This window comes from Brachycentrus maculatus, unplaced genomic scaffold, assembly GCF_059751285.1.
Source record: "Brachycentrus maculatus isolate JH-2025_06_01 unplaced genomic scaffold, ASM5975128v1 h1tg000602l, whole genome shotgun sequence".
Lineage (NCBI taxonomy): Eukaryota > Metazoa > Arthropoda > Insecta > Trichoptera > Brachycentridae > Brachycentrus > Brachycentrus maculatus.
In genome coordinates, this window is record NW_028281341.1 from 313098 (window position 1) to 572500 (window position 259403).

At 32.9% G+C, this 259403-nt stretch overlaps 7 protein-coding genes across 10 annotated transcripts in view; 5 read left to right on the forward strand and 2 right to left on the reverse strand.

Annotated features, from left to right (window-relative positions):
* Positions 1-37067: 37067 nt before the first annotated feature.
* Positions 37068-176454, forward strand: LOC148301126 (kinesin-like protein KIF21A). 2 transcript variants are annotated; one of them, XM_088273748.1, is made up of 25 exons: positions 37068-37296; positions 38857-38924; positions 123070-123292; positions 131441-131683; positions 134089-134307; positions 135328-135439; positions 135793-135951; positions 136038-136240; positions 137656-138271; positions 138972-139166; positions 139382-139581; positions 140153-140393; positions 141276-141583; positions 142525-142689; positions 145105-145277; positions 145790-146098; positions 147124-147336; positions 160006-160159; positions 160854-160965; positions 161668-161851; positions 162006-162170; positions 162419-162539; positions 164843-165016; positions 166182-166381; positions 173132-176454. In XM_088273748.1, exons 2-25 carry the CDS (start codon positions 38887-38889, stop codon positions 173199-173201), a joined length of 4797 nt encoding a protein of 1598 aa, XP_088129874.1. In that variant the 5' UTR covers positions 37068-37296; positions 38857-38886; the 3' UTR covers positions 173202-176454. The 2 variants fall into 2 exon arrangements, with proteins under 2 accessions (XP_088129874.1, XP_088129875.1); XM_088273749.1 differs by lacking the exon at positions 173132-176454 and adding an exon at positions 169830-170136.
* A 4163-nt stretch (positions 176455-180617) lies between these two features.
* LOC148301127 (circadian clock-controlled protein daywake-like) lies at positions 180618-189171 on the forward strand. Its single transcript, XM_088273778.1, has 6 exons — positions 180618-180621; positions 184941-185110; positions 186514-186584; positions 187319-187458; positions 188208-188357; positions 188968-189171. Exons 1-6 carry the CDS (start codon positions 180618-180620, stop codon positions 189129-189131), a joined length of 699 nt encoding a protein of 232 aa, XP_088129904.1. The 3' UTR covers positions 189132-189171.
* A 9071-nt stretch (positions 189172-198242) lies between these two features.
* On the forward strand, positions 198243-219344 carry LOC148301128 (uncharacterized). Of its 2 annotated transcripts, none has more exons than XM_088273754.1 (10): positions 198243-198540; positions 211456-211823; positions 212257-212521; positions 213646-213740; positions 213950-214057; positions 214991-215136; positions 215244-215379; positions 216377-216515; positions 217023-217168; positions 218145-219344. In XM_088273754.1, exons 1-10 carry the CDS (start codon positions 198396-198398, stop codon positions 218298-218300), a joined length of 1704 nt encoding a protein of 567 aa, XP_088129880.1. In that variant the 5' UTR covers positions 198243-198395; the 3' UTR covers positions 218301-219344. The 2 variants fall into 2 exon arrangements, with proteins under 2 accessions (XP_088129880.1, XP_088129881.1); XM_088273755.1 differs by having other exon boundaries at positions 198249-198540; positions 214997-215136.
* Positions 219345-222433: 3089 nt separating this feature from the next.
* On the reverse strand, positions 222434-236695 carry LOC148301129 (serine/threonine-protein kinase greatwall-like). The gene is made up of 12 exons (XM_088273756.1): positions 236514-236695; positions 236084-236332; positions 233537-233765; positions 231716-231922; positions 229843-230006; positions 228317-228582; positions 227634-227864; positions 226861-227077; positions 226027-226178; positions 224731-224855; positions 223516-223728; positions 222434-222825 (listed from the first exon to the last, which is right to left on the reverse strand). The coding sequence occupies exons 1-12, from the start codon at positions 236628-236630 to the stop codon at positions 222779-222781; spliced, it is 2217 nt and encodes a 738-aa protein (XP_088129882.1). The 5' UTR covers positions 236631-236695; the 3' UTR covers positions 222434-222778.
* A 169-nt stretch (positions 236696-236864) lies between these two features.
* Positions 236865-240079, forward strand: LOC148301130 (uncharacterized). Its single transcript, XM_088273752.1, has 3 exons — positions 236865-237207; positions 237306-238256; positions 238913-240079. Exons 1-3 carry the CDS (start codon positions 237070-237072, stop codon positions 239282-239284), a joined length of 1461 nt encoding a protein of 486 aa, XP_088129878.1. The 5' UTR covers positions 236865-237069; the 3' UTR covers positions 239285-240079.
* A 2911-nt stretch (positions 240080-242990) lies between these two features.
* Positions 242991-254543, forward strand: LOC148301131 (splicing factor 45-like). Of its 2 annotated transcripts, none has more exons than XM_088273757.1 (8): positions 242991-243149; positions 243267-243442; positions 245385-245583; positions 247538-247653; positions 248316-248531; positions 249651-249804; positions 250301-250404; positions 251763-254543. In XM_088273757.1, the coding sequence occupies exons 2-8, from the start codon at positions 243287-243289 to the stop codon at positions 252033-252035; spliced, it is 1218 nt and encodes a 405-aa protein (XP_088129883.1). In that variant the 5' UTR covers positions 242991-243149; positions 243267-243286; the 3' UTR covers positions 252036-254543. The 2 variants fall into 2 exon arrangements, with proteins under 2 accessions (XP_088129883.1, XP_088129884.1); XM_088273758.1 differs by having other exon boundaries at positions 243006-243149; positions 243277-243442.
* Positions 254544-256602: 2059 nt separating this feature from the next.
* Positions 256603-259403, reverse strand: part of LOC148301132 (gamma-interferon-inducible lysosomal thiol reductase-like protein) — a 2975-nt gene continuing 174 nt past the window's right edge. The window contains exons 1-4 of the mRNA XM_088273759.1: positions 259240-259403; positions 258992-259162; positions 258397-258573; positions 256603-257218 (exon numbers count right to left, since the gene is read on the reverse strand). The exon at positions 259240-259403 is cut by the window's right edge and continues 174 nt beyond it. Of these exons, the coding sequence (XP_088129885.1) occupies positions 256985-257218; positions 258397-258573; positions 258992-259162; positions 259240-259350 (693 nt within the window). The 5' untranslated portion in view covers positions 259351-259403 and the 3' untranslated portion in view covers positions 256603-256984. The remainder of the gene's footprint in view (positions 257219-258396; positions 258574-258991; positions 259163-259239) is intronic.

The following is a 259403-nucleotide window of genomic DNA, read 5'->3' on the forward strand; positions in this document are numbered from 1 at the left end:
TTTTAAATCGGAAAAAGAACGATGAGTAGTTGACTGTAAAATTTGTTCATCATTGCACCTGTTCATACAGTGGTACTTGTGATATCACGAGTAATGGATGTGTCTTCTAAAAACTGAGTTGCACTCTCCTTAGAATCTAAATCGGATTTAAAATTACTTTTTTTAATCCGAATTCTAGAAAAAATTTTGACTATCAATGTGTAAAATGACCTTTTTTGCTTTTTCACTGTTGAGTTTTTATATATATAGGTATATATATTTTTTACATTATAACAAAAAGTAAATCGATCTTAGAAAATATCCCACATAATAATAACTTTTCACTTTTCTTTGTACACCACCCTCAAAGCGAAAACATTAAGTCCTTACTACGTATATATGTAATTCTAATATTGTTTTTTTAAACAGTCCTAATAATTCTACGATAACACTCTCCTATATCATTCATCGTTCACTGTGTGTAGTAACACATTAATTCTACGACGTTTAATTTACTTTATTCTCACTTTTTAAACATCGAGATTCCTAATTCCTGGATAAAAATATACTCTCGTGAAACTTAATTTTTTTGAATTATTTTGTAATTCGACTAGATATTGACCTGGCAACATCCATAATATTGACTATGACCTCAGAAAAAAACATACATCGTCAAAAATGCTGAACTCAAATTTGGCATACAGACTACCTGATATGAATCAAAGACTCTGGATAAAAAGACACCCAATCATCCAATATTTCTTAATTTTTTAGATTCCTTGTCTATTATAACACATGACTGAAGTAAAAACTACCCTTTGAAAAAAGTGATGTATCCTGTAAAAATATTATTTTTTCCTACGTGTGTTGTTTTTGTTACAAATTATACAATTTAGTAGATACATATTTACACTACCCAGAGTTATTTAAAGATATCGCTCACTCCTTTCAAGAACGTCATAAAACAAAAATTGTAAATTTTTAGTTGTGCATGTTTTTGGAATGCCCAGAAAATGTACTATATCCCAGCAAAAGAGCCATATTTTAAACTTAATATTTACCCGCTACAGGGCAGAATGTGTTGTTTTTGCATTTTGAAGAAAAGATATTGTTTAATTATTTTTTTAAATTTACTAAATATTTTTCAAATGGAGAAAAATCTTTCAGGTTTTACCTTAAAAGATCTGTTGCACAGTAAAAATTTCAATAAGTGGCTTGATATTTATTTTTAATAAATTGTATTACATTTTTAAACTTTAAAAACGTTCTCCTGAAAAATCTAGTTTTTTGATATATGACGTTCTTGAAAGGAGTGAGTGATTATATTAAACATTAAAATAGACTCACAAAGTAAGTATTGAAATAAGCGAGTGACATAAATGAATGAGAATATGAATTTAAACCAGCCTATGACATGTCATAAGCCCATTACATACGACTTCATATTTGTTGGGATATCAAAAGGTAGTATTCGATTCTATTCATTTTTAATTTAAGTTTTACTTAGTGTATATCACTATTTCTGAAAATCTATTGTGACACGTGTTTCGATGCATTCCGCATCATTTTTAAACACCGTATTTTAAGAAATACTGGTATTTACCAAGTAAATTCAATATGGATAGATTTTACCACAAAGTGACAGAAAAATTAATGAAATTCGATTCAATTATTAATAGTCTCTCATTAGTGCGTCGACAACGGCGCAACAAAGTTGCGTCGAATTCGATATTCCGAAATTTAATAATAAAAAAAATCCTCCCAATCATCTCATTTAACTGGTAAAATCGCAAAAAATGGTCGAATTAATGAATAAATTGTTCGGGATGGCATTGCGGCATGACTGACGTGGAAAATGTGCGCAGAAGTTGAATCAGGGTGTGCCAATTACAGCGGCAGCGCGCAAGAAACGCTGCTCCCTGCGCATGCGCATGTCGGTATCCGGTATCCGATATCCGCGGGTCGGGATCCGGATCCAGCTCCCGGAGAGCCCGGAGCCCGGCGAGAAGGGTGACTACTCCGTGCGGCGCCCGAGTACTGCCCTTGCAAACTGCCTAATACTTGAATCACGGAGTCAATGTTTTGACTAACCAAAAGAAATAAGTTCGCTACCAATATTTAATGTGAGAAAATGAAGCATGGAGTTGGCAAAAGAATAATGAAAGTTAACTGAAAGCATACGAAATGCAATTTCTCAGACGAGTGTGCTGAGCTCGAAATTATATATATATATATATATATATATATATATATATATATATATATATATATATATATATATATATATATATAAATGTATATATATATATATACATATATATTTATATATATATATATAAATATATATATATATATATATATATATATATATATATATATATATATATATATATATATATATATATATATATATATATATATATATATAACATTGTTTTCAGGTGAGAATGGAAGTATTAATGAATGAATAGAAATTAAAATGGTTAATGTTAATGTGTAGTGGCTAGATGTGTGAACTAGGATTTGGACACATGCAAAATATTGTAATCCTTAATCCACAGTTTTCAGTGTTTTCCTTGAATTTCACTTGAGAACCGTTTTTAATAAATGTAAATACTAAGAATATAGCTCTGTTTGAAAATCTCGTTTATATTAACCTTATAAGAAAAAGCCCATATATAATATAAATGCAGGGAAAAGCCCATATATAATTGTGAGAAAAAGCCCATTTATAAATGATTTAATGCCAATTTAGGATGTTAGCCAAAAACCCACGACTTCTGAAACCTGAACGGGCTGAATCTTATGAGACGACAACGCTCTAGCCTATAAAATAATAATCGTTTCAAAAGTATCTGTGTAATGATAAAAATATTTTGAAAATGAAAACTAAACATTGTTTTTTAAATTCGAGTGTGTAAACTTTTCGGCGGGAAACTGAATTTCGCTTGGTGACAGGTTACCAACGCATAAAAAATATCACTCGCTTTCCACTGGGTTTGGTGGAGGGGAATGCGTCCCAAATAATTCTAGCGGGGACGGGGGGCGGGGGTGAGGGGCCGCCTGGGAACCGAGGCTGGCACAATTGAAAGCCCAATTCTCGGAAAAGGGCGATCAATTAAATGCAAAAAGAGTCCGTCACAAGTCGCCGCCGACACCGGTAGCCATCTTGGATTAGAGGCGAGCGGTGACAGCTAAAGCGGAGCCCAGTGGACATTTGTGACAGCTATGGTCTTATCGCTTTTTTAGGGTTCCCGATACTTCCCAGGCCTCCCTGTTTTCGCATTCATTAAGCGCCACAATACGCGCTTTCTCTAAACTTCTGGTCTCTACTACATATATCTTTACAACAGCCACTGCCATTGGTGTATGGAGATTCAATACCATGGGGGTCTATTCCGAAGGGAAATCTGTTTTACATGAAGCATGGATTACTTCCATATTTATTTATAATTAAACACTTGTGTAACCACTTCATGAATTTTATTTCAATACACACGACAAGTTTCGAAAACTAACAGACGTTTTGATGTACAAGTTAAACATAAAACTGTATACTTCTATATTTAACGACTTTGATATTTCAAAGCCGTTTTTTGTCAAACCGTATAGCTAAAGATGCCGATTAAAAAAACTGCAATGATTATTTATTTTAATTAATTGATTCGGCAACTTTTAGGTATTAAATATTAACTTTTAATTTATGTTTTACCAAAACAAAAACCACTATTTCTAACATCTATTTACCAAGTAAAACTTTATTTCAAAAAAATTATTTTATTCCAAACTAAAAACTAACTAGCTATCTAAGTAGGGGTAGGGAGACAAAATTGAAATCCAAATTAGTCTGCCTTTAAAAACAATCTTTGTCCCTTCCACATCAATGCATATCCACATATATACCCGGCGATTATTTCAAATAATTACCTGATTAGTTTCAAGTATTAGAAATACTTGATTACGCCAAATTTTCCACGGTCTTCATTTTATGTTTATCTTTGTGTTATGGTAATATAACATTCTAATAATAATTTACCTTACCTCTTTACATTTTAAGTGGTATTACACAAAACAAACGATGAATTATCATACAGAAGAGTGTTAATAAAGTATATGTATAAATATAATGTATGTCCGCCTCCGTAGTGTAATGGTCAGTACGCTCGGCTACCATGCTACTCGGAGGTCCCGGGTTCGATTCCCAGGGGGGGGGTCAAATAAATATTTGTGATTTTTCACAGTAATATTTATTCCATATAACCCTGGACTGGTACCTGAAGTGGAGGGCTGATCACCTTTCCTTCATGTGTTAATGATCAAGATAACACTGCGTTTAAATGATGCAGTGCCCTATGCACCATAGGGTGAGGATAAAGGTTTGAATTAAAATAAATATAATAAAGTATGTGTATAAATAAAACACTATGTCAAGTTAAGCTTCTCTAAATCCTCGCATTTTCTTTCCTTTAGAATACACCCCAATCAAGTTCTCTAAAGAGATGCGTTTTGGTTTAGATACGATGTACTTTAAATGTTTTTTTTAATCAATCAACGGAAAAAAGTCGAGAAAAAGGGTTTTTATTTATATTTGCACTAGATTTTTAGTAATATGTACATATATGCTAGTATTAACGCTTCTTTTAAAGGAGTCATTATTTTGATTTTATAATTCAAAAACTACTAATCACGCAGATCAGTGCTCAAATTTAGTTTTGCATATTGCATATTTCTCGCTTCTATATACATATATACTTTTTGATGTCTATAAGGAAACCTATCCACCATATTTTTATTTTTTATTAAGTGAAATATTCCTTAACTGGAAAAATCTATTTTTGCAACTCAAACATTTATTATTTTCTAATCATAAATTTACTTGATTTGCCACATTGTGACAATTATTTTAAGAATAGCATTTATGCGTATTCACAGTTGCTTTAAAAATTAACATTGTTAAGGAAAGCTTAACAAGTATTTAAATACAAAAAGTGCATTTCGAATATAATTGTGCTTATTATATTTTGGATAAAAAATATAATTAGCTCAATGAGTAGAAAGCTCTCTTTGTCTCGGTGTACGAAGCTCGCAATAACATCATTGTTTGGCTTTAAAAGTGGAACGGTTGCTTCGTTCGCGAGATACCTGTCATCCGCTCTTAGTAAATCATTTTTTGTCAACTGGGTCCTCTGGTCGTCCGCATATTTATCATTGCAAATGTGGACAATTCAAATCATTAATTTAAAATAAATATAATAATACATGCATTGAAATTCTTTTAAAAAAATATTCAAAGTGCTTATTGGTGATATTATTTTTCTATAAATAGTTTTTTACATTTAATTTATTTCTGAATTTCAAATATTAAAAAAAAAACAGAAAATAAATGAAACCTTTATATAATAAATTAAAACATACATACCATAAATGTGTAACAGTAATAAATGTAAAACAAATATCTGATTTCCTTATACATAAAAGTATTTTTCAACCATCATTGAACTCAACGTATCATCATTGAGTCGGCTATTAAGTTTATTAGCAAAGATCCTCATAACATAAAATGCTCGTTGATTTTCTACCAAAATTTGTCGAAATGTATTTAAAGATCTGAAAAACTCATCTAGCATTTCAGATCGCATGTGGTGTTGTAACCACAAAGTTAACAATGCTTTTAAAACACAAAATATATTAAATTTGGTTTATTTAAACATTAGAGTAATAAAATACCAATTATTTACATTAAAAGATCTTTTTATCTCTACCCACAACCATCGTTCACTCATGTTTAACAGAACCCCTATGACGAAGGATCCATTATTTCAAATTTCGCACATTTTTTTCTACCAATAGATTTCAACACAAATTACAATATGGCGTTTTCATTCGCCTCCACAGGCATCGAAAAACTCTTTAACTCTTGGCGATGAAAGGAGCGCAGAGTTTGCAGGAGGACATCGGTGTGTAGTTCGCACATTCGGTGGGACGGATTGATCCAAAGTCATAAATCTTTGAGACCAGCCCTGTAATTTTATATGGAATGTTGTCCAGAAGCTCTGGAGACGGTAGGGGTGGAGGGGCGGGGGGAGGGGGGGTCTCAGAGGACGCAGCCTCAGACAGACAGATGTGCAAATATGTCTTCCGGCGCATGATCGCCATAATCTAATGACTAGCCAATGATTAAATGGGTAATAATGACTGCGAAATCGGAGGCAGGACGAGGGTGCTTTAACCGGGGCGTCTGTCCCCCAATAGAACGCTAAATAGTGCCAAAATAGCTAGAAAATAGTCCCAACATAACTCAAAAATTAAATAAAATTCAATTCATATTAAAATTGAAAATTAAATTCAATACTTAAACATAATATTTTCCCAAAAGCAATTTTTTTAAAGCATGACATGATGTTCCCAATGAGTAAATTGAATTTAATGAAATAATACGAAAAATTTGTTTTTAACCACTCTTTCCTTACTTTTGGTACTTTTTTCTCCAACCTGTTTCGACAAACACCTTGTTATCTTCAGGGATGGATACGTATCATCCCTTAAGATGACAAGGCGCTTGTTGAAACCAGTTGGAGAAAAAATATTTAAAAAAAGTAATTAAAAACAAATTAAAGTTATTGATTTATTTGAAAAAGTTTATCAATGTGCCACAAAGTATCTGTAAAAAGCATTAAAAAAAAGGAATTAAATTTTTTACTTTTTTTTCAATCAAAATTCTGTTACATATACAACAAGGCAGGTGTTGGAATTTTTTTTTTGACAAAATGAATAAGCAAAGAATAAATTTAAGAAGTGTTCAATCATTACATATATCGCTCACTCTTTTCAACAACGTCATATATCAAAAATCGTAAATTTTTAGTTATGCATGTTTTTGGAATGCTCAGAAAATGTACTATATCCCAGCAAAAGCGGCATATTTTAAACATAATATTTACCCGCCATAGGGCAGAAAGTGTTGTTTTGCATTTTGAAGAAAAGGTATTGTTTAATATTTTTTTTAAATAAATTTAATTCTTTTTAAATGGAGAAAAAAACTTTCAGGTTTTACCTAAAAAGACCTGTTGTACAGTAAAAAGTTCAATAAGTGGCTTCATATTTATTTTTAATACATTTTATTATATTCCTTAACTTTAAAAACGATCTCCTGAAAAATCAAGTTTTTTTTAATGAGTTAGCGATATGTTAATTTATATGTAATTTTGATTTTGTAATATTTTTTATTAGAAATCGTTTTTTATGTAAATTCAAAAAGTAAACTTATGAATTCGGAACCGTTGGTCGTCTACTCCTTTTACTGCATTTTATTACATATTACTATTGGAATGTTCTGTATTCTCTGAAATATAAAATTTTCCGAAATTTATTTCTTCACGATATTCAAAAATAACTATCTAACACACCTCTATCACATCGCTTTGGTAGAGAGATTTAGTAATCTAAGAAGCATGGAGGTATTTTCTGTTGAATATCTATTTCAAAACGTGATAAATGGAACAGGGGGGTGATATTCAACCATGGGCCCATATAGGGTTTATAATACCTGGTTCTAGCTCTGGTCAAAAGCACAAGAAGACATTGCAGAGTCGTATTGACTATTCCCTGACTGTGAAATATAGTCAGTGGCAAATAATTCTATATAAATGGTCTGTACTCATACAGGCGACGTCTACGTATGTACATACACGACCTTACTGACTTCACCATTTATCATTGCTTCAAATAGCAAAGCAATCAAGTAATATATTTACCCTTTCTGTTTATCTGCTGCAAAGTTGATAATCAAACGGTGATCACTTTACTAACACCAACAAATACAACAAGGATTTTCTTAAACCATAACTGCATATTCTTGACCCACGAGCCTGTCATGTCGATGGTACTACCATCACTAACGTTTTCGGTAATGAGCTTTTATTAAAATCCAGGTTTCTTGCTTGACTGTTCATTTATTTATTCATACCCCGGATTTTCCCAAGTTTACTTAATTATTTCCAGGAGACCAATAGGAAGCAACCAAAATATCAAAGGTTTTTTTTTGTTTTTAAATATTTTTTGCCTAATATTCTGTTGCACATTCATTTTATGAAACTTTAGTTAGTTTACTAAAGTAAAATTAGAACTTTGTTCTTAACCACATATATTTCTTAGTATTTTTTAGTGTTTAGTATATGTCCATCCCTGAAGATGACAAGTTTCTTGTCGAAAGTGGTTGGAGAAAAGCACCGAAAATAAAAGTGGTTAAAAATAAAATTCTAATTGTATTTTATAATGCTGTTAATTTAATTTTCACTAGGAAAATTCCATTAAATCTCAAAAAGCAATCAGTCGAGAAATTAATGATTTATATTAAATAACTACTTTAATGTGAACATAATTAAAGACCATTGCTTTTACATATGCAACATCCAAAAATTGGTCAAAGTGATTCATTTAGCCTAATGCCGGTCGTTAGCGCTAGAATGCTCCGAATTCAATATTCTTTTGTTTAAAAATGAAAGATATTTCATCTCAAGCTGAGACACCTATAATATTCATATATTATGAAAAGAAATAAGGTTGCAAAATGTGAATAGTTGTATTGGAAAACAGTCGGGCTAAACTTATGCGTCGGACAAGCAACCACATTTCAAAAATGTCTTAACAAATCATTATTCGCGTTGTCCAAGATAAATTAAAGTGGAATCAAAGATACTGCAGTAATTTTCATGTCTTTGTTCCAACAACCGGTCTAGTAGTCACATATTATATCGCACCGTATGACATTTCGCAAAACCTTTTAAAATGGCAAATCTATATCGGGTCCGTACGTTACTCGATACAATGTATCTCTTATTCAAAGTCCTGTGGCCAAGAGAAGCGGCAATAGAAAATCCAATAAATAATCGGCGGAGATAATGGGGGCACTTTATGGCAAGGCTCGCGAAAACAGCAATTAAGATTGAAAGCAGATAGCAGGGGTGAGATACGCAGGAACACGACGGGAAGAAACTCATTTTTTGACTGAAAAAACCCGTTTAATTTTGTATCTTGTTCAAGGGTTTTTAATTTGATAACTGAATAAATAAATGTAAAAAGTACATTAACATTTTTACTACCGCATACGCCACGTTGACATCCTATTTTAGATATTCTACCGCATAAACCACTTTGACGTCCTATTTAAGCCATGCTTTGACATGTCATAAGCCCTGTTAATACCCAGATTTCCATATTCTTCTTCATCTATTTTGAATTGTCAAAATAAATATATAAACATATACATGTATATTTATACATCTAGGCAAAAACACTCGTTCTCTCGCTATAAGCATGAATTTAAACAAATCAACAATTTTAAGTTAGCAATGAAGTTACATGGGTACAATTAATAATTTTATTTTTATGATTTGGCATGTGAGTTTACATAGGATTTTTTTCGTTATTAACATAAAATGTGTTAACTACACATTTATTTAAAAAAAAATTAAACATATACAAAAAAAAATATTGCAGAGACCCACCAAGCCACCTTGTGTGTCTTGTCGGTGGAGTTCTTTTTGCATACATTTTTTTTTGTTTTAACTATTTTAACCTAATATGTACAAACAAAAAAGAGAGAAAATTTGAATTATTTAATTAAAAATTAATAATAATTTAATTGTTAATTAAATATATTTTTTTACAATGTTCGTAAAATTAACTCTTGATCATTTACCCATTCTTTTATTTTGCATTTGTTCCATATTTTATTTTGACGTCTAACATCCGTCATGAGCAAATATCCGGATAATCCGGATATAAGCAAATGGAGCTTACTGCTTGCGTTTGGGGAGGGAGTTTGTTTAAGTAAGATTATTAAAACTGTAATATGTTTTAAGTAACTATATTTTCAAGTAAATCATGAGTGAAAATTCTAGGCAAACACATTTGATTTCCCTCTCACTGTATTGACTTAATTCATACACCTCAAAGAGAGAAACAATTTCAATTTGAGAGTTGAGCAGCCCTGTTATAGAATCACTGCATCCATAAGTGCAAAACAAATCTCTACAAACTGCGGCAATTCCAAATAATGGCGTCTCATTTCAACTTCCCGCGAATCGACGATTAAAATCGCAATCAAACTGAAAACATCCTTGACGCAAATGACGCAATAAAAACTGTATCCTAATTTATTTCCCCCTTCGACGGGATGAACTTCAGCCCTGTGACTTATTTATTATGAGTGAAGAAGTACGATAAACAAATGTTGCGAGAATATTAAAACATGTTGTGTAAATTCAAATTTAAAATTAAAACACTTTTTTAATACCAGTTTTCGTGTATAACTCAATTTTCGGTGCTTTGCCAAAAAAATATCAATTTGAGCTTATTCATGTAAATACCACTTAAAAATAGATTTATATTATCCACTGACACTTCGTGATGGAATTGCATTTTTAATATATTATTAGATTAAAACCAATATTTTTAGCTTTTCCACTTTATTTTTATTTGACCAGCTACCGGGTTTCGTCGTTACCAACATCATCAGACTGGTGGGAGGCTATACAAATTGTTATGTTATATATAAAACAAAGCAGGAGTTGATTACCATGATTTGATTTATATATTATATATATATAACCAGCGACCGGATTTCGTCGGTAACGACGAAATCCGGTCGCTGGTCAAATAAAAATAAAGTGGAAAAGCTAAAAATATTGGTTTTAATCTAATAATGTATTACCACTTAAAAACACTATCAACGGTTTCAGATTAATCATTTCACCATCAAGTCAAATGCATTCTAGATGCAAACCCGTTCGGATGCTTCTTAACTTACAAAAAAACATTTACCCACAATCCAGCCTATGACGGTTGTCAGCCCCGTAAATGCCCAGACTTCCATATTCTTCTTCATCTTTGATGAGATGTCAAATAATTATATAAAAATTGTTAATATAATATTTTTTTTGTCTTCATTTGACCTGATGATGGAGTATATTCATGATTTTTATTAAACTAGCAATCATAAAGTTATGTATATCAGTGGCGTTACACAAAATAAACGGTGAATGATAAGGAGAGTGTTTTATTCAGCTCTGCCCACTTTCCACTTATTTAAAGAACTTATACATTTAGTTCCTATTTTAATGATGTCGGGAGCAGATTGTACAACTCGATTGCAAAACAATCACAGCTTTTTGGACCAAAAGAGGTGTGTTAGATTTTATTTGTGTGTTATATTACCATACCACAGAGTTTACAATGCTTTTAATTTACAAAATAGATCTGAATAACTAACTAACTAACTAACCATCACGCCGCTTCCCCGCAGGGGTAGGCAGAGAGAATCGAACGCCACACCACTCTGTCCTTGCAAACATTCTTTGCCTCCTCTACATTCATGCATCTCCTCATACATACCCGACGATTATTACGACTCCTGACCCGGCCGCTTTCAAGTATTTGACATACCTGATTGTGCCAAGTTTTCCTCGGTCGTCCTCTGCTTCTTTTTCCAACTACATTCGCCTCGATAAAATTAAGAAAGGTGTGTTGAGATGGTTTGGACATGTGGAGCGTATGAGTGAAGAAAGAACGGTTAAACAAATTTATGAGGCGAATGTAGTTGGAAATAGATCTGAATTAGATCGCATTATTCAGCCATGTCGTATTTGAATGCATAAACAATTTTCTTACATTATAATAATGATTATGGAGGTCCCAACCGAAAAGTTACATTTCCAATATAACAAAAAAAAATACTTTAAATGAAAATATATTCTGTTTACTATATTCTATCGAAATCTTTATTAAATGTTGCTACAAAACGTGACCATTCCTGTGTTAAACCAATATGAAATCATTAAAAGCTAGAAGTCCTGATTACATAAAATCATTTTTAATGGAAATGTAAAACACATTATTTTTTTGACATCTCATCAAAGATGAAGAAGAATATGGAAGTCTGGGCATTTTCAGGGCTGACGACCGTCATAGGCTGGTTTAAGTGATCACTTTACACACGTGTAACATTCACCAATTCTAACCATTCTTGACAACAAAAATTAACTTCACTAGAGATATCTATTGGTGAGATGTAAAGAAGCTTTTTACTAAGCAGAAACTCTTATATAAGTATGTGAGGTGAACTTCACTAGAAACATCTATTGGTGAGATGAAAAGAAGCTTTTTATTGAGCAGAAACTCTTTATTAGTATGTGAGGTCCGAATACTGGATTATAATGCAACGTTTTGTAAAGGACCTCCATATTTGTAATTATGTGTATGATGAAATAAATGAATAAATGCGTCGGGTATGCTGACACTGAAACTGCAGGCATTTGGTAAGTTGGCGAAACGCAAGTTTGTCCTGCGGTGAGTAAACCCTGAAGTTGATACATCCGCGGTATGTACCGCTCAATGCACACTCCGGTCTTGTTTTAAATTTGTACAAGTTTTTGTCATCGCTTCATTGTTCTTTGTTTAACACTTCAAAGCACCGATAAATTATAATATTTATATATATATATATATATATATATATATATATATATATATATATATATATATATATATATATATATATATATATATATATATTGCAATGTGGATATTCCTATAAATACATATATGTATATATATATATATATATATATATATATATATATATATATATATATATATATATATATATATATATATATATATATATTGCAATGTGGATATTCCTGTGCCAGAGAAGACGCTTTTACGTAAATTGTAGAAAAAAGCTTTTTACTTAAAAAATACCCCACAGATTCTCTGTACCGTAATCCGAACGCTCCACTAGTTCGGACAGAGGGTAAAATTTCAGCGTTCGGAATATGTAGGTCATGCTTTTTCTGTCATCTCTCCACTGTTGGATGTAAGTCTCTTCAATATTTTTCCATGCCTCTCTTTCGTCGGCCGCTCTTTTCCAATTTTTGTCGGCGACAGGAAATGTGTATTTTTTGGAGTCGACATACTCGGGGTCTTTTTTTTTTATCTCGGGGTCTCCCCGATTTTGGAATTCTGGGTGTCTATCTGTCGGTTCCCTGCCTAGTCATATCAACAGAGCATTACCACTTTGACTTTGGAATAGGATCCATTAAGGGGATAATCGCAAAGACAGAACTCATTCGCCAGCCAACCGTCTTAGAGGTCTTTCAATGTCCGTTTTTTTGTTTTAAGAATGTAAACATTTTTTTGTTTTTTGAATATATATTTAAAAAAAATAGATACTTTTAAATTTCTTACCTTTCAATACCTCTTTTTTTCAAAACCATATAATTATTTCGAAGAAAAACTAATTTCAGTAGAAATACGGTGTTTTAAGAAAAAAATCAATTATGTAAAAAAAAACATGGTTTAGAGAAAATTTAGTTGTGACTTGAACACTGGGCCTTGAATCGATAGGCCAATTTTCAATCCAATAAAAACATGTTCTAAAAGCCCATTCAGTTAATTAGATTTTAAAGACCTCAATTTCATAATTTCCTGTCCTCTATTCGCATATTTCTTTTCAAAATGTGTTGGTTATTTGAATTCGCAACTTGAAAATTCTCGGATCTTCATAAAAAATAACGATTTGAAGATGTGATGGATATTTAAAGGGTTGGAGGGAAGAAGATGATGATGGGAAATGGTCGGGAAGCGAAACCAGTTTGCTTGAATAATAATTGACGTTTTTTTCCCCCAAAAATCGTCAGTGGCCCTTCTTATTTTGGCATCTGTCCAGTATCGGACTATACATCAGATCAAATGAACAATCAATCTCTTGCATATATGAAATAAAATGAAAGGTTCATTGTTATCTCTGACTTCTCAAAATTCAAATAAGATGAACTATCGAACATCCGGAATAAGGATGAAAAAGATCCGTTTATCGAATCAGGTAAAAAAAAACACATAAAAATTCAAATATTCATCTGTTAAAAATTATCAGTAAGCCATTCACTGATTGTCATTCAACGTGTCATTCAAATACGCGCTTGTTTTGTCTATGTAAATAAAAATTATACGATACACACCGATTGCTTTGAAATTTTTGTACAACGTTGAATCAAATACGTTTGATAGATTTAGACTTGAAAATAACTACTTGTTTTTACCTAAATGGCAGCATCATCTGTTGAACGTTGTTTCTTTTTTCTTGCGTTCTTCTTGCGTTGTTACTTCTGTACGACTGGCTGTTGTCAGACGTACAAAAGCAGTATTATCTTTGTCATCAAACACATAAAAGCAAGGTGATAAGTTCGGAACGATATTAAGTATACCATACACTACATACTATTAATGACCCTTTACTGCATCCAATGGTGCATAGCGCACTGCATCAAATTTATAAAAATTGTTTATTATACGAAGGCAAAGTGATTTGGAGTCCATAGTCATATAAAATAAATATTAGGGTGAGAAAAAATATTAATTTATTTAAACCCCATTAGGAATCAAATCCGGGACCCATAACATGTGCTATAATAAATATATATATAAACATATACACTCTGGTAGAGTCTTGAATTTTGTAGCTTTTGTAACATAGTTCAATTTGATTTTTTTTAATTTTTACTTCTAATTTTTATTTTCATTTTTAATTTTTTAAATACTTTAAATTGTTATTACTCTTTTTTTGACAACCAAATTACTATTCTTTGTATATATATTTAACCTGCACCTTTATTTGTTTCTGTAAGCTTGTTGTATTCTCATCTAATTGGTGAAAAACATTCAAACAATTTGTATTGCATTGTATTTCATTTCTTGCAATATGTTTTCATTGTTTGCAAACCCTGAATTAATAAATTAAATCAAATTAAATAAGAAAAAAAACTTTTTTCCCAGAATAAATTGTATAGGCTTATATAGACAGATGATGCATATCGATATAATCTTATGATTTTTAGTAATTAATCGGTTTCAGTGCAAACTGGTCGCGAGACGAGTGCTCTCCTGTCCAACGCCGAAATATCGGCGGGCGCATTGTGGCAGTGAGGACAATGCACACACAAAAGTCAACATCATTGCACTCGGATGTCGCTGGGCAAAAAGTTGCTCCATGGTGCATTGACTTGTGCAAGTCCAAATGTCACATGAGGCGCTCCTTCCGCGGTATAATTTCCCGCTGATTGGCGAGATACCTCAGCTCGGGAGAATATTCCCCGATAACACGTGTGAGACCTCGTACTGACATTCCTGCCAAAACATACCCGTTTGATATCATCTGCATCATTTTTCAAAATTCATCGCGAAAAGCATCTTCAAATTTCATTACGATACGTCCAATTCAATCATTTTTCAAACCCTTATCCGCACTCCAATGGTGCATAGGGCACTGCTTCATATGAACGCAGTGTTATCTTGATCGTTCACACATGAAGGGAAGGTGATCAGCCCTCCGCTTCAGGTACCAGTCCAGGGTTATATTGAATAAATATTACAGTGAAAAAATCAATATTTATTTGACCCCCCTGGGAATCGAACCCGGGACCTCCAGAACGGTGGCCGAGCGTGATGACCATTACACTACGGAGGCGGACAATTCAGTGCAATATTACATATTCTTCTTCATCGATGCATATTGCTCAATTCTTTCAACAACGTCATTTATCAAAAAACTTGATTTTTCAGGATATCGTTTGTAAAGTTTAAAAATATAATAAAATGTATTAAAAATAAATATCAAGCCACTTATTGGACTTTTCAATATGCAACAGATCTTTTTAGGTAAAACCTGAGTGTTTTTTCTCCATTTGAAAAATATCTAGTATATTAAAAAAAAAAAAAAAAACAATACCTTTTCTTCAAAATGCAAAAACAACACTTTCTGCCCTGCAGCGGGTAAATATTAAGTAAAAATATGCCGCTTTTGCTGGAATATAGAACATTTTCAGGGAATTCCGAAAATATGCACAGCTAAAAAATTACGATTTTTTTTATATATGACGTTGTTCAAAGGAGTGAGCGATATGTTCTTCAACCAGATGTCGAAAAATTAAAAATAATTCCTACACAGGTGGAGAAACCTAGATTTGCATTATTTAAGTATATACATAGATACACTCGAAATTATAGAATGAAAATCAAATTATTAAATATTAAATTGAACAAAATTATATTTATAAAAAATAATTAATTTAAGCAGCATTAAAATTTAGTCAGGTTTTCAGGAGTTTTCCAGTATGTAAAATAATCCGGGTTCGGATCTTGCGTACAAATAAAAGGGTATCTGCCAAATACAAGCTTTCTCAAACCAACTATAGGCTCATATTTTAACCAGTTATTTTACAACATTTGTGAACAAGGATTTAGACACACCAAAAATGTTGTGAAAGTTTTTTTTTAAATTTATTTTCTAACACTATATCATTTATTGGAGTTTTGGTACTAACCCTAATGTTTAGAAGTGAAGTACGGCGTAAGCGAAAGGAGAAAGAAAATAAACTGAATCCAGACAAAATGCGATCTATCAGACGAATATGCGGCAAAATGACGAATGATTAATGGACTAGTTTGAAACCAGTGCGTTGTGTATATTAATGACTTTTTGTTTGAATCTCAAACAAGGCTTGTATTCAATAAGCCAAGAGACGCAAGTTTTTAAGACAGTATGACATATTTCAAATTACTGGGAGGATCATAAACGAAATTAAATTCTTGCTTTAAAGTTATATTTCTATGGTCGAACCTTGTTTAGAAATAAATGACTATGATTGATTTATGTGTTGGAAAATCTACGTTTGCTTCCTGAAGCGACTCCTTATGTCAAGTTCAAGCATAATGTCAAATAATTCAATGAATTATGAAAGGGATATGGTATTTTAGGAATTTGTTTTTAGCATATTGAATGCATTTCTATGAAATATTATTAGTATGACTATGAAATAGGTAGGTACATGTACACTTCAGAATAAAAAACAATATTATATTTTGACATCTCATCAAAGATGAAGAAGAAAATGGAAGTCTGGGCATTTACGGGGCTGACGACCGTCATAGACTGATTTAATTGATCACTTTACACACGTGTAACATTCACCAATTCTACCTATTACCGACAACCACACTACTCAAATATTTGGAAGTTATATATATATATATATATATATATATATATATATATATATATATATATATATATATATATATATATATATATATATATATATATATATATATATATATATATATATATATATATATATATATATATATATATATATATATATATATATATATATATATATATATATATATATATATATATATATATATATATATATATATATATATATATATATATATATATATATATATATATATATATATATATATATATATATATATTATATATATATATATATATATATATATATATATATATATATATATATATATATATATATATATATATATATATATATATATTTAAATATATATATATATATATATATATATATATATATATATATATATATATATATATATATATATATATATATATATATATATATATATATATATATATATATATATATATATATATTTATATATATATATATATATATATATATATATATATATATATATATATATATATATATATATATATATATATATATATATATTTATATATATATATATATATATATATATATATATATATATATATATATATATATATATATATATATATATATATATATATATATATATATATATATATATATACATATATGTATTTATATATATATATATATAGTATATATATATATATATATATATATATATATATATATATATATATATATATATATATACATATATAAAAATAGAACTTCCAAGAATTTGAGTAGTGTGGTTGTCAATAATGGGTAGAATTGGTGAATGTTACAAGTGTGTGTTCGAACTAAATTCGAAACATAGTTCTTGAATCACTAAAACTTCACTTGAGACATCTATCGGTGAGAGGAAAAGAAGATTTTTACTGAGCAAAAACTCTTTTATTAGTATGTGAGGTCCGAATCCTGGACTATAATGTAACGTTTTGGTGAGGACCTCCACATTTGTCATTATGTGTGATATGAAATAAATGAATAAATGCGTCGGGTATGCTGACACTTTACACACATTCACAAATTCTACCCATTTTTTATTTCATGTTGATCATCTCAAACCTCCTTGTATCTTTGGATATCTTACATACACGAAACAGGGGTAAAACAAAGACTGTCGCAATTTCCAGGAAAAAAATGTGGTACTCACTTTTAATGTAACACAATGTGGGATAGCCAGGCAGCGAGCAGCGGACAGCGGATCTAATTGTCGCCGGCTGGACCCATAAATTGATACTTTGGCACAAATTTTGACGGGAAGTGATAAATTTGATGGGAGCAGTTGACCCCATGAGCGACCATAAATAATTCCATCAGGTCTTAGCTTCCCTCTAGACCCTCTTCCTGCCCGTTTTCGCCAATTTCGACCATGTTTTTATATTTATTTATTCTTTTATGCAAATCGACCATTATTTTTGGTATCGCATCGCGAGATTGGTGGATATATCCAACAGAGCCGAATTCGGCTTTTATTAATTAAAATTATAATAATTGATTCGGCACTCACTTTGTGGTAAAATCTATCCATTTTTAGTTAATGTTTTACTTAGTAAATACCACTTTTTCTTAAAATCTACTGTGACACGTGTTAAATGACGCGGAATGCATTGAAACACGTTTCACAGTAGATTTTTAAGAAATAGTGGTATTTACTAAGTAAAACGTTAATTAAAAATATAATTACAATGGTGAAAACATTATACATATTTAGTAAACCATTAATTATTAGGTCTTCCTCTATATGGTGAGGAAAGATCCGTGGTGATTCAATGGTTCACAATATGATCAGGTTCTCTGCAACCTATGTGCCTACTATCACATAGGATGCTGAGAACCATCTCAATTGCCTCATTTATTTTTATTAATTAAAATGAATTGCAAAACAATTCCTTTATCAAAAATTTATGAATTGTTTTACAATTCATAGTAACGTTATGGTAACGTATACAGAACTACAAGATCCAAAACACAGAAACACATCAAACAAAATCTAACACATTCCTTTTTTGGTCAAAAGAACTTTGATTATAATGCAATAAATAATCCATGTCATAAGCCATTAAAAATCGTATTAAAAATATTAATATGCTATTAATAAATGGATAATGGAAGTGAGTAGATCTGAAATATATCACTCGGGTATGGCATATTTGATTCCATAAAAAAAAAAATATTAAAATTTTATAAATAAGTATTGTAAAATATGCCTTTGGTACGGGAAAACTCAATTTGGGTACAAACATTATTGCAATTTGTATTTTTGTATATATTAAAATATATATTACAGGACTTTTGATTCGGCCCAAAAGTCTAGGTTCGGCCCTGCACAAAGGCACAAAGGGCCGAGAACGGAACCGGGAGCCTCCGGCAACTGCAGCAAGTGTGCAGTTGCCATTCAGCGCACGCGCGAACCCCACAGAGGCGCTGCAGCGCTGGCCTGAACTAGGGATTATTGAAAATCAAAAAACATTGTTTTTCTGCTGCCCATAATAAATGTTTTCTTCAAGGTACACTCGCACACATGACCAGCATTAAACTGATAGAACACACAGATTTACCTTCACCCTCACTAATGTTATTTCAATGTCATACCACAAACCAAGCTCTAGAACGGAAGGTCTGTTGACAACAGTCAATAGTCCGTCTTCTCTTAAGAATTTTTACGTGGTTTCGTCCAAGTAATGAGAAAATGCCAACAAGTTCCTGATTCGCCCACACTAGATTATCCCTTTTTCCCCAGATTAAAATAAATATATTCTTAGCTGGAAGAAAGTTCTGTAATTGATCTTTAAAGATTGTACATAGTATAAAAACTCGATAATAAAGCAATTATAAAACTCACATATTATAAAAAAGCTTAGTACCATGAACTCATACACATTTATGACAGAAAGGTTTCTCGTATGGATCCCCTTATGCGTGGATAGCTACTGTTGAACTCAGCACGCATAATCTCAAAACTTGGTGCATAGGGCATTGGCATCAAGGTGACAACATATTATATATATCATTTATTATATGAAGTCAAGGTGATCAGTCTTGCGGTGTTCAGGTTCCAGTTTATAGATATCCACTTTTGTAACATAAGATGAGTAGGTCTAGAAAATGGACATTTGTAAACGTGATTTTCTTTACATCTCACCAATAGATGTCTCTAGTGAAGTTCTAGTGATTCATGAACAAGGCTTTTAAATTGGTTCATATATATAGAACTTCCAAGAATTTGAGTAGTGTGGTTGTCAATAATGGGTAGAATTGGTGAATGTTACACGTGTGTAAAGTGATCACTTAAACCAGCCTATGACGGTCGTAAGCCCCGTAAATGCCCAGACTTCCATATTCTTCTTCATCTTTGATGAGATGTCAAAAAATAATATGATTTTTAAATATCCATATTTAATACGCATTAAAAAATATACCGTCATCATCATAGTTATTGACCGTATTTTTTTAAAGTTTGTTATACAAGAAAAAAGGCCCTTTAACTGATAAAAAAATGTTATTATATATTTTCAGTAATTCCACGCTATCACATCATTTTGATATTGATGTACTTTCAGATAAGGAAAAAATGTTTTCGTGTGACTTTTTTTCTTTTTTTTATAATTTGAATTTAAATTTTCAGTCCTCTAATTCCGCCCCTGCAACAGCATGGCAAATTTTGGGAAACGGTTTTTGTAAATGCATAACATTATGTCATAAAAGTAATAAAATTATCAAGTATTAAGTGCAGTTGCGAAAATATTAAGGACTTAACATAAAATAATATCCGAATATCGTCCGAAATAGGACACTGGAGAGTGAAACGTAGTACGTTTAGTACCTACGTTATATTATGCTCCACACTTAGGTGATTATTCTCTTGTGTCGGGCAACATTTTAAATGGTGGTTAAATTTTGATTGCCTACAGAAAAAAATTAATAAATAAAAGATCATTTTCTTCTTCTTCTTCTTCTATTTCTTTTGGTTAGAAAACCACCGTCTAAAAGGCACTGGCGTCATGTTATCTTGATCGTTTAAAACACGAGGGGAATGAGTGATTAGTTTTTTAGTTCAGATACTAATTCAGAGTGATATTTTTATTTTTTTAAGGGATTTCTTTACACAATTACCATATTTCAATTTCATACTCTTTGCGTGAGTCTAAGCGTTCGTTAGTAAAAATTTATGTCAAATTATGGTAAAGTGGATTCGAACTCCGACACATTGCATCAAGGCTCCATGACTCCAACCACAGGACAACATCCCGACACTAAATATGTAGTGCAGTAAAAAAAACACTTATTATTTTATTAAATCTACATGTTTATTTTGACCCCCTAGAAATTGAACCCAGGCCCTCAGGTACAGATGTCAAATGCTCTTACCTCTACACTGCGGAGGTGGAACAATTTGGTATTATCTCCACAATATAATTTTTTTATTTATTTGTATCGTTTAATTAACATATTTTAATACTATTTCTTTTGGTGTTTTATGATCCAATTCTGAACGCTTTTTTAATAACAATGGTTTCTAAAGCTAGAAGGTAGGTAAACAATGAAAAAATACTTGATTTTCTGCATTTTTTTTCCAATTACTTCGTGAAAAAAAAATTATATCCAATTTATTTTTATTTAATATATTTAGTTATAATACAATTAAGGGGTACAATTTATGATTATTTTCATCTTAAGGGTACGCCGTCAAAAAAGTTTGGAGATCACTGCCCTAGAACGTAAAAAGTTTACAAAGGAAATGTAAATTCACGACATGTAAGTTTGCAGCCTGTGGTTTGACAGGATATGTAATTAGCAGTACTATCAAACCACAGCGCCTCTCATAGCTTCGCTACCTAGGGAGGCTGCTCACTTCCCATCACTAAAGAATATATCAATCAGAAATATTTATAAATTTTATTTTATTTTATACTTTAAGTATCTATTTTTACATCTCAACATAAATGAAGGAGAACATGGATATCTGGTAATTTCCAGGGATTATTCTTTGCCATATGTCGGTTAAATAATCTCTTAACACTGATTTAAGAAAACACTTGTTTTTTACCACTTGAGTTTTATTATAGACTACATGTTTCAGAAGTTAAACTTCCATCATTCAGGTCTGTATAATAACAGTTATTATACAGACCTGAATGATGGAAGTTTAACTTCTGAAACATGTAGTCTATAATAAAACTCAAGTGGTAAAAAACAAGTGTTTTCTTTAATCATTGTAACACGTCTTACCACAAAGTTAATGCTGAAACAATAAATAAAATATCCCTTAACACTAGTGCAATATTCAATATTCTACCCATACTTGACAACCACTTATTTTTTTAGAACTCCTATATCATTAATCTCATGAAACTGTACATGTGACTTCACTAGAGCCATCTGTGTTGGATTGAGAAAGTTTTTATTGGATAAAAAATAGTAAAGAAGAGACATTTTTATACGGATCGTAACCGGATAATTTTACATGCTGGAAAATGCCTGAAAATATGATTTATATTTTTAATATAACTGACAATTTGACCCTTATATTTTATTCACAACATTTTGAGTGTATTCAAATACTTGTTCACAAATCTGGGTTTCTTCACTTAACCGTTACTTTTACGTTTTTGACATATTAACTATTATGAAGTAGAATATGGAAGTGTGGATATTACAGGACTTACCATAAATTGAATGTTCGCCTCCGTAGTGTAATGGTCAGCACGCTCGGCTACCGTTCTGGAGGTCCCGGACTCGATTCCCAAGGGGGGGGCAAATAAATATAAGTGATTTTTTCACTGTAATATTTATTCAATATTACCCTGGAGTGGTACCTGAAGCGGAGGGCGGATCACCTTTCCTTCATGTGTAAAACGATCAAAATAACACTGCATTTATATGAAACAGTGCCCTATGCACCATTGGGGTACGGATAAGGGTTTAATTATTATTATTACCATGAAACACCTTAAAGCCTAAGCAAATTCAAGAGAAATTTAAATATTTATCCGAAGCATAAAAACGAGAGTTAATTTTTTAACAACCCTTTAGTAAGGTAACCGATGCCAGAGAATAAGCGCCTTAAAAAGGCGATGCTTAATAGCAATCTCCAACCAAAATACCCATTATAGTGCCATTCACCTGTTTGTATTTGAATAATATAACAATAAAATTAATGCACATACTCTAACAGATTGAGTTCTTGTATGTGGTACAGTTTTTTGAAACATATTCCTGTTTCACTGGTTTAACGAATGGCCATTTTAGAATGCGTTTTTTATCGATGATTGTTGGCATTTTTCTCTGAAAGCTATTTTTAAAAATCATTCTCTGTGCAATAAATAACAACATAAAATTGTTCTACATATTTAACTATAAGTAGATTTTTTATAATTTATATGATTGATGCTTTGCGATTCTAAGTCCAAGATTCTACATACACATATGTACATAAATAAGTATTGAATTTGTATTGAATTTTATACAAAATTGTATTGAAATATAAAAGAATATATATTTATACGTTGAAATGGTTAAGACATATCGCTCACTCCTTTCAACAACGTCATATATCAAAAAACTTGATTTTTCAGGAGATCGTTTTTGAAGTTTAAAAATATAATAAATGTATTAAAATTAAATATCAAGACACTTATTGAACTTTTTACTGTGCAACAGATCTTTTTAGGTAAAACCTGAATGTATTTTCTCCATTTGAAAAATATTAAGTAAATTTAGAAAAAAAAACAATTAAACAATACCTTTTCTTCAAAATGCAAAGACAACACTTTCTGCTCTGTAGCGGGTAAATATTAAGTTAAAAATATGCCGTTTTTGCTGGGATATAGTACATTTTCTTGACATTCCGAAAACACGCACAACTGAAAATTGACGATTTTTGATATATGACGTTGTTGAAAGGAGTGAGCAATATGGAACGAATGGTGACGAAATAACGGTAAAAAAAATTATGAGGCGAATGTAGTTGGAAAATAGAGTAGAGAAAGACCGAGAAAAACTTGGCACGTTCAGGTATGTTAAATACTTGAAAACGGTAGGGTCAGGAGTCGAAATAATCGTCGGGTATATATAGGGAGATGTACAATATATATGAGCACTTTAGGGTTAAATTATAAAGCATTTTAAAATATTCTAATTCTGTGGTTTTCTTTTTAAGCACATTTATAGGTATCAGAAAAATAAAGAAATAAAAATTAATCATTGTTCAAATTATATTTATTTTCACTTATTTATTAAGCAAGCAGTTTGTGGTTATATCCATCCATTTTTAATTTAAATTTTAATTAGTAATGTCAATTCACTCAATAATTTCATTGATTGATTGGTGAAATTATTGAGCTCAGTCCAAATTGAAGGTTGTCAATTTGTCGTAATATCTACCCATTTTAATTATATGTACTTTGTAAATATGAAAGACTAACCTTTTTTTAACCGTAATGGTTAAATAAAGTTTATGTATGCATACGGAAGTCTTGGTATTTACAGGGCTTATGACCTGTGATAGGCTGGTTACTCTTATACGTGTGTACAGTGATCACTTAACCAGCCTATGACAGGTAATAAGACTTGTAAATACCCAGACTTCCAGATACTTCTACCTTAAGATGAATTCTAAATATTCTTCTTCATTTAGATGAGATCTTGACATAGGACAATATGTCAAAATGTAAAATTTACTTTTCCTATAATTTTATGATTAAGCGTTGTAAAGTGCGCCCTCGACATGACGACATTCCAATGAATACACATTTTTGTAATTTGTGATTATTTGTATGATGAAAAATAAATAAATTATAAAGCAAGCATTTTCTAGCTTCAAATTATTTTTGGCATGACGAGTCCCGGTGTTTCTACAGGGTGGCACAAAATAAATCACACTATCGAAAAATGTTTTAATTAATCTTTTAGTCAATCGTTTTTGACGTTTTTTTTTGTAAACTAGACAGCCGTAGTACACAAACAGATTCGGGGTGGGCAAAATTAATCATCCAATTTTGTTTTTGAATAACTTTATTACTAAATAATAAAAAAAAACATTGAGTAATCTTTATTGTCTAATCTTTATTTGGATCTTATTTTTTTGTAAATTAAAAAAAAAGGTGATATCCGTCAAGTGGCGCCGCCGGTATTGATACACATTTGTACCCATTTTATGTTTGTATACTCCAGCTGTCTAGTTCACAAATGTTAAATATGATTGACGTGCAACGTCATTTGTAAAAGTTATGACATCTTCTAATAGGGTGATTAATTTTGCGCCACCCTGTACATCAATGCCTGACATACTCTCACATATAATAACACTTTTAATGTCGAAACAGAAGCCTGTCCGTCGGTATCGAATATCGTGATAATTTTTTATCAATACTGTTCGCTTCCCAGAAATCCCCTCGTGGCATTTAAGGAATATTATCCAAAAATGTACATCTGATGGGAGATAAATTTGTGCGTCGCGCATACTGATGGAACGGTCGCACCGATGCTTTTTTCTGCAACGAACAACGGAATTTTTATATGGATCAATAATAATTATAATTTATAGTATTTTAATGCTAATTCTCACTTTATATTGCAGTACTGCCTTCTTCAGTTATCTGATGATGATAGGATACGATTTCAAAGCAATTATTTTAAACTGATACCTACCGAATGCTTCTCTCGGCCATGGACAACAATGCAGTTTTTTTAGATGGACCAATTGCGATTAATCTGTATATTAAATGTTAAAATCAATCACTGATTTTTAAGAGTCTACTAAATTGTATTTAATTGAAAAACGCATGAAAATAAAGTTTGTGATAATTGTTTCGCCTTCTAATGGCATTTTCAAACTAATAAACTTACTAACTTCATTAGTTTAAAAATGCGATTAGAAGGCGAAATAACTGTCGCAATATTACTTTTTATGTGTTTTTTTAATAAAATAAAACTTATTAGACTCAAAAAATCTGTGTTTGATTTAAAAATTAATCATTTCATAATCATTTTCTTTATTATATTATCATTGCACCGCATTACTACACTAAAAATACATACAAAAGCATTCGCGATTCCTTTTGATCAACGAGATTTTCGGCAGCTGTATGCAAAATGTTGATAAATTATCTGAAACGCATTTCCAATGCCTGGTTTTCCTTTGTGCATTAAATTAAACAAAAGATTTGTTTTTTAAAGTTGTTTCAATGTCAATATGAGTAAAAAATCTCTAACGTTCTATAAAACTCGATTTTTTTGAGAATTCCATAACAAGACGAAACAATTTCACAAATTTTATTTTTAAGTGCTTTTAACAATAAAATACAATTTAGTTGACTCATAAATCAGTGTTTGATTTTAACATTTAAAATATAACTTAAAATGGAATTCTACAAATTAAACGCCAAATCTTTAAACAATAACGATAAAGTTTTTGGCACGTTAAATTAAAGTAAAACTCTGAACAATAATAAATTATATATTTTTTTTTTATCTGGGAATTTAAACGATGTATGTTAGATATTCAAATCGTAATACAGTGGAACTGATTGGGGCTGTGGCGTGTTCGGATTTAGAAAATTTCAGATTTGCCGAGAAATTTGTAATACAGTACACACATAGTACTCTACAGTAATTACGTTTTCTCCTTCATTAAGCTCTATTTTTAACTAAGCACTATGGTTTATGACGCTTTTTACGTTTTTCACATTTTTGTACAGTATTCGCAACTTTTTACCTTTCAATCTAATATTATTGATATATATACAATATTTGAGTAGCAATACAGGTAGAGAGAGTACTGCATACTCGTTTTTAATACATGTTTGACTTAGTAAATACCACTATTTCTTCAAATCTACTGTGACGCGTGTTTCGATGCATTCCGCTTCATTTTAAAGCATTGTATGAAAATGATGCGGAATGCATCGAAACACGTGTCACAGTAGATTCTAAGATATAGTTGTATTTACTTAGTAAAACATTAATTTCTTGAATGTTTTTCGTAGATACTTTGTTGCGCATTTTATAAACTTTATAAAATGAAACAACTTTGATTTAACCACATTTTATATAGTGTACGGAAGTTTTTGGTATCGTAAGGGAAGGGTAATCAACTATAACCTAACTATAAATATTTAAATGTTTTAGAATTAGCACATAACAACCCTGATGATGACAAGGTTCTTATCAAAACCGGTTGGGAAAAGTTTGCCAATAAAAAGTGGTTAAAACAAAGTTGCTTCATTTTATAAAACATTAATTAAAAATGGATAGATTTTACCATAAAGTGACTGCCGAAGCAATTAATGAAATGACTGTATACTCTATTAAATGATTCGAGTATCTGTAAAAAGGATGAAGAAGAAGAATATTGAAAATAATGGATATCAGAATAATTTCATCAGAAACTCCATTACTAGAAAATTGTAAATAATAATCTGACTTTTCTCACTTATTTTACGAAATCAAAATACTGAAATTATGTAAGCAGTTTGAAATTTCTATTTTCATTTGTGTTTTCTAAAAATTTGATGAAGCGGGTATACTTATTTGTGTATATATGGTTTTTACAAACGCGGATGCAAGTTTTCAGTCACTATTAGCGAGGGTACATTTAATGGGGGACATCGGGACAAATTGAACACTTCTTGTTTTATTTACTGAACGAAATGAAGGAGCAATAAAAAAACGTAGAAATCGAATATTACAATCGCTACAACATACAAGTTCAAAAGAAATTGCTTTAGGTCATAAAAAATAAAAATAATCAAAAATAAATGGTCAATATTTTATCCGCCTCCGTGGTGTAATAGTTAGCGTGTTTAGACGATGATTCCCAGAGAGGGTAAAAATAAATATTAGTGATTTTATCCGCCTCCGTAGTGTAATGGTCAGCACGCTCGGCTACCGTTCTGGAGGTCCCGGGTTCGATTCCCAAGGGGGGTAAAATAAATATAAATGATTTTTTCACTGTCATATTTATTCAATATTACCCTGGACTGGTACCTGAAGCGGAGGGCTGATCACCTTTCCTTCATGTGTAAACGATCAAGATAACACTGCGTTTATATGACGCAGTGCCCTATGCACCATTGGGGTGCGGATAAGGGTTTTATTATTATTTTTTTATTATTAAACCCTACCAACACTGGTCAGTGATCACCTTGCCCTTATGTAAGTAACGATCAAGGTAACAATGCGTCAATACGATGCAGTGCCCTATGCACCATCGGGTGCGGATAAGGGTTAGAAGATGAAGAATAAATAATTGTGCGATTTATTGTTCCGGCATTCACTTTGTGGTAAGACAAGATTAAAATATAATATAAATGAACTACTTGTTTTTTACCACTTATATTATATTGTTACGACTCGTTTTGGAGGCATCTGTAGCTTCCGAAACTAGTCCAAAAATAAATATAATACTCATTTATAGTAATAAATGGTAAAAAAAGTGTTTTTTTTTTTGACAATGTAATATGAAAGAAGATGGAAGTCACATTTAAACTAATTATTTTCTGACATCTCAACAAAGATGAAGAAAAATATGGAAATCTGGACATTTACGGGGCTTACGACCGTCATAGGCTGATTTCAGTGATCACTTTACACACGTGTAACATTCACCAATTCTACCCATGATTGACAACCACACTACTCAAATTCTTGGAAGTTCTTTATATGTAGGTATATGATCCAATTTCGAAACATTGTGCTTTAATTGCTAGAACTTCACTAGAAACATCTATTGGTGAGATGAAATGAAGCTTTTTATTGAGAAGAAACTCTTTTATTAGAATGTGAGGTCCGAATCCTGGATTATAATCACACACAAACGCCAGAAAATATCATGTCCATTTTGTTATTTTAGCTTATAATTTATTTACAACATTTTGAGGGTGTCCAAATACTTGTTCACAAATCATAAATAATTTTTACTGAAAAACTATTTACAAATTATTTATTGTTCGTGATCCTGTGTGACAGTGGCTGATAATAGGGATAATATCATCAATTTGTAATTTATGTATTTTTAAATGTTTAAATACTATGTATCCTCTGATTGCAAATAGCTTTATATGGTATCAAACGTTTTGATAAATATTACTAGGCTATTTTTGGTTTGTTAGAAGATAATGCTTTTTAGCAATAAGCCCGCCAGTGTACTTATTTATTTTGTGTACATGAAGATTAAATAAATAAATCATGGATCCCCCGGTCTCCCCTACAGTCGACAACTGCATTACTGAAGGATAATTACCGACCCGGTACGTACTCGTACACAGTACACATACGAGTTTGTCCTGAGCTGTCTCATCCCCAGTGATTATCATCATTAAACCATAGTAAGGATTAACGACGAGTGAAGGCTGATGGAGGATATGACGAGAATTTATATTCATAATAACAGGAAGGATGCGGGAACAGGATTAGATGCCTGGGTGCTGCAAATACAGGTAATTAAATGGTCAGCAAACTGTGTGACAAGTTACTCTTACCCGTGTAATCTCTTCTCCTTGCAATCATTCTATCTTGCGTATAAATTGCGATATAGTATTATTTATTATTTAAACATCTTACATACATTTTTTGTTAAGTACTTATTTGTTAAATATATATGTTTATACAAATTAATAAACATATACATCCATTTACAAATTAATAACATAATTAACATACTATTATCATTTTTTGCAGAGACCTAGTAAACCACCTTATGCGTCGTGTCGGTAGAGTTCTTTTTACAACATTTTTTAGAAAGACACTTTCTCCAATAAGGAGTTATTTTTTACAAATGAAATAGTTTCTGCTCAACGAATTCTTCTTTTATCTCATCGTAGATTTCTCTACTAAAATTCTAGTGAATTCAAGTAATATGTTTCGAATTCGAACATAATTTGTTTAGAAGTACACTACTGAAATTCTTGGAATTTGAGTAGTGTGGTTGTCAATTATGGGTAGAATTTGCGAATGTTACACGTGTGTAAAGTGATAACCAAGTTCATTCAGGACATTCGGTCGGAGGGTTTGTCTTTCCCGCTGAATGTCCAACACATTTTGTCAATCAACTCCAAAATTATTAATAGTGCGATCATTAATCATGTAAAAAAGTATGGCAAAAACGTGTGACCCCAAAAAAAATCATTAAAAAAAATGTTTAAGTAAAATCACTAGTATGGCAGATATCACCCAAAATTGGGTGCTTTACCAATAAATAAAAATAAAAAAAGTGATAACCAGCCTATGACGGTCGTAAGCCCTGTAAATGCCCAAACTTCCATATTCTTTTTCATCTATTTGAGATGTCAAAAAATTATATATTTCTTTTTACATACGTTTTTTATTCTTTTTTATATATTTTAACATAATGTAAAAAAATATTTAAAAAAAATCTATTTAACAATTTTCATAGAATTAACTCTAGATCATTTGCCCATTCCTTTATTTTGCCTTTGGTCCACATTTAAGTTTGTCCTCTTACCTTCGTCGGCAACAAAGTAAAAATGCTCGGAACTTTATACCAAATGTATTGAAGTGTTCTACTCCCATATTTATTGTTTACTCTTGGGACCATCAACCTTTATTGTAAGTATAAGTATATACATAAGTCACATATATATATATTATTCCCGATGAGTAATTTCCATGACTCATTTTGGGACATGGAATTAAAGTTAACAAGACTGAAACACAAACAAGAAATATTGAAAGAAGTTTTTTTTTTAAATAAGCAAATCTAACACAGAGCTAAATTAAAATGTAAAATAAAAGTAATAACTAGAGTAAATAGGCATATAAATAAAAAATAAAGTAAGAAGCAAAAGGCCCAGTATTCGTTAAGTCGCTTCATTCTCCCGACGACCATCGGAAAGGTCACATGTCTGTTCACGCCCGATTTTTTTAAAGAATGTATATTGGATATTTTTTTGTTTTTTAGAATATACATAGATTTTTTTAACCCTTACCTTTCAAAAATTCTTCTTTTTAAAACCATATAATAATTTCGAAGAAAAACTTATAATGTTACCTGGATTTAGAGAAAATTGGTTAGCTAACAAATACTGGGTCTTAATATCAAATGATAATATTGATATCATCCATGAGAGTAGGAGGCAATTCTTATTATTGTGTAATTGAGTACATAGTTTTTTTTTAACTACCTTATCGGCTGTCCAAACTCAAAACACAGTAAGGGACATTTTTTTGTAGTATGTTTTTTTTGCATTTTTGGACTAAGTAGATGTTACTTAGTCCAAAAATGCAAAAAAACGTACTACAAAAAAATGTCCCATACTGTGTTTTAAGTTTGGACAGCCGTAATATCCGAGTGACTCTGAAATCTAGCTACGGCTTATGCAACACCGTTTATCATGTCCCTACTCAGGCTTCAACTTTATAAGTTTCATAGCCTATGCCTACTTGCGAGTGGATTTACTCTTTGTGTTTAAAGTTACTATAATTTCATGTAATTCATGAGTGAAAATTCTAGGCAAAAACACTCGCATTTGAGTATACAAAACAAACACCGAAAGGTAACTGTAGCGAAATCGTTTACTCCTGATTGTATACATTATTCTCTCAGTGCTGTTCGGTAGATTGTATATAAAAGGCGCAACGCATAAACTACCACATTTCCGAAGTGTCTAATGAAAACTTGACTCCCAACAAACCTATAGAATGCAGAAAAAGTTTCCTTCTGTATTCTGTCATTCCGCATTCTGGTTTGTTAACCTTATTTATAATAATAATAATAAAACCCTTATCCGCACCCCAATGGTGCATAGGGCTCTGCGTCATATAAACGCAGTGTTATCTTGATCGTTTACACATGAAGGAAAGGTGATCAGCCCTCCGCTTCAGGTACTAGTCCAGGGTAATATTGAATAAATATGACAGTGAAAAAATCACTTATATTTATTTTACCCCCCTTGGGAATCGAACCCGGGACCTCCAGAACGGTAGCCGAGCATGCTGACCATTACACTACGGAGGCGGACAACCTTATTTATTCATGATTAAAAATTATTTGTATGATTTAAAAAATTCTTGAGGGCCAAATGTGTTCGCAATTCCAGTACCTACACCTTAATTATAATTTTAGACCTTTATTAAATTACTCCATTTACTAAATTATTTATTACTCTCGATAAAACTTGATTTCACACTAATCAAATGTTTTATTTATTCATAAAAAATCTTTTGTAAGTAAGGCATCCATAGGGATACTACTTATTGCGAATAATATCCTTGCATCACCTTTGAAAGTTTGATCAAATCAGGTTTGTATGTTAGCACGTTTCCAGCTTCCTACTAATGAGACGATTTCTCAATTTCCTTTTAATAAGGTTCATGCTTCAAAAGGATTGTTTGCGTGAATACGTAGAGTCAAAGAGCCTTCCTGTGGATATTTGTGCTAAAACCATACATAAAAGGGCAAACTTCTTTTTTTCAACTAATTCAACAACTTTTAAATCAGAAGCGCAAATGTAACATTCATCATTTGCATCCATCAATCATCCATATTCTTTTGGACTAATTTTAATTGTAAAATAAGGTTCATCCATACAGGTTACAAGTTGTTTCACAGCGTTTCTTGAAGAATTTTGAAGTAATCCTTACCATGTTAAGGTTTTTTCACACTTATCCCCTCAGCACCATACCAATATTGCCTCAAATCAAGTTAAAATTTCTCTATATGCTGGTGCATACTCTCTAACCCTTTTCCGCACCCAATGGTGCATAGGGCACTGCACCATATAGAAATAGTGTTATCTTGATCGTTAAATACATAAAGGAAAGGTGATCAGCCTTCCGCTTCAGGTACTATGTAGTTCAGGGTCATATTAAATAAAAAAAGACTGAAAAATCACTAATATTTATTTGCAGGTGCATACAGCACTGTATAATCAACGCATTGCTTTCAAACAAGCTAGTAAATGGAATGCTGCATTCCGCATTAAAAAGCGCAGACCATCTGTGGACCTTGTTTACAACTCGCAGCCATCCCGCTTTCGCCTTCTTTACTCCGATGTAACTTTTCTTGCACAGATCATCAAGGGGGGTATCAAATAACCCCAGTTCACATTTGAATGGAAGTCGTAGTACCCAGCTTGCAGCAAGTACCAACTCGTCATCAGCTATGTCCTAGTCATAGTCATACCACCAATTGCCAACTGGATGCGGCCACCCAATAAGCGAAAGGCTAGAAATTGGATCAAAGGAAAGCGGAGTAGTCTAAAAGTAGTGAAAAAAATAACATGTCGCTAGCAGACAAAAAATGAACTTCCTGTTTTATAAATACGAAGACCTTGCGGATCTAACTGATTGTACTTTTGATCAAAGATATTATTTTGAAACATTTAACAATTTGAAATTATAAAAATAGAAAATATAAAATTTTACTTTAAATAATTTTTAAAATTACAAAAATACGGAATAAGTAGCTTTTATAATAATAAAGTTATGAAATCGAAATTCATTTATGGGGGATTTTAATACCCCTGTTAGATCCGGCTAGGTTAACAATGATTGCCATTTCAGCCAAAAAGCATAGCTAACCGCGAATAAAATAAATCTCCTTCACGATAGACCGCAAAATAAAACTCAGTGAATGGATTTGACATGAGGTAAAAGCAAGCAAGTGTCCTTTACTCTGAGCTCTTACACTAACGCCCCCATGTGCGAAATATACTCCATCCCTAGATTTGAAAATAAGAAGTATGGGACTGTAGATACTAACGCCATGTGGATCCAATATGCACAGTTTATGCGAATATTAATTAAAATTATAGATCAAGTGGTTCAATTCCAAGAATTGTATATAAGTGAAGCAAAGATATCTCTTAATTTAGCCATAATAACATTTTAGTTTTACAGCCGTGGCTAAATTATTGGCTGTTTATTGGTTTTATGGCCGTTATTAGGGGTGTGTTACACACACCCCTAATAAATGAGCATATTTATTTTTCCGGCAGGATTTCAAAAATAATAACAATTGTTTAGTAATAATGCTGGTTTATTTCTAAGATACATTTTATATTTGGAAGTCATTCCTTTGGCTTCTATTAAGGCACACACTCTTTTTTGGATACTACCAACTAATTTTTGACAAACATAAGGGCCTATTTTATCCCATTCTTCAAATACATATTTTTTTAACTCCTGCATTGATTTTGAATTTCGTTGGCATACTTTTTTAGTACTGATTATAAATGATTATTTTCAAGTACTGAATATAAATGTTCGATTGGATTTCGGTCATAACCTTCACCTTTTTTTAAACCACTCTATACTTTTTTTTGAAGTGTGACACGGTTAAATATCTTGCTGGAATAAAACGTTCTATCGGGCTCCGACATCATATAATTTCATTATGGAGGGTTCCAAAACATCAAACATGGTGGTATAGGTGACGGAATTCATTTGTTCTTGGCAGACGAAGAGTTTTCCTAAACCAATAGACGCCATACATCCCCATACCATTGTGCTTCCTTCACCATGTTTTACTATAGGCACGACACAATTGGGATGGTAGTCTTCACCTACTCTCCGACGAACATATCGAGGAGTCCCAAACATCTATAAAAAAATTTCAAAAAACATAACTTCTATTTTTTTTTTCTGTTACTTACATATTTTTAACAAATGTTGTTATTATTTTTATATAAGAACCATTAGATTAATATCGGTGTCATACAGGAGAAAGTGACCAAGTGCATTTTTTACAAAATCGTGATCATTGACTATTCGATATCTTACTAGCTTAATATTGCCCTGAAAAAATCCCAAAGGATTTAAAACTATAAGTATAATATATTGACTTGTTAAAAATGACTAACTGCATTGATGTTTATTTTCTTGCCAAGCAAAAGTGACTACTGAACATTTTACATTTTGTTAGTTGGTCACTTGCTCCTGTACGACTACGATATACTTACTTCAATATTAGTTTCATGGGACCAAAGTATTTTAGCCCAGTCTTCTGTCGTCCAATTTTTGTGTTCTTGTGTCCAGATTAATCTATTTTTCCTGTTGACCTCAGAGATCCATGGTTTCTTCCTTGCTTTGCAGCGTCGTAATCCAAACTCCTGAAATCGTCTTCTTACGGTGCGTGTTGAAATTTTTATGTTGCATTCACTTTCCAGTTCGGCAGATACCTTTAAAGATGTACTAAGATGATTTTTTAATGATTTATTTACCAGAATTTGGTCTTCGCGACTTGTGGTGATCCTCTTTCTGCCAGTTTTTGGGCAGTTTTCATAAGAACCAGATTCAAAAAATCTTTTAATTGTTGTTTGGACCGCACACCGGGAGTATTTCATTTTTTTAGCTATTTTAACCTGGGTTAAACCTTTTGAATTCAATAAAATTATTTGAGACCGATCAGTTTCACTCAAATCACGTATTCTTGGCATTTTATTATAAAATAAGGCGTAAATGAAAACCACAGACCCTTGAAATGAGTATGTTCAGTGTTTATAAATAAACCACGACTCTACTTGTATTAGGTCGGGATAGCGGATATCAAGTAGCAGGTGAAATCCATCAAAATACAATACAATCCGAAAAGATTGCAAGAATTCAAAGAATCGCAGTATTCAAAGACATAAACCAATTTTGTAAGGGGTGATAGCATGTATGGCCAGGGCTGTATATGTTTTTTTGATCAACCAGATTATTTATACCAGTTGATTAGAAATTTTAAAAACACGATTACTGTTTTTTTCATTGAGAAGATACGGTATTATACAATTGAATACGAAGAAGGTGAGAGAGTTCGATGTAGGGTTTAATACTAAGATAATAAATTACGCGAACATAACATGTTTACACTTTCAATACCAATGTGACAGTTGACTATGACACTGACAGCTGACAGTTGTAAACCATAGATTTAACAGGTTTGATGATGGGTATTTTGTCATATTGCTTCTTAAATATCGCATAACCCAAAAAAAACTAAAAATGCTGTGTTCATGGTATTTTATCACCCTTGGCGGTTGATTTAATTTTTTTGAATTTTTTTTTGGGATATTATTCGGATTTAATTTATAAATACACGTTTTTGACGAACAAGAAATGTATTTCGTTGTGGCAACATTATTGTTTACGGCTACAAACACCCAGCATTCTTTTTATTTTATTTTAATTACCTAACGTCCAAGCGACTGAAATCTAGCTACGGCTTATGCAACACTGCTTATCATGACCCTAGTCAGGTTTCAACTCTTAAGTTTTAAAGCCTATGCCTACTTGTGAGTGGATTTACTCTTTATGTTTAAAGTTACTATAATTTCATGTAATTCACGAGTGAAAATTTTAGGCAAAAACACTCGCTAACACCTAGTTTCTAATATTTGATCTAAGTATCTAAACAAATAAAGAAATAAACAAAGGTATATATTTTTTTTAAATCATTGAATATTGTGTAGGAAACAAATTTTATGTACATTTAAGTATTAAAGGTAGTAATAAAACATCCATTTTTTTATTTAAATTTACGTAGATGTGCAAACAATTTGTTACATAACAAGTTTGTTCTTTTTAATAATATTGTATTTTCTGGATGTTTACTATGAGAAAAATATTTGTAATTCAATCGAAAAAAGCGAAAGAAGATTTGTAAATTTTAAAAAATGTGTATTGAAAATTCATATGTTTCTTCATACAAATTCCATATTTCTTCACTTGTTACCTAAAATTTCGATAAGTCAAAGTGGATAAACAGTGAATTTATTTTTATTGAACAAAAAAATGGAAACCTTTACAAATAATTGTATACAAGTGTATATGAGTATATACTAATTGCATTTGCTCAGAGAAGTTCGTAATCACATCGAGTTTTGTATAGAAAACCGTTTATATGGCAGAATATTTAAATAAAGGGGAAAATACACGTACGTAAGTACTTATTTTTCATTCGAACGTTTTAATATTCTCAGAGCGCGAGCGCTTCTAGCCTCTCGCCCACTTTGACATAATCGACAACATTGAGTTTATTCTATGATTTTTAATAGCAAGCCGACAGGAGTGAAATCGAGCGGACGCTGCGTTTGTCTTACGGTTGTTTTGAGATTTCTACGATAGTGTTTATCGTGACATAATGTTACTTTTAAAATGACAAGTGTTTATTCCGTGTTAGCGTAGATCTATTTTGTAATATGTTGTTTTCTAAAATCGTTTACAATTTTTATTTAAGTGCTACATATTTATAAGCTTGAATTTTACAAAGGTAAACCATTGTATATGTTATTGTTTTTTTTTACTATTATTAATTTATTGTTAAATGAAGAATTATTTTTTCTTTTTAATGATTTTAAACGCATTATTGTTCAAGCCTTACTCATCTAATCCTTCGACTTATGAAAAAAACTGATAACGATCATATTGATTTTGTCTTAGCATTTACGCAATGATGAAACAAACTGGATTCGTGAATACATCTTTAATAAATACAAACTCAACGTAACTAACACTTCACAACATTTATTTTCAATCGTAAAATAATGATTTGTGAAATAATGCTAGCTATTTGTTATTTTTTTACCTGAGATAAATAGCATTGAAGGTATTTCGACACAGATCAAAATTATATAAGTTTTCATGTTTACATTTGATTTGGCGAGTTCATAACAAAGAGTTTGATCATATCATGTACCAATAAAGACAATAGTTTTCTCACATATTTTTATTATTTCTTTAAAAATCAAATAAATAATTTTTGAGCACGCAATCCGATCAAAATAAAAATGATAGAGCTGTAAGTTGTATTATTTCCGGTCCATACGTTCGTATAAATAATAAAATGCCTTATTTGTGTATTTATAATTGTTTATTTTAACAATTTATTGTTGCTTTATTATTATTATGTTGCGAATAATGTCATATAAAAAATAACAATAAATATTTTGCTAACGTTGTCAACAAACTAATCCATATTTACGAATAGAAAAATATATTTATAGCTTTATATTTATAAAAGTACAAAACACGTCCTATTTTATATTATGGCATCTTAAACATGTGTTTTGTATTTTGGTTTGAATGTAAAAAAAAATACATTGAACAAAGAGAAATATTAATGAAAAAAACTCATTCTTTGGCACATTTTAGTAAACTGTATCAATAAGATAATATTTATATTTTATTTTGTGTTCAAGTGTTCAATGCTCAAAAATCATACATCGTCTTGCCAAATATTCGTCTAATCTCAGAGACCACATCGCTCACTCCTTTCAAGAACGCCATATATCAAAAAACTTGATTTTTCAGGAGAACGTTTTTAAAGTTTAAAAATATAATACAATGTATTAAAAATAAATATCAAGCCTACTGGTTTATTATTTTTTTACTGTGCAACAGATCTTTTTAGGTAAAACCTAAAGGTTTTTTTCTCCATTTGAAAAATATTTGGTATATTTAAAAAAATAATTAAACAACACCTTTTCTTCAAAATGCAAAAACAACACTTTCTTCCCTGTAGCGAGTAAATATTATGTTAAAAATATGTCTCTTTTGCTGGGATATAGTACATGTTATGGGCATTCCGAAAACAAGCACAACTGAAAATTGTCGATTTTTTTTATTTATGACGTTCTTGTAAGGAGCTAGCGACATTTCGACTGCATTCTGTCTGCTTTCATCCTTATTTTACCAACCCCATGCCTTACTTCCATACATTAGGGTTGGTACCAGTGTAGGACTCCATTGTGTACTGGCAGTTTAGCTTTCGCTGTTAGGCTACAGATTTAAGTAATCAATTATATACTAATTACGAATTTATTTATTTCAGTTGCCAAGAGAACGATTGCCATCATAAAAAATGCCTGATGACGACATCAGTGTGCGTGTCGCAGTGAGGTAAATATGGATAATTTATTGTAATCTATGCTTTTATTCATACAGAGATCCACCCAAGAGAAACATACATAAATATTTTATCATTAAAATACAAATATAGTAGGGAAAAACACGTATGAAATGCTAGTCATATTAGTATATCTTAAGCTTTGTACTGATATTTCTTGGTAGAACTGCATTTTATAGAATAAAAAAAATAACTACTTATGTAGTTTTTTCCACGTGTATTTTATTTGACCAGCGACCGTTTTTCGTCGTAACCAAGATCACCAGACTGGTGTGAGACTAGACAAAAATTATGTACACATCAAGGCAGCGGTTGAGAGCCATGATTTAAATAAAGTTTTTTTTACCATTCATTACTATATTTTAAGTATTATGCCACTTAAGTTTTATTTAATTTTACACAACTAGTTTCGAAAACTTCAGATGTTTTCATCGACAGGGAAAACATCTAAAGTTTTCGTAACTAGTGGCGTAAAATTAAATAAAACGTGGTATAATACAAGCGTGTAATTTTTAAAATAATCTACATGTCATTCCACAAAGTCAATGCCAAATCAATAAATAATATTTTACTATAATTAAATTTATGTTAACAAAATTATTTTTGATTAATTTTCTTATCCTTTTGTTGTATGCCTTTGAATATTTTTCCTTCAAATTTCTGCTAAATTTTGATAACAAAAAACATGCCAATTCATCATTAACACATAACTCAAATAATGTAAATCAATTTTCTTTATTAAAAAACTAAAGTTTGTTTTCATACGACACCATTTTGGGTGAATAAATAGCTATTTATAGAACCACGAAATTCGATAGAGTTCTTTGTGATTGGGTTTCTTTATGTACAAAAAAATGATGAAGGTCGGGGTCACCAAGGCAAGGCCTCAATTCACTAAAACTTTTCGACTATCTGGGTAAAGAATTTCGCCGGAGGTTTCAATTTACAGTCGATAAGTTACACGCAGGGAAAATTTATTTGGCACGCGCGGACTTTTATTATATATTTATTTTTTTAGTTTTATTGTTTATGATTAATGAGATGAAATATTGGATATTATAACGCAAAACTGTTTTGAACACCTATCTGAAATCCGTTATTACAAAACATTCATTCTTTGGTCTAAATCTAATGTGTATGTAGTCTATTATTTGATCAAACTTTTTTTCTCGTTTTCGAATAACGTTTTGTCCTATGCGTTGTCTTTGCGTATTGCCATTTTATATTTTATATTTTATATTTATTTTTTCTTTTTATTTTTTTTCTTTAATTTATCAGCTTACTGGTAGTATTATACGTACTGGACCTTGCAGTAATGCAATGGTAAACTTAATTCTTACCTTCATAACTTCATACGAACTTATGATGGTTAAATGTACAAAAAAATTAAACTGTTCTTTTGAAACAGATTTTTTATTTTATAATTAAAATATAACTTTGTTTTAAAATCACTGTAAATATTTTATTATAACTTAATCATAATGTCTACCGGTTTAATTTTAAAACAATGTTACGTTGTAATTATAATATGGAAAATCACAAAGTTAGTGCTTCAAATATAAATTAGATTTTTAATTATTTTTAAATGGTTATATTTTTTTAGAAACTGATTTTTTGTATCTATTATAATACAGGAAATCCACTATATCAAACTATTATTGATTTTGAATCAGCATTATTTTTAAATCTTTTTTAGTTGGCATCGTTGATGTGATTTGTAATAAAAGTTCCGTCCTCCACCCCTGCCACAGACATAGTTTCTTTCGATTACTTTTTTTTTAAATAAACAGTTCGCAATTCGAAACTGTTATTTTTGCGTTTTTTATATAACAGTTTAACGATTGTAACAGTTCTTTTTTTTTTTAAATAGTAACAGTTTATGTAACCGTTAAGTCTGTCCAACGTAATCGGTTTTTCGTCAATTCTTTAAGTAAAATTGAGAACTTTCAGATATTTTTTACTTTTGATTAATTGTTCTGTTTCTGGTCAATTTAATCTGACGCAAGTCATATGTTCACAACGTTTGCTTTACATGGTAGTAATCACTACAAATCACTCGAGTGGATGTTATTGATGGAATCTTTATGATAATGTTAATATTACTTAAATATTTATGTTAGCAACCGCCAATTATTTTATCTTAATATATTGTCTGCTTTACATAAGTCAGTTTCGACCTTCTTATTGTCGATACGAATTTCAAAACAATGTGTATGTTAAATGTTTAGCATTTTAATCATCTATATACTCTATTAATTTGTAAAATTGACACATTCTGCATTCATTCGCCCCGCAACTTCTCAGTGAATCCACAAAAGATCCATCGTTAGAGATCCGGTCTTAGAGATCGGATCACTTAAGGGGAACATTTCCACCCATGTGGATCTTCTGAATGAACGGATCTTACCCAACTCTATAGAATTGTATTGTTGTTGAATTGATAAATAAATCGTGTCGAGTTGTATGTTTTTCACATCCCAATTACGAATAATGATTGTTTTATTTTATAAGATTATTTGTCGAATTAGATAATTGCCTGTGTGTTTCTCAGCTGCATTCTCTCTAAATACGAACAAATAATTTAGAACAAAATAATAGTAAATGTTTTGAATTAGATAAAGTGTGTTATAAAATGACTCACATCATTCTCGCTAAGCATTTATTGAATATAACATTTGCAATATGTAATATTGTCTCATTATAGCGATCAGTTTGATTGCATATACATATACATATAATGTTGTCAGTTGAATTAAGAAATTCTTTATAGTATTTTTTTTGGTGATATTCATCATATTACAAAGTTGTTCTTAAAAAAATTAATCTGAACTCATTCTTCTATACCTTTATTTCTCTCTTATCACCACCCAATAGTGCATAGAGCAGTGCATCGTTTAAAATGAGTGTTATCATAATAATAATTGCAATCAATATATTGCAAAAATATACTGACCTCATCACGGCTGTCCAAATTTAAAACACAGTAAGGGAATTTTTTTTTGTAGTACGTTTTTTTTGCATTTTTGGACTAAGTAGAGTCTACTTAATCCATAAATGCAAAAAAAAACGTACTACAAAAAAAATGTCCCTTACTGTGTTTTAAATTTGGACAGCCGATCAGTTTGATGATGTTGGTAACGACGAATCTCGATCACTGGTCAAATAAAATAAAAATATATACATGACCAAATAACAGTGTAAAATTCTATCGAATATTGACTACTGCATGTTATTACGAACGTAATGCTAGTTTCGTATGCTTGAATGAATTGGAATGCTCAAACGTGCCATCTTTAATTTTTTCGTATGACGGAACCATTCCTTAAAAAAACATTTTTTCTTCTTCAAATCTATAATTTAACTAAATTTCCCTTCGTCGTATTATTAAAGTTGCGATACCTATAATACCGACAGTAATGTTCTTGTCAAATTTTGATTTCGACCGGAGAAATACCTTTTTATGCTCTTTTTATTACACGGTCATATTCGTGAAGACGCTTACATATCTCGTCAAAAATAACTAAATTTACCATTTTTTCCCTTTCCTTCCAAAAAAAATTATAAAAAATTACTTTTTTTTAACACATCTCTAAAACTTAGACTAAACTTCTCGTACTTACGGTGTTTTAAAATAATGCGGAATGCATCGAATCACGTGTTACAGCGGATTTTAAGAAATAGTAATATTTACCAAGTAAAACATAAATTAAAAATGAATAGATATTAACACAAAGTTACCGCTGAATCAATTGATGGTATCATCTCGAATTGAGATGAATAAAATTTTGGATACACAAAATATTGTTTAGTTTCGAAAAACGCATTTCCAATATTGTTATCTTCAACATTTTGAGTGTGTCTAAATACTTGTTCACAAAATCTGGATTATCTCCGATTACAGGAGTTATTTTCATATTATTAATAATATGAAAATAACTCCTGTAATCGGAGATAATCCAGATTTTGTGAACAAGTATTTGGACACACTCAAAATGTTGTAAATAAATTGTCTGGTTAAATTATAAGCTTAAATAATAAAAATGAAAATGTTATTTTCTGGCGTTTCTCATGTGTGTGATTATAATCCAGGATTCGGATCTCGCATACTAATATAAGAGTTTCTGCTTAATAAAAAGCTTCTTTACATCTCACCAATAGATGTCTCTAGTGAAGTTCTAGTGATTCAAGAACAAGGTTTCTAAATTGGTTCATATATACAGAACTTCCAAGAATTTGAGTAGTGTGGTTGTCAATAATGGGTAGAATTGGTGAATGTTACACGTGTGTAAAGTGATCACTTAAACCAGCCTATGACGGTCGTCAGCCCCGTAAATGCCCAGATATCCATATTCTTCTTCATCCTTGATGAGATGTCAAAAAAAAATTGTTATCTTCATTTTAAGTTGATTTTGATCTCGAATTCTTTACGTATAAAACTCTTGTTTTCATCTATTTTGTTATCGTCGGCTCGAAGACCTTCACCTAGAGCTGTAAAGATAACTGCCAACGCGGGAGATAAGTCCCTTCTCCTCGCGCAAGGGCTTACGTCGCTTGACGTCAGTTTGTGTGGTCCACCGGTGTGTTTAGGCACCCACTTGTGGTGTTGAAGGTCCCCACCTCCCACCCGTCGGGACCACAGACAAACGGTGGAATAATAATATCTGTTTGTACAAAAGAACGTCTAAAACATACATACACTTTAAAATCAAGTATATTTACATAGTAGAAATCTCTATTTTAGTCTTACTGGTATAATTGTTGATTTTTTTACCGGCATTGACAAAGATGTTACCGTAGAACGGGGCTACTGGTACTTTGATGTGTTACTTGAGCCCAGTACAAAAAATATCTGTATTCGGTCTACAATAATGAACGTATCGTGACAATAAGTATCACCTGTCAGGGAAACAATGAATCATGTCGATACAATGAATCATGTCGTCCAGGACAGAAGGGCCTATAACCTGAGGACGAAGAGAGCTGACCCCAGCAGTGTACAAGGACAATAAGCCGGGATTTAGCCAGGAAGAAAATAAATATTTGATAGATTAGGAACACCAGGAAATCTAGAAATTAACTTTATAGAATAAGGAACACTAGGATAAGAAAAATATGCAAGATTGAAGATGTCATTAGGTTGGGAAGGCAACGAAGACGACTAGAACGGTAGAACGGGGCTACTTGAACTTTGATGTGTTACTTGAGCCCAGTACAAAAATGAGATTTAAATTTGTATTTTGTCTGCAATAATGAACGTTTCGTGACAATAAGTATCACCTGTCAGGGAAACAATGAATCATGTCGACACGTTCATTATTAATTTATTATTAGATTAAAACCAATATTTTTAGCTTTTCCACTTTTTTATTTGACCAGCGACCGGGTTTCGTCGTTACCGACATCACCAGTCTGATGATGTCGGTAACGACGAAACCCGGTCGCTGGTCAAATAAAAAAGTGGAAAAGCTAAAAACATTGGTTTTAATCTAATAATAAATTAAAAATGCAATTCCATCACAAAGTGTCAGTGGATAATATAAATCTATTAAAACGTTCATTATTGTAGACCAAATACACATCAAAATATTTTTTTTTGAACTGGGCTCAAGTAACACATCAAAGTTAAAGTAGCCCCGTTCTACGGTACCTAATTGTTTTAAACCAACAGATGCCACCTTTAATTAGTTTATTTGCTCAATTTTTTCTTCGTATTTAGTCGGATTTATTGATTTGATATTTAACTTACTAACTAACTAACCATCACGCCGCTTTCCGCAGGGATAGACAGAGAGAATAGAGGGCCTCACCATTTTGTGTTAACATTCAACGCATCTTCTACATTCGTTCATCTCCTCATGCACTTCTTCTCAACCATATCCGCTCCCTTTGTAAAGCATATGAAGTTCACAAACATGCCTTCGCGCTCTTCTGTCTGCCGCCAACTCCTTTGCATCTCCCAAGTCTGGTCCTCGTCCCGAAATTCAGACAAGAACTGCCGGCGAATGAGCCAGGAAAGTAAAACAAATTTATGAGGCAAATGTGGTTGGTAATAGAAGCAGAGGAAGGCCAAAAAAACTTGGCATGATCAAGTGTTTCAAATACTTGAAAGTGGTCAGGTCAGGAGATGTAGCAATCGGCGGGTATGTATAAGGATATGCATGAATGTGAAAGAGGCGAAAATTGTTTGCAGAAACAGATTGGTGTGGGGTTCTATTCTCTTTTCCTACCACTGCGGGGAACAGACGTAATGGTTAGTCATTTAGTTTTTTTTTCTGTTAATTTCCAACCATCGCAATACTTGCAAATAATTCGTTCTTATAATTACAGTATGGGCGTCTATATTAAAAGTGTTGATTTCACCTGCAAAATTATTGAAAAAAACGTAATGACTTATGATTTACGACTACCATCAAACTGATACTTGATTCAGTACATCTACGTAAATACTCTAGGTGTATATTTGTTAAAATTACATAATTAAATGCCGTTTCTAACTTAGAGGTATGTGTAGGTGTAATTGTCGTTGGAGCTAAATAAAAGTAACCGAGTATAATTATTTGTTTCCAACATATCGCTCACTCCTTTCAAGAACGTCATAAATCAAAAAACTTGATTTTTCAGGAGAATGTTTTTAAAGGTATAAAATATAATAAAATGTATTAAAAATTTAAATCAAGCCACTTATTAAACTTTTTACTGTGCAACAGATCTTTTTAGGTAAACCCTGAAGGTTTTTTCTCCATTTGAAAAATATTTAGTATATTAAAAAAAATAATAAAACAATACCTTTTCATCAAAATGCAAAAACAACACTTTCTGCTCTGTAGCGGGTAAATATAACGTTAAAAATATGCCCCTTTTGCTGGGATATAGTACATTTTCTGGCCATTCCGAAACATGCACAACTGAAAATTGACGATTTTTGATTTATGTCGTTCTTGAAAGGAGTGAGCGATATGTATAAGTGATCACCTAACCAGCGTATCTAAAAGAACCGTATATTCTGGGAATCTAACCCGAGACCTCCTGCACGATAGCCAAATGTGATAACCACTACACTATGGAGCCGGACATTTTTTTCTTCTGTATTTTGTATATTAAAAATTAAAAGCATTGTTAACTTTGTGGTGTGGTAATATTACACTCTCCTTATCATTCATCGTTTACTTTATGTAATACCACTTTAATAAACACTAATTCGTGACCACTAATTTCGGAATATTCATTTCATCATCAGGTCATTCAAATAAAATTATTACGGTCTGACGTTTCGCTCACTCCTTTCAAGAACGTCATAAATCAAAAAACTTGAATTTTCAGGAGAACGATTTTAAAGTTTAAAAATATAAAACAATGTATTAAAAATAAATATCAAGCCACTTATTGAACTTTTTACTGTACGACAGATCTTTTTTATGTAAAACCTGAAGGGTTTTTCTCCATTTGAAAAATATTTTGTATATTAAAAAAAATAATTAAACAATACCTTTTCTTCATGCAAAATGCAAAAACAACACTTTCTGCCCTGTAGCGGGTAAATATTAAGTTAAAAATATGCCTCTTTTGCTGGAATATGGTACATTTTCTGGGCATTAAAAACATGCACAACATAAAATTGGCAATTTTTAATTTATGACGTTCTTGAAAGGAGTGAGCGATTTGTACAAAAATAAAACATTGAAACTGAAACAAAGAATTAGTACTTATTAAAGTGGTATTACACAGAGTAAACGATGAATGATAAAGATTGTTTTTTTTTTCTATTCCCTATCTCAAATTTACACTCTTATTACTGACCATTAAAACTAATATTATTAGAAAATAGGGCGCGAAAAAAGGTTCGTTAATATTTCACAGGATCTGAATATTTTTCTATGCATTTACAAAAAATAAAATCTTTTTCAGTTTAAAACTTACTATCTAAACTATCCATGGAAAAATTATTTCTTTTGGCTCCAAAAACTCCGCCTCTACCATTAATAAAATACATATTTATTTGATTCTTTCTGTGTGAGTTGCAAGTGACGAGAAAGCGAGTTCAGAAATCTGGGTGGCAGTACCTGCCTACGTATAATTTGAATAGTCTATTTTGTCGGAACTTTGAACCAAACGGTTGCGGAAGAGGTAAAAATAGCCACACGCGACGCGTTTGACGAAAGCTTCCCGCGGTTTTCGTGACATCGTTTCGGTTTTTTTCCGCTTTTGACGCATTCTGACACCAGAATCATATATTTTTCAGTGTCTCAACTTTAGTTTGAATTATCTGACGTCCAAGTGACTGACTGAAATCTCACTACGGCTTATGGAACAATCTTTGTTCACAAATCTGGGTTTCTCCACTATACGAGCATGGGTTAATTGTATACAACATTTTGAGTGTGCCCAAATACTTGTTCACAAAATCTGGATCTGGAAAAAACAATTATTCACTGACAATTAAATATAAAATAAACTATTCGATCTACATTAATCAATGTTTAACGTTACCATAATTTCACGTAATTCGTGAATGAAAATCTAGGCAAAAACACTTCTATATCGGCATAATTTCAAACAATTAATTTTAGTTCTACGATATAATATTTTGTTACAAAATAACTTAATATTACTAACGATTCTGTGCGGTCAGACGTCAGACGGCTTGTCTCACACTGAATCAACAAATTCGCTCAAAAAAACATTAACAAACATATTTGTTTATACCAGCATGCTCGTTATTTCCAGTCGATCTGTTCGTATCTCGCAAAATAAATACCTACCAGCATTTTAATATTATGATACTCGGAAATACCCAATATAAAATGCTCGATAAAGATCACACCGTTCAGATGTTGGTCGGCATAAATATGGCAAATGCCTACTTCTTTCGATAAAGCATAACATTTCGTTATAAATCATAATTGAACGTAACGTAAAGTGAGTATACATTGCACCAAACAGATATATTTTGCACTAGTCGATTTTTTTCAAATTAAGTAATCGTCATGTTATAATAACTTTCCAAGGAAAATTTTCTTCCTCTAGATGTTATTTGAGGAAGATTCAACGACCGATATGCTTTCACGATTGTAAAAACGATATATTTGCACGTTTAACGCAAAAACATCTTATATTATTTTTTGACATCTCAACATAGATGTAGAAGATTATGGAAGTCTGGAAGCCTATGTTGAGATGTCAAAAAATAGTATAAAAAATAACTCCTAGTTGGAGATAATCCAGATTTGTGAACTAGTATTTGGACACACTCAAAATGTTGCAAAGACATCTTACTATATATTTTTATTAATGTTTTACTTAGTAAATACCATTATATCTTAAAATCTACTGTGACACGTGTTTCGATGCATTCCACATCATTTTCAAACATCGTATGTGAAGCTAATTCTAAATTTTAGAGTTGGGTCCTTGGGACGTTGAAGGCTGAAGAGGGGGTAGTAGCTGTTTCTTATTTTTATTTATTTATTTTATTTTTATTTATACTTTATTTTTTATTTCTTATCAGTGGGAACATAGAATATAGGGGGAGGATTGTAAGAAATAGTGGTAAAAAAATAATTAAAAATGGATAGATTTTACCACAAAGTGACTGCCGAGTCAATTAATGAAAAGTGATTATCATACCCTAATTTTAAAGTAGGTCCCGTTGGCTCAATGTACACCCCTCTGGTCCAAGTAACCACAACTTACTCTACTCCAATGTAAGCTTTGCGGATGTACGGCGAATAAATCTTTTCGGCAGTTGTTATTTCATCCTATTTTATCTAGTCCGATTGATTTTTAATCGACTTGCGAACAGTGATTGGATTCGGTCTACTGGCTGCGCCGGCTTCAACGGTCAACTGGATAAATTCACTATTGAAAATAATGACTTTACGAAAAATTGCAATTACAAACATTGCTAGAGGGGCTCTTCGATGTGATTGGATGAATCTATACTTATAATCTAGATGAAATGAGCATAACTTAGGTCAAACATGAGATTGAGACTCTTTAAAGTAATTATAGGAATCTTCAATCCACCATACATACGAGTATATACATACTTATAATTCATGCGAAATGAGCATATTTTCGGTCCAACTCGAGAACAAAATTAATAGTTGACTCTTTAATGTGATTGTAGGAATCTATACTTACAATCCGGGTGAAATGAGCATATCTTAGGTCAAACACGAGAACAAAATTAATAGTTGAGACTCTTTACTGTGATTGTAGGAATCTATACCTACAATCCGGGCTAAATAAGCATATCTTAGGTCAAGCATGAGAATAAAATTAATAGTGGGGTCTTTAATGTGACTGTAGGAATCTATACTTACAATCCGGGCGAAATGAGCATATCTTAGGTCAAAAATGAGAATAAAATTCATAGTGGGGTCTTTAATGTGACTAGGAATCTATACTTATAATCCGGGCGAAATGGGCATATCTTAGGTCAAACATGAGAACAAAATTAATAGTTGAGACTCTTTAATGTGATTGTAGGAATCTAAACTTATAATCCAGGCGAAATGAGCATATCTTAGGTCAAACATGAGAACAAAATTAATAGTTGAGACTCTTTAATGTGATTGTAGGAATCTATACTTATAATCCGGGCGAAATGAGCATATCTTAGGTCAAACATGAGAACAAAATTAATAGTTGAGACTCTTTAATGTGATTGTAGGAATCTATACTTATAATCCGGGCGAAATGAGCATATCTTAGGTCAAACATGAGAACAAAATTAATAGTGGGGTCTTTAATGCGATTGTAGGAATCTATACTTATAATCCGGTTGAAATGGGCATATCTTAGGTCAAAAATGAGAATAAAATTAATAGTGGGGTCTTTAATGTGATTGTAGGAATCTATACTTATAATCCGGGCGAAATGAACATATCGTAGGTCAAAAATGAGAATAAAATTAATAGTTGAGGCTCTTTAATGTGATTGTAGGAATCTATACTTATAATCCGGGCGAAATGAGCATATCGTAGGTTAAACATGAGAATACAATTAATAGTGGGGTCTTTAATGCGATTGTAGGAAGCTATACTTATAATCCAGGCATTTTTATGATTATCTTCTATATTTTTTATGATGAATATCTACCCACTACTTTAAACATTTAAAAAGATACTAATCTACCATTCATATATGTAATATTATACTGTTTTAAATGTTTGAGGATTATAAGCCCACCAACATAATCATGAATTATAAAAAATATATGTTAAAACAAATATATGCTTATATATAGGATATACATATAAAACTTGTATCAAATACAGTGAATTACCTTAGGAAATTTAGGATACTTGAAAGTGATCAGGTTAGAAGTCGGAATTTCAAATACTTGAAAGTGGTCAGTTCAGAAGTCGGATAATCGGCGGGTATGTAAGAAGAGATGCATTAATGTAAAGGAGGCGAAGAATGTGTGCAAAGATATAGTAGTGTGGCGTTCTATTCTCTCTGACTACCCTGTGGGAAAGCAGCGTGATGGTAAGTTAGTTTTTAAAGAAGAATAAGAAATGTCTCCGAATGTTTTCGGTAACGACACAATTTTTACCCGTGTTATTACTCACTATTTAAAATAGCTCAAATGTCCTCATTTCAAAATTAGTTTTTAAATCTTGTTTTTTTTTATTATTTATAATTCCCGCTACTTGTTTTAATTGTTTCGTTCTTCCCACGTCATAAATATATTTTTTAAATAATTTTCACGTGTAATGGTCGTCCGCCTCCGTAGTGTAATGGTCAGCACGCTCGGCTACCGTTCCGGAGGTCCCGGGTTCGATTCCCAGGTGAGTGTCAAATAAGTAAAAGTGATTTTTTTCACTCTAATATTTATTCAATACTACCCTGGACTGGACAAGATACCAACCTGAAGCAGAGGGCTGATCACCTTTCCTTCATGTGTTAACGATCAAGATAACACTGCGTTTATATGATGCAGTGCCCTATGCACCATATGGGGTGCGGATAAGTGTTTGAAGAATATAAAATGGTAGACCTTAGGTTCTACATTTTTTATTTGGTTTATTTTTTATAAATTGGAAGTTATAATAAATGACAATGAATTTATCTCTTCTCTCTTCTTCTCCGTCTGATTCCTTATTACTGAGGGTTGTGACCCTTGTGGAAGCAATGACTCTTCTCCAGTTATCGCTTGATTGCGCTGCACGTAGCGCTCCAACCACCGAGATCCCTGCTGCTGACTTGATCGGTCCATCGTGTGGGGATCTTCCTCTCACTATCTTCCCTTCCAGGCTACCGATCACAACCAGTCGTTCCAGGCTATCCTCATTGCCACGCGCAACGTGTCCAAAGAACTGGAGAATCCGTCGTGCACAGACATTGGCCGGAGCCAAGCCATCCAAGTATAGTTCCTGGCGAATGGTGTGTTTGGTGCGTTTAGCTGTCCATGGAATTCGGTGCTTGCACCTCCAACTCCACATTTCGAAAGCGTCGATTTTTCTCCTTTCTGCTGCTTTTATGGTCCATGTTTCAGCAGCATAGAGAAATAAATTAGTACCTAATTTAAAACAGTTAATTGTAAAACAGTAATAATGCCATCTTCCTTAATCTGGAGTAAGACACCGAACGGGGAGGAAATACATTTTTTTAGATGGGAATTGCATTTATTATTTACCTTACTTATTATGTACAAGGTTTATAGATCATTTAGTGAATTTTTGTTTCTTCTAGCTAATTAAGTATGTTTTTATTTGAATCTGTGTTGGGAACAGGAGGGATAATCTAGTGTGGGCCCATCAGGAACTTCTCAGCATTTGCTCATTGCTGGGAGGAAACCAGGTAAAACTCCTCAGGAGAAGGCGGACTGTTGACTGTCATCAGCAGACCTTCCGTTCCACGAGAAGAGGGTTCGGCATTTTGTGTCGTACTTTGGTTCATGTTACCAATGTCCTTCACTATTTTTTATCATGTATGATACCACCTCTCGTGACAGTTCCTTATGAACTATCGCGGATCCGATGTTGGATAGGTCCTCACCCAGGCCCCTGTAACGCGCCTCCAGCTGTTGTCTTTTGGCAGAAAAGACTTGTAATCCTTCGAAATGTGATCTTTTGGACATGTGATGATTGGATGGAATTATTATCGGGTCCCATTACGGAACGCGTAACAATGGTTGATGTAAACAAATAAATTATAAATATACCGCAATTTATTCAATGTCTGATCGACAAAGCGCTAGTTACCATAATGCGATAACCGAATGTGGGAGGAAGTGTTGTATTCAGATGTAAGGTTCATTACAATATGTATGGAAATGAGAAACTTGCTGGAATATTATTATATACTACGCCACGCGTCGCTGTGGCTCAATCTAGTTGAATGGGAAAGAAATAAATGAGAAAGTACACATTTCTTTATGTTTAATATCAAAGAATAACATTATAGGGTGTAAAGTAATTTAACAACTGTCAAGAAGCGCGCTGTCCGCCATGAACAATATTTATAAAAAATAAAAAATAAAATGAGAAAGCACACATTTGTCTTATGTTTAATTTCACAAAATAACATTTTAGGGTATTAAGTATTTTAAAAGGTGTCAAGAAGCACGCTGTCTACCTTGAGCAATGTTTAGTTTTGCGCGTGTTGCTGGAACATTCAACAGATAGCGCTTCCAGTCCAGACTAATATCTATTCAGTATACAAATCTTCGCTAACCACTACACTATGGAGAAATTTATATATTAGATGATGTATTAAAGGACAGTTTTTTTACTATGGCGCGCCATGGCGTTTCGAAATAGTGATGGGCAGTTTGTTTCTTCTTTCGATTCTGTGAGAGGTAGCAACTTTATCACATAAGTACACCTTTGTTTTTTTATCAACACCTCCCACACCATTCTTTTGTCGTGTCATGGGATTGTATGTTACATTATTTTACATATTCATGTGCTTTCTAACATAACAGTGTTTATTGAGTTCTCGAAACGCAGAGTGTGGAAAATTTGTTTACAGTGACCCTATATTTTAGAATAATGTAGATTTCCAAACCCCCTCTGATAATGGACTAGAATTTGGATTTCTAGAAACAATCGATGGCTCATTATGCATTTCCGAGAGTTGACCAACAAGGCAGATGTGAAATCTGAAATGTATTGCACATTTTCTATTGTTTTATTTTATGAGCTAGAAATAATTCTGCATTTGTAATTACTAAGCGAAAGTATTGTTTGATATCGGTAAAATTTTCTTGTTTCCAAGCACAATTCTTGATGTTTTTTTTTCATTAATTCATTCTGCAGTCACTTTCTTAATATCTATCTTTTTTATTTCAATCGGGTTGTGGTCCCGTGGTTAGTGTCGCGGACTCTTAAGTCAGAGTTTCACGGTTCAAATCCACTCTACCACAATTTGATACCTATTTCTATTAATAAGCCGCTTAGGCTCACAGAAATAGTATGAAATTGAAATATTTTCGTAAATAATAGAAACACACATCGCTCACTCCTTTCAAGAACGTCATAAATCAAAAAACTCGATTTTTCAGGAGAACGTTTTTAAAGTTTAAAAATATAATACAATTTGTAAAAATAAATACCAAGCCACTTGTAGAACTTTTTACTTTGTAACAGATCTTTTAAGGTAAAACCTGAAGGTTTTTTCTCCATTTGAAAAATATTTTTTATATTTAAAAAAATAATCAAACCATACCTTTTCTTCAAAATGCAAAAACAACACTTTCTGCTCTGTAGCGGGTAAATATTATGTTAAAAATGTGCCTCTTTTGCTGGGATATAGTAAATTTTTTGGGCATTCCGAAAACATACACAACTGAAAATTGACGAATTTTGATTTATGACGTTCTTGAAAGGAGTGAGCGACATATTTCTCATTATTTTTTTTTAAATCTCTTGTTAAATACCTATATTTCTTTAAATTTATGGTGACAGATGTTTCGGAATTAATGCGGAGTGCATCAATACACGTATCACGATAGATTTTAAAATATGGTGGCTTTAACCAGGCTTTTTATTTATTTATTCTCTCACAACTCGTACAAAAAATATATTTTCATTATTTATGCTGTGCTACAATTTTATGTAAAAATTCTGCTTTTGTTTATATGGGCTTATCCGTACTTAAGTAATATTAAAGAATATACGGTAGAACCTCCCATAACGAGCATTTTTCGTTCCAGAATCTTAAATAAAACAAATAGCATTATACAACATGAATTACATTAAAATAAAATGACTTTAGTTTTATAAATGATGTTTTGAGTGTGTCCAAATCCTTGTACACAAATCATGGTTTGTCCACTTAAGATATATTTATATTAACATATTAATAAAAATGGAAGTATACTCAGACTTATTCTTCTTCGTCTATGTTGAGATATAGTTTAATAGATTAAGTGATCATTTAGCCGTGATTCACACTCTTCAAATAATTGCCGACACGTTGCGGTGTTTCTCTCGCCTTCAGCATCAATATAATCAATGAGAGATGATTGCAGTTTTATGATGCATCAATTTGTATCGTCTGCGTCTGGCCGCTTGCAATTGATGTACCTATGAACGCAGTGATGCACACGCTTTTCCCTGCACCGAATGTACGAGGTAGACGCCTTAGGTAACTTCTCGAATTGATATAGAAAAAATTAACATAAACTTAACAATTTTTCTTTTTCTTTATAACCTCCTCTAACTTCAATTTATTGATTCTCCATTGAAAAAATAATGTAGTTTTTATTTTTAAAAAATGACATCTCAACATCGATGAAGAAGAATATGTAAATCTGGGTATTTACAAGGCTTATGCAAGATCCAAACCCCTGATTATTTTTACGTACTGTAAAACGCCTGAAAACATGATTATTTTTTTACATAGCTTATAATTTATCTACGTTTTCTTTCTTAAAAAGTCCCATCACTCTATTCATTACCCTACCAACTACCCATATTTACCTGAATATTTTGTTTGCTCGTTAATTCTAACAATCACCGATGTCGATGAAAACAACTGTAGTTTTTTAAACTAGTCGTGTGTAATAAAATAAAACTAAATAAGTGGTATTTTTTTCAGTACTCAATTTTCGTCAGCCTAGACATTTTCATGCACGAATAACGTTATCTGTCTGACTACCAAAAACTACTTCTCTTCGAGCCGTCACATACATAGTGTCTTCTTCTACTTCTTTGCGAGCCCTCTGACCTCCACTGCTGGATATAGGTCTCTTCTCCTTCTTCCCATTTACTCCGGTTGGTTTCTGCTTGCAGCCAGTTTTTGCCCCCCACACATACATAGTGTAGGCCCAGTAAATGGGTTTGAATCCTCTTGAACCTATGCAAGCCAGTCGGGCCAAGAATTTATGGCACTTACCTCGTAGAAATCACGTGACGATTGCATTTTCGTTCAATTCAATATCTTCGGTTATTTTAATTAGCGTTATTTTTATTTGGTTCTACGTTTTCTAATTTCTCCAGCGGAACATATTTAGAATGTAATCTCAATTTCGTTTGAATTATTTACTCGCTGGCGAATTATTCTTTGCGCAGTCTCGCAAATTAATATCAAACGCGGTTTCATTTCCTACATACTGAATATCATTTCCGCCATTCCAAAAACTTATCAATCAAAATTAAAAATTAAAAAAATATTCTGATTGCATATGTGCTTAACATGCATTTCTTTTTCGTTTCGTTTCGTTTTCGGATAAGAATCGCTAATTCGTGGTTTTTTATTGATTAATTATTTAGCGTTCACTCGTCAAGAGAGGTGATTATAACTGTTTAAGTGATCACTTTACACACCTATAACATTCACCTATTTTACCTGGTAACCCTACCAACCCTAATGAAGCATTTAGTTGGGAAAAGAAGGATAAAAATAGATGAAATGCGATCTCTCAGTCTCAGTGTGGCAAAAAGATGTATGATAGACCTTTAAATGGTAATATAAATAAATAATGCAAGGCGTTAGCATGATCTATTAAGAGAGATTTGTTTTGCTGGAGATGGTTTGGACATGTGGAACGAAAGAGTGGGGAAAGAAAAGTAAAACGGATTTATGAGGCGAATGTTGTTGGAAATTGACCAAGTTGTTGGAATCACGACCGTGATAGGCTGGTTTAAGTGAGCACTTAACACACTTGTAACATTCACCAATTCTACCCATTATTGACAACCACACTATAGAGCTTATGACGGTCGTCAGCCCCGTAAATGCCCAGACTTCCATATTCTTCTTCATCTTTGATAAGATGTCAAAAAATAATCTGGGTATTTCCCTCTATTTTGCCTTGTATGATGTGATATGAGGTACAATAGCTCGTACTTCTCTCATCTTAGCACATGCCCCAGATAGGACACCTTCCAGACCTTAATATCAGTCAGCAACTGTCCTCACTGTCCATCAAACCTCCTCCCTTAGTTTTACCCTCTACCTCCTTCCCTAAACTCCCTTTTCCCTTTGCCCTCCTTATTATCATCAAATTGTAATTTTTTTATGTTCAAGTACTATCTACCCTCTGATTGTAAATAAATATATATGGTATCAAACGTTTTGATCAATATCACTAGTCTATTTTTGGTTGGTTGGAAGATATGCTTTTTGCAATAAGCTCGCCGATGTACTTACTTATTTTCTGTACATGAAGTTTAAATAAATAAATAAAACTGTCTCCCTGCTCTTAATTTTTATTTGAAATCTTACATACTTTAATTTCAACACAACCTGTTGTGAGGAGTAATTAAAACCGACCTTCTAAATTTAATTTTTCATTAGATTTTTTTTTATTACACTCAATCTTCTTTACATGACTTACCTGCTCTTGTATCAGCTACAGTTAAGCCTTTACATGGATTTATCCTGTCTTGACGTAGATAATTTATCATGTAAACCACATACATGACGCAATTCCATATGACCTCTAAATATGATGTCATTTGTAAATGATTTTTCTGCAGAACTCTTAATCTTTATTTCTACCATACAGGTTTTTTTTTTTTAATAACACCTTTTCAGACTGCCTGGTGTCGTCTATTAATTTGGCATATTTTTCGCGTATCTGTTTAAACAAAAATGGAAATAATCGTTTGTTTAAAATCTTAAATATAAACTTAAACTAACTAACTAATCATCACGGAGAATGGAACGCCACACCAATGTATCTTTGGCAAACAATCTTCGTCTATTCCACATTCATGCATCTCCTCATACATACCCGCCGGTTATTCCGACTCCTGGCCTGACCACTTTCAAGTATCCTAAATTTCCTAAATTAGAGATATTCCTCTCCTTGTGAGACATTACTATCTATTCTTAGAATCCTAACTGTCCATAAAACCTCATCCATTAGCTATTCCCTCTACCTCCTTCCCTAAACTCCCTTTTTCCTTTGCCCTCCTTATTATCATCACTTTGTAATTTTCAGATTGTAAACAATTATATAAGGTATCTCACAATTTGACCAAAATCACTAGTCTGTTTTTGGTTGGTTGGAAGATAATGCTTTTTAGCATAAGCCCGCCAATGTACTTATTTGTTTTCTGTACATGAAGTTTAAATAAATAAAATAAATAATACGTTTCTTACATCTCTGTTCTAGCCGAATGCATAACATCTCTCTTTATAAAAAAATCTGGAATATATTAATATTAATGTAAGCCACTTACTATATATCATATTCATGGATTATAAATGCTCCATATGACGTGTTATTTTAAAGATTACATCTTCATTTAGGTAATTGATGTTGCCGTTATATAAAAAGTAGGTACGCAACAATTAGTCCGCCTTAGATACTCGTACAAAAACCATCGCAACAACCCATTTTTTTTTTAAGACGATAATTTTTTTCTAAAATTTCGTTACAGCCAAGGAACATGTTGGAAGATGATCACAATATAATTAATTTGATTCATTACCTACACTAACTAAGCTGTTGAACAGGTTTTAGTAAGGAAACTCCATTCCTTGCATAATATTAACGTGTACGTTTTATTTATTTGAATACACTATAGGGCTATTCAGAATCTACTCCGTTAAAATAATTTTTCAAAACCGAAATGCAACATAAAATAGTACCAACAAAATTACATTTACTTATGAATAGCAAAATTCTACAGCCTCCCTTTAGAAATTAAAAATATAAAAGACACAAACACTAAAAAAAACTTAACGAACACTACAAACATATACAGACTATACAATAGAAAACTAAACAAGATAACTCCCTAGTATCGCATTCAAATATATCTTCCCCAGTATTTTTTTTTAAATGTATAACATACTATTTAAAAAACATATTATGATACTGAAAAAAGTCCTTCTCTAAGCACAAGATCTCAGTCTTTTGTATTAGGTAAAATTTAAAGGTTGTATTAAGTAAAAATGTAAAGAAATTGTAATAAATTATTTTAAAAAAATGTTACTTTTAATTATGTGTATTTTAATATTTTAGAATTTAATAAAAACCCTGATGATGACAAGGTTCTTGTCGAAACCGGTAGGTTAAAGTGTACTTATAATAAAAGAGTGGTTAAAACAAAGTCGTTTAATTTTATAAAGTCTATAAAATGTGCCTCAAAATATCTTAGAAAAACATTCAAGAAATGTAACTTTATTAATTTTTTTTTGGACCGCCTATGACGGTCGTAAGTCCCGTAAATGCCCAGACCATATTCTTCTTCATCTATGTTGAGATGTCAAAAAAAACATTAAAAATAACTTCATTTTCGAGATAATCCAAATTTGTGATCAAGTATTTGGAGATAATTCTTAAGTTGTAATTAAATGTCTCTGCTTTTTGGTCGGCAATGATTTTGGATGTTTCCAATTTGTCTTAAAAATCAAATAAGTCAGTTATTTTTCGAATGACTCGATTATTAAAATCACTCGATTAATCACATTAGTAGATACGGGTCTGTTTTTCCTTCCACTCATAAGTGATCTGCACTTACACTTGGCCATGCAGTAAGCGAAATTATCATTCGAGTACGGATATCAATCTTGTCTGGGAGACGTGTTCAATTGAGAGGTAAACGCTTTTGTACTCTATAATGAGACCTTCACATCTTGAAATGCTTTTTACAGATACATAATAATAAATTACAGCCAAATTGTACTTGTGTTATATTAACCATTTAAAAAACGCTCTAAAGAATCGCTAATTTACAAGCGGAAAATTTAGCATTTTTACGACCTTTCTACCCTTTTGTTCTTGTAGTCAAGAATTTGACCTCGTAGTACGTCGATATAACTCGCACATCTGTCACTTTGCGAACTCAGACTTGCGTATTCAAAAGCCAGATCAAAACTTTTCTGTGGCTCCGAATGCTGGACGATGTATAACACCAACTCTAGGCAAGTAGAAACTGCTGAAATGCGAATGCTTAGATCGGTGTTTCTGAACCCTTTTGCTGCTCATAAATTTGCTTGACTGTTCTTTCTTTACTCATTCGATTCAGGCGCCCAAACCATCTCAGCACACCTTTCTTGATTTTATCGATAGTGCTCTATCAGCATCTCTCAGCCTTGCATTCCTTCCTTATTTCACTATTCGAACTATTTTTCACTATTATACATGGTTTTGCTGCACTGAGAGAACGCATTTCGACTGCATACAGCCTACTTTCATCCTGCTTTTGCCAGCTTCACGCTTCACTTCCATACATTAGGACTGGAAACATGACAATATTGTGTAAAAAATAGATAATCATTGGTATTCCTTACATTTCTAGCTATTTTATAATTATCGTTTTAATATTCTAGTTGTACGGTTATTGTTACGCTTCGTCGGATGCACACGCTTTACATTTCCTGCCATAAACATTTGATTTAGGTAAAACATACTAAAAACTGTCGCCCTTATGTTATATTCACTAGATAAATATTGATAAGAAATTTATTAATATTCTATTCTCATGTTTTTTTTTACCATTGTTTTATTTTCAGGGTTTCAAGGGTTTTCAAGAATTAATAAAGTTCGGACATTTGAATGAATGAGTGAAGATGGAATGGTAAAATAAAAATATTAGGCGAATGTACTTGGAAATATTGAAAGCTGTCCCACCGCATTCCAAGATCTGATGGAAGCATCTAGGCTTCCTGACAGACCTTCCCTTGCAAAGCATTTTTTTGTTTGTTTTATGAACTAAGTCGCGAAATTTATAGTAAATGTAAAACAAAATTGTATCCCGATTTAACTGTGAATTTACATTTAAAAGATTTAAATATCCCTGTTACTGTCAATCTATATAATACAAGTTTGTAAAACCACCACCACGAAGTGCCCCGGTGTAGGCAGTGAAAGGGATAGATAGTTAGTTAAAACATGAAGGTTTTTTCTCCATTTGAAAATATTTAGTATATTTAAAAAAATAATTAAACAATACCTTTTCTTCAAAATATAAAACACTTTCTGCCCTGTAGCGGGTAAATATTAAGTTAAAAATATGCCGCTTTTGCTGGGATAGTACATTTTCTGGGCATTCCGAAAACATGTCCAACTGAAAGTTGACGATTTTTGATATATGACGTTGTTGAAAGGAGTGAGCGATTTGCAGAAAACGCTCAGTCATCGCATTTCCCACTCAACTATTATTCGATACTCATTATATTACGGATCCCTTTCACAAGATTTACTTGGAAATAGGAGTAGAGGAAGACCGAGGAAAATTCGGCATGTTTAAGTATTTCAAATACTTGAAGGTGGTCAGGCCAGGAGTCGGATGACAGGAGAGGACATGCATTAATGTAGAAAAGGCGAAGATTTTTAGCAAAAACCGATTGGTGTGGTTTTATACACTCTATTCAGACACCATTTATTATATTGCATGAATTCACCCCTCTCTCGATATCTTTATCAATTTTTCCATCCAACATATGGTAAATTATTTTATTATAAAAAAATGACAAATTCATTTCTCCTGAACATTTGATGTTTTGGATTTAAAATTGTTTACCACGTACCTACCTATTTGTTTCTTAGTAAATACAGACAAGGTTCTATTAATACTTTGCGTGATTCGTATCATTAAATCACTTTTAATTAAAATAAACGAGTCAACGATATTCCCACTTAATACAAATTCAATTTCCATCTGTCCATATTCATGTTTTTTTTCATAGATGATTTTCTCAGAAATTGAATTCGGACACTTAGAATTGCATGAGGTAATCGTCCAGTGGTTTATTGGGTTATTATATTACATGTGTTACCTGCGTACCCAGGTACCCAGTGGTGGAAATTGCTCTCGAGTCTCGTCAAGGCGGGAAACTGGTCGACCTTCGACACATGTCCATCCTCTAACTAATATACCTGTCCATAGCTCCATTCGTGTCACGTATGTGTAAGAAAAAACAAACAATACCATCGCATTTTTAACACCTGCATCTTTGATGCGTCGAAAATATTCATTCCTTGTTTCTCGTAATTTCATGGAATTTCCGACGCACGTGATTATTTTTCGAAATGAAAACATCAAATCCTTTTAGGCGTTACTTTGATTTATTCCTTTTTTACTATTTTTTCACCAAAATGTTAGTAATTTTAGTATAAAGCCACTCGCCGAGATTTTTGTACACCGATTTCGAGATGTACCCGTCTCTTCGTCAGGACAATCTACTAAAATTACTAACATTTTTGTAAAAAAATAGTAAAAATAGTTCAAATGACTAACCGCAAAATAAATGCTTTTAATATACATATATATACATATTCATCGTTAATTTATATTTTACTATACAATATTGATACGAAAATATATATATTACACTACGAAGTCCTGGCTCCAACCGTAATGTGTGGAAGTGGAGCATGAAGTTGGTAAAAGAAGTATGAATCTAGACTGAATGCGGTCGAAATGCGATCTCTCAAACGAATGTGCTTTGATAGATGTTCGAATGGTGATATAAGGAAAAAAATGCAAAATTGAGATAAGCATTATCGATAAAATTATGGAAGGTGTGTTGAGATGGTATGGCCAAGTGAATCATTTGAGTGAAGAAATAACAGAGAAACAAATCTATGAAGCGACTGTAGTTGGAAATAGTCCAGAAGAAGACGAGGAAAAGATGGTATGATCAAGTATTTCAAATATTTTAAAGTGGTCAGTTCAGGAGTCGGGATAATCGGCGGGTATGTATGAGGAGTTGCATGAATGTAAGAAGCGAAGATTGTTTGCAAAGGCAGATTGGTGTGGCGTTTCAATCTCTCTGTCTACCCTTGTGTGAAGCGACGTGACGGTTACTTAGTCAGTATGTTGTGGTACCTGATTCGAGCAATTTTTCATTGCTAAAACATAATATGTAGATGTCCGTGACCAACTAATATGTAAATTGAGGTGACATTGACTTTAGTTATGTAGGCCTGGAAACTGATACAGGTAATTAATAGTTTATTGAGTCATTTCGCTTATTAGTAGCCTTCTACAACACTGAGATTTATCTTCACATTCTCTTTTACACACCTCTGCATCCCAGCTTGAATTTTAATGATCTTGAAGCTCGAAATTAGCAATTTTTACAAGATCATTTAAATACATCATCCCTTATTTTATCTTGGAAAATTTTCAAACAAGATGGACCCATTAAATGGTAGTCAAACCTCAGATGTGTGGACACACTCAAAATGTTGTTAAAAAATTACTGGTCAAATTATAAGCTACATAAAAAAAAACAGAATATCATGTTTTCAAGTATGTCAATTAATCCAATTTAATCCAGCTGGAACCTTGCATACACATAGAAAGTCTTAATAAAAGCTTTCCCTATTCCAACATAGATGGCTGTTGTGAACTTACATGTACTAGATCAAGAGTTTGATCAAAATACCTAGAAGTTTCAAAAAATGAGTAGTGTGGTTGTCAACCATGACTAGAATTGGTGAATGTTACACGTGTGTAAAGTGATCAGTTAACCGAGCCTATGACGTTCGTAAGCCCTGTAAATCCCCAGACTTCTTCATCTATGTTGAGATGTCAAAAATGTATAACCTTTTACAATCTAAGTGACTCATTTGGCTGTTTATTTACCTACTTAGCGATGCAAGAACATACCAAATCTGTTTTAATCCCGCTGAGCATTTGATATCAATATGGACTAAAAATCGCATTATTCATTCATGAATTCAATTCTGGCAATCACAGTATCCTGTATATTCAGTAGGCACCTCGTGAAAAAGATCGAGATAAAAACTGATTACAGTTTCTTCAAATAAGTTTTAACACTGGCACTTTTTATGAGTTTGTGTATAATTGGCATGAGAATAAAGCTGATCTCTTGTCTGTTCTATCCGTACAATCTCATAGCGCTGACTTGGCTAACTATTATTGACTTGGACATGTTAATACACGGGTACTGTTTATCTGTTCTCCAAATGTGACTATGCCTGGTCATACCAAATATGGAATAGCCTATTCGTGAATGGATTACGCAAGATTCAGTTATCGGATACTGTATGGGAAAAACTTGATCGCAAATTTCAATGTTCGTAGCTATATAACTGCAGCCGTTTGCATTGGAATTCGGGGTACAGTAGCAGATCGCTAATCCGAACGCTCCGTAATCCGAACGATGCCAGTTTAAAACATCTACCTTCTGAAGCCGTGAAAGCTTACAGCATAGCTAACTGGGCTGAAGAAGTCGTCCAAAACACTGAGGATTTGATTGTTTTTTAAACGAATGCTTGATTTAACAAAACACCAGTTAGTTTCGTTGATTCAAAATAAAATATCTTATTTATAAAAATAAAATAAAAAATGTTCATTCATTACCTATATAAAAACGTAAAATAAAAAAAAACTATTTCATAAATCGAAATTTCATTTTTCTCTCTCATTTTTCTCGACTCTCGGTAATCCGAACGATTCCCTGATCAGAACTACCCTCTGTACGATTTACGTTCGGATTAGCGAGCTGGCACTGTATTTGTTTTAAGTATATTGCAGCTATGAAGTCCGCCTTCATAGTATAATGATCAGCACGCTCGGCTACCGTACTGTAGGTAGGTCCTGGGTTCGATTCCCAGGAGGGTAGTCAAATAAATATGAGTGATTTTTCACTCTAATATTTATTTAACATTACCCTGGACTAGTACCTTTACTTCATGGCTGTAAATTTATTCGCTCATTTTCTAAATCTGTAAAAAAAAACACTTTTATGTTTGTCGCAGTTCATGTAAATTTATTCTCTCATTTTCATATTTCGGCTCATCAATAAAATTATCAGTGCACCGAGTCTTTCCTGCATTTCTCTCGTAATATAAGTAATCATCCGTGTCATAACTGTTCCCCAGACGGTTGTCCCGAAACGGTATTTCTGACATCCTGGATAGTCCGTTTCGTCGCACTCGCTTCCAGATTTGCTGCGCACATCCTGTCTTTCGAGTCTTTACCGAGTAAACATCACATCTACGGTCCTTTGAATTACTATTATTTATTATAATGTCCGCCTCCTTTTTGTCCGCCTCCGTAGTGTAATGGTCAGCACGCTCGGCTACCGTTCTGGAGGTCCCGGGTTCGATTCCCAAGGGGGGTAAAATAAATAAAAGTGATTTTTTTCACTGTCATATTTATTCAATATTACCCTGGACTGGTACCTGAAGCGGAGGGCTGATCACCTTTCCTTCATGTGTTAAACGATCAAGATAACACTGCGTTTATATGACGCAGTGCCCTATGCACCATTGGGGTGCGGATAAGGGTTTATATATATATATTATAATTTCTTTGTTAAACCACTTTTGAATGAGAAGCTTTGCGAAATCTTATCTTGTATCTTTAAAAAAAAAAAATGGTTCTACTTCGTAATAATTCGATCCAAATTTGTCATTTGTTCTTGTAGATCGCCATTATTTTATTTTTATTTTTATCTTATGTATTTTTACTATTTATTTATTCGTCTGACTCTGTATAACTTAGCGCGTTTAGCTACCGCGCAGAAGTTTTTAGGTTCGATTTCTAGTCTGAGGGGATAAATGAGTAATTTCACTCTTATAACATATTTATTCAATATCATTCTGGACTGGTACCTGAAGCGCATGACTAATCGCTTTTTTCATGTAATTATTCATCACGATAAGATTGCATCGATAATATGCACTATTGGGTGCCAACGAGGGGTAGAAGAAAAAACATTATGTAATAATATTAGGTAGTGTTAAAAAATACATCGTCTTTTAAAAAAATCATAAGTATGCGAAATTTCTTGGACAACTTCAATTCATGACATTGATTCAACTTTTCATCTTAACATTTTTCTTACACAATTTTGTACCCTTAGGAAGGGTCCTGCAAGAGTGTCCGAGAAGTTGACAGGAGAATACATATTTCTACATGGTTTGACTCTAAACAATGTTTTTTTTAATCATCATTACAGTTTTATAATCTTCAATTTAGATTACTAAATTGCATCTAGTACTTTATATGTGAATAATCTACGCTAATGCAAAACCATACACTGCATTTAAACTAAAAACCCACTGAGCTGCCTAAACGTTAAATTTTTTAATGATCCCTAAGAAATCAAAGACCTATTTTAAAACACCAATCACTTCCATATAATAATCCTTCTTTTATCATCTCGTCATTTCTTCTCATAAAAACTTACCTTGGACCAGTTTTAATAGCAAGCGAGCTGATCTCGCATCATTGCTCGAGATTTTTTTTACGATATATCTTTTTCTATTTTTGGTCGTTTTTTTCACTTTATAATACTTTGTAGTTGTAAGCAAAACGTGGGTAACTAAGTATTGCATTAAATTAATTATCATCATAATTATAATTATTATAATTATTAGTATTATTATTAAAATAATTATCATTAAAATAAGGGTAGGTAATGATTTGGTGCTCGTCACGCCTATAATCTGAATAAGAACTTTCATATCTTGTGTAAGAACTAACTTTGATTAAAGAAAACACTTCGTTTTTTACCACTTGAGTTTTATTATAGACTACATGTTTCAGAAGTTAAACTTCCATCATTCAGGTCAGTTTAACTTCTGAAACATGTAGTCTATAACAAAACTCAAGTAAAAAACGAAGTGTCTTTAATCATTGTAACATGTCTTACCACAAAGTTAATGCTGAAACAATAAATAAAAAAGAACTAACTTTCATTGTGTCTGCTGTTTTGAATTCTTTAATTCTCCGGGAACAATTACCGGTAATTGAGAATTATGTTAACACGCGTCTGGCATCCGACTGTCTCTTTCAACACTGTCTCTCCTGCCTCCTGATAAGTGTATGCAGTATCCACACCGATTTAATTTTAATTTAATGAATTCACCTTCCTACACGGTGGCTGGCATCTGACTGGGTGTTTCGTCACATCCGGACAGGAGTTGCGTTCCTTTATGGTGTCGCTCTATTCTGGTCGGTTCCGTTCCGGTTTGTTTGGCTCAGCAGCCGGTACTTGGAGGTACTTCCCGCCTCACTTTGTGCGTTGCTTTTGTTTTTGTCATTGCCATACAGCGACAAGTCGTCCGTATGATCTCATACCACGATCTTGAGCCGTCGATCTCCTGTGAGGTTTATTTATTTTTAATTTTAGTTTTACTTGTTAAATACCACTATTTCTGAAAATCCACTGTGACACGTGTTTCGATGCATTCCGCATCATTTTCAAACACCGTTTGCAAAAAATGATGCGGAATGCATCGAAACACGTGTCACAGTAGATTTTAGTAGATTAGAAGAAATAAAGAGGTAAAGTAAAACTTAAATTAAAAATGTATTGATTTTACCACAGAGTGACTGCCATATCAAATGATAAAAATATTTTTTAAAGTATCTTTATTTCGCTGTGAAATGAACAAAGTTTCCTATTTGTATTTTCTAATTTTCATTATCTCTCTGACGAAAGTGCGTTAAGAATACGTATGATAGTTGTTGGAATGGACAGCGGCGCCGACGTGCACAGAGAATTAATTAGGGTAGGCAGTGGAGGTAGGTAGTAAGGTAAGCTGGTACTACTAAGTAAGGTAGGGTAGGTACTGGTTGCGTTTTTATATGTCACGCGGGTAAGTTAGGGTAGGCACTGCTTTTATGCCTATATGAAAGGTCGCCCCTGCGAATGGTGATATAAGGGAAGAATGCAAGACTGAGATAAGCATTATCGATAAAATTTATAAAGGTGTTTTGAGATTGTTTTGGCATGGTAATCGAATAAGTGAATAAAGAACAGTAAAACAAATTTACAAGGTAAACGTTAATCGAAATAGAAGCAAAAGAAGACCGAGGAAAACTGGGCATGATCAAGTGTTTCGAATACTTGGGCGTGGTCAGGTCAGAAGACGGTATAATCAGCGGGTATGTATGAAGAGATACATGAAGGAGGAAGAGGCTAAGATTGTTTGGCATGACAAACTGGCGTAGCGTTTTCTCTCTGCTTACCCCTGAGGAAAATTCCAGGGTGATGTGTAGTAAATATGTTGTATGAGTAAAAATCACTTAACCAGTCCGGTATGGACGTTAATGAACGTCGAAGTCCGTCTGTCAGTTAGTATGATGTAACCTGTATAGCAATGACGTCTGTGGATATTTTTGTGTAATTTTGTCATGATTGAAAAATATTTCTAATAGGTGTTTTTTTTAAATATATTAACACAATTTCTGTCTTCATAATACATCGATTAAATGAAGAAAAAAAAAAAATCATGTAAAAAAAACCCATTCCCCAGAGAAAGTCGGACATCAATTTTTGTACTCCCGGAAAGGTTAATTATTCACCCCCACTAGTAATTGAAGCAGAATAATACCGAAGAAAACTAGGCATGATCAAGTATTTTGGATACCATATACGAGTTCATATATGTATAAAGAAAATAATCCATGTGAGAGCTAGGTGATTCAATGAATTATTAGATAGTTAATATTTGAATAGATGTGTGTTAAATTAATTTCCAGCTAATCAACGCATAATTGTGTGTAATCTAGAATGATGTGAATAAAAAATAAACATCGATACACACCTACTGCTACAAAAATATCGCCGTACAATGCCCCTCGAAGTGAAACGAAAAACACGCAGCTGTTCAAATACTACAATGTTATTGAGTAAGTCCGGAGTAAACACAAAACATGCTAATTTATGGTGTAGAATTTAAATTGTGTGAGAAAAATATTATATGTACGCGGAGTTTTGATAGTGCCGCCTTACTGTGTCTAAAAAAATAATCGAATAATGGCAATAAACTGCTCAAACTCGGCAAAAACGAGGCATAATAAACTAAAGAAACCTATATTTTGTAAATGTAATTATTTTATTGTAAAACCTTTAAAGGTACTGTAAACTGTTATTGTATCTATTGTATGTAATGTTTATAATCTAATAATAAAAAAATAAAACAAATAATAATAAAATAAATAAATTGTATTAACATGTAAGTATTTCGGCTCAACACAGGCCATGCCTAAAGAGCCGTTATTACGTATAGTAAAAAAATGTATGTAACCGTGAAATAAAATAAAAAATAAAAAAATTAAAATAAAATATATTAAAAGCATTGTTAACTTTGTGGTATGGTAATATAACACTCTCCCTATTATTCATCGTTCATTAACGATGATATGTAGAAGAAACTTACTCGCATGTTTAAAGCCTTAAGTAAAATCCTTAATACAAAATAATTAGTAAAAAAATCTATGTCTTCATTTGCTTAGTGATTTCTCACTCTAATATTTATCAATATTATTACCCAGGACTGGTTCTTGGAGCGGAGAGCTGATCACCTTTCCTTCATGTGCTAACGATAAAGATAACACTGAGTTTATATGATGCAGTGCCCTATGCGCCATCGGGTGCTGACAAGGGTTTGAAGGCGGTATATATTAGTGTATTCTGCAAAATGAGATTTTAAGTTGAGGTGGTACGAGTAACACATTTATTAGTGTTATTGTTGCCAAAAAAATCAAAAATGATAATATGTCGGTACTACTTAAAATACCGAGACGGACTCCGATAGAGAAAATATAATATATAACAAATTACAACTTATGAATGTCGAACAAATATACGCTCAAACAATCCTAACATATGCATTTAAGAATTACTCTCGCATAACACAAGAAAGCATCTCCCAGCAAAGCACACAAATCATAATTAACACACTTTATGGAAACGTACGAGTACATAGAACTACAAGACCAAAGCACAAAAACACACATAAAAACCTAACACATACCTCTTTTGGTAAAAAAAATTTGATTATTTATTATTTGACTCCTGGCCCGACCACTTTCAAGTATTTGAAGTACTTGATCGCGAGTGTTTTTGCCTGGAATTTTCACTCATGAATTACATGAAATTATAGTAACTTTAAACATAAAGAGTAAATCCACTCAGGCTATGAAACTTATAAAGTTGAAGCCCGAGTAGGGACATGATAAACGGTGTTGCATAAGCCGTAGCTAGATATCAGAGTCACTTAGGTAGGTAATTAAAAATAATAATAAAAAATCTCGCTAAGTTTTCCTCGGTCTTTCTGCTTCTGTTTCTAACTACATTCTACATGAGATATGCTCACTTCACTTCTAGGTTTGTTTTAAAAATAATTCAATTGGATTCATTTTCAAACCCGCATCCACACCCGATGGTGCATAGGGCACAGCATAATATATATATATATATATATATATATATATATATATATATATATATATACGCAGTTTTGTCTTGATCGTTAACACATGAAGGAAAGGTGATCAGCCCTCCACTTAAAAAAAATATAAAACAAAAAAATTAATAATTAAATCTGTGATTTTAATAAATGGGTCGCTTTTTGATTGCTTTATGTTTTTAGAGCGCCAAAGAAATTTATATCCGTCTAAATAAGAGAAGGTTGGTAATAACCTTGAAATACTTATAATTTATTATCAAATTTAGATGTTTTATATCGTGGCTTCCAAGATATAACTCTATTCGCTGACATCTTCATTTCAATTGTTAACGGCCGTGATAAATCTTACACTATCAATTATTATCTTTTTTGGAAATCTAACAATATAGTATGTAACATATGTGTTATTACGCCAGTACTAATCGTCCGCCTGTCTTAAATCGTGCCTTGGGCCTATTTCTACACTGCTCTCGTCTATTTTTCATTCCTAAGCTCAATCTTCACACACTCGTTAATGTCCACAGACTCGTTATAGGACCAACATTGACAGTATGAGATTGGTGCTATTATTTTAACTGTGTAGGCGTATTTGGGCAGGCTAAGTACAATTCAATTACGCGTCGCAAAATAACATTGTCTTACAAAAGATTTGACGTTATTTTATGTAAACTTGGCATAATCAAATTTCAAATACAGTAAAATCTCGATATGATGACTAATTGAGGGGAGAGGGTGTCCGTTTAAGCCGAAAGTTCGTTGTATAAAAACAGGTATAAAACAGATTATTTTTTTTTTATTTAAATATGATCACTGTGTTAAGATATCGCTCACTCCTTTCAAGAACGTCATAAATCAAAAAACATGATTTTCAGGAGAAAGGTATATAAATATAAAGCCACTTATTGAACTTTTTACTGTGCAACAGATCTTTTTAGGTAAAACCTGAAGGTGTTTTCTTCATTAGAAAAATATGTAGTTTACTTAAAAAAATAATTAAACAATACCTTTTCTTCAAAATGCAAAAACAACATTTTCTGTCCTGTAGCGGGTAAATATCAAGTTAAATATATGCCGCTTTTGCTGGGATATAGTACATTTTCTGGGCATTCCAAAACATGCACAACTGAAAATTGGCTATTTTTAATTCATGACGTTCTTGAAAGGAGTGAGCGATATAAACAATACAAAAAAAAAACGAAAAAAAATTCTGTCTTCGGACACGTCGTGAAGTAACGTTGCTGTTTGATATCGACGCGCTTTCGTTCGGTAATCCTTTCTAAAATTAGTAAAATGCGTATAATATATTTAAACTTCGTTATCTGGGACACACAAGGTGGCTTGGTGAGTCTCTGCAATTTTTGTTTTAATTTGTTTTTTCAATTCAATTCAATCCCTTATCCGCACCCCAATGGTGCATAGGGCACTGCATTATATAAACACAGTGTTATCTTGATCGTTAACACGAAGGAAAGGTGATCAGCCGTCCGCTTCAGGTACCAGTCCAGGGTACTATTGAATAAATATTAGAGTGGAAAAATCACTCATATTTATTTGACCCCCCCTGGGAATCGAACCCGGGACCTCCAGAACGGTAGCCGAGCGTGCTGACCATAACACCACGGAGGCGGACAAAATATGTTTAAAATTGTTATTTAAATATATGTTTACAATTTATGTTAGTAAAAAAGTCAATAAATGTTATTAGATCGTCCAAATGTGATCTAACCACTGATAACTTTATGCAGTGTTGTTGTTGCTTTTGTGCAGTCTGTGAGAAGAACGGCATTGTGTCTCAAATTCTAAAAAAAATTGCCCGCTAAAAAATTTTTACTTACGCCGACACTTAAATTTAACCATGTATAATAAAGACATGCCTTTTTTTTTAAAAATCATTTGACCAGATTTTTGTCCGTTATATCCGAAGATCGTTTAATAGAGTCCGTCATATCGAGCTTTTACTGTACTTGCATCCCAGCAAAATAGCAGACAAAAATAGATAACAGAAATTACCCGTTTATTCCCACACAAGCTATTCTTCAGATCAATCCGCTATTCTTGTTACATAACAAAATACAATGCGATACGCTCAGGTCGCCACTGTGGAATAGGGTGCAATTATACAATCACCATTTGCCCAGTCCTTGTGCGTTAAACCCTCCCCTCTACGGATGATCACCTATCTCAGGCACCTGACTGGTCGCTAATTCAGCCGTGACTGGCAGCCAGCCAAATTGCGTACAAGTTTGACGGTTAGCGAGAACCAAACTTGACCGTGGCAGGTTAAATGATCGGGTTTTTTGTCCGTTAGTTTGTTTTTCTCGTGTTTGATTCGATCCGCTGGCGGTCCGATTAAATATCTCGGTGTCGGCGAAAATTGACGCCACCGGTATTTTTATTGGCTACGAATCTCGGTATTACTTACACAATTAAAGATTACATCTAATGTTTTACGTCATCTAATAAGAGCTGTCGGCGAAAATTTACGCCACCGGTATTTTTATTGGCCACGAATCTACGTATTACTTACTTACACATTCAAAGATCGCTTTTAATGTTATACGTCATCATATAAAAGTTTTCGTCTGTTAAGTAATTGAGCGTAACCTCTTCAGGAGTTTTGCTTTTCAAATATAATTTTCTATTTGCGATTTATGCCCGGTGGGATTTTTATATTAAAATGAGCAATATTATGAATTGGACATGTTAAAAACATACAACATTTTGAGTGTGTCCAAATACTTGTTCACAAATCTGGATTATCTCCAATTATAGGAGTTATTTTTATCTGTTAAACATTTCTCATGGCGGACAACGTGCTTCTTGACATTCTCACTTAGCAGCTTCTAAGTTTTCAATTGTATTTTCAATGCTTCTCAAGTATTATGAAATTAAATATATTAGAAATGTGTACTTTCTATTTTCTTTCTTTTCTATATGTCCAGACTGAACAACTGCAATGCGTGGCCGGGTACAACTAGTTCTAGATAATAATAATAATAATATATTTAAAAAATACATAAAAAAAAAAACTGGTAGTCAGATATACTGCGAGTATTAATTATAATAATAAACGTATAATTTAAAAAGGGAAAACAATTTTATCATACTGTGCAGTAATTTTTTTTACAAACGGTTTTTCAAAATACACAAAATGAAGAGTGGTTTGCAGGTTATAGCTCGATCAATATTTTTTCATGTTGGGTTATTTTTGTTAGGGTTGTCGCATGTTCGGTTTAATTACGACTTTTTTATGACTGCTGTTTTTTATTTTCTCATATATATATAACTATTATTTTCCCTAACCCCTGTTGAAAGAATGTCTAGCCTAACCTACCCCTCGTTAAAACAATGTCACGTCTTGTTATTGAATATTCAATAGTGTAAGAACACTTTGCCATTGTAACCTTTCTAAATATTTAAAGGCATTGCGTGCTCTTAACCCATAATTTACGATGTTTCACATTTCCAATTATGCTAACGATTTTAAATGGTAGTTTGGTACAAGTGTACAATTTTCCACGAATATGAACTGCACTTCCTCCATACATTATGGCCACCGATTTTTATTTGTTTTAACTAAGTAACTAACTAACTAACCATCACGCCGCTTCCCCGCAGGGGTAGGCAGAGAGAATCGAACGCCACACCACTCTGTCTTTGCAAACATTCTTTGCCTCTTCTACATTCATGCATCTCCTCATACATACCCGACGATTATTACGACTCCTGACTTTATTTGTTTTGTTATATTTTATTTGAGATTTTTCCACATCAGTTACAGCAAGTTGTCTGTTTCGATTAAAAATTCCACATTTGTTCCTATATTTGTAAAAATTACTGAAAGAGTGATCAAGGAAGGAAAATGGGAATGGGGAAATATCAAAGCTCAGGTCAAAGACAAATTGCACGAAACGAAGGATACACTTCGATATCAATGGCGACTGGCATTGTTAAATGATCTCAGCGCTATCAATGTCCAGTGAAACATATCTTCCTTTAAACCCTTATTCGAACCCTAATGGTGCATAAGGCACTGCATAGTATAAACGCAATGCTATCTTGATCGTTAAAACATTAAAGAAAGGTGATCAGCCCTCCTCTCTGGGTACCTGTCCAGGGTTATATTGAATAAATACGTATTCGGGTAATATTGAATAAATATCAGAGTGAAAAAATCATTTATATTTATTTGACTCTCCCATGGAAGTCGAACCCGGGACCTCCAGTACGATAGCCGAGCGTGCTGACCATTACGCTACGGAGGCGGACAAATTCTTTGAATTTTTATATGCAAAGGAATAAAAAAAAATTACCAGTGTATTTTTAAGTTCAATGGCTCTTTAGGTGATAATTCACGAAAAAGGCGAGTGACAAATCTTTCATTATTATTTTATTATCCTCCTTGGTGGCTGATCGGTGATACCAGGTAGATGAACTCGTTCTTGCATCCAGTTCATCTGTAGTATTGTCATCAACCTTGCGAATCAATCGATCACCGTTATATCGGACTGATTCTCATTGATCGCTTGATCAAGTATGCCACTCTCGATCATGAAATCTACAAGATTACATACTGAAAACCGGTACCCACTACATCTGTACATAACTTCAATTCAAATCAATTAGTCCGTAAAATTGATAATGATTCATTTTCCTTTGCAAGTACCATTTGATATATTTTTTAATTGAATAAGATTACGCAGTTTAGATTTTAGTGTGTCCAAATACTTCTTCACAAATCTAGGTTTCTCCACTTGGCAGTTATTTTTACATTTTGACGTCTTAGCATAGATGAAGAAGAATATGGAAGTCTTGGCATTTACAGGGATTATGACGTGTTATGATAGGTCGTACGCTGGTTTAAATGATGACTTATAAACGTGTAACATTCACCATTCTACCCATGATTGATAATCACACTACCCAAATGTTTGGAGCTCATAGACCCTTTGAATTATATGCGAGATCTTTACCGAATTATTTTACATATTGGGAGGCGCTTTAAAACATGATTTAAAAGGGTCTCTGCTTAAAAAAATGCTCACTCAGATCAACCACATATCCTCCCGCGAGCTCGCACGTGAAACGACGTATGAATAATAATATACATATTTGATATTTTATTTATTGTTTCGGCATTAACTTTGTGGTAAGACATGTTACAATGATTAAAGAAATCACTTGTTTTTTACCACTTGAGTTTTATTATAGACTACATGTTTCAGAAGTTAAACTTCCATTATTCAGGTCTGTGCTTTTTTTGTATTTTTTTATATATTTTTTTTATATTTCATATTTTAGTTATTATACAGACCTGAATGATGGAAGTTTAACTTCTGAAACATGTAGTCTATAATAAAACTCAAGTAGTAAAAAACAAGTGTTTTCTTTAGTCATTGTTACATATTTGATAACCAAAAATGTTACACGTATATAAAGTGATCACTTAAACCAACCTTTGACTAGTCGTAATCCCTGTATATACCCATATTTAAATCTTTTTCGTCATCCATATTGAGATGCCTCCTGCGATGTCGATTCCCAGCTTTCAATGCATCTCTCTGGTAGTCTGCCCGGGAATCGTCTACTCTGGTGTTGACCGTGCAATGCAATGTTAGGGAGTCTTGATGGTTCCATTCTCCTCATACCATTGATGTTTTCGTTGACTTCCCCTTCTAACGACATATTTGATCTCACATATCGCTCGCTCCTTTCAAGAACGTCATGAATAAAAAAACTTGATTTTTCAGGAGAACGTTTTTAAAGTTTAAAAATATAACACAATGTATTAAAAATAAATATCAAGCCACTTATAGAACTTTTTACTGTGCAACAGATCTTTTTAGGTAAAACCTGAAGGTTTTTTTTCCATTTGAAAAATATTTAGTATATTTGAAAAAAATAATTAAACAATACCATTTCTTCAAAATGCAAAAACAACATTTTCTGCCCTGTAGCGGGTAAATATTTAGTTAAAAATATGCCTCTTTTGCTGGGATATAGTACATTTTCTGGGCATCTCGAAAACATGCACAGCTGAAAATTGACGATTTTTAATATATGACGTTGTTGAAAGGAGTGAGCGATATGTTTTACACAGTCCAATTTCCTTTTTTTTGGTAACACGTCAACCCAGTGCGTTACTCAACTCTGCCCTCATTAGAGCAATAGCTAATAACACGGTCCGCAATCGTATAATTACTGTGGGATGATCCTATTCAGTTACCTCTCGCCTTGCTCGTGAGATCATTGGCGACACCTCTCTATGGCGGCCCACCACATCTCTCCATCATACGTTCGGCAAGTCCATCTTTGGCTGAGCGTTGTGATAAATCTCGCCTGATCCCGATGTTCTCAGAAAAAGGACGAATTCTCAGTTTGAGTCCTCGGCGTTAAATTAAGTTTCGTAACTGCGCTCATTACGCCTTGTATGGTCTGTTCATATTTCGCGGAACTCCTTCATAATAATCATAAGGCTATTTTTTACAGCCAAAGTCATCGTTTTTCGTAAGCAAACACATTTTTTCATTAATTGATTCGGCAGTCACTTTGTGGTAAAATCTATCTATTTTTAAATTAAGTTTTACTTTGTAAATACCACTATTTCTTAAAATCAACTGTGACACGTGTTTCGATGCATTCCGCATCATTTTCATACGGCGTTTGAAAATGATGCGGAATGCATCGAAACACGTGTCACAGTAGATTTCAAGAAATACTGGTATTTACTTAGTAAAACTTAAATAAAAAATAAACACATTTTTATTTTCTGATGTCATTGATTTTCATAAGCAAACACTGTCATAGCTGATTACCTCATATAGCATACTTCTTCAAACCCTCATCCGCACCCGATGGTGCATAAGGCACTGCATCATATAAACGCAGTTATCTTGATTGTTCACACACGAACGAAAAGTTATCAGCCCTCCGCTTCAGATGCCAGTCCAGGGTTATATTAAATAAATATTAAAGTGATAAAATCACTTGTACTATTTGACCCTCCTTCCCCTGGGAAACGAAACCGGGACCTCCAGTACGGTAGCAGAGCGGACAACACGACTCACATATTATTATCAATCAAAGCCTAACTGAGAAAGCTAAACGGATAGAGTCAACCAATCCCAATGTAGGAATGTGAAGCACGGAGTTGGCAAAAGAATAATGAAAGTCGACTGAATGCATTTGAGACGCGATCTCTCAGACGAATGTGCATTTAAACTGTAACCGGCGTGGGTTACGTGCGATGACTCTCAAAAATGTACACGCCTGGCCTTCTTCGGAATCTCCCAACTATGCCACCGTTGTAAGGGGTGACGTTCCAGACGGCCCCGCCGTACCGAGTTACCGAGTAAGCTGGATACGGACGGAGGTGAATGGATGTATGAGCCGGGAAGAGCGGCACTGGACCGACAAGTCAACCTCAATAGCCCTGATAAGGGCTTTCCGAAACTGGTCCGTGAATCGGTATAATGAGGCGAAGCGGTCCAGGCTGGCGGCGCGGCGAGTCGTCCAAGGAGCGGGAGCGGAGAAATGAAACACAGGTTTCAACAGTCACACCAGAACTGGTTTATTACCAAAAAATGCGCCCTCTATATACCCGGCCGTGATCGCGTACCGCCCGACAGTGGGAAAGTACAGCCAATCAGCGGCCGGGGGAGAGAGACAGCCATATCTCTGTCTCTCTCTAATGGGCACCGGACGGGCTACACTTTCATACCGTACCGGTGCCGTTCCAACAGTTCGTTATTACATTACAATTTACAAGTTTATTTTATCAGTAATCTATTTATACAACTTAACATCTAGGCGCATTTAATATTAACATTGTCTTATTCTTTCTTACATCTAATACATTCTGTAAATACATGAGAAATCGGTAGAATCCATAGAGGCCCTTCTTCGGGTCGCATTCCGACGGGCGACCGTTTCGCTCGCCGCCAGGCGCCTGGAATTCTTTTTCAGGGCCGCCGTACGGGGTGTGCGATCCGTCCGTAACACTCCCCCCGTGCAGCTAGTCTGCACCTAAATTCTCGGGGACGGGTCGCGCGCCTTCTCTTCTTATTACCGCGATCTTTGCGGCCGGCCTGGTGTAGACCCCCCTAGGGGTCTTTACCTCCACGACTCGTACTTGGCCGTCTGCTGCTTGGTCGGCTCGGGTCACTATTCCCCGCGGCCAACAGTTCCTCGGCAGGTTCGGGTCGACAATTACGACCATGTCGTCCTTCTGGATCGGAGGCGCGGGATCGCGCCATTTCTTCCGTTGGGCCAACGTTGGGAGATATTCCCGCAGCCAGCGCCGCCAGAACATATCCGCGGATCTCTGGGCGATCCGCCACTGTTTGCGAAGGCAGGCTCCTTCGTCGTCTTCGTCGTAATGCGCCAGCGTGGGGTGCGCATTAGCGGTTCCGATGAGCAGGTGGTTCGGGGTGAGGGGTATAGCTTCCTCGGGCTGCAGAGTCACCTGTGTAAGTGGACGGTTGTTAACTGAATACTCTGCCTCGGCCAGTATCGTTTTCAGGGTCTCCTCCTTCGGAGCCTGTTCGTTTAAAGTCGCCTTGAGAGCTCGTTTTACCGACCTAACGAGCCTCTCCCATGCCCCACCCATGTGTGGGGAAGATGGCGGTATGTATTCCCATCTTATGTTCCGAATTGTCAGCTCCGCCAACAATTTTCCATCCTTCCGTAGTTCCGTCACGGCGTCGCGCATCTCTTTGTCGGCGCCGTGGAAATTGGTCCCGTTGTCGGAGTACAGGGCGATGGGGCACCCTCTCCGGGAAATCATCCGCCTCACTGCCATTATCGTGGAGTCCGCTTGCAGTGAGGACGCGAGTTCTAGGTGGATGGCGCGTGTAACCATACACGTAAAAAGAACGCCATAACGTTTTTCCCGTCTTCGGCCGACAGTCACGGCTATCGGCCCGAAGAAATCTACTCCGCAGTGCGCAAAGGGCGGTGCGCCGTACGCAAGCCGGGATGCGGGCAACTGTCCCATCAGTGGGATCCTTGGTCTGCTCCGAGCTGTCTCACATGTCTGACATTCCCGTGATATTTTCTTAGCGGCGTCCCTCAGCCGCAGGATATGATACTTCGTTCGTAGGTCTGCTACAGTTCTTTCTGTTCCTGGATGTCCACCTTTCTTGTGGACATGTTCAATCAATAGCCGCACATATCGGCATGCTCCGTCGAGGACGGGTGGGGCAGTGAGGCCTGCCGCGAATTCGGACGCGGCCTTAAGGCGTGTACCCATTCGTATTATTCCATTGCTGTCCAAGTACGGCGTCGCGGCGTACAGACGGCTTCCGGGCGGGCTTCCCTTTCCCTCCCGCAGCATTTGCAGCTCGTCTTGAAATGAGCTTTCTTGTGACTTCCTAATCCACATGTTTTCAGCGTCCTGCATCTCCGCGGCGCGCAACTCAAACCCCCCTCCGGGTTGTCCTGTGACCGAGTGCCGCCGGCATCTGGAGATGAATCGTAGTACCCAGGCGGTCGTGCGCACCAGCCGGGTCCAGGAGGAGAACCGCTCCACCTGCGGGAGGGCCTCCTCGTTCCTTGTGTGTCCGACAAACTGTCGAACCGGTTTTTCTTCGAGCGCTTCTGCGCTTGGTCTCGTTCGCCCAACTTTCTCTGTGGGCCATTCTGTCTCTTCCTCCCTCAAGAAACGCGGGCCCCCAAACCACAGTCCGTCTCTTGAGAGGTCAGGGGTCCCCTTGTCGCGGGTTCCAATGTCCGCCGGGTTTTCCTTTGTGGGGACCCATTTCCATTCTTCACGCGTGGTCAACTCATCGATCTCTCCCAATCGATTGGCCACGAACGTTGCATATTTCAAAGGATCATTGCGTATCCAACACAGCACCGTGCTGGAGTCCGTCCAGTAGATCGTTCTTACTATCCTCGCCTGACTCTCCCTTTTGATGGTGGCAGCCATCCGTGCCGCCATCAGTGCCGCCTGTAGCTCTAGGCGCGGTATGGAGAGCGGCTTCAGGGGGGCCACTTTCGATTTGGCCATCACGAACGCCGCGTCGCCGGCGTTCACAAAGTAGGCTATCGCACAACAAGCCTGTTCAGATGCGTCGCAGAAGATGTGCAGCGTCACGAGTCGCCCTTTAGACTGTAGCACACATCTTGGTATTCTGCATTCGTTGTTCTCCATCAGCCGGCGCCACTCTGACCATCTCTCAGAGTGCTCCGGCAACAGCGTCTCATCCCAGCCCGTCTTTGATCGCCAGACGGCCTGTAGGATAATTTTTGACCGCACGGTGAGGCACGTAATAAAGCCGACCGGGTCAAAAATACTCATCGTCGCGCTCAGCATTTGGCGCTTGGTGGGGTTCTCGGGGATCGAGGCCATCTCGGTCCCATATTCGAAGAGAAACGTGTCGCTCCTGGGGTTCCACATTAAACCCAGGACTCTTTCCGTTGTATTTGCTTCTCCTATTCTGATGGCATTTTCCGCCTTTTCCTTTTCCGCAATGCCTTTCAGGACTCCTGGCTTATTAGACGCCCACCTCGTGAGCTCAAAGCCTCCCCTTAGGAGCACCTGCCTCAGGCCATGTATGAGGGATGCGGCCGCTTCTTCGCTGTCGGTCGCATCCAAATAGTCATCCATATACATTCGTCCTTGTATGGCCGCCGCGGCGGCCGGAAATTCGTGTGCGTACGTTTGGGCGACCTTGTCGCGGACAAACTGGGCACTACTGGGCGAGCATTTCGCGCCGAACATCATCGATGTCAACATGTACGTTTCGGGTTCATCCCGGCTATTCGTTCGCCACAGGAACCTTTGCGATGGCTGGTCAGCTTCATTGATCCTAATTCGCAGAAACATCTCCTTGATGTCTGCGGCTACCGCCACGGCCCCTTCCCTGAATCGAAGGAGGTTCCCCAACAGCGAGGACAGGAGGTCTGGTCCTGTCAGTAAGTGGTCATTCAATGACGTCCCCCGGTGCTGGGCGGCAGCGTCAAATACCACTCTTATCTTACCCGGCTTGTTCGGGTTACTCACAGCGAAGTGAGGTAAATACCACTCCCTCGGGTGGTGCACATTCTCTTCTGCGGGGTCGAGCTTCACAGCATATCCTTTTCCAATATATTCACTTATCTTGGCCTTGTAAGCCGCTGCCAATGCCGCGTCACGTCCTAGCTTCCTTTCTAGAGAGTGAAGCCTGTTCAAGGCTGCCTGGCGATTGCACGGCAGTACGTCTCCGTCCCGAGCCCATAATAGCCCGGTCTCCCATTGGCCTGACGGGAGCTGTCTTGTAGTATTCTTCAAGAGTTCCAATGCGCGCTTATCGGTTGCGCGATTCCTTTCGGCGGTGGAGACGCCCAATGACTCCACGGCGAAGTTTCTCTTCAATAGCTCGTCCAACCCTTGCTCGACCCGGTTGTTTGGCAGATTGAAGTTGGGGTGTACGGTACCCCCGTACGTTACTGGCCCCAGTGTGGTCACTATGGTCAGCTGACCATCCTCCCGAAGCACTGGAGTGTCGATCGGGAACATGAGAGACGCGTTATCGAGGCCGATCAGCATCTGCGGTCTGATGACGCGAGCTCCAGTCCGCGCGGGCGCGCCACTTTTGTGTACAAGGTCCAAGTCCTTGATGGTCCTCGCCCCGATCTCGAATTCCCCGTTGTGATCACTTATCAAGGTCACCGTTACACGCTGCGACCTGTGTGTGTTGCTTTGTCCAGTCGCACCTTTTATCGTCAGATTCCTTGCTATCCCCGTAGCACCTATCGCGCGGGCGACACCCTCCTCGAGGAGGGTCACAGACGCAGCCTCGTCCAACAAGGCGAACACTTTTGCGGTCCCCCGCGGTCCCTTCAAAGTAACCGGCAGCACTTTGAATGTGACCGGGACCTCACAGTCATTTGCCCACAGCACCTGCGCATTGTCCACAACTTCCTCACTTTTCACGGCTTCCGCGGCACCATCCGTGCGGTAGTGCAGGATTCTATTGTGGTGTCTCCGGCAGATTTCACACTTTCTTGCTTCACACTCGGGCACCCTGTGCCCTGATTCCAAACACTGGAAACACAGTTTGGACAGCCGCACAAATTCCCAGCGGTCGTCCACGGTCTTCTTCTCGAACCGTTTGCATCGGCGTAAGTTATGCCCGCTGGCCTTACAAAATACGCATTCCTTGTCACTCGTCGTGTCGCGCGTCGCAAACACGTGACTCCTTGGCTCGACGCGTCGAGCGTTCTCGCGGCGGGCGGGCTCGGCGCACTTGTCGCGCTGACCCGCGCGCTCCTTGTCTCTGTTCCTCGCCACCATTCTGAACAGACCTCCGTGGCGCGTGATGCCGGCGGTGATCTCGTCAAGCCAAGCGGCGAGATCGTAGATACTGCTCCTCGTCTCGCGGCGGCGATCGCGGAACCAATCCCACCGGAGTTGCGTCGGCATCTTGGCAACCATCTCCGCTAGCAGCTGCGGGTTGTCGAGATAGCAAGCGTCCATCCCGTCCACGGTGGTGATGACGTTGCGTATCGAAACCGCAAAATCCACGACTGCTTCATCCGCGGGGTGGTCGGCGAGACTCGGCATCCTCCGGGCGTCTTCCAGTATCTGCGCGATGATGAGTGTCGGGCTGCCGAAGGCGTCCTCCAGCGTCCGCAATATTTCCGACACGTTGCGCGGATACAGTAGCAGGCCTGCTACCATGTGACGCGCACGCCCTTCCAGTGCGCGCGCCAATCTTCCGATGTTGTCAGCGTCCCCTATCCCCCATCTCTCAGTAGATTGGAGATATGCCGCGTTGAAGCGGCGCCATTCCCTCGGGTCTCCGCTGAACTTGGGCAACTCCGGCGGCTGCCCCGACCATCGAAAGTAGTCCCCGCCTCGGGGTGAGGGTTCCGCGTAGATTGCTCTTCCGTCATCTCTGCGGTGCCGTTCGTCCGGTCGAGCTCCGTCGACCCATTCGCGTACCGGGTAGCGATCGCGTTCGTCCGGTGCGCGCCAACGCAAGCCAGAGGTTTCCATACGCCTCGGCTCCGCGTTGCCAGTAGGCGCCGGGCCATGTCCCCCGGGCGCTTCTCCTCTGTGGCCGGTCAGTTCGTCCCGCGATTCCCCAGCGAATCGCGTAGGTTCCGGATCCAACACCGGAACCGGTAGAGCTGCGGCCGATGTCCTGAATCCCGTTCTGGGCTGATTGGCGGCGTCGTCCTGCCGCGTTCGTAGGTGGGTGGATTGTTCGACACCCGGTCGTGACTCCTCCATGAGTCTTTCCGTGCGGGGCGCCGAAACTGTGACGCCACCCGCGATAGCCTCCCCCCCTGGGGGGCTTACGTTAGCTGCTGTCCACTGTGACAGGAGCTCACGGAGTTGCTGGAACTGCCTCTCGCTGCTAGCGGCTAGCTCCGCCATCTGGCGGCGCAAGTCGCTACTCGCATCAGTTCGGACTGAACTGACCGAGTCCCGACCCTCCTCACGGCGCTGCTCTTCGGGCTCCATGGCGACGTTGCGTCCCGACCTCAGGGATGCAGGCATCGTAGCTGGAGACTGCGTTGAAGGATCCGGCTCGAAGGACCAAAATGTAACCGGCGTGGGTTACGTGCGATGACTCTCAAAAATGTACACGCCTGGCCTTCTTCGGAATCTCCCAACTATGCCACCGTTGTAAGGGGTGACGTTCCAGACGGCCCCGCCGTACCGAGTTACCGAGTAAGCTGGATACGGACGGAGGTGAATGGATGTATGAGCCGGGAAGAGCGGCACTGGACCGACAAGTCAACCTCAATAGCCCTGATAAGGGCTTTCCGAAACTGGTCCGTGAATCGGTATAATGAGGCGAAGCGGTCCAGGCTGGCGGCGCGGCGAGTCGTCCAAGGAGCGGGAGCGGAGAAATGAAACACAGGTTTCAACAGTCACACCAGAACTGGTTTATTACCAAAAAATGCGCCCTCTATATACCCGGCCGTGATCGCGTACCGCCCGACAGTGGGAAAGTACAGCCAATCAGCGGCCGGGGGAGAGAGACAGCCATATCTCTGTCTCTCTCTAATGGGCACCGGACGGGCTACACTTTCATACCGTACCGGTGCCGTTCCAACAGTTCGTTATTACATTACAATTTACAAGTTTATTTTATCAGTAATCTATTTATACAACTTAACATCTAGGCGCATTTAATATTAACATTGTCTTATTCTTTCTTACATCTAATACATTCTGTAAATACATGAGAAATCGGTAGAATCCATAGAGGCCCTTCTTCGGGTCGCATTCCGACGGGCGACCGTTTCGCTCGCCGCCAGGCGCCTGGAATTCTTTTTCAGGGCCGCCGTACGGGGTGTGCGATCCGTCCGTAACATAAACGATGTATGATAGATGTTCGAATGGTGAAATGAAATGCTTGACATGAAGTGAGTTCCGGGACCTTTTTGTTTTGAAAAAAGCCCTAGAAATAGGTATCAAATTGTGGTAGATTCGAACCGAGAAACTCTGACTCAAGAGTCCGCGACACTAACCACGGGACCACAACCCGGCACTTTTTTTTTTTTTTTAATTTACCTTCGAATAGCGAATTGGCAATGTATTTGCGTGTGCTGTCAAATAAATTTGACATTACTTGTGATGTGGAAATTTCTCAATAATTTTTACACAATCCGAATCCGCGGCCTCTCCGTCATTTCGACGAGAAAATTACCTTCAATTTTTTATGCATCGACGCACATAATTATGCCTGAAATAGCAATAGATAAGTACTAAGCTGTGTTTTGTTGTTAATGCCATTCATTGTCCGTTTATTTGTCATAAGACCTTTGCTGTTCCATGTCCTTATTTAAACAAAACAACTTTGCGTAATACATTATACACACCTAGAAAACGTGATCGAGAATACATTTTTCCCTAATGAACTGTAATTTTCAATGGACAAGAACTATTACACATTTAATTAAATAAGCAGTCGAATGAGTCGTTTTCTAGGGATAGAAAGATTGATAAAGATATACTATAGAACAGAGAGTTAATACTGGGTCCAAAGTGAATGATGCACTGATTAACAACATTTTTAGTGTGTCCAAATACTTTTTCACAAATCTGGATTATCTCCAATTAGCAGCTACTTTTTACATTACTTTCAACATCTCAACATTGGAAAATGTGGAAGAATATTCTATATTCTTCTTCATCAATGTCGAGATGTCAAAAATAATTCAGTTAAAGCAAATAAAAGCCTATCTGCGAAAACTGAACTGACAGTACAGAACAGATTCCAGGTTCCAACCATATTGTTGGCAGATTAAAAATTGAATGAATGCAGACGAAATGCGATATCTCAGATGTATGGGCGGCAAAACGGTGTACAATATATGATCGCATAGTAAAATAAGGGATGAATGCAAGCGAGATAAGCATTACAGATGATATTCAGGTAGGTGTGTTGAGATGGTTTGGACGTGTGGAACGAAGGAGTGAGAGAAGAACAGTAAAACAAAGTTACTGTACTTTTAATATGAGCAGAAGAAAACTGAGGAAAAGTTTGTATGATCAAGTATACAAAACACTTGCGGGTATATATGAGGAAATGTATGAATGTGGAAGAGGCGAAGATTGTTAAAAAAAAGATATATGAGCGAAAAGTCAAGTTCATGATTAATTTTGTTTTTTAGAAGATTTTTAGCATTTAAAGGTTTTTAGGCCGGCCCCAGAAGAGATTGTGCGATGACATTGTCACCGTCGCAAGTAGTGAGTGGATCAGGCCTACATCCAGCACTGGAGAAGCGGCTGATAAAGAAGAAGAAAGATGAATGAAAAATATCTTATGTATCATTATTATGTCAATCATTGCACACGGTATATGTTGTCCTTTCAATGAGCGTATTTCGCTTGTGAAACAGTTTACCTTGGCAACAGCTGTTACTCGGGGTTCGTGCGACAGGAACTATCACGTTTCGAATGTAGGCAGAAGCTATAAACATATCAACTTGTATTGTAGTTTGTAGCCGATGACGGGAGTATTATTGTGGTTTTTCAAGACGTATGCCATGCACTACATGTAATTACTTATGTCGTAAAATTATGTATTTTACATCTATCTGAAAAACCTGATTTTCAAAAAAATTATGTGTTAATTTGTTTTTTTTTCTTTGTTTCAGGTAATTTACTTATGGATATAAAGAATCTACTCATATGCTTGCAAGAACGTTATTCTGGTAAATTTTTATTATTTTAATTTGGTATATCGCTTCACTTATGCTCCTCAGGCATTTTAAAGGTATGTTTGTTTTAAAAATAAAATTTGTGAAAAAAGCAACAAACTCGATTTTCTTGTTCATATACTATCGAATATGTTCATAGGTCTCCCTCGAAGTGTTCCGCAAGAAATCTTGCATTTTTTTTCAGTTTCATTAACAGTTTAGGCCTACTCCGGCCCTGCGAAGGGCTTCTGAGTTTGTGACTATCCTTCCAAGATGTATAGAGCATCCGTCTGCTCGGTCACATCTCGAACGATTCTAGTCTGTTTATTGTGTTAATACCAACTTTCGGAGTCCACGTCTTGGAATTGTACAACAATATTGATTACACGTAACATACGATCATTTTCCATCTAAGGTAGTCTGCAAGCTAACTTTATTTATTTGCTTCCAGCATAATTTTATTTATTTATTTGATCCTTTTGTCTCGTCCCGAGAATTTCCAGTCTAATCCTTTTAAGGTCGACACTCCTTATCTGTTGTGGTACTAATTTAAATCGTTGCACGCAACCTTTTGTTTCCGTATCTCTTAACGAGATAAATCTCTGATAATGCCGATATTCAATACTGTCGTGTCTCTACATACAGCTGCTTTCATATTCCACTTGTCCCGCGCTGTGTGGGCGCCTTTCAAACCTCAAACTGATGCACTTTCCTTTCCCGCCCACTGAATGATACTGTACTTCCTGCCCGCGAGACTGTTAGCGTGAAGGCATATAAGTACTCGTAATTGGGCAACGTCTGGTCTGTGCGCGGAGAGTGGGCAATAACTCGGCGTATGACACTCAATGGCGCACTTCACAGGTGGACTCCTTAATGAGATGGAGACTGGATTTACGCATATCCAAACAGCGCAACGTATGTGAGCTATTTTTTACCATTTTCGTAAAAATCGCGCGACCGAATTACAGCTACTCGTATGGATATTGCAGCATTCCGTGTCTAATGAATCAAATATAAAAATTAACTGATTAAGTACATATATTTGTCTACCTACGTCTTGCATTGATAGAATTGCATTATTTTTATTTTATTTGCGTGGCTAGGCTAAAACTTCAAATGCCAGTCATGTTCAACATATTAGTATTTCCAACATTTTGAGTGTGTCAAAATACTTTTTAAAAAATCTGGATTATCTCCAATTAGGAGATTTTTTTTTAAATTGATCTCAACATACATGAAGAAGAATATAGAAGTCTGGACATTTTGCAAAATGCCCAGACTTCCATATTCTTTTCTTAGGGAATTTCATAAGGAGTTAGTGTTTTAAATCGTGTTTTTACATTTTAACTAGCGCAAATGACTGAAATGAGTGGTTTAAAATTGAAATACAATTTGATAACATTAACTTCCCTATAACGTCCACTCTGATAACGCAGTACGTATCTCAGCGTTATAGGGGGGTTTACTGTATATCTTATCAAATCGCTTAAATTTAATTGAATAAAATGTATACTACGTCATAAAATTCAATCGAAAATCACGAGTTGTTACATTTGTCTTGAGTAACGCGATCTCTCAGTACCCTCGTACATTTTATGCAAATCCGTCTAAGATTAAATTCCTCGGCGATAATCCAAGATATAATACTATGTAGGTGTCTCGTATGTGGGTGTAGCCCAGAGACAAAAGTGCATTGATCATATTTCGATTACAAAACGTCGTGTGATGTCAAAAATGGTTATCAATCTGGTGTGTCGACGCAGAAGAAACAATGGGCCAGCTGACACTTTGCACGGACCATTAGACAAGCGATTAGTGCCATCTGTGCTTAGCCGAACTGGAGCCGACACTTCGTGACTTGGACAAAAAGGTCTGCTCTTGGCAGGTGTAGTTTACAAGTTGTGATAAATAAAAAAGCACATTAAAATCGGGGTAAGAAGTTTAAAAAATAAAACTTAGCGAATTAATGTGCCAAAAGGGTTATCTTTCTACCTGGAAAAGGGTATTTTTTTATTTATTTAATATAGTTACATTTTTTAAATACAATTTGGTACAATTTCTATACATTTATACGTATGGCAATCTTATAATTTTAGATTCGCTGTGCCTCTCCAAAAAGAAACTGAGCTCTTGTGCTTGGAGTTGTTCTTACACTTAAGGTTTATTGTTTTATCTAATGTCAGCTAATGGTAAAATTTATATATTAATTTTAAATCAAACACAGATTTTTCGAGTCTACTAAGTTGTATTTTCATATTATTTTTTGACATCTCATCAAAGATGAAGAAGAATATGGAAGTCTGGGCATTTACGGGGCTTACGACCGTCATAGGCTGGTTTGAGTGATCACTTTACACACGTGTAACATTCACCAATTCTACCCATTATTGACAACCACACTACTCAAATTCTTGGAAGTTCTATATATATGAACCAATGTCATGGATGCGATGTCGGATAGGATCATTACAGTACATATGAGTTCACCACAGCCATCAATGTTAGATTGAAAAACCTTTTATTTAACAGAGACCTTTTTATTTGTATGTAAGATCCTAACCGCGGTTTATTTTTGCGTATCTGGAAACAACTGAAAATATGATATTATATTTTTTATGCAGCTTATAATTCCATACTCTATGTAGCGTATAATTTCTTGTCATTAGCCTAGTAAAAACTAAGACCATATTCTTCTTTATTTATTTTTAAAATAATATATTTATTTTTTCTGCTTAATAAAAAGCTTCTTTACATCTCACCAATAGATGTCTCTAGTGAAGTTTTAGTGATTCATGAACAAGGTTTCTAAATTGGTTCATATATATAGAACTTCCAAGAATTTGAGTAGTGTGGTTGTCAATAATGGGTAGAATTGGTGAATGTTACACGTGTGTAAAGTGATCACTCAAACCAGCCTATGACGGTCGTAAGCCCCGTAAATGCCCAGACTTCCATATTCTTCTTCATCTTTGATGAGATGTCAAAAAATAATATGAAAATAACTCCTGTAATTGGAGATAATCCAGATTTTGTGAACAAGTATTTGGACACACTCAAAATGTTGTAAGTTGTATTTTATTAACAAAAACACATAAAAAATCAATATTGTGAAAATCCGTGTTTAATTTAAAATTAATATATAAATTAAAATGGAGTTCTACAAATTAAACGCCAAATTAATAAATAATGGTAAAATTCATAATTTTTTTCATTTTTTGTATCATTAATAGCAGACATAAATTAAAAGTAACCAGGGGAAGATTTTCGGACTTTTAAACACTCCATCCGTCGCTATCCTCCGTCTATGTCATTAATATTTTTATGCCGATTGTGTAACGAAGTCTATAATAACACAGTGCTATTTCATTTTCAAGGTATGCCTTGAAAACTTATTGTAATAGTCAATATTTCAAAGCAATATGCGCAAAATATTTGCGTTTTGGATTTGCGAGATGTGAAGTGTTTATTAAGACGTTAGGGTCAAATAAATTTTCTTGCAACATCGACATCCATCAAGTTCTCTTAACCTATTATGGAGGTTATAAATGTCTACTTTATTTTAAGCAGTTGCGTGTTCGACGTTAATTAGATATTTATTTGACGTACATATGTACATAGCAATGACAAGACGTTTTCGTTAATTCCATTTCATTGATTTTCACTCCCTTTCAAAAGTGATTGCATTTTTTTACACCATCAAAGCGATTTGTTACATAATTGTTATGAAATTCATACGAATTTCATTAAAATCATACGTTTTTGTATTGAATTTATAAAAAACAAAATTATTACAAATCATACATTTTTTATTTAAAATTTATTCGGTAAATACTACATTTTAAAATCTATTGTGTCAGGTATTGTGACATGCTTTCCGCATATTTATTAAACACTATATCGCTCACTCCTTTCAAGAACGCCATAAATCAAAAATCATCAATTTTGAGTTGTGCATGTTTTCGGAATGCCCAGAAAATGTACTACATCCCAGCAAAAGAGGCATATTTTTAACTTAATATTTACCCACTACAGGGCAGAAAATGTTGTTTTTGCATTTTGAAGAAAACGTACTGTTTAATTATTTTTTGAAAGATACTAAATATTTTTCAAATGGAGAAAAAAACCCTCAGGTTTTACCTAAAAAGATCTGTTGCACAGTAAAAATTTCAATAAGTGGCTTGATATTTATTTTTAATGTATTGTGTTATATTTTTAAACTTTAAAAACGTTCTCCTGACAAATCAAGTTTTTTGATTTATGACGTTCTTGAAAGGAGTGAGCGATATGTGAAAAGTCCAAATTTTAGAGTTGTCTTTTGAGGCGTTGAAGGATGAAGAGGGGGTAGGAGCTGTTTATCATTATGTTTTTTTATCAGTGGGAACAGTCATTTTCATATTGTTAATTATGGGTGTTTGAAAATGATTCGGAATGCATGGAAACGCGCATTACAACAGATTTTAAGAAATATTGATATTTACCAAGTAAAATTAAAATTGGATAGTTAAAATTATAATTGGAAGTGACTGCCGAATCTATTAAGGGTGTACTCTCAAATTAACGATTCAGTACACGACGGGATACGCGAGGAGCCACACTTGTGTCCGCATACATTTTTTTTATCAAGAATATATATTTAAAAAAATATTTTCATCATTTTTTTAACTCCTTACCTATCAATAACTCTTTCCTTCAAAACTATATAATTATTTCAGAGAAAACTTATTTTTTCGATGCAAATATGGTATTTTACAAAAAAAAATAATTACGTGTAATGTTACCTGGATTTAAAGAAAATTTAGTTGCGGACTATCGATTATCCCGCATTAATGAAATTAAATCATTTTAAATAAATGTGAGAAAGTTGACGCGTAATTTTCGTTGATTAGCTCTTTGTTTCTCAGACTTAGTACGTAGTTGATAAGATTTGATCGGCGGGTCATAGCAAACGTTAGGCAAGTGCTAATGTTGGGTGTTCTGAGCTTAGTTTGCCGGTTCCCACACAGCCTGCACGAGTGCCCTAGGGTCACACATTTCTGCACTTCTCTCTGTAACGTGAGCCGTCCTGACTAGGCGTGAGAATCCGCGTTTCTGCTGACTCTAACCCATTCTTCGTCTTCGCGATCTAAACATATAATACCTATCTGTATTGATATTAAAAACCATTTTAATACATTTCATTTTAACATATTAAAGCACATATTCCACAAATACACTAAAATTTTATAGATAATCCATAGAAAAATCCCCACAACCCCCAACAACGTACCCTTATCAATTATTATTTCGAACGTTTTCTTAGACATGTGTGTTTTTATTATGTACACAAATAAACAACGTATTTACCGACTTGAAAAACAGTACGTATTATTCATTTATTGGTTTGGCGTTTAATTTGTAGAACTCCATTTTAATTTATGTTCAATCAATCGATCACTGATTTTTAAGAGTCTACTAAATTGTATTTTATTGAAAAACATATGAAAATAAAGTTTGTGACAATTATTTCGCCTTCTTATGGCATTTTAAAACTAATGAACTTACTAACTTCATTAGTTTAAAAATGCGATTAGTAGGCGAAACAATTGTCACAATATTGATAAAATAAAACTTATCAGACTCAAAATATCTGTGTTTGATTTAAAAATTAATCATTTTATAATCATTTTCTTTATTATAAAAGCATCCGCGATTCGTTTAGATTAATGAGATTTTCGGCAGCTATATGCAAAATTTTGATAAATGATCCGAAACGCATTTCCAATGCCTGGTTTTCCTTTTTGCATTAAATTAAATTAAATTAAATCAAAAAATTGTTTTTAAAGATGTTTCACTATCAATATGAGCGAAAAATCTCTAACGTTGTATAAAACTCGAAGTTTTTTCAATTAATCTCATCCTCGAGACCAGAGATACAGGTTTAACTTGATTACCAGTTAGATAAATGCTGTGGGAATACATTAGGTTAATGGTGATTAAGGTGCTACAAAGGAACTCCGATTCAACCGTCTCATTCTGTATCGTTCATAAGTTTCTATTATATTTTTCTTCAATTTTTGTACACAAAACTTATTTTTTTAATTTTTTCTTCTCAAAACTTATGGTAATCCAAAATGTAGGGCTAATAGACACTGACAAGTTTTTTTTAATGCCGATTTTATTGTATTTCATCTTGTTTGTTATTTTAAACATTATAATAACATTTTTTGTTACCGATTTTTTAAACCATTAAAAATACGGCTTGATTTATAAGATTATTTATTTAAAAGATATATTTTTTATAAGTTTAATAAATATTAGCCACCTCTACGAGACTAGTCAATAAAACGACTGCAATATCGGGGTGCCTAAGAGAAAAATCTGGATGAATCAGCACCTGAATATTAAGAACAAAGTAAAAATATGGAAGACATGTTTAAGACCAATTGGAATATGGGATACAGACCAGAGCAGACATAGCGAGAACCAAATCTCTTCGATGATCTTCAGAAATGAAGACATAAAGGTATAACCGGAAACGCGTTAAGAAACCGAATAAGCAAAACGGAAATTCGGAATATGTGTAGTACGGAGGCCCATGACAATAGAATGCAAGAAAATAGACTGTCTTGAATTGTTCTTTAAGAGAACCCAGATGGAAGAAGACCACCTGGAAAACCTCCAAAGCGATGGAGTGAGATCTAACAGCTACGAGACGGATAACGGAACAAACAGATCCGAGGATCTTTAAAAAGAAGAGAGAAAAGGAGAATATTATTATATACGTAATAAAACAAAACATTTAACCAGGTTTTGCCTAATTTACGTCTCCATCGAGTGCGGATATAGCTAGAGATTGAAGTAATACAATTTGAACGTGCAATAATAGTAAGCAAGTTACCTCAGTCGGCCGGTTACTATACACATTATACTATTTGTTATTTCAATTCACTCTTCCATACGTAGTTTTTAGTACATAGTAATGAATTTTACATGCACACGTGTACAGATATTATGTATACATATTATCGTTAGTTTTCAAATGTCTGTCCTTGAACGTTTCCTCGTTTACGAAGTAAAAACAAACAAACCTAATGACAAAATCACACTTTGAAATCATCACAATCGCGCTAGTCACTCGCATACTTCGTACCTGCATTCTAACATGTCGCTCACTCCTTTCAAAAGCGTCATATATCAAAAATCATCAATTTTCAGTTGTGCATGTTATCGGAATGCCCAGAAAATGTAATATATCCCAGCAAAAGCGGCATATTTTTAATTTAATATTTACCCGCTACAGGGCAGAAAGCGTTGTTTTTGCATTTTGAAGGAAAGGTATTGTTTAATAATTTTTTTAATTTACTAAATATTTTTCAAATGAAGAAAAAACATTCTGGTTTTACCTTAAAAGATCTGTGGCACATTAAAAAGTTTAATAAGTGGCTTGATATTTATTTTTAATACATTTTGTTATATTTTTAAACTTTAAAAACGATCTCCTGAAAAATCAGTTTTTTTTTATATTTGACGTTGTTGAAAGGACTGAGCGATATATGTTGCTCACTCGTACAAAGTACACAACCACTTTCGTCTTCAGGTTGGAGGCTTTCACGCGGTATTTACACGTGTCGAGCGCCGGTGCTGAGTGCGGACGCGGCTATGTAATTACGGCCTACACCTACTAGGCCTCTAAGTAAAACAGTGTGTAGTCTGTATGTATTAAAGTCATTCCCACTTCTTGTAGTACTCGGTGTACCAGTATTACCAAATAGACGCTTCTACGCAAGGTTCTTGCGCAGTTAGATATTTCCCAATGCGTTAGATATATGTAGGTACGTTTTATCCCGCAAAATGCCTAACAAATCCATCGAGTTCAATTTTGTATGAAAATATATTGGGTTGATGCAAAAGTTTTGACCGTTTTTTACATATATTTTTTTTAATTTTTTTTTTCTTGTGTATTAGTTATTTAATAAATTATATAATTTCCATCAGTTCTTATAACCTTCTCCCATCTTTCTATCAACTTATTAATACCAGTAGTATAAAATTCCGTGGATTTTAATGCGAAAAATGAAGTAAGGGATGTTTTTACCTGCTCTATTGAATAATTTTTTTCATCGTTTAAATTTTTTTGCAGTGATCGGAATAAATAAATATCAGAAAGAGCAAGATCTGGAAAATACAGTGGATGCTTGATAACATCCCAATTTAACTCATTTAGCTTGTGTTGGGTCATCATAGCCACATGTGGTCGCGCGTTGTCGTGATGAAACACTGCCCCTTTTCTGTTTACCAATTCTGGTCTATCCTTTTGAAGGACCATGTTCAATTTGGATAATTGCTGACAATATCGTTCTGTTGTACTTGTCTTATCGTGTTCCAAGAGTTCAAAATACACAATACCCTTATTATTCCACCAAACACAAAGTATAACTTTTTTTATAGGTTTCGGCCTTCGAAGTTGTTAATAGGGCTTGTCCAGGTATAGTCCAATGTCTTTTTCTTGTCACGTTGTTGTACACGACCCATTTCTCATCTCCTGTCACCAAACGATGCAAAAAAGGTTCATGTTTTTGTCTCGCACTCAAAACAACGCGCGTTGAAACACGATCCAATAAATTGGCAGCCGACAATTGATGAGGTATCCAAACGTCGTACCGCGAAACCATTTCCATACGCTTCAAATGTCTTAATGCGATTGTTTGGTTAACTCCCATCATTGACACAATCTCTCTGATGGTTAGACGTGGATTGGTGTCAATTATGACTTTTAATTCGTCGTCATCAGACTTCATTGGCTGCCCGGTACGTGGTTTATCAATGAGTGAAAAATCTCCAGATCGGAATTTTGCAAACCATCTTCGTACCTGTCGAACTTTGATGACATCTGCTCCATACACTTCACAAATGTTTTTGGTTGCCACACTCGCTGTACTGTCTTTACGGAATTTATAAAGTAAACAATGACGTAAATGCACTTTATCGAACGACAGTTTGAAAAAATACAAGGGGTTATTACTGTACTCTGGCCAGGCCAAAACTGAATAGAAAGTAAAGAAAAGCATCCTTTATACAATGGAATCATAAAAAAAGAAGATACTATTCATGATTTTTGAAAAAATTTTTTTTTACCTGGGATCATAAAAAACGGTCATTACTTTTGCATCAACCCAATAGTTTCAAAAACTACGTTCTTCTCTCCAGTCTCATTTTTCATGTCGTAAAAAAAAACACTCCTTATCATTCATCGTTCACTTGTGTAATACCACTTTTATGGCAATAAAAAGTAAACAATATGATAACAACTAAAGATGATATTATTTATTGATTCGGCATTAACTTTGTGGAATGACATGTTGATTTTTTTTAATTAAACACTTAAGTGTTACTTTTCACCGATAGATAAAAACATCTGTTAGTTTTCGAAACTAGACGTGTGTAGTGAAATAAAACTTATCAAGTGGTATTATACAAGGGTTTAATTTTTTTTTAATAACTAAAGATGACTCCCTCGCACTGCATAAAAATATATCGCTCACTCCTTTCAAGAACGTCATAAATCAAAAATCGTCAATTTTCAGTTATGCATGTTTTCGGAATGCCCAGAAAATGTACTATATTCCAGCAAAAGAGGCATATTTTTGACTTAATATTTACCCGCTATAGAGCATAAAATGTTGTTTTTGCATTTTGAAGAAAAGGTATTGTTTAATTATTTTTTTAAATATACTATATATTTTTCAAATGGAGAAAAAACCTTCAGGTTTTACCTAAAAAGATCTGTTGCACAGTAAAAAGTTTAATAAGTGGCTTGATATTTATTTTTAATACATTATGTTATGTTTTTAAATTTTAAAAACGTTCTCCTGAAAAATCAAGTTTTTTTGATTTATGACGTTCTTGAAAGGAGTGAGCGATATGTTCCCGAGTAATATTTATTTTAAATGTACAACATATCACTGTCAACAAATAAAAATTATAAAATTGTACTAAGCATAAATGTGTAGAAATTTTATTAAATTGTATAAATACATGTAACTATGTTTATTATAAATTATAAAATATTTTTAGTTTGTCAAAATTACAGGGTAAAATGGATGTCGTCTTCTATGAGCGGTCGCTACTGATTTTTTCGAGGCAGGAATTTGCGTAGGCCAATTAAACAATATAAAAACCATATAGCATACAAATAACCTTTTTCTAAATTATTCGTGTACATTATATAGAAAATTATTATTATGTATTTACAACATTTTGATTGTGTCCAAATACTTGTTCACAAATCTGGATTATCTCCAATTATAGGAGTTATTTTTCATGTTATTTTTTGACATCTCATCAAAGATGAAGAAGAATATGGAAGTCTGGGCATTTACGGGGCCGACGACCGTCATATGCTGGTTTAAGTGATCACTTTACACACGCGTAACATTCACCAATTCTACCCATTATTGACAACCACACTACTCAAATTCTTGGAAGTTCTACATATATATATATGTAACAATTTAGAAACCTTGTTCTTGAATCACTAGAACTTTACTAGAGACATCTATTGTTGTGATGAAATATTTCATATTCTTCTTCATCTTTGATGAGATGTCAAAAAATAATATTATTATTCATGTTATTTCTATGAAATTGATTTGTCAGCTCCTGTCCAGAAATCGGCATCGTTTGTTTTTAGTAGGCACCTTCCTACCTGGGTAGGTTATCTGCTTCGATTAGCTATACAATCTGATTCAATGGAAAACAAAGAAAAAAGCATATTATTACACGCGCGTATCGAATGCAACGTTGTGATTTTATTTCAAAGTTAGTGGAATAACTTAGGAGATTTGAGATTTTGAACACTTGCATTTTTATATTTATATAAAAGATATAAGATAAAAACTAAAACTAACCAACCATCACGCCGCAACCCCACAGGAATTGAAAGCCACACCAATCTGTGTCTGCAAACAATCATCGACTCTTCCACATTCATGCTTCTCCCTTTTCTTCGGTCTTCCTCTGGGTTTTTTTGTCGATGACATTTTTTTTTAAATATTGTATTATGTCTCCTTTTTACCTCACATGTGTCTAATTTAATTCAAAATGACTTTAAATGTCATCATATTGTTTATTCAAATGAACGGTAAAGATCGGAAACCTTGGAATTTGCATAAATAGCGTGTAAAATAATATTTTACCCACATACTAATTACACACTATACCAAACTGGTGTCATTTTCTGAGGTCACAAGCGAATATTTATTTACATTAATAAATATCAATTTTATACTATCTTTATGTATTTATTTATTGATCTGAAGCCGTGAAAAAAGATTCTGTGCCGTAAAAAGTGTGCTTAATAAACGGAGCTAATTAATTTTTCCTGTTTTGCGACTTAACTACTTTAGATTGAATGAATATGCCCACACGTTTTTTTTATAATATAACTAGTTATGCAATATAAATATAATATTGAGTATGCATAGTTTATTACTGTCAAAATTGTATATCAGTCCTCTTTTGATACTATCCGTATTCACAAATACCTACTGTTAAAATTTGACCTTGTAACGAAAAGTACATACAAAACGAGATCAGACCTTGCCCTCTGTACCCCATCCCTATTACCCACATGCAGTGCTTGTAAACATGATACAAATTTTAAAAAAGTTTTTAAAATGTTTTATTTGTACTATTACTACTACTACTACTACCATCACGCCGTTTCCAAGCAGGGGTAGGCAGAGAGGATGGAATGCCACACTCTTCTGTCCTGACATACACTCCTCGCTTCCTTCACATCCATACATCTAGTCTTTTAATTTGTCTTTTAATTTGTCCGATTACGCAGTCTTTTAATTTGTATCATGTTCATAAAATTGTGCCACAAAGTATCGGGAAAAAATATTTTAATTTTATTTACCTTTGTTCCGAACCTTGAGGTGAGTTAAGAAAGCCTCTATAGTTCGAATTCATCTCTGTAAAGTAATTTTTGTAGCCGTGATTTTTTTTTGTTATATTGAACTTCACCATTCATAAATTAATTTTTTGCACGTTTTTTTAGTATTGAAACATGTGCCATAAAATATCAGAAATAAACGTTAATAATAATAGTGAATAATAATTTTGGATAATGTTTATTGCGCCATTTTCGTTAAATACTACCTCAAGGGCGCTTGAAAAGTCGTGGAGAATGACATGTTCATGATTTATTTATTTTATTTTATTTATCTTAATTCCAAGCCTTGAGATGTGTAACAGCCTCCAATTTTCGTGTAGCATCAAAGATTATATTATATTTCAAAATCGCGTTACTGCAAAAAAAAAAATTCTAGTGAAACAGTACTCTGCCATTCATGAATACATTTTTTGCACGTTTATTTTTAGTATGTAAATATGTGCCACAAAATATCAGAAGAAAACAGCATTTATTTGTTTTGTTTAATTTTTCTTTATTCCAAACCTTGAAGTAAAGCGTGCGTTTGTGTGATAACTTATTTTCGTAGTAGTGAAATAGTACTAAAATCATTTTATTTATTTATCTTTATTCCAAACCTTGTGTCGAAGTGTGCTAGCCAAGTGGTGTCAATAAAAAAAAATTAAATCACGTCTCTGTGAAAAATATTTTTGAAGTGGTAAAATAGTACTCTATCATTCATGAATTCATTTTCTGCGCGTTTATTTTTAGTATGTAGACACGTGCCACAAAATATCAGAAGAAAATACATTTATCTATTTTATTTTATTCATCTTTATTGCAAACCTTGAGGTAATGCAAGAAAACCTTGAGGTAGTGCAAGACTCTAAAGTTTATATGACACCAAAAATTCATGTTTAAAAAAAAATCCCGTCTCTGTGAAGATTTATTTTTGTAGCATTGAAATACTACTCTACCATTCATGAATTCAGTTTTTTAGCACGTTCATTTTTAGTGCATGCACACACGTGTCACATTCCGCGACCGGCGATTATAGCCGAGTTCGTACCAAGGACACAGCTGTCCAGCTCCGCGCCAGCAGTAGGTGTGCCTCTCTCTGCATCCAGCGGGCGTGGGCTGCCCGCACCTGGTCACGCCGATAGCCAAACGGCAGACGGAGACACACGGCACCAGTGTGATTGCGCATTAAGGGTCTCTTGAATCAGAATGTCAAAAAATATATTATTGCTTAAATCAATAGATAAACTTTTTTCTCAACATAGATGAAAACTCTTCTTATAACCTTAACCCTTTCCGGTCCATAAAAAAAAAAATTAAAAATTCCACCACGTCCACAATAGATTTACAGCATTACATGGTTAAACAATACATCCAAGTTTTTTTTTTTTAAATAAAACTACACATGTGTTAATAAATTATTTTTATTTTGAATGTATACAATCTTGTTTCTTATTGTTACATTTTACACTAAATACGAATGAGAAAAAATATGTTTGCTTGTATTTTAACACTAAACTGATGAAAAAAATGTCGAATGACATTCGACATTGGACCGGAAAGGGTTAAGGTTTTAAAAAGAGTTTATTAATTAGTTAATTACAGTAGCGAGCATTCAAATCATTCCAGCCAGAAATTATCAGTTTTTAACATTATATTTTTTCTGTTGTGAAAGTATATGAAAAAATATTAAATTTTATGGTGCTGTACCTTAAAATTGATATTTTTTTAATTCTTTTTTTTCAAACCCGCCAAACAAATTACATACACCCATAAGAAAAATATATCATTTATAAATCCTTTATTTTTTTCTGTCAAAAATTACGAGGTGGGTATTTCCCGCCTATTGAAGATTGCAGCTACAAGACGCCCGTTAAGTAACCTTAGAAATCTGTTTCATTAAATATATATAAAACCATATCTCAAAACTCAATAACTTTCTTTCTTTCATTAGGCTAGATACCAGGACTCTCTCCTCTGCTAGGCTCTGTTTACATTATTTTATATTACATCCTCTTCGATTTGTCAATAAAGTATTAACTTTTAAACAGAAACAATTTTTAAATTAAGCATTCATTCATTCCACAAAGTTTCAGATGAAAAAAACTGATAGGAGACTTTACAAGAACGACTGATATAAAAATTATATTGAATATAATACGGCTGTCCAAATTTAAAACACAGTAAGGGACATTTTTTGTAGTAGGTTTTTTTTTGCATTTATGGACTAAGTAGACTCTACTTAGTCCAAAAATGCAAAAAAAACCTACTACAAAAAAATGTCCCTTACTGTGTTTTAAATTTGGACAGCCGAATACGACTTCATACAAAATAAATCGTTAAAACTCAAATAAATCATTGGTCATTCTAAGGTTTTTGCTTAGTTAGCTTCAAGTCGTAAATTATTTTTTGTTGCCTAAACTAGGCAAAGGCGGTACGTAATTACCAATCATAATTTTTAATCATACGCTTGATCCGGTCCTGCACTTTTGTGGTGATGCAGATAATAAACTATTCGATTTTTTTTTGACAGTTGCTACCTTAAAACTAAAACCACATTTTTTGTTTTACTTTTTTAATTATTTAATTAATTACTTTGACTGACGGCTTTTGTTACAAGACCATAAATAACGTTCAATATACAATAATTTTATAAATAGATTTATTGAATACAATTTAAGATGTTAACTGCAGACAGTTGGTAGAATTACATATTGATTTGTTAGGTAAAATATTTAAAATTGAACACAGTTATTGGATTGAATTCTACTTTTATTTACAAATATGATATGTGACGCGTTTCGTCTTATTAAGACATTATCAAACACTCAATGATATCACACGCAATGATCATTGCATAATTTAGAGATTTTGGAAAATTAAAAAAAAGCGAAACAAAATTTAAATATTATAAATTGATAATTTTCATTATTCAAACCCTTATCCGCACCCCAATGGTGCATAGGGCACTGCATTATATAAACACAGTGTTATCTTGATCGTTAACACACGAATGAAAGGTGATCAGCCCTCCGCTTTAGGTACCAGTCCAGTGTAATATTGAATAAATAAAGAGTGAAAAAATCACTTTTATTTATTTGACCCCCACTAGGAATCGAACCCGGGACCTCCAGAACGGTAGCCATGCGTGCTGACCATTGCACTACGGAGGCGGACAAATATATGAATAATCAATTAAATTTAAGTAACAGTCCTATTTTTGAAATTTTTCCAATTTCTGTTCCTAGAAAGAAAAATTCCGCATAATAGGTTTTGTGTGTGCTTCATTTTACGTATGCGTGCGCGGCTTCATCCTGTTTTTTTGGGTGATTCCATTAGTTGTCATTTGGAGTTGCTACGCAATGCACAATAACATTTATTTTTTGGCAAGGGAATGTAATTAATTATGAGTATTTTAATGTTTTTAACGTCTTAGAATTCAATAAACCCTGATGATGACAAGGTTTTTGTTGAAACCTGTAGGTTAAAGTGTAATAGTAAAAAAGTGATTAAAACAAAGTTGCTTAATTTTGTAACGATATTGTTTTTTTTTTTCATTATAAATCAACATATAAATTTTAGAATATCAATTACTTACCAAATATTATATCTTACGATATACTTTGAACTTCCTTAGCTTTGATTCAGAAATTGAAGTTCGTATTTGGTCAAGTCAATTATTGTAGCTTAATGGTCAAATATGTGGTAATCGTTAGCTACTTTGTAAAAATATCGTATTACCTACCTTTAGACACTTACCGCTTTAAGCTTAACATTATAGGTAATATGATATGTGTATTTTCGGGTCATGGAAATAAATATTTAATTGTTTTGAATATGGAAAGCATTTGCTATAGTAATAAATTAAACCCTGAAGAGGGCAACAGGTTGTTGCCGAAACTAGTTGGTTAATAAAAATGTGAGTGGATCAGAACACAAAGTATTTTTATTTCTCGAAATAATATAAATATTTAATTGATCAAATATGTACCATCCGGCGTATGAAGGATGTATAGAGATTCGTCTAGTCATAACGATGTACAACATCTGCTCTTTGTCGAATAATGCGTTTATTCTAATTTATTGTCCGACAAATTCAATGACACAATTCTTTCTATGTTGGATGACATTTATTTGTATGTGTCAAGTATGTTATGTAAGTTCTCCTGTCAATTTTAAAGCCTATTTATCTTTCTACAACAGTCAATCAACACTTTCAAATAGACAGGATATTTTATTTTTAATTTTACATTGTAAATACCACTGTTTCTTCAAATTTGTTGCGGCACGTGTTTCGATGCATGCAGCATCAGTATCAAACACCACAAATTATACAGTTTTTGATAATGATGCCGAATGGATCGAAATATTTGTCGCAATAGATTTAAGAAATAGTAGTATTTAATAAGTAAAATTTAAATTCAAAATTCAAAACATTTTTAGTGTGTCCGAATACTTTCTCACAAATCTGGGTTTTCTCCACTAAGGGCTTATTTTTACATTTCTGTCTCCGCTTAATAAAAGCTTTCTAATCCAACTTATATGGCTCTAGTTAACTCACATGTACAGTGCCATGAGATTAATGACATATGTACGAGTTCAAAAGTTTGAGTACCTACTATGGTTGTCCATCATAGGTAGAATGGCGAATGTTGCACGTGTGTAAAGTGATCACTTTACCAGCCTACGACAGTTCGTGAGGCCTGTAAATACCCTGACTTCGATGTCCTTCTTCATCTTTATGGAGATGTCAATTAAAGTTTTTCGTTTTGTTAAAAGTTAATCGCTTTTGTAGAATAAATCCATGTTTTTTGTTTTTTATTGTTTCAGAATATATCATATTTTAGAGTTTCCAGTTAGTTCACCAGATCAACTGACACCTTAGAGCTTTGCACGAGTAGAACGAACTATAAACATAGTTCATATATTTAACGTTCATCAGCGCTGAGATCATTCAACATTGTCAGTCAGTTGACCCTCGTTTCGTAAAATTTGTCTTTTAATTTGGGCTTTGATCTTTATCCTTTCCTCTTTTCCTTTCTCCCGTCCCTCTTCGAGGTATTTTTATAAATGTGGAATTTTGTGATTGAAACAGTACAAGTACTTGTTTTGTAATATTCGTATATGTGTATGTATAACTTACCCATTTTAAAAAATAAAAATAAAACATAAAATATAAATAAAATGTCATGATGTCATTCTTGCTGCGGGTACAGTATCTCGCTTTATGAATTCCTTTTGATGTTAACGTATTAAAATATTACCTTAGGCGAATATTATTATTATAAAATGTCCATTGAATGTCAACGTTGACCGCCAACGCTTTTCTAACTAATAAACACATGGAAGCGTTGCACACACGCAAAATAAATACCTCACACTTTATTTGACGTGAAATGCATATATAGAGTGTATATGTAAATGCCACTGTGGGTGACATTTGTCACATTAAAGAGTGGTAAAATGTAATTTAATGCATTGAACGCCTCCGTATGGAAAGTTCGTGACATGTTTCATAGAAGATTTTTTTATTTATTGGAAAATCAACAGAATATATACAAAAATAATATAATATAATAAAATTTTAAAAAATAAGATTCCATTTACGGGTTTTCACTTAAGTAATCTAAAAATAAAAAAAATTAAAAACTGTCATATACATAAAAGTATAACTATATAATAAACTTGCAATAAATATTTTTATCAAATAATTGAATTTTTCTGTATCAAATAGTCAAAAGACATCAAAAATATTTCTCTTAAACGTATTAAAATAAACATTATTGATGTCTATTTCATTAAGCATTACATTGCACATATCGCATGCTCGATTTAAAAATGAATTTTGGTTGGACTTGGTGTTCATTTTAGGGAATTTAAATAATGTTTGGTTTCTGGTCTGTGCTCCCGGTACTCTAAAATTGATGAGTGATTAAAGCTTCAGCTCAATCTACATAATTCTTTAAAAAATTATACAGGAAAATAAAGTCAGCAGTGTTCCTACGTGTTACGAACTTGGGTAAATGTTATTTTACCGGAAATGTTGTTCTTCCTGGCTCCATCCCAGCTTATCGTTTTTGTAGACTTTTGGGATCAGCTCTCCTCGTCCTCAGGGTGTAGGTCCTTCTTTCATATACAACGTCACCTAGGCCATGCCTTCGAATCATGTTATCTTTCTGTAGCATTCATGAATATTTTGGTAAATACCCATAATATAAGTCGAGATTATTGTCGTCAGTTTTGTGTGTCATTTTCACAGCCCTGATATCACAGCTCACCGCCTATTGTCTCTGAATCTGGACTATAATCTTTTCTTTGTCACTTTATAAAATAAAGACGTATTTTATAAATTAAACAAAGAATGGTACGTGTCGCTAAAACTCCATGCAAAGTTACCTCCCACGCTCTAATATAAAACGCTTAGCACCACAAAGAGATTTGAAACAGACAACCTTTTGTGACGATGTTGTTTTGATGTCGTTTCAACATTGAATATAAAAATAAACCGCTTGTATAGACCACTTTCGAGTTTATTAATGTTAACAGGACTAGTTTCGAGAACAACAGATGAAAATACAAAATGTTTGATAAGAACATCTGTAGTTCTCGAAACGAGTCGTGTTTGCATTACTAAACTCGTGTGTTTTATACAAGGTATTATTTTTTTATATTAAAACGATCATGTTATTCGTCAAACTTAAAACCGAATCAATAAATAATATCGTTTCTACTTAATACAGTAACTTAACTTAATAATATAACATGTTAGAGTAAAATAATTTACAATGTAATAAAATGAATTTATTTTGTATTTTTAAAGTAACATTTAGTTCGCAAAACTAGTCGTGTTTACATTAATAATGCTTATCCTCAGGCTTGCAATCTTTCCTCATATCACCATTCGAACATCTGTCATATATCTTTTTGCCGCACATTAATCTGAGAGATCGAATTTAGACTGCATTCAGTCTACTTTCATCATCATTTTATTTTCAATATCTTTGCTTTCATAAGCATTATCGATAAAATTAAGAATGGTGTCTCGAGATAGTTTGGGCATGTTAATCTAATGAGTGAAGAATGAACAGCAAAACAATTATAATTATAAAGACGAATGTAGTTAGAAATAGAAGCAGAGGAAGACCGTGGAAAACTTGACATGATCAAGTAATTTTAATACTTGAAAGTGGTCAGGTCAGGAGTTAGAATAATTGGCGTATATGTATGTATGAGGAGATGCGTGATTTTGGAACATGCGAATGAATGTTTGCAAAAACAAAATGGTGTGACGTTCTATTCCCTCCCCCTACTCCTGCGGGGAACTGGCGTAATAGATGATTATTTTTTGACATCTCATCAAAGATGAAGAAGAATATGGAAGTCTGGGCGTTTACAGGGCTGACGACCGTCATAGGCTGGTTAAAGTGGTCACTTTACACACGTGTAACATTCACCAATTCTACCCATTATTGACGACCACACTACTCAAATTCTTGGAAGTTCTACAAATATGAACCAATTTTGAAACATTGTTCTTGAATCACTAGAACTTCACTAGAGACATCTATTGGTGAGATGAAAAGGAGCTTTTTATTGAGCAGAAACTCTTCTATTAGTATGTGAGGTCCGAATCCTGGATTATAATCACACACATGAGAAACGCCAGAAAATGTCATTTTCATTATTATTATTTAAGCTTATATTTTGACCAGATAATTTATTTACAACACTTAAGCTGTAGATTATTATTGATTACTAAGTTTTATTTTCCAGTCCCCTCCTTTATTTCAGTGTAGGTGCGTTCAATACTTGTTTTTATTATTTCCTGCTACTAATCTATGAAATAATTAAAAATATATTAATTACTTTTTTTTCTACTTAATTTATTGGTCCGCTACTCTATTTTTTACCTTCCCCACGACCAGAACTATGCAGATTTGATTTGAATGGAAATAGACCGCGTCGGTACCCAATCTTGACACCTGTCCGAAACTCTACAATATATCCTCATTAAAATATGACAGCTGTGTTTGAACTGAATATACGTTACTCCGTCTTTCCGGGCGATTCTTATTCCGTGTCGTGAATAGCAGTAGTTATTTTCTTACTGCCGCTTCATTTGGTAATAGCGGTTCGCACAAAGCGACGTCTACTGACCTCCATCTGCATTCAAATCTCTCCTTCTGGTGTTCTAATAAAGAGCGATCTTTACTAAGGTAAATACACATTCAAAGAATGTTGTACATATCGCTCACACCTTTCAAGAACGTCATAAATCAAAAAAACTTGATTTTTTCAGGAGAACGTTTTTAAAGTTTAAAAATATAATTATTAAAAACAAATATCAAGCCACTTATTGAACTTTTTACTGTGCAACACATCTTTTCAGGTGAAACCTGAAGGTTCTTTCTCCATTTGAAAAATATTTAGTATATTTCAAAAAATAATTAAACAAAACCTCTTCTTCTTGAAACGATCAATTAACCTATAAAACACTCATATTGACAAGGCAATTTCTCTTACAATGTGTAAAAACAGGCTTAAGTAAATATTTTCCAAAAAATTGTTAAAATATTTGTTAAAATTGTCGCGTGTTGAGTTGGCAGCTAGCGTGACGACTTTTTGCCGCTATTCATCACGCCACTTAATACGAATGTACGAACATATATTGCGCTTAATTCACTATTTATTCCCTTTCAATTCTTGTATTAACATTCCTGACACTTGATAGTATGCGCATATTTACGGGCGTAATTTCCACTGTTCCACATTCGTTACTTCGCGGGCCGAATTCGGAATATGCCCTCGTTTAGTAGGAATGAATTTAGGGGCTGTTTCCTGAAACGGTTATTCGCATATTTGCATGCATAATAAAGTTTTCACCCGCGCTATTGTATTAGATTTTGGAATAGGATTGGCCAAGAATGGTGTCACAGCCTTACGCCGAATAGCAACCGAATGAGAACACGATAGCGATGCTGCATAAGCCGTAGATTTAAAATATTTTCTTCTACTCTTTTCTTCTTAGTGTAGACCTTTTGGCATGTTTTTAAAAAGGATGTCTTTTTTACATTTTTGTTATATTCAACAAAAACAACTTGACTTCTTCTTTTCTTCTCGGTAAGGGGGATTTTCAAAACCCTTATCCACACCTGATGATGCATAGAGCACTGCATCATATAAACGCTGTGTTATCTTGATCGTCACTTACTTGACGGCAAGGCGATCGCAAACTTAAAATATGCGTTTAATTCTAATATTTTATGGTCCCAATCTTTATTACTTATTTATTTATTTGTGAAATATTCTTATGATTCCCTTTCATTTATAGATTTTTCCTGTAAAAAATACTGGAAGTATGAATCTAAAATGTTGTTAAAGATATATTTGCATGGTATTTATACTATCATTGGACGAAGTCTATGACATTGAAAGGTGACTCTTTGAAGGCTTTCACCCTTGACGACTGCTGTGACCCGTGACAGTAACGAAAGGGTATCCACTATCTTCCAATTTGGCTACAAAAGGCGTAAGGCGGTGTCACAATGCAAATGTCATTAATACCATAAACAATATATACAACCTGCTCTAGGCAACTAGAAACTGCTGAAACGCAAATGATTAGATGGTCAGCTGGAGTCCCTGTCCCTTAGAGACAAAATACAGATTTCTCGTATTCGTAGAAGCCTGGGTGTAACTGACATCAATAGTAAGATAGAGCAGTGTTCCGCAAAGTGTGTGCCGCGGGCACACTTGTGTACCGTGGTGGTTAGTTGGTGTTCCGCGGAAAAAAGTTATTTATTACCTCCTGCAATTGGAGATAATCCAGATTTTGTGAACAAGTATTTGGACACACTCAAAATGTTGTAAATAAATTATCTGGTCAAATTATATAAGCTTAAATAATAAAAATGAAAATTATATTTTCTGGCGTTTCTCATGTGTGTGATTTTATCCAGGATTCGAACCACACATACTAATAAAAGAGTTTCTGCTCAATCAAAAGCTTCTTTCCATCTCACCAATAGATGTCTCTAGTGAAGTTCTAGTGATTCAAGAATAATGTTTTAAAATTGGCTTATATATATAGAACTTCCAAGAATTTCAGTATGTGGTTGTCAATAATGGGTAGAATTGGTGAATGTTACACGTGTGTAAAGTGATCACATAAACCAGCCTATGATGGTCGTCAGCCCCGTAAATGCCAGACTTCCATATTCTTCTCCATCTTTGATGAGATGTCAAAAAATAATATGAAAATAACTCCTGTAATTAGAGATAATCCAGATTTTGTGAACTAGTATTTGGACACACTCAAAATGTTGTTCAGTTATGTAATTAGTTAGTTTTATGATTTACAAAAAATTATAATTATTTGCCTACTTTCGTGCCTGTTCTAGCCAAATGCCCTCATTCAAGGATTGGCAACGCCGTTATTCCGTTTTACCAGAGTGTCTCCTTGCAAAGATTAGTATGCAAATCAAGCATGAAATGTGATCCCATCATTATATGCGCATCATCCTCTCTATTCACGACGATGCGATTATACTGTACTCTGGGAATAAAATAGCATCACGTGTGAGGTTGTTCCACTAATTGATTCGTTCTAGAAATTAAAACTCTGTAACATGAGATAATTGTATTTTGATGCGTTCTTGAGAATAGGTTTTAAACTAGAAAATGAAGGCCTGGTTTTTAGAATCGCCTTAGTCCGCTTTTGTTCAACACAAATGAAAGAGAAAATAAAAGTATAGGTATTTGCAGAGCTTATAACCTGTCATTAGGTGGTTAAAGTGATCAGTTACACTTATAACATTTACCATTCTACTTATAATTGACAAACACAATATTTTTTTAAAGAAATGTGGGTTGAGATGGTTTGGACATGTGGAGCGATTGAATGAAAAGAGAATAGTAAAACAAATTTACGAGGCGAATATAATTAGTAGGATAAAGCAGAGAAAGACGATAAAATCTTGTCATGATCGAGTATTTCAAATACTTGAAAATGGTCACTTCAGAAGTCGGAATGATCGGCGGGTATGTATGAGGAGATGCATGAATGTGGAATACACAATGATTGTTTGCAAAGACAGATTGGTGTGGCGTTCTATTCTCTCTGTATGGTATGTATGAGGAGATGCAAGAATGTGGAATACACAATGATTGTTTGCAAAGACAGATTTGTGTGGCGTTCTATTCTCTCTGCCTACCACTGCGGGAAGCGGCACGATAGTTAGTTAGCTAGTTAGAATATTTCCTTTGATACCTTCACACATGATATCTTTGATTTAATACATTTGATATACGAGTTCTCGACACCATCTGCTCACATGTGAAAAAAAGGTTTGAATTGAAGGATAAGACACATCGTTTTATATTACGTTATTATTTTATTTCAAAATTCAACATTCGGTTCTGAAAAATAAAAATTCACCTTCAAATCAGCTAAGAAAAACTTTCTAAGGTGTATAAAAAAAATTATATTTTTTTGAAAAATAATGTCTTCAAATGAAAATAATAAATGTTCTTAAACTTAAAAGCATTCGACGAAATTCGAAAAGATGCTCTCCAATTGTGTTATATTATTTCATATCGCATTCTTCTTTTTTACACAATCGATAAAAACGTTATAATTGATTTACAGCGAATAGATTACCTCCCTTTTTACTTCAACAGCACGCACCGTTAACTTTTCCATACCTAATATTTACATACACATACGAATAATCGTTTGAGCCCGAGCGGCAAGCAGTCTGGAATTGTGGAATTGCCGACATTTTTTCTTCCATCATTCCGCTCATACCGAGTCATCTCGGCCTATTTCATTGGTCGGCAACGTGTGGCATGCGACTCTTTGACCATTTAACACTTTTTCTTTTCTTGAATGTTTTCTTGAATCATTCCTTAATTTTAAAAATGGCATTGAAATACTACATTCTAATAAAAAAGTAAACTCATTGCATAATTTAGAGATTTTTTAAATTAAAAAAGCCTTAAAACAAAATTTAAATATTATTAGTAATCAATTAAATTTAAGTAACAGTTTTATTTTCGATATTTTTCCAATTTCTGTTACTAAAATTTCTGCACAGTAGGTTTTTGCGTGTGTTCTCCACTTTACGTATGCGTGCGCAGCTTCATACTGTTTTTGGGTGATTCCATTAGTTGTTATTTGGGGTTGCTATGCAGTGAATAATAAAAATAACATTTAGGATTTTTACGGAGTGTGTGGAAGTTTTCGGTGAGAGTATTTAATGTTTTTGAATTAAAATAAACCCTGATGATGGCAAGGCTCTTGTCGAAACCGTTAGGTTAAAATGTATTAATAAAAAGTGGTTAAAACTAAGTTATTTAATTTTATAAAGTTTTTAACACTTTGTTTACCAACGATTTTTTCGAAGACTCACCTTCAAATCCAAACAAATTGGTACTAATAGCAAAAAAAAACACATTTTAACAAAAACATCCATAATATATGTACCTACGGTAAAACGGTTTGATTATTATGATTTTTACTGTATCAACTACCAAAAGCCGACTAGTCGGCTTTTCGCTGTCATCCGTAAACGACTAAACACCGATTAGTCAGTTTTTCTACCTTACGCACTGAAAATAATTCTCACAACAATGTACATCATCATATCGATTTCAAATTTCAACTATTTATTTAAAAGGGATATTTACTGCGAACTAATTTTTTTTTTTTAAAAGCGTTATTATTTATTAGTTGTTATTTTATGAAACGTTGAAGACAGTATTTTTGGACTAGAAATTATAAGCAAAAAATGTCGTTTGTGATTCATTTCAGATACGTTTTATATTAATTAAAAATATTGGCTTCATGGCTGACTTGATCAAATTTTCATAGGAGATGTACGGACATTATCGCAATACCGAAATACATAGTACAAATATGTATGTATCTATGAAATAAATTAAATAAAAATAAAAATTGTTATGTGCATGTTCGGCTCTTTGGCTAATAAGTTTGCCGACCACTAGTATTTTTAATGAGCTAATTGGCTCTTTGTTGTGAGCACCGAAAGGTGACAGTCATCGTCTCCGCCTAACTTTTTTATGGTCGCAAGTTGAAACAAAAAAATCCATTAAAATTAATGCACTATACTTTGTCTTCGTTGTCATCGTGGCTTCGTGATTCTTTGTTGATGATGTTTTTTTTATTACTATTTTCAACGTCTGATTTTGATTAGTTTTGGTGTGCCATATATTGTATAGTAAAATGCTTTGAATCTAAACGTACCGTATCCGTTAAGCACGCTTCGAGTTCAATTTTCAATTATTGGCGTTTGATTTCGCCGGTAAAACTATGTGATAGATGTCTTTTTGAGTATTTCATGGTAAAGAATAGCTTATTTTGAATTTTGAAAAATATGGATGGAGAAGAATGTGCATATCAAAATGGAGAATCCCAGATTTGTCAACATAGATTTTGGAAACACCCGAAATGTTTTTTTTAAAGGAACAACCCACAGGAGCTCTATTTAAGAGGCTTGTCTGCAAATAGAATAGTAATGATAGGAGAGGTAGATGTGAAATCACAAACACCAAGATCAATCAGAAATAAGTATTTTTTAAATTTATTTTGTATCGGCAATCGAACCCGCAACGCCAGTTTCGCAGTCGAGCATCATCAACCCACTACGACACAGCGCCTGTCCTGTTGTCGGAGTTTTTCTTTAAATTACCTAAGTAATGTGGCTCTGAAATCTAGCCAGTGCTTATATTATATGGGGTTGCAAATCTTCAATTTTTTTTCTACCTGTTTTTTTTACTGATTACCTCAAAGTTATAAATATGTCTGTCTAATATTGTTTAATCTTATTAAATCCATATTGTTATCAGAGTCAAATCAACTGATTATATCTATGCACAGATGTTATCACATCTCCCTATCTCCATATATTTGCATAATATGATATGACATGTGTTTCTCTTAACATACGTCATGGCTAAACTGATCACATATCGCGGGTTTTGTAGAAATTGTGCTCACTTCTGTTCTGCATTACGAGTCAATCAATACCTATCAAATTGTTTACTGATTTTTTTCTTACAAATATTTAATAAGTTATGTATTTGTTTTTCCACGTAACTACACACTTACATTCTGATGATACTTTATTTTGCATCAAAAATTAAAATATTTACTGTTAATTATTTTTTAATGAAAATGTCTCAGGAAAAACATTGAATATCACCAGATCGCTTAAGCCAGCTCAATGCCAGGTCGTAAGCCCTGGGATGCTTATACTTCCATCGTCTTTCATAAAAAAAAGGAAGAACGATACATTTTTCTTTATTTTTTTTTTGTTAAAAAGAGAAATATTTGTGTTTTTATTATTTACACAAATATTTCAATTTCATACTATTTCTGTGAGCCTAAGCGGCTCATTATTAGAAATAGGTATCAAATTGCGGTAGATTGGGTTCGAACCGAGAAACTCACTTACACAATATGGCTCCAGAGTATCTTAAGGAGCTGTGTATTCCAGATGAATTGGTTGATAGACGTCTCACGCTTCGATCGGCTACAGCATCTGCAATGGGCAAAGTGATCTTACCAGCTCGCAACCGACGCACTTAATTTGGCGAGCGAGCTCTGAGATGCTCAGACTTCCACCTTCCTTCATATAAAAAGAACAATAGATGTTTCATATCAAGTTAACTTATAATACAGTACCTAGATTTAAATAAGGGCCATTCAAAATAAATTTGAACATATTTTTGTTACAAGAAATCGTTCAATTATATTTTGATTTTCAGTAAAATGAATGACATAACGTCGTTCTTTGTTTTCGCAAGGCATTATGAATATGAAAACATTCTCTTTTGAAATGCCATTCCTAAACATTGCAAAATTGTGATATTCTTTTCATTTCATAACGAATAACTGGGAAGCGAGTAGTAATAATAAAATGCCTTCTTTATAGTAGGGCGATCGCATGATAATGCTATTAAAATTTTACTACCATACGCGTGGAATATAAAAGTAACTTAAATTAAGAAAGTTTTACGTCAATTCTCGCCTCGAATGTAAATGCTTTACGGAATTGGTAAATACTTTGGTGTAATGATTAAAACGATCATATGTTCTGTCAAAAATCGATTTTTAACCTATTTAAGTATTTATTTCACGATCAAATAATAACTAATTATAATAGTGTGCCCTTACAGAATTTTCTCGTGCCGAGGGCATATTTTACATTTTTTTATTAAACTAAATGGAAGAAAATTGTTTATTATATGCAATCAAATATGACGTGGCCAAATAATGCGATCTATTTCAAATATACTCGCTATTTTTAACCATTTATGAATATCTCTTTTATATTCACAACATTTTGTGTGTTTTCAAATATTGTTCACAAATTTGGATTATCTCCAATGAGGAGTTATTTTTTATAATTAAAATTTAACTTTGTCTGAAAATTACCATGAATATTTTATTATAACTTAATTATAAGTTCTACCGATTTCGAAGCTAACCGCTTCTTTATCAAGACTGATTAATTGATAAAGATTGATAAAGGAGCGGTTAGCTTCGAAACCGGTAGACATTATAATTTAGTTATAATAAAATATTTTGTGATTTTAAAACAAAGTTACATTTTAATTATAAAATAGAAAATCATTAAGTTAGTGCTTCAATTTCAGTTATATTTTTTGACATCTCAACATATATGAAGTAGAATTGGTGTATGTTATACGTCTGTAAACTGATCACTCAAACCGCCTTTGACGGGAGTAAGCCCCGTAAATGCCCAGACTTCCATATTCTTCTTCACCTATCCTGAGATGTCGAAAAATAATATAATATCCCTTTATTTTATTTATTTTGAATATTAGAAAACCATACATTCGAGTCCTGGAATTTTTACCTTTTATTTGATAAAATGAGTTAACATAGATTTTTTCATCACACACACATGGTTTATTTCTAACACACGATTACCACATTCCTCCTTACGCCTTACTCCCACAATTGTATAATATATCATGTTACCCGCTAATTATCACGGTTATGGGATAATGTGTCTTCAATCGCTTATTTATTATGTATTTATCCAAGTTTATTGAACTAAGTAGGCACCTAACACGACTCTAGGTAACACGTACTTACCTATCGAGTATTTCGATTGCCTTTTACGCCTCTATCACGAATCCATAAAACTTTTAGGGGATCTTAAAATTTATCGCTAGTTACCGTTTGATCATGATCGACGCCTGGAAAAGTATAATAAATTACCTTTCATATAAACATGCTGAATTGAGATATCAAATAGTGATGTTATTGTACTTAATGTCAATCTTTCTATTACAGTTTTTCTTGTGTCCACACACATCGCTCACTCCTTTCAAGAACGTCATAAATCAAAAATCGTCAATTTTCATTTGTGCATGTTTTCAGAATGCCCAAAAAATGTACTATATCCCAGCAAAAGAGGCATAGTTTTAACTTAATATTTACCCGCTACAGGGCAGAAAGTGTTGTTTTTGCATTTTGAGGAATAGGTATTGTTTAATTCTTTTTTAAATATACTAAATATTTTTGAAATGGAGAAAAAACCTCAGGTTTACCTAAAAAGATCTGTTGCACAATAAAAAGTTCAATAAGTGGCTTAATTTTTTAAATAAGTACATTGTATTATATTATTAAACTTTAAAAACGTTATCCTGAAAAATCAAGTTTTTTGATTTATGACGTTCTTAAAAATATAACACAATGTATTAAAAATAAATATCAAGCCACTTATTGAAGTTTTTACTATGCAACAGAAAACAGTTAAAAATATGCCTTATTTGCTGGGATATAGTACATTTTCTGGACATTCCGAAAACATGCTCAACTGAAAATTGTCGATTTTTGATTTATTACGTTCTTGAAAGGAGTGAGCGATATGTCGTTATAGGTCTACATCTTACTCGTGCAACCAAAATAAACACATTAATGAAACATACAAGTTATCTTCTTCTTCTAACCTTTATTCGCATCCAGTGGTGCATAAGACACTGCATCGAATACGGGCATGTTATTTTGATTATTAAATGCATGAAGGAAATTTGATGAGCTTTGCGCTCCAGGGTAATATTAAATAAATATAACAGAAAAAAAATACTCATATTTACATTTACCTCCCTGGGAATTAAATCTCTACGGTTCAGTGTATGCGCATTGTTGTTGAATTCCTTTCGTATGTAAGTTGTAATTTTTGTATTAACATTTTTCTTATTCTAATATGTCACCTATTGATGAAAGCTATTTGATTCACAAATTCTCAACTCAAGGGCGACTTCAGCCAAAATCCTAAATTTATTTATTATTTTAACCTCATTTACAGAAAAAAGTACATTGGCGGACTTTGTTTACCAACATTGTTTACCAAGATCCGGAGTTCGTTCCTGATCATGCTCGCAGCATCCATATATGTAGAGGGTGATGATTTGTATTCGCAACACCCACTAGATGAACATATATGGCGCTGCTAAATCAAATCTTCTGCTGTGTATTCATATCTCGAGCAAAATGCTCTCATACGAATGAAATGTGGATTAAGGCTCTCAGTCACAAAAAATGGGATGCTTCGCATAAACAATTTGGAGCTTAATGTTTTTTTGTTATGCCTGTAAAAACTTGTAATTTCAATAATTAAAGAAAACACTTTGTTTTTTACCACTTGAGTTTTATTATCGACCACATGTTTCGGATGTTAAACTTCCATCATTCAGGTCTGTATAATAACATGTAGTCGATAATAAAACTCAAGTGGTAAAAAACAAAGTGTTTTCTTTAATTATTGTAACATGTCTTACCACAAAGTTAATGCCGAAACAATAAATAAAATACTTGTAATTTCGATGATGTAAACATATGTATGTTTAAAAATAAAAATAAAACCCTTATCCGCACCCCAATGGTGCATAGGGCACTGCGTCATATAAACGTAGTGTTATTTTGATCGTTTACACATGAAGGAAAGGTGATCAGCCCTCCGCTTCAGGCACCAGTCCAAGGTAATATTGAATAAATATGACAGTGAAAAAATCACTAATATTTATTTTACCCTCCTTGGGAATCGAACCCGGGACCTCCAGAACGGTAGCCGAGCGTGCTGACCATTACACTACCGAGGCGGACATGTATGTATGTTTACAATTTTAATATTTATGTAGTACAACTACTGCTTGTGTACTAAACGATATCAAAATCAGTGTGCGAATTGTTGTAGTGTGTGGATACTTTGGAATAGTAAGTTCAAATGATACGAGTGAAAAATTGGTTAAGGCCCTCAATTTAAAAAAAAACTTCGTGCTTTGTGAGATGCTTCGTATAGACGTATGGACGATTTGTTTTTTTGGCTTGCCTATAAAAAAAACTTATACGCGTTTACAATTTTCATTTTTTAGGACTAATACTGTTTTTAATTTAAGTTTTACTTACCACAAATAGTGGCATTTACCAAGTAAAACTTAAATTAACAATGAATAGATTTTACCACAAAGTGACTGCCGAATCAATTAATAAAGCTAATACTGTTTGTCTGCAAATACTGCAAAATCAGTGTGCAAAGCACTGCAGTGTGTGATTACTTTGAAATAGTAAGAACTTTACCATTTAATTAAAATATTAAAATAATATGTGTATAATACACACACACGTATATATATATATATAATTTTTTGACATCTCATCAAAGATGAAGAAGAATATGGAAGTCTGGGCATTTACCGGGCTTACGACCGTCATAGGCTGGTTTGAGTGATCACTTTACACACGTGTAACATTCACCAATTCTACCCATTATTGACAACCACACTACTCAAATTCTTGGAAGTTCTATATATATGAACCAATTTAGAAACCTTGTTCATGAATCACTAAAACTTCACTAGAGACATCTATTGGTGAGATGTAAAGAAGCTTTTTATTAAGCAGAAACTCTTATATTAGTATGTGAGATCCGAATCCCGGATTATAATCACACACATGAGAAACGCCAGAAAATACCATTTTCATTTTTATTATTAAGCTTATAATTTGACCAGATAATTTATTTACAACATTTTGAGTGTGTCCAAATACTTGTTCACAAAATCTGGATTATCTCCAATTACAGGAGTTATTTTCATATTATTTTTTGACATCTCATCAAAGATGAAGAAGAATATGGAAGTCTGGGCATTTACCGGGCTTACGACTGTCATAGGCTGGTTTGAGTGATCACTTTACACACGTGTAACATTCACCAATTCTACCCATTATTGACAACCACACTACTCAAATTTTATTAATATAAGAGTTTCTGCTTAATAAAAAGCTTCTTTACATCTCACCAATAGATGTCTCTAGTGAAGTTTTAGTGATTCATGAACAAGGTTTCTAAATTGGTTCATATATATAGAACTTCCAAGAATTTGAGTAGTGTGGTTGTCAATAATGGGTAGAATTGGTGAATGTTACACGTGTGTAAAGTGATCACTCAAACCAGCCTATGACGGTCGTAAGCCCGGTAAATGCCCAGACTTCCATATTCTTCTTCATCTTTGATGAGATGTCAAAAAATAATATGAAAATAACTCCTGTAATTGGAGATAATCCAGATTTTGTGAACAAGTATTTGGACACACTCAAATTGTTGTATATATATATATATATATATATACACCCCTGGACAAAAAAATTTACGAGTCCTCAAAAAAACTAAAATTGACACATAATGAATTATTCTTGATATTTAATTAGTTTTTTTTGTATTGTTTAACATATGTGATGACTACTCGTTACTTCAAGGTTAAAATGAAAGATCTTACACATGAATTGTACTTAGAAATTGCCATTATATACCAGGTATCAGATTATCCGAACCTTAGAGACCCATAACGGTTCATTTATGGTCGAGTGTTTGTGATGGAATAATAAAAGACATGTAATTTTTTAATTCATATTTAAGAAGAAGGTTCTAATCGCTTTATTTTAAATTAAGGTATTTTACATTTAAACATATTTATAACATTTAAAAATATTTAATACTTAGTGAATTCACCTTTATTTTTTATAACATGTAAAATTGTACTATTTAACGAAGCGTAAAGCGAATCTTACATTTCTGATGTTATTTCTTCTTCCTAAACTTGAATCAAGTTTTTTTTAATTCCTCAATGTTTTTTTTATTTTTTTTTCCCAACTTTTTTTTCATAATCGCCCATAAATTTTCTATCGGGTTCAAATCAGGACTATTCCCGGGCCACGTCAACGATTTTAAGCCAATTTTATCCTTGTATTCAATGATCTGTAAGAAAAACAATAAATTATTTATCAAGTGGTCTACAAAGTGCATTAAAAAATAAATATTTGTACTCACAGTGCGGGCTCTATGGCACGGCGCCAAATCGTCCTGAAAAATCGGGTCCGCGGTATACTGCGTAATGTCCTCGATTGTTGGAATAAGATGGTTTTTCAGCACTTTTTGTACTGGATGGCATTCATCGTACCCTGTATAAAATTTAGAGGTCCCAAACCGTACGCTGTCATGCACCCCCAAATCATGACGTAGGGTGAATGTTTAACGGTTCGAGTGACGCACGACGGATGGTATCTTTCCCCAAGTTTTCGTCGAACTATCTTTCTGCCGTCTGGACCAAAAAGGTTGAATTTTGATTCATCGGAGAAAATAACATTTTGCCAATCCTCCAAGGTCCAATTCTGGTGCTCCTTCGCCCAATCCAGTCTAGCCTTCTGCATTTTGTTCGTCAGTAATGGTTTCTTTGCGGGACTTCGTGCCTGGAAACCATGCTCCAACAGCCGCCTGGACACTGTTTTTACTGAAAATGTTGATTAGCTAGTAGACTGCACCTCTGCGTGTATTTTAAGTGCCGTTAAAAATCGATCGCGCATAACATTTTTTTTTTATTAAGCGATCACCTCGGGCAGATGTCGCGCGCCCCCATCCGCTTCCTTTTTTCCGTTCTATGGATCCAGTTTTTTGGAATTTTTTAAATAAAAACCTCACTGCACCTTCTGAATACCCAACTCGACGAGATATTTTACAATCAGATATGTTTTGTTGCGACAGTGTGATTATTTTGGGTTTTATCGCTATCGACATTTGCTTTGCACTTTCCATGATTGTTGTGTTATGTTCCCTCAAACGCGGGTAAAACAAAATTGTTGAGACATTTTAAAATGTAAATATTGTAGAAAGGTGACACAAAGTGTCTTTAATTTATTGAACAAAAGAAAGAGGTATCGATAAAGGATTTCTTAGAAAAAGAGTTCAGTAAAGTCAAGGCGTGCGGTAGCAAGTAAACTCGTAAATTTTTTTGTCCTGCGGTGTATATATATATATATATATATATATATATATATATTTTATTTTATTTTATTTTATTTTATTTTATTGGAAGGAAGAACAACAGTTACAATATATGATACATACAGAATACAAAAAATAAAATCATGAGTACCAATTATAGTTCTTCACAACTATACATAAGAGAGGTCTATATAAAGGAAGAGACATGAGACAAGGATGGGATAAAGAGAAAAGGAGATGGCAGTGATAGGAAAGAAAGAAAAGGAAAGGACAGGGAATAGAATTACTTTTTTAGGTTTATAAGATTTCGAACAATTTAGCTTTAAATTTTAAAAGATTGGAGTAGAACATATCAAGGTCGGTACAACATTCATTAAATTTTCCACAACTTCGATAAATAAATGAATTTTTTGTATAGTTCTTTGTTGGTGCTGGATTATAAAAGGTATGACTATGCCTATTGATTCTAATTGGACAGTGAAAAGGTATCTGCGCAAGAAGATAAGGGCTCTCAGTCATATTATTTATAACTTTATACAAAAAACATAAATCTGATATATTCCTACGTTTACTAAGTGAAGATAATTTATGGAAGGCTAAAGATTCTTCATAAGAGTTGAAACTTAAATGAAGCTTACCATCCATCATTTTTAGAAATTTATTTTGAATACGATCAAGTTGAGCTATATATATAGCGTACTGAGGGTTCCAAACGACTGAGGCGAATTCGAGGTGACTACGAACATAAGCGTTATATAAAGTTACAAGAGATGATGTATTTTTAAATGGTTTAGTGGTTCGAAAAATAAAACCTAAGTTTCTGTAGGCCTTATTAACGCATATATATATATATATATATATATATATATATATATATATATATATATATATATATATATATATATATATATATATATATATATATATATATATATATATATATATATATATATATATATATATATATATATATATATATATATATATATATATATATATATATATATATATATATATATATATATATATATATATATATATATATATATATATATATATATATATATATATATGTGTATTTATATAATTCGTATGTCCCTCATCAGCTGTGTAAAGTAATATATTAACATTTATGTTTGTTAATGACTGTCTCCTGAAAAATTGCCTTTGTGGCATGTGTGATTTTTATCCCAACGTCTTCACTTAAATTACAATATAATAATGTTAATGTATATGTGTGTACTCGTATGTATATTCTTCGCAGGCTCGCGTATAGCACACGCTCCGTAACGTCGCTTCATACATTCGCATATCTTTTCAGGAAAATAATTTTTCGTATACCTTCTCCTGCGAGACCTATTCATATTTGGGGTGCGGTACCAGGTCGTGTATTGAACTGTTCCTCCCCGTGACGTCATATACTGCAACGCGTCTAAAAGCTTCTGTCCGACGTTATAAATCAGGGTCACTTAGTTTTCTCGGAAAAGCTCCGTAGAAAATTGAAATTTGGCAAGTGCATTCGTCGTGAATCTGATAATAAGATGTTAAAGTTGAATGGCCCTTATGTCTAGTGATAATTGGATTGGAGTGCAGACTTACTCACAGGGATCGTTTTCCATTTGTAGTAATGTGTTTGGGAAAATGCTTCATTAATGCTTCGTAGAAAACGTCTGGTCTAAGAAAGCGCCTTAATCTGATTTTTCTAAAGTTTTTATCTTATTTTATTATTTTTAATAATTTTATAATGATATAAAACGCCAACATAACAACTAGAGGTAGATTTTATAAAATTAAACAACTTTGTTTTAACCACTTTTTTTATTTTATTATTAGTACACTTTAACCAACCGGTTTGGACAAGAACCTTGTCATCATCAGTGTTTATTAAATTCCAAAACATTAAAATACTAATACTTAATTACATTCCCTTACCAAAAACTTCCACACACTCCGTACACCATATGAAAATATGATTTTAAAAATGATTTAAATAAATGATTTAAAAACTCCTAAATGTTATTTTTATCAATTGCTATTATTAATTTTTACTATTTTACTGTTGTCGAAACCGCTTGGTTGAAGTGTACTAATATAAAAATAAAAAAGTGGTTAAAACAAAGTTGTTTAATTTTCTAAAGTTTATAAAATGTGCCACAAAGTATCTGCGAAAAACATTCAAGAAATAACTGTAGATTCACTGTACATACAAACTTATTCCCGAATTAGTTTACATACTAGGAGACACTTGAAGACATGGTTTTCAATTTTTATCAAAGTAATAAATTGATCAGTTATTTTATTTACAATGTTTTGAGTGTTTCCAAATCGTTGTTCACAATCTGGGTTTGTCCACGTAAGAGTTACTTATATTGAAAAAGAATATGGGTATTTACAGGGCTTATCACTTCTCACTTTACCCTCACCCATGATTGGCAACCTCACTACTCAAATATCAAAATAAAACAAAGATTTGGACATTGCAAGCTGTCCCACCGCTTTCCCAGATCTGATACAGAAGCATCTAGGCTTCTCGACAGTCCTTCTCTTGCAAAGCAATTTGTTTGCTTTTGTTTTGTGAACTATGTTGCGAAATTTATAGAAAATGTGAAATTTATAGAAAATCATATTAATTAGATTAATTATTTACGAAATTTACAACATTTAGAGTGTGTCCAAATACTTGTTTACAAATCTGGATTATCTCCAATTAGGAGTTATTTTTTATATTATTTTTTGACGTCTCAACTTAGATGACGAAGAATAATAACAATATTGTTACACTTGTGTAAAGTGATCTTTTAAACCAGCCTATAACGATCGTAGGCCCCGAAAATGCCCAGACTTCCATATTCTTCATAAATATCTTCGATATGTCAAAAAATAATATTAATGAAATTTATTATAAAACACATTTTTTGAACACACCAAAAATATTGTAATTAAAAAGATAATCGTTATGATTTGTTGGTAGTAATAATGATTCTGATAAAATTCTCTTTATTTTATCGCCTTCCACTTGATTCTCCCGTACGTGTCCAATTTGAGCCCAGACAGCAGACGGCAGACAGGGCGGTGTGCCTCCCTTACACTCCGTACAACCTTTTCTACCCCTGAACTCTCGCGTCTCCAGCAAGTCGGCGCTAATGACTCATTGCACTATACCTACCACCTCTTTACAATCACAGATCGATAATTCTCAAACGTACTTAATAATATTTGGATCCAATCTTTTGATGAAATTCATTTTTAATTTAAGTTTTACTTAGTAAATACCAGTATTTCTTAAAATCTATTGTGACACGTGTTTTGATGCATTCTGCATAATGTTCAAACACATTTACTAAGTAAAATTTAAATCCAAAATGAATAGATCAATTCACAACACGAACAAAATCAACAGTGTACATCATATTATTTATTGATTCGGCATTAACTTTGTGGAATGACATGTTGTTGTTTTTATTTTTAATTAAACAGTTATATGTTTCACCTGTAGATGAAAACGTCTGTTAGTTTTCGAAACTAGTCGTGTGCAATGAAATAAATCTCATTATGTTGTTATACAACTGTTTAATTTTTTTAAATAGTGTACAGTGTACTTCATTCACAATTTTGTGAATAAATTATCTGGTCAAATTATAAGCTAAAATAAGAAAAATTCAAATGATATTTTCTGGCGTTTCTCATGTGTGATTATAATCCAGGATTCGGACCTCACATATCAATAAAAGAGTTTCTGCTCAATGAAAAGCTTCTTTTCTTGTGAAAAGTGAAGTTCTAGTGATTCAAGAACAATGTTTCAAAATTGGTTCATATTTATAGAACTTCCAAGAATTTGAGTAGTGTGGTTGTCAATAATGGGTAGAATTGGTGAATGTTACACGTGTGTAAATTGATAACTTAAACCAGCCTACGACAGTCGTCAGCCCCGTAAATGCCCAGACTTCCATATTCTTCTTCATCTTTGATGAGATGTCAAGAAATAGTGTACAACATGTTATATAATCCAAGAGGAATTGCCTAAATCTAGGTGTTGATCTAAATTGTTTACTTGGTGTGTGTAATGTATCGTATTACCCAAAGCTGTTTTATTTAAACGAGGACAAAAAATAGCAAAGTTCTCATGTCTCATCTTCCTAACGTGTCTCGTGTGTTTTCCGCAGGATCCGTCCGCAGATCCCGCGCGAGGTGATCGACATGTGTCGCGTGTGCACCGCCGTGACGCCGGGCGAGCCGCAGGTGACGCTTGGCCAGGATAAGTCCTTCACGTTCGACTTCGTGTACGACACTGGCGGCCAACAGGACGAAGTGTACGGCTCCTGCGTCGAGAGCCTCGTCATGGGCAGTCTGGACGGGTACAACGCCACCGTGCTCGCCTATGGACAGGTACTTACTGATACTACTTACTACCACCCTTTCTTATATGGTAACACTATACTTATATAGTCAACACGAGACGTCCCAAGTCACTCAGTCACGCGTTATCTCCTTGGCTTCCTCCCAGGTCAGTCCGGCATCTTAAAGTCGGTGAATGGTCGTAGCAGTCTTCTGGGGCGCCAAAATCCTTGTTGGGTTGAAAGAAGAGATATGAGGAGTTTATGCTCCCTTTATGAACAGCTGGGACATGTTCTTAGGTGGCATTCTAAGAACATGACCCAGCCGTGTCCATCTTCTCCTCTTCAAGACTTTCAGCATGAAGGGCTGTTTGGTTGTTCTCATCACGTCCTCATTCCTGACGAAGTCATACCATTTTACACCCAGTATTCGCCTTAGACACCTATTTTCAAAACTTGCTAGTTTATTGCTATGAGCTTTGGTGAGGTGCCACGACTCCCGTACAGCAGCATTGTAGGCTGCAGGCGTTAAAGACACTTAGATTTTGTCGAATGAAGCAACGAGTCCTAGACATTGCGCATTTTATTGAATATGGCTCCTGCCATTCCGAGCTGTATGCGCAGTTCCATATCTACTCTCTATGTGGAGCAAAAACTGCCTTCAGGGTCTTTTGTCAACCACCAGCCCCCTGCACCCTCCCAAGTCAGATCTTCTTCTCGAACTGCTGACGGATTGTCAGCAGTGGACGTCCTGGCAACTCTCGGGAGGCATGCGAAGTACGTGGCCTAGCCAACTGAATCACCTTTTCTTGATGACAGTTCAGCAAAATATGCACAAAGCAGACCGAAAGAATTGCTCAAACAGTAAATAAGGGAAAAACTACAAGAATTAAGAATGGTAATAGGCAACAATTCGACCATGTGAAGCGAATAAATGATAAAGCAACAATAGGCAATAGTTCGAACATGTGAAGCGAATCATTGATAAAGCAACTATAGGCAATAGTTCGAGCATGTAAAGCGAATGAAAGATAAAGCAACAATAGGCAATAGTTCGAGCATGTGAAGCGAATGAATGATAAAGCAATAACAGGCAATAGTTCGAGCATGTGAAGCGGATGAATGATAAAGAAACAAAAAGCGATAGTTCGAGCATGTAGAACGAATGAATGATAAAGCAATAATAGGCAATATTTCGAGCATGTAGAGCGGATGAATGATAAAACAACAATAAGCAATAGTTCGAGCATGTAGAGCGAATGAATGGTAAAGCAATAATAGGTGAAAGTTCGAGCATGTAGAGAGGATGAATGATAAAACAACAATAGGCAATAGTTCAAGCATGTGAAGCGAATGAATGATAAAGCAACAATAGCATGTGAAGCGCATCAATGATAAAGCAATAACAGGCAATAGTTCGAGCATGTGAAGCGAATGAATGATAAAGCAACGTTTAAATAGATTAACGATACGAATTTAGTTGAAGAAGCCAAGAAGGGCTGTGGAGGACACACCTTTTATCAGATAAGTCTAATATTTCAAAGTCTGTCCACTTTTTTTGCAAAGACATAGAAGTAATGCGTTTTATTCTCTCTGCCTACTCCTGCGGATAAGCGGTATGATTAGTTGGTTAGTTAATTAGAATATTAGCATTTTTATTTAGATGGATAACCTTTATATTTTGCCAATACTTTGCTAACGATCCTACAAGTAAGTTTATAAGTATCGATTTTATGAATCCAACATACATCCAAGATGACTCGGCTGATTTTATTTTTAATGAATAGAATACTTCAATAATTATCAATGATACTTCAAAAGTACTCAACTCGCATTTAATTTTCAGTCTTGAAAATCTCCATCATTTGCGACCCACGTAGATTAAAAAAAAAACTACACCCATTTTTTTTAAAAAGGCTTATTTTTATTTACCAACTAACCATCACCCGCAGAGGTAGGCAATTAGAATAGAGCGCCACACCACTCTATCTTTGCAAACAATCTTCGCTTCTTCAACATTTATGCATCTCCTCATACCAATTATTCCGACTCCTGACCTGATTGAGCGCATTTGAAATATGTACTTGATGATGCCATGCTTTCCTCGGTCTTCCTCTCCTTCTATTACCAACTCATAAAATTGTTTTACTGTTCTCTTTTCACTCATTCGATTCACACGTCCAAACCATCGGAGCACACATTTTTTTATTTGTTTTTATTTTGTAACATAGATAATTACCGACAAATAATGAGTCAGTTAGTTTGCCCGTATGCGGATAGGCCCGGTCGTAAATATTGAATCAATTTAAAGGCCTTATGATTAAAACAAATAATTGTCTTTTTAATCTATTTTTTATGTACAATTTATATAATTAGTTACACACAACTGAAGAAAGGAAATACGTACACAAATACAAATATTTTTATTAAATATAATAATGCTAGTGTGTATGTATGTGTGTCAAAAATGCGCATGCAAAAGACATGGCCGAATGACGCGATTGTTTTCAAATCTTCCCACCTCCATTTCCATTCATGAATCGCTCTTTTACACGTGTTTCGTTTCATTATTTAATGACTTTATGGATGATGGAAACAGGTCGCACAAATTTATTGAATAATGTTCAAAGTTTTGTATAATGCATATACCGTCATAAACTAGGGTTTCCAACATTTTGAGTGTGTCCAAATACTTGTTCACAAAATCTGGATTATCTCCAATTACAGGAGTTATTTTCATATTATTTTTTGATATCTCATCAAAGATGAAGAAGAATATGGAAGTCTGGGCATTTACGGGGCTTACGACCGTCACAGGCTGGTTTAAGTGATCACTTTACACACGTGTAACATTCACCAATTCTACCCATTATTGACAACCACACTACTCAAATTCTTGGAAGTTCTATATATATGAACCAATTTAGAAACCTTGTTCATGAATCACTAGAACTTCACTAGAGACATCTATTGGTGAGATGTAAAGAAGCTTTTTATCAAGCAGAAACTCTTATATTAGTATGTGAGATCCGAATCCTGGATTATAATCACACACATGAGAAACGCCAGAAAATACCATTTTCATTTTTATTATTAAGCTTATAATTTGACCAGATAATTTATTTACAATATTTTTACGTATTTTTACGTATCTTTGATGAGATATCAAAAAATAACTAGGGTTTCCATTTTTATATCCATAACCGAGAACAAAAAGTAATACATTTATAAATTTAAAAATTGACTATTTTTTTTCCTCTAATTGACAAATAAATTTGTTGTTTTAAATTTGTATTTAAATTTGTGTTTTTGTCTGCACAACTTTACAAATCGCTCACTCCTTTCAAGAACGTCATAAATCAAAAAACTTGATTTTTCAGGAGAACGTTTTTAAAGTTCAAACATAAAATACAATGTATTAAAAATAAATTTCAAGCCACTTATTTAACTTTTTACTGTGTAATAGATCTTTTTATGTAAAACCTGAATATTTTTTCTCCATTTGAAAAATATTTAGCATATTTAAAAAAATAATTTAACAATACCTTTTCTTCAAAATGCAAAAATAACACTTTCTGCCCTGTAGCGGGTAAATATTAAGTTAAAAATATGCCGCTTTTGCTGGGATATAGTACATTTTCTGGGCATTATGAAAACATGCACAACTCAAAATTGACGATTTTTGATTTATGACGTTCTTGAAAGGAGTGAGCGAAATGTGCATTTTTGTAACTGGAATAGTACTTATTTTGTGTAACTCAATTATGTGAATGACTCTATTAAGCCCCAGTATTCGTTAAATCACAACTTTATTTTCCCTACACTCATAATATAGGTAATAATAATAATAATAAAACCCTTATCCGCACCCCAGTGGTGCATAGGGCACTGCGTCATATAAACGCAGTATTATCTTGATCGTTTTACACATGAAGGAAAGGTGATCAGCCCTCCGCTTCAGGTACCAGTCTAGGGTAATATTAAATAAATATTACAGTGAAAAAATATAGTAATATTTTACGCAAATGATTTTTTCCATAAAATATCGTTTTTGCATTGAAAAAATAAGTTTTTCTTCGAAATAATTATATGGTTTTGAAGAGTTAATAAAAAGTTAGGAATTAAAAAATGTATTTAAAAATATTTTTCCATATTTATTCTAAAACACAAAAAAGGATCCAATATAAATTGGATATTTAAAATAAAAAATCGAGCGTAAGGACACGTCGAGCCCTGAGCGCGGCTCGGCGCATTCTGATTTGAACGCTTGAGATCTGGGCCTTAATGTAACTATTCTGTAAAATTCCCAAATAAAATAAAATTAAATGATCAACAACCACACTTCTCAAATTTCGGTAGTTTTATTTAGGTTTTTAATTGACGCCTTCTTTCACATGCTGCATCTCAGCAACATCTCGGCTGTCCAAACTTAAAACACACATTTTTTTGTAGTACGTTTTTTTTTGCATTTTTGGACTAAGTAGAATCTACTTAGTCCAAAATAACAAAAAAACGTACTACAAAAAATGTCCCTTACTGTGTTTTGAGTTTGGACAGCCGATCTTTGGTTGAGTTTAGTAAGTCTTTTAACTAAAAATGACCTTTTTGAGAGTTACATAAGATTCTTACCGATATAACATACATTTCATTATGATATGTAAGATTTTTCATCTATGTTGAGATATCAAATGAACAAACTCGAAAGATTTGAACACACTCAAAATATTGTCTGTCTTTTTTACAACATTTTGAGTGTGTCCAAATACTTGTTCACAAAATCTGGATTATCTCCAATTACAGGAGTTATTTTCATATTATTTTTTGACATCTCATCAAAGATGAAGAAGAAATTAATGAAATTAAAGAAATGACTTAAAGACATCTATTGGTGAGATGTAAAGAAGCTTTTTATTAAGCAGAAACTCTTATATTAGTATGTGATTATAATCCAGGATTCGGATCTCACATACTAATATAAGAGTTTCTGCTTAATAAAAAGCTTCTTTACATCTTACCAATAGATGTCTCTAGTGAAGTTCTAGTGATTCATGAACAAGGTTTCTAAATTGGTTCATATATATATATAGAACTTCCAAGAATTTGAGTAGTGTGATTGTCGATAATGGGTAGAATTGGCGAATGTTACTCGTGTGTAAAGTGATCACTTAAACCAGCCTATGACGGTCTTCCGCCTCGTAAATGCTTAGACTTCCATATTCTTCTTCATCTTTGCTGAGATGTCAAAAAATAATCTGTCTTTTTTGCTTCAATGATCATTGCCATTGATTAATTTATGTGATTTAACTCTCTGAAATTTATCTCCCATCGTATGGCCTTTAAACAGATTTATCAAGGCGTTTCTCTAGAATTATAGTTCCTACTTGTGCTGTCCACGGTTGGCGTTGATGAAGAAACCTTGGTTCTAAATTGCTTCGAACTAATTTTTCGCATATGTTGTGTCGGAATGGCCTATTTTTGCAGCCAGTTAGATAACTACCATATGTACAACTAGAAATTCCGTAAATTCTGACCTTATACCTTTATCGCGCGCGTGTGTAGTTAGTTTACAATGTAACAATTGCACCATACGGAAGCCTCTTGGTGACAAGGTTGAGCGTAAACAGCAAGTCTTATCTTGTTAATATTTTCGCATTATTTACTTTATTAAATAACAGCTGATTTAAATATAAAAAAATGAAACACTTGCATAAGACCATCTGCAATAAAAACACTTGTATGTTATTCCGCAAAGTCAATGCCAAATCAGTTAATAAAATACCAGATGTTTCCTGCCACGCGTTGCTGCGGGTCAATCTGCTTAAATGGAAAAGAAATTAAATAGAAATTAGAAATTAAACAACAATGAAATCGAAGAAATTGTGTCAGCAGCTGTTAGGAAAGACGTTGCCCGCCATGAGCATGTTTATTATTACGTGCCATGCTGTTAGGTTTAACAGATGGAGCTGCCATTGCGGTCAAAAATGTTTTTCAAAATCGTGTTTTTACCTGTCACAGTATATAAAAACATGGGCGTATTCGAATTCAACGTTGTGTCAAAATTTAGTTTGGAAGATTTAAGATTTTGAACAAACGAACGTTTAAATTTTTATTTAGGATATTGATAGATAAATTCATGCGCGTGCAAATGCAATTTTATGTTAAATTTTAAGACTAACTTTAAGAGATTTAAGGTTTTGAACAAACGAAAATTTACATTTTTTTGGATTAAAAATAGTTTATGAATTGATTCGATTTTTTTGTTGTTTACCAAATTCACCTGATTCTCTTCCTAGTGAATTGTATGCTATGTTACATAAAACAGACACACTTTCGCAGCGCTATTTCATCATATTGATGTATTTATTAACTTTTTAAACTGAATATAAGTACACTGGCTGACTTATTGCCAAGAAGCAATATCTTCTAACTGACCAAAAACTAACTAGAGTTACTGGTCCAAATTTGAACCTTATATTAGCTGATTGAAAAATCGACGATGTCTGACGATCATTTTGCCACCCAGATCGCCCAATTACGTCACCACCGGACTTTTTTGTGGTGCCATGTGAAAAACAAGGTGTACATCATCAATCATCCACAGTCTCTGAGCAATCTGACTGCGCCGCGTCGGCGAAAATGCTCAATAAACGACCCAAAGCTCGGATCAACACTAGAGGTGGCCATTTGCCGGATATAATTTGTAATAACCAAGCAAAAAATGCAGAAAAACATCTTTTCAGCCGTAATTTTAGCCCAGATGCTTCCATATTACTCAAACTCGTCGATATAATGCAGTTTGAAGTTTGCTCTAAAAAGTACCTACTTTTCCCGCCTTATAATTGTTTTCGCGCATATTTTGAAATCGTTCTTCGATAATTCAAAATTGGAAAGGACTCCACATTTTCCTTGCCAGCAATAAAAAATACTAATGTGCGCAATAAATTTGCCAAATGGAAATCGTTCTTCAATCATTTGAATTTCGAAAAAGGTGTCTGTTTTCCTTGCCAGCAATAAAAAATAATAATGTAAAGTGTGTAATAAATTTGCCAAATTTGGAATATGGCAAACACAATATGTTTTACTACTTTAAACTGGGGTTCATTGATGTGATCTATTCGCAATGATTTCAAGATAAATGTGCCAAAATGTCAGAGTAATAATGTGCCCACGTTCATAATAAATAACGGAGTACACTTTTTGAATAATAAAAATTGTCGTGATACCTTTCAGCTTAAAATGTAGCGTGGGCTATGAAATTACAATATTTTGCACAAGTTAAATAACAAATGGTGGGTGTGTACCGTGTACTTCGTCCGCTGTAGGTTTAGCATTTTTCTTTTAAATTTAAAATATCTATTGTCTTCTTTTTTTAATTCGTAGACTTATATTCGGAAAATATTGTTTTAAAAAATATAATATTTATTTTTTACTTTTTACACCACATTTTTATTTTATTTTGATGGACTCCTCACTAAGCACGTGTCGTGACGAAAACTTCAGGTTTTTTATTTTGAATTGGACGTTTTACAAACCAAATTGGACAATATATTTTAAAAAATTCCAACTTTTTTAATAAAATACAAGATAATGCTGCTATGAAATATTCTCCTCATAGCAGCATTATCTTCTAAAAAAACAATGTTTTTTATTAAAACATTGTTTTACCGAAATGGCAGCGACATCTGTTGAACGTAATAGCAATATACGCAATACTAAATACCGATCTTGAATAAAAGTTTTAAAATGTTTGATGAGATGCCTGAATATATGAAGAATGAAGAGTTTAAATAACATTTTGAGTGTGTCCAAATACTTGTTCAAGAATTTGAGTAGTGTGCTTGTCAACCATGGGTAGAATTGGTGAATGTTACACGTGTGTCAAGTGATCACTTAAACCAGCCTATGACGGTCGTTAGCCCTGTAAATGCCAAGACTTCCATATTCTTCTATGTTGAGATGTCATAAAATAATATGAGTTAAAATAAATTTAAAAAGACATGTTATGTTTATTGTAAGAAGATAACATGTTAATATATATTTAAAGTAAGTGTAATTATTTGTTTGTGCACTGAATGCAATATGAGCTAACTTAAGAAATAAAAAAATAAAAAATAACAAGAAATAAAATCAACTGTTTCTAGAAACTAAAAAGTTTCACTTCTAACATGTTAGAGTCTCATGCATATTTTTTTCATTCCAGACTGGTTCCGGTAAAACGTACACGATGGGGACCGCCTTTGATGTGGAGCTGATCAAGGAGCAGATGGGCATCATCCCCCGCGCCATCCACGACCTGTTCCGGGGCATTGACGAAAGGGGACGGGAGGCCAGGGCCAAGGGTCTCATCCCCCCGGAATTCAAAGTCGTGGCACAGTTCATGGAGCTATATAATGAGGATATCATCGACCTCTTTGATCCCGCCCGAGACGCATACGGCTCCAAGGTAATAATGATTATTGGGAATTTAGTACTACTACTATTACTTCTACTACCATCACGCTCTCTCAATCCAGGGGTAGGCAGAGCCAACACCCCGCTCTTCTGTCCTGACTTACACTCCTGGCTTCCTTCACGTCCATACATCTATTCATACATCGCTCACTCCTTTCAACAACGTCATATATCAAAATTGTCAATTTTCAGTTGTGCATGTTTTCGGAATGCCGAGAAAATGTACTTTATCCCAGCAAAAGCGGCATATTTTTAACTTAATATTTACCCGCTACAGGGCAGAAAGTGTTGTTTTTGCATTTTGAAGAAAAGGTATTGTTTAATTTTTTTTTTTAAAATACTTTATATAATATAATATTTTTCAAATGGAGAAAAAACATTCAGGTTTTTCCTAAAAAGATTTGTTGCACAGTAAAAAGTTCAATAAGTGGCTTGATATTTATTTTTAATACATTTCTTTATTTTATTAAACATTATAAACGATCTCCTGAAAAATTAAGTCTTTTGATATATGACGTTGTTGAAAGGAGCTAGCGACATGTCCTTGGGTTAAGTAGTCTTTTGACATGATCAGATTTAAGGTTCTTTCTGATTGGTTATTTCAAGTCTTTTTTGGCCATCCTAGTTCTGTTTTCCCGTTCACATTTACCAAATATTTTTTATTTGTCATTCTCTCACTATCCATGAATTATTTCTTAATTATTTTTTTTTTGTTTTTCCCAAGGGGTTTAAGATAAATATAAGTGATTATCACTCTTTTTTGTTTTAATATCACCCTGGACTGGTACAATAAGCGCAAGACCTTAACACCAAGATCACGTTGCCTTCATGCAATGAAGGATCATGATAACACTGTGCCGATACAATGCAGTGCCCTACGCACCATTGCATGCAAATAAGGGTTAGAAGAAGACAATTAGCTTATATCGTAGTGTATATTGCATTATATAATATACACATAAACATGGCCTAGCAGGATTTTTGTTTATCTTTAAAATAAATAACTTAAAACATGTACCATGAAATAATGAGATGTGAAATGGAAGCAAAAAACTATAAATAATAATTTTTAAACAATTCCGACAAATTTTTTAAAATGAAATTCACACAGATTGATTTAAATAGTTTTGAAAATTTCATATAAATTTATGTATTATGCTCATATTTGCTTTAACTACTTATGTATTTTACATACAGGTGCTTTACAATGTGCTTGAACTGTATATAATATTATGCACACCCACATAACTGCAATGGCATTTACACGCAGCTCAATAAACCCATTAATAAAATAATATTATTAATTACCTGCCATTATCCACACTACTTTCATTATACATCTATCTACTCTGGTCTAAAATTTCCATGTAATGAATGCTGCAAAATATGGCTACAAGAAATTGTAACCATTTTCCATGATAAATTAATAAATATGTAGGAAAAGGAATATAAAATACTCAAAATCATATCTCGGGATAGCTTTTTAGCTTATAAACTGTAAGCTGAAAATAATCTTGAAATTCTAAATAAAGCGGATTGTAAATTTTTGTGCTTACGGGTGTACTTTTTTGTACCTAAACATATGGCATACTGCTTGTTGTGTTTGTGCAATAATATAGCGGATGTATGATGTACGTTCGTATGGAAAGGGCGGTCAAAATTTTCGATAATGATATGATAAATATATATTTTTTTAACTGTATAAAATTTAAAAAAACTTAGTTTTAACCACTTTTTTATTAACAGAAGAAAATACTCTCACCAAAAACTTCCACACACTCCGTAAAAATCCTAAATGTTATTTTTATTATTAATTGCATAGCAACCCCAAATAACAACTAATGGAATTACCCAAAAAACCCTCATGATGACAAGGTTCTTGTCGAAACTGGTAGGTTAAATTGTATTAATAAAAAAGTTTTTAAAACTAAGTTTATAAAGTTTATAAAATGTGCTACAAAGTATCTGCCAAAATTTTTTTTTTTTTAAACCTCGTCTATGTTTCTCGGCGTGTCAAGTAGGCAGAGTCTGGAAGGGGGAAAAGTGGAGTTGCATTCTTTTTGGTCCTCATGGGCTGGAGCATGGCCATGATGTTGATCAGGACACCTCCCTGACCGATGGTCATGCTGGAGAGCAGTTTATTGAGCTCCTCTTCTTCTTTTAAGCATCCACTTGTTTACGAGTGATTTTATATCGAGCTCCTCATCACTGTGGATAACCTAAAACTAATAATTTCTCACAAATGGTATGGTTGATTAAAATAAATTGCTTACAGCATAACAAAAAACCTGCTCTCGTATTGTGAATTGTACTCGTTTTAAAATTTAAGTAATTTACAGATGTCTGTTTTTTTGTTAGTTTGTGGTAAAAAATATAGCCAAACCAAACACATTTCAGACTGGGGGTCGTGTCAAGATCCACGAGGATGCGAATGGGAGCATCAGGGTCTCCGGCGTGACCCTGAAGCCCGTGGGGACTGTTGCGGAGGCGATGCAATGCCTGAGGCTGGGGGCTCTGTCCAGAACCACGGCCGCCACGGGAATGAACACACATTCTAGTCGGAGTCACGCAGTCTTCACCCTGCATATCAAGCAGCAGCGGCTTGTGAGAGTTGAGGTTTGTTTAACATATATGCATACGTAAGATATCAAAATATATGCATACGTAAGATATCATATCACTCACTCCTTTCAAGAACGTCATAAATCAAAAATCGACAATTTTCAGTTGTGCACGTTTTCGGAATGCCCAGAAAATGTACTATATCCCAGCGAAAGAGGCATATTTTCAACTTTATATTTACCTTCTACAGGGCAGAAAGTGTTGTTTTTGCATTTTTGAAGAAAAGGTTTTGTTTAATTTTTTTTTTAAATACTAAATATTTTTCAAATGGAGAAAAAAACCTTCAGGTTTTACCCAAAATGATCTGTTGCACAGTTAAAAGTTCTGTAAGTGGCTTGCTATTTATTTTTAATACATTTCATTATATTTTTAACTTTAAAAATGATCTCCAGAAAAATCAAGTTTTTTGATTTATGACGTTCTTGAAAGGAGTGAGCGATATATGCATACGTAAGATATCTTTTCAAAATTGTCTGTTTATGAATAAATGTGTATTCACAACATTTTGAGTGTGTCCTAATACGAATCTGGGTTTTCTCCTTGATAGAGTTTTTATAGATTTTTACTTTTTTGTGACATTTACACAAATAAAGTAGAATATGGAATTCTGGGTATTGTCAGTCAGGTATTTTCAGGGCTCATGACCTATCATAGCCTGGTTTGATTGATCACTTTATGTATGAGTAAAATTCACTGTTCTACCCATGATTGACAACCACACTTCTCAAATTTTGAGATTTCTGGAACATACTACGAGACACCTGAATATTAAATAAATTGGCAATCAAAGGATACAACTTCTGAAATTTAAGAAGTGTGATTGTCAATCATGGGTAGAATGGTTAATGTTACACTTGTATAAAATTATCACTTAAACCAGCAGCTTAATAGCTGTACAAGGTAAATACGAACTTGGTCTTGGATAACGAGTCTAGGTTGGTCATCTAGAAATAATCACGTAATATACATTTATTCTATACGAATATTTTATTAATAATTTTAATTATTTTCTAGGATCTTGATGGAGAAACTGAAAACAATGGTGATACAACAACTGAATTCGAAACACTTTCAGCTAAATTTCATTTTGTTGATTTAGCCGGTTCGGAAAGACTTAAAAGAACAGGTAAAATATTTTATTTTTGTTTTTATCATACTATATATATAAAATATTTTGTTCGCCTCCGTAGTGTAATGGTCAGCACGCTCGGCTACCGTTCTAGAGGTCCCGGGTTCGATTCCCAGGGGGGGTAAAATAAATATAAGTGATTTTTTTCACTGTACTATTTATTCAATATTACCCTGGACTGGTACCTGAAGCGGAGGGCTGATCACCTTTCCTTCATGGTTAACGATCAAGATAACACTGCGTTTGTATTACGCAGTGCCCTATGCACCATTGGGGTGCGGATAAGGGTTTTTAAAAAATTATCAAATATTTTACTTTTTTATTTATTTCTCTATGTTGTTATTTTCTAGGTGCTACTGGTGATCGCGCAAAGGAAGGTATTTCAATAAATTGCGGCTTATTAGCTTTAGGTAACGTAATCTCGGCTCTAGGGGATAAGTCAAAGAAGGTGTCTCACGTACCTTACAGGGATTCAAAACTGACGAGGCTGCTTCAAGACTCTCTTGGAGGTAAATTATCTATTTAATCGTGCACTGTCATTGCCTAAACATTGTTTATGTTTGGTTTTACTAACCCTATTGTTTTACGAAAACAGGAAACAGCCAAACCGTGATGATCGCGTGCATTTCTCCCAGCGACAGAGACTTCATGGAAACCTTGAATACTCTGAAATACGCCAACAGAGCGAGAAATATTAAGAATAAGATTGTTGTTAATCAAGACAAGAGTTCGAGGACAATATCATTGCTGAGACAAGAAATTGCCCAGTTGCAATTAGAGCTTTTGGAATTCAAGCAGGTAATACAATATTTCGTAGTCGTACAGGAGAAAGCGACCAACTACCAAAATGTAAAATTTTCAGGAGGGCCATTTAAGTCACTTTTGCTTGGCAAGAAAATAAACACCAATGCAGTTAGTCATTTTTAACAAGTCAATATATTATACTTCCAAGTTTAAAATCGTTTGGGATTTTTTCAGGGCAATATTAAGCTTGTAAGATATCAAATAGTCAATGATTACGTTTTTGTAAAACAAAACAATGCACTTGGTCACTTTCTCCTGTATGAATATGATTTATTTATTTATTTCATAGATACATAAATGTTTTATACTATATGTATTACGGCTCTTTAGGCATGGCCTGTGTTGAGCCGAAATACTTACATGATAATACATTTTTTTTTGTTTTTATTATTATTAGTTTTTTTATTATTATATTATATACATTATTTACATTACAGCGTCTGCCTCCGTAGTGTAATGGTCAGCACGCTCGGCTACCGTTCTGGAGGTCCCGGGTTCGATTCCCAAGGGGGGTAAAATAAATATAAGTGATTTTTCCACTGTAATATTTATTCAATATTACCATGGACTGGTACCTGAAGCAGAGGGCTGATCACCTTTCCTTCATGTGTAAACAATCAAGATAACACTGCGTTAATATGACACAGTGCCCTATGCACCATTGGGGTGCGGATAAGGGTTTTTTATTATTATTATATGCATTACATACAAAAGATACAATAACAATTTAGAGTATAAAAGTTTTACAATAAAATAATTATATCTGGACGTTAATTAAATCACTTTCTACCTTGTCCTTTCCAACGAGAAGCAACCATCGACAGACACTGTTCTTAAAGACATGATCACCTCTGGAATTCTTAATGGTTTTCGGGCATATCAATATAAATATGAATATGTTTATATATTGTATTGTACATTGGAAGAATGGCAGTGATTTTTTCTTCTGATTGTGACTTGGTGAACTAACAAGGTGATGGATTCATTGATCAATTATCTTATTGATTTACCACAAGGAGATCGTTGGCATTCATCTGATGAATACACCAGATTGAATTTTTTGAAGAAATTTAATATTAATCTGTGATTTCATACTCTGAATTTTATTTTATCGCTTATTTTTTAACATTTATTTTAATTTGACATCTTTTCCTTGATTTTCTATTTTTTATCTTTATTTCTACCTATATTTCTTGTTTAAAATTATTACAATTAGCTTTTTAATTTATTTTTTATTGTAAACTCACATACAGGCTATGCATATGTGGGATTTTCATTTATGTTTGAAATAAATATGAATGAATGTACATGCCACGAAATATAAACAAAACATTAATATTTCTATATTCTTCATACACATTACAATTTTTAAAAGCAATTTTGTTGTTTATGATATATTTTCCTTGCAGGGTAAACGAATAGTGTCTGAGAATGGCGAAGAAGGCATCAATGACATGTTTCATGAAAATACAGTTCTTCAAACGGAACTTAACAATTTGCGGACTAGGGTCAAGGCAATGCAGGGAACCATAGATCAATTATCGCAAAAGAACAGCGAACTGCTCGCGGAGAGAGCCGTAGCATCTTGGATCAGGGCGGAAGGCGAAAATGGCACGGAGACTGGAGTCACAGAAATGATACAGAAATACCACAGGGAAATCGAGGATCTGAGAGCCAAATTACTAGAGGCCAACACTATGTACGAAATGCTTAGGAAAACTAATGTGACGACAGCCAGAAATAGCAACATGAGCAAAAGTTTGATTCTCAGCCCTGATGTTTCTCTGTTGGACACCTCCTCCACTGTTTTGAACACGGCTAAAAGACAATTGTACAAAGAAAAGGAACTACTCGCCAGGTCCATGGGCGAAATGGAATTCAATAGGAAGATGAGTCACAGCACTCTGGCTAGCGGTATCGGGGAAATAGGAGTCAGAGAAGGTGCTGAAGGGATGAGTGGAGGAGAGAGTGGGGAATCCGGGGAGGAGTCTGACTCGGAAGATGACACGGATTCCGAAAATAAAGGTAAAATAAACCCACCAAAATGGTTTATTTTATATGTTGAATATCATGCTGTGCTTCTTTCCAATAGTAGAGAAAACCTGCAGGCGCTGGTGACAAAGATTTAAGGCGTTTATTGAGTTCAAGGAAAGTGATTTGCCAATGAATATTGACAAATCCAAAGTCATGGTTTTTGAAAGAGATGAATGTAGATCTGGGTGTAAAATAGTAGTAAATGAAGAAATTTTGACAGGCAGATGATTTTGTATATTTGAGAAGTATGTTTTCTAGGAATGGAAAGATTGATAATTATTTATAAATGAGAGTTAATGCTGGCAACAGAGTAATGATGCGCTGAAATCATTTGTTGCAAGAAAAAATTAAGAAAGGTTTGTTCAGATGGTTTTGGCGTGTGGAACGAATTATTGAAAAGAAACAAAGTAAAACCAATTTATGAGTCGACCTTTTTGGAAATAGGAGCAGAGAAAGACTGTGGAAAACTTGGCATGGTCAAGTATTTCAAATACTTGGGCATAGTCAGGTCAGGAGTCGTAATAATCAGCGGGCATGTATGAGGAGACTCATAAATGTGGAAAAGAAGAGGATTGTTTGCAAAGACAGAGTGGTGTAGCATTCTATTCTCTCTGCCCAACCCTGCAGAGAAAGCCGCGATGGTTAGTTATATCTATTGCTCCCCTTAAATCTATTTTTTATATCGTTTTAGTGGTAGCTCTGTTGGGGGCGGAATTGGCAAATCTTAGTGGAGACATCGACACTAAACAGCGGCTGATTGAGGAACTAGAACTATCTCAGAGGAGACTGCATTCCATGAGGCGACACTATGAAGATAAGCTGATGGCCCTGCACACTCAGATCAAGCTGACTCAGGAAGAGAGAGATAAAGTCCTAGCATCATATGGTAAATGAATAAAAAACAACTTATTTAGAAGATTTTTTTTTATATTTATGACATATTTATTAGCATATTTTATGGAAAAATATATTAATTTATGAGAGTCAATAATGTTTAAAGTTTATCAATTGTAAAGTTATTATATGGATTGATATGGGTCAATTAAATGAATATCTATGTTGAGATGTGTATAAAAACTACATAATTGTTTATTATTCCAGGCAACCAAATGTCTCAACCCACGGAGAAGGTGAAGCGTGTGAAAGACGAGTACGAGAGGAAGTTGACCGATATGCAGAGGGAAATGAAGAGACTTCAGGCTGCGCAGAAGGAGCACACCAAGCTGCTGAGAGCGCAGGCGTCCTGTGACAACCAGATCAGGTCCATGAAGAACGAACTCGCTGATATGAAGAGAAATAGGGTGAGGGAACTTCTAGTTAACATACAGTAAAACCCCTATTTATTTAATATCACCCTGGACTGGTACAAGAAGCGCAAGGCTGATCACCTTGCCTTCATGCAATTAACAATCAAGATTCAATTCAATTCGATTTAATTTATTCAAAAATTAATACATACATTACAAACAAACATTTAAGGCGTATACATTAAAATATAAAGTAAATAGTAAGCAAGAAGACTCTTGTTAAAGATGTAAAAGAACGCTTCGAAATACTTTTCAACATATCGGTAGCCTATAGTACATATTATGATAATACTGTATCACTACGATGCAGTGCCCTATGCATCATTGGGTGTGGATAAGGGTAAAAAAAAAACCTATTTCACATTTTGTAAGGAGCGGAAAATTAAATCTAAATTATTTTTTGATATCTCAACATAGATGAAGAAGAATATGGAAGTCATTTACAGGGCTTACGACCATCATAGGCTTGGTTAATTTATCACTTTATACGGGTGTAACATTCACCAATTCTACCCACGATTGACAACCGTGAAATGTTTTTAAAGATATTTTGTTTATTGGATAGGTCAAATTGCTTCACAAGATGAAGGAAGAATCCGCCAGACACAAGCAGACGGAGGGGATCAGGAACCGGGAGATCGCCCAACTGAGGAAAGAGTCCCGCAAGAACGCCAACACCATCAAGTCCCTGGAGGCCGAGAAGAGGCTCAAGGAGCAGGTCCTGAAGAGGAAGCAGGAAGAGGTCACGGCCCTGAGGAAGGGAAATAGGCAGACTATGAGCAATAAGGTCGCGGGGCGACGACCAGGTAAAATAATTTCGACCTAATCCCTTTAATTACTTTTCATTCCCTACAGCAATGAAACTTGTTCGATTTCAGTGCCGTGTCTTTCGCAATAAAAAAAATCATACTGATATATCGCTCACTCCTTTCAACAACGTCATATATCGAAAATCGTCATTTTTCAGTTGTGCATGTTTTCGAAATACCCATAAAATGTACTATATCTCAGCGAAAGCGGCATATTTTTAACATAATATTTACCCGCTACAAGGCAGAAAGTGTTGTTTTCGCATTTTTAAGAAAAGGTATTGTTCAATTATTTTTTCAAATATACTAAATATTTTTCAAATGGAGAAAAAACATCCAAGTTTTACCTTAAAAGATTTGTTGCACAGTAATAAATTCAATAAGTGGCTTGATATTTATTTTTAATACATTTTATTATATTTTTAAACTTTAAAAACGATCTCCTGAAAAATCTAATTTTTTGATAAATGACGTTGAAAGGAGTGAGCGATATGTATACCACCTCTCATAAGCTGCTTTAAGTAATCACTTTATACACTTGTGACATTCAACATTCTACCCATTATTGACACCCACACTTCTCAAATTTCTAAAGTTTTATTTATCCTTCAATTGACTCAAATAATGGGTCAAAATATAAGTTTTTAAAGCATCTCCTACAACAACAATTTGGAAAAAATCTTACTTATATTTTATGAACTTATATTTTATGAACGTCGTCTCTAAATCGCTAAAATAAAAAATAAAATTCAACCATAGACGGCTCCAAAAACTTGCACGTAAAAGAAGTTACCAAATTTGATGATTTATAAAATAAAAACAACATGTTTTACATACATTGTTTTCTCCTTAAAATATTCAATATTTTTTTTATAACAGAAAAAGGTTTCTCTCCAAAATCTGCTAAGAGCAAATGGCACAACATAGAAAAGAACATCAGCAAGGTGGCACTGAACAAGCAGGCCATCGGCGACCTGGAGAGAGACATGGAGAGGCACCTCGCCGAAAGGGAGTTCCTCGGCAAGGAGATGGAAAGGCTCAAACAGCGAAGGAACCAAGCCGTGATGAATAGATTCGACACTATAGATATTGATAACGAACTGGATACGGTCAAATCTAATATAGAGTATCTGCAAGACAGCATCGCGGAGACACAACATCAGATCATGCAAATGGAAGAAACCAAGGTTAGTTTTTTTAATTTTTTTTATTTAATAAATGTGTTTTTATTATTTACAAAAATACTTCAATTTCATACTATTTCTATGAGCCTGAGTGGCTTATTATTAGAGATAGGTATCAAATTATGGTAGAGTGTGTTCGAACCGAGAAACTCTGACTCAGGAGTCCGCGACACTAACCACGGGACCACAACACGACACGAAGTTTAAAGGTTGTTTTAGTTAAAAAGGTTTTCTTCTTCTCCTTCTTACCCTGAGGGTTATGACCCTTGTCGAAACAATGAATCTTCTCCGGTTATCCCTTGGCTGTGCTGCACGAAGCGCTCCTGCTGCTGCCTTAACTTGATCAGTCTATTATGTGGAGATCTTCCTCTCCCTCTCTTCCCCTCCAGGCTACCAAACACAACCAGTCGTTCCAGGCTATCCTCATTTTCACGCGTAACGTGTCCAAAGAACTGAAAAATCCATCGTGTACAGACACTAGCCAGAGAAATTAAGAAATTGTAAATTGTAAAAAAGGTTTTACTGCAAGAAAATGAGAGATATCTATGTATGTCATGATTAAAAAAAACTTATTAACCATAACGCCGCTTCCTACCAGAGGTAGGCAGAGAGAATAGAATGCCACACTATTCTCAATGTCTCAATGCAACACAATATGAGATAGTACAATCTCTCAGAAAATTATGCGGCAATACGAAATATGATAGATGTTCAAATGGTGAAATAAGGAAAGAATGGGAGGCTGAGATCATTATTGATCAAATTATGAAGGTTTGTCGAGATAGTTTGGGCATGAATTGAATGAGTGAAGAAAAAATGGTAAAATAATTTATGAGCCGAATGTGGTAGGTAATAGAAGCAGACGAAGACTGAGGAAAACTTGGCCTGATCAAGTATTTCAAATGCTTGGGTGTGGTCATTAATTGATGTTGTTTTCATGGCAGGACACTCCGGAACAAGGCGACATTCAATCACTCATCAACCATATCCAAGATCTTGGAGAAGCGCGCTATATTTTAGACAAGCTCTACAACCTCACCATCAATCAGATGTTCGAAGCCACCCAAAAAGAAATGCAACTCAAGGACAGTCAGGCCAAATTGCAAGAGGTAGACTATTCAGTTTATTTATACTATCTAAAAATTGTCTTTTATATTTAATTTATTTGTTATTTAGACTTGTTTCTCGCATTCACTATCACTACATCACTTTAGCAAGTTATGGATCTTTAAATATAAAAGAAAAATTTTTCATTATGAACGCACATAAGATAAAATCATGATTTTTATTGATATAACAATATCAATAAAAGTCTAATATGGATGTCTGGGTATATACAAAGCTGATAGACTTCCATGTTCTTCTTCATATTAGTTGAGATCATGAACAAATTTTTTTTTTTTTTTTTTTAAGTAATGACCCGCAAAGCAAATCTATTTTAGATGCTTGTCTGCAGGTAGGATAGTAAGGATAGGGTAGGTAAATGGGAAAAATACATCACAAACCAATTGAAACCAGACCAATTGAAAATAAATCTTTCTTGAATTCGTTTTGCAATTGGCGGGAATCAACGGGCGACGCCAGTTTCGCAGTCGAGCGTCTACCCAACTACGCCACGGCGCCTGTAATACATATGTAGATATTTTACAGGATTTTTTTCGCTAATAATGGATTTTTACTTTATATACTGCATTCCAACGTAGTTTTCAGCTCCATAAATGTAGATTTCTTTATATAATGTTTCTGAAATATACGACTGATTACCTTAACATCACATAATTAATGATCTAAATCGGTGTCTATTCAGTATAATAATTAAAATAGTCAAAACTTATGTGATGATATTTTATGTTGATATCGTAGCCGATTTCCAAACATCTTTATAATGTAGACAAATTTTTCATTCTTTACAAAACATTTAATAGTTGCCTAAGAAAATTCTCCTTGCCTGTTAAGTAGGTACTAGGATATATGGCATATTTATCTTTAAAATGATAATGAATTTGTACAGTAAAGAATAAATAAATGTATTTTATAAAATAAAACAACTTTGTTTTAACCACTTTTATTGGTACACTTTTTCCAACCGGTTTCAAAAAGAACCTTGTCATCATCTGGGTTTATGTACTAATTCTAAAACATTGAAATACTCGTAGTTAGGTTATAGATAATTACCCTTCCCTTACGATACCAAAAACTTCCATGCACTCCGTACACCATATGAAAATGTGATTTAAAAAACTGGAAAATACTCCTAAATGTTTGCTTTCATCAATAAAACAAAATATTTATTAGTTGCCTAAGAAAATTCTCCTTGCCTGTTATGTAAGGATATATCGCTCGCTCCTTTCAAGAACGTCATAAATCAAAAATCATCAATTTTCAGTTGTGCATGTTTTCGGAATGCCCAGAAAATGTACTATATCCCAGGAAAAGAGTCATATTTTTAACTTAATATTTACCCGCTACAGGGCGGGAAGTGTTGTTTTTAAATTTTGAAGAAAAGGTATTGTTTAATTATTTTTTTAAATATACTTGATATTTTCAAATGGAGAAAAAACCTTCAGGTTTTACTTAAAAAGATGTGTTGCAAAGTAAAACGTTCTATAAGTGGCTTGATATTTATTTTTAATACATTGTATTATATTTTTAAACTTAAAAAACGTTCTCCTGAAAAATCAAGTTTTTTGATTTATGACGTTCTTGAAAGGAGTGAGCGATATGGCACATTTAGTTTATATATCTTTAAAATGATAGTGAATGTGTACAATAATAAATTAATGAGATTGATCCCTTGAAACAATACAATAGATATGTACAATGAATTCAATATCTTATATCAATCAAGATTTGTCACATGGTTCATTTACTTTTCTTATTCTTCATGTCATATTTTCTAAATAACACCCCGCTAAACCTGATATACAGACAATTCTGGATGTATTTAAAGGTCGATATGAATTTTTTTTTTCAAAAAAGAAGAAGGGAAAAGTTTATTTTATTTTTATTTATTGCTTTTGTCTGATTATGAAAATTCCATACAAGGATTTATAGTACTGTTTTGTTATTTTTTTTGCAGATCTTTACGCTTACATCACACCTCTTGCATTAAAAATACTTTTTAAATATCTTATATAATTTTAAACTTTGTATTTTTATAAAAAATATATTTTATATATTTATCAATACGTCGTTTAATTTACTTTTTTATTATTTCATCATTGTATTGTCGTGTAATATATGTAATCTATTATAAAACGTAAGTGAATATGTTTCATGTATTTATCTCTATATAACAAGAGGTGTGTTGTTTATGAAATAAAATGCGTTTTTTATTTTGCTTATAATTTGCCATAACATATATATATTTTTTTTTACGTTTAATAATATATGGTTTATTTATTTGTTGTTTGTATGCTTAATAAAAAATTCTTAAGCACTCTTTTTATTTGTCTTTTGAAATTAATATTTTAATAACTGGACTTTCAATTTAACAATTATTAAAATTAATTTTTAATTTTTAGATACAATCCGAAAGTGGTCACCAACAAACCGTGCTGAGGCAAATGTTAGCAGAGAAAAACAACAGCGATTTGTTGGGTATCCTTCCAACTACGTCATCTGGTTCAACGATATGTTATAATAATAACGAAATCAGTTCCGGGACGTCTACTCGGTCTGTTTCGCCTGTTGACAGGTATAGATGATGTCTAAACTTTTAGTCCTTTTAGCTTAAAAACATCTTAAAAACAGCTTAAAAATATCTCCGTAGTGTAATGGTCAGCACGCTCGGCTGCCGTTCTGGAGGTCCCGGGTTTGATTCCCAGGGAGGAGTTAAATGAATAAAAGTGATTTTTTTCTGATTCTCTTGAAATTCTGATCTATACAATGTTTTTTGGCTCTCTACCAACAGTATGTTAAAGATGCTGTTACACGTTTACCGCAAACAATTTTTTAATATTATCTGTTTGTAATGTGGTCATAAAATTAACTGTTTTTGACAAAATTGCACTTTATTAACTACAAGAGTTCCATGATTTTTCAAAACTATCGTACATATATTTAAAAAAATTAATGTATGTTTTAAAGATTTTATTTTATCCTTTTATAATTTTCGTGTCAGTCTTACCATTTATCATAAAAATTACATACCATGTATTTGAAATTGTGTAAGAATTTTTTAAGAAGTACTTTTTTGTTTTTTTCTAGCTCTCTAGTCCAACTGAAGGCCCAGTATGCCATGCAGCAGAACGGCCAACTAAACCAGCTGGAGGACCTACTCGGGGGCTCTTCGTTCCCAGTCACGAGCCTCCCGGAGAGAAGCCCTCCACAGGGTCAGTCCTTCGAAAGGAACGCCCCCAACCGAGGGTCCGTACGGCTCCGAGAGATCGGAGTTTTCGGCAAGGGGGAGAAGGACAACGGAGTCTCCACTGCCATGACACAGTCGATGGGGGGAGAGATAGAGACTCCGCGAGGCCAAGCCCTGGCCAGGGTGCCCAGCGCACCTGGGTCTCTCAGGTAACAATTTCTTTTGATAATCAAAAGATTTCTTTGAAGATGAGTAAGAGTTCTATTAATTCAACACCTTTATTGGCACAGAATATATATCTGAATACGTATACTTTAAATGGTTAACTTTATTCATTTAATTAGCCCTTAATAATATATACATTTATCACTTAATAATGACATCATTAATAAATATTGACTCTTGATACTACATGATTACATAATGTCATTAAGGGATACTATCGCCTGTTTTTTGTTTTCTGTAAGTGCAAAAATCTGACTTTGATTATTTTTTTCCATTATTTATTTAGCAGTCACTTTGTTGTGATAAATATCATTTTAATTGAAAGTTAACGTGGTAAATATCACTTTTTATTACTAGCATACTGACAAAATATAATATGTATCCACCAATCACTATAGGTATTTAACGTAAAATTTCTATACTGTTTTTTTTTATTAGAATTATCGCTTCTTATGCATTTGTCATATCGCTCACTCCTTTCAAGAACGTCATAAATCAAAAAACTTGATTTATCAGGGTTTTTTCTCCATTTGAAAAATATTTAGGATATTTAAAAAAATAATTAAACAATATATTTTTTTCGAAATGCAAAAACAACACTTTCTACCCTGTAGCGGGTAAATATTAAGTTGAAAATATGCCTCTTTTGCTGGGATATAGTACATTTTCTGGGCATTCCGAAAACATGCACAACTGAAAATTGATGATTTTTTATTTATGACGTTCTTGAAAGGAGTGAGCGATATCTGTTGTTGTTTCTCTTATGTCTCAATGTTTCAATTTTGCTAAGCTTTTGCATAAGCTGCCATAGATTATCAAACCGTGTCAATCATAATTTTTTATTATGATATATGTATGTTACATGTCAACTAGAGTATTATTTTAGAAAGTTCCACATTATCTTGTCTCCGTGTAGATTGGTTCGCTTACTCGATTTCACTGTATTACCCATTGTGCCGCACATACGAACACCACATCCATGTAGCACTTTGTTTTGTGTCTACACCAGAGGTCTGATGCCACAGCGAAGTCTGTCATCCTCGGAGAATACGTCCAATGACATGGCGCGACCGTCGCCATTCCTAATGAGAAAGACATACTATAACATGAACAACTCGGATATTCCGTCCCTAATATCCCCGAGAACCACTCGGAGGACGTTCCCCGACCGGCCCGGAAGCTTTACCATGCAGCATCCACTTATAGGCAAACCGGGATCCATGTAAGTCACTTTAAAACATTCACCCACACAAATTTAGTTTTTAGCAACTCACTCGAAGCTATTGAAATTAAAGATTCAAACATCAAACATCTTGACAAGTTTACCATATTGAAAACATCATGTAAAAGAGATTTGAGTAATATTCTCTTATTTTTTATTATTTAATTGGACAGGCACAGTGGTGTTGTTTGTAAAACGGGCATCTCAGGTTCAATTTGAGTCGATTGCAAAATATATTTAAATATTTATTTTTAGCCGGTCTGGTTTGTATATTTCAAGCATTTGCGCTTCCCGCTCCCCAATCTTTTCACCCTGCTGACTTCAATCTTCTATAATACAGGATTTTCAGGTTATTATTTGAAATGAAGATAAATTTTTTGATATTATAGGTGTCTTAACTTGAGATTAAAACAAAAATCATTTATATGAAAGAAGATGGAAGTTTGAGCATCCCAGGGCTTACGATCTCATTCTCAGACTTCCATTTTATTTCATGTAAATGATAGATGTTTTATCTCAAGTTGAGACACCTATTATATTGATATATCAATAAATCTAATGTCTGATTTAATAAATAGCAATGAATTATTCAATAAGTTGAACTATGAATAAAATTAGATGGTTGGCTAACCATCTTTGGCAGATACAAATACCTCTCCCCAATGATGTTGAGATTCATTTGAATGCTGTATCATAATTACAGCTTGCATAAAAGCTCCATGTAGTATTTCATGAAAATGGTGCTTTATAAATTATCCAAAATTATTATAATTAAGCTTGTACAAGCTACCCCGAAAGTGTTGTTTTAAAGTCCCTTTAGATTAATAAAATTATTAAAGCATTGATTAGTGTTAATAAATAATAAATAAATGAATAATATAAAATGAAAATTAACAGAATTTGGACGATGTTATATGCAATACATCAAAAATATACAAAAAGTCTAAGTATGTCATAAAATACTTTTTTTAAACAACAATTCTCTTTTATAATATAATGTTTTCGTATTTGATATAAATGTTCATATTTAGATTTTGGATTTTATAAGAGTTTGCAATCTTTGTTAACAATGGCTTCGATTTACTTCCTTGTGTATATTTACTTGACAATAAAAAGGATTCTGGTCAACAGTGTTCTCTGATTTCTTGGACTCTACAATATAAAACAATGTACATTCAATATCACTATCCAAAAATTAAGTGCAAATATGTTTTTGGTGTATATTAAATTTCGACGAGGTTTATTTGCAAATAATGCTTTTTCAACGAAGAGGCTTTCTTTACTTGCATGTAGCTATAATTAAGAATGCATGATTTTGATGTGTGTTTTAGACATATTTGTATTATCTTTATTCAGAAATTAATTGTTTGTTTTAATGTTTTATTTAATATTCAATTGAATGTTCTTAAATTTGTTTTTATTTGGTCATGGTGTAGTGGTTTGGACATTTGACTGCCATATGTGAGGTTCGATTCGCACCGAGAATGAGTTATTTCGTAGTAATACAAGCACATGACTCGTAGGATATTGATCTTAGGGTAAAAATACAGACAAATATCTAGGTTAAAACTTCTAGGTTATATTTTTACATGATCTATATAAATCGACCATTTTAAATATGATGACATACTCAGTTTTTGGCTGTCACATCAGGTTTTTGAGAAAATAGGAAAATATATTTATATGTATGTTGTAATGTGTAAAGTGAGGTTATAAAATTACTCTCTCGGGTCTATGGAAAATTACCATTCATGTATCAGCGATAAATCCACTCTGGTATATTTTGTCACAAGAGCACCTATCAATATACCGACAATGATGCTGGTGTACTTGGCGGTCGAGCTGGGAGGTTACATAGCTCCATGAGTGTTTCTAATGTTTCTATTTGTCAATGATATATGTTGTAAGAATACCATGAAAAAATAATGAATTTGGTCGATATTTAGTAAAAATATTGTTGATTTTGTACATACTATATAAAACGGACCATTTTTGCAAAAAAAAATTGTCAGCAATTTCAGCATACATATGAGAAAAAAATCTCAGCACTAAAACAGTTAGGGCGATTGTCCACTACCCGGAATTCGACCGTCCGGCAGTCTGGTTTTGAAAAATTAAAATGACTACGAAAGTTTAGCGTGATCGAATTTACGTGCAACGTGTTCATGACCAATCAAGAGCACCGATCCGAAAAAATATGGACAAAAGCACATGCCAATCTCATCCAATTGTCGTTTTAAAATGTTAACCTATGTGCCGAACGGTAACATTCCATGTAATTCCGTGTAGTGGACAAACGCCCTTAATGTAACTTTATTATTGCATAGGTAGGATTCATGTTTCATGGACTAGGGTTCATGTTCACATTCCATCTTATAACTATCTGGCTGCTGAGGAAGCGTTTCACAAATCTTTGATTTTTAGTCATTTCAAAATTCTGATGTGATAAGCGAACTTTGTGATAGATTTTTGATATCTTGTCTATTTAGTGGGATACACTCGTCAAACATAAAAATATAAATCATATCGGCCTCTGTTATTGTTACTAACTGGACTGGCATTTCAAATGTAAGACTGACCACTGCATTAATTCCATGTAGTTTATGCACCATTGATAGATAATGAAAAAAAAGACACAATTATTATTGGCATTACCGTGAAATCTCTGTATTTATCAATTCAATTCAATTTCAATTTCAATTTATTAAAAAAAATTATATATATACATTGCAAACAAAATATTTAAGACGTAAACTTTAAAAAGAAAACAAGAGGGCTCTTGTTAACGATGTAGAAGAATCCCGCTTTGGAAAACTCCTTCAGGCACATGAAACAGATCAATATACAATGTGATATTGTTCAACAAAGCGGAAGCTCTTACAGGCATAACCATCGGCAGTTTGGTCCTGTATATAGGAATGTGAAACAATCTATTCTGACACTGTCTTAGGTATCATTTATCCATTCTCAAGAGCTTACGACATCATCTGACATCAAAATGTGACAAATGTTGAATTAGGCAAATACAAAGGGTGACAAATACAGAGGTTCCACGGTACGCATAAAGATAATTACAGTATTGTGAATGTTGCTTCTGGCATGTTTGTGTTGGATGGAATGTTGCGCTGTGTACTGTTGTATATACCCGGAGCTTTCCGCTTCCCTGCTTATTGGATGAAACGTACTTGAGGAAATGTTGGCTATGAGTCGGCAAATTCAACATTTTTATTTTTTTCTATTTTCAGTCTCTTAACAGAGTTATCCATTACTGAGGACAAAGATTAACAGCACCGCTGAATGTATTGTGTTAGACGCTTTCCATAGCTTACCGTAGACATAATCCATTCCGTATTACACAAGTGGCCATATTATTTCATAACTCTACAGAACAAAAGATTTGTGCCAAATACATTGTGTATTTTTAATCTAACTTTGAAATATGACATAGAATACAGAATGACATAAATTATTTAATGTAATCATAGTTTTTTGTTTGTTTGTTTGTTGTAATATTTATTTTAAGCATGGATTAATCAATTAACAGTATAGGAATGTCTATATTGATTTTTTTCCAAGTCACAAAGTTACGTGTATTCCATTTTGTTTAATAAATATTTTTTAAATTTATGAGAATATGTTTTATTTAAAAAAATAATAAGAAGAATTTCAATTTCAAAACAGTGTAAAAACTTATCATTAGAAAATATAGGTGCTTGTTTCGTAAAATCTAACTAAATAAACGTAATTAATAACTAATCACAGGTTTACATATTAACAAATTAAATTAGTTTTGCATTTAAAAAATGTAAAAACTGCACAGCCTCATTTACCAGTAATATTTTTAAAAATATCTGTAAATAACTTAGTACTTGTATACTAACATCACTAATCAAATAACCTTTTTAGTTTGTAGAGTATATTACTTTTTTTATATCATAAAAAGTACTGCATGCCCTATATCAATCAATCACAAAGAATATCAGTAAATGTACTGTGGGGTAATTGCTACAACTGGCTGACTTTTATTCTGTGATTTATTAACTTTATGTACAAGTGCTTCAAAAATATATCATAATGCATTGAAATTATTTATGATACTTTTATTTTATTTTTTAATAGTATAAAACATAAAAACTGATACAGTTTTTTTGTTAATCAACATCTTTTATATATGTATGTTTATCCGTAAAATAATTACAAAATATTTTTTGTTTATAACTTCATCTAGCTGTCTGCCATAGACTCTTCTCATATTTAGTAGTATACAGCAAAATATTGAGAGCATAAGTCCCTCTCCAAGAGCACAGTCTCTTTTATGGAGAGGCACAGCGAATCTAAATATAAAAGTTCTCCATATGTATAAATGATTCAAATGTATTATGTTATAAAAAAATTATAATTATAAAATAAAATTTAAAAAAAATATTGCAAAAATGAAACATCTTTTAACAAATTTCTGAACATACACTAAAGTGATGTTATATTGTAGTTATATGATATAGAATTATATCGCACAAAAATAATTACAATTGATACAATATTGCTTTCACAAAGATTTTTTTTAATTAAAAAATTCATATTTTTAATGAATAATTTCAATGAATATTAAACATTTATTTAAATACAGGGTGGAGCAATGGGTATTGACAGTTTTTGGAGTGTTATTATGGATATTTACTTATGAAACGACCAAAGTCGAAAAAATATATTTTTATTACACATATAATGCAGTTTTATTACATTTGTTTGAGAAACGTAGTAGTAATTCAAAAGACATTATTTTTTTTTTTAAATTACCCGTACAACTGCGTTAAATGTGCAATTAAAATGTGTTTTTTATCTAGATCATTTCATTACGATATCCATAATAACACTCGCTCACTTGACGATATAGAATTGCATGATGTTCACATCATACTAATGGTGAAAACTAACTTCATTAATTGATTCGGCAGTCACTTTGTGGTAAAATCTATCCATTTTGAATCTAAGTTTTACTTAGTAAATACCAGTATTTCTTAAAATCTATTGTGACATGTGTTTCGATGCATTACACAATAGGTTTTTAGAAATAGTAGTATCTACTAGGTAATACTTAAATTAAAAATGTAATAACTAATGTCACCATCCAACAGACACTCTGGCAACCTTTCTTAAGACATAACATGAAATGCAAAATGATAAATAAATAAATTATTGCGATGCCTCCATAATTCGCAATTATATAAAAAATATGTACAGTAGAACCCCTCTCATACAACCTTGGCTGGTTTGCCACTCCGTTTGATCTGACCATGATCTAACTCTATTTTTTTATTTTTTTTTTTTTTATTTATTTATTTTTTTTTCATAATACATAGATACATGCAATATACATATTCATTTCATATACACATTTATTATACGTATTACGGCTCTTTAGGCATGGCCTGTGTTGAGCCGAATACTAACATGGTAATACAAAAATTTAATTTTTATTTTTTTTTAATTTTTAATATATTTTTTTTTTTTAATTATTAGATTATAAACATAACATACAGGAGATACAAAAATAATTTATATATAATCAATGCTCCGCATCCTTTTCTCACCTACGAAACACCAAAATTCTTCCTATAATTCACAAAAAGCTGAAATATATAGACCGTTGAAAAATTATTTGTTTTAATTATTTGTAAAAATTATTTATTATTACGGTGTTTGAAAATCATGCCGAATGCATGGAAACACGTGTCACAGTAGATTGTAAGAAATAGTGGTAGGTATTTACTAAGTAAAACAATAATTAAAAATGAAAATTTATTTATTTATAATAATCAAATAGACAATACATATAATGAAAAATAATTTGTCATTGTATATTAAATACATAATAAAAAATAATAAAATGTATATTGCTCTTTTTTAATAATAAAAAGTTTTTTGTGGTTCATTGCAATATTTTCAACATAGAGAACAATACATATAGTAATTTTTTAAATTCAGAGATGGTTTATTGTATTTCAAATCCGTATTTTTCTGTATTAAATAAATAATCCAACATTTTTTTGCATTCCGACTATTTAGAGAGGTTCTGCTGTACTTAGTATTTTAATCAATTTTGGTTTTCAATTATTATTGGGACAGAAAGGTCACCATTGCATCCAGTTGTAAATAACAAGGTTCTCAATAAACAAGGATAATTTATAAAAAAAATATACCTCCCACTCATTTCCTAAACTTTTTTTCTCAATACATTAGCTTAGCTATGTTGTTAACAATTTCAGCATGAAAAATATATAGGTGGGTATGTTTTTGATGCACCATTTTAAATCATTGAAAAACAAAGTCAAATGGTTTTCCTCATCAAATGCATTGAGAGTTACTGTGATGTAGATTATTCAATATATTTTTCTGTAAATATTTATTATCATTTATTTGTTTATAATGTTATGGTTAAACTTTCCTCTTTGTGTGATATATGTATTTTATATAATATTATTATTTTATCCATCAAATTCAAAACATTTTTAGTGGTATTTTTTTTAAATTAAAAAAAATATAAATTTACATAAACAACATTGACACATTTAAAACTAATAAATTATCGGGTAATTTTCAAAATACATGTAATTATAATTGATTCAAATAATGTTTTTAAATGTTACATTGGAATCCAGATGGATTAAACACTGTTTTCATTGTGTATAAAAATGCAAATGTAAGTGTTCAAAATCTTAAATCTCCCAAAGTTGTTCACCGATTTGAACATGCACTAATTTTTATTTATCTTTATGAATAATTTTTTTGATTGCTTTGGAATTTTAACACTATGTTACATAAGTCCTGGTACAACTAGTAAAATAGGAAATAAGGTTAAAAAATACACCCGCAATGACATACTCATAAACACACATTAACATTATTTAGCAGAACAACTTTATATCCAGAATACATAGTTGATTCATTTAGCTTGGCTAAAATAGCTATAAATGCCAACAACTAATGAAAACCTCGTTTTCATTGACATTATAGCTTTTATTGGTCAGTATAGCCAATTTATATGTTTAAATTCATTTTTAGAGCTGTATAGTGTATAATGTTGTGTCGGGTTGTGGTCCCGTGGTTAGTGTCGTGGACTCTTGAGTCAGAGTTTCTCGGTTCGAACCCACTCTACCACAATTTGATACCTATTTCTAATAATGAGCCGTTCAGGCTCACAGAAATAATATGAAATTGAACCAAATAAAATAAATTTCAAAAACTGTAAATAATTAAAATCATTTTATTTTAAATATATCCGCTATATATTTATTCTGCATAATGTAATCATCTCTTTTTATCTTATTTGTATATATATATATTTTATCCATGTATATTGTTTTTGTCAATTACTTTTATTCACTTTCATCACTCTACCATAATCTTATTTCTACCATTATATGTGTTCTATAATTATATATTTAATATTTTTATCTTACTTTCAGTATTTAAGCATCTTCAGTTTTTTTTATGAAATATTTCTGGTCTAATTTTATAATTTTATAAGCATTTATCAGGAAAATATCATTTGCTAACATTGTTTGTTTATATTACACAATGGCATATTAATGCTTTTATTTTTTATTGTTTACTTCAAAACATAACATATGAAATCATAGAAACCTCTTATTATACTATTTTTTATTTAAGAAATAAAGAAAACATGTACGTATGGAATAATATATGGAAGTGAAACATGGGGTTAGCAAAAGGATATATCACGCACTCCTTTCAAGAACGTCATAAATCAAAAATCGTCAATTTTCAGTTGTGCATGTTTTCGGAATGCCCAGAAAATGTACTATATCCCAGCAAAAGAGACATATTTTTAACTTAATATTTACCCGCTACAGGGCAAAAAATGTTGTTTTTGCATTTTGAAAAAAAGGTATAGTTTAATTATTTTTTAAAATAAACTGAATATTTTTCAAATGGAGAAAAAACCTTCAGGTTTTACCAAAAAAGATCTGTTACACAGTAAAAAGTTCAAAAAGTGGCTTGATTTTATTTTTAATACATTGTGTTATATTTTTAAACTTTAAAAACGTTCTCCTGAAAAATCAAGTTTTTTTATTTATGACGTTCTTGAAAGGAGTGAGCGATATGATATAATCATACTGAATACACTCAAATTGCGATCTTTTGGGCAAACGTGTGACAAGATGAGTATGACAGGTGTTCAAATTATGATATTAGGAAATAATGTAATGCTGAGATAGGCATTATCGATAAAATTAAGTAAGGTATCTGGAGATGGTTTGGCCGTGTGAATCAGATAATTGTTAAAAGAGTAGTAGAATTAATTTATGAAGGGAATGTGGTTGGTAAGCAGAGGAAGCCCGAAGAAAACTAGGCATGATCAAATATTTCAAATAGTTGAAAGTGGTCAGGTCAGGAGTCGTTATAATCAGGCCGTTATGTATGAGGAGATGCATGAATGTGGAAGAGGCAAATATTGTTTGCAAAGACAGATTGGTGTGGCGTTCTGTTCTCTCCGCCTACCCCTATAGGAAAGCGGCATGATGGTTAGCTATTTAGTTAAAGAAAAAAACATAACTTTCGCCTTTTTTATGATATCTTCTGATGTTTTCCTGGGAAATGCATGATGTATTAATAGTAACAAAGACATAAAAAATGTTTTTTTTTAAATATTTATTTGTTTTATTTTTTTAATTTATTAATTTTACAGTCTTATTACCAGACCAGTTTTATTTCTAATTTACTTAATGTTTAACGTTTAAAAGCCAGCTAAATAATACAATAAAACTTTTCTGTTGTGTTGTATTTACTTACATATTGTTCATTTTGAATCATTTTCTTGAGATGACTGCATTCTTAGAATCATTTCATATGTTGTGAATGTGCATATTTGTGGGGTTTTTTTTTCACAAAAATTATCTAAAAATATCAGGTTATTTTAATTATTATTTAAAGAGTTCACACAATTTAAAAGTTATCCAGTTCTAAAAAACAAAACAGAATCAATAAAATATGTGTCTGGGTGTGGTCCCGTGGTTAGTGTCGTGGACTCTTGAGTCAGTTTCTGGGTTGGAACCCACTCTAACACAATTTGATACCTATTTTAATAATGAGCCACTTAAGCTCACAAAAATAGTATGAAATTGAAGTATTTTTATAAACAATAAAAACACAAATATTTCTCTCTTTTTTTTTAAATATTAAAAAAAGTAACCGAATACAAAGTAAAATAAAATGAGTCCTACTTTTATAATAAAAAAAACAGCAAAAAATGGAAATATGTCACTAGGTCGTAAGAATTTTCAATGTATTCCAATAAAAAGTTTCAAGTGACAACTGTCAAGCTCAGATCGGTTGTTTGTTATGTTATATGCCCTGTCCATATACACTGCTCGTTCAAAAGCATTAAATGGTTAAAATGCATGTGGATTAGTGAGGTGATTGCCATAAGACTATAAACTGCATAAATACCAGGCAATGAGAATACAACACAAAAAAATTCAAAGAGTGTCAATGCTACTTTTGACAATTCACAAAATCAATAATGGGTAGAATTGGTGAATGTTACAAGTGTGTAAAATGATCACTTAAACCAGCCTATGACGGTCGTCCAAATGCCCAGACTTCCATATTCTTCTTCATCTTTGATGGGATGTCAAAAAATAATTCACACTGTTTTTACTCTAACTTCAGGCACTTACTACTTACTCATCACACTTAATGCAACTGAGCGTGAAAAGCGCATTTTTTTTAAAAATATAATAAATTGAATTATTGGAGGCCTCAAAATACCCATTTTTTTAATTTATTACTTTAAAAATATAAACAAACCTTTTAAAAATGTGTATAAAACAAGGGTTCATTTATTTCAATATTTTTTCTCACAATACATACATTTCATGAAGATAGCTGCTAATAGTAAAAAAATCATTTTTTTAACCATATATTGCTCACTCATTTCAAAAACGTCATAAATAAAAAAACTTGATTTCTCAGGAGAACGTTTTTAAAGTTTTAAAATATAATACAATATATCAAAATTAAAATGATTAAAGAAAACACTTCGTTTTTTACCACTTGAGTTTTATTATAGACTACATGTTTCAGAAGTTAAACTTCCATCATTCAGGTCTGTATAATAACTATAATATATAATAACTATAATATATATAATATATAATAACTATAATATATAATATCAGTTATTATACAGACCTGAATGATGGAAGTTTAACTTCTGAAACATGTAGTCTATAATAAAACTCAAGTGGTAAAAAACGAAGTGTTTTCTTTAATCATTGTAACATGTCTTACCACAAAGTTAATGCCGAAACAATAAATTAAATATCAATCCACGTATCAAACTTTTTACTGTGCAACAGATCTTTTTAGGTAAAACCTGAAGGTTTTTTCTCCATTTGAAAAATATGTAGTATATTTACAAAAATAATTAAACAATACCTTTTCTTCAAAATGCAAAAACAACACTTTCTGCCCTGTGGCGGATAAATATTAAGTTAAAAATTTGCCGCTTTTGCGGGGATATAGTACATTTTTTAGGCATTTTGAAAACATGCACAACTGAAAATATACGATTTTTTATTTATGACGTTCTTGAAAGGAGTGAGCGATATATCACCCACGAAGTAACATGCAGCAAATCTTTATTTTCAATTAATGTATAAATAAATCTTCCAAATTTTTAAGTAATGTGGCTGTCAATCATGGGTAGAATGGTGAATGTTTTTTTTTTTTTTTGGTACTTGTACAGCTTTACATTAAGAAATATAATAATAATAACAATAAAAAATTGTTACATTAACAATAATAAACATTACATGCTCATCAAGTGGTATATTCAAGTGTTTAGTATAAAAAAAATTACATTACATTAACAAAAACAGTTACATTAATAATAATAAAGCCAATCAAACAATTCCACATTTATGTTACAGTGTATCAAGTGATCACTTAAACCAGTGCTCCGCAACCTTTTCCCACCTACGACACACCAAAATTCTTCCTAGAATTTCGCGGCACACCAAAAGCTAAAAAATATAGACCATCAAAAACTATTTTGTTAAAATAATCATTCTGTACTACATTTCAAAAAAAAACAAAATCATTAGAATTAATTTGTTATTGTGTATTAAATATATCGACGGCCCCTACGTAAAGTACTCTATCTGTAAATCTGCAACTTTACAACAGAGAGCTTAGAAGATTTTTTCAACGTATTTTTTTTTTAAATTAATGGTTCTATCTGAAATTGTAATACATTAAAAAACACGATAAAATAATGTATTAAATCGTTTTAAAACTTTATGCTTTGTCAAAATTAAGTAGTTAGCGTTTTAGGAGTTCCGTTCATTCCGAAAACTCGATGTTGATAGCGTCTTATACGCCTGAAAACTAGGCGCAATTAATTTTATATATTATTTCTTTGTTTATATTTGTAGATAACGGTCAGTTGATAATATACACCAAATATCTATAATAATAATTTAGTTAGAGCACTTTACGTAGGGCACGTCGATATGATGCATAATCATAAAATGTCAAATACATTAATTTGACCGCGGCACACCTGTATCCGGCTCGCGGCACACCAGTGTGCCACGGCACACCGCTTGCGGAGCACTGACTTAAACCACCCAGCGGCTATGGTGCTGAAGGTTCCGGGTTAGATTCCCAGTGAGGTCTTAATATATATGTGTGATTTTTCTCTGTAATATTTATATTATATCACCTGAACTGGTACTCTGATCATTTGAAATAAACCTATACTTAAATTTTCAAAAATTATGAATAAGAGATCTATTGTCCACCTCCATAGTGTAATGGTCAGCACGCTCGGCTACTGTTCTGGAGATCCCGGGTGTGATCCCCAGGGAGGGTCAAATAAATATAAGTGATTTTTTCACTCTTATATTCATTTAATATTACCCTGGACTGGTACGTGAAGCGGAGGACTGATTACCTTTCCTTTATGTGTTAGCGATCAAGATACCACTGCGTTTATATAATGCAGTGCCCTATGCACCATTGGGGTGTGGATAAGGGTTAGAGAGAGAGAGAGAGAGAGATCTATTGCAGAGACATCTCATCAAAGATGAAAAAGAATATGGAAGTCTGGGCATTTACGGGGCTGACGATCGTCATGGGCTGGTTTAAGAAATCACTTTACACACATGTAACATCCACCAATTCTACCCATTATTGACAACCACACTACTCAAATTCTTGGAAGTTCCACAAATATGAATCAATTCTGAAACATCATTCTTGAATCACTAGAACTTCACTAAAGACATCTATTGTTGAGATGAATAATAACATACAAACTAAGATATGCGTACAAGGTATTAAATTAACTTAATAATGATTAAATCCACAATTATTGTAACTTTCAAAACTATAAATCCAAATTAATTATTAAAATGCACTTACATTTCTTCTTCTTTTATTTTCATAAAGAAATAAGTATATTTAATTTTCAAAAACATTCATCTTCTCAATAAACGATCACGGGGCAGTATAACATCTCATAAAACGATTCACAATGAACATTGGCTTGAAGTTTAAACATTAACGTAACATTTCCGCGTTGGCCGCCTAACATGCCCGTGCTTGTGAACTAATAATGCTTGGCGCCCACTAACCAATCAGGGACGCGGGTTTGGACTCCGCCACGCCCCCCGGCTCCCCGCCGGCCAACCGCAGAGCGGGCAACAGAGACGACAACGTGTTCAGCCGACTCACTGGCAACACCATCCAGCCGGATCACTCTGTCGGAGGTGTTATTAAGGAGTTTGTCAATAAGGTAACATTAAAATATCTAAAAATGTTTATTCACTTTAAATTTAGACTTTCCGGGAGTACAATAATTGATGTGAGTGGGTTCTTTATACATGAAAAAAAATTCACAAAATCTATGTATTACGAAGATAGAAATTATGTAAAAATAATAAATTAAAAAATAATAATAAAAAACACATGACAAAATTATAAACCAATATCCACAGATGTCATTGCTATACAAGTTATATCATACCAACTGACAGATGGACTTCGACGTTCATGAACACCAATATTCCTTTGAGGAAAATTCGCACCGACGTTCATTTATGTCCATACTTTTTTTTATGGAGACTTGTAACAAAGTATGATTTTATTCTAAAATTTAAATTCTAAAGAAATCTTTTTTTTTATTATTCCAAGCAAGACTATATTATAACCCAATCACTGTTTTTTTTTTAATATTTCTTTTAATTGTTAATCCATTTTCATTTAATGGTATGTGTAAATACGCCACCTTTTAAGCAAAGTACAATCTTAAAAAAAACAATTGATCTTGGAATCCTGCAAATATTGTATATATTCACTTCTAAAATGTCGTTACTTTGAAGAAAAAAAATCATTTGTGATTAATTTCTTCTTTATCATTTTTGCATATTTAAATTTTGTTTATTTCAACACTTTTATTCTATTTCTATTCTTTATTTGATTTCCCTCAGAGCCAATCAGTCGACCGCGCCTTGTTACACTGCACCCACATTGCAGAAGGACACAATAGTGCCGTCCTTTCTCTTCACGCCACGGAGGACCTACTCTTCAGTGCTGCCGCTGGTAACTACACGTGTCTCTTAAATATGCTCTCTGATTATAATTAAACTTCAACTGCACAAAAAAAACTTAGTAGAAATGGTTCATGTCACAAAATTATAGTGCCAGCTCGCTTATTTGAATGTAAATCGTGCAGTGGGTCATTCGGATTAGGAAATCGTTCAGATCATTGAGTGTTTTGAGAAAAATGAGAGAGAAAAAGGATATCTCGGTGTATGAAAATGCTCTTTATTTCACATTTTTATTTAGAAACAGAATGAACAATTTCAAAATTTTATTGCATCCTTTGCATCCTCCCAAGTCAGATTCGCATCCCGAAGATCAGACGAGAACTGCCGATGAATCGTCAGCAGTGGTCATCCTGAGCAGCGCGAACCTAATACCGTGTAAAAGAGGCAAGCTTGATTAAGGCTCTCAGGAGGCATGCGGAGTACATGGCCAAGCCAACTGAATCGCCTTATCTTGACGACAGTTGTAACCAAGATTTCCTGCATCCTCCGTCTTATCTCTTCATTCCTCGCAAAGTCAAACCACCACACACCTAATATTCTTCGTAGATACCTGTTCTCAAAGCTAAGTGCAGGGCTGCTCTGGGCCTTTGTAAGGTGCCATGTTTCATAACCGTATAAGAAAACAGGAGCAATGCAGGCATATCCATACTCTTTGAAAGGTATGGTCCTTCTCTCAATGTTTTGTCTTTTTCAGATCGTACAGTGAAAGTTTGGGATCTAACTACAGGAAGCGTCCAGCATACTCTGGTCGGTCACCCCAACAACGTAGTGGCAGTCCGCTACGATCCGATCACACGCCTCGTGTTCAGTGTGTCTGGTGCTTATGTCAGGGTTTGGGATTTGCGCACCTCTCCTGTTAGAGCTATCAAGACTCTGTGGTGAGTGTCCATTAAGATGATCTTATGTCGAGTAATGTGTTAATAATATACATGTATAAACAACATGTTTATACATCCTTCACAACTCATTTGATTTTTCACTCCCTTGATTTTCATTCTAGCTCATTTTAATGCTGCATCCTTAATCTTGCAGCTCTTCTGGTATTACGCAGAGCAGTATTGTGCCACTAGCCGCGGTGTCTCGATCAGTCCACCTTCCCGCCGGAGAGAGTCAGATATATGACATCATGCTGAATAAACAAGGGAGCACTCTTTACACCACGTCCAATGATAAAGTTCGAATCTGGGATCTGCGCACGTACGTATTACTTTTATTACATGAGACTCTCATCACTAATTTTTGTAAAAAAAAATATTAATGTGAAATATTAATATCATTGTGTACTTTTTTTTTGCTAAAATGTTAGAATATGACCACTCACTAAGATTTTAGTTTACCGGTTTTAAGACGTACCCGTCTCTTTTTATAAAAAATAGTAAAAATGATAAACCAGTAAGTAAATGCTTTAAATATCAATAATGTGACATATTGCAATTCGTTTGCAGGTTTGAGTGCACAAACAAGCTCACGACTGGTCACCAAGCTGCCGTCATGTGTCTGGCTGTTGGCCCGCTAACTGACGTGGACGATATAGTTGTCACTGGATCCAAAGATCATTACATAAAGGTATTGTATTTTTGTATAATAGTTTATAATCCGAGCATCTTGGAATGCATACGAATTTATGTACCAAATCATTTAGCCACATCGACCATTTTTTCGTAAGTGCAGAACCAATTGATTGGTCGGCTGAATAGCCAACCAAGAAAGGTAAATCTTTATTATGTTAAGAATTTTAGATTTAATCATATATTTAAATACAGAAAAGAAACTAGAGTACTTTAGATATATGAGAAGAGAGAAATACAAAGTATGTATGTAGTATGTATTTTATTACATGGCAAAGTGAACGATAAACACAGCATAGAAAGAAGACGTTTATCCTGGCGTACAAACTTGAGAAAGTGGTTCTACTGTAGCACTGAGTCGCTGTTTAAAGCGGCTGCAGAAAAAGTAAAAGTCACCATGATGTTTGCCTACCTTTGTCGCCAAATAAGGTAATTCATCTTTTAACTCTTACCACTCTGTAGGCCAAACATTCTGGCCCGTATGATTCTAGTAGGCAGCTCCGTGGGCCACAATGTCTGGCCTGGCGCAAGTATAACTTTAATCACTGATTTCTCTATCACCCAAGTATATTCTACCAAAAAAATCAGTTAAATACAGTTAATCTTAATTAACATGGTCATACAAATTGCCAGTGTCCCAAAATTAGGGAACCAAAATATTTATTTTAATGGTATGAAAACGTCGCATTTTTTTGATCAGAGTAGCTGATCAGTTATGAGAAAAATGGTCAGAGTAGAAAGGGTTAAACTAACTAACTAACCATCACGCCGCTTCACCGCAGGGGTAGGCAGAGATAATAGAACGCCACACTACTCTGTCTTTGCAAACATTGCTCCCTTCCACGTTCACGCATGTCCTCATACATACCCGCCCATTGTTTCAACTCCTAACCTGACCGCTTTCGAGTAGCTGATCAGTTTTGAGAAAAAGTGGTCAGAGTGGAAAGGGTTAAAAAGTTACTTGATATGATATATTTTTCATTTTGTAGGTTTCTTCATGTTTTTTTTTTTATAAGGCATTTAGATACATTGTGAAATAAATAATTAAATATACCCTTATTATCTAGATATCATATTTGTTGTTTTATTACAATCCACGAGCTAGATTTTACTGTGAAATTACGAAAGCGTATCGTGAAAAGCCCTTACAAGGAGAATGAAGTCAGCTGCTGGTACGAGCTTTACATTATACAGCTAATGCAAATGAAATTATTCCTCGATTCAGTTGCAATTAAAATAGCAGATTTTGAACATTGTAAACACTAAACAAAAATATAAATAATGTCCCCATGTTGCGCTTATAATGCTGACTTATTTTACTTGCAGCACTAGTGTTAACATTAGTTTCTGATTGCATACAAAGTAAGCCTTCAAACAAATTGTTTTGAATAACCATTTTCATTGTCTTATCTATATGACATGGTGATTCACATTGCATACCAGTAATTTGATTAAGATTTAAAATATAGCACATTACATCCTTAAAAGTCACTCAAGTAACTTGCATGTAACTGAGTACATAATTACTCAAATCAGACATGCAATATTGTATTCTCATGTCTGTCTTTTATGTTATTATGGTCAGAATTACTTCTTATGATTTAAAGTAATTACATAATGACATCATAATATGTATAATCATTTATTGCAATGATTACTGTCATTGTATGCAGCACTTTAAAATCATGTAAGATATCCACATTTTAAACTAGGTGGTACATAAATCTTTGGGCATTTAAAATCATCATACTCTCTAATAAATTAGCAATTTGGCAATAACAAAAAATAATAAAAACAATAAACAAAACAAATCAAAGTATCTACCTAACTATTGTACTATCAACCTCTACAATAAAAAAGTAATTTCATTTAAGTTTGAATTATATTATTTATCGATTCGGCATTAACTTTGTGGAATGACATGTTGATTATTTTTAAAAATTAAACACTTGAATATACCACTTACTGAGTTTTATTTATATATACGACTTGTTTCAAAAACTTGCAGATGTTTTCATCTTCTGGTAAAAAAAAAAATATGAAAAAGAATTTTACTAAAAGATGAAAACATCGGTAAGTTTTCTAAACTAGTCGTTTATGAAAATAAAACTCATTAAGTGGTATATTCAAGTGTTTAATTTTTTTAAATAAATTTGAATTGACTCCATCCCAACTATCATCTTTGTAGACTTATCAACTTATCATCTTTGTGTTGGGGTTAGCTCTCCTCATCCTCAAGTTATCACTGTTAAGAACGCCTGTGGATAAAGTAAAAGTGTTTTTTATCTTTTGTCTATTCAGGTGTTTGAAGTGCGCGGTGGAGCGTCGAGCAGCGCCGGAGTCCCCCGCCTGCACTTGGAGCCGCCCCACTACGACGGCGTACAGTGCCTTGCCCTGGGGGATGACACCCTCTTCTCCGGATCTAGGGACACGAGCATCAAGAGATGGCATCTCAGCTCCCAAGATGCTCCGCATGTAAGAAGCTAAACCTTTACCGTCTCATTCATTGTTTCAGCCTTTACTTTGTGAACTAAAACTACTTAATAAATTTGTTTATATTTAGAGCTGAAAATGGAAGCAAAGCTTCCGAAATAAGTCCTTTTAATAAAATTAACTCAAGTGGTAAAAAACAAGTGTTTTACTTTTACAAATTTACCATCTCATTTGAAGATTCTCTAAAGTGCAAAAGGAACATAAGCAATCAAGTTTTTTAGTTAAATTTTAAAATAAATCCCATTTTTTATTGATATCACAACAAAGATGAAGAAGAATTTGGAAGTCTGGGTATTTACAGGGATTACGATCTGTCATAGGCTGGTTTAGTAAGTACTTAATACAATTGTAACATTCAACATTCTACCCATGATTGACATTTAATAAGAATTTGATAGCACTTGATTGTAAGTCTATGTAACATCTGTTCATGCTTCTTGACAAAATTTTTTCTTGAAAAGTTTTTTCATTGGCCCCGATCCTAATTATTATACTTATTAGGGTCATATACTTATCACAAGTAACCACAAACCAGATTCCGATCTGTACAATGTTTTTTTGACATCTTGCACTCTACAAAAAGTAAGTAAATAGAACGCTTATAAGCGTCTCTTGCTCTCTATCAACAGTATGTAAAAGACGCTTTTTAGTATTTTCCGCAATAATGTGTTGATGGGATTAAAGTTTGTCCATACTTTTGGAAGCATCTCTCGCTTTCTACCAACAGTATGAAATAGATGCTTTTAACCGGTTTGCTGCCATGAGCGCGTTAACGCGCTCTCCAATTCCGTACTTGCCAGGCCTGCCATACAAAATTAACGCGTAAATGTATGAGCTTGTCGCAAGCTGATATCAAATTCAATAGAAATATTTTTTAATTAGAATATATAGAGACATCTATTAGGTTGTTTAAGAAATACTAAAATATTACAATTTACCGATATTATCAAAGTTACAGTCATCTTTCAAAAACCTTTCACATTTTTGTTGAAAAAATCACGGCCTGCTGGGTACGGCTGTATTAAAACCTTCCGGCATTGAAAGGATTAAGCGTTTCCCGCAAACAAGGTGTTAATGCGGAGCTTTGTTTCCACAGTAAAATTTGTGTATTCTTTTGAAAGGGTCTGACTGAATGTTTTATTTCCAGACTGTATACAATGCTCACAAGGGCTGGGTGATGGGGCTTGCTCTACTGCGGGGCGGGCGCCTCCTCGCCTCGGGCTGCCGCGGGGGGCAACTCAAACTGTGGGACGCGGCCTCCTGCCGCCTCCTGGCTCAGGTGAAAGGGGACACCTCCGCCATCAACGACGTGGCCACTAACTCCACACAGATATTTACCGCTTCCAAGTTAGTATTGTCAGCACTCAATTATTTGTCGGTTGTTTGCATTTAGTCAACGGACTATTCTAGAACCCAAATCGAATATTGACTATGGTTGTAAAATGTCAAAAGGAAGGTCTCAATTACTTTTATACCTTATTATCTAAAATAAATTTTCCATCAATACGTCTTCTCAAAAAAAGTTAAATCTTACATTTGTGAGTACAGGATATCTTAAATAAAATTTATTATTGCATAAAGTATATTCATTTTATTTTAAAAAAACTTAGAATTATGTCAATCAAAGGTAGCAATTTTTTTTACTATGATACAATAGACTTCTTTGTTCTAGCCCCCTTCTGCGCATAGTACTAAGGACTTAATAAATCAGAAATTGTAGGAAATTCCAAATCACTATTATGCATTGTGAAATGAATGTTTGATTTTTTTCTATTTGATGTTATTTCAAAATCGTGTGAAAAGGCAGTTCAGTATATATTGTTTATTTATTGACTTGGCGTTTAATTTGTAGAACTCCATTTTAATTTATGTATTAATTTTAAATCAAACACAGATTTTTTGAGTCTACTAAGTTGTATTTTATTAACAAAAAACACATAAAAAATTATATTGTGACAATTGTTTCGCCTTGTTAGGGCATTATCAAACGAATGTGAAGATCAAATGGACTACGGTCCTTATGTAGCTATACAATTCTATGTGACAGTTTTAACATGTGCAGTAATAATTTATTGGCCATATTTTAGAGATTTTAATACAATTGTTGGTAATATTATTTTTAAGAATTTTTATATGTAGATGTAATTATTAGATTATCAATAACGCATCATGCAAGCGTTTACATAGAGAGAGATGATGTACAGTAATAGTCTATTTAAATACATTTAGCAATAGTGAAGACCTAAGGTTAGTTTGTTCATTAAGTAGTGGGGGTAATAGTCTATTTAAATATGTTTATCTTTAAAAGTTTCTAATGTTTTGAAACAACATGGAATAAAAGTGGCATTCAAAACAAACAATAATAACGGATCAATCTTAAAAAACTCGAAGGACAAATTTAATATTTTAAAAAACAACGGAATTTACAAATTAGAATGTAATGATTGCAATGCAATTTACGTAGGACAAACTGGACGCTCTTTCTTAACTAGATATTCAGAGCACGTAAGATCTTACAAAAATAAAAAACTAGACTCTCAATTTGCCAACCATTTAAATGAAAATAACCATAAAATTCATGTCTCAAATAAACCAATTCCATTACATATTGAAAGCAAAGGTAGAAAAATGAATATATTAGAGCAATTAGAAATAAATAAATATGTAAACAATCCTAATTTTAAAATCATTAATGAACAAACCAACCTTATATCTTCACCACTGCTAAACATATTTAAATAGACTATTATTACTCTCTATGTAAACGCTTGCATGATGCGTTATTGTTAAACTAATAATTATATCTACATATGTAAATTCTTTCTTAAAATAAAAATAAAAATTGCCATGTCAACAAATTCTCCCTTCCCCGAAAATAAATATAAGGGTACATACCTACATCCCCCACTACTTAATGAACAAACTAACCTTAGGTCTTCACAATTGCTAAATGTATTTAATAGACTATTACTGTACATCATCTCTCTCTATGTAAACGCTTGCATGATGCGTTATTGATAATCTAATAATTACATCTACATATAAAAATTCTTAAAAATAATATTACCAACAATTGTATTAAAATCTCTAAAATATGGCCAATAAATTCTTCCCTTCCCAGAAAACAAATATAAGGGTACATACCTACATCCCCCATTAGCGACTGTTGTCTCCCATAAATTATTACTGCACATGTTAAAACTGTCACATAGAATTGTATAGCTACATAAGGACCGTAGTCCATTTGATCTTCACATTCGTTTGATAATGCCCTAACAAGGCGAAACAATTGTCACAATATAATTTTTTATGTGTTTTTTGTTAATAAAATACAACTTAGTAGACTCAAAAAATCTGTGTTTGATTTAAAATTAATACATACAGTATATATTGCGTTAAATTACTAAGTCAATTTGTATAATTTTATGGTATAACAAGCTTGTATTAATAGTTAAAAATTCCTTGGTTAAATGGTTACAACATTTAAAATTTAGCTTAATATTTCAGTTAGGGGCTCATCCGTTTTTAAACTTTGAACCACAATTTTAAAATATTGAAGCATTTAAATGTGGCAACTCATTTAAAACAATTTTTTCTGAGTAGAAAAAAATTTGCTCCGAAAATCCCTTCGGAATCATGGTCTAAAGATCATTTTTCAGTAAGTGATAACTCCTCTGCAACTTGTGCAACTATTGGCAGGTTGATTGTATTCGAATGTGAAATAATCAATTCTGATACTAACTTATTAACGGGAACACATAAATTGATGCACAGCATAATTTCAGTATCACACCGCACAACTGCCCTATAAGGTATGTAAGTCTTAGCAGAACCCGCTCTGACATGATCTAAAACTTGAGTCAATAGTTGATTTTGTCTCTTGTTTGATAAAATCATTGTAAATACATGATATCGCTCACTCCTTTCAAGAACGTCATAAATCAAAAATCGACAATTTTCATTTGTGCATGATTTCAGTATGCCCAGAAAATGTACTATATCCCAGCAAAAGAGGCATATTTTTAATTTAATATTTACCCGCTACAGGGCAGAAAGTGTTGTATTTACATTTTGAAGAAAAGGTATTGTTTAATTATTTTTTAAATATACTAAATATTTTTCAAATGGAGAAAAAACCTTCAGGTTTTACCTAAAACATCTGTTGCACAGTAAAAAGTTCAATAAGTAACTTGATATTTATTTTTAATACATTGTATTATATTTTTAAACTTTAAAAACGTTCTCCTGAAAAATCAAGTTTTTTTATTTATGACGTTCTTGAAAGAAGTGAGCGATATGTTAATGAAAATTATTTAAAAATATTGCATCTGAATGATTTCAATTAATGCATTGATGCCTCCTAAATAATAAGTGAAATTACATGCTGAAATTTAGGTTTAGCAACTCGATTCATAATATGTGACTATGACAGTCTATCAATAACAGTTCATGCGATATTGCTAAATCTATATCACGGCTTGTATTTGATATAGAAGGCACTGATCAGCATTCAATGTTATGATACATCATTCCATTAAATGTTTTGCTTACCTTCCTATAGTAAAACTACTATTTTCTTTATACAATTTTTATATCACACCAATCATATACTTGCACTGACTTATTTGGTATAATATAATCATCATTCATTCCATACTCTGTACTTATTCATATTGTTTCTTGTAATTTCAGTATTGGAAAGAATTGTTTACTAAATCGTAAGACAATAATCCTTGACGATTGTTTTTGTTTAATTTGTCTCGTTATATATGACTGGGGTATTTTGGTTTTGCAGTAGCGGTGAGGTGAAGATATGGCGTTGTCCAATGGCGGAGCAATGAATCGTACCCGACCCTAATCCTAATCTAAATGCCAAATCCTCTCTCATTCCTTTTCACTTTTTCATTTACATTTCTTTGGTTTTGTGCTTTATCGCTTACTTGGCATACATTCTGTACACCCTCGCGCACTCTAGACCTTGGATTTATTTCGCTTCGTTTATCGCATGCTTGTTGAATTTAATTATCCAAATTATCAGTTTGGTTTTTAACCTGTTTTGTCATTGCCTTCAAGTATTTGTTGTAGATAATTTTTAGCATATTTTGTATACACTCCGTGCATTAATTGTACAGTCTACATATATATTTTCATATAAAATATAAAAATGTATTTATTTTATTATTCTTACACTATTTCTTCACTATTACCTATTACGTGTAATATTAAGCTGTCAATTGTATTGAAATACAATAAATTATATATACTTTTACTCAATCCATATAATTATTAGTATTTAAATTTCTGCTCTATTATTCCCAGATATATACATAGATCGAACACTTTCTGAAAACTGACCTAAATCAAAATTTGCAAAAAAAATAAGTTTGTTTAATAAAACAATATTACATAAATGAATTGATATTCTTTTAAATTTTGACAAACATTGCAAGATGTCTGTGTTTATACTTTACTGAAATTTTGCATCATTTTTAATTAGGTCATTTTGCTATTAAGCGTGTAATTTAAACAGAAATATGTGTCACGCTAATCATATTCTTATACACATATCTATTTGATGCTTTGATATGAGCCAGACCTATAATGAAAAACGTCAAAATCTTTCTTTGGCGAATGATTCCTGTCTACTTTTTATTTTTAAAAATATGAAAAGTACATAAAATATATTATTTTTTAAAGTTATGATCGAACTTCTTAAATAAACCAGACTATATTTGACTAAAGTCATTCATAAATGGTCAGTAATAATCATTACATACATATTTATAAAGGTGGATGGCTTTTTTTTAATTTGTGATTATAATTTACTTGTGGTCAGGTTTGGTAGGGTAGATTTAATTCTTTAAATGTGTCAGAAATAGATATGTATTGACCGTACAGTACAGTACAGGTCTTCAATCATAATAAGAACAGTCAATGTGTCACTGACTCAATATCAAATATACAAACTGAATTAACTGACCAAAATACGGAAATAGATACTGACCGCACATGACTTCGATAATTATGTATTTTTCTTATAAAATGAACCGTGATTGCGAGTTGAAATGATTTGCAGTTCTCGGTTTCTGGATTCGGTTAGTGTATGGCTCTTCCTGTTTGTGTGTATGCATGTCTCGCACATCACCTGGTGTTACCTCCACTACCTCAAGTCTTGTTGACCCCCCTCCGTGCATTTTGCCCCTCTGACAGTGTAACCGCAGGTTGTTATCATTTTACTATAATGTTTTCTGTGTGCCGCCTTGTCTTGTCCGCTTCCACTTCCGATCAACTTGAGAAACCTCATTTATCAATTTCAGAAATCTCATTTCGCTTTCGCTGAGGTCACTTCATAATATAATAATCACTTTCTTATCTTTTTATGTACAAACCACTTTTCGCTGCCTGCAAAAAATTTTTAAATTACTCAATTTATTTTCATTAATTGATTCGGCAGTCACTTTGTGGTAAAATCTATCCATTTTTAATTAATGTTTTACTTAGTAAATACCACCATTTCTTAAAATCTACTGTGACACGTGTTTCGATGCATTCTGCTTCATTTTCAAGCACCGTTTACGTTGGTTGAAAATGATGTGGAATGCATCGAAACACGTGTCGCAGTAGATTTTAAGAAATAGTGGTATTTACTAAGTAAAATATTACTTAAAAATACTTAATTTATGCCTGCAAAATAGCAATTTTCAAACCACGAGTATATGAAATATTAAGAAATTCATTTTCGTATATACTAGTACTGTCCGCCTCCGTAGTTAAATGGTCAGCACGCTCGGCCACCATTCTGGAGGTCCCAGGTTCGATTCCCAGCGGGGGGTAAATAAATATAAGCGTATTAATTGTTAAATCAAACACAGATTTTTTCAGCCTACTAAATTATATTTTATTGTTAAAAAACACACATGTATTAATATTGTGACAATTTTTTTGCCTAGTTATGGCATTTTTAAATGAATGTTTGAAAATGCCATAACTAGGCGAAACAATTGTCACAATATTAATTTTCATGTGTTTTTTAACAATAAAATACAACGTTTTATTTAACAATTAAAACATTAATTAAAATGGAGTTCTACAAATTAAACGCCAAATAAATACAGTGATTTTTCACTCTAAAATTTATTCAATAGTACCAGATGTTGGGCAGGACCCCTTCCTGAGCGATGGTCACGCAATGATTCTTTTAAACCATTTGACTCATGTGAAAATGTTAGAACCACGCTTCTGGCGTGCACACCACACCCGACCTATTAATAAAAACTTTGTATTACATATTTATCTACGCTCTTGCATGTTGATACTGCGCATTTACTGCATGCCATTTACAAGTTGTTTTGCTCTTTTATCTAATTCATATTCTACCAATCCACCCGATTCATTTTTATTTCTTCTAATATCCATTACTCATTCATTACCACCGCAAAGCTTTTGTCATCACCGTCTAATTACGTTAATTCATAAAAGTCGGCGCTATTTGTGCTTTCCAACTAATATGTTTATTTATTTGTTATAATACTCACTGTTTAATCATTTTTTTAATTATCAAACTTTTTTTGCTTTAAACTTTTGATTCATTAAATTTAATAATTTTAATGACAATCCTTTTTGAACTTAATATATATCAATTTGGCATTAACTTTGTGGAAAAACAGGATGATTTAATTTAACACTTGTGTATGGACACTTTTTAAGTTTATTAATATAAACACCACTTGTTTCGAGGACATATTTAGTTCTCAAAACTAGTTGTGTTCACATTAAAAATTCTCTGATTAGTTACTCAAAAGTCTAGTCCTTTCATTTTTGTATTAAAATTTATCAATATATTTATTTCTCATTGTTTCATATCATCATCATTTATGTAATATTTGATGTGTTGCTAATAAAACATGATGTGTATAATTTTACATACTATTTTGATAATCGATTTTTCATTTTCCACAGTACCTTTTTTCAGTATTTGTGTTATAATTTCTCGTTCCATTGTTCGTGTAATTTGACTGTAGTTTCGTACAGAAAATGCCTATTTTATTTTTATTTATTTTTTTGTTTTTTTTTTTCCTAAATCCTGTGATTTTGCAGCGGGGGGAAGGTGAGATTTTGGAAGATCAACCCGGAGAAAATAGAAAATATCCTGGAGGGGGATAGCTGACAATTACCTAAACCCAGGTCACGGAGAGTCAACGAATGCTATCCTTCGTATTATAGCAAAAGATTGAAGTTTGCTATAAGAAAATAAATGTTTTTTCTCTAGTTATGTAGTGTAGAATTTTATCCAAAGACTTAACCGAATCGATCGATCGATACTTTCTGTTAGACAAAGAGATTGTGATAATATTTATGATAGAATCGTAGTGAGTTTGTTGTCAAAAGGCAGGAAGCACAGATTAGGGCCAAATCTTCGACATCTTCGAGACGAAACATTTTTAGTAACCATCTCATTGTTTCCCGAGATTTTTCAGACGCTCCGTTATAGGGAGTCATATCTATTGAACTTTGTACCAGTTTTATTAAATAACATATATTACTGAAGGAGTCCAAATATATATATGAGCAATTTACCAATATTTATAGTATATTTTTTTATGATAGATAGCAAAGCGTAGAACGCACTTTACCACGTTCATCCAGCTTTTTATTTTGTTATTATTATTAGATATTTCTCATATTTACATTACGTACATAAGAAATCAGTCCCAAATACGAGAGGCTAACAAATGTTAATCATTATATTTAAATAATTTAGTATACGTAAAATCTATATTAGTAATATTATATAAAGCTTTTTAGCTTAGCGTTCAGCTATTTTCCTTCAATTCTTTGACATGACTTGAATAATGATTATTTTTTTAATGTTTTTATTGAAATTGGAAATGAAAAAATCCTTTTTCCTTGTACCTTTTTTAAAAATTTAATCAACCTTTAAAATATTTGTAATAATTTTGTTTTTGTATGAAATAAATGCAATGTTACATAAATATTGTAAGTTATATTCATTGAAACAAAAATTTATATACTGCATTATTTAAATCAATAAATAATTTTACATTATGTATAAGTACTTATATGCTAAATTTTACGGTATTATAAGTTGACGCTTTGTGAATCAGTTTTCTTATGACTCTTCCTTTACTTATAAATCTTTTTTGTAGAACAAGATCTTATATGAATCTTTATAATATTTTTGAGAAAATATTCCTCGAACATTATTTTAATTTAAACTTTATTTGATCTTATTTTGTACCTGTTTTCTGAACTTTATTAAAACTATTATGTATAAGTAAAATTAAACTCTATTTTATAACTAGAGAATTTTATAAGTATAGAACTTAATAAAATGATCTCTCGTAATTTATCGTCACCAACAATCCTACTTTAATTTTTATTTTTATTTTTTAACCTTATTGATTAATAATTGTGTTTATTGACATTCCTACATTAATTATATCATAATTATTTTGTATTGTATGTTTCTCAAAACTATGCAATGCTACCTCGGCTGTCCAAACTTAAAACACAGTAAGGGACAATTTTTTGTAGTATGTTTTTTTTGCATTTTTGGACTAAGTAGAATCTAATTAGTCCAAAAATGCAAAAAAAACGTACTACAAAAAAATGTCCCTTACTGTGTTTTGAGTTTGGACAGCCGACCTGCAATTGCGTTTTAACAAGCATTCTATGTTGTATTCTGCTAGAGTATAAATATTTTTTTTTTATATTTGTGGAATTTATTTTGCTGATTTCAACTAGTTAATCGTTTGACAATAAGACAATACTAATTATATTACAAATTTATGATCTTAGTTTCAATTCTGATACTGAAATATTAATTCACGCTGTGTATAAATTTGTTTAAATAACAAGTGTTTTTAAAAAAAGGCTACGGCTTAAACCTGTTTTAGTTTTGTGTACAACAGATAAATGATAAAGATAAGTTGACGTTTTATAAAATACTATAAGTTTTTGTTTTTCAAATTAAAATTTAATCAAACTAAATGTATAACTATCTATTTTGTGTAATTTAAATGATGAATGGGTAAATAAATAACATTAATATAGTAGACCAGATGTTCTTAACCTTTTTTCGCTTTTTCCATGATAGAAGATATTTTATTTTCTATTTTACCATTTCTAAATGGTGTCAACATCCATCCTCACATTTTCTTTTAATAATTTACTGGAAATTTTTATAACCCTCCTAATTTTTGCTATCATAGAACCGTACTTTTTTGTCCTAAATTCATAAAATCGACCCTAATCACTTATATAACTCTTGATATTAACCTTTGTCACTGACTTTGGGAATCAATACTACAACCTTTTCATTTCTAATGACCACGTTTATTCTGATTCAATTTGTGCCGTGTTTGTGAAAATTTTAAACCAATCCGTCTACTTCTTTTCAAGGCACCAATGTACGAAAACTGATTTTTTATGTATCAGGATATTCAGTTTCTTTAATTGGTATAAGTCAATATCAGAGCAGGCAAGAGGCTGCTTGCCGCCGTAAGAACGCAGACTCCTTACTCCTGGTCCAGACCCTTGCAAATCAATACTCCATACGCATAGTGGTCAGCTCAGTGATGAATTATAATCTAAACAATGTCACAATCGACTATTCTGTCATTAAAAATGTAAAAAGTAAATGGAGATATTACCATTACTATCTCTTAACATCCTTAAATATATTTGTAATATCTCCTTTAATTCTATACAGATATTAAAATTGAGAATAATACAAATTGTTTTATTTTGTTTTTTTTTCTTACTTTTAAATAAATTTCATTATCCTATTATTATTGCATTATTTGCTTTAAAATATTATTCATTATTTTTAAATAAAAACATGTAATTTTTTCTTATATTGTTAGCCAATACTTAAAATATAAAACTCAACTTATTTTTTCATTATTTGTATGTTAACTTCTTGGGCTGCAGTCATGACATGAGTGGCACAGCTGTATCCGTCAATTACAAAAATAATGTAAGCGTAATTACGCTTGCCACTCGTAACTCGCGACCTTTAATTTCACGACTGTTAACTAATCGTTTGCAGATAGTTTTTCTTAGGTTATTATGGTGATGTTTACGTTAATTGTCGGAGCATCCATCGCCTCCAGTCCACTGTCATAACACCATAATCACTTTAAAAAAGCTGTGTGCATTATATAATTTTATTTGAATATTTATATGTTTGCAGATCTTGTATAATAACATTTTTTGTTAAATTATTTACGTATTATAACTAGTCATGATTTTTTACATATTACACTTTATTGGGTTCTGTCCATTAGCTTTTAGCAATTAAATATTATCTAACTTATTTAGTAAACATATTTGTAATGTATTCAATCAACATCTCATTATTTCTTATGTAATTGAAATAAATATATATAAAAATTTCATTAATTTTTTTTATTTTCACCTTCATCTTACATAACGTGGGAATATGATCCCCGGATCCCGGAGGTATTCCAATTCCATAGATCTCCATATTAGCAGCTTAGGATTTTCTGGATTGAAATGAGATTTGTTATATCTATTTATATATATATTTGTTAACGTCATATATCAAAATTTGTTAATTTTCAGTTTTGCATGTTTTCGGAATGCCTAGAAAATGTACTATATCCCAGCAAAAGCGGCATATTTTTAACGTTATATTTACCCGCTACAGGGCAGAAATTGTTGTTTTTGCATTTTGAAGAAAAGTCATTAATTAATTTTTTTTTAAATATACTTAATATTTTTTAAATGGAGAAAAAATATTCAGGTTTTACCTAAAATGATCTGTTGTACAATAAAAAGTTCAATTAGTGGCTCGATATTTATTTTTAACACATTGTATTATATTTTTAAACTTAAAAAACGATATCCTGAATAATCAAGTTTTTTGATTTATGACGTTGTTGAAAGGAGTGAGCGATATGTTTACTTAAGTAAATTAAAGCGTTTATTGTAAGCATGCAATATCAATTGCATCTTCTAGTGGTACCGGAAGCATACAATGATGATGAAGGGGTGACGAATACACCAGCTTAATTACGAAGCAACATGCAATATAACAACAATAATGTCCAAATACCTGTTCACAAATCTGGATTATCTCCAATTATAGGAGTTATTTTTTGCCATCTCATCAAAGATGAAGAAGAATATGGAAGTCTGGGCATTTACGGGGCTGACGACCATCATAGGCTGGTTTAAATGATCACTTTACACACCAATAGATGTCTCTAGTGAAGTTCTAGTGATTCAAGAACAATGTTTCTAGATTGGTTCATATATATATATAAAACTTCCAAGAATTTGAGTAGTGTGGTTATCAATAATGGGTAGAATTGGTGAATGTTACACGTGTGTAAAGTGATTACTATATTTAGTGAATACCAATATATATAAACCAATCTAGAAACATTGTTCTTGAATCACTAGAACTTCACTAGAGACATCTATTGGTGTGTAAAGTGATTACTTAAACTAGCCTATGACGGTCGTCAGCCCCGTAAAAATGCCCAGACTTCCATATTTTTCATCATCTTTGATGAGATGTCAAATTATAATTTGAACAATAATGTAGCAATCCTAATAAATTTTGTTACTTAAAGTCATTAACTGCAATACATATTTTTAGACAATAGAATTTCATGCAAATGTAATTAATAATAAACCCATAATTGACAATAAGACAATGATTAAAGCCTCCCACCATTGTACATGTTTCCACTGATAATAAATAAAAATAAGAAACAGCTCCTACCCCGACACAACTCTAAAATTTACACTTATAGCTCACATACAGTGTCTGAATATGATGCGAGATGCATTGAATCACGTGTCACAATATATTTTGGTAATTACCAAGCAAAATTAAAACTTTTTAATTAATAGATATTACCACAAAGTGACTGCCGAATCAATTATTGTAATCAATAACAATGATTTTTTCAACAGATTTTTAGTATCCAACGAGAAAAGTAGAGAAGCCAGTGGATGATTCTATTCTTAAGAATTTTGAAAAGGAAGCAGAGAAATTTACTGTTGAAGTCAGATCTTGAGAATGTAGCGCAGAGATAAAGCCAGTACGATGAGTCTCTGTTGATGACTAATGAAAAGTGTGAGGCCCTTCCTTTTGAGTAATTTTGAGGGCCCAAGTAGGAAAGCAGCATTGGGCGCAATCAAGTGTATGTACATACATATATACATATTCTGTAAATAATAATAATAAATTTCGATAATTTATATAGCGCCATTTTCGTACAATACTACTTCAACGGCTCTGTAGGTACATTAGTTTGTATCTACTTCATTCTTTAAACCCTTATCCCCCCACCCAATGGTGCATAGGGCACTGCATCATATAAATGCAGTGTTGTGTTGATCGTTAACACATGAGGGATAGGCTGAAAGAGAATAGAACGCCATACCAATCTGTCTTTGCAAACAGCATCTCCTCATATATTCTTCATCTTCAAACCCTCATCCACACCCAATGGTGCCGTGCATAGGGCACTGCATCATATAAACGAAATGTTATCTTGATTGTTAATACATGAAGAAAAGGTGATCAGCCCTGCGCTTCAGTCCATGGTAGTATCGAATAAATACTAGAGTGAAAAAATCACATATATTTATTTGACCCCCCCCCCCGTGGGAATCAAACTCGGGCCCTCTAGTACCGTAGCCGAGCGTGTTGACCATTACACTCAAAGGCGGAGATATTATAAATTCTATTAACGTTTTTATCACCATGAAAAGTATATAATTTCCAAAGTATTTTTCAATAAGAAAAATAAGGTACGATATTTTTATTCATCAGCTGTACCCGCACGCATCGCTGTGGCTGTCTAGTAGAACGGGAAAGAAAGAAAAGAGAAAGCAGACTACTCTAATGTTTTTATTATAACAATGTTTGTGGGTATACAATATTTTAGTAACTGTCAAGAAACACGCTGCTGCCATGAAAATTATGTTTAAGATTTCGTATCGCTGGTAACAGCGTAAGTTTGACAGTTGGCGCTGCCGTTGTGTTTTTTTTTGTATTTTTTAATGCTTTAAACTGTTATAGGTGAAAAAAAACCTCTCGCAAATACCCAAACCGCTACACTACGGAGCCGGGCTATCTCTAAATTTGATAAGATGCATAGGGTCTGAAATATAACTACTTAGGTACCATATTACTTTTTTTAATCTGTATATCCAGAACTTCCTACGATAATGAAATATATTTTGTTTTGTAGGTAAATAAATGTACGAAAATTAATTTATTTCTACTTCGTTTTTTCACAGCTTCTATAGTTTCACAGTAAATTATGTTGATTGAGAGGAAGTGATTTTTTATTGATTTTTTTACCAGAAATTTTAGTACAGTCGAACACGATATAACGGCCTAATTGGGGGTAGGTGGTGTCCGTTAAAACCGAAAGTGTTATATTAAAATACATTTAAAATAATAAAATAAAAAATATATATATATATGCACACTGTATAAATACAGTGTGGAATTTTGTTTATATTTTGTTTTGTTATTTATATCTAAAGATATAAATAAACAATACTCATGTCCGCCTCCGTGGTGTAATGGTCAGCGTGTTTAGCTACCTTGCTGGAGGTCCCGGGTTCGATTCCCAGGGGGGTGAAAATAAATATTAGTGATTTTACACTGAAATATTTATTTAATATTACCCTGGACTGGTTCCTGAAGCGCAAGAGTGATCACCTTGCCTTCGTGTAAGTAATGATCAAGATAACACTGCGTCAATTCGATGCAGTGCCCTATGCACCATTGGGTGCGGATAAGGTTATATAAGTAAAACAATACAAAATTCTAGTTGAGATTACCGTGGCCGCTAAAATTTTTTTACATGCTGCGTACGCAAACAATTTTGCCCTGTTAATATTATACATGTATTAACAGGGTTTTTTTACATTTGACATTTACATCCAAAGCTCGTTTAAAAGAAGTCCGTTATATCGAGGTTTTACTACAGTTACATTTCCGAACGTATACTTCTTATCAAAATGAAAATTAAAACATTTTATAGACAATCATTTTTGCCGATTTCTTTTAGCTCTTACCGTTTTTTGAAGAAAAAATATATTTTTTAAAAACAATAAAAAAGACAGGTACATGTTTAGGTCGCTACGGAGAGAGCGGACTTCTAAATTCCCCCGAACTAATAGAAAAACAGAATATATATAGTCATACTACAAAGGTAATAATATTTCTAATAAAGTGCGTTTATAAAGATGTGTATGACTAAGTATTTTATTTATCAGAGCTGATGTTGTCAGCCTCGAGAAACCCCTTCTCTAGCAAATTCGCTCCACTCAAATACATATACTCACCTACATAAACTCACATTATTATCCATTCAGTCAGTCTGAAATACCATGCCACTATATTCCCAGTAAACCTGCGCTTGTGATTACATTGAATCTATATCAAACCCTTAATTTGTAAACATTTTACTGTACAATAATTACGAAGATATTTTATTTTAAAATGAAGCTTTTTATATTAAGTGTATGTCTAGTCTATAGTTTTAGCGTGGTGCAAACGATGACAATGCGTAAGTAACCTTTATTTATTTATTTTTAAAGCTTCACACTTTTTTCTTTGCCTAAGTTGATGTAGTATCGCTATATTTATTGTGTATTTCTATGTAATATGTTTTTGAAAATTGGCTTCAGCCGTAAATAAATACATTCATCGCATTTAAAATAGTAAAAAAATCAATAAATATTAATTTTACTGTTGGTATTTTTTTTAACGATTCTATATCAAAAACATACTAATTTAATTAATTATTTTTCATCTTAAATTATCAATACCGTGGCATCAAATGTTTTATCATTTAAAAATTGTTCAAAACTCCCACTTATTAACAATTGAAACATTTTATTTCTTATGAAAAATGACAAAAATCAAAATATGTAATCAAAGTATTCGAGTAAAGTTACTTTTGTATATTAATAATTTTTAAGGTATTCTAAAGTGGTTTATTAAACAATCACACGCAGTTAAACTATTCCTATCACCTATAATATTATATATATATATACTTTATTATATATATATGTATATATATATATATATATATATATATATATATATATATATATATATATATATATACATATATATATATATATATATATATATATATATATATATATATATATATATATATATATATATATATATATATATATATATATATATATATATATATATATATATATATATATATATATATATATATATATATATTGGGTTGATGCAAAAGTTTTGACCGTTTTTTACATATATTTTTTTAATTTTTTTTTTCTTGTGTATTATTTATTTAATAAATTATATAATTTCCATCAGTTCTTATAACCTTCTCCCATCTTTCTATCAACTTATTAATACCAGTAGTATAAAATTCCGTGGATTTTGATGCGAAAAATGAAGTAAGGGATGTTTTTACCTGCTCTATTGAATAATTTTTTTCATCATTTAAATTTTTTTGCAGTGATCGGAATAAATGAAATTCAGAAAGAGCAAGATCTGGAGAATACAGTGGATGCTTGATAACATCCCAATTTAACTCATTTAGCTTGTGTTGGGTCATCATAGCCACATGTGGTCGCGCGTTGTCGTGATGAAACACTGCCCCTTTTCTGTTTACCAATTCTGGTCTATCCTTTTGAAGGGCCATGTTCAATTTGGATAAATGCTGACAATATCGTTCTGCTGTACTTGTCTTATCGTGTTCCAAGAGTTCAAATTACACAATACCCTTATTATTCCACCAAACACAAAGTATAACTTTTTTTATGGATTTCGGCCTTCGAAGTTGTTAATGGGGCTTGTCCAGATATAATCCAATGTCTTTTTCTTGTCACGTTGTTGTACACGACCCATTTCTCATCTCCCGTCACCAAACGATGCAAAAAAGGTTCATGTTTTTGTCTCGCACTCAAAGCAACGCGCGTTGAAATACGATCCAATAAATTGGCAGCCGACAATTGATGAGGTATCCAAACGTCGTACCGCGAAACCATTTCCATACGCTTCAAATGTCTTAATGCGATTGTTTGGTTGACTCCCATCATTGACACAATCTCTCTGATGGTTAGACGTGGATTGATGTCAATTATGACTTTTAATTCGTCTTCATCAGACTTCAATGGCCGCCCGGTACGTGGTTTATCAATGAGTGAAAAATCTCCAGATCGGAATTTTGCAAACCATCTTCGTACCTGTCGAACTTTGATGACATCTGCTCCGTACACTTCACAAATGTTTTTGGTTGCCACACTCGCGGTATTGTCTTTACGGAATTCATAAAGTAAACAATGACGTAAATGCACTTCATCGAACGACATTTTGAAAAAATACAAGGGGTTATTACTGTACTCTGGCCAAGCCAAAACTGAATAGAAAGTAGAGGGAAAGCATCCTTTATACAATGGAATCATAAAAAAAGAAGATACTATTCATAATTTATGAAAAAAAATTTTTTACCTGGGATCATAAAAAACGGTCATTACTTTTGCATCAACCCAATATATATATATATATATATATATATATATATATATATATATATATATATATATATATATATATATATATATATATATATATATATATATATATATATATATATATATATATATATATATATATATATATATATATATATATATATATATATATATATATATATATATATATATATATATATATATATATATATATATATATATATATATATATATAATACTCGTTTATATTTACAAACATACGTATATGTATTTATAATGCAATTGTATTTTTTATCACAATCTATGCAACACCAAAAAATGACCCCATTATTTAAAGCCGGTCTTATAATACACGTTTAACCATATTATATAATGTTACATAATACATTTTATATAATAATACACAAACTTTCTTGTTCATATGTTATGTTAATACATTATATATTTTTTGTTCATACTATTTTTCTCCTTACAAAGATCTTTTAATAATTACTGTATTTTTTTTAAAACTTTTTTTAGAAAATAGTAATTTTATCTATACGAAATAATGATCAAACTTTTGATATTGAGATCGAATGAACGTATATTGGTTTCATTTATTAGTTTGGCAGTCACATTGTACTATAACATTTATGCATTTTTAATTTGAATATTACTTTGTAAATACCACTTTTTTGTTTTGTTTTAACATTCATTCTACCCTTATCCGCACCCAATGGTGCATAGCGCACTGCATCGTATTGACGCAGAGTTATCTTGATCGTTATTTACATGAAGGCAGAGTGATCACTCCTGCCCCTCAGGGACCAGTCCAGGGTAATATTATATAAATATATTAGAGTGTAAAATCAGAAATACTTCTTGTCACCCCCCCCCCTGGGAATCGAACCCGGGACCTCCAGTACATAGATTTTTTTAGTAAAAGGTCTTATTTTTTAGTAAAGATTTCTAGAAACAAGTATTACCGTAATTATTTTTAAAAACATATAATTTCTGCATATGAAAAACAATAGGTACCATAGAAAATTCATGAATAATTGAATTTAAAAATAATGCGCCATTTATAATCAAAATAATATTTAAAGCTATATTGTATGTAGACCCTGAAAATTAATTGATCGGTGCAACCAGTAAATTTAATAACAAAAAAGGCAATTACCTTTGTGGTAAAATCAATTTCAAGTGGTAAAAAAGTGAAAAAATGTGGTAAAAGTGTTTTCTTTAATAATTTAAACTTTTTTTCTTATTTAATTTTTTTATTTGGCTCAAAGTTTGTGGAACAATATAATGAATCAAATTTTTAAAAAGTAAGATACTTGTATAAGACCACTTTTTTAGTTTATTAGTGTAAACACGGCTAGCTGACATATCTGCACATATGAGAACATCTGCAGTTCTCGAAACTGGTCATGTTTACATTAATAACCTCAACAGTAAAAACTTTGAAAGTTTTTTTTTACTTTTTACATTTAAGCCTTTTTTCATACCAAATGTCGCTCACTCCTTTCAAGAACGTCATAAATCAAAAAACTTGATTTTTCAGGAGAACGTTTTTAACGTTTAAAAATATAACACAATGTATTAAAAATAAACATCAAGCCACTTATTGAACTTTTTACTGTGCAACAGATCTTTTTAGGTAAAACGTAAAGGGTTTTTCTCCATTTGAAAAATATTCAATATATTCAACAAAATAATTAAACAATACCTTTTCTTCAAAAAGCAAAAACAACATTTTCTGCCCTGTAGCTGGTAAATATTAAATTAAAAATATGCCTCTTTTGCTGGGATAAAGTACATTTTCTGAGCATTTCGAAAACATGCACAACTGAAAATTGACGATTTTTGATTTATGACGTTCTTGAAAGGAGTGAGCGATGTATGTATAAACATATTTATTTTGATAAATAAATACTGTTATGAATCTGTAATACTAGGAAGGTATTTCATACCTTCCTAGATTCTATAGAATTGCATAAACCTCAGTCACTTTGAAGTCTAATTATCTGGCTACCTGAGAAAAATTCGCTTTTCATTCAATACACGATTGAGCTCATTTTCCAACAACCTAACAATAAAAGCATGTGAAATATTTACACACAAACATAGAAACATAGTTTTTTTACTGTATCCATTACACAAGAATACTGCAAAAATAATTGCACCGTTATTTGATTGAATAATGCAAATAACGAGTACAAAATATGTATGAAGATATATCGCTGGTTAAATGCTAAGAGCCACAACACATAAAAATAAAATGATGAACCACAACACAAAAAACATTTATAGTAAGGTGAGTATGTATCACGAAGTATCTGCAAAAAATATTTAAGAATTTTTTTATTATTCACAGTTGACATATTCAAAGTGTGTGATCGCGAAGATCCCGAGTTGGATGACTGTTTGAAAACTAACATCCAAAGTGCTATCAAAGATTTGTGTGCAGGGGTCCCCGAACTCAAACTGAAATCCTTGGACCCCCACATTCAGAAGGAACTAGTCATCGAATACAAGCGGAATCAGGTATGAAGACATTATTATTCTAGTCCGGGGATGGCTAGGTTGCTTGGTGTTCCTCCTTAGGACTTTGGATAGGGACTTTGAAAGCTTTAGTAATCGTTTTCGTATTTGATCGCGAAAAGCTCTGCATGATCGATTGAATACCGAAATACTTATTTTCGAATCCAGGTATTGCGATTTTTTTTTGCAGGTGGGTCTTTTTTTTGTTTTTTTTTTATCTTTGTTGCAAGTTACATAGGTTGAGTACTTTAATCTAATTTAAGCTTTTATTTAAAACATGTTTAAATAAAAGCTTTGAAGTTTTATTAACTTTAATCTTCATAAGCAAAATTTCAATGAACTCTTTACAAATTAATAAAACGTGCAGAACGCATCGAAACACGTGTCACAATAGATTTTAAGAAATTGTGGTATTTACCAAGTAAAACCTTTGTTAAAAATGGATTTATATTGCTACAAAGTGACTGCCGAATCGATGAATGAAATTAAATAACTAAGGCAGGAAAAATATGTGAAAAAATACTCCACTTTTCTTCATGAAAAAAAAATAATATTACCATACATTAACTAATGGTTGAAATTTAAAAAAATGTATATGATTATTTGTAGACTTAATGACCACACGTGTTTGCTCGATGCCAGTTCTAGGTCAAAACGTCATTTGTAATTACCCTTGCTCTTAAAATCAACTTTTGCAACCTTGGCTCACAGTCATCTTGCATGCAATTATTACATAAATGTAAATCATAATTAATCATAAACATCACATCTAAACTAGTTTAAATAAACTAGATTAAAAACTCAACAAAACATGTTCTTTGTTCAGAAATAATCATAAAAATATAAACAAAATAAGTTTTTTATTTGGCGATATACAGTGAAACCTTTATCTATCGTTCCTTGAATAATCGTTTTCCCGGATGTGTCGTTTATTTCTTCTACATTCGACGTCAAAATTCCTTAACTTTATTTGCAAAGCCGAAATACAGTAAAAAAACAACTGTCGATCACAGATTATTTAAAATGCAATAAACTTAAATGTTTTTTGGTTTTGTTCAGCTTTGTTTAAAAAAAAATCTTAAATTATATTCTTCTTGGAATTTTAACCTATCTAGGTTATGCAGATTGGGAGGACGATATCTTTACTCTATCGCATCTCCTTTGTATTGACTTCATAATCCCGCATTCATTGTTTTCTCGTATTTATAGTTTATTTCAATAGGCCCCTTTGAAAACGATAGAGGTTTCATTGTAGTAATATTTATAATTTCATTATTATTTTTTAGTAATACATTCTGTTTGTAAGGTTTTTTTGCCAACCATAAAAAATTCTTCATTTATTCCTTTATTTTACATCTTTATTCCTTTTAACTTTTTGGCAATAAATTTTTTTTTTTTTCTTCCAGATTTCCGGACAAGCTATTCTCCAAAACGTGAGGTCTTATGGGATGAGTAACGCAATCGTTCATGCTGTAAGGTACGAGCATTATTACAATTATAGCGATGATCATATTTTAAATTTTGCGGGATAACATGATGCTTTAAATATAAAATTGTAACTTTTGTATAAGACCACTTTTTTGAGTTTATTAATGTAAACATGACTAATTTGGAGAACTACAGATGTTCTCGTCAACAAATGAAAGTACAAACTAATAAGTAATCAAAAAACTCATTGATTGATTTGGCAGTCACTTTGTGGTAGGTAATACAGCTATTTATCCATTTTGAATCTAAATTTTACTTGGTAAATAACACTATAAAATATTCGTTTTTACCAATTAAAAGTAAAATAGAGATGGGTGGAATTATAACTGATAAAAGGGGTGGAGTTAGGTGTAACAAGGATTTAGAAAGCAAGGATGAGGAATTTCTGAAATTAATGTTTTTTACATTTTTTTTGTGTTGTATTTCTAAATTTTATTGGCCTTTTAATATTACTGATTGTAATAATTTAAGTGTGTGTGCGTCCAAAGAGTGAGAAGTGTATTATTTGATTCACGAACCCTGAAAAATTATTACTTATAACACCTCGACAACGTTCTTTGATTTTAACTTTTAGATTTCTAGCGGTTTGATGTGGATATTTTTTAATATATCAAATATTTTTATCACAATATCCACAAGATTGGATTGCAAAGGATTGTATTTTGCACAAAAATCCCCATATATATTTTGTTTTTACTGTGACATTTTCCTTTACTCTTTCAGATCAAATATCCAAGATGATGTTTTCGAATTAGAAATCGACATGTCGAATAAGGAAATAACAGTCGATGGCAGTGTGAAAGGCGAAGGCAGACTGAACGCCCTTGTCTTTAGTTCTAAGGGTTTTTTTAACAATACAATGTGTAAGTGTATTTCTATATATCCTTGATAACCTAACTTGGGCGGTTCAGTTAATAAGTAGACTGACGTCATAAAACAAAATGCACTTTATATAGAAGTTTGGTTTTTCGAAGTCTGGGTCCCCTTCAAAGTGTTTACCTCCCCGACGCATACATTTATCCTAACGGTGTTTCCAGTTTTGGAAACAGTCCTGGAACGCTTCTTTTGTGATATCCTCCAGCTCTTTCGCCGCATTTGCGTTAATCTCGGGATCATCCCAAACGTGTCTAGTCAAAAACTCGTGAATTCGCTGGAGCGTTGTCGTTTCATCAGCTCATTCAGATTTCAGAACACGTGAGTTTTTGGCCAAACTGTTCACTGTTCTTCCTCACCCGCTTCTATACCCTCCTACTAGACGCCTGAAAATATTATCAAAAAAATTCATGAATATTAACTTAAAAGTGTGACTTGTTTTGTATTAGAATATTTAAAGTATGTTCAAAAATTCTTCTAAATCTATTTTGAGATGTCAATATACATAACTCCTAAGTGGACAAATCGAGATTTGTACATACTTAAAATATTGTCAATGAAATAAGTTCCGTCATTTTTCTTTTTACATTTTATCAATTCATCTTATTCTTCTTATATGTCTACTTCAGGCACTGCATCGTATTGACGAAGTGTTATCTTGATCGTTACTTACATGAAGGCAATGGGATTAATGTTAGTAGTAGTGTGTTACTTAATTGTTATTTTTATTATTATTTAGCGGATGTCACGTGGACGTACAAACTCACAGGGAAGCCGGAAACGAAGGATGGAAAGACTTACATGCGCATTGTAAAATTTTTCATGAGACCGGAAGTACGCAGCATGAAAGTTCATATTCCGAGTATATTTGACGACAATCCAGAACTAAGTATGACATTCTTCATTTATAAATCCTAATTTATTTTCAAATTTATTTTTCATCATAGACAAAATAACACCTATTACAATAATGTACCGTCACTGAGTTTTCCCATGCTGAGGGCACATTTTACTATGCTTATTTATACGAAAAGAAAATCGTTTATATATTTCAGATCTACCTAAATAACCAACTAACTACACGTCACTTCCACACAACATTCACATAGATAACTTTGGAAACGAAAGAAGCTAAAATTTGTGAACAAACTCGAAATGTTGTGTTTATTGATTCAGCAGTTACTTTCCATATTTTATTTTAAAATTGACTGGAATTGGAAGTAAAAGGGGTATTTCTACCACTATTACTTCTAAATCCATTATTAGATACGTATTTCGATGTATCCAGCATAAGCTATGTTCGATAATGATGGTGAATGCACCGAAACGCGTGTCAGAGTATGTTCTAAGAAATTGTGGTATTTCACTAGTAAAATTAATTTTTAAAATATTTTTCGAAAAATCAAAGAAATTGTTGCCAAAGTTGAAAATTCGAAGAAAAAAGTTTTGTTTCAATTAATCTAATGGATACTGTATTTTAAACATTTATTTTTTTCTAGATAAAATCGCTTACGATTTCGCTAACAATAACTGGAGATTGATCTACGGAGAACTACTTCCCATTGTCGAAATTATTTGGGATAAAATTGGAACTGGATACAGCAACAAAATATTCATGAAAATACCTTATAATGAATTATTCCCATCTTCATCCTCGACGTAAAATAAAAATCTTTCTTTCTAATGAATAAAGTGTAAACTTATAACACGTCATTTATGCTAAACTTGAATAATATTTGAAATTGTAAAATATGTATTTCTGTGTAAAATGTGTATATCTGTGTAAAATATTTATATCTGTGTAAAATATGTATATGTATGTAAAATTTGTATATATTTGTAAAATATGTATTTCTTTTAAACCAAAATTCAGTCAAAACTCTGTTACTCTAGTGAACGCTATACGTATTCTATGAAATGCTTTTTTATAAAACTTTTTTAATGTAATTTATTTTTGAATATACGAGTACATTTAATGAAGTAAAAGGCAGATCCTCCTAGCCCCAGAATATACGAGATTGGATGCGGATCAGAATAGTTGAGGTACTGCTTAGAGCAGCCCAATACATGGCTACATACTCTCGAGTGATAGTCGAGTAGAGGAGACCTGACATGACCTATAATGAAGAAGATATATTTAAAAGATGTATCTCAATAAAAAGCTTCTTTTCATCTCACCAATAGATGTCTCTAGTGAAGTTCTAGTGATTCTAGAACAATGTTTCAAAATTGGTTCATATACTGTATATAGAGCCAAGAATTTCAGAAGTGTGGTTGTCAATAATGGGTAGAATTGGTGAATGTTACACGTATGTAAAGTGATCACTTAAACCAGCCTATGACGGTCGTCAGCTCCGTAAACGACCAGACTTCCATGTCAAAAAATAATAAACAAAAATCAAAATAATCAGAAGATGTATGATGAAGAAAAAAATCTCTCAAACCGTGCTCTTACTACAATAAATTATCTACTACTCTAGTTTTCATGGGTAAACTAGTTCTTAGAAAAATATTTTCGTCTTATTTAGTGTTCACTAGGAAAAACATATTTTAAAGATAGTAAAAGTGTGTTTAAATCCTTGTACACAAGTACTGGATTTATCCTCACAAGGGGTGTGCAAAAAATAAATGAAAACAGGCAGTGCGATTGAAATATCCTGAATTTCAGTGCTCGATTTCTCTGTTGGTATTTCATTGAAGATATTAAGTTACGAAATATTTTTTTGATACAAATATTACATTTTAAAATTTGATGTGATATAATATTATTGTATTTATTGTCCTTATGAAAAAGTATTTATTGTGAATAAATTAACACGTGGCAGGGGTCGGGAGACCGCTTGAGTCTCTTTCCATAGGCACTTTTTTATTCTAACATCGTCTCCACTATGTAGTCCCATAAGAATACACAATTTCAAAAAAAGGGAGGTATGGATGTAAATTTTCTGAAAATATATTACAAATTTGCCTTTAATTGAAAACAAAGTTATTTCCAGACATAACCAAGCTTTTGAAAGTAAAAAAAAATAATTTAAATGCTTTTGAAAGTTATAAAATTTAATTAGCGCCATCTCGCGAAATAGTCTAAGATTTATAACTCTTGTGATCATTCAAGTTACAATATACAATATCAGTTTGAATTCAAATACACATGTGATCATTTACAATAAGAAAATTTTGTGTAAATAATAAAAATATTTACATATAGCCCTTAGCACTCGAGAATTTATTTCAACCCTCTTCGAAATCAACGCCCCAACTATACATAAAGGCGGATAATCGAGTAAACGTTGTTGTAAGATGTAGCAATTAATTTATAACTTAAATAATCTTCAAATGCCAGGTTGAAAGCCCTGGGACACTTAGACTTCCATCTTCTTTCATATAAAATAACGAACGATAAATGTTCTATATCAAGTGGAGACCTTTAAAATTGAAATATCATCCGTAGGGTAATAAGAATGTGTCCGATATAATAAATAATTTTAATAATCTCTTCCCAAAATAAAACATAATACGATCGCAAAAAAATACTGTATTTTCTACTTTTACTGTATTTTGTATTTTATGAAGTATGAAACTCATTTACAATCATTAAATTTGTCATTTGTTTCTGGTCTCCTATCCAGGGCCGGTTCAAGAGGTCTGGCCGCCGCACATCACACAATGCTCCCTAATGGTTTCTTCTTCTAATCCTTATCCGCATCCAATGGTGCATAGGGCACTGCATCGTATTAACTCAATTTTATCTTGATCGTTACTTACATGAAGGCAAGGTGATCACTCCTGCGCTTCAGTTACCATTCAGGGAATATTAAATAAATGTTAGAGTCTAAAATCACAAATATTTATTTTACCCCCCCCCCTGGGAATTAAAGCCGGGACGCTATCAAATCAAGTACGGTAGCTAAACACGCTAACCATTACACCACGGAGGCGGACTCAGGCGGAATGGTTTAATCAAACTGAAATGATCGTTTGCCTTTTGCCCATACACAACTTACTACAGACTACAAACAGTCCGGTCCTGCTACTATCTTACATTTCTTAGTTCATAATTTTATATGAATATTTAGATGTCATCAAGTCTTAATTTATGGTATAAATAATGCATCGGCGTTTGCAATACCTAACTGTAAAAATTAACGTCAATTACATAGACGTATAATTTATTGCAGTGTTATAATACTAACGATTTGCATGCACGGTTTAATGCTTTAAATTTACGAACAGGTACTTTAAAACCAATACGATGTGTATACATTCGCGGAATCTGCATAATTATACCGAGTACGCGAACTCTGATTCACGATCTCATTGAGATTCTGGTCAAAGCGACAAGGCATCGAGTAAAAACAACCAAAGCAATTGCATCAGGAATTTTAAAAAATCAAAATATTTCATATTCGTCCTATGTCTCTTTTTGCGGTTTTCCACATCCCTAGACGTATTCGTCATCTTTTTTTCGATAGTCTTCTGGCGTGGATGAGATTATTATGATACTTTTTCGTCCGTGGACATTCCTGCGGTTGCGGAGTGAATAGTACCGTTAAGGGAAATACAAGATCTAAAACTAATTAGTAGTCTTGTCGCATGTGTATTTTGGAACCTGGATACATTTTTTCCAATAGGGTAAAGAGGGGTTCCATTCGGGCGGTCAGGGTCACAACAGTAAAACGCTAAAGCAGTTAAAAGGATCTCGCTGTTAGAAAAGAAACAAACATTCTTTATAATTGGTCCATATCATGATGACATGTGAAACCGGTTAAAATATATGCTAAGGTATTGTTCATATAAATCGCACATTCATTAAGGTCTCTGCTAATTAAAAAAAACATACTAAACTCAATCATGATGGTGCCTTAAAGTGGCATATGAAAGAAAGTGTCATTTCCTAGTAAGTATATAAAATAATTCAGGACAATTCTACATACATTTCATAAAAGTTTCTTCCAGTAAAAAAATTACTTTTTCCAACCAAAAAGTGGGATATGAAAGAAAGTGTCGATTTCAAGAAGGCATTTCCTAGTATATAAAATAAGTTGGGACAATTCTACATACATTTCATAAAAGTTTCTTTCAATAAAAAACTTACTTTTTCCAATCATTTTTTCAAACCTTTTTCCAGTCACAAGATTTTTTCAATTGAAGCATAAACATAACTTCCGAAATTTTAGTAGCGCGGTTGTCAATCAAATGTGGTGAATGTTACAAGTGCATAATCAGTAAGTAATCACTTACACTGTCCCATGACAGGGACGTAGGCCCTGCAAATATATATATATTTATATATATATATATATATATATATATATATATATATATATATATATATATATATATATATATATAAAACCCTTATCCGCACCCGAATGGTGCATAGGGCACTGTGTATTAATCGCAGTGTTATCTTGATCGTTTTTTGCACATGAAGGAAAGGTGATCAGCCCTCCGCTTCAGGTACCAGTCCATGGTAATATTGAATAAATATTACATATATATATATATATATATATATATATATATATATATATATATATATATATATATATATATATATATATATATATACATATATATATATATATATATATATATATATAAATACATATATATATAAATATATATATATATATATATATATATATATATATATATATATATATATATATATATATATATATATATAAATATATATATATAAGTATATATATACATATATATACATATATATATATATATATATATATATATATATATATATATATATATATATATATATATATATATATATATATATATATGTGTATATAAATATATTTATGTATATATATATATATATATATATATATATATATATATATATATATATATATATATATATATATATATATATATATATATTTATATATATATATTTATATATATATATATATATATATATATATATATATATATATATATATATATATATATATATTATATATATATTTATCGATATATATATATTTATCGGGGGCATACTGCAAAATGTGACAATTATTGTGATTTTCGTTGATTTAAATCGTTAAAAACTATCCCGAATTTCGAGAATTTATTTCTCGAATTAAAATTTTATATTAAACTTCAAATCGTGATTTTAAAAATATATAAAATCCCTTGTGAGTATTATTTTTATTTTTAAAACTTACTTTTTATTCGGGTTATGTTCATGATATTTATCAGTTACTTATACCTATATATTGCAGATATACAAGCATGTATAATAAACATATATTTTTAAATAACCAAACCATGTTGAAAAATAATGGTCTCAATTAATTTTTATGACGTTTAATGTGCAACCTGCAACTTTTTAGATAACTTTTTTTACTCATTCTTAATGTCTAAAGTTTTAAACCTAAAAATAATAAACTCACGGTGGAAGGATTCAAGATGAAGGGCTTAATCCTGTTTTTGTTTTATGCGTTTTTTAACCAATCCAACTTTGGTCATTATGTTTCAATCGCCGCCTTATAATTTCGCTCTTCTCACAGACAAAGGAATGGTCATCAATTTTTGCATCCATATACAGGGTGGCGCGATGGGTATTGACGGTTTTAAGTGTTTTATTATGGATATCATAATGAAACTACCAAGGTCAAACCTAATACAGGTTCATCGAAAAATAATGCCAACATTTAAAAAAGATCTGTTTAACAAAAAACTATTACAAGTGATTTCTAACAAACATAATAACAATATTAACCTGTCCAGGAGTATGGTCGTATATGTACAACCAATACAAAACATGATTTATGACGTGATTTATATTAAAACATGTTTAAAACATGATTTATGTCAAAATTTAAGATGTTTTGATAAATCATATTTACTGGGGTAATATTTTTTTATTCAAGAAAATATGTTACTTATGGCATCGACTATGATATAAAATTATAAAAACTAAAATAAACTCATTCCTGGACAAGTTAAAATGTGAGGAAAAAGATTTTAAAAATCGTACCTTAGTATGTTTCAATATGTGCACCATTCGTCGCTCTGCGGATGTCTAGTCTGTAGTCGATTTCTTGTAACGCAATGTTGGCATTATTTTTCGATGAGCCTGTATACCGTATTTTACGGATAAAAAATTCCGTCTTATAAGACGCTCTTTTTTCTGAAAAAAAATGCTTCCAAAATTTAAGGTTTGACTTAATCTCAAAATTTGTTTAAAAGGCTTAAAAATGGTGATATCAATCATGGGTAGAAATAATAAATGTTACACATCTGTAAAGCAATCACAGCCTATGACGGTCATAAGCTCAGACTTCCATATTCTTATTCATCTATGTTGTGATATCAAAAAATGTTATCAAATAATGATTTCATTCACTAACGTTTTTTTAATCACTCCGTATTCTGTTGTATAGAATTTATAATTTTTTTTAAATATCATAAAAATATATAGATGTTCGAACATCTTAACATCCAAAACATGAAACTTGAACTTCTATATTAAACTTTATGTATGTACCACCCACAAACTATTATTTTATCAAACAATTCTTATCGCGTGTTTTAATCTAATAATACTTTTATAATCTAGTTTCATCCTGTTGTTTCAATAATAATTCAATATCCTGTTATCTTTATGCCGAACTTATCCAATAAAAATCTACAAGAAAGCTTTAAATTTTCTTCAAGCGAGTTCATACTGTGATCGCATTATTTAATTCGAAGCAATTAATCGTGTATAACGGAGCTTTAATCATTATAAAAATCTTAATTACTATCTTCGTATTAATTAAGTTCCCAAAAAAAAACACATTTTATTTTTTTCGTTTTATATAAAAGGTGCTCGTATAATATATCGTGTAAGCATATTTCTAAATCTACATTTAAAATTCTAAATATTATTCTTTTTGCTATTCAAAACATAAATATAGTCATTTTAAGATATGTTTTAATTCATCGATTCTGTGCTCACTTGTTATTATATCTATCCATTTTAAAATTTTATATTTAGTTAGTAGATACCACTAATTTATAAAATATGACGTAAAGCGTTTTCACTGTTAAACACGTGTCAAAAAACATTTCAATTGTTCAAAAAATAATGATATTTAATATAAGATTTATGAAATTCACAACAAAACATACTTAAATATTTTTATCATACTGTTTATTACAAAAACCCTTGCAAAATAAGTACAAAATATGTTCAGAACTATACAAATTTAATGTTTTATTTATTTATTATTATTTATTAGTATTTCACTAGCCCTAGTCTCAGTCAAGACACGTGTAATATATAAATATTTTCCTTTAAATTTCGGACAAGAATAGTAAATTTAAGCAGTGGTACGTTTAAAATATGCAATACTTTTAGCCAATATGCAAGAAATCCATGTACAATAAAAAACAAATTTTTCTTAAAAACAAGATTAAAAAATTTATAAGAAAAGGTCTTAATATATCTACCGAATTTGTAATTTACGAGATAAACTAATCACTTTTAATTTACATTTCGATAGGTAAATACAATTTTTCCTTAAAAACTTTTGTGTCTCGGGTTAGGATGTATTCCGTATTATTTTTAAATACTGTTGCACCGGAACACGTGTCATAATTCAGATTTGAAGAAATAGTTGTATTCACCAAGTGGAATTTAATTTGAAAATAGATACATATTCCTACAGAATGACTGCCGAATCAATTAATGGAAAAATATTCAGTTAATGAATTTTGAAAGTTTTCTGGATTATTTTTATTATAATATTTTTCTTTCAAACATGCTTAATTTTGCCGTTATCATTGACTTCTTCAATACAATTTAACAACATAACAGGGTCAAAATTCTGATCAAAATGTTCAGCCTTTAAAATAGATGACCTTTAGTGGGAGCGATAGTATTCCAAGAAATAATCAAGTGAGGCGTCTTTAGAAAAGGTTCTGGTATTATAATTAAGGCTTAGAGGACGTCAATCGATTACGAATCCGAAAGAAACTTGATTTATAAAAACAAATTAAGGATGATAAATTGAATACGATATAATTTAGGATCCTCTTTTTTCGAGAGCAAAATAAATTGACAATCTCTATCAAAATGTCCAAGGTTTAAATGACCGGCTTTTCCATTCTTTGTTTTATATTTCATTATTATTTAATGTATCAGATACTGGATGTTTCACCCTTCGGATGATATGTCAATATTGTAGGTGTCTCAACTTGAGATAAAAAAATCTTATATAAATAAAATTATATACGATTTTTTATCTCGCTTTATGAAATTCTATTAAAAATTAAATTTTTAATAGAATTTCAATTTAAAAATTATATTTTACAGAACAGTTACATAAATACACGTACATTAAAGAGTAACAAAAAACAGGTATTCGTAACATTGCAGTTACAAAATTTCACATAAGTATATAATTTAATATAAATACCTGGATGAGGGACGGGAGGGAGGAAAAGGGGAAAAGGGAAAGATCAAATCTCAAGTCTAAGAGAAATTATGTGAAAATTAGAACACACCACGATATGAATATCGACTTATTATGTACGCGATCTCAGTGCTGACAATGTCGAGTAGAAAATATTGAAATTCTCATATTCATCGTTGACCAATTTTGATGAACGATAAAAACTCAAAAAAATAACTGGTTATTCTCAGATTCATATTATAAACACAATCAACTAACTAATCGACTTCCCATATATTTTCAGCGCTACTTAATCAACGTTCACGTCGAACCCTTTCGAAAGGTATGAAAACTAATTTGTAAACGGAAAAAATTGGCCGAAATAATTAACTTGCTACCAAATAGATAGTTAAAAATAATCATTAATCTACATCACTTATTTAAAACTCAAATTGAATAATCATATTTAACATGTCTTTATTTTGAAAGGAAAAATATAAATACAAATATATTACAAATTACAATAATGTCCTCACTGGGCTTTCCCATGCCGAAGGCACAATTTACAAAATGTATTTATAAAAGTATAATGAAAGAAAATTGTTTATGCATTCATAAAATACAACATGGCCGAATGATGCGATCTACTTCAGTTCTGCCAATATCCATTTCAGAACTGCACTTTTTTAATATGACTTTATAGATATTTAATGACTTTATGGATAATGAAAGCAGGTTGTACAAATTTATTGCATAATAATAAAAAATTTTTTCACCAAAAAGTACATATTTGTAATGTCAGCTTTCTATTTTCTTTTTTTTCCATGTAGCCACATAGAAGAACACAATAACACAAAGCATGTCAGCTTTCTATTTTCTTTTTTTCCAAGAGCCACAGAGAAGCGTGACCGGGTACAGCTAGTATTAAAGAAAATTGTTGATACTCGTAAGTGTGGTTATAGTATGAGTATTAACGTTGCATTTGACAATACTTTGACAGGTGACTGAACTCGACAAAACAAACTTTATATTTATCCAATTAATCTTTGATGGAAAAAAACACGATTCTATAAAATATTGTTTGGTTTATTTTAATGGGCCGTGCAGCGGGGGGTTGCGGAAAAAAAACATTTGAAAATGCGCAGTAATCATTAATTAAACGTCAAACTTTACGGCCGGCGAATTCTTTCGGTAGCGTGACACGCCACTTCTGGCAGAGAGACGATCTTGTCACGAAAACAAATTGGTAATTAAGATCTCGGTCACTCCCTTACGGCCGTGGTGTGTTTTTTATGCCCAAACGTGTTCCGTGGGCGCCATGCAGTTGGCCGGGACACATTTTAAAGCCAGGGTTTCCAAAGATCGGCACATTGCGCCGGGCGCTGCCGTCCCGCCGACATCCCGCTCCAACCGAGACGACATAACCTCAATTTCCAGTGGTTTCCCGCCGCGCCTAGTTCGCGACACGCCGCAAGGCCAGCGTTCGAACCGAAGGTTTTCCGGGATATTTGACAAGCGACATGTTTCCGCCTTTTGTGCTTCGGGTCCTACCCCTCGTGTTGGTAGGGGTCGCGTTCAGTCACGCTAGCCACTTCACTACCCTGAGTAAGCAGCAAAGGGAAGACCCCAATATCCGAGTGACCGACGACTCTGTTATCATTGAAGGTAATGAAATATTACAAACCAAATATTTTCTTCAACCTTCTTGCTGTGTACTTTCCCAATCATTTGTATTACTAGGTTTCAGTCAACTTACTGTCATAACTGCTTACTTATTGTATCTTCTATTATCAACAGACTTTTTTATATTTCCAGGTATTTTATAAACAATATATTAATGAATGATTTTAATCATATGATTATGATTTTAATTCAACAAATTGTTGAAAATATGTCTTTATTATCAATTGACAATGCAAGTAACAAATAATTAAATATTAATCGTCGTTTTGAGCAGTTTTATTATAAATTTTAGCATAAATCATTATTTTTACGACAAATTAATCAAAATTTATTTATTTATTATAAATTTATTGGAAAAGTAACACAATAAAATAATAGAATGCATTAAACAAAAAACTTTGTATAGTCCAATTATTGGTTTCCCCTTAACTAATTATTTAACACTGTCAAAGAAATTATCACATGTGTTAATTTCAATAATCTGTAGAATGTTAATAATAAAAATGCCTGTTTTTAACAAAACATTTTTACCTTTCTTTGTAGGTAGTGTAAGTTTTCTAAATACATATTTAAACATTCACTTTTTTTTTAAAACACCCAAATTTTCCACACGTTATTTTTACTGGGAAGTTGTACAGTATTTTTGATACATCGTTATAATTGTTTTTGTTTTTAATTTATTAATTGATTATTATTATTGTGCGTGAAGTATCTTTATAGCTGTTCAGTTGACATTTGTATCATATATAAATAAATATAATTCAAGCTAAACGTGTATATCAGGTTGTTATAAATATAAATACTGATCGATTTATAAATACCAAAAAATAATGTTTTGCTTATTTTTTAACCATTCGTTCTTTTCTCCACAAACTAGATCTACTTTATCTCCAAACTAGATTGTAAATTAATCTGTTTTATTTTAAAAAGTATATGGTGGTATTTGCATAAAACCTTTTTGTAATTGATTAATAGATTTGTTTGATGATCTCACTGTTTTGAAGTAAGGACCTAGCTTTTTCGGTTCAATTGAAATTATTAACTTGGCAACAAAATACTTCTCTTATTTTTACCAATCTATCGGATCGACGCAGTGTTAACAAGATCGTTAAAAATATCATAAGCTCCAGATTTTTGGTTATATGATGTGAGTAAAAAAGCTCAAAGTTTATGACATTTCTCATATGTGGGGAAGGAAATGGAGTTAGAATGTAAGCACCACAAGGGAAGGATAGAACCAATGCTACTCGGAGTTACATACTTGCACTAAAGTTTGTGATGTTGACAAAATAAATACTTAAATAACAAAATAAAAGTGTACTGGTACCTTACCAAATATTTCAACTACGTAAACTATCGTAAAAATGGTTTTAAATTTCATTATAAAATTGTAATTTAATTCAATTGATGTCTTGTTTCTTAAGTGGTTGCTGCATTTGGCTACAATCTATCAGGTCATGGATTTAATCCTAAATGGGTCTTAATAAATGTGGGGGGTTTTTTTCGTTATAGTATTTTTTTAAACCTTAATCTGGTATTAAAATCACAGGATAGATAATCAAGATTATTAATTACACGAAAGCAAGTCTTCGTGTGATTAACGATCAAGTTAACACTGCAACTCAGTACCCTATATGCGTACTGCTGTGTACGGTTAATGGTCAGTCGAAAATAATAATTTAAAGAGAAATTTAATATATTATAATATTTTTACTCCGTAATTTATTTTTATTTTTTATAATTTGTTGTGACGTGTATTTTAATATTATTACCATCATTATAAAACCCATTATCAATGATGTTGAAAGCATCTAAACACGTGTTTTAATAGATTTTATTAATAGTTGTATTTACCAAGTGAACATTAATTTTAAAATGGATAGATATTACTACAAAATGACTACCGAATCAATCAAGCAATTACAATTTATATCTACATTTATCTAACGAATATTTTATGAAGTTTTCCTGACACTAATTTCGCTATAAAGTGTTTGTGTTATCCTCACACATTTTAAATGTTCAATTCTTCATTATTTATTTTTTTTTTTTTTTATTAGGGTTAAAAACAGCAACATATGTAAAACGAAACATCAAAAGATATACATTAAACAAACCAATTATAGTTAACCACAGAAACATAAAGATTAGTACAAAATATTTAGTGTAGATCTAGCAAATAAACACGTATTTATCAGAGAAAATCTGTGTAAGAGGGTGTGTGTGTATGTGTGATGTTGATTCCAGTAGGAACATACATACAGTGCAGAGAAGCATAGCTTTAAAAGATCCTGAGAGGACAATATGCTCACCATTCGACTTTTCAACACAGATTTTCCGCAATTGAAAATGTCAACTTGGCTAAAACATAAGTTGTACTCACTAGCCACCGACACCGACACTCTTTGTGTCTTCTCACTCCTCCCATCAATCTCTTTCTTGTCTCCTGAGTACCGAACTGCTGAAATATCTCATGCAGATGGGTTGAGTGATGTCATCTCAGCGGCCAATGACATGTTCGCCATTTTTCGGTTTGTATGTATACCACAATAATTGGTTAAAATTGTAAACCATTTCTACGCCTTTATTATTTAAACGCGAGTGGTTGTTATTGTTATTATTCTAGCAGTAATCAGTACCGCATAAGGCTCCCTGAAGTCAACGTGACTTGTATACTATCAAACAGATACTAAAACGTAGTAATAGCACGTAATAGATATTAAAGGGAAGAACGCTAAGAACTATGGTAAATATAACATAATATGAAATAAAATCATTTTCACCGCTGAATGCTAAGCCCCCTCTACTGTCATATTGTAAATATATATATATATATATATATATATATATATATATATATATATATATATATATATATATATATATATATATATAAATATATTTATACATATAAATATATTTATATATATATATATATATATATATATATATATATATATATATATATATATATATTTATTTATATTATTTTTTGATATCTCATCAAAGATGAAGAAGAATATGGAAGTCTGGGCATTTACGGGGCTTACGACCGTCATAGGCTGGTTTAAGTGATCGTAAATGCCCAGACTTCCATATTCTTCTTCATCTTTGATGAGATATCAAAAAATAATATGAAAGTGACTCCTGTAATTGGAGATAATCCAGATTTTGTGAACAAGTATTTGGACACACTCAAAATGTTGTATATTTATTTATATATATATATATTTATATATAAATATATATATATATATATATATATATATATATATATATATATATATATATATATATATATATATATATATATATATATATATATATATATAAATCTTTTGACAGATTCCAACATTCCTCGGTACCCTCCCATAAAATATTATACGGCTTAAATAACACGTGATCGGAATATTTTAAGGCACAACAATAAATTATTACCCTTCTATTAAGGTAAGATCGACATTAAACTTCTTATGTAAACAATACACTTATTTAAATTCATTTGTGTTTTGAAAATATAAATTGGATTAAAGTTTAAACACATTACTAGATTATAAAGGCAGAAAAAAAACAGGGAAATTACCACAAGACATGACTGAAATTATTACCTATATTTTTGTAGGTTTAGAAAAGTAGTATTTTCATTAATATTTATTTTGCGATAAAAAAGGTTTTTGATCAAAATTTGATAACATTTAGATTTATTTTAAAATTCAGACTTTTTATACAGTCCCAGGCAATTTAATTTAATAATAATGTAATAAGAGGTTGCTTTCAAAAGCTTCGTAATACCTGAATAATAATTTGTACATACTTATAAGATAATTTCATTAATCGATTCAGCAGTCACTTTGTGGTGAAATCTATCCAATATAAATTTAAAACACTAAAAACAATTGTTCGTTTTTTCAAAACCTTAAATCTCCTAAAATTAATCACCGGCTACTTTTAATATTTATCGAAACTTTGCATTAAAATACGTGGGTGTTTCTGTGTACACCTGTGACATTTGTATAACCTATAAAAGGTTATTAAAACACCTTTTTTAGCAGCAATGGTAGCGCCATGCCTCGAACACACCCAATATCAAACGTTACGCATGCCGGAGATCGTGATTCTTGACAATGTTGTCAATGAAGTTTTTTTTCTCAATATTTTCGATTACATACTACTACTACTACTACTACCATCACGCCGTTTCCCCGCAGGGGTAGGCAGAGAGGATGGAACGCCACACTCTTCTGTCCTGACATACACTTCTCGCCTCCTTCACATCCATACATCTAGTCGTACATGCCCTCCGATTACGCAGACTTTTGACACCGCCAGATTTTAGGTTCTGATTGATCTGATCGTGCCAAGTCTTTTTCGGTCGTCCACGTTCTGTTTTCCCTCTCACATTCGCCACATATATTTTCTTAGTCATTCTCTCGCTATCCATTCGCTCCACATGTCCATACCACCGCAAAGACTTCTTCCTAATCTTTTCAATTATTCCTCGTTCAGCCTTACATTCCTTTCTTATATCATCGTTTTTCGATTACATTGTTTTGATATATTGGTTTCAATATTTTTTTATATTTTCATATCTTCACAAGCATTGTAAAATCAAATATATTCGAAATATGTGGTATATATTTTATTTATTATGTATTTGACTTAACTGAGCTGCAGTAACTCTATAGATTCAAGATTCGGTCAGAAAAAAAAACACCAAAAAAGCAACCTCTCATTCTAAATCAAGTCACTTTTATGTTGATGTTATCAACGAAGTTCCAGATTTTTTCTAAATGTCAAATTAATTAATAGCACATACCTACACAATTCACCTACCTTTATCTAGCAGGCATTAACGATCGTTAAATAAAATATTCCAAAAAAATCCACTACAAAGCGAATCCCGGGTAATTGCCGCTCTTGATATTTACAGGGATAATTCCAGTAAAGGTCGCTTGAAATACAACTTCAATCGTAACAACACGTTCAATCGAAACAGAGTGTTACAGAAATCATAGTTACAAATTGAAATGCGTTAAATATTGAAATAAGTGTTACAACTAACATCCAAATTTCAAAAAGGTTGTAAAATATAAAATATGATAGTAAATATGAAATATGATTTTAAAATAATAATGTTAAAAATAGTGTATCAGCTCTCTCGGCAAATGGAATATTATAGGCGGTTGCTGTTCTCAATAGTTTTCCCAGTAAAATTCTGTGTCTTTAAAAATGGATATTTGTCAGACGGGAGGAATATCTAATTTAACATACTCAACCTATAAAGAATAGTATTAGACTCGTTTTGTGTTTATAACAGCCGATGTAATTAATATTTTCATTCATCATTTTCTTTTGGAAAATTCGCCTTCGAAAAAACGTTATTTTCGTAAGTTGGCAATGAATGACGTCACAGAAACGATGGAGTTATTTAATATTGGTAACATTGCTTAATTATTGGCGGCTCTATTTGTTGATGTCAATGATGTTAACTATTATCTCTTTCCAGATTTATGTTCAAAATAGTCATTTGCTTCCAAGGCAGTAAAAAATATTAAGAATAAAAAATAGATACCTCGAAATTGACCCCAAGTCTCTTTACGTGATGGCATCAATAAATTCGGAGAGGTTTTTTTGTCCCAGTATTTCTGCCCACCCAATGAACTTGTTCACAGAAATGGTGTAGGTTGGTGATCCTATTAGCTTACGTATAAATAATGCATTACGTATCAAGATTTCCAGGAAAGCAGACGATTAAAGGGATTTTATATGTTTTTTTTTATATTTCCACGTCACTCGGTACCACACAATAAACACCTTTCTTACATTTTTAAATTAAATTTAACTAAAACTTTCTTAGTAATGTTCTAAAACAGCAAAAAACTCACCAATTTTCTAGCACTGGAAATAACTCCTCATAAATACGTAAAATTTTATAATAATACAAAATTGCTATTATTTTTAGGGTGTATCTCTTTTAAACTAAATATTTTTTATTGAATATTAATATGTATTTACATAATAACAAAAATCTATTAACGTTTTGTTTTTAAATTATTTATTGATGATACATATCAATATATATATAGAAATCTCAACTTGACTAAGTATATATCGTTTTCATACGAAAAAAGGTGGAAGCCTGAACATCCTAGAGCTTACGACCCGCCATTTAACTGGGTTAAATGATCCTTATTCTTAAGTAGTGACTTCAAAAAACTAAAGATGGATCGTCTCAGTCAAGACATCTTAATATATAAACAAAATTTACTTGTTAAATGCCACTAATTATTACATATGACACGTGTTTTATTATCAAACACCAAATGCTAAATTCAGCGCAAATTTGAGAGATGAAAGTAGAAGCTATTTCTTAATTTTATCAGTGGGCAACATGGACAACATGGGCAACAGTGGAGAGTCATTGTCATATATTTAACCAATTTTTAATGTTTCAAAATGTTGACGTTTTTAGTATTAAAGACTTTTAAGTATTATTTATTTTATTAAGTGGTAAAAAACGAAGTGTTTTCTTTAATTATTGTAACTATTTTAATGATTTTTACGTTATTACTTAAGATTTTTTCGTTATTACTTATTATTTTAATGATTTTTACGTTATTACGAAAGATGATTATCAATTATATGGTTATGTGAACTCGAAAAAATTATCATTTCCAACGGATTATGTATAATAAATATTACATATGTTATAAATAAATAAATGCAGTTTATAGAAGTAAGTATTTAAAAAAAATATATATATAACCATCACTCTAATTTTATAAATGGCTAATGGCTATAATTATACTCCATATGATTGATTCGTTAAAAGATAACTACTTTGATTTATGACACTGAAGATTTAACCAAAGGAAAACCAGTTTCTATTTATATGTGGATAAGATCAATCTTTAAATTTCAATGGGGATCGCTTTAATTTAAGATACGTAAACAAGTTCATAAACAATAATATCGATCGGTGCTCTAAAGCGCTTAAAATCTAAATTCGGAGAACAATAGACGACGAGTTCAATAAACCTGCGCCAGAATACGTAATGAATTTATGAAATAATATTCCGTTAGCAGTGAATCACGACCGCCCAGAAGAAAAATCTTACGAGATGTTATCTCGAGCGATGTGTCCAAATGTCAAGACACGATCCAAATACATTTACCCGAATTCCAGCCACCCCAAATGGCTATCTTTACGGTCGATAAATTAAACCAAGCTTCCATGTACGTAAGTGACAAGTCTCCGAGAACATGAAAAGCAGCCACGATAAATAAACATCGAATATAGGACTGAAATGAAGATGGCGGACCGTTTTGGCATTATTTAAATTATGTTTCCTGGAAATCGATCCTAACGGAGTTTTTATTATTAAAATTAGGCGAAATGTGGAACGAGTTAGCGACCTAGACGTCGAAACGGACGCGAAGTCTCAAAAAATTGAATGAAACTTTTTAATTTATGGTAAATTATAACTTGCTAGAATTTTAAATGTTCGCTTTTTGCGATGAAACGAACACTTGACAACCATGAACGTAGGTGTTCCATTATTTATGTTTTAAGTATGTAAAAAGTATAACATATTTTTGTCACTTGACAACTGTCAAACATCAATACAATACATTACATAAAATTAGACAATATTTTTTAATAAAATTGATTTTTATTGAATTAATGTATCTACGTATATTTTGAAATATTAAAAATTGTCTCATTTTTTATGACATATAAAGTTTTAACGGAAGAAGTTAAAGGACCCCAACCTAACGATTTTTTTTTTGTTTTTTCGATTTATCCTTTTTTATGTAATTTAATTATCACTAAAATAAATATTTAATCGAAAATTATAACAACGTATTTTTACGTATTTTTATCCCATCAAAGTATTTTTGTACAGTGATAAAATTTAACAATTTTCTCTTTTCCATTTTAACTGAATCAAAAATATTATAAAAATATAAATAAAATTTCACAATTACAATTTTCTGTTTTTTTTTAATGATCTTTGAAAATGTGATTTTATTGATGATCACTTCGATCATCTCGTTGGATGTGCGATGTTATATTTGCTTTTAGTGTATAAATATTAACATTCTAACTACAGTAGCAAACAATTTTCTCTTATTTGTCTTGAAGTTACCTCCTACGTATATTGTACATGCTACTAGTTACCTATTATCATTTATAACCTCAGCCACTAAGGTTTTTTTTAGAATTGGAGCGAAAAGTGATCGATATCTCGATTTAAAAAAATCATAAAAATATTCGTTTCGTTACACTGCGATTATTATTTGCAAAATCAAATTTAATTTCAATAAAAAAAATCAATGTACTTTATATTTATTTAACAGTTCATGGAAACATATTTGAAAAGGTCAGAGATACTGGAGTTTTCTTTAAATTTTGTAAGGTCTATAAATTTAAAAAAAAAATTTAAAATATGCTATTCCTAAGTATTGTCCATTTTTTTTAAAATGACCATATATAATATTATTTTTAAAAAAAATATAATAATAATAATAATGCCTTATGAGGGCGTTTTAATTTTTAAAAACAAAGCAATAAATCCATTATAAATAGGATTCCATAAATAGGATTCTTTGTAATAACCAAGCAATTAAATAATATTTTTGATGATACTTTGTACCAAAAAAAATGTAGGTATGTAAAAATTAATAAAACACAAACTTTTTTGTTACAATAAAATTACGCACTCAACCCTTTTCAATTCAAACCTAGACTCACCTTATCACTTAAATATGTATATTTTTTTGTGTCAAGTTTAGAACATTTCCACCTCTAAATGCTCGAAATCATAAGGTTTTTTTCGAATCCGTTTGGAAAATCGTACTTAAAAACATTTTAATTTTGTTTTATAACTTATTATAAAGATAAATTTGAAAGCTCTTTAAATCAGACAGGCTTTAGTCCGCACAAATTTATGTGATTTACGTTGACGGCAAATCTCATCCAAAGTCTCCGACAGATTAAATATTGATTTACAAATTCTTCGAAAATCTTTCTTCAACCGTGGCATACACGTAGCACGTTTATACGTTATACGCGTTTATATCGTTATCGATCGCGCCATGTGTTACATTATACCTACATGCAGACAAGTGTCCGACAGTCGTCAGGACTACTGGCAGGGAGTAAACATCCCAATACGGCCATTTGCATTCAGCGAGAGGAGCGGACGTGTCGTTGGCCGATGTGCTAGCCCTCCCGAGACACGACCTGGTGTCGACATGGCTCGGTGGAAGTTGGCATCACGCCGTTTCCGAAATACCGTCTAAAAATTGATAGATTTTCATTAATTGATTTGGCAGTCACTTGGAATTAATTCTGAGATCTCAGAGGTTCGAATTCAGAACGCGAACGGCCGCACTAGAGGTTGGACGTCTTCCACGTATGATTTTTTGTGATAGTTAGATGGGTACTTAGTTAGTAAATATTATACATGCCTTATACAAAATATTCCCACCAGTGTTATAAAAAAACTCATTTTAGAATATATGTAGTTACATAGTTTCACATTTATGTACATGTACAGACTAGGGTATAATGTATTAGGATACATATACACATTTTTAAGACGTATACGTAGGTATATAAAGACATATTTATAATATGTAAACTGCTAAAAATTTGACTTTACGTCACATACGTGATTATTTATTGATTTGCCATTAAGTTTGAGGAATAACATGAATATTTCAATTCAATAATAAATGTTTTGCATGAGATCACTTTTTTAGTTTTTTTAATGTAAACACGACTAGTTTCGAGAACTATAGATGTTCTCATCAACAGGTAAAAATACAATCTGAGAATCGATAAAAAAATCTAGGTACCTACTGATAGAGGTGGATGGTGTTATAACTGGAGGGGATAAGTTTGGGGTGAGGTTTGTTTCAACGCGAATATTGTATTTTTACCTGTCGATGACTACATCTGCAGTTCTCAAAACAAGTCGTATTTACATTAATAAACTCAAAAAGTGGCCAGATTGAAATGTTTTATGTTTATATCTTTATTATGCTTTCTATGGTGATTTCTCAATTTTTCACACAGTTCATTACTTTTATGTATTTATGTGCATTATTGCAATGACCGCATAATGAAAACTGGATAAAACGAACGTGAAGGAATATCAACAAATGTAGTTTCATTGAGTAATATATCAACGAGCGGGTAGAAACGCAACCCAAAATCGAGTAAATATTAAAATGATTTAAAAGTAATATTTTTGTGCAACTCCGTAGTGTCAACGCACTCGAGGTCCTGGGTATGATTTTCAAGGAGGTCAAAATGAATATAAGTGATTTTCACTGTCAAATTTGTTTATTATCAGCCTGGACACCAGTCCACTTAACCAACAAGGACTGATCATTTCGTGCAATTGTTCAATGCAGTCCCCTATGCACAATTGGGTACAGATAGGGGTATGAAGAAAATGTTATATTTACGATATCATTAATATTTTCTATGAAATGCATGATTTTAAAATCGATACCACAGTTCATTTATTTTAAATAGTTTATTGCTAGTACCCATAGAAATAATTTATATTTGAAGTTTTGCACTAACATTTAATAGAAGAACCGCAGTTCGTATGATAAAACAACTGTCTTATAGCTTTTTCACTATTATTTTAATAAAAGCAGTTTTGTTAAATGGATAATTGTTGTCGTTCGTTTAGTACATACTCGTAAGTACTTCGCTACGCTAAAACCGTCTTCACCCAAAAAAAATCTACTGATTTTTTTTACATATGTACATTAATATATGTTAATAAATATATTTATAAAAATTCGATTAATGTTATCTGTGAAATAACTAATTTTACATATTTATGTAACGAGTAAAGTTTTATTTAATACGTAATAAAAAAATTAATACTCTTGTAAAGTTAAATTAACTTACATATTATATATTTTTTAACGATTGTTACTATATTTTGCTTGAGGAACATAATTTTTTAGAGTTTATTAACAGTCCGCAAACACATTTGGATTTCATTTCTCCATTAACGTTTTTCCTTTGTTGAAATATGTTGGTACAATCGTTCACTGAAATTTTCAGGAAATAATTCCAGGAAAGAATCCAGAAAATGAAAAAGACATATGTTACATTATTATTTTGTACAAAAATGATTGAAAATTGTATTTTGTTTTATATGAATATACGAGTATATGTGGGGAAATCAAATTAATCTTTTCAATGTCATTTTACAAGAAAACTTTACCTGTTATAAAAAATGCTTTAGAAATTGAAAATTAGAGCGGAAAAATAAAAAAAAAAACGATATTTTAATTGATTTAAGAGGCAAAAAGTAAAATTTTGCCGATCGGTGTTATCTGATTGGAAAATAAGAGTACGTAATAAATAAGGCTTAATTTGTATGGCCGATGTCAACGACCTTGCGGTGTTTTGTGAGAACATGTTTCGGCAAACTGATGTTGCGACGAAACAGTCCGTGGTCATGTAGTGCGAACAGCCTTCCTGGCGTCGTGCCTAAGTAATTTGACATTATTAACGCCAATGCACAATATTGGAACTGAATTCCTGAATGCAGTATGCAGATGCAACACGTTGCTCAGATTCTGTTTTTCGACTGTCACAGTATTCAGCAAGAGTGAGGGAAACTTAACATTTTATTTTTTTATTTTATTTCATTTGGGAATTTTACAGAAAAGTTACATCAGTAAAGTTATTCACATAAATTAGGCTTTAAAAAGCCTTCTTAGAATATCCGAAATGAAAACTCTACGACCCATTGTAGGCCTAACAAACACTGCGCGACAGAGTAAGAAACTCTGAAATAAGAAAAATCTGCGATGTTGAAGATGTTGTGCTATGAAGAAGAGAATGAAGACGATTCTGAAGAAATCGTATGGGAAGAGCAAGTTCAGATTGAGTGGTGAGAATAGCAGCAGACAGCACCATAAGAGGTAACATACCCCCAGGAAGACCACCTAAACGATGGAGAGATAACTGGTCTTCCACCTCCTAGGAGCGGACCGGAGAATGACAGGACATAGTCCTAAATAAAGAGGAATAAGAAAACATAAATGAGTTACACAAAATAAGTGCTTGTACTATTTCAGTGACTAAATTCCACATTTGTAAATTTGTGAAAATACCTGAAAAAAAGGACGGGGGTGGGGAAAAAGAACTCTTAATTTGTGAAAAATGCCTATATTTAAACCAAAATCGATTACGCTAGGTGCTAAAAACCGTGGGTTCGCCGACTGCGACTGGGGATACTTAAAACCGCGGAATAGCTTGTGGCGACCAAATACGATGTTCGCGCCATATTACGCGCCGATAAGTACGAGTATGCGATAAACGGAAATTGATGAGTGGGCGCGGGCGAGGTGTAATGAACCTCCAAACAATTTGACGACCAATGAGACTATCCAAATAGGTTTATTGTCATGTAAAACTGAATGCGATACCTGACACTACTGCTAATACGTATATATGTACATGTATATGTGTGTGTATATATATATATATATATATATATATATATATATATATATATATATATATATATATATATATATGTATGTATATATGTGTATATATATATAAGTATATGTATATATATATATATATATATATATATATATATATATATATATATATATATATATATATATATGTGTGTGTGTGTGTGTGTGTGTGTGTGTTTGTGTGTGTTTGTGTTTGTCAATGAAAAAAAAAGGTTTAAAAGAATGAAAGGATTTTTTTTAACTTTTGAGATATCTCGAAAATCTATTTTTTTAAAACGATCATTGTGATGTTAAACAAATAAATATAAATAACGCAAAAAATAATATTATTTTTTATTTTGCATTAATTTTATTTTCTTTTTTTAGTGACCGGAAACGTACGCCATCGGCGCGAGATCGACCGGAAGCAGCATGGCCGCCAGCTCGTCTACCAGACGGGCTTGGGCCACCTGGGCAGCACGTACATAGTGAGCCACCCGCTGCTGGGCACCTACCCGGTGTTCCGGGCGGGCCCTACGTTGGGCGCCAGCGTGGGGCCCAAGGCCGCCGGAGCCGCGGGGCGCAGGCCGCCACTGCCGCACGCGCCGTGCATCACGGGGGCCGGGCAGCTCGGCAAGTGCGCGTCCTTCCGGGAGTGCTACCCTTACTTCAAGGTGCCCAACCTGGCCTCCTGGGGACCCTGGATATTCGGCAGCTATGACACTTGCAACTATTACAGCGATCAAGTCAAACAGGTAATTTAAACGCGATGGTATCATATATTATTAAAATAATGAAGGATATTGGAACCATGAACCGAACTAGGACAAACACAAAATGCCAAACTTTCTTCTAGTAGAAAGGAAGGCCTGTCAACAGTCAACAGTCCGGCTTCTCCTGATGAGTTTTCCGAGGTTTTCTTGTGTATATATTCTTCTTTTCGTGGTAATAAAGATGAGCTTAATATGAACTTTCAAGTCACTAGTACACAGGCGACGATGACTTATAAGTTACCGCTTCGTTTAACGGCGATTTGGGTCGCTAATTCACTCTGTCCATCTCTGTGCGTGTCTTCATTATCATATTATTTATAGAATATCCATATATATGTAGAAATTCTGATAATAAAGCCAAACAGGTAATGTGAATCCACATGTGCAAGTGGGTAAATTAAGTTTTACCTTCCAGACAGATGTGTTCCAAACCCTGGGAGTGTGTTGCATCAGCCCCGTCATCCTGGAACAACCCGACGACTCCTCCCCCACAAGCCCTGCACCTGTGGCACCGGTGGACCCTTCAGGCCTGTACCATGAAGACACCCCCGGAGCAGCTCCTGCGGTGGCGCAGTGGCCCCCCTCCAGACTGACTCCATTCGGAAACTGGCCCCCAACTATACCTCCCCTACCCACTCACCCCCCGGATCATGCAGCCCCTACACACCCCCCTGGCTTCGGTAAGAAATCATTTTTATTTCGAAGTTTATATTGTATTCATTATAATATTAATAGTTAGGTGTTATATTGAGTCAGTACTTCTATATGGAGTACTGACTAAATAAACTAGTTAGAGGCAATTCCAAATGTGGCTATATCGTAGAATGCTATGCATTCTATGGACCGATATGGTCAGCAATGCAAATGTGCTCCAAAGAGCAAGAGTAGGAAAACAGTTGCTGACTGATAAAAGTTCTCTCTGGGCTATGTGCTTAGAGAGAAATACGAGCTATTGTACCTTATCATAAAAAGCAAAATAGAAGGTCGACGAGGTCAGAACAGAAGATAAATCTCTTAGCTCTGGAATATGTGAAATTGGACGGGGATCAGAACCGTCGAGGCGCTGTTTAGAGCTGCCCAAGATAAGTACAATTACTCTTAAATGATAGTCGACGTCAGGGAACCTAACATGACACGCACAGAAGAAGATAATATTTAAAATAAATTCCAATCAATATTCATCTGGGAATTTATATATCTTAACAGCTATTTTAACGAACTACATATTTTGTTATTTTGAAAATTACAATTTAAAGCTACTGACAAAACTTTTATACTGTTATACGTCAGGAAAACATTGTACATAATATTTTGATATATCATTGGTGTAGTCTGTAAAATATCTTACTCCCTGTGGGGTTGCTTTTCAGGAAGCAACTATTATAATACTAATATTTATTTATAATATTTTGACTATTTTAAAATTTTTGTGATTTTTTGTGATCAGTAGGTATCTTGATTATATTGACCTATAATATATTCACTTAAACTAGGTAACTGACTAACTACCATGCCGTTTCCACGAGGGTAGGCAGAGAGAATAGATAAGCACATCACTCTGTCTTTGAAAACAATTTTTGCCTCAATCACATTTATAAAAACCCGCTGATTGTTCTGACTCCTGAAATTTCCACACATGAGTATTTGAAGTACTTGATTATGGCAAATTTTCAAAACATTACAAAACTTTCCAAATATACACATTACAAAAACTTGGCAAGTATTCAGTAATGAATTACTAGATAACAAAAATTATAAATTGCTTCCAATTTTAATACCATGCCAATATTTTCACTGTATATAGGAATTCCTGCCGCTGAATTTCCTAGTAAACCTCAAACCACAACCAAGAAACCTTTTACAACAACTTGGGGAACAAAACCACCTCAGAAACCACAGGTAATTGAATTGAATTATTCCTTTTACATACTTGTTATTGTCTTAAAATTCCTGTAACAATGATCTAGCAAATACCATATATAGATATGGTTGTTATAAATTATATTTAAGATAAGACACTGCTTATTTGAAGACCCCCCAGGCAATGATTAAAGAGTGTTTTGAGGTTATGTAGAGTGTGTAAAAAAGTAAATATTATTATTTTTTAGCCATGGCCTCCCACGGTCCCAACACACAGTCCTCCATCATTCACGACAACCATGGGATCAGAAACATTCTCCGGAAGTGCATCCTGTGGGAGCAAGAATGGATACCAGGTCATTTTTACACATTATTTGTGGGTGGTAGTGTGCAAAGGTTATATGAGGGAAGAATAATTGATGAATATCGCTCAATCCTTTCAAGAACGTCATAAATCAAAAAACTTGATATTTCAGGAGATCGTTTTTAAAATTTAAAAATATAAAACAATGTATTAAAAATAAATATCAAGTCACTCATTGATCTTTTTACTGCGCAACAGATCTTTTTACGTAAAACCTGAAGGTCTCCATTTGAAAAATATTTAGTTTATTTAAAAAAATAATTAAACAATACCTTTTCTTCAAAACAACACTTTCTGCCCTGTGGCGGGTAAATATTAAGTTTAAAATATGCCTCTTTTGCTGGGATATAGTACATTTTCTGGGCATTCGGAAAACATGCAAAACTGAAAATTTACGATTTTTTACTTGTGACGTTCTTGAAAAGCGTGAGCGTTTTTTTTTTTTTTGACTTAAAATTATCCTTTTGATTATGATAAGCAGTATATAAATTGTTCCTACATACAGGCCAATGTTTTCACGAAAGCATATGGCACAGGATCCATTGTGTCTCTATCTTTTGGTATTGTCCATTCTGTCTGTTCTCACTTTACCCATGATTGCCAGGTTGCAATTTTGAGAATACCAAGTGGTCAGTCATATGCATTTGTGATGTCATGTCAACCATAACAGTGAAGTTATTCACTTACATCACCTCCCACCCATCAAACATATTCTACTCCTATATCTATGAATCTGGAGAGCAAGACTGATCACCTTGCCTTTGTAAGACGGTTACATTGTACCAATATGATGCAGTACCCTTTGCACCACTTGAGTACCGATAAGGGCCCTAAGAAAAAAATCAAATAATTATGGTATGGATAATTGGTATAGTATTTTTCCTCTGTTAAGATAATTTCAAAGATTTGTGTATGTTTCTTTAAGGATCAGGAAAGAATAGTCGGAGGTCAAAATGCAGAATTAAATGAATGGCCATGGATTGTGGCATTGTTCAACAATGGAAGACAGTTCTGCGGCGGATCCCTCATTGATAATGAACACGTTTTATCAGCTGCGCATTGTGTAGCACAGTAAGTATGATTTTAAAATAACTGAAAGCAATTCACTTACTTAACTAATTCATAATTTCAAATATTTTTTATTAAACAATGTATTATAAATTTGGATTTCATTTTAGCATGACTTCAACTGATGTCTCACGAGTGAGGGTTAGATTGGGTGACCACGACATAAAATCTAATCATGAAACCCGACATATTGAACGGAAAGTCAGGAGAGTAGTCAGACACAGAGGATTCGATATGAGAACATTGGTAAACATGATATTTTTACTACATATTATACTTTTCTAGGAACTTATACAAATAAGCAGTATCCAAGTTACACAAGTTAGATTTGTGTACAGGTATACAACTAAAGATTGTTGCTATTCTGCTTGTCCTACCTTCCTTCCTGTATTCCTCTTCCATTAACTTCTGCATAATGACACTCTCCCTCATGAGCTCCTTTTATAGTATCACATCATACACTCCAATATCCAAAAATTTACAACACAAGACTTTCATGTTATCAGCAATCAAGTCAACAGTATGTTGATCTAATGCAGTGCATACACCACCTGGGAAAATTTAAAGCATTCACAGGCCCCGTGGCATAGGTGGGCAGACTCCGGACTTCAAAACTGACGTCCCTGGTCTGATTCCTAGTAATTGCAAAATAAATTCGATAAATATTGATTTTCACTTGGTCTAGATATCTGTAATGCATTTTTCACTACTACCTTCCCTATGCTTACCATCCTATCTGCAGAAAAGTCTCATAATGGCTTTTCTTTTTTTAACTTCTAAATTTACAATGCATTTAACACAATTGACAGTTACCAACACAATTGACAGTTAACATAGTTGAATTTGCAGATTCCCAAAATAGAATAAACATTTTTCAAGTCAACGCCTCTTTTAATCACCCTCAGTGCAGTGCATAAGCATGTTTAATTTATCATACGAAATTTAGGTTTCGATTGTGAACGGAGTCATTATTTAAATGTGCACATTTTTTTTCTACATTAATATTGGATTTAACACCACAAAGAACGTTGTTATCAAGATTTTTTATAGAGATAAACTGTTTATATTTAAACCCGTAGATGGTAGCAATAAAAAAAATGCCGAAACAATAAATAAAATAACTAAATTAAAAAAATTATGCATATTGCATACTGCATAAAGTATTGCTTGACTTTATCTAATTAGGGTTAATTTTCATATTTTGCATTTTCAATATTTAAGCATGACATTATATTTTTTCTAGTACAACGACATTTCCATACTCACGTTAGATGAACCCGTGAAATTCACCAGAGAAATACGTCCCGTTTGTTTACCAAGAGGAAGAACTGACTTTTCTGGAAATAATGCCGTTGTGGTCGGTTGGGGCAGTTTACGAGAAGGTAAGGATATCAGCATTATTATTACCGACTTATTCACCACTTCATTAAATTAAATTAAATTATATTAACTACATTGGCAGCTCAGTAAGGGGTGAGGTGAGATTAGGAGAGAGAAGGGATGTTTTCACCAAAACTTACGCAATAAGTAAAATTATTATGATAACTGGTTCTATAATTCATTTATTTATTTCCATATTTTACATAAAAGAATAATCTACATGAATACCTCATCAGGCACTACAGTACTGTGGCATTTATTTACATTATTTAAAGCATCTAAAAATATATAAAATAATACATAAATCTACACAGTTTTAAAAAAATATATATATTTTTAAAAAATACAGTAGAGTCCCGAAAATTCAGCCTAACATGGACCTAAGATTGGCAGAGTTTGTGAAAATATCAGGTTATCAGGAATGTGGTAAAAAAGTAAAAAGTCTTTTTAATTATTTTATAAATATTGTTTCAATTAAACAAATAATTCATGGGTAAAATTAATTGCAGGTGGGGTGCAACCAGCCATATTGCAAAAGGTTTTCATACCAATTTGGACAAACGCAGAATGTAGGGCCAAGTATGGAGGAGCCGCGCCAGGAGGTATTGTTGAACACATGCTCTGCGCAGGAAAGGCTGCCAAGGATTCTTGTAGTGTGAGTATCTATAGCAACATTTTATTATACTGCTAGCTCGGGACAATGAGGCCTACCTCGTACTCATCCATCCGTTCCGAGTATAGATGACACCACAGTCAAACTTCATATGGCGAAAGATGTCTCTAAACAGAGCTAATAAAAGTAGCTACAAAGGGCAAACTGGCTGACTTCTAATTCCAGCTTTCTCCAAATAACTACTTTATACACCTCAATATCATTATATGTCATGCATCTGAATTTAAAATAATCTAATTTATATTTGAAGCACTAACTTTGTGATTTTCCATTTTATAATTAAAATGTAACTTTGTTTTAAATAAAAACAAATGTACATTTTAATTATATTATAATAATCTAATCTCTCTTTTACGAAATTGAATTTTAATAATAATAGATAAATATCATAAAAGTATGCGCTTGTCATATAACATACATACATAACAAGCTATATAAGGGTACAAAAGGGCTAAGTTATTTAATATGGTGGAATAGCATAAGTGCGCAGCAATTCATTGAATGTCGATTAATCGTTTAAGATTTTTTGTATGCATGTTAAAAGAGCCGAAGACTTTTTTTGCAAAAATGGTCTTTTCTATTAGGTGTCAATAAAATCAAGAATGTTTCTTTCCCACATGCACATGCAGCATGCAAAAGGTCTTCTTCTTCTAACTCTCATATGCACACAAAGGTGCATAGGGCACAGCATCATATTGACACAGTGTTATCTTGATCATTAATTACAGGAAGGCAAGGTGATCAATCCTGCGCTTCCGGAACCAATCATGGATAATATTAAATAAATATTAGAGCGTAAAATCACTAATATTTATTTTCACCCCTCCCCTGGGTATTGAACCCAGGACCTCGAGCACGGTAGCTAAACATACTTACCGTTACACCACGGAAGCAGACTAAAACTATGCAAAAGGTTGCCAGGCGATATCATAATAAAAGCAATTAAATATAATTTCAGGGGGATTCTGGAGGTCCGCTGTCAGTAGGAGAGGGCGGAAAGTGGACCCAAGTGGGCGTGGTGTCCTGGGGCATCGGGTGCGGCAAGGGCCAGTACCCCGGAGTGTACACCCGCGTCACCTCCTTCCTGCCCTGGATCGACAAGAACACCAAGTAGCCCACTCCTCGGAACTAACAAACTCGACAAACCTGTTGCCATACTATCGCGGCTTTTCCTCTATCACTCCAATATTGTCAGAAGACAGATCAATAATCTATTAATTAAAAAGGATTTTTTAACATTCTAATTACGTCAAGTCCTCTTTTTTCATTTTTTAAACGCATTCAAAGATGACATTGTATGTATGCCACTATATTTATACGGTCCCCAGAAAAATATAGGTAGACAGTTACACTTCCAATGGACAAAAATTCATTTGTCCTCTGCTCCACATACTGTTGTAATAGATACAAGTGAAAAAAATGAAGCTTGCATTTTAACTCAGACCAGTACGGGTTAATGCCAATTTTCTTAAAATGATGGATTAAAATGTTAATTTTTTTAGTGATTAATTTTGTTTTTCAAATTGTACTGAAAGACAGACAAATCAGCTGTTCAGCCAGAAATTTCATATACATATGTCTAAAATTTCAGTAGATGGATTAGTACCTACCCAATCTAATTATATGTAGAAAAAGACCATATTTACATTGTGAAATTACCAACCATCCATTTGAAATTTTAAAATCAATCGATTTTTCAAACACAGGGAATGCTTTTATTAATCACTTAATATGACCAATATGTATATGATAAAAGATATAGGCAAAACGAACAAAAAAATTGTGGAGAAAAAACAGACTATGGCCGTCCATAGTCTGTTATTAATGTCCAATGTCTGTACATTACCTTCCGCTCTGCTTGATTAATTAAAGGATTTTGTTTAATTAAGGTTTATTGAAATCAAAAATATTTACACATGCCTATGCTTTCGGCCCGTCATATATAATAGTCACTCGCAGTCCAGTTGGAAAGGAAAAAAAAGTTGTTTTATTGTTTTTTAATATAGGTACTTTTGACATTATTGGAGGTGATAGAGAATAGCCACATATTCCTGGATAAATTATTTTACACTATCATACACGAGATAAAGTAATGTGAAATACTTTAGGGAATGACTAATAATATATTTTTTGTAAGAAATAGAAGGGATATTTGCAATATCTACTTGCCTTACTTTTTATTACTGTATGTAATTCATAATTCATTATATTATATATTTATCAACGACCATCCTTTATACATACTTATTATATTCATAAAAACTGTAAGGAGCAAAAAAAAACAGTATTATTTGAGTTTATTGAATAAACATGTAAACTGTTAAAAGTACTAAGAAAAATTATGGTGCTCTCATGAAAAATATGACATATTGATTACCTCCATTTTTAAGTGTGCATTTATCGTTTAATTATTGTGGCCAGGGCTTTTTTAAAACAAAAAAGGTCCTGGAACTCACATCATGTCAAGATTTTAATTTTAAAAAATAAATTCAAATATCATTTAAATATTCATTACAATACCATATTTTATCATTTTGAAGAATTATATAAATATAGATTGTAATTACGTAAGCGTAAACATTGTTTCCTCTAATTGAATTTGAAAATATATATATATTCATAAAAAAAAGGTCCTGAACGCCGTTCCACCGCGTTACATGGATTAAAAAATCCTAGTTATGGCACATCTTTGTAGTTGCCGTGTATTTTAAATGTACATCCTTCAGATCAATTTATTTTGCAAAAGAAATATTTAACAACCTATAAACGCGTCTAGTAAAAAACTTAGCACTATAATGGTTAGTTAATGTTGTTACCCACTTAAAATTTAATATTTTAAAGAGGTTATTGTTAAATTTATTAGTTTTAAATATATCAAATAAGCTCTCCAGTTCATTGCACAGCAAAAATCTTCGTGGTACAATAAACAAATTTACATAATACACATCAAATGTGAACCTCATTCAATGGCGGGATTCAAATGTAAACCTCAGTAGTGATAATAACTTTATATATTATTTATATAAGTTCAATAGCATAGTACATATCAATGATAGCTTTTTACTACCTTATTTTAAGACAATAAAAGCTATTTTCTTTACTTACATTACATGTAAAGAAAAAAATCTGGACATCTGTATCATTCCAAATAAAAAATAAAAAGATTATATTGTTTCATTTATTCCTTTATTTACACTGTCATTTATTACAAAATATTTTATAAAATAATGTAGACACATCTTAACGTTCAAGCTGTACTTTTATAAATAATTTAAATTAAAAAATATATGTATTACATAAAATGAGTCAATAACAACGGTTTATGATACATACAAATTAGATTTAAGTTTTGTGCAGACAGATATCTTGGTTAAATGCATTTTATAGAATAAAATAACAACTTTATAGTTTTTTCCACGTAAATTTTATTTGACCAGCTGGTAGCAAATAGAATTAAAGCGGAAAAAACTACAAAGTTTGTCATTTTATTCCAAACATACATGTTTGAATCATATTTTTTTACATAACATAATCATAAATATTATGTGAAAATTGAAAATATATCTTTTAGCCCTTATCCACACCCAATGGTGCATAGGGCACTGCATCGTATTGACACAGTGTTACCTTGATCATTACTTGCATGAGGGCAAGGTGACCACTCCTGCGCTTCAGGGAAGTATGGAATAATCCAGGGAATATTAAATAAATATTAGAGTGTTAAATCACTAATATGTATTTATTTTCACCTCCCACCTCGAAATGGAACCCGGGACCTCCAGCATGGTAGCTAAACACACTATCCACGGAGGTGAAAAATAAATATGTGTAGTATATTTACATTTCTCCAAGAAAATAGAAATTAAATAACAAAAAATCCAATCTAGTCTGATGAAGAACTCAAGAAGTAAGCTTAATAACTGAAGACTTCATTTTAAAATAAAGATTTTACTTTAGTTGCAGTGTTAAAACGTTAAACTGTGTGTATCATAGACCATTACTGACATTATACACTAAATGATTAAATATTCAGGATACAAGGGACATATTTCATAACATTTGTTAAATAACCTGCGTTTTACCTAAAGCGGTGGCTCTTAAAGTGTACCCATGAAGCCCTTGGGCTCCGTAAGGCCTCTATGAAGGCTCCAATGCAACAAGCAGCAAAATATATCTACAATAATACTATGATAACAATACTATGCGAACAAAGCAATTTGTCTCGTACGAGTAGGTATTGTATTATTATTTATTTTTTTAATGCTGTTGTAGAATTTGGCAGTGTATAATGTACCTATTTTTGTATGATTTTCATGAAATGATTTTGATAATTTTTTTTAACACTTTACATTTATTAGAAAAACTTATTTTTTTAATACAAAAACAGTGTGTAATAAAAAAAATTCAACTACGTCAAATGTTGTTCTAGTCTATTCTAAGTCATAAAAAGTTTGTTATTGTCGTCCGATATCTGATGCCACTGAACAGTGAGCGCAGATCATCTTCAAAGAAATAAGGACCGATGATACTACCGGACCAAAATTCATACAATGACATTTTAGAGTGTAGAGTAGATTAATTTTACTAGTTTACGAAGCCACTACACCAGAAATGAGCACAAATAAACATAAAACCAGGTTTTGATTATTTTTGGTCCCCGTAAAATATTGTTTCAAAAGGGTTCTTCAAAGGGGTCGCCATCAAAAGCGTGAGAACCACTAATATAAAGTAACGAGCGCATATTTAAATTTCATGTTTCGAGTCACAATAACCTAAATATTTCAAATTTACCAAAATCTCAAATGAAAACCAATACAAAGATATTACACCTCAATTTTCAGAAATATGCAGATTAAAATTTTGGAATTGCAAAAAAATACATTGATGTGTATTCAGCCATTAACATATCGCTCACTCCTTTCAACAACGTCACAATGTAGTTTTATTTTTCAGGAGATCGTTTTTAAAGTTTAAAAATATAATAAAATGTATTAAAAATAAATAAATATCAATCACTTATTGAACTTTTTACTGTGCAACATATCTTTTTAGTTAAAACCTAAACGTTTTTTCTCCATTTGAAAAACATTTAGTATATTTAAAAAATAATTAAACAATAAATTTTCTTCAAAATGCAAAAAACAACTCTTCCTGCCCTGTAGCGGGTAAATATTAAGTTAAAAATATGCCGCTTTTGCTGGGATATAGTACATTTTCTGGGCATTCCAAAAACATGCACAACTGAAAATTGTTGATTTTTTATATATGACGTTGTTGAAAGAAGTGAGCCATATGTCATCTGAATGTAGTCCACAATAAGGCAAAACTAATAATTTAAAACTTTTCTCAGAAAAGTTATACCTACGTAAGAAATAAAATATATAACATATAGCCTATAACATAGATACATGTATATATTAAAATTATTTTCATAACTAGATTCATCAATAATTAAAAATTCTAAGCCTTAAATAAAATTGCCGCATTATATGTGCTTCACGATGTGTCAACATATCTCCTGATCAAAAATATATATCTCGGACTAGACAAAGCAGCACAGGAACTTTCATCCTAGAAAACTTGTGAGCAACATCATATTTCAAAGTTTGAAACGTTTAAATGCTGCAGAATGTTTCGAGCTAAAAAGGAAAAAAAATATACATGTTAGTATGGAAATTGTAGGTTTTTAATACATACACAGTACAAGCTCATAATTCAAATGAAAAACTAATTTTATAACATTCTGCCCTAAGAACACGCCCAGCATGTCCATGGCACATGCCATCCACATGCTAAAAACACATGCAGCGTGTTCATTATTTATTTGCGATTGTTGTTTTCATTGTGCCAAGCATACGACGCATGCCCTCCCACCTCAAATTATAAGTATCTACCGACATGTACCATGAAATAATTCATATTCATAATTACTAATACATTTTAATAATTCAAATATGTAGTCTGGCAGTGATACGTTTTCACGTGTTGTTTAAATTAGCGGTAAATGTGATTTATGAGAAATATTAGTGAAAATTTTGAGAGATTTTAAATAAAATCACAATCATAAGATCATGACCAAGAGTTATATTTTATATGTTAATGGATTTGAATTCCCAGCTTCCGTCATTGCGTTAGTTATTTTGTCAACAAACTATAAAGTTTTTTTTACAGTTTTAACACATAAAAAAAACAATATTTAAAAAAAAAAATTACAAATATATATATTTTTTTAATTTTAGTTGCTTTAGCTTATGAAATGAGCTTTCATTCCATCACATGCCATCTTTTCTTTTCCCCAATAATTCAAGCCGCATAGCAGAATCTGTTACCTTGAAAATAGCCAGTATCGTACACATCGTCTGGATTGGGCACAAAGGGCGGGCTGGCGCTGAGCTGATTCTCCCAGTCGATGTGAGAAAACAGTGCCAGCTGTTTCACTATGGGAGCGTCAGGCCGCTTGTCGGGATCCATCGTCAGGAAGCTCTCGATGGCCTCCATGGCCACAGGAGACAAGGCCTCCTCACCCTCGGGCCATTCTAGGTCTAGTCAATCATTCAATTTCTTTAATTTGATGGCCATACATGAAAAATACTATCAGGATCCAGTCAAAATTATAATTTATATATTAATTTTTAAATCAAACACAGATTTTTCGAGTCTACTAAGTTGTATTTTATTAACTAAAACACATAAAAAATTAATATTGTGAAAATTGTTTCGCCTAGTTACGGCATTTTCAAATGAATATCATTGTTCGTTTGAAAATGCCATAACTAGGCGAAACAATTGTCACAATATTATTTTTTTATGTGTTTTTGTTAGTAAAATACAACTTAGTAGACTCAAAAAATCTGTGTTTGATTTAAAAATTAATACATAAATTAAAATGGAGTTCTACAAATTAAACGCCAAATCAACAAACAAAATTATCATTTTGGAACAATTGTTTATAATATTTGCGCTCAAAAACATGTTTCACCGTTTGACTGCTGAGAAGCAATATATATATCGACTCTTGTATACTTTGAAAAACATCGATATCCCGACGTTTTTCGGCACTGGAAATACTGACAAAAAATAAAAATACATTTTTAATTTGTAAAAATCTTTTTTTTATCCCCCTTCAATCCACTTAATTTTAATAAATAATAATAAAACTCTTATCCGCACCCCAATGGTGCATAGGGCACTGCGTTATATAAATGCAGTATTATCTTGATTGTTTACACATGAAGGAAAGGTGATCAGCCTTCCGCTTCAGGTACCAGTCCAGGGTAATATTGAATATATGTAACAATGGTAAAATCACTTATATTTATTTTGCCCTCTTGGGAACCGAACCCGGGACCTCCAGAACGGTAGCGGAGCATGCTGACCATTACACTACGGAGGCGGATAAATTCAATAAACTTAATTTTAATGAACCATTATTGCAAACAAGTTTTCAACAATTTTAGCATACTTTAAAGAAAACATTTTAGCAGTTAAACGGTTTAAAAAATGAGTATAGTGTGCAGATATTGATTTTTAAAAGTGTAGCTTACTTCTATTCAAAATATTATTGAACACAGCTTGCGGTGTCTCGTCATTGAAGGGCGGCACTCCGGTCATGAACTCGTAGAGGCAGACTCCCATGGCCCACCAGTCCACCGCGGGACCGTGCCCTTTCCTGAGGAGTTGATGCATGCAATTAGTATATACATATATCGCTCACTCCTTTCAAGAACGTCATAAATCCAATATCGTCAATTTTCAGTTGTGCATGTTTTCGGAATGCACAGAAAATGTACTATATTCCAGCAAAACAGGCATATTTTTAACTTAATATTATATATTAATACAGGGCAGAACGTGTTGTTTTTGCATTTTGAAGAAAAGGTATTGTTTAATTTTTTTTTTAAATATACTAAATATTTTTCAAATGGAGAAAAAACCTTCAGGTTTTACCTAAAAAGATCTGTTGCACAGTAAAAAGTTCAATACGAGGCTTGATATTTATTGTTAATACATTGTATTATATTTTTAAACTTTAAAAGCGTTCTCCTGAAAAATCAAATTTTTGATTTATGACGTTCTTGAAAAGAGTGAGCGATATGTAAACATTAACACAATATGGATATAAAAGGAAATTAGTAAAACATTTCTATCTATATTCTTTCAGCTTAAATTTTTCCAGATTGTTAGCTCTGGTTGTTACCAGATTGTTAGTGCATAAAAACACCCACGCACATGCTATCTTTCTCTTTCCTTCATCCACAGAGACACTTGCCGCCAGCAACCACGATCTTCGTGTGACAAAATTATTGTCAAATGGATTGAGTGATTTTTATTATTCTTAAAAGAGTTTAGTTTTAGAGTTCTTACCTATATATTATTTTATAACTTAAAATAATAATAAACTGTGATCTGTGATCAAGTAACTACATTTTTCATTTATAAACAATCTCCTGGTGAGTTTAATAGACCGAGATATTAATACATTACATCACACATAGAATATTCAGCATCTCAATCAATTAACACGTTGACTGTCACGGCAATTTTCAGATTCCGGTCTAAAAAGCCAATTTCATTTAATCATATTATGTTATTGATAACTCTAATCAAAGTACATAATTGCATTTTCTGTTCAGGTAAGTCACCATTGATTTTTTGCTCATTACCCAAGGGTCATCTATCTATCCATATTAGCACTGATATACTAGGAATTTTATTAAAGCTGCACGAATATGGCAAATAAACTATATATAGTATGATATAACTCGTAGTCGGAGTCCTAGCAAAGAACGCAATCTAAGAGTTATCTCGTAGTTGGCAGTCGACGTGTTAATATGTCATACCTCAGTAGTAGTTCAGGAGCCAGGTAATCGGGTGTGCCGAGGATGCGCTGATCGGAAGCCTTATGTCCTCGCCTCACAGACTTGGGCGTCCTGTACGGGGTGTGGACAGCTCCGATACTCTTTGCTCCCTCTATCGGAGATACTGCCTCTTCCTGAACAAAATATTTGAATTACTTTAGAATATACACACTAAACTAAACAAAATTCAGATCATCGTAATAAAATGATTTTTTTCTAATTTATCAAACGAGAAATTGTACATTTCAATTGTTTGCAGTACTAATTGATAGATATATTACAATTTCTATAGTAAGGTTAACACATTGACTGCCAAATTACAAATAAAAAAAGATCCTTGGGGCCACAACTGTAAACAGCCTGCATAAAAATGTGAAGGTTGCGTTTAATTTTTTTGTATTAAATGAAACACAAAGCAATAAAAATGTAATGAAATCTGTCCAGAGATACACACAGAGAATGTATACATTTATATTATGTACATGGCAAACATTAGTTTTGAAATTGGAATGCTGGGTAAAGTAAATCAGTTTTGAAATTGGAATGCTGGGTAAAGTAAATCAGTTTTGAAATTGGAATAATGTCATGCTGGGTAACGTAAATCAGATTTGAAATTGGAATAATGTCATGCATGGTTGATTAACGCAAATCAGATTTGAAATAGGAATAATGTCATGCTGGGTAAAGTAAATCAGATTTGAAATAGGAATAATGTCATGTTGGGTGGAGTAAATAAATTTTGAAATTGAAACAATGAATATCATGTTGAGAGGTAGTAAATTAGTATGAAAATAAAATAGCACAGAAGCTTCATACCATTTTCATTGTTCGAGGCGGAAAACACTCTACTGTGGACGGTTGAACTTTCTGGGACGCCAGTTGGGAAAGATCAGATGGGTTTGTGTCATTCAACGGGAGGTTGAATCTAGTTGCTTTTGCCACTTTATTCGCATCACCCGACGGAGACTTCTTGGTGGAGGATACCGGCGTTGAGAATATCACATTAGGATGTACATCATCTTGTGAAAGCCATCTACGATTGTAAAAAGTAAAATAAAAACGGATATTTTTTTAAAGAAATCATTGACAAAGCCTCTATTTCAGAGACTAGTCTGAAGGTAGGATACGGAAAGAAAAATATTAAAACATATAATAAAAAATCATTTCTAATGGTGCATAGGGCACTGCATCATATAAATGCAGTGTTATCTTGATTGTCAACACATGGAGGAAAGGTGATTAGCCCTCCGCTTCAGGTACCAGTCCAGGGTAATATTGAATAAATATTAGAGTGAAAAAATCTCTTATATTTATTTGACCCAACCCCACCCCCCTGGTAATCGAACCCGGGACCTCCAGTACGGTAGCCGAGCGTGCTGACTATTACACTACGCAGACGGACTCTGTGTCTAATTACATAAAAGTATGTACAAGAGAGTTTAGATAAGCTAATCAGTTTAAGTTTCAGAATTGGGTGCATATAAGTAAAAGTGAAAGAATTTTTTTTGGTTCATAATACAAAAAAAGTTACAAACGTCATCAATACCTCTGGTATTTTATGAACTGTTGAAAAAACATTTTGTATTTACCTCTTTTTTAAAACTCCTTTCAATGGACTGATCTTCTTCACTGCGGTGGGGCTGAGATGCATCGCTTTGCGTTTGGGCGTGCACTCCGCTAGTTCCATGACCAAGATTTCTTGCGTTAATCCCGTATGCAGTTCACCGGGACCCGGTTTGGTCAGATAGGCCACCCGATCCGTGTTTTCATCTTCCGAAATGTTACTGGTGTCTCCCAGAACGCGCTTTCGCTTCATTCCCCTAAAAAATCATCAATTATATAGAATATAGTGAAGAGATAAAATAAATATTTTCATTTTGTTCAATGCTATCCACAAATAAAAGATATTGAATAATTTTAAAATGTAATATATGTCTAATGTTTAACATATGAAATAAGTTCAACTTTTAATTGTTGTCGTTCATTAACCCTGACCCTAATTATGTAGTACACTAATCACAAGTAACAGGAAATCGAATTAGGATCTATACAATGTTTTTTGCTGTCTCTCGCACTCTACCAAAAGTAAACCAATAGAACGCTTATAAGCGCCTCCCGCTCTCTACCAACAGTGTGGTCTTTTAAGCCTTTCCCGTAAAAAAATGTGCTAATATCGAAATGATTTACATATTATGTAGCATTGGAAACGTTATGGAAGAATTCTCAATGAGTAAACGAGTTCACAAGAAAATGATAAAAATAAAATTCTTACCGATAGTTATCTGGTCTCTTAAATGGTCGTATTCTACTCAGCGGAGAAGTCACATCAGATGGTTTTCTTCTGACAAAACTTGGAGAGAATGTGCCCTTTTCTTTCAGACACATTTTACAAGAAGTATTGGTAGAATTATTGGTGTCATTGTAATCCTTGGACTCCTCCGAAGTCGGTTGCGTACCATTCATTTGCGAAGACACCTCTTGTGATGTTGTGGAACCGGAACTTTCGCAAGTGTGATAGGAACTGAGGGAACTCGTTCCCTTGAACACAAACACAAATGAACATGTTGAACACAACTACAAATGAATTATTAAACCCTTATCCGCACCCCAATGGTGCATAGGGCACTGCTTCATATAAACACAGTGTTATCTTGATCGTTAACACATGAAGGAAAGGTGATCAGCCCTCCGCTTCAGGTACCAGTCCAGGGTAATATTGAATAAATATTACAGTGAAAAAATCACTAATATTTATTTGACCCCCCCTGGGAATCGAACCCGGGACCTCCAGAACGGTAGCCGAGCGTGCTAACCATTACACTACAGAGGCGGACAAATACAAATGAAATCAATCTCAAAGGAGATGTTTGGCCTAATTATTGACCACGTACAATTCATATACTTTTTACTGACTCCATAGTGTATAGGGAACTGCTCCAACCCAACGTAGTATTAATTTTATTATAAATTACACGAAGGCAAAGTCCTACACTTGAGATACTTTTTTTTAAGGATTTTTTTTTAAAAAATGCTTAAATAAAGGTGCATCGTATAGTCCACAAAATACGGTACCCGTTCCAAAATTTCCCCTTTTACTACTATTTAACGCCCAGACCCACTGTATTCATGCCATTCAAACCCCTTTTTTTATGAGGGTATCACAGTGGTATATGATATCCCTCACTCCTTTCAACAACGTATATATATTTAAAAAAACTTGACTTTTCAGGAGATCGTTTTTAAAGTTTAAGAATATAATAAAATGTATTAAAAATAAATATCAAGCCACTTATACAACTTTTTACTGTGCAACAGATTATTTTAGGTAAAACCTGAAGGTTCTTTCTCCATTTAAAAAAATATTTAGTATATTTAAAAAAATAATTACACAATAAATTTTCTTCAAAATGCAAAAACAACACTGTCTGCCCTGTAGCGGGTAAATATTAAGTTAAAAAATGCCGCTTTTGCTGGGATATAGTACATTTTCTGTGCATTCCGAAAACATGCACAACTGAATATTGTCAATTTTTGATATATGACGTTGTTGAAGGAGTGAGCGATATGTTATTTATTGTTTCGGCATTCACCTTGTGTTAAGACATGGTTTATTCATAAATAAAACAATTGCAAACCAATTTACTCAAGTGTTAAAAACCACTGTGGTAAATGATAATATACTCGATAGAAAGAAGCGTAACATCTGTCACAGAAGCCATTAACTAGATTGCAGAGCAAACTGTGCCCATTGGGAATTATGTTTCATGCCTTTGCATGAGTAAACACTAGTAAAGTTACCGTGATGCTGTGTATGTTTGGAGTGTTATCCAGCGTCATGTTCTCGGCAGAGTGGAACGGCATAATACCAGACATCCGAGAGTTGTTCATCAATTCCCCAGAGTTTCGGTTCATAAAATCATTCATAATGCTATTCTTGAACAGCGAATTGATACCACGCTTATCTGAAAAAAAAATTATTTATTATAACTGCAAACAGTTGGTAGTTTTCCATATTGAATTGTTGTGTTTGATAATGTCCTAAGAAGACGAAACGCGTCACGTATTAACACATACATAAATAAATGTAGAATTCAACCCAACAAACCTTGTTTTATTTTGGATATATTACTTAACAATTCATTTTATTACAAAAACAATATATATTATTTACAACATTTTGAGTGTATCTAAATACTTGTTCACAAAATCTGTGTTCTTGTTCAAAAAATCACAAAAGCTTCTTTTCATCTCACCAATAGATGTCTCTAGTGAAGTTCTGAAGTTCAAGAACAATGCTTCAAAAATTGGTTCATATATACATATAGAACTTCCAAGAATTTGAGTAGTGTGGTTGTCAATAATGGGTAAAATTGGTGAATGTTACACGTGTGTAAAGTGATCACTTTAACCAGCCTATGACGGTCGTCAGCCCCGTAAATGCCCAGACTTCCATATTCTTCTTCATCTTTGATGAGATGTCAAAAAAATAATATGAATATATATATTACCACTAAGAACTTTAAAAATGATATTAATAATTTTGTATGATTTATATGGCGCCATTTTCATCAAATATTACCTCAAGGATGCTCCACTGTAATTGGGGAAAAGGAGATTGTAGAAATGATTTGGGAAACCAATTTGTTTTTAGTTGTTTCCTAAAGTTTCCCTCACTGTTTCTAACTACCGTTGGAAGAGCACTCTATGCCATTGTTCTCACAACAGCAAAGGCACACTTACCAACTTTAGTGCGCTGGTTGCGAGCTGGTAAAATCACTTTACCCATAGCAGTTGTTTTGGCCGATGAAAGCTTGAAACGTCTATCAACCAATTTGTCTAGAATGCCCAGCTCTTCTAGATACTCTGGAGCCATATTACACATTAAATTGTTGACATGAGTAGACAGAGTGTAAACTCTACCCTTTCGGGAAAGCTTAACCAATACAGTTCGTGAAGTAGTAATAAATTAGAAATATTACTTAAATAACTTTTAAATCCATAAAAATCGGTTAAAATTGTGCTAATAGAAATAACTCAATTCAATTCAAACCCTTATCCGCACCTCAATGGTGCATAGGGCACTGCATTATATGAACACAGTGTTATCGTGATCGTTAACACACGAAGGAAAAGTGAGCAGCCTTCCGCTTCAGGTACCAGTCCAGGGTAATATTGAATAAATATTAGAGCTAAAAATCATTTATATTTAAAATCACTTATATTAAAATAATTTATTTGACCCCCCCTGGGAATCGAAGAATAATAAATAATAATAATAATAAAACAAATTATCCAAGTTATTTAGTATTGACAAAATTTATTTTGAAAAGATAAACCTTGCAAATACCCAGACTTCCATATACCTCTTCATCTAAGCTGATATGTCAAATTGATTTCTATAAATTTCAAGGTTCAATAAGAGAACACCAAAAGTACTAACTATATTGAAAGCTGTCCCACCGCATGCCCAGATCTGATACAGAAGCATCTAGGCTTCCTGACAGATCGCTCTAGCTAAGCAATTTTTTTTGTTGAACTAAGTTGCAAAATTTATTGAAAATGTGAAACAATATAAAATTGTATCCCGATTTTACTGTGAATTTACATTTAAAAGCTTTCAATTTACTTGTCACTGCCAATCTAAATAAATACAGGTACCAAAAATACTAACTGCTTTCCTCGAGCGTGTGAAGAAGGTTCTCACTGGGGTCCATGGCCATGGGAGATCCGATGGAGTTGCAGCTTCCCTTGCAGCCAGCTGCGCCTCCCAGAGGGCCCCCGGAACCAAAGGACAAGTGCGAAGTCAGAGACAACAGCTGCCCGGGAGTCCGCGCGTTGAGGTTAGGCGTGCAGTTCATCAAGTCGGACATTTCCAGATCTTTAATCAGAATCGAGACAAATTGTGATTCGTGTCCATCAAAAGATATTGGTAGAACATCACGTTATTTTAATATTAGAATAAAAGAACACATAACGCCCACTCCTTTCAACAACGTCATATATCAAAAATTGTTAATTTTCTGTTGTGCATGTTTTCGGAATGTCCAGAAAATGTACTATATCCCAGCAAAAGCGCCATATTTGTAACTTAATATTTACCCGCTACAGGGCAGAATGTGCTGTTTTTGCATTTTGCAGAAAGGGTATTTTTTAATTATTTTTTAAAATATCCAAAAAAAAATTCAAATAGAGAAAAAACCTTCAGGTTTTAGTTCAAAACGTGGCTTGGTATTTATTTTTAATAAATTTCATTTTATTCTTAAACTTTTAAAACGATCTCCTGAAAAATCAAGTTTTTTGATATATGACGTTGTTGAAAGGAGTGAGCGATAAGATGCCTCGACAGTAATAACTTCTCTGAATTTGCCAATCATCTCACAGATTCTAATATCGTTTTCAACAGTAACTGGAGTAACAATATTTAATACATATAATAAATGGTTAAAACTGAGTAACATTTTTATGTGTTTTTTTTAATATCATACAACTTAGTAGACAAAAAAAATCTGTGTTTGATTTAAAATTAATATATAAACATTTTTAACATTCGGAAGACACTTTAAAATAATATTCCTGTAATAAATAATCAAATTAATTTTCCTCATAGTCCTATTATTTGATTCAACATTAATAAGCTAGAGTTATCAACACCCAATTTAAACCCCGCCTACTCCTTTCAACTTATATAAATCCGACGTATTTTGACTAACACCCCTAGTGCATGTCGGACCTCGGTTCCTTAGTGCATGTTTGATCTGCAATCTCTAGTGCATGTTGGTCCTCAGGCCGACCAAAATCACATGTGATCAACATTTTATGCAGTTATAAGTGTGTGAATAGTGCTTTTTGTCCGCCTCCGTGGTGTAATGGTAAGCAGGCTCGGCTACCATTCTGGAGGTCCCGGGTTCGATTCCCAGGGGGGGGTCAAATAAATTTAAAGTGATTATTTCACTCTAATATTTATTCAATATTACCCTGGACAATAATTCAATATTACCTGAAGCGGAGGGTTTATCACCTTTCCTTCATGTGTTAACGATCAAGATAACACTGCATTTATACTATGCAGTGCCCTATGCACCATTTGGGTGCGGATAAGGGTTTGAAGAAGAAGAAGAATAGTGCTAGGTAGTGACATGACATGTTTTGTCCGCCTCCGTAGTGTAATGGTCAGCACGCTCGGCTACCGTTCTGGAGGTCCCGGGTTTGATTCCCAAGGGGGGTAAAATAAATATAAGTGATTTTTTCACTGTAATATTTATTCAATATTACCATGAACTGGTACCTGAAGCGGAGGGCTGATCACCTTTCCTTCATGTGTAAAAACGATCAAGATAACACTGCGTTTATATGACACAGTGCCCTATGCACCATTCGGGTGCGGATAAGGGTTTTATTATTATTATATTATTAGTGACATGTAGCATTGTTTGAATGCTGTTGTAGTGATTGTGAGTGATTATATACTAATAAAACATAACAAAGCTCTTACCTCTTTGGATCTCTATTCTTGATAGTCCGAAATCAGTCAATTTAACGTGACCCTGCATGGTAAGCAGCATGTTGTCTGGTTTCAGATCCCTATGCACGATATTGTGGCTGTGTAGATACTCCAGGGCTAGGATAACTTCCGCGCCGTAAAATGTAGCCATCGGTTCCTCCAAGTAGCCGTAAACTCCTAAAAGAGATTTCAAGTCACCTCCCACCATATAATCCATTACCTGAAAATGTTTTTCAAACATATTTATTTATATTTCATTATATACATAGTGTCCGCCTCTGTAGTGTAATGGTCAGCACGCTCGGCTACCGTTCTGGAGGTCCCGGGTTCGATTCCCAGGGGGGTCAAATAAATATGATTTTTTCACTGTAATATTTATTCAATATTACCCTGGACTGGTACCTGAAGCGGAGGGCTGATCACCTTTCCTTCGTGTGTAAACGATCAAGATAACACTGTGTTCATATGAAGCAGTACCCTATGCACCATTGGGGTGCGGATAAGGGTTTTCTTCATATACATAGTGCCTCCGCATAGCCCGCCTCCGAGGTGTAATGGTCAGCGTGTTTAGCTACCGTGTTTTCAAACGAATGTTTGATAATGCCCTAACAAGGCGAAACAATTGTCACAATATAATTTTTTATGTGTTTTTTGTTAATAAAATACAACTTAGTAGACTCAAAAAATCTGTGTTTGATTTAAAATTAATACATAAATACTTTTTAGGTGTTAATTGAATTTACATAATGTCACATTGCATTTGTAGATTAGTGAAGGATTAAAAATGCAGCTAACCGAAAACCAACAATTAACTTTAACCCTTCCCTTACGATGCTAAAAACCTCTGAGGGTTCCGGTGATATGTATATTGTACACCATACGAAAATGTGATTTAAAAACGGGAAAAATGTCAATATTCCTAAATGTTGCTTTTATTGACCATAGTTGAAATTGAAATGTATCAATTTTGAAGGTTAGCTCTGAAAAGTACCTAAAAAAGAAAAAAAATACATCGCAAGTATCCGCCACAGCAAGTGCAGCGGTACAACCATACCGGACAGCGTCTTGTGGGCAACTAAAATGAGATCGTCCGAAAAATTATAAAGCCGTGTGCGCGTGTACGTAAGGTGCGGCACGAACTCATACTCTGAGAAACGTCTGTATATTGGTGACTCTATCCCGATGTATTTTACAATTTATTTATTTCTAACTAACTAACTAACCATCACGCCGCTTCCCCGCAGGGGTAGGCAGAGAGAATAGAGCGCCACACCACTCTGTCCTTGCAAACATTCTTCGCCTCTTCCACGTTCATGCATCTCCTCATACATACCCGCCGATTGTTACGACTCCTAACCTGACCACTTTCAAGTAATTTGGCATACCTGATCGTGCCATGTTTTTCTCGGTCTTCCTCTGCTTCTTTTCCCGCTAACATTCGCCTCATAAATTTGTTTTACCGTTCTTTCCTCACTCATTCGTTCTACATGTCCAAACCATCTCAACACACCTTTCTTAATTTTATCGATAATGCTTATCTCAGCTTTGCATTCCTTCCTTATTTCACTATTCGCACATCTATCATACATCGTTTTGTCACACATTCTTCTGAGAGATCGCATTTCGACTGCATTCAGTCAACTTTCATCCTTCTTTTGCCAACTCCATGTTTCACTTCCATACATTAGAGTTGAAACCAGGACTCCGTTGTGCACTGCCAGTTTAGCTTCCGCTGATAGGTTTTTATTTGCTATAACTGATTTCAGTGCACCATTCACTTTGTTCCCAGCATTCTATTATAATTCTTTATGAATAACTTTATATTATAATTCTTTTATCTAACACGTAATAGCATTACGGAGGAATACAAAAAATTCTCAACACGTATCTATCATATTTTATACGGATATTCTCATTTTTAAACTAGAGTTGTAGTAAATACATATCACCGGGAGGGGAAGGTTAATAATGTGTAATCTCTTGACTACATGAAAGTAAATTAAAGGCAGTTTATGAGTTAAATCAACATGAGAAACTAGTTTGAAAAATGCCCTCAGAATATAGAACACAGTTGACAGCTCACACAAATCACTCACTCCTTTCAACATCATAAATCAAAAAACTTGGTTTTTCATTTTTAGAGTTTAAAAATATAATAAAATGTATTAAAAATATATATCAAGCCACTTATTGAACTTTTTACTGTGCAACAGATCTTTTTAGGTAAAATCTGAATGTTATTTCTCCATTTGAAAAATATTTAGTACATTTAAAAAAATAATTAAACAATACCTTTTCTTCAAAATGCAAAAACAACACTTTCTGCCCTGTAGCAGGTAAATATTTAGTTAAAAATATGCCGCTTTTGCTGGGATATAGAACATTTTCTGGTCATTCCTCAAACATGCACAACTGAAAATTTACGATTTTTGATATATGACGTTGTTGAAAGGAGTGAGCGAAATATACTAATTTCAATATTTTATTTGATAGGTGGATAAAAAAATAAAGACGGAAATCCCTTCGATGTTTACTCACAAGATAAATTGAAGATGCAGATTGTAAAGAATAAAATAGTTGAACGCAGAACGGACTTCTTGACAGGGCTAAAGCATTCCGTTCAGTAACTACTTGAGACACCATATTCTTGTTGATCATTTCTGACTTTTTCATCACTTTTATAGCATAGAGTTGATCAGGATTTGTCTTCTTGTATCCGAGAAAAACTTTGCCAAAGGATCCTCTGCTAATAGGTTTTACGATACAAAAGTCTTGAATCTCCGGAGGCTATAAAACAGATAATATTGAACTTTGGCGTCAAAAGAATCCGACATTAGGTACAAAACGTGGTAAAGTTAACATGAAAATAGTTGATTAAAAATATTATTGAAAATAATTTGATTATTAAATGAGGAAAGTAACAACCATTTAATACCATCATTTACCAGTATTTAATTTATCATTTTACCTTCGTTGCGGACGAATTATTTTTAGTTATGGTGTTCAATTTTTGCAATATAACACTTTCTACATCATCTGTTTTGTGAGGAGTCGAATTTTCTTTACCTTCACTATTATTTTCCATTTTCGGTATTAATTTTCTTGTAAACTTACGAGACAAACCGAATGGACCGAAAGTTCAAATTTGAACACGATTTGACAAGACAAATGGCAGTTTTTTCCCAATATTTTTAAATCTATGGTTAAATATCCTCATGGTTATTGTGACTTGATTTACTAAGCCAGGTAAATTTTTTTTTTCATAAGTAGGTAGGTATCCCAGGTGTCTTTCTGGTTTGGACTTTCTCTATGATCGTTTGTATCATTGACAGCTGTCAATGATGTGTTGTTTTTAGTTTTGTTATAATAATAATTCTGTACGTAATGATATAGATTTATTTTTTTTAAATAGATTAAATAACAAAAACGTAGTTTACGATTCTCGGATACTTTTTTCTTTCTTACATTTTACGAAATTACTCCGTTAATTTTACAGCATTTGTGATGGCTTTCACAATGTATTAATGATCATTAATAATATTATTTGTATGTTCAACATGAAAGGCGCGTGTAGACTTTGTCTCGATAATGACGCAAATTTCTATATATTTTCCGATGATTCTACTGTTCACGAAAAACTACTATCATACTGTAAACTTGAGGTATGTTTTAATGTATTATGACTTAGTAAATTACTTGGTAAATTTAAAGTGTAAAACTACATATTGATCTTTTTGCTATGTGATTTTGGATATTTTAGATATATAAAGATGATGGATTGCCAGAAACCATTTGCAACATTTGCTTACAACAACTGGACATCGTTGTAGAGTTTATAAATAAGTGCGAAGAGAGTGATAGAATCTTAAGAAATGAATTATCATGTTCGACAATAGTCGAAAAAAAGGATGATATTGTTAAAGTAAAAATTGAAAAAGATGTCGAAAACTTTTCATCTACCTCTATTGGTGTTCTCGGGGAATATAATAAACATAACTTAGATGTAGTTGTCAAGGATGAGTTAATTGACGATTGTAAAGATGATGATTTGTTTGATTTTCCTAAACTGGTTGTGGATGAATCGGCTGATTCTAATGACTATACGAGTAGATCAAAGCGCAGCAAAAGAAGTACCAGGAGATCAAAGAAACGAAAATCGAAAAGCAAATATAATACGGATGACAACAGTTCTTACGACATCCATTCTCCCTCCGATAACGATGACACGCGCTGTAGCGATTTGAGCGCTTCCGAAATAAAATTAGATACTAGCGAAAGTCAATCTATCAAGAAAGAAATTTCGTCAGAATCTACGGGTCGTCCGAGAAAAAAAAAACGCAAAAATAAAGACGGCACGACTGCAGATAAAAGGAAATATAGAAAAAGTAAGTTTGAAGATGAAAGCTCGCTGTGTCCATTTTGTGGCAAGAACTATTCTCACGCCCGAGCTCTGCGAATACATATTCAGAGACATTCGGGAATAAGGCACAAATGCAGTACTTGCCCTAAAACCTTTTCTACCAGAGAATTGAGGAAAGTCCACGAACAAAGGCATCTCGGGATCGTGAAGGTATTCCCCTGTGAGGTGTGTGGAAACACATTCTCCACGAGCTACGAGTGCAAGAAACACTTCCAAACTGTCCACCAACGACTCAAGGCTGTTGCTTGTAAAATCTGTAACAAAGTACTTTCCAACTCCAGAGGACTAAGCGTAAGTTTTTATTTTTTTTCTACCTCGAAATTATTGATTATAAAATCCCAGCTTTTGTTATTATTAAGTTATCTGATTAAGAACTATTTCATCAACGCGATCGCTGCGTTTCAAATTTACACCTTGCAGTGCAATACTGACATTCATCATTTTCTACAATTATTTTCAAAAGATCCATTGATATTTCATAACAATAACATGCAATTAACAAATCATTTAGATAGTCGATCCTCCACTATCTATTCCACTACCTTAACTTGATAGTCTGCCCTTATCTAGTGGAACTTCTACTAGCTCATGGAAATAATTAACTTGATAGGGAGTGGACATAGGTCTTAATAGGTGTCCTCTGATTAAGAAGCTAACGTCTGCCTGGTATTCCTACTCAAGACTTTGGGTTTTAGGAGCAAGTGGATTGATCTGTCAATGTGTATTTTACATGATTGGTTAAATACTGATGTTTGATTCAAATAAAACAAGTTATGGCACGGGTGAGTCCAGATGAAAGCCAAGGGTTCTTTATCGGACCCGGAAATGTAGTGGGAGTTTTTAGAGTTAATTATTTCTTAGTACATTTTTAGAAATAAATTTTTGATGTACAAGCATTGATTTTTTTCTTAACTACGAGTGATTTTAATATTTTTATTTTATTTTAGGAACATATGAAAATTCACACTGGGGAGAAAAGGTTCGAATGTCAATTGTGTCAAAGAAAATTTACCCACAAATTGTCCCTCACTTGCCACATACGAGTCCATACGGGGGAACAGCCATATTCCTGTCAGTATTGTGAAAAACGCTTTTCTATTGGCAAATCATTGAAGGAACATGAAAGGCTGCACACGGGCGAAAAACCATATGTATGCCCGATATGCCCAAAACGATTTGAACAGTTATCAAATATGAAGAGCCACTTCAGGTACAACCATAAAGGATTGGACTTCAAAAAGGCTCAGCAAGCAGCCGCAGAAAAGGCAGCTGCTGACGAGAAAAAAAGTGATTCAGCTTTGTTATCATTTAAAAATTGACCATGCCTTCAACATTGAATGATAAATATGTATCGTCCATGTTTCTAAGAAGGGTTATGTCTAAAGCATGGGTGGCCAACATTTTCAGTAGCCGGGCCAGATTTTAGAAATGAGATTTCCTACCGGGCCGTAAAACAAAATTTATTTTATTATTCACAGCAAACAAGATTAAAACATGTTATAATTTTTCAAGAAAGAAACAAAATCATTGCACATCAGGCATGTTGGTTTTCTTTTAAATTCCACAAAAAAATAGTTTATGGTCCATACTTATGTATTAAAAACTTCTCAGTTCTTCTGTTACTCTTCTCTTCCTTAGTCCAACGTATTTACTACTTGACATCATTATGGGTCTTGAAATTGCCAGGATCGTGAAATACTCCTATATATGGGATATGATACGAACTACGCACGATGGAATATTCTTTTGGTGGTTTTGTGTACACCAAAGGGAAAATGTGTGATTTGCTCCGCGGGCTGCAGGTAGACACCCGGCGAGCCGCATGTGGCCCGCAGGCCACGGGTTGGCCTCCTTGGTCTAAAGGGTTTTTAACAAACATTTTATACAATTGACTGTGTACTGGCTCCAGAAAAATAAGTTTCTGAAAATACCCTTCTTATTAAACATTGACAACACATATAGTTATAATTATTGAATACATACTTCTGTTTAAGGAATTTCAATCATCTCTCTATGAGAACTTTTGCAATTATTAAACTAATAGTTATGACATACATACTGATTTGTAATTAGCAATATTTTAGGTGCTTGAATTTATTATATATGATATATTTACCTTTTTGTTTATTTTTTGTGGAATTGTGGAATCACTGTATTATTAGGCAAGGCAGTATTAAACCAATAAACTTTAATTTTTCATGTCATTTAAAATAGATGTCCTTTATCAGATAATGCAACAATTCAAAGATCAATTGGATAAAATATGTACATACTCTTTGTGCATGTTAAAAATTAAATATTTTTTATCAAGCAAAAGGCTAATTGACCAACCACATTTTTTATTTTATTTAACTACTACTACTGCCAACCCTTATTGGTACTCAATGGTGCATAAGGCACTGCATAAAATTAATGCTATGTTAGTCGATTGTTTATATTATGAAGAAAAGGTTATCGTTTCAGCAGTCCTGGATACTAGTCTGAGGCAATATTAAATAAATATTTGGGTTGAAAAACGCAAATACTCATTTTATCCCTCTAGGGAATCGGACCCGGCACCTCTAGTATTATAGCCAAAAGTGCTACCATAAGAGGCGAACATTACTTTATCTTTATCTTTATTTTTAATATTTTTCACATTAATCAGTCTGTGGTGAAGTAAAAAAATATATAATTAAAATGTAACTTTGTTTTAAAATTACTATAAATGACTTAATTATAATGTCTACCGATTTCAAAGCTAACCGCTTCTTTATCAAGACTGATTAATACTCTTATTAATCAGTTTTGAAAAAGAAACGGTTAGCTTTGAAACCGGTAGACATTATAATTAAGTTATAGTAAAATATTTATATTGATTTTAAAACAAAGTTACATTTTAATTATAAAATGGAAAATCACAAAGTTATTGCTTCAAATATAAATTATAAAAAAAATATATATTTACATATTTTCTTTCAATGCAGCTCAAACCTAAAAAAAGTATTTTCATTATGACTTCTCTGAAGTTCAATTATTTACTATGTTAGGCGTTATATATCAAAGTGAAATGATATGTAGAATTTATAGTGATTTGACAGAAAAAATAACAAAAATACAATAAATTAATTAATGTATCTCATCATTCTGGAAGCAGCAAAATATTTTTCAAGAAATCTCATATACATTATACAATATATTTTTAATTTCAATTGAACTCAATGCTTTAGTGGTTGCATTTTGTCTGTTCTACTTTGTGAATAATGATTAATTGCACACATATTTGTTTTTTTCTTTCTTCAAAATTGATGATTTTAAGCCCATGAGTCCTGAGCATCGCTAATTTACGAAGGAAAATGTTGATTTTAAATGGATGGGGGTAGGATACAAGGGATGGTTAATATCTGTATTATCTTTCTTGCATTGAATGTATACATCCAATAGTTTTTAAATATATTTTTTAATTGTCTATAAATGTTTATAATCATTTATAGCAAAAGGTTGATAAGATGAACTTCGATTTATTTAAACCTAACAGTATGTCACTTACATAAGCGTACTACAGTTTTTAATATTTGGGACATACTTTATTATCTGATATTTATAATGTACTCCTAAAATACTACATTTAAAAATTTATATTTTTTCTGTTTATCAACTTAAAGATTGTAATTTTTATAAATATGCAAATATCCTTTTTGATCATGAATTGTTTATGCTGTATGCACACTTTGTTTATTTTATAATAATTTGTTTTAAATCGAATTGTTCGTTTTTTTCGTATTCATAGTATTATTTTTTCTGTTTTGTGAGATCACCTACTAATTTACTAATAAAATTGTATTAATATAAATTTTATAATATACATGTGTTTTATATTCAATTCATCTTGAGTCTAGCGATAATAATGGTGGTTCAATCTTTACATACATTTTTTCTTTTAGTTATAGATGAACAAATAATTATAAAATTTTTACTAAGACCTATATATTACATATTTTAAAACTTATGAATATTTATAAATATTAAATAAATTATTAATGTTTTTGCTGTTTCTTTCTATCCCTCGCCAAACCATAATACTGAAAAATAAAAACAATTTTTTTTGTAATTAATAATTTTCATGAATTTATTTATGGGTGTGATTATTCATAATTTTTTAACGCGAATATGGATAGCTCTCTCATTAAGTCCCTTATATTCATTATCATTAACTCTTGTTATCATTACCATTTGTTTTCAATGAAAAAAGCATGTGGCAGTCGGGCAGACGCTTGATTGCGAAACTGATGTCACAGGTTCGATTCCTTCCAATCGCAAAATTAATCAATGAAGTGTTTTTTTATGAATTTTCACAATATTTGCAGAAAACAAAATGATCGTGAATTTTATTATAAGATTTCTGTCTCTTTGATGTCTTAAATGTATTTCCATCTTCCTCTCAAAAGGTGAGAAGCCATTAAAATGTGTTAAGGCGGTTCATTGGAGGATTTTTTCGAAATGTATTAAGAAAACAATATTAGTCATTGATAGACACTATTTAAATGTATTTTTTAAAAATAATAAAAAAATAAATACATTGTTTATTTCTGAGAAAAAAATTACTAATGTAGAGAGTATGATTTTGAATATTTAATGAGAATGATGTTAATTTTTTTTTATTTATTTGTTTTACATTAAGAATAAATATTACTTAAATCCGGTTCATTCCTTTTTTCATTTATTTTTATAAAAATTATATTTTTTTTAAATAAATAAAATTCAAAATTAAAAAAAATAATAATAACCATGCACAAATAAGACATCTCTACTCTATTGGTCCAAGTCTAGGACAACTATTTTTCTAATGAATGGTAGCTGCACCAGCTAATAATGTATTGAAATATATATTTTATTCAAATATTGAAAGAGGCAACATAATTCAGGCTTCTTTTAAATAATTTGCGTATAACATATGCCTGCCCAATTTTTGGAAAACTTTCCTTCTGTTTTCTACATAAGTACTAACTTAATGTTTGTTTATGACTATATTTATGGCTAAAAATCACTAAAAATGTCTATGCTGCCTGCGGTTGACATTTGCGGGGACGTTTGTTTTCTAAATTAATAAATATCATACATTTATTTTTTGAATAAAGAACTATGATCCTATTTTATAAACATAGCTAATTTAGCACCATTCTTGGTTTTTTTGTTCAAGATCAGGTATAAACTGCAGAAATTTAAATTCTTTAGGGTTATATTTCCGATCGTTTGGACGAGTCAGTTTTTTGTAAATCTGTTTTCAATTTCTTTTTAATCAATGTAATTACGTGCTTACAGCTTTTTTCAGGAATTTAAAAATGTCTTTATATGACGATTTCGATGGTATCAAAGGTAAGAATACCGAGAAAGTAGCCGCTTGGTCTTCTGGAATCAAGCTCTTACAGTCTCAATTACAACTCAAGAAGGCTACCACAACTCAACCTAAAAGGGAATCAATAAGAAAGGCAACTCAGGTAACCAATCAAATAACATATATTTCATTATTTTTATTTATACATAGGCTTGCCAGATTTCTGAAATGTTCAACCGGGACACCGGAATATCTTTTAAAATACAATAATGTGTTCCAGGCCGAAAGAAAACTCAATATTTCAATATTTTTTTTAACGTTTATTTAAATAAAATTACTTAAAATTGTTAAGGAGTGTAAAAACTTGGAATATAATTTAGATTTGTAAAAGAACTTAAATAAAATTATGAATTAATGACATATAATTAATCCCTTTTAACTAAAAAACTGTTTTAAGATATTTGTTTTTGCCGACGCTTCAAAATTTGGCGAAAATGTGTCGCAGCATTATCATTGAATCAATTTGTAGCACGAATAGCCACCTCCTTATTAGGGTGATGCTTCTTAATGTACGATTCAAAAGTTTCCCATGCTTTCAGCATTTCTCTTATGCTAGAAGATTGTTGCTTCTGCTACTCCCTCCTCCTCCATTAACAAACTCATCTCCATAATTTCTTGCTGCGAAACACGATGCAACTCCATAAGCTCTTCGGTGGTCAGCTCTTGGCTGTACTCTTTCACGAGCTCTTCAATATCGTTGTTATCCACCTCGAGTCCCATGATATTGGTTAATGACACAATCTCGTTGACTGTAGACTCCACAGTTACTGTTTCAAAATCACATTTGACAACACTCTGGCCAAAGTTTTTTCCAAGGAGAAGTGAGGGTCCTCGTGGGAAACTTGCTTTCCAAGCCGCGAATGTCCCGGTTCACAAGTGAATGTCGTGAAAAAGGGACTTGCCCTTTCTCCGTTACTCGTTTTGCGAAACATCGCTCCTTAACCTTTTAAACGCGTTAACTTTGTTCGTGAGAGTCGCCCGTACGCGGCGGTATTTCGCCGTTTTTTAAATGATTACTTTTATCATGTATTTAGTTAAGAAACGATTTATTTTCCTAAGCAAAAACGTTCAATGGGATTCATTGTGCCTTTTTGGTACTCTATAATACACTCGTGTCACATTATTCTTGAAATATATCGTAATATAAACAAATAAGATCGTAACATAAATAAATCAAAGCACGCATCGTGTGTCACTCTTACCCACTGGCGATGCATAGCGTCGAGAGTGAGACGGATATAGGGTATGATTATGGCGCGGACTAATTACCGACCGCAAGAAAAATGAGGGATCTGTTATTTTATTTATCCTTGTGATGTTACAAATTATTAGCCAGATATTTCAACAGATGTCATAAGGCCAAGGATTGACGTATTATTTTATCCAAAGTTCCACACCATGAAAAAATCCCTCCAAGTTGAACTGAGGTTCGAAACTTGGACCTAAGTGAAAACACAAACGGTTATGTTAGCCGCGTGTGGGGAATGTTTCGTAAAAACACATACGCTTATGCGAGCCGCGTGGATAGAGTTAAGGGAGCAACTTTTTCACATTTTTTATTGCTTGTTATGCCAATTACTCGTTATGAGTGGTGCTTGTTATGAGAGGTTCCACTGTATATAAAAAACAGAATATTTCACCTGGCAATGTGAAAGCATCTATAAGTCCACATGCTGAGATACACAGAATTGTACTAAGCATTTATATGCGAATAGCGTGTCATATATAAAAGGTTTTTTTACTGTCAAAGCACCCAAAATTGAGTGATACATGCCACAAACAACTGGTACCTTTCATTATTATGCTGTAAATTAATTTGAACGATTACTACTACTCGCTTATACGTTTTGCCATATTATTTCAAGTATATAAAAGTTAGGGGTTATTAACTTTTTTTTCAAATAATAAACTTCGGGATTAGATACATAATACAGAGATTTTTTTATTTCATTAGTTTTTATTAAGATTTTTTTGTCATATTAAACTCTACACGTGTCGCACTAAATGTTAGTTAACTTGTTAGTGTTGCAATTATTATTTTTCAGGTGTTGCCACCCGTTATAGATCTAAAATCTAAAAGAGATGACGATGATGTGATTTATCCTATCCACGCGCCGATACTGGGGCAGAATCAGAAACAGGTCGGCTTTGGTTCCACAAACTTATCGAGCAAGGATTATGATTGGGACATTATTGGGGAATATGACCCCATGTGGCCTAATGACTATGAAAAATTTGTTAAAGGTAAATGATACAAAATTTATTATTATTAGCTCCAAGCGCAGTCCGTCCATACATGCTGTGGATGCTCCGCATCCCTTGCATTTCAGAGTAAAAAGATTTAAACTTCTACCTTTAAACAGCAATACTGCAATTTAAATATTTTGATATTTCTTCAGCGACCATATTATGTTATTTTTTACAAAAACAGCGCTGTAAAAAATCATACAAATATTATTATTATAATAGAACGTGCATATATCGTCCTGTCTCAGCGTACGCGCAACGGGCGACATGATACAAAAATCGCGGGCAAGTCTAAATACAAATACATCCTCAAATACTGTGAAACGCTTAAAAAGCACGTAAACAAGCAATACTGGATGCGATTTGTAAACCGCGTGCACAATGTCAGAACCTGAGTTCTTTCCGCTCATACGCACTGAGACCCGCAAGCCAACATATCCATATCAACTTTATACGATATTAATGACAGCATCCGACGTACAAAAAACGCCTTTAATACTAATGTGTATAATGAACAGAATCACATACTCTATTGGATTGTTCTTAGTGCGCGCGTTGCTTTGGCAGTTTACTTTTGAGCTTGAAGACTGAAGTTTAACTGTTATTGAATATTATTAACTTGCAATTTACTTAATAATTTAAATAAATAAAAATGAATTGATTATATTTTGTATCTGTAATTATTGAGTTTTGGATATATGGAGATGGCGTCTAGATGTGCATATTTGATATCTAGTACGTAGTAAGTATGAGTATAAACATTTGATGTCCAGCATCCCTTCTACAAAAAGTCACCGACCGTCACTGATTAGCTCCTTTCCATCCTCCAAAGTCCGGGTCTGTATCCCAAAGTTCAGATGAAAACTGCAATTGTCAGCAGTGGACGTCCTGGTGGGTGAGGACCTGATGCCTGTAAAAGAGGCAAGCTTGATGGCGGCTCTCGGGAGACATGCTTACTTGGCCTAGCCAACTTAATTGTCTTTTCTTGACGACATTTATGACCACGGGCCGCTGCTTCCTGCGCCGTATTTCCTCGTTTCTCATGACAATTTCAACAGTAATTACAAATATCACCAAAAAATAACGACAGTAATAATTCTTTCATAAATTGATTCTGCAGTCACTTTGTGGTAAAATTTATCCATTTTTAATTTAAGTTGTACTTTGTTTTGAATATTGAAAGCATTAACTTTGTGGATCATATTGATATAATATTTTTAGAAATAAAAAGTTTTTGTGATCCACTCACATTTTATTTAACAACCAACTAGTTTTGGCAACAACCTGTTGCCCTCTTCAGGGTTTAATTTATGACTAAACATATATATAAAAAAGAAACAGTGTACAAGCCATTGGGTTTCGATAAGGATAGGGGTGGGGGTAATGGTGTTTTTAGGAGGGGTAAGAGCAAGGAAGGGGATAACTGTGTTTAGATTGGGTTTGATTTTATGGGAAAAATATTAAAAATGGGACTTTGACTTAAGTTTATTTTATTGTTAATTATATTTAATTTCTGTTTAACAGCTTTTTTATTTTTAAAACTTCCAAATTATTAATTTGTATTTGTTAATTATTAAAATGTAAAATTTCTATTCCATCTTCAAAATTGAAGTTGTTGCCGAAACTAGTTGCGAAGAGTGAATCAAAAAGCAAAGTCTTTTTATTTCTCAAAATAATATAAGTTGTACTTATTTAAAACCACTATTTTTTAAAATCCATTGTTACATGTGTTTCGGTGTATTTCGCATCATATTCAAATACCCATACGGTGTTTAAAAATATTGTGGAATGCATCAAAACACGTGTCACCATAATTTTTTAGAAATAGTGGTATTTACTACGTTAAACTTAATTTGAAAAAATAATAATTCTTTTGAACTAGCGATTGATTTTTTTTCATTATTAATTTAAATTATTAATTGAATTTTATTAATATGTGTTTTAATTTTAGAAATGCGAGACCAGCGGGACAGAGAAAATGACAAAAGGTTTGATGACAGAGAGCGCCGCACACACAAGAAACGGAAATCAAGATTTGTGGATGAAGAAATTGCAGAAAAAATGATGGTAAAATGATAATAAAACATTTAATTTTAAGTAGATACTACTTAGTCCAAAAATGCAAAAAAAACGTACTGCAAAAAAAATGTCCCTTACTGTGTTTTAAGTTTGGACAGCCGATATATGATATCACAAATATATCACTGGTTTAAAAATATATTCGTCATAAATGACCGCGGGCCACGGGCCTGGGTTGGACACCCATACTATAGATGCTTCCTTCCATCTACGGGCTTTAATATAAACTGAAACTGAGTTTATATTTAAACCCGTAGATTGAAGCATTTGTACCTTCCGAAACTATTCATAACAATATAATTCTCTAGTGGTAAAAAACAAGTGTTTTATTTTTAATTTAATCGTGTCTTACTACAATATGATGATGTAACAGATGTGGCTCAAATAATCGCGGAACAAAACTGGAACTGGGCAGGTTATGTGGCACGCATGTCTGCGGATAGATGGATGAAAAAGGTGCTTAACTGGAGGCCTAGAATAGGATGCAGAAGCGTGGGTAGACCTCAGACAAGATGGTCCGATGACATTGAAAAAGTGGTGGGTCTGCACAGAGAACTGTGGAAGTCCAAGAGGGAGGCCTTTGTTCAATACTAGACAAGAAGAAGGTTAAAGTAGGAAGTAATAATAATTGATCTCTCATTTGTTTCCAGTACCAGCGCACATCGGATGAAGAGAAGGAACGTCCGCCGCCTGCGAGGACTGGGGGTGTGGCCATCGCGCCGCCCCCCTCCCTCGTGGAGTCGGGGCCCCCCTCCCCCCCTACGCTGGCAGCCAACCTGCCCTCGCAGGAGAAGCCGGGCTTCTCCATCGGCGGATATGGAGCCAGCTCGGTGGCTGCTAAAATCATGGCCAAATATGGCTTCAAGGTGAGTAATCGTTATTTAATCTTTGAAGGAAAGAAGAAGATCAAAAAAGTTGGATCAATTTTTTTATTTCACCATCTTAAATTTAGAAATAAGCATCTGATATTCTTGTAATTGTTGTTATTTAATTGTCATGTATTGAAAGAATATTGAGAAAGGTAATAAAAAAAATAAAAATAAAAATATCCTGACTAATTAAGAAAAACAAATTTTCTTAAATTGACTTTGCAATTGGCGGAAATCGAACCCCATCTACCCAACTGCCCACAGCGCACACATCATTTTATCACCCCTTGAATTATAACTATTTATTTAAATCCTTTTTTGTTTTTTTTTTTTTTTAAAACATAAGCTTAGTATTAAATGAGAGCGTGGTTTAATATCAAGGTAGGGATGGATTTGCAATATGTATTACTATTTTGAGATTTTGTGTAATGTTTAAAAAGAAAAGAAGGATGAAATTTGTTTGAATGGAATCGAAATGTGATCCCTCAATCGTTTGTATGTGCAGCAAAATGATGTATGAGAGATGTTTCGAATGGTGAAATAAGGAAAGAATGCAAGGCTGAGATATAAGCTTTATGGATAAAATTAAGAACGGTGTGTTGAAATTGTTTACACATGTGGAATGAATAAATGAAGAAAAAACAAATTTATGTGGCAAATGTAGTTGGAAATAGGAGCAGAGGAAAACTCTTTAAGAATTTCAAATACTTAAATGTCAGGAGTCGGAATAATTGGTGAGTATGTTTGAGGCGATTTATGAATGTGTACAGACAGAGTGGTGTAGTGCTCTTTTCTCCCTGTCTACCGCGACGTGATAGTTAGATAGATTTTGTTTATATTTTTCTCCGTGATTCATTATATTTTCTTGCTTGAAAGAATTGTTCATAGTTAGTAAATTGTTTACTTTAAGGTGAAGACTGACCGGAGCATTTTGTCGTAACAACGTCGTAACATCGCTCGCGGCGGGCATCTGAAACTATGGATGGAGCGCTCGGCTCGGTGTACTGACTGCCTGAATGCTCGCATAGTAACGTGTCACGTTACGACGAAATGCTCCGGTCAGTCTCCACCTTTAGGAATGTTCACTCGACATAATGCATGATACACAATTTTCAGGAAGGGCAAGGTTTGGGTAAAAAAGAGCAAGGAATGTCCATCGCATTGCAAGTTGAGAAAACTTCTAAACGAGGAGGACGGATTATACACGAGAAGGACACGAGCATCGTCATGCTACCACCCACAGTTGGTGCTGCCACTACCCCACAGCCAGGTACCCCACAACCTCTGACAAATATATTTTTTGGATACTAAAGACAAAAATATCTCAATAAATCAATGCATTGTGACTTGTTATGTAAGGTCTGCATTATTTCCTTTGGTGGAGAATTTGTATATCTGCATGAAAAATACACCATTCATAAGAATCAAATTTTCTAAACCATATTTAGTGAGTACAAACACTGCAAGAATTCACATACAGTGTTGCATCATCTAAACACATTTCAGACGGTTATTTTTTACGCCTGAAGGCCACTGGCGACAGGATTTGATAATTGTGTACATATATTTTAGTTCAGACCTTAACAAAGAGATTGATATATAATATTCATATAAAAACATTTAATAATTCCTTCTTTTCTGACTTTGAAAAGAGGCCGGCACAGAAGGTAAAAATACCCTTTCCGTCCTTAAGCATCAATCCACCGAACGGGTTGAAATACCTTTCTCGTCCTTAGTGTGTTAATATAATTACATTTTACTTTCAGATTCTCCATCTATGGCAATCAATGAACAAGCAGCACAAGGGACAAAACCTGAACCGACTATAACAGAAATTATGAAGAGTCCTAGTAAAGTAGTTTTACTCAGGGTTAGTTATTTGTATTTTTATCTTATATTATATTATATATTACTAAAAATACTTTGTTCCTATGATTTGTAATTTTTTTAAACAAACAATACATAATATGTATTGCTAAAAAACATTTTACTCAGATTTCTTTATAGTAAAAAAGAGTGATATCTTGTAATGCCTTCTATGTATCGGTAAAACATTATTGCATAACAAGTTGACTACGTTGTTTGATAACTATGTTTTCCAATTATTGTTGACACAAATCTATGTGCATTTTATGCTGAAACTTTTTTGTTTGTAAACTGTACTACAAATATAATTAATATTTAATGCACTTTTTGATATTCCATTTTATAAGTTAAAAAATAGCTTTCTTATAAAATCTTAACATATCTCATTACATATTACTTAGTCCGCCTTCATAATGTAGTGGTTGGTGCATTTGGCTACCATACTGGAGGTCTTAGGTTTGATTCCTAGGGGCTCAAAATGAATACATATAAGGGATTTTTTCACTCACCATTTGATATCACTCTGGACTGGTACCCAAAGAGCAGGATTGGTTGATGATAAGTCTTAAGGAAGAAGCTATTGACTTTGGAACAAGTTGATATTATAGTTAAGTTATTACTAGATATATACTAATTTATAGCAAAGTTATTTTAAAATACTTTGCACTGGATTTTTTTGGTATATCGCTCACTCCTTTCAAGAATGTCATAAATCAAAAAACTTGGTTTTTCAGGAGAACGTTTTTAAAGTTTAAAAATATAATACAATGTATTAAAAATAAATATCAAGCCACTTATTGAACTTTTTACTGTGCAACAAATCTTTTTAGGTAAAACCTGAAGATTTTTTCTCCATTTTACCTTTTCTTCAAAATGCAAAAACAACACTCTCTGCCCTGTAGCGGGTAAATATTAAGTTAAAAATATGCCTTTTTTGCTGGGATATAGTACATTTTCTGGACATTCCGAAAACATGCACAACTGAATATTGACAATTTTTTATTTATGACGTTCTTGAAAGGAGTGCGCGATATGCGGTATGCCGCAACTCAAAATTCCAAGAATTGTTACTTTGTATTTAATTGTACTAATATGATTCTGGTTTATTTATATTGAAAAGTAAAAAAATCAATATATCAAGAATATTGAGTTTTATGACTTTATTTTCTTGGCTTCACTCGAGTAGTAGGGCAACCGTCTCTTTGGCGGAACTCCAGTACAGAAGGTTAAGTTATGTACACACTGGAAATAACTAATTTTACATCCATTATTTGCACATTTCTCTAAGGTAGAAAACGTGATTTTGATAGCTCTAATAAAATAAAAGATCCTAAATCTATTATTTGTATGTTTTATTTCCAGAACATGGTCGGTCCTGGGGATGTAGATGAAGAGTTAGAACCGGAAGTGAAAGATGAATGCAATACCAAATATGGCGATGTCATCAAAGTGGTAATATTTGAAATTCCCGGAGCCGCCGCCGACGAGTCTGTGAGAATATTTGTGGAGTTCAAGAGAATAGAAAGCGCTATCAAAGCCGTGGTCGACCTGAACGGGAGATTCTTCGGTGGGCGCCAGGTCAAGGCGGGCTTCTACTCCGTCAGCAGATTCACAGCCTTGCAGCTGTTGGACTAGATCCGACTTATATTTACTTTAATCATAAATCAATTTAATTAAATTACTAATTTTTCTTTTTGACCTACTTATACAGTAATACCCGCTTAACGCCCACCCCTATTTACACCCGGCAGTACACAATGGAGTTCTGGTTCCAACCCTTATGTATGGAAGCGAAGCATGGAGTTGGCAAAAGAAGGATGAAAGCAGACTGTATGCAGTCGAAATGCGATTCCTCAGACGAATGTGTGGCAAAACGTTGATTGATAGATGTTCGAATGATGAAATTAGGAAAGAATACATTCTTTCCTAAGGCTGAGATAAGCATTATTGATAAAATTAAGAAAAGTGTGATGAAATGGTTTGGACATGTAGAACGTATTAGTGAAGAAAGAACGGTTAAACAAATTTATGATGCGAATATAGTTGGAAAAAAAAACAGAGGAAGACCGAGGAAAACTTGGCACAATCAGGTATGTCAAATACTTGAAAGCGGCCGACTCAGGAGTCGTAATAATCGTCGGGTATGTATGAGGAGATGCATGAATGTAGAAGAGGCAAAGAATGTTTGCAAAGACAGAGTGGTGTGGCGTTCTATTCTCTCTGCCTACCCCTGCGGGAAGCGGCGTGATGGTTAGTTAGTTTGTAAAAGCGTGGATTATTGATTCACCAAGGAACCAAAATATGCGATCTTTTACTCAGGGATTTCCTAATATTTATTCAGTTGTGTGTAAGGTATATGGTGTGTCAACTCCCAGTCAGTTTATACCATTTCGGTCATATGTAAGTAGTGTAGTGTGGTTGTCAATAATGGGTAGAATTGGTTAATGTTACACATGTGTAAAGTGATCACTTAAACTAGCCTATGACAGTCGTCAGCCCCGCAAATGCCCAGACTTCCATATTCTTCTTCATCTTTGATGAGATGTCAAAAAATAATATATGTAAGGTGTGTGCATTCCCAATAACTTTATACATACTTATATAGGGTTTTCCAATAAGAGGTTTCATTTTGAATAGCCCGCTATCTGGGCAGCTGCCACTTTTGAAGCTGTCGTCTTTTGACATTTGACAAGTAAAAACTACGCGGTTAATAAAAATGCAACGATACACGCTTCAACAACGCATTGAAATTGTTAAAATTTACTACAGAAATGGTGAAAGTTTTGCAATCACAGTTCGCGAAACTAAAGCACTTTTTGGTCGTCGTGAAGCGCCTTCTCAGCCAGCAATAGTTAAACTTGTTAAAAAATTTGAGCTGTTGGGACAACTTGGTGATGTGAAGAATCGAAACCCTCAACGTGTCACTGTTTGGTGCGGTTTTTGGGCTGGCGGTATGATTGGACCTTACTTACTCGAAAATGAGGCTGGTGCAACTGTTACGGTGAATGGATTGCGCTATCGAGCTATGATTAATGATTTTTTATGGCCGGAATTGGATGATATTGATGTGGACGACGTTTATTTTCAACAAGACAGCACTACGTACCACACAAGCAACGAAACAATCGCAATTTTGCAACAAAAATTTCCTGGCCGTGTTATTTCTCGAAGAGGTGATCACAGTTGGCCCCGAGATTAAGGCCAAGTGAAAGATAAGGTCTATCTAAGTTATCGAGGACATACAGCCGCAAATGTGCGAATTGGTCATGGAAAATTTCATGAAAAGGATATGGTGCTGCAGCCGTAGCCGTGGCGGCCATTTGGCTGATATCGTCTCCCATCGTTAATCGCATACTTTTCTCTTAACAATGCAATAAATATTCATTGATTTATCTTAAAATATACCAGTTTTTTTCAAATATCAAAATGAAACCTCTTATTGGATAACCCTATATATGTATATGGATATGTACTGCAATACTGTTTTGTCGTTTGAAGCGCATTAGTATTTATATGTAAAATTGTGATAATTGAACACTGCGTACAAAAATAGCAGACATCAGTGGAGACACTAGACGAAAATAGTTGTTTTATTTTGCGATACCATTGTCATATGTAAAAAATAGACCACGTTTAGTGCTGATTTGTTTAGCACGCCAGATTGCTGGCACAGATCACACGCGCTAAGCGGGGTATTACTGTACATACGTTTATAGAACGGGTTTTAGTAATTATTCAACAATTACATAGATAGTTTATTGTGAAGTCAGTATTATAGACATTTATACAAACAATTCAAGAAAGTCTACAGATATCACCAAAGGTTCTATTTAAAAAAAATATATAGTCCTTGAATCACAAGCATGGATGCAATGTTGTTGATACAGCCTATCAAAATTTTTTGTTTAAACTCCATACTCCAGTTTTGCAGCAGGTAAAAATAAAACATTTTCATTTAAAGCATATTTATTCAATAACATATGCAACAACAAAAACATAAATTATTTCATATTTGGAATGTATCCAGTGTAAAAAGTTCCACTGAAAAATATACAACTGTAAAAAATAAAATGTTTAAATCAACTAACATTAAAACATAATATTTGTTTCAATCAAAGTTTGTAAATAAAAGTGTGAACATCATTTTTTTCTCTTTTTTTGTACCCATTCACATTCGATTGCAGAGAAAAAAATAATTCTAAAAACAATGGTTTTATTTTACAGGCATAAAAGTTGTAGAAAATATGTATGCTGAAATTAAAAACCAACATGAGCTGGAAAATGTTATTTTTAGTTAATATTTGTATGAGACACCATAAATAAATCAATGGCTTAGAATACAAAATTGCTAACCCTCTTATGACCCCTATGGATTCACCGAAGGAAGTTATGCACATCCACGAAGCCAGCCGAATACATTTGTACATATAATTACAAAACACAACTAGATATTTGTTCGTAATAAATGTTTTCTAGCAAACACTATAATATCATTAAAGCTGCAAAGACAAATTTAAAAATACAAAATGAGCAATAATTTAGACATTAAAAATTTGTACAAATAAAGTGATTATAAAAAAAGGTTTATGGTTATAAATTAAATGATGAAAGGACATTCTCGCACGCATCACTAGCTAGCTAATTAGGATGAAAACATATTGGACAAATTAGCCACCATTTATTGTTTAAACTGAATAAAAGAGTGGATTGCAGTTCTTGAAAAATTTAGTAAGTTTCTAGATGTGTTTTAGATAGTAATAGCCATAAAATTAAAACAAAACACAGTTCACAACATAAATAATTAAGTTAGATACTACTCAATTCGAGTTTTATCTTTATCTGCTATACTCAATATATATTTTAATTTTTTTTGTAGCCTGGCAAGTAAATATTAATTCAATAATTTCAAGCAAAAATGAAATCGAAGTTTGGTATTTACACTGATTACATATCTTTTAATTTGTGACCTCTGACTTTCAATTTTATGCTGTTTATTTCCATCAGTGTGATAATATATATTATATGTTAAATAATACACAAAACATTTGTTTCATCACAAATCTTCTGAATGCATTTCCTAAATTTTATCAAAATACAAATTTATTGTCCAGTAATTTACACCTTTATAGTGTAGATAAATTTGGTTCACTTATGTTTGTTTTGATTCATTAATTTTTTTAAAGGAATAACTCGCAAAGCCTCAATATAAAAGATCCTTGTAAATAATTGTAGTCAATTGAAATAAAACCATTTAATTCGTATAACCTTAATTTTCAAATTATAACATTGAGTATATAAAAATAACTAAATTTGTACCTATATTCTAATAATCTCCCATAAATTTTATCTTTAAACCTTGAAAAGAGGAATCTACAAAATGTGTAATCTTATCTTTTGAGTTGTTCGTTATCTTCAGAAAAAAAACGGAGATACATATTACTAAATTATGTAGATATATTAAGTCATATCAATTCTTAGATTTCAGAAAAAAAATATGTTATTCTATTTTTCATTCTATGAAATTATTAAACATAGATTTTAAAAAATCTATAATTGAAAGTGAAAGTAAGTTATTGAGCATTTTACATAACCGAAAACCTACTTTACAAGTTTAATTTTTAAATCTGGTCTTTTTATTTATAAATATTAAGTTCCTAATTATTAGAAATATTGATTACAAGTATCAGAAAAATCACAGCCTCTTGCTCTCTTTAATAGATCAAGATAGATTAAATAAAAATGATAGAAATGTTTGACCTGTAAAATAATGTAGATAATTGAAAATGATGCAAGTTTTGAAATGATGAAATCAAATTATTGGAATCAGCTGTTTAAAAGAATTCTAATTCTCTGGTCATCATTAAGTTTTTCATTTTGTTTATTGCAAATTCTTAAAATAAACTCTTAAAAAATAAAACGAAATGGAATTTGCTCATGAACACAATATTTAAATAATTTTTGTAAAAATAAATAATGTTTATACATTTTAAACCACTGGTTTATTGTTTTTTTTTTACATAAAAATAATATATATTATATAAAGATTGTAGATACTTACAAATGGGTATTATAATGATTGTAGAAATAAATAAAAAAACTGTATATACTTTCACCTGCCATCACGCAAAAAAAAATATTCATGGCAGCCATGTTTGAGTATGACATTGTCATAACAACTTGTATTTTCTGGTCTTTTGAATAATTTCTTTTTATTTGTGTTTTTCCACTTTTATTTCATATTTCAGACACAAAATATTTGATTATACGACTCTATATTCGGACTCAGTTTCATACAAAATCGATAAGTTTAGCATATTGCCATATTTGATTGAATTTTAAGATCAAATAAAAGTAATTACTATCAAAGTCTGTCTTTTTTGTTTATGGAAGCGTTACTTCAAAAAGTTACAAGTAGTTTATAAAAATATTATTTGTTACAATCATACACGTTATCTTACTAGTTAGACAACAACGAAACATTAAATTGATAATGTATACCCAATATAATAGTGCACATTATTATAAAATTATCAATTACAAACCCACACTGCGACCTCAATAGTTCTTATCTAAGCCACTTTACACTACGCACAGCCTGCGGGGACTTTAAAATCTTGAAAGTGTTTGCAAACTTCTAGGTTGAAATTTTTCAGCAAGGCACCTTGGTTTTCTCTGGAACCATCCAACAGAATGGTAGGAATAAAAGACGGCTTGATGAGGTTCGTGGATTCCCCGTGCTTCTTCAGTAGCTCCGAGCCTCGGGTTCCTCTAGCGCATTCACTAATAGCTCCTATCTCGATAGACAGATTCGATCCACACTAAAACATCAAACAATCCAATTTAAAGGCCGGATTCCATATTGTATTATTAACCTTTATTCATTTTTAACCAATATATATTTTATGAATGAATTTTTTTGAGTCTAATAAGTTGTATTTTATTTTAAAAAAAAACACATAAAAATTAATTGTGATAAATGTTTCGCCTAGACTCAAAAAAACTGTGTGTGATTTAATTCATAAATTAAAATTTCTACAAATTAAACGCCAAATCAATAAATACATATTTTTTTAATACGCATGATTACGAACATTCAGAGTAGGTACGTAATTAGAATTTGGTCATAAGAGTGCTTGTTTGGCTTGCCTATGTAGGGCATACGCCTACACGCCCTCATTCATAACAGCCTACTTTAAACATAATAGTTATAATTATTGTATCTAGCTGCTTTCAAAATATTCGAGTGAACCATCTATACATTTCTCATTTGCGAGAATAACAGCGCAACAAACAGTGATTAAAATTAAAAACTTCAACTTCATTAGGTGTTCATGTTACTATACTATTTTGGAATAATTTTATGAAATAAAATTAATTATATTATCAATTATAGAATAAGTTGACTCATGGAAAAGGGAGCATATTAACTTATGGTTATGGAACCTGATAGACTAGTAACGTTTGCAACTAAGCAGAACTGTTTGTACAACCGTCACCAAGATGAGAATTGCCATAATGCTGCAAACCTTTAATAGAAGATGGGACGAGATAATGAAGAAAAACATAAGTAAAATAAATAAAAAAAACAATGATTAGAGAACTTTATAACTCGATAAAAAATTGTAAAAAGATTTTGTATAATAACAACAGTCTGCCTCCGTAGTGTAACAGTCAGCACGCTCGGCTACTATACTGGAGGTCCCGGGTTCGATTCCCAGGGGAGGGTCAAATAAATGCTAGTGATTTTTTCACTGTAATATTTATTCAATATAACCCTGGACTGGTACGTGAAGCGTAGGGCTGATCACCTTTCCTTCATATGTTAATGATCAAGATAACACTGCATTTATATGATGCAGTGCCCTATGCACCATAGGGTGCGGATAAGGGTTTGAATGAAATAATAACAACTTGCGATTTATAAGATAATCTGATTTGATTAAATTTTAACTAATTTTGCGATGTAATTCCGAAAATGATATAATGCCTTTCTTACCCTGGAAAGTGCCTGTGATGGATCCATATTATCTTTGATCATGCAACTGACCATTGCCAGTTGCTGTGTCGTGTCTTCTATAAGATCTATCGCACACGCGTGTATTTTATTAGCCTGGCATTCCAACATGCCGTGTTGACATTCAAAGTCTAAAACTCCATTGGGATTGTAGAATGTCTGGAATGATGATACATTATTATGAACATTTATTATTTCAACTTTCCCTATTACAGAAGTTACAAGTACAGTCTATTCTGATCAATTAAGATACCATATAATAGGAGCAGCTGCTTATTTGTACTAAATTTCAAAGAACAGAAACCAAACAAATGGACTAATAATAATTTACATTGGTTAGACACATTCCACGTAACCGGACATTAAATTTAAAATTATAAAAAATATGAGGAACAAAATTTAAATGTGTACCATCACCCCAGCGTGATGTGGCGGCGCCTTACACATTCCTCTCGTCCCAAATATATTGACAAAAATACAAAAACAAATTGGTTGTGATTCACAGTTTAAATTGCTCGGTGATTGCAGTATGTATGTATGTTTTTAATTGTGTATCCAAAATTACGAATAACTTTACCTTAGCTTTTCCATATGGTATCAAATTAAGTGCTAAATTTTCTTTCAACTTTTTATAAGTTAGGTCCAAATGACGAAGGAAGAAATGCTTAGAATCCGGGCAAAGAGCTTCGTAAAATACAGAAACTTCGACAATTTTTTCGGGAATCAATATAGCTTGGGATTTCTCGTCCTGAAATTGAAAAAATGTTTTATGAATTTAAAGGTGCATTTTTCAAAAGATTTATTAAATAAAAAAATAATACAAACTGTTACTATAGCTGGAGAATCCCTCGGATAAAGTTTAAAAGCTTGCCAAACAATTAAAACCAATAAAAATATAACGATCACGCGAAATCTAGTTGTTCCTGACGCCCCCATTTCTACAATCCTTTTGCAAACTGGATATTATCAACGCTCATTAAATAATTCTC

Bases quoted from the DNA above. Each gene is read 5' to 3' on its own strand.
- LOC148301126 (XM_088273748.1), top strand. From the start codon at position 38,887: ATGCCTGATGACGACATCAGTGTGCGTGTCGCAGTGAG. The intron at 139,167-139,381 runs GTAAATGAATAA...TTATTATTCCAG, and splicing joins TAAAGTCCTAGCATCATATG to GCAACCAAATGTCTCAACCC. The intron at 147,337-160,005 runs GTAAGTCACTTT...CTAACCAATCAG, and splicing joins ATAGGCAAACCGGGATCCAT to GGACGCGGGTTTGGACTCCG.
- LOC148301127 (XM_088273778.1), top strand. The intron at 187,459-188,207 runs GTAAGTGTATTT...ATTATTATTTAG, and splicing joins TTTTTTTAACAATACAATGT to CGGATGTCACGTGGACGTAC. The intron at 188,358-188,967 runs GTATGACATTCT...ATTTTTTTCTAG, and splicing joins TGACGACAATCCAGAACTAA to ATAAAATCGCTTACGATTTC.
- LOC148301128 (XM_088273754.1), top strand. From the start codon at position 198,396: ATGTTTCCGCCTTTTGTGCTTCGGGTCCTACCCCTCGTGTTGGTAGGG. The intron at 215,137-215,243 runs GTAAGTATGATT...ATTTCATTTTAG, and splicing joins GCTGCGCATTGTGTAGCACA to CATGACTTCAACTGATGTCT. The intron at 217,169-218,144 runs GTGAGTATCTAT...ATATAATTTCAG, and splicing joins CTGCCAAGGATTCTTGTAGT to GGGGATTCTGGAGGTCCGCT.
- LOC148301129 (XM_088273756.1), bottom strand. From the start codon at position 236,630: ATGGAAAATAATAGTGAAGGTAAAGAAAATTCGACTCCTCACAAAACA. The intron at 236,333-236,513 runs GTAAAATGATAA...TCTGTTTTATAG, and splicing joins ATAATTCGTCCGCAACGAAG to CCTCCGGAGATTCAAGACTT. The intron at 230,007-231,715 runs GTTAGTATTTTT...TTTTTTTTTCAG, and splicing joins TCACACGCTCGAGGAAAGCA to ATAAGCGTGGTATCAATTCG.
- LOC148301130 (XM_088273752.1), top strand. From the start codon at position 237,070: ATGATCATTAATAATATTATTTGTATGTTCAACATGAAAGGCGCGTGT. The intron at 237,208-237,305 runs GTATGTTTTAAT...TGGATATTTTAG, and splicing joins TATCATACTGTAAACTTGAG to ATATATAAAGATGATGGATT. The intron at 238,257-238,912 runs GTAAGTTTTTAT...ATTTTATTTTAG, and splicing joins CCAACTCCAGAGGACTAAGC to GAACATATGAAAATTCACAC.
- LOC148301131 (XM_088273757.1), top strand. From the start codon at position 243,287: ATGTCTTTATATGACGATTTCGATGGTATCAAAGGTAAGAATACCGAG. The intron at 249,805-250,300 runs GTACCCCACAAC...TTTTACTTTCAG, and splicing joins TGCCACTACCCCACAGCCAG to ATTCTCCATCTATGGCAATC. The intron at 250,405-251,762 runs GTTAGTTATTTG...TTTTATTTCCAG, and splicing joins GTAAAGTAGTTTTACTCAGG to AACATGGTCGGTCCTGGGGA.